The sequence below is a fragment of the Rousettus aegyptiacus genome, unplaced genomic scaffold (genome assembly GCF_014176215.1).
Source record: "Rousettus aegyptiacus isolate mRouAeg1 unplaced genomic scaffold, mRouAeg1.p scaffold_m13_p_5, whole genome shotgun sequence".
Taxonomy (NCBI): domain Eukaryota; kingdom Metazoa; phylum Chordata; class Mammalia; order Chiroptera; family Pteropodidae; genus Rousettus; species Rousettus aegyptiacus.
The window spans coordinates 13,505,263-13,737,433 of NW_023416308.1; the positions used below are offsets into that span (position 1 = coordinate 13,505,263).

Consider the following 232,171-nt stretch of genomic DNA (forward strand, 5'->3'; position numbering starts at 1 on the left):
ATCTTTCTTCCCTGTAGCTGACTTAGCTAGTCAGCTCACTTGAAAATTTTCCACCCTTAACATTCCCCTCTGGTTTTCAGGGGAATTCAAATCATTGAATCTTTAACCTGGAGGGTTTGGTAGTGAGCTCTGAGAACCATGAGTGTACTGCCTCTACCTGCTTTCTGACATAGGCAGTTTTCCAATTAATTATACAGGGTCCAAACAAAAGGCCCAGGAAGACTAGAATAAGAGGGCCTGTAATGGCTGTCAGGAGAGATGTCAACCAAGGGGTGTCATTAAAAAGTCCTTCATACCAAGATTCTCCACACCTAAGTCATTCTTCTCTGTCTTTAACTCTCTGTCTTATTAATGCTGGGCTGTCTCGTATAATTCCAGAATGGTTAGCATAAAAATAGCAAGTTTCACCTAGTCCTATGCAAAGACCTCCTTGTTTTAGGAACAGAAGGTCTAGTCCTCTTCTATTCTGCAGGACTACTTAAGCCAAGGAATTAAGAGAAGTCTCAAGGTGATTGACAGATTTTTCAAGAGTCAGTAAGTCTTCATTTGTTGGTTTAAGGCGTTATAGTTGGAATTTCCAGTAACAAAGGCTGCCGTTCCTACTGCAGTAGATCCTGCTACCCCTATTCCTACTAGAAGGGGAACTAAACTAGGAGCCCTTTTTACTCTGGCCCCTAGATATTGGAAGTGTTCTCGCCGCCCCTCACCAGAGTAAAAATAGACCTGAAGAATGACATGAACTAGGACACAAAATCCAGCATTTTTTCTCCAGTAATTAAGGTTGATGCAAGGGATTAATCCAGTATTACAAGCAAACCAAGTTCTCTAAGGAGCAGCTAAGTAGTTGTTAGATGTTGAATTCACCTGTATAGTCATATTACAGTTTTCTCTATAAGTAGACTTGTTAATATGATAAGAAGAGGTGTATATACAAGTTCCTTGTCCCTGGAGATCTCCCAGAGTCAGGTTTGGGTGGTTTCTCCAGGGACATACAGTATTATTAGGAGCAGACAGATTTCTTATAGTACTTTCATTATTTCCCAAAACAGCAACAGCTCCTAGTCCTACATAATATAGGGGTGCCAGATTAAGGCAAAATCAGCAATCATCTGTGATATTTGGATTACTAGTATTAACAAAAAGATTTCAAAGGTAAATATGACTATATAAAAACCTTAGCACTCTTAATGTTAAGGAGACTCAGTTTTGTTTTAAAAATAATCAGACATAACAAAGACTATAAAGCACAATAAATTATTGACTATATAAAACAAGATTTTCTCTTTCTCTTTTCTTTTACAACTTCGTATGTTCACTCATGTTCTTGTCCTTTATTTTCTTCTCAGGATTTCTCTTCACGAACCTTCTACTACTTTTCTCATTCCTTCAGTTTGCCTCTTCTCATTCACTCAGAAATAACCAACTTTAAGACAAACACCTTTCCTTCAATTCCCTTCAAAATAAATCTCCATACTTTATACCTTCTTTTGTGCCTCAAACGACCTTTAAATGACCTGAAACTATTTTAGGATAAAATTACTCTCCTTTTTCTTAAAAATCATATCCTTTATATCTCAAAACACATACTTCGCATACAAAATTTTTTCTTTTACTTGTATTATTCCTATTAATTCATTTACATATACTAGAATTCATAACTCTCAGTAGCCTTAATTTCTAGAGAAAACAATGAAATAGGCAATTGTAAACTGTGTTTTATATATCAGCATTCAATAGATTGGCAAATTTATGACTATACCAATTTTGTAATTTTTAAAGGCACATTTTTTTATAATAGAATTTATCAAAAATTGTAAAAATATGGTAAAACAATGTTTACTAACACATTCTGTGATAAGAGTCCAAAGTAGATAAATTTATGTTTTAGTATATTTTTCTTATTTGGAAATGCTCTAGAGAGTCAATGAATATCTATCATTAGACTTAACTAAGTATTTTGCCAAAAAGATTTTGGAAACTATTTTTAAACATCAAGACTCATTTATAAGCTTTTAGGTTGAATTTATAATTTTATAATTTTAAACAACTAGTAGAAATAGCATAAACTTATTTGACCAATAAACACAGGTAGAATAAAATCGTGTGTCTGACAACTCAAAGACACACCCATTCCCACCCAACCTACATCATTAAACTATCTTTATTACCAAAGATTATCTCAGATCATGTAGACTTGATAAAACAAAACATTTGGATTAGCTTCTTCTTTTCTGACAATTTTAGGAAGACTGAATTTATCTCGAAATGTTTATCTCTCTCTAAACCAACCAAAGCAGAGCTCTTCTGCAAATCCACCTTTCCATAAATATAAACTCCAACCCAAACCAAAGAACCAGTTAGAAAGGAGACTCTACACCCTGTGAACCTTCTAATCAAATTCACATTCAGTTATGTTGTGGTGCGTGTTCAGTTGCTCACGGGTGCCATTACGCCAGCGGGAAGGTGGCTCAATACCTAAGGTGGCCGACGGCTCAAGACTGGGGTTGCAGCAGAGACTTCCCAGGCGGCAAGATCAGCCAAACAGAGAAGTCCCCGCCCTGTGACCCCACCGACATCCTGGGCCAAAACCTTTAAAAACCGTGCCTATACCCCAGACATGTGCGACTTCTCTGGCCCCCTTTCCCCAGGATCAGAGAACCTCGCCCGCAGACCCTAATAAAGCCTGTTTTATACTTCACTTTGGCTCAATCTCACCCTCATTTTCGTCTCCTCCGGCCGATCAGTGTGATCAAATTTAAGACCCACTGAGCCAATTGAGATTAATTATGAGCCTTTATTAGCCGGCAGCGCAGTCGCCACTAGAGAATCAGCCCCGAGGCTCTAGAAATAGCTTGAAAAGCCCCAAAACCCCCTCTAGCAAGCAAGCAGGTTTACAGAAGCAGAGGCTGGCCATTAACACATCTTTACACAGGATAACTACACCCTTAACATTTGCATATCTTTGCACAGAATATCTCTTAGAACTACACCCTTTTTAACATTAAACAATGGAAGCAGAAGTTGGCCATTTGAAAATTTTCCACCCTTAACATTAACATTAGCATATCTCTGCACAGGATATCTCCTAGAACTATACCCTGGTTAAACATAAAACAAGCAAGCAAAAGTAAATTCTTAATGCTGGCTTACTGGAAAATTTTCTACCCTTAACAGTGGTAGCAGCTACAACATTTGTAAATGGAGTACTCAAACCAAATTTTGGATTGAGGTTCAAGGAAGTGACCAAAGCAGTCAGCTTTGATACCTTTTAAACGAAGAAACAAGCATTTGTGAAAAATTGACAAAAGGTTTCGGGCTCGGAGTAGCAAATTACTGAAGCGATAAAGTTTATTTATACACTTTCTCGGCCCTGATTTCCCTATCTCTGGCAATAACCGTGCTTCTTTCTTTGGTACCTTTCATGGGAAATTTATTTTCTGCTTGGGGGTAGAGGGCGAAGGAGGGCAAGAGTGTACTTTTAACAGATGATCTTAAGTAACTTTGTTACGGGAGAGAAGCATTGTCCAGGTTCTTGATGTCTCGAACAACAAATTGAGCAAGAAATACGGTAGAAAAGAAAAGCTTTATTAGAAGGGAAAGTACACTTCCAGATGTGGAAGAGGACCTGAGCAAGAGAAGCGTGGCTCAAAGGCCTGATGACACAGCCTTTGGGGTTTTTATCCCTATTTGCTGTGGGTGGTTACTTTTCTTGGAGGGGTGGGCTTCCTTGATTGACAACTAAGATCCATACGACTCAGTGATTCATCATTTGCTTTCTGCACATGTTCGTTTCCAGAATTTAGTTTGTTATAAAGATATTAATGAACTCCTGGGCATATGCATCATATTGTATAAATGAGGCTCAGGCGAGTTGAAGGTCATTAGGGTCTTCATTGCACAGGTGTGAGTGACTGGCTAAACTGGTACTTAATTCTCTGCTCACTTGTTTCTTTCCAAGAGTTACTTTTAGTCCGAAAATACCTTCTGGCTTGCTTAATTTGTGGGCATATTAGGGCGGACCCCCGTCTAGGATAGGATGACCTCAGTGTCTTTGGAGGCAGACCCGAAAACCCCTAACTAACTCTGCCTCATTTCTAAGAGCCATGAACCCCCTTATTATTAGTATGGATGTTGAGGGACGGGAGGTCTCTTCTTTCATTTCCGCTTCCTGCGGAGAAGGGCCATCGTCCCTGCCTATTGAGGTTTAATAGAGCTCTTTCCCTTTCTGCCTTAATCAGGATGGGGTCTTGGGTTTCCTGCTGAAGCGCCACCTCAGCAGGAAAAGAAGATACAAACTTGTTATTTAAATCATATATCCGTTCCTTTCTATTGATTTGCCTATTAAGCGAATAAAGGGAAACAGGCTTGGTTAAGATATTTCTTAAAGAGTAATAAAGACCTTTGGCCTAAAGTCCCCTCCCCTCTCAGATTCTAAGGGCCCTGTCTGTCTGGCCTAACACTATTTATGCGAACAATGAGCCAATGACCCTTATCAATAGCCAGAGGATCTGAGTCACCAGTTTCCAGAGAGAGGGCCTTTTTCCTAAAGAAAGCAGGGGCGAAAACTAGGTTTACTAAAAAGATTAAGAACTCTGCAAGAGATGTCCCATATCATTTCCTGCTAAAAGATTAAGAATTTTACAAGTGATGTCCCGTATAAACTTTAATTTAAAATAATATGCCAAAGTGACATATTTTGGGGAGGCCTGCCCTGAATCCCATCTTGCAAAATAAGCTAAATTAAGCCTTGTTTGTATGACTAAACTGGTTTGGTCTCTCCAGGGAATTTTCAAGGCTGGTCTTCCTTTGTTCTTGATTTTAACAATTCTCCCCTTTTGGTTGGTTATTCTCTCAGCAGAGTGTTATTCTCAGTACCAGTCAGGCCGAAGAATCACCTATTTGATGTTTGCACTAGTTGAGTTGTCAGGCCAGAGGGCCATGTAGTCATTATCTTCATCATTTATGTAGTTATTGTTGATTTCATCCAATTGTCTGGTCCTGATGGATATCATTTGGCATGTGAATGGTTGCCAATAGGCATTTAAAATCTTTAAGAGTATTTAACATACTAGAGAGGTTAACATGATGACTATAAAGGGAAAAATAACCAAGGGATTGAAAAATTTCCCAGAGCAGAGATTTTCAGAAGCCAATATTTAACTAAATAAGTCAAATGGGTTTCAATTTTGTTTAAGTTATTTACATAGGTACAGCATATTGCAATAGCAAATACATGTCCTCATAATTATTTAGGACACAGCATTAACATCAAGATATTTTATTTCAGGGGGTGTTGCAGGTGAGTTTCCCTAAATTAGGCCTATATGATGCGAACAATCAGATAATATAATGGGAGGCGTCTCTGTGGAAACAAAAGAAAAACAAAGTTTAATAGCTGGAACAAATTATAAATTCACTCTCTGAGTTCAGGGAGCAGGTATTTGAGAAGATTTCTAGATTTGAGTTTGAAACAGCTTCAGATCGAGCGAGGGCAAGCAGTGGCAATCTGATAGATTTTTCTGTTTTGCATTTTGAGTGTCTCTGGTGATCTTTCTGAGAGGCCACATAACGACAGGCATGAAGATTATCTACTCATGAACTGTGTGGCAGCGATTCCTCTGAAATTTATATCAAGTTTTCCAGCTGTACCTTGCATGGCTTTGGGAAAAGGGCAGATTTAGGTTTATAGTGATTCCAAGTCAAAAAGAGCGGGAGAAAATTGGAAATATTAGTTTGGAGAGTTGTAGCCGAATATTTGAGGAAACAAGAAGAATTTAGGATCTAATCTAGTTTACAGGTAGAAAACAAAGCCTCGAAGGCAATTAATGTTGTAGCCACCAGCCCCAAAAGACACATGAACCTCCACAAATCAGGGAGTTTTTAGAAACATACTCTTTATTCAGCCAGCTGGGTCTGCCAGGGGCACGCAGACCCCAAATTAAGCGGCGGCAAAATGTAGAGGTGCAGGGTTTTTAAATCCTAAATCCCATTCCTCATTCTGTCTTAACACAAATGTCCATTTTCTCATATTCATTACCTTTCAACCCACCCACCGGTCAGGTGTGCAAGCGGGGATACAGAAGCAGAAAGCCTGTTATTTTAGAATGTTATATTTCCATAATTAATAGCCTATGTTCTCATGGTGATAGCTAAACAGTAATTTCCAGCAAGTAATAAATTTTAAGCAGTAATCTTCCAGCCAACACATTAATAGCACTAGACTATGATATCCACAAACATGCATTCACGTTAAGTGCAGCAAGAATAGTGACTAACCATAAAGGCTTTTGAAAACCTTCTTTGCTGGAACTTTTCATAAGAAATCTCAGATTATATCTTAAAAGTCTCTTTAAGCTAAGAAGTCAAGCCAAGGACTTGTCCAGTTGTGTCCTGTTATAAGGAGAACAGATTCTTATGCAAAAACATGTATTATCATGAAAAAAAATAAGAACTTTTAATAAGAGTTTCAGGATTCTGGGAAGGATCGGGTATAGAGAGATTTAATTACCCAAAGGGGGCACAAGTGAACTTGCCTCCACCTTCTCCCCAGTCTTTTCCTCCTTGTGGGGAGGAGGAGCTTTCCAGTCGGACCATTCATTGGAAAAGATGCTATGTCCCTGCTCCCGCCAGGTATAATGTGACTGGAACAGATCAGTACATCTTAGACTGGTCTGGGGGAGAATGGGGAATTATAGGAGGACATGGAGCTCGTAACAGCTGGACAGTGGGACTATAGTGGACAAATACAGAATTTCCTCAAACTTATGTTTGAAAGTTGGGTGTAGCCGTGGGAGAACTACGCCCTGCGGGATGGATCCTTCGGATAGCAGACACAAACCTAACTGCATGTATAACCCCACCGCATGTATTAATGATGGGTGGAATTAATGTAACTATGAGAGGCAGAAATTTCTATGTCACATGTTATGATTGCATTTTAACTAACTGTATTTCTTTTGTTCCTAAAGTGACTATTGTAATGGTCTTTCATCAACCCTCTTTTGTAATGTTACCTGTTAATACATCGGGACCCTGGTATGCAAATTGAGGTTTACAGGTATTAGAAGAAATTGATAAGGCTTTAAGTAGACAGAAAAGAGTAATAGGATTGATTATTGCTGGAATTACCGCTCTTGTGTCGCTTATAGCTACTACTGCTACTGCTGCTGTCGCTTTATCTCAGACTGTTCAAACTGCTCATTATGTTAATAATTTGTCTAAAAATGTTACAATGGCTTTAGGGACCCAGGAAAATATTGATAACAAGTTCAAACAGAAGCTTGATGCATTATACAGTTTAGTTATGTATTTAGGAGATGAAATCCAAGGTCTAAAAGTGAGATTTCATTTAGAATGCCATGCAGCATATCAGTGGATTTGCGTTACTTCAAAAACTTTTAATGAGAGTCAACATGGATGGGATCGCGTGCGCTCTCATCTCCAAGGAGTCTGGCATGATGCTAACACATCCCTAGATTTAATACAGCTGCATAAAGAAATTCAGGGGCTGCAGGATGCCGGACCCCTTCAGTTTGATGCAGCTGAAGAGGCTTCAAAATTTTTACAACACCTGAAACGCTTTCTAACATCCTGGTCTCCTTTGGGTCATTTGCTTATCTCAGCTTTAGCCTTGGGCCTTTGCATAATTATGGGCCTATGTCTGCTTCCACCTTTGATGAAATACTTCTTCAATTCTCCGCTGAAGATTCCTGCAGAGATGCATGGTCTCAGGCTCCAGGCTCAGGTTTGAGCTGTAAAATAATTATGCATCTCCCATTTAGCAGAGGCTGGTAGCCAAAGATGGGTAAGAATCCTTCAGGGCTGGGACTAACCTAAGACAGGACATGATTGCAAGACTTTCACGTGCCAATGACGGGTAAGGCCCAGGCCTGTTAAGGGTCGGCTAAGACAGGCACAGTCTATCTGCGCCATAGCTGAGAAAGCTTTCACATTTTAAATAATAAAAAAGGGGGAGATGTCGGGAGCCATTTTGGGAGCCATTATGAGGCACTGAAGAAGTCGGTAGCTAAAAGCCATGGTATGGCTGATGAGTTTAAAACAATGGTCACCTTGATAAGCCTCATAAAGTCACCTTTTAAGGTAATGGAATGTTATACTACCACGGAAACAAGGTTATGTATGATCTTATGTAATTGACAAGCATTATTTTAGATAAGTATGGTGTGCTTTGCTATGGTAACGTGGTGATTGATTATGGTATTCAAAAATCACATAAAAAGGCTATGCTAAATAAACTTGGGGCTGCAGCTCTGACTGCATGCCCTCCCCAAGAGCTTTTCTGTCTTCTCTTTTTTCCTTAGGCTTCACCCCGCCCTCCTTCAGGTGCTGTTGGATCTCAGCCGGCTGGCTCCGGCACCACTGCTAATTTGTAATACTAAGCAAGCTTAAACAAACAAGTGCTTGCTTATACGAGAATTCTCAAAATATAACAGACTAACCCAAATGCTTTCAGAGTCACATGATCTGAAAACAATGTTTGATATTAAAGCTAGTTTTGCATTGGGATTAGTTAAATGGGCATATCTTTAGAATTATCAGCATTAAATAATACTTTTGTTCTACCTGGGTTTACTAGTCAAATAAATTTCATGTTATCTTTGTAATAAAATCTATCAGCAAGAAAAATAACCGTATTTTCATTAGTAATCTAAACTATTGTTAGGAACAAGTAAATTAAATAAATGTAAAAGGAAACTTGTTTCTTTTAAACTATCTATGACTTAATAATTTGGTAAATTATACCTTTGTACACAGAATTAGGACTTTTATTTTTATTTTTTCTTCCTACTGACCCCCAGAATCCAGAAACTTTTATTTTTTAATTTTTTCGAAAACTTTTCATGAGTATTTTTATTTTCATAGTAATGTATCATATGCATAAGTTCAGTAAGAATCTGTTCTTTCTTTGTTACAAGATGTGATTGGAAACTGGTTTTTATTACCAAGCCTTTGACTGGAATGTCAGGTTTGAGAGAGAGGCATAGACTGGGACTTGACCAGACAGCTTTAAGAAATTAAGACTGACTTATGGAAGCCAGTAAAAGCCCTTGGAAATATTGGCCTGATACCTTGCTTATATGTGGCCTTACCATGTGAGTAAAGAATGTCACTTTTTGGTAGGTGCAGGAACCTTAAGATATTTTGGGGACCTCAAGAAGAGAGGGACTCAGCTGAAGCCTGTAGGTATTGCAGGCATCCTCTGATGGCAAGTCCTTACATTGGCTTTTCTGGCCTTGTGAGGCCTTTTAAGTTCAATCTTAGTTCAGTCTAATTCCAGCAAAGCAGAATTGAAAGTATCTTATGGTTAATTAATATTCTTGCTAGAATTATGCAAATAAATAGGCCAAATTTATTAAAAGGATTTGTTTTGCAAATAAATTAGTCTTAATTTGGTCATCATTGGTAAAAATTGGGGTGATTAGAGAGAAAAAATAAAAATTATAATATATTTTTGTAGATGTTAGATTCTAATGTTATTCACTGTCTTTTGGATTTTGTTTTGTTTTCTACTTATGAAATGGACTAGATCTTGAATTCTAGTTAATATCTGCCTATGACTTTCGAAGAATGTTTTCAATTTTTCTCCCATCTCTAGGAATCATTGAAAACTTAAGGTATTTGTTTTTAAACCATGCAAGCTAAAGATGGGCAACTCAATATAAAATTCAGAAAATTGCAATAACAGCTCATGTTTAAACGATCTTAGTGGCTCATGCTGTGTAAGCCGCACAGAAAGCTTGCTTTACTTAGCACCTGGCAATACCATCGGGGACATATTAAACTACAAAAAATAAGGCTTTATCTAGAAACCTTGATTGATAGCCTTACAAACTCAGAAGCTGGTTTATAATTTACTCTGATTACTAACCTTTGTTTTTCTTTTATTTTCATAGACATCTCTTATTAAATACCTGACATCGTAGAATTTAACCTGTACAGTCAGCTGTTTTGGCCCATCCTATTGCTCAAGCTCTAACACCCCAATAGATCACCTTAGAGTCCTCAGCATATTAATTCTAGACAATAGAAAGCCTTTACTTGCTGCTAAAGCAAGGAGTTCATACAGTAGCTAACATAACATGCTATACTTGGGGAAGTTAAGACTCGGATAATATTTTTAATTGAATATAGGACAGTGTTATTCCTATAACCCTTGAACTCCGCTCGCTTTAGCAGAACGTAGTCAGAGATGTTGTCGCCCCTATTTCCTCAAGATTGAGGAATATCAAACAAAGAGAAGGATTTTTCAACTTTGACCTATCCTGACTCACCTCCTGTCTCCCCAGCTTCACTAGTTTGAGGGAATCATTTCTTATTTTTCTCCTGTTCATTATTATAGAAATTGTTTCTTGCTGTTGGGTTCAGTGTGTTCCCATGTGTAAATCCATTGCCAACTGGGTACCAAGGGCCCGGTGGTCTCCTAAGGCCCACGAATTCCTTCAGAACTTTGATCAATTCTATCTTAAACTGATTTCATAAATATGAACTTTACCTGTTTGACAGGGGGGAATTTAAGAAGAGCCCGGATGGGATGCTGGTAGTAGAAGCTTCACAGTGTCTCCGGCCTCACCTTTCCTTTTCCTATAGCTTAACAATAGATTGTCCCCAGTGGCTTGACCCAAAGTTTCGAATGTCCCCTGACATAGAAAGTTGCCCTGAAACTTAAGATTAATGCCCTTATGCTTACTGATCACAATTCTTCTGGTCTAGCATTCTTTCTAGACTACTGCCATCTTTGTCCCTGGTTGCTAATGACACCAGAGGACCACGTTATCAGAGGGTCGGCTACATGAACCATAACAGACCCCCCTGGAACTATCATGTAGCCCCTGGACTAATGCCCAGATTTTCCCTTAAATACCCTAAGCCGGCCTGAGAAAGTAAGGCAGTTTTGAAGGCTTTAATCTGCTGTCTTCTCAGCTCGGGGGTGCTCTGACAATAAACATTCCAAATATCCCAACTCCTGTATCAGTCTATTGGCTGGGCAGGGCAGGCAGCACAAGCCCCAGACTCAGTTGCCCTCCAGTTTCAGTAATACATTCAAAGGTAGAGAATATAATATATCTATAACATATAAACATAAACATAAACATAAATATAAACATATAAACAGACATAAACATATCTTACAGGGTTTTTGTTTGTTCATTTTTTATTTTTTTTTTTAAATTTTAGCCATGTCTTAGGTGTAAAGCTCAAAAGAATACCTGGATCCAAGTTGAGTTTCTGGCAGGTGGACTAAGGTTACTTGCTCAGATGGCTAACGATTTTTTACTTGTGCACTGTAATTTTTTATTTGTGCACTGTAAGGGCCCTTTTAGAGCTGTTTTGAAATCTCTTGCTTGTGGGTGAAGGGCAAAGGAGGGCAAGAGTGTACTTGCAACAGCTGATCTTAAGTAACTTTAATTCAAAGTAATCAGTATATCAAAGTGACATATTTTGGAGAAGCCTGCCCTGAATCCCATCATTAGTTTTGCAAAATAAGCTAAATTAAGCCTCAGTTTGCGTGACTAAATTGGTTTTGTCTGCTCAGGGAATTTTCAAGCTGGTCTTCCTTTATCCTTGATTTTAATACCTCTCTTTGTTCAATTTTTGCCATTTCTTTGGGTCTTTATTCCTTATGAAGCCTCCCATGTCACATAAAACTTATATTAAATATATTTGTATACTTTTATTCTGTTGATCTGTCTTATGTCAATTTAATTCTCAGACTCAGACCCAAAAACCCTACGGTGGTATAGCATAAATCCTGACAGTTGTTTTTTTATTTTTTTCCTTTTCGTAATGCCAAGTGCCTGGCAAAACTTTGATTGCTGTCTAAGGCCATGCTGTCCCAAACAAGCCTGATCCCGTCTGATCTCAGAAACTAAGTAGGGTCAGGCTTGGTTAGTACTTGGATAGGAGACCACCTAGGAAGACCAGGTGCTGTAGGCGTAAAAAAATAAAATAAAAAAATAAAGGATTGTAAGCCGACGAGGTCCTTGCAATCTGTGAGGTCAATCAAGTGTTGCCTCACCTAAAAATTAAATTAAAAAAAATAATAATAAAAGAAAAAAAAAAACCTTTGATTGTCAAGGTATCCACTTCAAAGATGATTACCTTAAATAAACACATTGCTAACCATATAACTAGATAAAGAGCCAGGCTTCCTCTCCACACTGAGGCTCCTTGGCTTTAGAGGTCTTGGTTGGTTTGATAACTAACCATTGGGCCACTTGTTTTTTTGTCTTTTCATGCTTTAAGTTCCTACTTGAATGTTTTAAATTCACCAATAAAGAGTGAGCCCCTGAAGCCCCAGCTTCCCCCGTCCGCCTAAAGGCCAAGAAAAGCAGAACCTCAGAGTTCAATGATCTCTCTCTCTCTCTCCACTCATAACCTTGCTATGGCCCAGGTGTTCTATGTAATTTCCAGGTCCTATAAGTAATAAGCCTTTATTTTTTTCAGTTCCCTTGGAAGGGCATCTTGCAATCATAATAAGAAACTGAAGGAGCTTCCGCAACACTGATTCTTGGTAGGCTGAGACCAGTACAAACCAGAGGGTAAAAGTAAAATTTTGCCTCCCCTACACAGTCTTTATAGCTAGCTTCACGGTTTGGGTTTCCTTCCAGCACTTTGCCCCACAGCTGTCTGAGATGCTCCCATGTGGATGTGTGAGCTGAATTCACTAATTTTCACTTGGCACCATGTTCCACTTTCTTCCTCGTGGGCATTTATAATGTTTCTAATTTTTTGCTATTACAAGATCGTAATAGCATATTAAACAGTGTATCGAACATATTTTAAACATACTAACATGATGGGTGTGAAATATTATTATCATTCATTATAACCTTAATTTTTATTTCTCTACTTTTATTAATAAATTTGAAAGTCTTTTGAGATTTTTTTTGGCTACTCAGTTTTCATGTTCCGTGAATTGCCTGTTCATATTTGCCCATTTTACCATTGCATTGAGCTTTTTTTCTTATTGATTGGTAGAAAATTCTATACCTCAATGAATACCAATATTTTGTCTGTTTGGTGCATTTGTTGCAAATATTTTCTCCTAGTCTATAGCTTGCTTCCTCCCCTACTCCCCTCCCCAGGTATCTTTAAAAGCACAAGGTTTGGATTGTAGTATAGGTGGCTGTCAATCTTTTCCTTTATAATTTAGGAATTATGTGTCTTGCTTAACATCTTAGCTCCTATCCCCTAGGTTATAAATGTATTCTTCTATATTTTCTATTCAGACTTTTTCACATATAGGTCTTTAAGCTACTTGGATTAACTTTTATGTGTGACGTGCGATAGTGATCCAGTTTTATCTGTAGTGCCTGTGGGTAGACTATTCCAGCATCAATTATTTAATAGTCCATTCTTTCCCCACTACTCATATGTCAAGTTTGAAATCTGCTGTTCTCTTGGTATATCTGTCTAGTGCTGAATCGATACCCCATAGTCTTCAGTGATGTAGCTTTATATAAAGTCTCGATACCTTTGTCAATGAGTCTCACCACCTTAATGGTTGTCTTCAGAAATGTCTTGGCTACTCAGGACCGTTCCATTCCATAAATTTTAGAATCAGCCGATAAGGTTCTATGAAAATCTCATTGGGATTTCATTTGATTTGGCACCTTAAAGCACTGACATTTTATCACAAACATAGCCTCTATCTCCACTTATTTAGGTCAATTTTAATGGCTTTCAAAAAGGTTTTATAACTTTCTTCATAAAGTTATCTCTTAGCTCAGCCTCATTTTTTAGTGTGTGTTTGTATATGATATTTATATATGTATATTTGTAATATATATAATTATAAATGATATCTGTTGTTTTATTATATTTTACATAGTAAAGACAGTACCTTATTCATAATGCTATAAACTCGAGTCAATGTTTTTGCCACTGCTCAAAATACATTTTAGAATCATTCTTAATCTAATTACCTTTGCACTGCGTGATGTGTTATTTTGAATATCCTCAGCTACAGGGAATCTTCACCCTTTAATTATGCACTTGAGTTTTGGGAAAAGCCACTGGAACTCAGACCTTGAGTCTAAAGTCACATTTCTCTGTACCTGAAGTATTATCCTTTAGGGGTTCTCCAGGCAGGGTCTGTGGGTAATAAGCTTAGTTGTTTCTTTGAAAATGCTGTCTTTATTTTGCCTTCATTCTTAGGAGATTTTTGCTAGGTCTACTATTCCAGATTGACAGTTTCTTTCTTGAAACATTTTAAATATAGTGTTTCACTGTCTTCTGGATTCCTGTGGTACTTTCAAGTTCATGGTTCAATCATTTTCCCTTTTCCTGATGTTTTTTTTTTTTTTTCCTCAAATCTTCGCTTTGTCCTTAGCATTCTGTGCTTTCACTATAATGTGTCTAGGAATGGATTTTTTCATTTTTATACTGCTTTAGATTTGTTGTGTGTTATGAGTTGAAATGTGTCCCCCAGAAGGATATGTTTAAGTCCTAACTCCCAATATCTCAGTATATGCCCTTATTGGAAAATAGAATTGTTGCATGTAATTAGTTAAGATGAGGTCATACTGAAATAGCCAAGGAATGCCAAGGATTGCCAACAACACTAGAACTTAGGAGAAATACGTGGAATGGATTCTCTCCCAGATCCCTTCAGAAAGAGTATGGCCCTGCTGACAACTTGATCTTGAACTTCTAGCCTCTAGAGTTATGAGAGAATAAATTTCTATCCTTTAATCCACACAGTCTGTTGTACTTTGTTACAGAAGCCTTAGGGATATAATACATTGAGTTTCCTGCATTTGAGGTCTCATGTATGTCAATTTTCAAAATTCTCAGCCTCCATATCTTCAATATCACTTCTCTATATTTGTTCTCTCTCCTTCTGGAACTTCAATTAGGCATATGTTAGACCTCATCAGTGCTCCTGTCACTCAAGTTTTCTTTCATAATTTTAATTTTTTTCTCTCTGAGTGCTATAATCTGGGTAACTTCTTCGGATCTATATTTTTGTTTATTAATTTTCCCTTCAGTTATTTTTATATTCTATTATTTGTTTTTTAATTTCTAGTCCTAGTTTGTTCTTTTTCAGGTCTTCTATTTCAAGTCATTTTGATAGTCTTTTATTCCTTGCTCATGTTTTGTTTTATTTATTTATTTATTTAGTATTTTTTCAAGGATTCTCATCACTGGGGTGGAGGTTGTAACAGGCTGCCAAGAAGCATCCTTGCTCATGTTTTAAACTCAATATTTTATTTTATCGAATATTTCAACATACTTACTATATATTCTATATTTTATAATTTCAATATGTGAAGTCATTGGGAGGTGTATTTCTGCCTTTTGTCTTACCATTGACTCTTATTTATGCTGGCTAGGTTCTCCTATGGTCCATGACTTGGTAATGAGATCTATAAGCTTCTGGATTTTATGGGCGAAAATACTGTAAGGCCTGGTTGGGAGAGGGCAGTCCCCTCTATAAAGGATCTAGGTTAGCTTCTGAAAATGCCTTGAAAGTGTGGTAAACTTGGGACCACAGAAAATTAACATGGGGTTTTCTGGATTGTTCAAGTAGTTATAACTAAAGCCAATCCCAAATGGTAGGCAGGCTTCTGTTACAAGTTCTCAGGAGTTATTTATTCCTACCAAAAGTCTAGGCCAGGACAAATAGCTTCCTTGTCATCTGCTTCTGCCATAGGGCAGGTTCCTGAATCCAGGGCTCTGTACGGGGTCTCAGGCTCACACCCCCACACAGTACAGACCCTAAGGTTCTAGGTCACAAAACAGGTCAGGTGCCCTTGAGGCAGTTATAGCTTTAGCCTTGCCCACTCCATTCAGACCACACTGATTTTCAAACCCCTCTTAATTTTCATCTCTCGAGATTTTGCTTATTTTTTATGAGCTCAGCTATACCTTTAAGAGAATATTTACTCTATTACATCAAGCATTTCTAAATAATTTACAGCAGTAGGACATTTCAGGCTTCCCACACCCCTCGGTACTACTGTGTATTTTAAAATTCTGTCTTGTGGGTTCATACTCAATTCTCTCCAATTTTCCTGACCAACTCTGAGATTCTTGGTCAAAATGACCTTCCAATGCCCCCACCCTCTAGGACTTTTCTCAGTCATCCCTCTGGGTTTCTTCTGACAGATCTCCACAGACTATCGGAGGATGGATACACCCTCCTGGGCAGAGATGAGAATTTTCAAAGAGGACCCTGGAAAGGGCAGTGCATAAATTACCAACCAGGCTAGTGAGCAGGGACTGCCTTCTTCATGGAAACTGACCCTAGCTCAGAGGACTGTGGAGCATCCAGGAAGATGTCACTAAATACTTGGGGAATTTAGGTCAGCCCTGTTATATACATTGCTTACATATTTACAAAGGAAAATTACTTGGCCATAAAAAAAGAATAAAATCTTGCAATTTGGGACAGCACAGATAGACCTAGAGGGTATTATGCTAAGTGAAATGAGTCAGAGAAAGAGAGATAGTATATGATTTCACTTATATATGGAACCTGAAAAAAGAAAAACAAAATAAATATACAAATGAAACAGAAATAAGCTTGTAGATACAGAAAACAAACTGGTAGTTCCCAGGAGGGAGAGGGGTTAAGGGGCTGGGTGAAAAAGTTGAGGAAATAAAGAAGTACAAATTGCCAGTTATAAAAATAGTCATGGGATATTCATTTTTGGGGTTCTGGTCTTTGCTCAGGTCTGGACTGAGCAAAGACTGAAAATGGACCAGGAAGCAGTATCATACTGGGCAAGGTGAACCCTGTCCCATGTGAAGCAATGACCATAGTTCCAGCCCAAGTCATGGGGAATCATGCCATTATTGTTGGAGGCAGCAATGGACATTTCGAGTTGAACATTTTCAAGCCAATGGTGATTAGAAATGTGTGGCACTCAGCCAGACTACTGGGGGATGCATCAGTTTCTTTCACAGAAAACTGTGTGATAGGACTCCAGGCCAACACAGAAAGGATCAACAAGAAAGGATGAACAAGTCTCCAACGTTGGCGACAGCTCTTAATCCTCGTATATGCGGTATGACAAGGCAGCAAAGATTGCTAAGACAGCACACAAAAATGGATCGACCTTAAAGGCAACTGCTGTTGAAGTCGGTTACCTCGCAGCAGAGCAGTCTGACGAATGGTTGAAGCTTAAGGACATGCTGAGTCCAAAGTGATTTGAATAAATTTATATTACAAATAATTATGCTGTGTAAAATTTTTTAAAAGGAAACAGACTCCTTATATTTCTTAAACACAATGGAGAAATGTGAAAGAGAACTGGTATTGAACTTGACTATTTGTAGCAGGGCAGTTTGGTCAGGGTATGAAACACCTCAGGACATGCTAGGTCCGAAGCGAATTTAAAAAGTGTAAAATAAAATAATCGTTTAAAAAAAAAGTTATGGGATTGTAAAGTACGACATAAGGAATGGAGTCAATAATGCCAGAATAACTGTATACGGTGTCACGGGTACTAGACTTGTCAAGGTGCTCATAAGTTATATAAATGTCTAATCATTACGTTGTATGCCCAAAACTAATATCATATTGTATGTCGATAGTAATCGAAGAATTAAAATTAAAAAGAGTGACCCATTCTGTGGAGAATTTTAGACACTTGCTGTCAGGCAAATTAGAGGGAAATGCAAGAGTCACCTACCCATGCACACGCTCTTACACGTTCAAGCACACACTGTCACATATACACGCAGATCGTCCCTTTATGCACACACATATCCACTCGTATATCTGTCCACACACATACACATGTTCACTCGCATATATATACAAATACGCATTCTCATACATTCACACATACACACACATATTGTTTTAAAACGTACCCTGGATTTGTTTTAATCAGGTGTGGTTAGACATACAGACACAGAAATGATTCTCATGAAAGAAGTTTTTGACTCACAGTCCCCTGGAAACAAGAGGCAAAGTGGGATTTGCAAGAACAATCTTGACTCCTTGAAATATGGTGAAAGCATCTGTCTGAGAACAGGAAGAATGAAGGGACAGGGGGTGGTACATGTTTGATGCCTGGGTGGCCATGGGGTTGTCCTTGGAGTGGAGCAGCCGCTGAGCTGCTGTCTGTTCTGAGAGGTCAGTGTTACCTGTGGAATTTGAAAACGACAGACCTAGCCCCAGGGGAGCGGGCTGGCTGGATCCTAGATGAAGGGAGAAACCCAGTATCACAAACCTAGATGAAACCTTCGCTTTTTGTTTTCTTCTTCTGGTGAGAGGGGAAAGGGCCCTCAAAATTCTCCAAGGTGAGCTTCATGGACTAAAAATGTTAAAGGCTTCCATTGCACACTCCTCCAAGTGAGAGGGGGAAAAGGTCATTAGTTCACAGGGCTGATGCATAATTTTAGATAAGCCAGAGGGGGGAAAAGGGAGAAAAAAATACTCCAGCCTTCTTAAGTCGAGCTGCAGTTCCCCTTGCTCCCTCAAATTCCAGCCTAGAGAAAAAACTCCAAACCCAGGAACCTGAGGAGGGAAGGAGTGTGTGGGGGAGGGGGTGTGTGTGCTGAGAGGATGGGAGAGGGGAGAGGGAAGAGGGAAAGAGGGCAAGGGCATTAATGATCATTGTTCCTGGAAGCTTGTTCAGACGCTGCCCACTCTTGCGAAGGGCATGAACTGGGTCACAGACAAGCAAGACGGTTGGGAGCTGACAGCCTCGGGCACGGCCTCTGAAACCAAGAGCTGAACCGAATCCTGTAGACAGGACGGAGAGCCCCAGTGGGAGGCTCCAGGGGGGGCTTGTCACCCAGCTGCCTGTGCTGCTTGGTGCTCCCTAACATTGTATTGTGTGTTTTTTGGGGACCACGTGTGCCCTGAATGTAATGACATGAACGCATTTAGATTAGCTTCAATTTACTGGCCAGAGCCTTGCTGTGCTTGAAGCGATGATGCCTCGGGCCAGATTTTAAAAGACTCCTAGAGAAACCGAAGGAGGAAACTACCTAGCTTTCTAAGATGGGATTTATGGCTAATGAATAGACTTTGGCTGGTTAAGTCCAATATAGGCTGAGGATTTCCAAAATCACCAAGTCGCGCTTCAAGTTCGTTTAACAGTTCTTCCTTCAATTTCAATCTCTCTCCTCACATATTTTACTATCAACAGGAAAAAGAAACCACGTCACACTTTCTACACTTTGCTTGGAAATCTCAACTGAATATTCGAGTTGGCATACAAACTCTGCCTTCCACACATCTGTCCAAGGCAATTTAGTTACGTTTCTATAACTATGTAACCGGATCCTCTGTAACCTCTTTGCTGTTTGACAGAGTTCTTTTCCTTGGAAGTGTCAGAAACTCAGGGTCAACGATTTTAACCCAGAGAGGGATTGGGGAAAAAAAAAACAACAACACAACAAAAAACCATCCAGATGTGTTGCTGACTCCCAGGAGAACTGAGATCAGAACCTGCTTCTCTCCTCAACTGTCCTCTTCTTTGAGTAAGCTTCTTTCTCTCAGGACAGCCTGCTTAGTGAACTCGAGAAACGTGACCAGTGGTGGCTCCAGTTCATGATGCCCACATTTACCTTCCCAAAATGACCCCCTGTCTCCTAGATTCTAATTTCAGAAATTCCCCTCCTCCCCCCCTGCTGGAGCCAGCCGGCTAAAGTCTAACAGCACCTGAGAGGGGGAGTGATGATTGAGAAAAAAATAGGGAGAAGAGACAGAGTCGGGAGGGCCCCCAGTCAATACCGAGTGGCCCCGAGTTTATTTAGCACAGCACATTTATACCCTACGGAGTGCATAAGAAGCAAAAACCTCTAAGTATACAAACAATCGCTGCCATTTACTCAGGAAACCCAAAGGACTTTCAGTTTCTCTCCCCCAAGCCGGGTGCGCCTCCCCCCACACGCCCCCCACCCCCAAGCCAACAGAATGCACAGTTTGCCAACTCTGCAAAACTCCCAGCTTTACTGGCAGTTTCATACTGCCTTGAAATGGCTCCCAACACCCCCCGAAAAAAAAAATCTAGTTTTCCAGCTTCAGTCACTGTGCTACTCTGAAAGATTCAGCTCTTGCGGGGCGCCCAGCCCTGCACCTTCATCACGGTGACTCCTGACAAAATGTTTAGGGCGGAGCGGGGAGAGTAAGAAGAGCAAAGAAGAAAGGAGGTTACAAAGCGGAAAACGACTCCCTGACCTTGATCTCTGCCTGTGCCCCCTACCCGCGGGGGTACACACGTTATGAGTTGAAAGGTGCCGGCTGGCAAGCAGCCAACCTCGACCTTCAGCATTCGCAGCTCGGTGGAACTTGGCTCTTGTATGTGACCCAGGATCCCGCCCGGGATAGAGGTCTGAGCAAAGCCTTTTTGCAAAAAAAAACTCTCCCGTACGACTTAATCAGACAGGGGTGGGGCACGGTGGGTGCAGGGGTGGGATGAATCTGGGCCAAAATCTGGGAGGCAAGCCCAGGCCACACATTGAGGCCCTAGAGGGGAGGGGCTCCAGCGCCTATATCAGAGGGCCCCCTGCCCCAGCCACTGCTGCAGTCCCCGAGAGCTGTCTACTCCTTTAGCACCATGGGCCTGGAGCTCTACCTGGACCTGCTGTCCCAGCCCTCCCAGCCCTCCTGCGCCGTCTACATCTTCGTCAAGAAGAACGACATCCCCTTGGAGCTGCGCACCGTGGAGCTGTTCAAAGGTGGGCCGGTCTGGCTCCCCGGGTGATCACGGGGCCCGTCCACCCTCGCCGGACAACTCCCTGGGTGTCCCCACAACGCCTGTGGCCTGTATACCTCCCTTATCGCTGGTATTGGCTCTCACTGGAGAATGCACTCAGCTATGTGGCCTTGGACAGGTCACAGGCCCTCTCTGAACCTTAGCTTTCCCCTCTGAAAAAAGATAATGTTACCTTCTACTCTGGGGTGGGGAGAAAAATGGATTTTCAGAGTTCCTGCCCTGAAAGCACTTCCTGAAGTTTAGGTAAGCCCTAAAGACCGTGGGGAGACCACCACACTGTTGTGAGAATTAAGGGGCAGGAAGAGCCAAGCCACCCCTCCCCTTGCCTCCCCTCCCTTTGCTCACTCCAGTCCTGGCTAAAATAACTTCTCTTCATCCATCTGCAGCAATTGGCTGCACCCCTCCCCCCTCAAAGCCGTGGGAGCTGGCAGGGCAGGGAGGCTAGCCCCTACTCTGTCAGGAGGCCCACACAGGGAGTGAGGCGAACCCAGGGCTTACCCCAGACCCTGCTGTTTCTCAGCCCAGCCTGACCAAGGGGCTCTGGTTGGGGGAGAGGCAGGAGGGCAGAATAGGTGTGGTCCTTGCCCTGAAGGCCTTTTCTGACCTCTCTCTCCTCAGGGCAGCACCTGAACAAGGAGTTCTTCCCAGCTAGCAAGCAACCTGCAGAGGGTGCCTCTCCTCAAGGATGGTGACTTCATCTTGAGCGAAAGGCATTCTTCCCTCCCACTTACTAAGACTCCAGCCCAAATGGCCCCGGCTCTCCCACTGTGGGCCCTCCTGTACCCCTTGGGCACTGAGGGCCAAGATGAAGGGGTGAGCCCAGAATGACCAGGGGCTGACACAGCACATCTCTGCACCTCTTGTCTTTGGACTCTGCTTCTGGACTCCAGGGCCACCCCACTCCCAGACATTAGAAGAAAGAACATGGGAACATTTGTCCAGCATTGGACAGGAAGGAGACTCAACAGTTAGAATCTGAAGGAGCACAGCTCATGGTAAGGGCAAGCACCAGGCAAGAGGAGGACATGAAGTCAGGAGCTCCAGGAGCGGTGGCTGGGGTACCTGTCAGAGGACACCCACGACATATTCGAGAACATACTTCCCCTCCTGGTCCCCGAGCCATGCGCTGTGTGCCAGTCCCAGGGAGGCTTTTCTAAGCTGTGTAGCCTTGGACAAGTCACTTCACTATCCTGAGCCTTAGTTTCCTCGTGTGCAAAAGGGATAATAAGAGTCTGTACCTCATAGGGCAGCTGCTGGGATATCAAAGAGATGAGGTCTTAAAGTGCAAAGCAAAGGTCTAGGCGAGATAGCGCCCAAGGCATGTTGTGGTGTTCAAATCTAAGACCCACGGGGCCAATTGAGATTAAATTGAGATTAATTACGAGCCTTTATTAGCCGGCCAGCGACTGACCCTCCCCACTAGAGAGTCAGCCCCGAGCCTCTGGAAGAGGCAGCTTATAAAGCCCAAAACTATGTCCTGGTGGACCTTGATCAAGCAAGCAAGCAGATTACAAAAGCCAAAGTTAGCCGTTAGCGTCTAGCACAAAGAAATATGGTTTCTGGTGGACAGTTATGTTATCTGTACTTCGGCGGCAATATTGTTTTATTTTTCTTCTCGGGAGCCTTGGAGCTATTTACTCCTAGGCAGCTAACACCTGGAGATATCACTCTCTGCCCTGTCCTTGGAGCTGACTCACTGAGGAATTGATCCCAATAACCATAACAACATATTTTCCAAAGTAGTAACAGCCGGAATAAAGAGGGGAGATGTGAACAAGGAAGATGTTATTGAAATCCATTTTTTACACTGTTACAGGCAGAGAAGAAAGGAGATCAAAGAGGGTATAGTCAGTGGAGAGAGAGGAGGCAGTGCCCATGGAGCTGAGCCATCAAATGCAGAGAAGCCCCAGAACCCTGCTGGAGGATAAGAGTAGCTGGGTATAAAAGCCATGATCCAGGTCCTCACAGCCACCGATCCTGCCTCTGTCCCTAGTGTGGCTATCCCGATTTACCTGAGCGCTAATTACCAGACGGCGGACCACCGGTACCCAGCTGACCTGCAGGCCCATGCACACATCCGTGAGTACCTGGGCTGGCATGCTGACTGCATCCGTGGTACCTTTAGTGTGCCTCTGTGGGTCCAGGTGAGGAGAGCCATCTGGGGAGTGATTGACTGTCAGGGACCTGGGAGGAGGTAGGGGCCACAGACTGAACCTATCCTTTTCCCCTGTCAGGTACTGGCACCTCTCATTGGGGTTCAGGTGCCCAAGGAGAAGGTGGAGTGCAATAGGACCACCATAGACAAGGAACTGCAGCTACTGGAAGACAAGTTCCTGAGGGACAAGCCCTTCCTCACCAGCCAGCAAGTGACACTGGCCGACCTCATGGCACCGGAGGAGCTGATGCAGGCGTGAGCTTGACCAGTGGAGCAGCGTTTGTTATTGCTGCTCTCATTAGGCAGACAGAAACACTGAGTTTGCCCAGTCTCACAGAGCGAGTTTCTAGCTGTGCTGATGCTGGAGCCCTGACCCGCTTCCCTCCTGGGTGGAGTGTCATTGCGGTGTTCTTGGGCCCTGAGGCTGGCCGCACTGCCCTGGGCCTCATATGGAGCTTGGGGAAGGGACTTGACACCTGTTGTCAGTGTTCCCAGCCCTGGGACTGCCGCATCAGCATAACTTTTTGATCTTTGTCCCTGCGGCTGTGGCCGTTGACCATGACCTGTTTGAGAGGCGGCCGTGACTGGCTGCATGGTGTGAGAAGGTGGAAGGTGGAAGCTTTCCTGCGTATTGATCTATGCCAGGAGGCCCATGGCCCGGTCTCGAACATCTCAGAACAGGCGGCCAACAAAACGCTCCCGTACCCTCCCCCAGAAATGCAACTGAGTATGCTCCGTCGTATTTCCAGGATCCCCCGAGGGGTCTGAGGTCAGGCCGATGATGGTCAGAAGATTTAGCAGTAAAGATTCATTGCGTTTCTTGTCCCTTTTCATATTTTCTATCCTGTTTCAATCTCTCGTCTCTGACTCCAGGTGGAGGTCTGCAGAGGCAGGACACCCAATGTCCTTGCCAGTCCTCCTCAGATGCTGCAGATGTAATCACTAGATGACTAAAACCCACTATATATAAAGAGCTCCTAAAATCCGATAACATGAAGAAAAATAAACCAATTAAAAATGAGCAAATGTCATTGGCCTTTTAAATATAATGAAGATTCTGGATGCTTTGATAGAGAATCAAGAATTATTGGTTTTATTATATTGCCGTATTATAGTGTTGAGTAAAAGTATGTCCCAGTAACCTTCATCTTTGTTAACCAAACTAACCTGTGTTGGCAGGGTCTATGGTATCAGTGGTTTGGTTTGTTCTTCCAGCCCTTCAGAAACATCCCTCCCCTTATCTTTTTATTTCACTAGCAGTGAAAAGAATTTTATTTCAGTTATCTTAAAAACCCCAAAGACACTGTATTCTTTACATGAAAACATTAGTACAGATACTTATTAAATTAGTGCTGTGCACCAATTCCAATGCGTGTATGTTGGAGGGAGGTAGGTTTTCCCTATGACGCCAAGCAATTGAACCCTGCTGGTACCTGAGACTTCAACTCAATTCTGACACTATCAACCCAGAGATTAGCATCAGGTTCCACAGTTTAAGGGTTCAGCCCTACAAGACTGTTTCTCTCCTTCAAACGCCAGTTGCAAGCCCAGGTTCTTACCTATACTTCTGACTGGCTATCGGTTGGAGGTTCCCATGACTTCCTCCCTGGGTTTGATTAATTTACTCAAGCAGCTCAGAATTCAGAGAAGCATTTTACTCACAAGTTCACTGGTTTTTTAAAAATGGATATATAACTAGTAACAGCCAGGGGAAAGAATGGAGTAGGGCAAGGTGTGTGGTATGGGTGCGGAGCTTCCGTGGTAAGCCACTACCCCCCTCCCCCCCATTCTTCATGTGTTTATTAACCCAGAAGCTCTTTGAGCTTGTCCTTTAGGGATTTCGGGGAGGCTTTGTTGCATGATGCATGATTGATTAAATCATTGGCCATTGGTGATCGATTCAACCTCTAGCCCCTTGCCCCTCCCTGAAGGTTGAGTGTGGGACTGAAAGTTCCAGCCCTTACCCACATGGTTGGCTCAGTTGGAAACCAGCCCCCTCGTCCTTAGGTGTGGTCTAAAAATCACTTCATTAACAACAAAAGACATCCATATTACTCACAACACTTAGGAAATTATAAGGTTTTTTTGGAGCTATGAGCCAGGAACTATGGACTACGTGAAATGTGTCTTTTGGTCATCTAAATGACCAAATATATATTTCTTGTACATCATAATATCACACCTATATTTTCTAGAAAATGACAATATGGACCCTCTCAAAGAAAAATGCACCCCATTATATGGTTTCAGGGAGGTTGCTTGGAAAATCATTTGGACCAATTCCTAAAACATCATCCTAATGTAGGGAAGAGGCATGAGAACTACATATTAAACCAACTTGTTTTCAGAGCCTGCCAGGTGCTGTTAGATATTGGAACCTGGCTGATCAGCATAAGGCCAGATCATGGAGACCTACGGGAAGATTCCTGCTGACATCACTAATGACTACTTCTCCATGCCTTTAAGGATGCATACCCATCCCATGAAAGGAACACAGATTTAAACTGAATTCCTTGAACTCTTGGTCTCGCTCTCTCATTCTCTGTCTTTGAGAGAAGACCACATCTCTGTCTACAGAGAGTTATTTCTTCTCTAATAAACTTTACTTTTGTTTCTAACTCTGGCATGCGCTTGACTTCTTTCCTGTGTGCAGTCAAGGTCTCTCTCTCTCTCCCCACCTCCTCTCTCTCTCTCTCTCTCTCTCTCTGCAGGACTTGAGTCCCTACTCAGACGGATTCACCCTGTCCTGCATCAATCCCACCACTCTGCATCTTTTGGTTCAAAGTATAGTTTATTGTCATCAGTACGTGTTCGTGCATTCTTGTGTATTTGATAATACACACATTGATTGGTATATCACTTCAAGTTCCATTGGTTCATCAGCCTTTTCTGCAGGTTCATCAGGTTTAGCAGGCTATGCCTTTCTCTATGCTTTCTCGAGAGCTTCCAGGAATGGAGACAGCATCATCTTCATATCAAAAATTCCAAGTCTTTACCAACAACTTCAGTGGAAATATTCTTTGTACTTAGTCTCTGTTTTGTAGGAAGTGTCTCTTGTAAGGCACACACACCATGCTTAGCCAGTTATTCAAACTGTACTCCACAAACTCAGACATATGTCTCTCCAAGTAAGTACAAGCTGATTGAGAACTGGCGCCAGTGGACATAGCTCTGCAGTCAAAACAGTTAGCAAATGGACAGGTGTCGTGAGCCATCACAAGGCACTGAAGGTGTCACCTAGCTTGGAGCCATAAAGCAGTTGCTGAGACTGTGTAAACAATGGTTCTAGGGAGCAAAATGTTGAGTTAAACTTTACTGACCCTGGTTTTACTGACCCTGGTGGATCAGTAAATGGGATGTTTTGTAATCCAGATAACAAGGATGTGTTAAGATCTTGTGTAAGTGTCAGCATTTTGACTGATATACATTGTGCTTTGTTATTGTATCCAAAAACTTATATAAAGGCTGTGCTAAATAAACTCGAGGCTGTAGCAGTGACTGTATGCCCTCCTGAAAGTTCTTTCCTGTCTTCTTCTTTTTTCTTAGGCTTCACCCCCCTCTTTCAGGTACTGATCGACTTTAGCCGGCTGGCTCCAGCAGACAGGTTTAGAAAATGTGAGGGCCCATATCATCACGACCCTCAATCAGCAGCCCAACGACCTATGCCTCCAGCTACATGGTTGCATGCGGGTCTAGGTCCTGCCTCGAATTAGAGATATAAGATGAGACACAGGGAGAAGTCCGTCAAATACCAATCTGAAATCTACGTGGGTGCGTAAAATCACACAACGGTCTAGTATCAATGTAAGTGCCGCAACTGAGATATCAATATGGTTGTCCATATGGAGAGTGTTTTTCTGGCTCAGCTCTTTTCAATGCGACCAACACTACACGGGTTTTTGATTTCGGACTAACTGTGACTGAACCTTGTTTGATAACTTCTATTACATATTCAATTTGATGAATTCTGTCCCGAGGGCTCCACACAGTAAGGTTATTGTCATACTGAGTTCTAGTCTGGGTTCCCAGGCCTGGCAGCAACTTCCTGCAAAACTATGTATCACAGAATCGTTCTCATTATCTTGTGAAATCCTGTATCTTTTGAAAGATTCGCAAATGGATTTGAATTAGAAAATAGAAATGAAATATTAATCTGTCATGATGTTGTCATGATGGGTGGGTGACACCAGTGTCAGGGAGACACTAGTTTTGGGGAAGTATTTTGATACGTGGCCATTCATTAGCGAACATTTTGTTTTAAAGAAACGGGAGAAGCCAAGCCATGTGGACAAAAAAGAGGCCACATACTAAACCTGACAAGCTCGGAAAAGGCTGTCATGGCAGGTCTTGTGAACTCAGAGACTGAAAGTAACCACGTAGTGATGCAAAACAGCAAAGTTCCCCAACTGTGGAATGGGGGGTGGGGAGAGGGGAGGAGATCAAGTCCTACCCTGGGAGAAGAGGGTTCTTTGGCAAAGAGTGTAGGAGGAATTCAACACACGCCAAAGTTAGGTCAAAAGGCAAGTTTTTTAGAAAAGAGGTAACATTCCACAGACAGAGCACGGTCTCCTCTCAGAAGCAGAGAGTAAGAGAGCTTCAGAAAGATTCAGAGGGACAGAGGACAATGAGAGAGACAGAGTAAAACCATTGAGAGTAAAGGCAGTGAGAGGGACTCCTGAGTGTTTGGGGGATTTAGTTTATATATCATTCTTTAGTTCCTGTGAGTTATAGTTTAAAGACTTTGTTTACCCATTTCCTTTGGTGTGGACGTAGAGTGGGGAAGGGGAAGAGTATATAGAGTGAAAGGCCTGCTGGCAGTTCCCAGCTTTTCATCCATAGGTTCCCCACGGTGTTAGCCATAGGGAATGAATGATTTTATTTGGGTGGGGCAGCCACTTAGAAACCGTTTTTCCTTTATAGGTGTGGGAAATGGGCTGTTAGCAGAAATCTACCTTTGTTCTGCAAGTGTCCTCCTGGCCCCGCTGCAGAGCTGATCAGCATATTTGCAGTCTCTGAATGTAGCTTAATTTAACACTTTAGTTCTCTTGCCTCCTCCCTACATTAATAGAATGTTCTGAACATAAAAATTCATCAGGAAAAGCAGGTTATGGCGGGCAGTCACATTCTAGGCCTGTAGCTTCCTTGATAGAGGTCAATCTTCAACTAAAGTGAGACTTTGTATTGTATTTTGCACCTAAGGTAAAGTACCTTTGAAATGTCAGAGTAATTTCCTTTTTCAGACCCCTCAGGGAACCAGAGTAGAAGACCAAGAACCCTTCTTTGTTATCTTGTCCCAGAATACCATCTCTTTGTGCTAAATGTTAATTATTAATTACCCTGCATCTCTCTGCTTTACTTTTTATCCAATCCCAGAGATTGGATTAGGGTCCACTTTAATATCCTCATTTTAACTTAACCATCTCTTTAGTCTTACTTCCAAATCAGCCACATTCTGAGGTGCCCGGGTTTAGGACCGCAACATACGAACTGGGGGACAGACACACTTCAGCCCATAATAGCACCCCTCCAACAGTGTCGTTCCATACAATATGCTAAGAAGCTTGACCGTGGCAAGTTGATGAGGGCTGAGCAGAATCTCAGGCAATTTTCACTGGGGAGTTACATTTTTAGGCACATGCCTAAATACAACACATTTAGGAAATTTCATGTAAGTACCAGAAACAGCACAGATCGAAGTACACAGCACTTCAAGTTTCTCACAGTTCTACTTACAGACATTTCTATTTTCAATCGAGTGAATTAATTGTTTTCTTATGGGAGGGTTAGAGGCCCCAGGAGACCACATGGCTGATATGATCATAGATGACACCACCGACCAATGAATGGGGTCCTTAAGGGCAAGCTCTGAGCCCACCTCTTCTGGGGCCTTGGTGCCCACCATCCTGTACTATTATAGGCCTGGAGCACCTGAGGGGCTCCCATGCTGTGGCTGTCATGCCCCAAGGGCACCTGGCAGATGTCTTTTCTTCCCTCTTAGGTCCCACTCTGGCAGGCCCTGTTTCAGAGATTCTTTATACTTACTTGCTTTCCTGGGCCTTTTCCATCATCCCCAGGGGGTGGGGATGGGCAGTGGCAGCCTGTGCCTTTGGCCTGTGGCTGCTTTTTTTGCTGTTCTTAATTGGGAGGTTTTGCTTTCAGTGGACATCTAATGAAGTAGAAGAGTTAAATGGTGAGTGTGAATGCAGTGTAGGGGACAGCTGAGTCCTGGAGGGTGGCTGCAGCTGAACTAGCCTTCCTGCACATCAATACGAGAGCGGGCAGCGGGATCCCCCAGGTCACCTGGCAGGAGCAGAAAGGACTCCATGGAAGTGACCTTGAATCTCCAGCTAGCGCTCTTGGCAGATGGAAGGACCCGAGCTGATGGCAGAAGGATGAAGATCCAGTGTGTGCGGGACTCTCCCGTAGACAGGCGTGGCGAAGGGGATGCTGGGAGGTGAAGGCGGAGGTGACACTGGGGAGGCGATTGCGGCAAGATGAGCATGTGCTTTTGAGCCATGCTGAGGGCTGGGCGTTAGTTCCCAGACACAGGGGATGGAAGACAGGATGCGGCGGGGGGGACAGGAGGGCGTGTGTGTGTGTGTGTGTGTGTGTGTGTGTGTGTGTGTAGATCTATGAATGGTAGAGACCTTTTCTGCCAGAGGCCTGCAGGCTTCTGAGAGATGAAGGGATGAAGGAGTGGCTGGGTATCAGGATGCTCAAGGCCACTGGCCTCGCCTTGCCCACCCTGAGCAACGAACATCCACAGGTGCCGTCCATCCTGCAGGTCCACGCTTGTGTGAACGAGTGCCTGACCTGGCTTGACAACTGCGTCCAGGGCAACGTGGGCATGCCCGTGTGGACCCAGGTGAGAAGGGCGAGGGTGAGGCGGGGAGAAGGCAGGAAGGGGTGTGGGCAGCACTAAAGCACCAGGGAGTGGTACGGGCTGAGCCCCACCCTCTGCTGCCCAAGAGCTACTGGTCTACTCATTGTTATGAAGGTGCCCAGGGAGAAGCTAGGCGGGAAGAGGGACAGACAAGTTACTGGGGGCAGGACTTTCCAACCCCCAGGTGACACTGGATGACCTCATGGTGCTGAAGGAGCCGATGCTCAGGCAGGTGTGGGCTCAGAACAGCCGGGCAGCTTCTTTTAGCAGACCCTGCCTGGGAGTGCTGGGGGTGCCAATTCTATAGAAGAGAAACCTGGGGCAGGAAGTGAGGATGTGGGCAGATGGGGACACCCCCTGCCTCTTACCTGCCCCTAGAAGGGGCAGTGGGATCTCTCTCTGGTTTCCCTCAGGTCCTGTGGCTGTCGCCCTGGCGGGAGGCTGAGAGGCAAATGAATGGGGTAGGGTAGTACGGCCACACTGGGTGAGGAGGCACGCAGCCATGGGAGGCTGTTGCACAGGGAGCATGGGCTCAGGTTTGAACTTTAGAAATCGCCTCTGTGCTGTGTGGCCCATGACCGAAGGCCCAGGGTGGAGGCAGGGCAGCTGGTCTGGAAGCTGAGGTCCTTCATGCCAACCAAAAGCCTGGCGGGGGCATAAAAGATGCAGGAGGTAGAGCAGCAGCATGACAGCACTCGGCAACGGAAGGATGGGGTCAGGATGAGGAAGAAGAAAGCCTGCAAGGGATCTGGCCTGAGGCGGGGCGCTCTGAAGGAGGGCAGTTGAGAGAGAGTTGACTTCAAGCTGTCTGGATGTTTCCTGGCATGGAGATAGGGGAGACCTAGGCGGCGGGTGGATGGGCACGTGCACGTGCGAACGTGTGCGAGTGTGATTCTGTGTGTATGTGTGTCTCGCAGGCGTAGCGGGAGAAAACACACAGGCTTTAAAGGCCTGAAATGTGTGCCTGCTAGCTGGTCTCTCAGCCCCTCTTGCCCATGTCACCTCAACTCGAAGGATTGCGAAAGCCACCCTGGCTTCCTCAAGCAGATATCTGGGTCTGCCCTGGAGGGAGTGATCCGGTCGCAGCCAAAGGTAGGGAGTGAGAGGTGGGAATGTCCACAAGCTTGCAACACCTGTGAAGGAGGAAGAGGGCCGGGCTGGGGAACCTGCTTTTGGAAAACCTACAACCAAAACTCAAATGTGACACGGCCCACCCTGATGCCACTCCCTAGAGTCCAGGTTCGGTGGCGGCTTGGCAGGGCTCCAACCAGTGGTAGAAGAAGTAGGCTCTAGGGAGGGGCACAGACCTCAGGCCCTATTTTGAGGGGCAGAACAAGCCCTGGAGGCAGGCCTGAGGGGGAGGACAGGTGAGACCAGACTGAGGTAAAGCAACGGCACTTGAGCTTTTTCTGGACCTGTACTCGATCCCACGCTATTCCATCTACATTTTTGCTAAGAAGAATGGGATTGTGGTATTCCGTTTCAACTGAGGCCCATGGAGCTGGCACGGGGTGAGCCCGGAAGCTACGAGGGCCCCAAGGAAGGGGTGCTTGGGGCCAGACCCTATGCTAAGCCTCCCCTCCTCTCTGCCTCCCAAGGAAGCACCTGAAACCAGAATTCCTGAAGGCGAATCCCCGGGGAAGGTGCCTGCCCTCAGGGATGGGAACTTCCTGCTGGCAGAGAGGTAATGGTGACGTGGGGACAGTCTAGGCTTAGAGCAGGCTCTGCCTGGGTCTGGAGCTCAGGGTTACAAGGAAGCAGAAAGCTGATAACCTCTGGCTCACAGATCTTTCCAAAACGCTTCAGCCCCTTCTTCCTTTCAGTGGGCTCAGCTCAGAGGGGAGCGAGCTGGACCAGGGCGGGATTGCTTTGGGGCTAAAGCTGGAAGCTTCAGAGTCAGGAAAAGGCATAGGTCACTTAGCAAGGAGCCCCTGCCCGGATGACCTGAATCTGTCCTTTCAGAGTCACAGAGCCAGGCAGCTGCAGGATGACACTGAGCTATGCATCCCGACTCCCCACATCCTCCCTCACTTCCTGCCCCAGGTTTCTCTTCTATAAAATGGGGCTTGCCTGAGGGTAGAAACTGGGCTCCCAGTGCCAGGAACCTGAGGGGACTCAAGACAGAGGGACCTTCTAAGCCCCTTCCCCAGACTCTGAGCTTGAGGGAGAAGTAGCAGGAAAGGAACTTGGAGACCCTTTGGGGTGGGTGTTCTTGTCAGGTCTGCCTTCCTCCCTCTGAGGCGGGACCCTAATGCCAGTACCTGGGCCTGGAGGCAGAGGGCCGGTCGGAGTAGTAGCCGAGGGGGAGGTTGAAACAGGGCCCGGGGCGGAGCAGAGTTTGGAAATGGGGGAATGGAACAGTTTTCTGTGGGGAAAGATGCCACCTGGAGGGGCGTGTAGGAGCCGGAGGTCTTCCCCTGGAGGTGGAGTTGGAGACAAACAGCGTCAAATCACTCTGCTTGTGAGAAATAGAGCCCCCAGTCCTGGCAGGATGGGGAGATCTCTGAGATCCCCGCTCGCAGCGTGGCCATCCTTTTATACCTGAGCCACAAGTACCAGACAGACGCACGCTGGTACCCACCTCAGCTGCAAGCCTGTGCCTACGTCAGTGAGTACCTGGTGTGGCAGCACGTTGCCATCCAGCTGCCTTCCACCAATGTTTACCTGTGTAAGGTGAAACTATCTACCCGATTGTGCAGGACTGGACAAGAGCCAGGCCCCCCAGAGCTGGAAGGAACCAGTTTACCCATATACCTCCTCCCAGCCCCAGAGAGACATCGCTAATCTATCACAGTGCTTTCCCCCTTGAGCCTGAATGAAACCTCAGAACCCTTCGGAACACAGAACCCCAAAGGGCATCACTAATGGCTAGTGGCTGGAAAGATGGAGAGAGAAGGCTGAGGAGCTTGGAGGAGACCAAGATAAGCTGTCTCCTTTCTTCCCTGCCCAGTCTTTCCTGCCCCACTTCTTGGGGCAGCCTGTGGATGCCACACAGCTGGTACAGCTGTTGGGGAGGCTGATGCCTGCTCTGCAACACCTGGATCCGGAGGCCCTGGTGGCCAAGCCCTTCCTGGTGACTGAGCAGGTCTCCCTGGCGGGACCGATGGTGCTCACGGAGCTGATGCAGGTGAATTTCTCCTGCTTGCTCACCCTCTGAGGGGTACTCTGGGCTGGGTTGAATCCCCAGCTGCAGCTGCCCTGTCTTCCCAGCCCACTGCTGTCAGCTGACCTCTTCTGAGACCGGCCCCGGCTGGCAGTGTGACAGGTCCTCACGGAGGCTGTTCTGGGCCCTGAGCTTGTCTAGGAGGCCCACAGGCTTGCACTCCAAATTTGGGACCCCCAAGAGGCCCAGCAGGACCCCCAGCTGGCCCCGGAGCTGGTGCCGCGGCTGCGGGAGCGGCTCTGCTGAGAGGGTGCTGCCCGCTCTCCTGCACCCTGCTATCTGCAATAAACATGCCGTGTGTCCTCCGCTTGTCTCCAGCCTTTCTCTGCCCCAGAAAGTGGGGTCCCTCACTTCTGAGTGGACAGGGACTCTCTCAAGATCATACAGCAGGGAGTGAGCCACACTCAGGCCTTGCCACGGTGTCTAAATTCCTCAGTGCTGAGTTCCAGGTTCATGGTTAGGCCACTGCCAGTCCCAACCCAGACTAGAAGCTTCTGGGCTCCTGTGCATAGCACAGCCTGGCCAGCCACCCCTTGACTTCTCTGTGGCATTGTTCCCAATGCTCTGACAGCTCCCCAGGCCCCTGTTTTTCTTTTTTCCAATCTTTTTCTAGTCACAGTTCAAGCTGGATTGAGCAGTGAGTATTCCTAATCATTGCTTTGGAATCCTCTGGGGCTGGTTTTCACAGCCCATCCTCCTTCTGGTCCCTGCAAAGCCCCTTTGGTCACGTTCCACAATGAAGGCCTGGCCCTGGGAATTTGTCGGGAGCCATTACAAGGCACTAAAGGTGTCACGCAGCTTGGAGACATAAAGCAGTTGCTAACGCTGCTTGGAGCCATATAGCAGCTGCTGAGACAGCTTAAATAATGATTCAGGGAAGCAGGACGTTAAGTTAAACATTGCTGACCCCGGTGAGGAGATTCACCACATTAGGAAACTTTTTTAAGTTAATGGAATGTTTTTACAACTCTGAAAGCAGGGATGTTTGTACCCTGAGAGCTGGATGTTTTATGATCTTGTGTAGATGTCAGCATTCGACTGATATATGTTATGCTTTGTTATTGTATCCAAAAACCTAATAAAGGCTGTGCTAAATAAACTCGGGGCTGTGGCAGTGACTGTATGCCCTCCCGAAGCGCTTTCCTATCTTCTTCTTTTTTCTTAGGCTTCACCCCCCTCTTTCAGGTACTGATCGACTTTAGCTGGCTGGCTCCGGCAAGTGGCGCCCGAACAGGGACCAGAATTTGGGACAGAATGTTGAAGAGAACGTTGAGGTGAAGACCGCCACCGCAGGAGAAAGGGGTCCCCCGATAATAAAGCCCAGTAAACGGCAGAGAGAGGTGAGTGCGGTGGAACAGTCCGGGAGTAAGAAAGACTCGCGTGAAGTGTGCGCTCAGAATAGTAAAGGGTTGCGGTGTTTGTAAATACATAGAAAGAGAGGAAAGTCGACTTAATAAGAGAAAAATGGGAAATGGCAACGGCCACATGCTTTTTGTACATATGCTTAAGAATATGCTCTGAGCTAGAGGAGCTAAGGTAGGGCATCAACAATTCTATAATTTTTAAGAGTTTATAGAGAAAGTTTGTCCTTGGTTCCCTGAGGAGGGAACGGTGAATTTAGAAACATGGAAAAAGGTAGGAGAAAAACTACAAGATTATTGTGATGTGCACGGACCTGGCAAGGTACCTGCAGATACTTTTAGCTTGTGGACTTTAATTAGAGATAGCTTAGATCCCAGGCATGAGAGGAATAGGCTGGGGAAAGTCAGAAAGGGGAAGAAAAACAGGACAATATAGGAGATGACCCGCCACTTGATGAGATTAGGATTAGACCTACTGCCCCGACCGAGGAAGCAAGCTGTGGGAAACCTTTTGATCTAATGCTAACTAAAGACAGAGAGGCCTTTAAGCCCTGGAGATGCAAAACAGTTGGAGGAAGAAGCCACATGGTTCCATAACTATGGAGGCTATTTCCCATTTGTCGAGGCTGCTAGCTCTGATCATATATCTAAGGAATTAGAGAAAGTTGTTCAGGGTTTGCAAACTGCTGTGCAACAATTAACCTTACAGCTGGGAGGCCGGGAGGAAAACCTTAAAGTGCCCAGCAAAGATCCGTGTCCCCCGCCTCCGTTCGGAGAACCACAGCCTGTCATTACAGTTGTTAAGCAACCTCGAGAGCCTAAACCTCTTTCGCCTTTGCAAGCTACGTTACATCAGGCAATAGAAAGAGGTGAGGATACACAGGGATTTCATTTATTGTACCCTGTCATAGAACAGGAGGCTCAAGGTGAGGAGGGTCAGCCAGTTCGTCTGAAACGGCATAACCCCATCCTTTTTAAATCTATTAAGGAATTGAAATTGGCTTGCGCACAATATGGCCCCATTGCTCCTCACACTCAGGCTATGTTAGAAATATTATCTTTAGAAGCTTTAACTCCAGCCGATTGGAAGAATTTGGCTCGAGCTTGTCTCACTCCTGGGGATTTTTTGCTATGGAAATCAGAATATTGTGATCTATGTGAAAAAACAGCATTAAATAGAAATCAGAATCCCCCAATGTTAACCACATAAGAGATGTTGGCAGGAGAAGGCTGATATTGTGCGCATGATCAGCAATTAGGGTATGAAGGAGGAACTTATGCACAAATAAGTGCTGCTGCGAAAAGGGCTTGGTATAAATTACCCGCTAATGGAAGGCAAACTGAAGATTTATCTAAGATAAGGCAAGGGCCAGATGAGCCTTTTCAGGTTTTTGTGGCCAGGCTCATGGAGACGGCTAAAAGACTAACAGGAGAATCAGATGCAGAACTAACTTAGTAAAGCGACTGGCTTATGAGAATGCTAATTCTACATGTCAGCCACTCTTAGACCCCATAGGAAGAAAGGAAATCTTGCAGACTATATCTGGTTATGTTCTGATATTGGACCAGCATATACGCAGGGTTTAGCCATGGCCGCAGCATTACAAGGGAAAACAGTACAAGAAATGCTATTTCAGCAAACTAGAAATAATCAAGGCGAATCTCTCTGCAGCCCCGGCCGTTGTTTTGAATGTCAGCAACCTGGACTTTCTAACTTAGCCTTAATTCCCTGAAACTGGTTTTTAAAGATTATAGATTTATAAGACTGTTTTTATACTATTCCTTTACAGCCTCAGGATAGAGAAAAATTTGCATTTTCAATTCCTACTCTAAACAATGCTCAGCCTACTTAGCAATATCTATGGAAAATATTAGCTCAAGGCATGCTTAATAGTCCTACCATGTGCCTCGCATTTGTGAACATGCCTTTGGAAGAAGTAAAGGAAATGTTCCCTCAAGGACTTGCGTATCACTACATGGATGATATTCTTTTTAGGCTTGAAAAAGAAGAAATATTAGAAAATATTTTTTCATTTGGAAAAACTGCTCAGGAAAAGTATAGGCTCGAGATAGCTCCTGAGAAAATACAAGATTCTGTTCCTTATCAATATTTAGGATATAAAATTTTGCAACAGAAAATTACTCCTCAGAAAATAGGGATTAGACGGGATGCTCTCAATACTTTTATGATTTTCAAAATTTAGTAGGCAATATTAATTGACTCTGTCCTTCCCTTGGTATCCTCACATGTGCTTTAACTAACTTGTTCTCTATTCTAGAAGGGCCCGCTGCATCAGATAGTGCTTGGGAGCTGACACTGTTGGCAGAAAAGGAATTTTAAATACTGTATTATTGAGAGACGCTCGTGTAGTCACACACTTGCATTGCCCAGGTTTCATTATTGTGCGGTAAAGGGTCTTTCTCTAACTTGAAATTTAAAAACTATTCATGTTTTCCTTTTTCTTTTATTGGATAATTAGTCTAATATTAAGACATTTTAGCATGGAGTCGACAGTGAAGATAACATGGTTTTGTATTAGAGATAAGAAAAGTAATGACTAAACTACTAATTTCAGTGCTTTTAAGGTACCTTTCTGTTTCTGTTTTTGTTGACCGGTCACCGGGGGTCCGTGGAGAGACTGGGCGCAGTCATATCTCCTGGACGATGGCCAGGCTGTGGGACGCCGCCTCCTGTGCCCTGTTGTCAAAGTCTGTTTATTGTCTTTAGTCTTGTCTAAGTGGTGGGTGGCAAACTTCTCTGGGCCCACCTACACCCCAGTAATTGTCCTTGTCTGAGTGTCTGTTTTGTGTTCTCTGCGCAAGCGATGGGGGGAAACCGGAGTTCACAGAAGACACCTTTCGGGTGTCTTCTGCAACATTTCAAAGAAGGATAAGCTTATAAAACAAAAAGGGGGGATATGGTATACCCCGAGACAAAAGCTTAATAGAGCTTTATATACTTTAAATTTTTTAAATCAAGATGAACAAGGTGGCACAGTGGCTCATTGACATTGGGTGAAACAGGCCAGTGAGCCTTTGCAGCAGCCAGTATACTACAAGGATCTAACAGGGAGAGTGATTAAGAGCTATATGGTGGGAACGGAAGGCATGCCAATTTGCAAGGGAGCTGGAGAGCACTGTTTACAGCTAGGTGCTCAAGCACGGTTGACAATTTTGCAGACTTCTGAACAGAATGCTGGGGTAGGTCACTTGTTTTTGTTAAGTATGGAAGGATTTAAAACTGTTACTCACTTTGCTCAAGCCTGTATTTGGCTCCCCTATATCATTATGAAGGGCAAAGTGGGGTGGAATGAAACTTTAGGTTGTTTTATGTAAATATTATTCTTTTTACACTCGTATTAACTCTTTTATTCCTTTTAACAAGTCATATGAAAGCTTATATATCCTTAGAGCTAGAACTGGAGTATGGATGATGGTTAGATTGTCTCGACCCTGGCAGGATTCTCCTGCCACTATGATATTGCAGCAGCTGATGGACCCTGTTAAAAGAAGAGATAAAAGATTCCTTGGCATGCTGACTTCTGCTGTTGTGGGTATCATTGCTGTTACTACTGCTGCTGCCGTGGCTGGAGTGGCTCTGCATCAATCTGTACAGACTGTTGATCATGTTAGAACCTGGCATCGGGATACTGAACAGTTATGGACTTCTCAAAGACAAATTAACTCTGTATTGCAAAGTCAAGTAGCAGATTTACAGCAAGCAGTTATATTGTCAAGAGATCAAATTGTTAGTTTGCAGATACGTGTGCAACTTAAATGTAATTGGAAAACTACTTCTTTTTGTATAACTCCTGTATTGTATAATGAAAGTATGTTTGAATGGGATGAAGTAAGCTGGGGTATGGTAATCCTTCAGGTTTAATTGCATATTTGCAAACATGTATTGCTGAAACTTTTCAAAAACAGCTTCCTGAATTACAGGGTCTGAGAGAGGCTGGACCCCTTCAGTTTGATGCAGCTGAAGAGGCTTCAAAATTTTTTACAGCATCTAAAAAACCTTCTACCATCCCGGTCTCCTTTGGGTCATTTGCTTGTTTCGTTTTTAGCTTTGGGCCTTTGCATAACTATAGGCCTATGTCTGCTTCCACCTTTGATGAAATATTTCTTTGATTCCCTGCTAATGATTCGGGCAGAGATGCATGGTCTCAGGCTCCAGGCTCAGGCTTGAGCCAGTTATATGTCGCATCTCCCATTTGCAGAGGCTGGTGGTCAAAGACGGGTAAGAATCCATCAGGGCTGGGACCAACCTAAGACAGGGCATGATTGCAGGACTTTCATGTGCCAATGACGGGTAAGGCCCAGACCTGTGGAGTGTCACCTAAGACAGGCACAGTCTATCTGCGCCATAGCTGGGAAAGCTTTGGCGTTTTAAAAAATAAAAAAGGGGGAGATGTCGGGAGCCATTACAAGGCACTAAAGGTGTCAGGTAGCTTGGAGACATAAAGCAGTTGCTAACACTGCTCGGAGCCATATAGCAGCTGCTAAGACAGCTTAAATAATGATTCAGGGAAGCAGGACGTCAAGTTAAACATTACTGACCCTGGTGAGGAGATTCACCCCATTAGGAAACTTTTTTAAGGTAATGGAATGTTTTTACAACTCTGAAAGCAGGGATGTTTGTACCCTGAGAGCTGGATGTTTTATGATCTTGTGTAGATGTCAGCATTCGACTAATATACATTATGCTTTGTTATTGTATCCAAAAACCTATACAAAGGCTGTGCTAAATAAACTCAGGGCTGCAGCAGTGACTGTATGCCCTCCCAAAAGTTCTTTCCTCTCTTTTTCTTTTTTCTTAGGCTTCACCCCCCTCTTTCAGGTGCTGTTCGACTTTAGCCGGCTGGCTCCGGCAGGAATTCCCATGTGTAAGCCTTTCTCAGAAAGCCACGGGCAAACACATGCGCCCAAGGGAGGAGAAAAGCAGAGTCACAGTCACTTCTCTCTCCCCTGCAGCCCCAGCCCTCAGTTCTGAGCCAGGGGTCTTTCCTCGTCTACTCCCAGGAGAGACTAGGCAGGGAAGAAAGAGGCAGCTTATCTTGGGCTCCTCCAAGCTCTTCAGCCTTCTCTCCCCTCCTTCCCAGCCACCAGCCATTAGTGATGCCCTTTGGGGCTCTGTGTTCAGAAGGATTCTGAGGTTTCATTCAGACTAGGGGAAAGAGTGCTGTGATAGATTAGCAATGTCTGCCTGGGGCTGGGAGGAGGTATATGGGTAAACTGGTTCCTTCCAGCTCTGGGGGTCCTGGCTCTTGTCCAGTCCTGCACAATAGGGTAGGTAGTTTCACCTTGCATAGGTAAACGTTGGTGGCAGGTAGCTGGATGGCAGAATCCTGCTGCTATGAGAATTCCAGGCTTCATGGCCTCATGACAATACCAAGTGAAACATAAAGTTCCAGAATGCGGGGTCCTGGGCCTGGGTTGGAGAGGGCTGGCTGACACAGGACCAAGGGCTCAGGCTCAAGTTCAGAGCCTGCTGGCCACAGCTGAAGAGGGCCCAACACATGTTTCAGCATGGGCCTGGAGCTCTACCTGGACCTGCTGTCAGCATCCTGCCGTGCCGTCTACATCTTCGCCAGAAAGAACAGCATCCCCTTCGACTTTCAGTTTGTGGATCTGCTGCAAGGTTGGCACCCAGTGCTGTCTGGGCAGGTCTAGTCTTAGGAGCAGGCAGTATACAAGTTCAGGGTGTTTCTGAAAAGTGGAGACTGAGACTGGAGAGACTGCTCTCCCCAAAGTGCACAGGGGAAGAAAAGGTTCCTAAGGAATTGTAGGCTGTGCCGCTGGCCAGCCTACCTTCACCAGTCCCTACTAATTCTGCCCCACTGTGATAAACAGGCTTTTCAGAGGGCAAAGTGGGAGAAAGAACTGTGGAGGGGCCCCTGGGCTTCCACCCAGTACCTCGCCTTCTCCTTGTGAGAGTCTAGAATCTTGCTAGCTGTAGCACTTGTCCACAAGGTTGGCAAAGGGTGCAGAGGCGTCTCTGGTCATCTAGCATCTAAGAGTCCAGATACTGCTTTGGGCCACACGCATCCTCTCCCAATGTTCAAACCTGCTGAGGGTGACACAGACACTGGCGAGGCTCAGGGCACCAGTCTCCAACACTCCCAAGCACAGAGGGCACTCTAAAAGCTCAACTTGCAGAGGCAGAAGCCTCTAGAACATAGAGGAGGATACCCAGGAACTCCAGAAATGAACGAGTTATGAGTAGAGCCCCAGAAATGTTTCCAATAAAGACAGCTTAAAGCTTCTCCCCACTACATTTCTCCCCACTGAATTGGATTGATTGCTTGTGAAAGGCTCCCTTTTGGATTCCAGCTGTGTGCTGGGGCTGGCTGGGGCTTCCAGATGCAGGCAGTGGCTTCAGGCCCCGAGTTAGGGGTGGGAGAGGCAGCCTCCAGCTTCAGTGAGCCAAAGGGTTTTCCTGGTCACAGAGCCTGGGATGGGAGTAGGAGTCCTGCTCCTGATCCCTGTTCTGACACTGCTTTGCCTTCTGACCTGGGTTGAGCCAAGATGTCCTCTGGGCCTCAGTATCTCCTTTTTAAGTAAATGGAGAGAAAGACATTTCTGCCTCTGGTAGGCCTGCTGGAAGCCTCAGACCCTCCCTGCCCTTCTCAGGTCACCATCACAGCACGGAATATATTGAGATCAACCCCCTGAGGAAGCTGCCCAGCCTCAGAGATGGAAAATTTGTCTTAACTGAAAGGTAACAGTTTTGCTGGGGCCCTTCCTCCATCTGTCTCTGCTCCTCCTGGGAGATTAACCTGGAGCCAACCTGCCAGCACTTACTTACTTCTTTTACTACGGAAAATTTTACACATACACTAAAGTAGAATGAATACTAACTAATGAGGACTGTATCAACCACCACGTATCCATCACCCAGCTCCAACGCTCATTTGCTCAGAGGCCCATTTTGCATCATTTGTACCCTAATCTATTTCCCTGCCTCCTGGCCACTCCATCATTTTACCCATAAATGTTTAGGAATGTACTCCTAAAAGATTAGGGCTTCTAAAAACAAAAACAAACAAACAAAACCTGACCACCACAACACCATGATGACATCTAATATAATTAACAATAATTCCTGGATTTCATCAGATATCTAGTTCATGTTCAAAAGTCTCTGATTACCTCATAAATATTTCCTTTGCAGTTCATGTGTTTGAATCGAGGTCCAGATAAGCTGCAAGTATTGCAAATTGATTGATCTGTCTCTTAAATCTCTTTTAATCTCCAGCTCCTTCAAGCCCCAACTTTTACCTTTGCATCTTTGTTGTGGCCAAAGAAACCAGGTCCTTTGTCCTGTGGAGTTTCCATAGTATGAATTTTGCTGACTTCATTTCCTGTAAATTGATAGTTGGATCTAAAGGTTTGGTAAGATTCAGAGTTGATTGGTTTTCAGATTACTTCACAGGTGGTCTCATAATTTTGAAGTATACCTCCCAAGTGGACAACAGACAAGGGCCTAGTATTTTCCTGCTATAACAAAGTACCACTGACCGAGCGGCTTAGAACAACAGAAATGTATTGTCTCACAGTTCTGGGGGCTACAAGTCTGAAACCAAGGTTTCGATAGAGTCATGCTTCCTCTGAAGGGGCTGGGAAGTGTCTGCTCCAGGCCTCTCTTCTAGATTCTGGTAGCCTCAAGGATTCCTCGGCTGGTAGGTGGCCATCTTCCTCCTGCGTCATTCCATACTGCCTTCCTTCTGCATATGTCTCTGTGTCCAAATTTCTTTGTTTTATAAGGACACCAGTCATATTCGATTAGAATCCATGGTAATGACCTTACTTTAACTTGATTACCTCTATAAAGACCCTATTTCCAAATACAGTCACATTCTGAGGTTTACTGAGCATTGGAACGTCAACATAACATTCTGGAGGGACGCGATTCAACCTGTAACAGTCTGCTCTCTGCCACACCCCTACCCACCCACCCCCATTTCATGTAGTTCTCATATGCAAAATGTGTTCACTTCATCTCAATATCTCCAAAAATCTTAATCATCCCAGCATCAACTCAAGTCCAAAATGTCATCATCTAAATCCAAAGCAGGTAGGGGTGAGTCAGGGTATGATTCATTCAGGGCCAAAAATCTCCTCCATCTGTGAACTGTGATAGGTCATCCTATTTCCAAAATCCCATGGGGGGACAGGCATGGGATATATATTCCCATTCCAAAACAGGAAGAGGAAGAGGGAGGAAAAGAGGGTTTAGGTATTTCAAACAAGCCTAAAACCTAGCAGAGCAAGTTGCCTTAGATTTTAAGGGTTGAGAATCATCTTCTTTGGCCGTATGCTCTGTTCTATGGGTGGCAGCCTCATCCTCTCGAGCCAAGGAGACTAAGGCCCGGCTCCCACCTCACTATCCCGCCTCGGGCCTGTGGCAGCAGGACAGCCCTATTGGCCTCTGAACCTCCCTCTGGGCCATTCTTCCCTTTTCTTGAAGGCTAACACACACTGCAGTTGAATAGCTCCATCAGCCCATTTCTCAGAAGTCCAACAGCCTTCCTTCATTTTACCCCAACTCGGTCCCCTTTACTCCAGGCTGGTGCATTTCTGCTGAAATGGTTGATTGGACCCACAAGTCATGCACCTAATCTCTTTAATAATCAGTTGTCCAGCCACACCCTTGGCATTCTTTCCTGAGCAGGGCCTCAACCTCAGCATGCCAAGAATCCTTCTCTCTGCCCTTGGCCTTATTAAGCCACATTCTCATCCTGGTGGTCCCTTCCTCCCCAGCTCCCACTCTGCTCTTCTTGACTGGTGAATCCACTCCCATCCCCCTATCCCCTCCAGCCTCCCAGGTGTGTCTCTTAGAGAACATAGTGAGGAGCTAAAGATACTGGCTGCAAATGGCAGAGACCCTACTGAACTAGTTTGAGTTTACTGGAAGATGTGACAAGCCAGGGGAATCTGGGCCTGGCTACTGTGGCGCTGATGCTCTTTCTACCCATGTCACCTATGGGGCTTCTCTGAGGGCATGTCAGCCTCCTCCCAGAATTTCTGTACACTCACAGCTAATAGCAGCTTCGTAGCCATATCTTTGGAGTACCTGGTTCCCCGGAAAGGAGAAACTCCTCCTTCTCAGGAGATCCGAGTTCCCAGGAAAGGATAAGAATAGGCCCAGTCCTTCCTCTCACTGACTGGGGCACTGAGACCCATGACTGCCAGGTGTCCCCACCAGAATCATTTGATTGGAGATGGTGGAGCTGGTTCCTGTGGGAAAAGTAAGAAAAAGAATGCTGGGCAGACAGAAGGCCAGGTGCCCGCTCAAGGGTCATCTCAGGGGCTGAGGCCAGCAGGGGTGCCTATCCTCACCCCTGATGGGGCTCCTCTAGTCACAGCGAGCCCTGGTCCTCTCTGGGAGTCAGGAAGGGTTTGAGAACATGCTGGCGTGTGTGGGTCCCCTTTGGCCCTGGCGCTCCCAGAGTGGGAGCTGGGAGGGCTAACGTCAGGGAATAGCATTGAAGGCCCAAATTTCAAGGTTTAGGACAAAGAAACACAGAGAGTGTGGTGGTGCGAGCGATGGGCTCAAGCAGGGAGTGCAGGCCTCAGACAAGCTGGAAGGAACTGGTGAGATCTGGGAGCCACTGGCAGGTCTGCTCAGAGCAGTCATGACCTAGGACTGGCCACCAAGAGTCGCAGAATGGGCAGGGGTGTTAGGTCAGTGAGGAGAGACTCTGCCTGCCTCTCAAGCCTCCTGCAGTGGCTGAAGACCAAATGGTCTTGCTGCCAATGTACTCACCATTGTCCACTTCCCTCAGCTCCTCCCTTCCCCCATCCCAACTGACCGAGGTCACCAGCTATGCCAGGTAGTCAAGAACGATGGCATGGCTCATGCTTGAGGCTGGGCTGCTGGGGTCAAACCAATTCTGCCACTCATGGGATATGTGTCTTTGGCAAGTTAATTGTATCTCTGAACCCCAGTTTCCTCAAATGTGGGTAGAGAACACAACGGTTTCCGCTTTGTGGGGTTAATGTGAGATCAGCTGAGATGATTCAGGATTTAGGATCGCCCTCTTTCTCCAGGACCTCCCTCCTCCTCCTTCCCCCCCAGGCTGTTCCTTCTTCTCTTCTTCTCCCTCCCTCCATCTCTGCTTCCTTCTACCTTCTGACTCTGCCCAGGGGACCCTACCTGCTTCATCCACCACCAGCAGGAGCTTTCTAAAAGTCAAGGTGGATCTTCTCATCCCACTGCTTTTATAATCCGTAACCTTGATGGTTAAGTCCATGTCCTCCATGCATCTCTGAGGGCCTCCCTGTCTCTAGCTGTCTCTAATCACTCCTTACCCGCTCCCTTCTTTCAGTTATATTCTGACTCCTTTCTCCAAATTTACCACGCTCCTTTTTACCCCTATGTTTCCACTCACGCTGTTCTTTGTCTGGACTGTTTCTCCTGACACCATCCACTAACTCTCGCTCACCCTGCAAGGTTTCCCTTTCTGTCCTTGCTGACTAGCAGACAGACCTGACAGACTTTCCTGGGGCCTTTGGGCCCACCCTTCCCCTGGAAGAATGTCAATGCCTAGAGTGCGCATGTGGCTGGAACACCTACATCGGGCCCGGGCCATGCTGGGGTGGTGTATCAGAGTTTGGGAAGGCAAGAAAAGTGCTCTGACCTACCCTTTCTTCAGCGAGGCCATCCTCTTGTACTTGAGCCGCAAGTACAGCACTCCCTCGCACTGGTACCCACCAGACCTGCACATGCGTGCCCGTGTGGATGAGTTCATGTCCTGGCAGCACACGGCCATTCAAATGCCCATGAACAAGATACTTTGGATCAAGGTAAGTGGGTCACGGCTGGGGCTGACCGCTGATGAGCTCGAGTTAGTGTCCCTCCTTGAGCCTCATTTCCTCAGTTCCCTCTACCACCTGCCTAACAGAGATGTCGAGAGTATGGAGTGAACCACTGGGTATAAAAGAGCTTTGTCAAGGCAAGGGGAGGGGCACCCAGGGGGGGCTGATCTCACTCAAACCAGGATAGAATTCAAGAAATTTCATTCTGAACTAGAAAGTATCAGAGTTGAAGGGCCCATAGAGACCACCAAATATAGTGTGTTGCTTAACAATAGGGATATATTCTGAAAAATGTGTTATTAGGCAATTCTGTCATTATGCAAACATTATAGATTGCACTTAGACAAACCTAGATGATATCGTCTACTACACACCTAGGCTACATAGTAGAGCCTATTGCTTCACGGCTATAAACAGCGTATTACTGTACAAAACAACACAAAATTAAATCAAGCACAAGAGAAAAAGATGCAATCGAGAGATGGGATAAATACGGGGTGTATGAAGCTATTGCCAGTGTAATATAGCATATTGTTTTATAGCCAAATTTTTTTTATAGTAGGAAGAATACACTCTAAATTAATGATCAAAAGTATAATAGGGCAAGGTCGTGAACTAGAAACAGCCTTTTATTATCATTATCAAGTATTATGTACTGTATATAATTGTATGTGCTATACTTTTATATGACTGGTAGTGAAGTAGGTTTGTTTACACCAGCATCACCACAAACACACGAGTAATGCATTGCATTATGATATTATGATGGCCACATTACTAGGTGATAGGAATTTTTTGGCTTCATTATAATCTTATGGGACCACCATCATATATGTGGTCTATCACAGTATGTGTGCTCCTATGTCTTATCCTATGCCTGTGACAGACATCACTAATCAATCACATGATTCCCTCCTGCTGGGTTCTCAAAATGCTTCTGAACAATGGCCCCAGGTCACTTATACCAACCAGAGCTGCTAAAAGAGGTGAAACCACTTTATCTCCTTGGTTCTGTCCAATACCTCTCTAGCATACAAGGGTCAGAGGTGACTGGAGTACAGCCCTCTCCTCCCTCCTCTCCCCACCCTGGCTAGCTGCTGATCCCGATGATCACAGGTGAGCAGGTTCCAGCTGAGAAGACAGAGGAGATGATAGCAGAGGCAAAGAAAAACCTGCAGCTCTTCGAGGAGAAGTTTCTGCAGGACAGAATGTTTATCACCGGGGACCACATCTCACTGGCTGACTTGGTGGCCCTGGTGCAGATGATGCAGGTGTGGAGTGCAGTGGTGGGGAGACAGAATCCAAGACAGAGGTGGGACTCCCCTGTGACCACTCGGGCATGACTTGAGGATAGGCGAGTGAAGGCAGAATACATGGGGGCTGTGGGAGCCAAGTCTGGGTGGCTGGAGCCACGGGAAACAGAACGTTTTGAACCAGGGAGGGTCATAATCATCCATACTTCACAAAGATTCCTTAGTGGGGAGGAGCTAGAGGATAAGCCTGGGATATGGAGAAGAACACAGCGTTTCTCATTTAGTCAGCCAGGAGCCTGGATGCCTCCTCTCCAGGAAGTGTCCAGAGGTTTCCAAAGTGTCCGTCTAGCTGAGCTCCATACAGCTGTACAGAGCAGTTCCCTTGGCTCTGGGTTTGAGGGGCATGCATTCAGGTGCATACGTGGGTATGGGGCATTCATGCAGGGGAGGTGGCCAGTTGAGCTAGTTGGTGTGCAGGCTGGCCAGTTTAGATCCTGGCCAGTGTCTTATGAGGCCAGCATAACCTCTGGCCAGTTGCAAAGCGGTTACTTTGGTTGGTGTGCAGCGCAGGCCAGCACCAGGAAAAACCATTCCAGTTTTTCTGTTCCAAGTGGTACAGTCCCTACATTTCATCCTCCACCCTTTGCATTTTGCCCACTGCACTCCCTTTTGAGCTTCTCTAACATCTTGGGTGCACATTTCTTAGGCTGTCTGCTGGGTCTCCCATTCCAGTCCTTGTGCTTGACCACAGAGGGAGGCTCAATGTGGGGAAGAACTGATTCCACCCGCCCTCCTCTGTGGACAAAGGGTTTCCCTGTAACAAGACAGGACTTATGAGAGTTTTCACACTGGAGAAGCGGGAACCACCTGGGCCAGGGCTTACCTCAGAGAAGGATTTAGGATCCTTGAGGCAAGACCAGTGACTAAGAACCTCGGGGAATTCTGGGTCTTCTACCCCCCATCCCACACCTATTACAGAGCCTGTGACCCCTGGCATGGGCTTCAGAGGTTGGCAGACTGAGGCTGTAGGAGGGGACCCAGGTGAGGCTGGTCCCCAGACCAACCACACATCCTCTTTGTCTATACGCAGCCCATAGGGAGCAACCACGATGTCTTCCTCAACAGCTCCAAGCTGGCAGAGTGGCGCATGAGGGTGGAGCTGGCCATTGGCTCTGGCCTCTTCTGGGAGGCCCACGACCGGCTGGTGAAGTTGGCAGAGTGGGACTGTTCAACATTGGATCCATCGGTCAAGGAGAGGATCTGTGACTTGCTACAGAAGTTCAAGTAGAAGTAGCCCATCCTGCAGAGTCTGGCTGGCTCGGCTCTCTGAGCCTCCTTCCTTGGCAGAGATGCCGAAAATGGCCCGGTTTCTTTGCCTAATAAAGAACTGGAACAACCACCATGGCTGCCGAGCCTGCGACGATTGGTGTGAGCAAAAGGTCTAACGTGGGTGGGAGTGGGTGGGAGTGGGTGGGAGTGGGTCCTCCCAGCTTCCAAAGAGAATTTAAAAATTCTTTAATTTTTAAATTCTTTAATTTTAAAAATTATTTAAATATGATTAAACTGCCAATAATAATAGTTGACTTCAATACTCCACTATCGTTAATGGATAGAATGACACAGAAGATCATCAGGGAAATAGAGGACTTGAACAACACTATAAACCAGTTGGATCTACTAGATATATACGCAGAAAAACTTCACTCAGAATAAACATTCTTCTGTGCACATGGCATAGTCTTCTCAAGTTTAAACATGGAAACCACACAATGTATGTTCTCTGAACACAATGGAATGTACCAGAAAGTCTGGCTCCAGTATCCACGCTCTTAGCCTCTCGCTCCAGAAATCCTGGTTCTGTCAAAGTGTCGGGGCTTCTGGTCAGCGTTTCGTGTTTACTCACTTCACTCCGATTCCATGGCCCAGAATTTGACAGCCTTGGTCTCTCTGCTCCTGCCGGCACAGTGCCTCACATCCCCTGGGTTTGTGCCTTTCCTTCTCTGGGCCTCTGTTTCTCCGTCTTTAAAATGATGAGGAGCGATCCAGCGATCCCACTTCTGGGTACACACCTAAAGGAAACGAAAACAGGATATGGAAAACTTTCTTGATCTGTAAATCACATCTGTGAAATGGCGATGCTAGGAAATTCTGATACTTGCTATACGATACGGGAGAACCTTGAAGACATTATACTAAGTGAAAGGAGCCAGTCACAAAGGACTAGGACAGGGGGTCCTCAGCGCCACCCTCCGAGGGGCGATATTCCTTGTTGCCATCCCTCTTACTAGCCTCAGAGCCCCTGGCTACAGCCCTTCAGGCAGCCCAGGTCGCCAGCGTTTGGACCAAAGTCTGGTTCCTGGAGCCGCCCAAAGAGGAACCGGCCTCCAGGGGGCGTGGTTGCCTCTTTGTAAAATCCACGACAGCGCTGGGGTTTACTGCGTTCCTTGGTCCCCGGAACCATCCAATGGGCGGGGAGGGCGTGACTGAGTCCTGCCCGCGCTGCTCCCGTCTGTAGGCTCGGAGAGCCCGGCAGTTCCTGCCCGCTGTTCTTGTTCCCGGTCTTGTCCCTCAGGTCTACTCCCTGGGTCTACCTGCCGCCCCTGCCATGGGCCTGGAGCTCTACCTGGACCTGCTGTCCCAGCCCTGCCGCGCCGTCTACATATTCGCCAAGAAGAACGGCATCCCCTTCGAGCTCCGCACCGTGGATCTGCTCAAAGGTGGGCCCAGCGGCGGAGTTTGGGGAACCGAGAGGTCGGGGAGCAATGGGAAGGCCACACCTTGCTTAGGAGCACCCCTCCGTGCGCCGCCCACTTCTTAGGACAATCACTGAAAAAGGTGGGTCGCAAGGCAGATCCGAGAGATTCCAGTAATCCCCAAAAGTCTGATGCCGTGGACAACACGGCAGGGCTCAGCTGAGGCCGAATAAAGGTTGGAGCAGGGGAGGGAGGGAGGGGAGGAAGAGGATGAAGAAAGAAAGAGATCTGGCGAAGAAAGGGGAGCATCTGGGCATAGGGACAGGCGACCTCCGGAAGAGAGATGGGGCAGGAGGAGAGAGGTTAAGGGGCCCTAGTGTAGAGACTAGGACAGAGGCTAGTCCCTCCTTCGTGGCCTTCAAGTGATGAAATTTTGCAACAGCAGGCACTGCCCCAGGGCCCTAACTTTCCCGGCAGTACTCTCTGCACTGGAGTCCCCCTCTGTCCCTTCCTTCTCCTATTTCTCCTGCTTTGCCTTCACTCGCCTTTCCTTCTGTTTCTCTTATTCCTGACGGAGAGAGGGCACCCCGCGGGGTATGCTGGAAGCAGGAGTGGGGCTGCAGGGGCTGGTGAGCCCTGCGCCCTGAGCGGGAGGATTTGTTTCTCTGGCAAGTCCCCAGTGACACAGCTGGCATGCCGGTGCCTGGTATTTGATGGGGAAGGGGGAAGCAGAATACTCGTATTGCTGGTGGTGGGGAGGGGCGGGAGCCAATAGGGCAGCTCTACTTGACCAAGCCTTGGTCAATGTGCAGCACAAAGCAGTGCCAAGAAAAACCATTCCAGTTTTTCTGTTCCAGTGCTTTCTACCCAGTGCTTCCCCATCATACCTTTGTGATTTTGCACTGGCCTGTCTTTCTGCCTGAATCATCATCTCTTCCCAGCCTCCTTTGTGGACCACTACGTGTCCTGCCCAGAGGTTACCTCTGCAGAGCGTAGGGCAGAGGGGGAGGGCATGAAGACAAAGGGATGTCCCAGCCAGGCTGTCAAATAAAAGAATATAGAGGAAGATGTGTTTCACCAGAAGAGGAAGGAATAGTTTGAAGGGAGAGAAAAGGGAGGCTCCAGGTGTGGCTGAGGCTAGAGGGTTAAGGCAATAATGAATGGCTCTGAGAAGTTTTCCCTTGATCCTGGGGTAATAGGGAGCTACTGAAGGCTATTGAGCAGGGCAGTGATGATACTTAAGTACCCTTGAGATGCTTCTCTCAGGGTGCACCTGCTGCTGGAGCAGAAACCTCTCGGATAAACTCAAGCAGAAGCTGGGGGGCAGGAGGGAGGGAAGGATACTAGGCTGTAACTCTCGGGGACTGGAGATAGGACCTGAGTGCTGCTGTTCGGACTCCTATAGAGCCTAAAGGCAGGGCCAGCTCTGTGTCCTCAGTGCCTAGGGCTGGATGAGCAAGAGGACAGAGAGGGCCAGGTAGAAATTGGTTATAATTAAATAGATACCAGGAAAAGGCCACTTCTCTGTGTTTGGTGGCTCTACTTAGTGCACTGTAAGATGTTAGAGCTCCTTTCAGGTGACTAGCTACTCTGCCCTTGCAGCTTGGGACACCCAAAATGTGAGCTCATGAAGCTGGTGATGATGCAAAGGCGGTAGGTGGGGCGCATGCGAAGGCTTGGCTGGAGCACCTTGCCCTGCAACATGAGCTCTGTTGCAGAGGGGCGGGCTGTAGGGGGAAGGTTATGCCCCCACCCTGGGCCTTGGCCAGGTTGTCCAGGTCTATTTTGCACCACTTGGCAGAGCAGACTCCTGCACCTCCCACAGCAGCCCCTACCAGCCCTTTACCATGCAGGAGAGCAGCCAGGGGCTGGGAAAGGGCTGTGAAATTGGGGCCTGGGCATTGCAGGGAATGGAAACAGGCCATCCAGGGCACATTTTCCTCCCACTACCCATAATGATGTGCTTTCTGCAGGCCAGCATCTCAGCGATGCCTTTGCCCAGGTGAACCCCTTGAAGAAAGTGCCTGCCTTGAAGGATGGGGACTTCATCTTGACTGAGAGGTAACTATAGCCCCAGGCTGCTACTAGACCTGGAACAATCTTGTCCTAACCCTCTACTTTATAGACAAAAAAAAACTAAAGTCCTGAGAGGTGAAGGGCCTTTTGCCCTACATCCCATAGAGAGTCAGGCCTGGAACCCAGGCCCCTGCCTGTTCACTGGTCTAGACACGGGGATGGTTGGAAAGCAAGCATGTATTTTACTTTTATAACAATCCTGTGATTGTTGGTGAGCGTGGCCCAAGGCAGAGGTTCAGGGAATGGCAGCTTCAGCCCCCATAGAGGCCTCCACTGGCCAAACTTGCTTCAAGATGGCCCAGGAGCGTCTAGGCTATCCAGTGACTCCATCTCCCAGCTACGACTTCCCTGGGTGGGCCTTGTCCTTGGGAGGACCTCCAGGCATGTGGACATTTTACATCACCACAGGTCCGAAGAAGTGGAAATCTCTTCCGGAAAGGCCAAACATTTTTCTGGTTCTGCCCCTTTCGTCACATAAGTCATCCCTCCCACAAGAAAGAGAAGCTGGAGCTTTAGAACTTATCTCTGAAATCTTAAGATGATACACCCCCAAAGAATTTCTCAGACATTCTGCCAGCACCATTTTTCCTTCCTGCGACCCCTACCGTCTTGAGCCCTACTGCCGCGGGTGTTGAACACCCATGAGAACCTGTCAGGCGCAGCATGCAATATCTGCATTTGTCTGTCTCTTTTCTCTCCCTTGGGGTGTCTGGGGCTCCCAGGGACCTGCTGCCTTTCTCAGAGTTGACTTGAATGATTAACTGGGAGTGGGAGAAGCTCAAATATCTTGTACAGACGAGTGAATTGTTAAGCTAGGCTTTGGGGGTGAGATTCCTAATGGGAACATAGGCCAGTAGCGGATATAGATATTTTCTGCTTTTTTGGCTGGAGTTCCAAGCCCTTAGGGTATCCCAAGTTCCTGAAAGTCTTCATGTGGGCCCAAATTTACACCCCCTCAGTGCCCTTTCCAGTCCACTGCTGCCCCAACGCCATGACAGCCCTCATAACCCAGGGCCGAAGGAAGGCTCCAGGGGCTTTGTCTGTTCTGCTGTTCTACCATCCTGAAGCAGCCCCAGTGTTTCCAATAGGGGAGAACAAAGGGATGGCAAAGAACAAGAGGATGACAGGAAAGCGAATTTGAGCAGTCAGGTCATCTGAGGCTAGTCCGAATGCCAGGTGATGAGAATGGTTGCAGACTGGACAGAATCGAGCTTCTTTAAAGCTCAGCTTTGATGCCATCTCCTCCAGGAAGCTCTGGCCCTCCCATCAAGAACTGTCTCTGAGCACATGGCAGGACACTCTGCTGTGGGATATTGCTTGGTGGTAGGATGAGTTTGGGTGTTAGCCTCAGAAAGACTCTTAGCAATGCCACCAAAGGCCATGTCCCTGGCCAAGTCCCTTCACTATTCTAAGCCTGGCTTCCTTGTCTGTAAAATGAAGCAAATACCTTGGCTCATTATCAGGAAGATTAAAAAAGCCCCTAGCTCAGTGCTTTTCCCACAGCCATCACGTCCTCCCCACCCTTGCAGTGTGGCCATATTGCTCTACCTTACTCGCAAGTATAAGGTCCCTGACCACTGGTACCCTCAGGACCTGCAGGCTCGTGCCCGTGTGGATGAGTACCTGGCATGGCAGCACACAACCCTGCGGAGAAACTGCCTCCGGGCTCTGTGGCATAAGGTGAGGCCCCTGGGGGGGGGAGGGTAGGGAGGACAGCAAGGGCATCGCCCCCAAAGGAGCTCAAGCACTATTACATTCTTCTTTTTAGTTTGGATAGTTTCTGATGACCTGACTTTGACCTCACTAGTTTTCTCTTCTGTTGTGCCCCAGATTGCTGTTAAGCCCATCTAATCCATTCTTTATTTGAGATATCTATTTTTTCAGTTTAGAATTTTTTTTTTTTTTTTTTTTTTTTAGAGTTTCCATTGCTTTGCTGAAATCCCCCATCTGCTTACCAGTTTGGTCCATCTTCTAAATTCTTTAACACATTTATAATAGTTACTTAAAAGTCTCTGTCTTAATTTCAACACCTGAGTTCTGCGTGGATCTGTTTCTATTGGTTGTTTTTCATCTTCTTGATTGGCTGTCATATTTTCTGCTTTCTTTGCATGTCTCAATTTTTTATTGTATGCCGGACATTATATATAAGAGTAGAGATCGAAGTACATAATACGTACCCCTTTAAAGGCTTGCACTTTTCTTCTGTCAGTGGTAGGTTAGTTTCTTTCAGCTAATCTGGAGGTGGGATAGGTTGTGGCTTTAGTTTCAGTTCATCTCTGGTTGGTTTCAGGTGTCCTGAAGGTGGGATCAGGTTGCTTGCTTCCTCCAGCAGGGATTTGGAACTTAAGTACCAACTACATGTCCAAAGAGTCCCATGACAATGGCAAGCTTGTACCTTGCCTTCTTGGACCCCAGGAGTGAAAGAGGCTAACCTAGGAAAAGCTCATGTCCTCTAAAATTTGGTTAATTTACTCCGGTGCTGAACAATGGAAGTATAAAGTGAGCCGTATATGTCCTTTAAAATTTCCTAGAAGTCACATTTAAAAAGTAAAAAGAAACAGGTGAAATAAATATATTTTACTTAACCCAATATATTCAGAATATTATCATTTTGGCCAATAAATACATGAAAAGATGCTCAGTATTACTAGTCATTAGGGAAATGCAAATTAAAACTATAATGAGATACCACTTCACACCCATTAGGATGGCGCTCGCTCTCTCTCTCTCTCTCTCTCTCTCTCTCTCTCTCTCTATATATATATATATATATATATAATGTGTGTGTGTATATATATAAATATATATGTAAATGAAAATAACAAGTGTTGGTGAGGATGTGAGGAAATCGGATCTCTTGTGAACTGTTGGTGGGAATGTAAGTTGGTGCAACTGTGGAAAACAATGCAGCAAATCATCACAAAAATTAAAAATAGAATTGCCAAATGGTCCAGCAATTTCATTCTGGATATATTGCTAAAATAATTGCAAGCAGGGTCTCAAATAGATATTTCTACACTTACGTTCATAATAGTATTATTCACAATAACTAGTAGTGGAAACAACCCTTGTGTTTATTGATGGATGAATGGAAAAACAAAATGCGTACATTCATACAATAGAATATTATTCGGCCTTAAGAAAGAAAGGAGTTTTGACACATGCTACAACATGGATGAATCTTGAAAACATTTGCTAAGTGAAATAAGCCAGACGCAAAACTACAAATATTGTATAATTCCACTTACATGAGTCACCTAGAGCAGTTAAATTTGTAGAGACAGAAAGGAGAATGGTAGTTGGCAGGGGCTCGGAGGAGGGACAGATGAGGAGTAGTTTATTGGGAACAGAGTTCCAGTTTTGCAGGCAGTTCTGGACCCCTAGTGGTGATGATTACACAGCAATGTGAATGTACTTAATGCGACTGAACTGAACACTTAACAGTGGTTAAAATGGTATATTTTATATGTTTTTATACCAGAATTAAAATATTTTTTAAAATATCACTGCATAATCAACAGAAAAATTATTAATGTAATATTTTTCTTTTTTTTTCTAAGTCCTCAGAATCTGGTATATGTTTCACAGGTACAGCATATCTCAGCTAGAACCGGCCACATTTCAAAAGCTCAGTAGCCACTTGAGGCTGGTGGCTATCATATTGGACAGTATGGGTTTAGGCTTTTTTTCCTTTTCTCTTTTCCTGTTTTAAAAGTTCTATAACTCTTTGATGGCTTTACAAAAAAATAAGGTTATTTTCTTTATAGGGTCATTAGGGTGGGAGCAATGGTATTTTTGCAACCTTTGATATCCTAATCACCAGTGGGACTCTCCTTTTTAAAAAAGGTATGGCTAATTCTGGATCATAAATTTTATTGTCCTTTCTCATATCATTTTTAATGTAAGAAAGATATATTAGAGAACAAAGGTCAAAAGTCCTCTTTGTTGAGCTCGCTCCTTCCTGAGAAAACACCCCACTCTGGGATCTGGGACAAGTCTTTCCAGTTCACGATTTTATACATTGCTACATTTATGTATAGCCATAAGCAAAATAAAGTTTTGCTTTGGGTGCTTACCTTTTTAAATGAATGCTCTCATACCATTCTGCAACTTGCATTTTAACTTGTTGCTATGGATAGATGTAATTTATCCATTTTCACTACTTTGTAATATTTCATTATGTGAATAAATCTTAATTTACTTATTATCAATTATGGTCTTTTATATTTAAAGAGGAACAAAAACACATTTTTAAAACCCTAAAAAATTTGGAATCACCCAGTTGGAACAGAAGGGAAACGTAGACCTTCTCTTGCAAGGGGGAGGCAGGTAATAAATGAAGGAGGTGGGCTAGGAGAGGTCTGGTCCACTGAGAGCCCATGTGCCCTTCTGTCTTTGGGTATCAGCCTTAGATGCCAGGCAGGGGTACCAGTAGCAATGCTCCCTTTATGTTAAAAAGAAACTGGAAATCTAGAATTTTGTATGAAATGTCTCCATTTTTAAATGTCAATAGCTGATCTCTATATTTTAAAACTCTGGAGCCAAAGAAATGTCATTAGCCCAGCACTGGCCTGTGATTGCTAATCCCACCTTGTCGTGTGGGGCTGGGGACTGAAGCCATGAGCCAGGAGTTTGAGTACAGCCCTAGTCCTGTTTATCTTTCCTGAATCCCAGCCCAGCCCCTGCCTCAAGCAACTTTACCATACTGAGCACGAAGCCCCACCGCCCACCTGTGCTCCTCATCTATTCTGTCTCCCTGCCTACTGCCAAGCCTGAGGCTGTTGATGGCTTTGCCCTAAAAATGCCCTCCTCCTCAAATCCTGGACACCTCTCTCCTGGCTCTCCTCTTTAGTCCCTGGTAGCTCCAAGGTCAGAAGATATTGGTTCTATGCTTGGCTGAGTCTTTTCCTGGCTGTGCCATCTCTGGAAATTGACTGTCCCTCTTTTGACCTCACTTTTTTATTTGCAAGATTAGTCATGTACTGTTATTCAAGGAAATCGAAGCTAAGAGGGTTTGTGTGTTTTGCCCTAGGTCACATAATTAATAAGTGACCTTAAAAGCCTGTCCTCATAATTACGTGTACTGTAAGAGGAACTGATTTTATATTCAGGAGAAAAGAGATTATAAATTAGATAGTTCTTAAGCCATCTAGCCCTCTCCTCTCCACCAAAGTAGGAAACTCGTGGTTCAGGTCCCCTATGACTCATTCCCAAAAAGGTTTGAGTCCTTCAGAAGCCTCTGAACCTCAGCCAGTCAGAGCTCATGGGAGCAGGAATAATTCAGGGAAAGGGTTTTTTTTTTTTTTTTTTTTTTTTAAATTTTCCTGCAGGCCTACCCAGGATGCAGAAGAAAGGTGCATAGAACCAGGAGGGGGGAGACTTGCTTCCTTCCCCCAAAGCTAGACTGGTCCCTAATCCCTCACTTTGCCTACCCACTCACTAGGCGATGTTCCCTGTTTTCCTGGGTGAGCCAGTATCTCCTGAAATGCTGGCAGCCACACTAGCAGAGTTGGATATGACCTTGAAGATACTTGAGGACAAGTTCCTGCAGAAGAAGGCTTTTCTGTCTGGGCCCCACATTTCCCTGGCTGACCTGGTAGCCATCACGGAGCTGATGCATGTGAGTACTGTGGGCAGGGTGGGCCCACTTGGCAGGATGGGTTGCTGAAGTCCTGCTCATGCCACCCCCACCTGGCTGTGGGACTGTGCTTGTTTGCGGTAACCTCTTCTGGAACTGTGTGGTCCCCAAACCAGGAAAGTGCTACTATCCTCGACCTCACCCTCGACCTCACCCATCAACTCCTATTCTGTCCCCTTTTTCCCTACAGCCTGTGGGTGCTGGCTGCCAAGTCTTCGAAGGCCGACCCAATCTGGCTGCTTGGCGCCAACGTGTGGAAGCAGCAGTGGGAAAGATCCTCTTCCAGGAGGCCCATGAGGTCATCCTGAAGGTCAAGGACACTCCACCTGCAGACCCCATCATAAAGCAGAAGCTGATGCCTGGGGTGCTGGCCATGATCCAATGAGCCGGTGAGCTGGGAAGCCTTGACTCTGTTCTGCCCTTGGCAGTTCATGAAGCACCTTCGTTTCCCATGAATGCATGGGAGGCAGGCTCAGAGATCAAGAGTGACTTGCCCATGTCCCACTGTACTGTGGCTCTCTAGCCCCAGGTCCCCACTCTTACCCTGTCTTTCATAGCTGCCTGAAAACCAGGATGAGAATGGCACACACAGACCTGTCTCCTTTAATCACTACATTTAATTTTCAGTTTGGTAAATAAACCTGGGCTTAGCCTGAGCCTCTGCTTCTAACTCTGATGTGTGATGTATTTGACATTCTTGCCCTGGCCCTGTCTATCCAAAACTCCCCTTTCCTAGACCCTAAGGGTCAGCTTTGCCCTGATGGCTGCCAAGAATGAAATGAATAATAACTGGCCCCTAGCCTTCTAATTCTTGGAAAAAACGATTTCCCAGACAGCGTGAAGATTAGCAGGCATTCCACATGTGTTCTTTGTAGGCATGGTGGTAGATCAGTTGGCTGGGCCAGCCTCCCAGGATGTTGCCATTTGGTCCCAAGTCATGAGTCATCAATCTGCCCCTAAGAATTGTTGTGGAATCACCTCCAGAAAGTCAGGTTCATGTACCCGATGTGCTAGTAAGCCAAACATTGAGACACCAGAGCTTAGGTATAAAGGTTTATTTGACTTGGCCAAAGTAAGACGGTAGGAGAGCAAGATCTTTCAAAGCCATCTCTCTCAAAAAGCAAAAGGAGTTTTTATGTAGCTAAGGAGTAAGGGATGAGGAGTTCCAGGGAACTGAGAGAGAAGTCTATGTCTTCTTAGTCATAGATGATGCTTTTTCTTATTAGGCTCCTGGGTGCCAGCACCCAGTCGCAGCTACCTTGTGTACCACCTTTCCCTTCTGCAAAACAAACATATATTCTTCTTATGGCCCTGGAGTTACCTCTTGCTTAACAAAGAAACAGTACATCAGCAACAGAAAATTATATTGTGAGAGCAATGAGTGCTGGGTCGAATAACCAAGATTCTGCAAAATATCCCACAATTGTGTCACTGAAGAAGTGTCAGTGACATTAAATTTAAAGCAAAAAAGAAACTAGACATCTTGTGACAATCAACATTGTTTAAACTATCATTGTTTTGTGCTTAACTAGCTACATTTTTCTATTACTTCAAGCAAAATGTACTTTTAAATATTTCTCTTGGAACTTGCTTTACAGGTAGTCCCTCAGAACATGACCAACATACATTCTTAATCTTTGACTACAAGTTAGTTATGTGACAACCAAAGCACCTGAAACATTTAGTTAAAGCCTATACCTATTTCCTTGTTAAGAATTAAAGTACTTAATTCTATCTGCCAGAAATACTAGGGGAATTAAAGTCGCAATAGGCTCGGCTGTAGAATTGGTAGGAGGAGAAAATCCACACAGCAGCTCTCCCACTGAGGGCTCAGGTATACAGGGCTTTAAATGCCATGGAGGAGAATGCTGTGCTCAGACTGTGTTTTAGAATAATATTCTGGCTGCTAATAGGGGTTGGACTAGCGGGTGGCCAGGGAGGAAGAAGGAAGATGGATATTGTATTAACTCAGCCAAAGGTGACTTGTGGAAGAGGGCAGACCAGTGAAGGAGGTGGAGGACATGCCCTTGCCAGGATGTAGGGCTGCTGCACCAGGCTAGGAAAGCACCCTCCTGGAGGGACAGGTCTTCCTTAATTGGGAAGCATGGGGGACCAGGGAGGCCAATCTCTTCTCAAGTTTTCTAGTAACGGATCCTCTTGCTAAGTGGCTTTCTCTGACTCTTGGGTTCCAGAGAAGAGCCTTCTTAACCCAGGAGGCTCTCTTAGAGAATGGGGCATCATAATCACTGATCCGAGAAACTCCAGGGTCATAGCTGGAGGGACCTGACCCTGCTGAAGAAGTGAGGAAGCGCTAGCCGCCCCCCCTCTCCCCACAAACCCATAAACGATCCTCACAGGGCTCCTCCTTCCAGCCAGAGGAATTAGTTGTAGTGTAATGAATATGACTTCAGGGATTGGGGAGGGATGGCTAATTTCCTGGAATGTGGTTTAGCCTCTGCAGAGAGCAGGTCTAGATACCCTTCTCAACTTCCACCCTGGCACCAGGCATAGGGGAGGCTGCCGCACCTTTTTCCTTCTCCCTTTGTGTTCTCAGGGACTCGGAGTTCCCTCCTCTCGCAGCCTCTCCCCTGGGTGGAAGCGCCCTTGGCATCCCGATTCCTATTACCATCCCCCCTGCCACATTTGACAAAGGTAGACCTTGAGGGCCAGAGAAGGGGGTGTGACTTGACCGCAAGACCTTGGCTCAGAGCCTGGGTCTTCGTGTGCCTAGCCACTAAGAGAGGGCTTAGCAACACAGAACCAGAACCATGGAGAGGGAAGGAGGGAGAGCGAGGACGCTGCTGATTGGCCCAAAGTTCCCCGGATCTATCCATTGAGCGGGGAGGGCGTGACTGAGTCCTGCCCGCGCTGCTCTCGTCTGTAGGCTCGGGGAGCCTGGCAGTTCCTGCCCGCTGTTCTTGTTCCCGGTCTTGTCCCTCAGGTCTACTCCCTGGGTCTACCTGCCGCCCCTGCCATGGGCCTGGAGCTCTACCTGGACCTGCTGTCCCAGCCCTGCCGCGCCGTCTACATATTCGCCAAGAAGAACGGCATCCCCTTCGAGCTCCGCACCGTGGATCTGCTCAAAGGTGAAGCCCGGCAGGCAGGCCTGGGGTCTGGGCCGACTATGCGCTGACCGTGTGCTACACTGGGCCTTAGAGAAAACTCCTCATTTCCTAGTAGGGGTGCTCTTCATCTCCAAGTTTCGGGATCTGCTGGCAGGAAAAGGTTGTTCCACGGGGATCTGATCTACCCTTGTTTAGGTCTCCTCTGCATTTATAGAATCCGATGGAGGGGACAGGGCTGTGACTGAGCAGTAGGGCAAGCTACGGATTTAGAGCCTCTTGGGCAGGCCAGGAGGGATGACCCTGCTTGTCTGTACCTGCGCACCGTCTGTCTTTGATTCCCCCAGCCTGGGCCACCAACTGCTACACTGCCACGTTGCTCTGCCTTTTCAGCTCTTCTTGAGACAGGGGCTGGGCACAGAGGCAGTTTCTGGAGGGAGACTGGGTAGTGGTGATTCTGTCCACTGAGTAGAAGGGCAAAGGGGGCCACAAAAGGAGTCTATGACCAGGCTAGAACTTGGTTCCATTGAGGCCCTCCGACTTTATGCACATTGACTGATATACCCTCCAACACTGGCCGGGGAGGCATGTACAGGTGAGTCAGACCTGGGAATCCACATCAGAGAGGGAGCCTTGAGGGCTTGGCACAGGAAAGAAAGAAGAGCTGAGCTGCTGGAGGCTGGGTGGCTGGTGAGAGCAAGGATGGACTGAGGGCTGGGAGCATGTGTGGCTGGAGCTGGGTTTGGCTGCGTGTGGATAGGGCATTCAGCTGGCATAGGAAGATGGATTGCAGGAGGCAAGCTTAGAGCCCAGGATGGAGGCTGTAGTGTCTGACATGATGGAATTGCCTGAGTCTGTGTGTGTACATGTGTGCGTGCGTGCATGCATGCGTGCGTGCGTGCGTGTGTATTACAGCTCCATGGAACCACCTCCTTCCCTAGGCCCAAGTCAAGATGCTTCCTGGCCCAGGTTCCAAGGGAGTGAACACAAGAATGGTGGCCCTTTGGTGGTGTCCAGTGACCAGTGGAGTGGCCTCCTCTTCCCTAACGTCACGCAAGAATAGGGTAGGGATGGGCAGAGACCTTGGAGGGCTCAGGGTTCTCCCCACTACTTCACTGGTCTCTCCCACAGGCCAGCACCACAGCGATGCCTTTGCCCAGGTGAACCCCCTGAAGAAGGTGCCAGCCTTGAAGGATGGGGACTTTACCTTGGCTGAGAGGTAATGGGTTCCTGGACTCCTGCAGGACCTTGTGGGGCCAGGCAGCCATCTGTGTGTTTATCGTTGATGGCTTGGATTGTGGCTTGTGTGCCCTGAGCACCTGTGCCAGCCCCAGAATGGAGAGTGGCTTGAAGTGGGCAGAGGTACCCAGGGATGGGAAGAGCACCTGGCCTTCCTCCTTGTTTGTTCAAGCTTTGGATATGTTGAAGAGCGGTACTGGACTTGCTCTTGTCCTTCAGGACCCATGCTGGGTGCCCCATTTTATGGAAGCTTTCTCTGAGCACACTACCCCCCACTTTCTGAAGTCCCATTACATTTTGTTTTTTCACTTGGTGTCCTTAGTTTAGATGGTAGGATGGCCCAATGTAGAGCTGTGTGACCCTGGGCAGTCACCTAACCTCTCTGAGCCTCACATTCTTAATCCATGTCATGGAGATACTGAAATACTGTACCCACAGGAGTTGGGGAAAGACATGCCAGAAGCAGGGGCCTGCCCCACCCAGGGCCTGGCCCCTGTGGAGTAGCTGAAAAGTGACTTGGACTTCTCTCTCACTTCTGCTGTGCCTCCCAGTGTGGCCATCTTGCTGTATCTGAGCCGCAAGTACAAGGCCCCTGACCACTGGTACCCCCAGGACCTGCAGGCCTGCGCCCGTGTGGACGAGTACTTGGCATGGCAGCACACGGCCCTGCGAAATAGCTGCTCCCGAGCCATGTGGCAGAAGGTGAGTCCCAGGGCCAGGGACTCCTTCCGGGATGCTCAGGGGGCAGTGCTTTCTGTTTAAAACATTTTGTTCAGACCTGAGACCTTAGAACACCAAATTTTAGAATGCTAGAGACTCCAACCAACTTGTTTCTCAGAAGGAAAACCAAGATAGAGCCAGGGAGTGGCTATTCAGCATTCCTTGATTCCTGAGCCCCTTTGCATACTCAAGGCTGCTTGGGAATATTGCCTTTGGGAGGAGGAAAAAAAGAAAAAGAAATCCTCAGTTTGCTACATACATACTTTCCAGATGGAGAGGTGTTAAGTGAAGAAAGTTAAACAAAGGAAAAATGAGGAGACATTTCAATAAATGTTGATCTGGTTTCTAGGTATGCAAGAAATTCTAAGCCTAAGAGCCATAGAAGAAAAGCATAAACGAATGACTTTACACATACAATGAAATTTTATGGAAGGACAGAAAGGATTAAATTTAAAATAAGCAAAAAAGGAGAAAGATCTTAGTAAAGATATGTTAGAAAGAAGTAACATTCTTAATACTTAAGATGCTCTTAAACCCATCAAAGACACAGGAGGAAAACAGGCAAAGGAAATCAGCAGGGATTTAATGGAAAAATAGAGAGAAATAATTAATAAATGGATTAAAACACATTTAACCTCAGTAAAATGCAAATAAATGTGCACTCCATTTTTATTTATCAAATGTGCAGGTGTTTTGAAATGTGTACTCTGAGTACACATTATTTGGAGAGTGCTGGTGCTCCGTGGGTGCCCTGTGTGTGAGGTAACGTGAGAATAGCAGGCTCACGCTCTCCTGTGGGTTGAGAGTACCATTGTTGTGAGTGGCCATTTGGCAAAAAGTAGGTTTCGATGGTTTTAAAAGTGTCTTCCTTGAGTTTCTAGGGACTGGGAGAGAAGTCCTCTCAAGCTGGTGGGAATGGGAGCTTATTGCATTTGAGGGCAGAATGATAGGAAGTTGAGTGGAGGAAGTAGAAACCTTTGCTCTTCAAAGTGTGGCCTGTGGACCAGGAGCGTCAGCATAGCTAGGAACTCATTGGAAATGTAGAGTCTTAGGCTCCACCCAAGTGCACTGATTAGGAATGCGCACTTGAACCACATTCCCCCAATTTGAGAAGTCTTGGTGGGATAGGAGGTGAGGGGGTTGGGGGGTAATGGGAAGATAATGACAGTTGCACTGGTGAGGACCTGGTGGCGAAGCCTTTGTGGTGAGGGCAGTGGGAGACATGGAAGGCTTTATGCAGGGAGAGAATATGGGTAGATTGAGATTGCAGAAGGCCCAGGGAGAGGTGGAGGCTGTCCCTGTTTGAGTAGGAGCAGGTGGTGGCTATGGGTGGAAAGGGGTGGGCAGCAGTGAGGAGAAATCCAAAGGACTGGTGACAGATTAGTTGAGAGCAGAACCAGGCTAGGCTTGGGGCCAAACCTCAGCCCTTTCCCTTCCTGTCCTCCCACCAGATGCTGTTCCCTGTGTTCCTGGGTGAACAGGTGCCCCCCGAGATATTGGCATCTACTCTGGCTGATCTGGACAGCTGTCTGCAGCTGCTTGAGGACAAGTTCCTGAAGGACCAGGACTTCCTTACTGGGTCTCATATCTCAGTGGCTGACTTGATGGCCATCACAGAGCTGATGCATGTGAGTACTGTGGGGTGGAGTGGCCTGCTGGGGAGTGGGGTGTCCTGGGAGAAAGCTAATGTACCAGCTCATGTTGCCCTTTCTGGCTGTGGGACACTGGGTGGATCACTTCCCCTCTGAGCCTCAGTGTTCTCATCTATAAAATGGGATTTTAAAACCCTACCTTGAAGGTATATTGAGGAGTATCTCAGTGTTTCCTGGGAGAGGCTCCCCAGCTTATCATATGTGGGCAGAGGAAAGAAAATCCACCTAATGGGTCCCTAAACCAGGTCATGCTACCTTGTGTTTGACCATGACCAGCCCTTCCACTTGGCTTCCTCTTCCCACAGCCTGTCAGTGCTGGCTGCCAAGTCTTCAAAAGCCGACCGAAGCTAGCTGCCTGGCGTAAGCGTGTGGAGGCTGCAGTGGGGGAGGACCTCTTCCAGGAGGCCCATGCTGTTGTCATGAAGGCCAAGGACATGCCTCCAGCAGACTCTGCCACGAAAAAAAGGCTGAAGCCCTTGGTGCAGATTTTATTGCGCTGATTAGGGGCAGGGCCTTCAGAGCCACCAATGATGGAAACTGTGTTGTCAGAATAAAGAGATAGAGCTGCCTCTCTCCTTGGCTATGAGCAAGACACCCTACACAATCTCTGGTCCTCAGTCCCTCCATGCATCAAGCCTGCATTCCTTCTTCTGTCTGTCTCCTCACTCCACTCCTGCCCCTTCCACTTCAACTTTCATGTGACCTCAGGAAAGAGCTTTAGTAAATACATATTTACCCTGTCCTTCCTCTGTTTAAAACTTTTTTTGTGGTCTCATTGCCCTGAAACTGCAGTACAGGTCATCAAACTTTGTATCCAGGCTTTGCCACTACCCCTTTAGGCTGCCCCCTTCTGGTTCACCAGCCACTTTCCAGCCTTCTCCCAGCTCCCACCTCAGCCTCCTGGCCTTGACTCATGCCGATTCCTCTACTTACCTGGCCCTTCTTCACCTTTGCCTGGTACCATTACCCATCCTCCTGTCTTTTGGCACTTGTCACCATGTCACATTTTCAGAGAGACTTCCTTGACCTCCCTAGCCCCACGTTTGGTCAGGTAACCCCTCTGGGCTCCTCAGCCCTAGTATTTCCCTCCCTCTGTTCTGGCCAAAAGCTGGTTCCATGCTCCTCTGTCTGAGCAGGTATCACAGATGGAGGTTGACCCCGTGAAGAGATGTCTGAGTCAGGAATGGCTCCCATCTTCTGGATCTCTGGAGTGATGCTCTCTCCCACAGTGGGGTGCATGCCGGTGCATGAACCTCCTTGCGGGGAGGGAAGTTCCAGGTTATTTCCTGGCCCTCCAGGTGCTTCCGCGAGGCCTTGCGCTCCCAGGCCTACTTGTAACCCCGACCAACGTCTTCTCCATGCCCCATTCTGGGATCCAGGCTTTCTACCTGTTTTTGCCCTTTCCCCTCACAACGGACACAATTTACCTGTTTTGTGTCCCACACTCTCTGATATGAGTCACCCAATAAACTGCTAATGGGACAGGGTCATGAACAGACAGAGCCTCTCAGCTCACCTGTCTTCCTATGGAGGCTCCTTTAATACGCACACATATAGAATTTTAGATGTGTAATTGGAATTGTTCATGTATACCCACGCAGCTTCAATTATATTTTTATTTACAATTCAAACAACTTCAGAACACTGATGAGGGTACCATGGTTAGCCACACCAACTTATTTCCACGTTTTAAATTAACACCTTTTGTTTTGCCTATGGAAACATAGGGTGCCATAAATATTGCTGGTAATTCGACTGGGAACTGCTTCGCGCCCCTGCCCCCCCTCCCACTTGACCCCAGTTCCTCACTCTGAGGCAAGGTTGCTACAGGCACAAGGACATGAAGGCAGAGATGCAGTGAACCCGAGAACCTCTGCCGAGCCCCACAAGTCGTGCATAACGTGCCACCAGGTCACGTGGTCAAGAGAAGTGCAGGTTCTTATATTGAACATGAAGTTGACTAACTTTTTAAGACTTGTTTTTAGTTCTCTGAGACAATGTAATGTTATTAGGGTAGATTCCGGGGAAGGTCCCTAAAAAGCATGTGTGTGGTGTGTGTGTGTGTGGTGTGTATGGTGTGTGTGTGTGTGGTGTGTGCATGGGGTGTGTGGTGTGTGTGTGTGTGTGTGGTGTATATGTGTGTGGTGTGTATGGTGGTGTGTGTGTGTGGTGTGTGTGTGGTGTGTGTGTGGTGTATGTGTGTGGTGTGTGTGTGTGTGTGGTGTGTGAGTGGTGTGTGAGTGGTGTGTGGTGTGTGTGGTGTGTGTGTGTGGCGTATATGTGTGTGGTGTGTATGGTGGTGTGTGTGTGTGTGAGTGTGTATGTGGTGTGTGTGTGGGATGTGTGTGTGGGGTGTGAGTGTGTGTGTGTGTGTGTGGTGTGTGTGGGGGGGTGATGTGTGTGTGTGTGTGTGTGTGTGGTGTGTGTGTGCACACGTGCGTGCAGACCTCAGACAGCAACTCTGAAACGCCGCAGGAGTCAGAAAATCGCGGCCAGTGAGGCTAGAGCAGGCGCTGGGCCGAAGTGCAGTGGGCGGGGCTCTGGCTCAGCCTATGCTTCGTTGTGGGTGGGGTTACACGGGGCGGAGCGGGCAATAGGACTTCCGGAAATCTGTGTCGGAGCACCCCAAGGTTGTCAGAGGAGGCGGGGACAGCCTAGACAACCAACCTGGAGGCGCCGTGAGCTTGACTAGCTAATGAGGAGCTCGGTTTCCGTGGCGCCCCGCCCCTGCTTCCTAATCAAGGGTCTTGCCAACACCGGCCGAGACGGAGCAGGTTCTTTCTCAGCTGCCACAGCTCGCAAAGCTTTCCCGACCGACATGCCGTTCGTCGAGCTGGACACGAACTTGCCCGCCAGCCGCGTGCCCGCGGGGCTGGAGAAGCGGCTTTGTGCAGCCACCGCCGCTATTCTGGGCAAACCCGAGGACGTGAGCGTGGCCCGGGGAGGATGGGGCTGGGGGAGGTTGGTGGACCAAAGGTCAGAATCTGTCCACGCTCGGGTTTCCCCACCATGACCTCGATTCTTCTTCCCAGGGACCCCCGCCCATCACCCGCCAATCTCTGACCTCCTGCTCTCCAAGACCTCGCGGTCCCACCCCCATGTCTGCTCCATATAGCCTTCCCCAGCCATGACTCCAACGGACCTCCAAGAACCCCAGCTCTTAGCCCTTCCTAGCCCTGACCCCGCGGGGTCCGCGCGTCTCCGATCCCACGCTGCCCGGTGCTCTCCGAGCCTAGACTGCACCGGCTTCAGGTGAAACTTTCATGTCCCTTGCAGCGCGTGAACGTGACAGTGCGTCCGGGCCTGGCTATGGCGGTGAGCGGCTCGAACGAGCCCTGTGCACAGCTGCTTGTCTCCTCTATCGGTGTAGTGGGCACTGCCGAGGATAACCGCGGCCACAGCGCACGCCTCTTTGAGTTCCTCACCAAAGAGCTGGGACTAGGCCAGGACCGGTGCGTAGGGGCAGAGAGAAGACACTCTCGGGACCGTTGCGCGACGGACCTGGTGTAGTGATCCTGTCACAGGGCCTTTCCTAAGGTTGGGGCAAAAAGTAAATTCCTCACCTTGCTCCAGAAAGGTCTAGTGCCCTGGAGGTCCCTTGACCACCCCCCCCCCCCACTTCAGACTCCCTAATGGCGGGTTCACATTCATACTGTTAGCAGAACTGAATGAAGTCCTGACTGTGTTGAGTGTTGTCTTGAGTAGGCCACGTTGATGTACAGCCACTGACATGCCCACTGCCCTGTTGGGAGTTCTGGAGAGAACATTAATGGGGTGCAGCAGGCTTGCAATATTCCCAATGGGCTAAGGCATGCTGACCTGGGAGCCTATGGTGGGAGTGCCTAGCTACGGGGTCTTGGAATAGGAAGCATTAGACAAGCAGCTGATGACATCTTTTTCTCTGTCTCTTGAAGGATAATTATCCGCTTTTTCCCCCTGGAGCCCTGGCAGATTGGCAAGAATGGGACAGTCATGACTTTTTTATGATTGGCACGGAAGACATCCATGGTATCTGTGAGCTGGCCACCTCTCCTGGCATAGTGAAGTCCTGGTGGATCCCAGCTTCTGGCATCCCCACATGCAGATATGTCTGTGACTTCACAGTCCTCTTCATCTCCATCCTTATACCAAATAAATGAAGAGAACTTTGTCTTTCAAACATTACTTCTTTACTTCCCTTTACTCCTCCAAGACATTCTGGGCCACTCTGGACAGGAGGGTTGATTTATGAGGTAGGGACATTAGGGAACCTGAGAGGTGGGATGTTTCTTATCTTCAGAGCTGCTGTTTTCATGTTTTATATTTATGCTACTCAGATTGGAGGGTGGAGGGCTCATCCTGGACACCCTGCTCTCCACGGCAATGTGCAAGCTACTGGGGAGGAGCTGACTGCCCAGGTATTCATTCAGACTCTGCTGACCAGATGTTCCTGTCCTGAGCCTGGGCTGGCCTGGGCAGTTCCTGCCCACAGACTGCTGTGCCTGGCATGGGAGCCAGGGAGGCTGAGCTTCAGAGACCCAAACTTTATCTTCTCCCATAAGTCTTGCTGTGAATTCTCTCGCTGTGCACCTTGTAAAATCCATGTAGCAGAATGGCAAACCTGGAACTAGTGTCTGCCACTAGAAACTGAATGCATGGGAATCCCCACCCCTCCTCTAGATACCAAATCATGCTTTACATATCAGAGGATAAACACCGAGTGGACACTTTCCCCCAAACAGTTAAAAGTTTGGTCACCCCTGTCCTTAGTGCACCAAATTGAGATTTTTTCAGTTTCACTTGAGTTAGTTTCCAATGGAATGTGCCTCTAATTGCTGTGTTTGGATCAGACCACTGCTGAGGACTCTCATTAAAAGCTAGAGATTGAAGTTCCTTCCCTTGGCGACCAGTCTCAATTGTTTCTGCACTCATTCCTTCTGGCAGCTTGGGTGTCCTGTTTCCCAGAGGGGCTCAGGGAATGTGAGTTGAATGTGAATAAATGGCTGAAGTGCCTAAGGAGGGATTCAGGCCTAACCTTTGCCATGAACGTAAGGTAACAGCTTCTGGTCTCTTCACCTTAAATCTCTTAACACCCTTCTAATAAGAGCGATGTCATCTGCTGGCTGTGAGGACTGGCCCCTCACCCCTCTCCAGCATTATCTCCTCCACTAGGACCCTGAGCTTTGTCCCTGGGCTGCCTGAGGCTCCTGCATAGCCTGTACTGTTTCTCACCTCCAAACCCTGCGCACAAAGCTCCCTGCTGCTTGGATAGCCCTTTCCAGCTTTCGATCCAGAGCGTTTTTTTTTTTTTTTCAGAGTATAATTTAGGGGTGGGACCTGCATCCAAGCCTGCATGCTATCTATGAAACTTTGAAACCATCTGTTTATGCTTTTACTCACTGCCCCTCCCCTTAAGGCTATACTCTCAAAATCTGAAGTGGGTGTAACTTCTGGCATATAAATAAAACGTTATTGTACTGATCTGACTACATGAGTGCTACACCATGTTATTGTCTTTAAGTTCAAAGATAAAGCCATAACATTTATTGCTCTTTAAGTTGTTCTTGCTGGACTCATAGCCATGCATTTTAACCACAGTGTGAAGCCCTTCCCTAAAACCTTAACTCCCGAGAGAGTAACCTCTCTCAGCCGAGGCCTTGTCAGAAACCCTTCACTGCTGGATCCTCTTTTGACCTCTGGGATTCTGTCACTCCTTTCCGGCCCGTTCATTTACCGGGTCTTGGTGTCTTTACCTCTTTTTTTTTTTTTTTTTTTCAATAGTTGATTGTAGGTAGCTGTGCATTTTAAATTTCAAATCCTTTTCAGAAAGAAGTGAGGCAGGGGTAATATGAAGGGGGATGCCGTTCCGCCCCTGTTTCCCTCTAAGTGTTCCCCAGGTTTCCGTTGCCTTCAGAGCACTGCCTCAGGTTTAACAATGATATGGCCTGTCATTTAGCGACCACTTGGGCCCACACATCAAGCTCGGCGCTTCCCAAGTATTACAAGTGGTGGAGCCGGGAGTCTGACCGCAAGCTGGCGCTCCAAGCCACAACGGCTCGAGGACCGAAGCCCGGGCTCAGGAACTGTCACAACCGTGTGCCAGGCCTCTCCGAACCACATCGGACACCGCCAGCAGGATTCTAGGTAGCCGGCTGGCGGGCGAGCGGCGCGTGCGCCCTCGCTTATTGGCTGGCGGAGCCGGCACCGGAGCCAATGGGAGTGCGCCTTGTTGTTAGGCGCGTAGCCGGCCGGTGCGGGGGTCGGGGCGGACAGGCCGTTGCCGTGGAGACGCCTGGTGAATTCCTGGGCCGCTGGTTTGGGGACGCCCCCCGGGGTTGGGGGCGCGGCTATACCGAGCCAGGGGCGTAACTGCGGCGCGGGCCTAAGGGGCGGTGGGCGCGGGGCCGAGGCCCGTGCAGACGCAAGAGGCTCCTGGACAGCCCCAGTGCCACCGTCGGGGAAACCGAGGCTGGAGAGCGGGAGCAACGAGGCCGGCCTCCGGGCTGCTCCTCAGGCCTATTCACGGCTCTTGGCGCCGCTCTGGGGTGCTTAGGACGGGCTTGGGCCTCCGGAGTGGTTTACAGTGACAACAGCAGGAGCCACCATTGACTTAGTGTCGGCCGAGTGCAAAGTCCAGCGCTAACCTTTGACTCACGTCCTTTCACTTCGCCTTCACTGCAGCCTTGCGAGGTGAGTGCTGTTATTAGCGCCATTTACGGGGGTGGAAACTGAGGCCGAGAGACAGTGAAATGACTTGTCCATCCCACCCCACCCCCAAGCTAACCAGTGGGCCAGTCCGACTCCACACTGAAAATCTTAACAGCACTGCTTCCCTGAGGAGGCTTATGGGCCTAGATGGAGTGAGTTTACTGACACTCGCTGGTGTCTGCACAATGGCTTTGGGAGCCACTTAATTCTTTGGGGCCTGAGTTACTACAGCACGTGACTGTAGGAGAGTCGGAGCCTGTGCGGCCGAGGATCCTTCTGTGTGATTCATAGCTGGTTAGAACTAAGATATCCTTAGAATGGTCTTGTTTGAGGTCGGCAAACTTTTGCAGTACATATAAAAATATTTATAATAAATGTCTATATAGATTTGCCAATTCTGGATATTTCATATAAATGGGATCATGTGTACTATGTGACTGGTTTCTTAGCGTAATGTTTTTCATGGTTTATTACTTTTTATGCCTGAATAATATTTCATTGTATGGATATACACATTTACCCATTTATTAGTTAACGGACATTTGGTTCGTTTCTCCTTTACGGATTTGTGAATAATGCTGCGTGAGCATGCCCTCATTAATTTTTACAGTAGCATATTACTTCATTGTGTCCAGGTACCATAGTTTATTCATCCATTCTACCATCTAGGGCCAGTTTTCTTGCTTTCGATATCTTGCAGTTACAAACAACCCTGCAGTGAATACCCTGTGCATGTGTATTTTGGTATCGTTGGAGGTGAATCTTCAGGGGTAGATTCCTAGAAGTGGAACTGCTGGGATGAAAAGCAACTGCATCTGTAATTTTACCTATTGTCAAATTCCCCTCCAGAAGGGGCTGGACCAAGTTGCATTCCCCCCAACAGTGTATGAGAATAGTGCCTGTTTCCCCACAACCTCACCAACAGAGTGTGCTGTTGTACTTTAATTTTTGCCAGTGATGTGTGAGAAATGGTGTCTCAGTGCTGTTTAATTTTCATTTCTCTAATTATGAGTGAGTTTGAGCATGTTTTCATATGTTTGAGAGCCAGTTGTATGTCTTTTATTAGTAAGTTGTTTATATATTTCCCCTGTTTTTCTGTCAGGTTTTTGTTTTTCTGCCCTCAGGGCTTTTTTTTTTTTTTTTTTTTTTTGTGGTAGCGTATACTTTACATGAAATGTACCATTTTAATTATTATAAAGTTAACGTACAGTTTTGTGGCACTAAGTACATCCACATGTTGTACAACCATCACCACCATTTATCTCCAGAACTTTTTTCATCTTCCCAAACTAAAACTGTGACCATTAAACAATAACTCCCTATTCATCCCTCTCCCCACCCTCGGCAACCACAATTCTACTTTCTATCTCTATGAATTTGCTTTTTCTAGGTACCTCATATAAATGGAATCATATAGTCTTTGTCCTTTTGTTGCTAGAGCCGACCGATGCCAGGTTCTTGGGTCCCAATGTCATAAAAATGAGCACTGTACCTGATAAGAAGTTCAGCAAGCAAAACTTTATTGAGAGATAGCTAGTGCACCAGGGAACCAGCAAGAAGGAAGGAGCTGGCTGATTCCTGGATGGGATTGTATGCAGGTTTTTTTTGTGGGCTATGCAGGGAGAGAGAGAGGGCTAGGGAGGGGAAGCTGGTGGACTGTCTCACTGTCATTACTGTCTGTGGTCAGCAAACAATGTCTCCCTCTCATAGGTCAGCAGATATCTGCTCAATTTTGTCTTAGGACAAGATTTCAGGTTCTGTAAAAACAATTGCTTGCTTTTCTTACAAAAAATGAAAAACTTAATGAGAATGGGACATGTTTGTTATTTTTACAAGGTATGCTCATTGCATTGTGTTCTCTTGCCTTTTTAGTTATCTATATTTAGGATGTGGGCAGCAGATAGTCAATCAGTATCTCGGGCTTTTCCCCTTTGCTTTCTTGACCTCATAGACAAGATGGAGTCTGTTTTTAAAATGATATCCCCTTTGTTATTCCTATGCTAGCTCACTTTTGTGACTGACTTTTTTCACTCAGCATAATGTCTTCAAGATTCATTCATGTTGTAGCATGGGTCAGAATGTCTTTCCTTTTTAAGGCTGAAGAAATATCCTGTTGTATATATATACACTATGCTTTGTTTATCCACTCATCTGTCAATAGACCCTTGGGTTGCTTCCACCTTTTGACTGTTGTGAATAATGCTGTGTCTCTCAGTTTTTAAGAGCTTTTTATATATTAGGAATATTACTTCTTTGTCTATTGTATATGTTTCAAATATTTTCTCCCAATTTATTAGTTGTCTTTTGACTTCTTTCCAATTTAAAAAAAATTAAAAATTTTTCCCAGTTTTATTGATATATAATTGATATATAGCACTGTGTAAGCTTAAGGTGTACAGCATAATGAGTTTGGCTTATATTGTGAAATGGTTATCACAGTAAGCTTAGTAAACATGAATCATCTTCTATAGATGCAAAAAAAAAATTGTTTTCCTTGTGATGAGAATGCTTAGGATCTACTCTCTTAACAGCTTTCAGGTGTACCAGGCAACAGTGTTAACTGCAGTCTTCATGTTGTACATCACATCCCTAGTACTTATTTATCTTATAACTGGAAGTGTGTGCCTTTTGACTACCTTCCTCCAGTTTCCCCTCTTCCATCAGCCACAAATCTGATCTCTTTTTTAGGAGTTTTTGTTTATTTGTTTGTTTATATTTCACATGTGAGATCATCCAGTATTTGTCTTTCTCTGACTGACTTATTTCACTTAGGATAATGCCCTCAAGATCCATCCATGTTGTCTCAAATTCTAGGATTTCTTTCTTTTCCTTTTTTTCCTGTGGCTGAATAATATTACATCGTATATCTATACCACAACTTCTTCATCTATTCATCTGTCGATAGACACTTCCATTGTTTCCCTGTCTTAGTTATTGTAGGTAATGCTGTAATGAGCATGTGGGTGCAGGTATCTGTTTGATACAATGTTTTTGTTTCCTTAGGATATATTCCAAGAAATAGAATTGCTGGCTCTTATGGTAGTTCATTTTTAATTTTTTGATGGAACCTCCATACTGTGTTCCACAGTGGCTGTATCAACAGTGTACAAGCATTCTCTTTTCTCCACATTCTTGTCAACACTTGTTATCTCTTTTCTTTTTGTTACTAGCTATTCTAATAGGCATGAGGCGATATCACATTGTGGTTTTGATTTGCATTTCTCTAATGGTTAGTGATGTTGAGCACCTTTGGTCATTCATGTATTTTCTTTGGTAAAATGTCTATTCAGGTCCTTTGCACATTTTTAATTGGATTATGAATTTTTTTTATTTTTATTTTTTGAGGTGTGCAACTTGTTTATTTATTTTGGACCTTAGTGCTTTATCAGTATATGGTTTGCAGATTTTTTCCCCCTATTCTATAGGTTGTCTTTTCATTTTGTTTATCAGTTCTTTTGCTGTGCAGAAGCTTTTTAGTTTGATGTAGTTCCACTTGTTTATTTTTGTTTTTGTGTGTGATTTTTTTGTCACACAAAATTTAAAACACTTTTATGTAGTTAAATTTATTAATATTTTCTTTTACGGTCTCTGGATTTTAAATCATAGTGAGATAGCCTTTCCCTATATAGGGTTAAAGAGGAATTCAGCCACATTTTCTGCTAGTACTTGTAGGATATTTTTTTTTCATGTCGATCCTTACTCCATTTGGAGTTTATATATGTCTGTGGTGTGACGTATGAATCTTTCCAAATGGCTACCAATTTGTCCCAGCAACATTTGTTACAAAGTTCATCTTGACCCCAGTGATTTGAGATGCCACCTTTGCCATATTTTGAATTTTCATATTTGCTTGAGTCTAATTTTGGACCTGGTCTCTCAATCTATGTATGTGCCAAGTACCACTATTTTAATTATTAAGGCTTTACATAGTATGTCTTAATGTCTGTTAAGACTCATCTTCTTTTTCTTTTTCTTTTCCACTGTTTTTCTAGCTATTGCATTTTTGTTTTTCTGTATAAACTTTAGTGTCAACTTGTCTGGTATCTTGTTGGTATTTTTATTGGGATTGCATTGAATTTATAAACCAACTTAGGGAGAACTAACATCTTTATAATGTTGAGTTCTGTCCAAGAACAAAGCGTATCTTTCCATTTGTTCAAATTTACTTTAGTGTCTTTAGGTAATGTTTTAAAATTTTCCTTGCATAGGTTGTACATTTTTGTTAACTTTATTAACTTTATTGCTAAGTACTTAATCATCTTGTCGCTATTGGAAGTGGGATTTTTTTCCTACATATTTTGTTTCTTGTTTGTGTATGTGAAGGCAATTGATTTTGTGTATTTTATATCATGCTATTTCACTGAGTTTTTTTGTTATTAAGTTTTATCATTGATTTGGGGGTTTTTCTAGGCATTATATCATATTATCTGCAATTAATAATAGTTTTACTTCTTCTTTACTCATTCTTATACCTCTAATTGTTTTCCCTTTTCTAATTGCATTGCGAATACTCACAGTGGTGTTTAGTATCAGACATAATGGATATCCTTGCTTTGTTCCTGATGTTAATGGAAGTGCCTCTAGTGTTTCTCCATTAAATAAAATTCTGATTTTAGAACTAAAGTGTATTTATATATATATAATCATGTTAAGAAAGTATTCCTATGAGTGTTCCCATAAGTATAGAAAGTATTTCTATATCTTGAGTGTTTTTATCATGAATGGGTGTTGAATTTTGTCAAAGACTTTCTCTTATATGGAGATAATCATGATCTACCCCCATTAGATTATTTCATTGTATTTTCACATGTGTAATATGTTTGGTTTCATTGTTAGTATTTCTTTAAATTTCTCCAATTTTAGTTGCATTTCCTTTCACCCAGAGGTTGTTTAATAGGAATTTCTTCAATTTCGGATAGAAGGACCTTTCTTCTTTTGTTGTTGGTGATGGTGGTGTTAGTAAATTCTAGTTTTAATGTATTGTGATCATAGAGTGTTGTTTTGAATATTTTTACTTTACAGAAGTGTTTTCTTTGTGACCTAATATGTGATCAGTTTTTTCCTTCTTCGTGTGTGTGCGTATGTATGTATGTGTGTTTGAATGTACTATGAGTACTGGAATAGAATATGTAGTCTCTATTATCAGGATGTAGAGTTTGACAAACATCTGTAAGATCTCTGTTCACTTTGTTATTTAGATCTTCTGTCTCCTTATTTTTTTCTCCACTTGATCTGTCTTGTACTGAGAGTGGTGAATGGCAGTCTCTTATTATTAATGTGTTTCTGCCTATGTGTCCTTGCATCTCCTGTGGTTTTTTCTTTTTGAAGTTGGTTGCTGTGTTATTCGGTGTGTATTTTTAAGTGTTATAATATCAATGTGAATTGTGCCTTTTGTCACATTTAATATATGTGGACTCGAATTGCACTTTGATATCTGGATTGTTCTCCTGCACTCTTAAAAATTGTATTTATTTTTATTAAAATACTTTTGTATTTATTAAATTTAATTCAGTAAGTTGAATGACTTGACCTCTTTTGGAAGTGTACAGTTTTCTGACTTTTAACATGTTAGATTTGTATAACCTTCACCACATGAGGATATAGAACAGTTCCATAACTCCCCAGATGCTACCCCTTACCCTTACCATTGGCCTCACCACTGACATGATGTCCATCACTATAGTTTTGTCTTTTCAAGAATGTCCTGTAAATGGAATCACACAGTATGCAACCTTTCAATACTGTCTTCTTTTACTCAGCATAATGCTTTTGAGATTCATCCAAGTTGGTACATGTATCAATTGCTTGTTTCTTTTAATTGGTAGTAGTATTCTATTGGATAAATAGTATTCTTACTGAGCAGTATTCCATTGTATGATATAGCGCAACAATTTATCCATTCACATGTTAAAGGATAGTTGGGTTGTGTCCAGTTTTTGGTGATTTGAATGGAGCTTCCAGAAATATTTATGTACAGATCTTGTGTGAATATTTATCTAGGGTAAATAACTAGGAATGAGATTGCTGTGTAGTATGGTAAGTGTATATTTAACTTTATAAGAAATTGTTTTCCAGCATGGTGGTACCATTTTCCATTTCTGTTAGCAGCGTATGAGAGTTTCAGTTACTCTGTATCCTCAGGGGGACTTGGCATTATCAGGTTTTTAAAAAACTTGGGAATTCTAATAGGTGTGTGGTAGTATCTCATTATGGTTTTAACTCACATTTTTTCTCATGACTAATGATGTCGAACATCTTTTAATATACTTATTTGCAATCTGTATCATCTTCGGTGATGTATCTTTTCAAGTCTTTTGCTTATTCTTTAATCGGTAATTTTTTAAATTATGTCACAGTATCTGTAACAAAATTTACCATTTCAACCATTGAAAATGTATGATTCAGTGGCATTAAATAGATTTGGAATGTTCGGTAACCATCACCACTATTTCCAGAAATTGTCATTATCTCAAACAGGAACTGTAGCCATTAGGCAATAACTTCCAATTCCCATCTTCTCCTGGCCCCTGGCAACCACCATTCTACTTTTCATCTTTGAATTTGTCTATTATAGGTACCTAATATAAATGAAATCATACAGTATTCGTCCTTTTGTGAGTGGCTTATTTCACTTAGCATATTATTCTGAAGGTTCTTTCATGTCGTAGCATGTGTTAGAATGTACTTCCTTTTTAAGGCTGAATAAGATTCCACTATATGAATATACCACATTTTATTTATCCACTTATCCATCTCTGGACATTTGGGCTGCTTCCTCCTTTTACTATTGTGAACAATACTGCTATGAGCAAAGCTGTACAAATATCTTTTTAAGTCCTTGTTTTCAGTTTTTCCAGGTATATACCTAGGAATGGAATTGCTGGATCATACGGCGATTCTATTTTAACTTTTTAAGGAACTACCAAACTGTTTTCCACAGTGGCTGTACCATTTTACATTCCCACCAGCAGTGCACAAGGACTCCAGTTTCTCTACTTCCTTGCTACCTTCTGACTTCTCTCCTGTACTTTCTACTCCTTCGTGAAAGAACTGCCTGCCTCTTTAGGGTAACAGGAGGTAGAATTGGGGTGACTGAAGCTTGTCAAGAACCTCCCGAGTACCTGCACTCGTGGGCTTGCCAAGGGGTGCCCTGGTGCGTCAGCTGCTCTCTGGCCAGAGGTACTCCCAGTCTAGTGAGTGTCGACCCCATTTTAGACATACAAGAAAACCGAGGCTGGTAAAGGGTCAGGACTCAGACATCATGAGGCAGAGGTTGGGCATACTCTGAAATCTTCCCATTCCGAATCCAGTGCCCTTTTCATTTTTGCTTCTTACAACCCCAGATATAGAGAGGACAGCAAATTTTTAGAGTAAGAATGGTGAAAAAAATCAACCAGAATGTATTTATTGAATGCTTGCTCTGGAAGTGAAGGTGGAAATTTGTGGAGCTATGTGATGCTCTATGGGATTGGAGGTCCTCTGGGATTCAGTGGGCTGAGCCCAGGGGGTGAGTTGAGACAGTGGCTGTGAAGTGGTGACTTGAGAAGCTCTCCCACTTCTTGTAACCTCTGATGGCCTTCATGGTGTTTTCATGGCCCCTGGGGCTGAGGGCTCTGCTCAGAGTCACTAGGAAGTGGCTCTGTCTGCACCATGGGCCATTGGCCTTCTGGAGGGTGGTCAGAGTCTAGAAGAGACTTCACTGGGAGTAGCGTTTGGTACCTTGAAAACACATTTATCTTTAATCCTTATTGAAAACTCTTTAAGTTTATGGATTTTTTAGATGCAGGTTTTTAACATAGTGGTAAAAAATACATAACATAAAATTTACCATTTTAACTATTAAGTGTGAAGTTCAGTGGCATTAAGTATGTTCACATTGTTGGGCACCCATCACCACCATGTATCTCTAGAACTCTTTTCATCTTGCAAAAATGAAACTCTGTCCCCATTAAGCAATAGCTCCCTATTCCCCTTACATTTAGCCCCTGGCAACCACCATTCCACTTTCTGTCTATGAATTTGCCTATTCTAGGTACCGCATATAAGTGGAATCATACAATATTTGTCCTTTTGTGACTGGCTTATTTCACTTAGCATAATATCCTGAAGGTTCGTCGATGTAGTAGCATATGTCAGAATATCCTTCCTTTTTAAGGCTGAATAATATTTCATTGTATGGCTATGCCACAATTTGTTAACCATTCATCCATCCATGGCACTTGGGTTGCTTCCACCTGTTGACTGCTGTGAAAAATACTGCCAAGAGCATAGGTATGCAAATATTGTCTTCGAGATCCTGCTTTCAGTTCTTTGGGGGTATATACACAAAAGCGGAATTGCTGGGTCATATGGTAACTTTGTTTAATTTTTTTGAGGACCATCATATTTTCCACAGCAGCTGCACCATTTTCTATTCCCATCAGTAGTGGATGTGGTTCTGATTTCTCTACACCCTTACTAATCCTGTCATTTTTTATAGCCTTCAAACTGGTCTGCCTACCTCTAGTTGTGTGTGTGTGTGTGTGTTTCCCCCTTTATGTTTCTAAAATTTTATTCTCCCAAAAACTCACAGTGGCTCCCTCGTTGGCTACAGAATGAACTTCCAGCTCCCTGGCACATCACCCTCCCGAGGTGCCCATCCCTGCTCTCAGGCCCCGTGCTGGCTGTCGCTCATCTCCCACCTCGCTCCCGCTGCCCCTGCTTCACTGCCCACCGTGGTAGTGCTGTCCCTGTCTTGAGGCTAATGAAAAGGCTTACTCTACTCCCCCAGCTTCCTTGATCCCTTTGAAAAAATTTTCTTCTCCACCTTTAGATGTTGCCTTGTTTCTCTTTATTTCATTCAACTTCTTAAAAAAATAATTGTTTATAGATCCATTGCCTCTGCTGAGCAGTGAGCCCTGGAGGCAGGAGCTGGTCTCACTCTTCCATGTCCCGGTACCTGGTGCCTTGCCTGGCAAGGGCCCATGCTCAAGCTGAGAGACTGAGGGGCTCTGTGTAGCAGACCACACAGGTGTCTGAGGCAGTCATTCACCAGGTTGTGTGCCTAGTGTTGGGGAGGCCCATGGCTTTGGGAACTGGTTCTTGGTGGGCCCCTGGCATTGTGATTTTCTTGGCTCTTCATGGGTCTTTCCTGTGTCCTCTCCAGGGGACTTGTGGACTAGCGCAGTCTCCGCCAGTGATGGGAAGTGGTGCTAAGCAGCAGTACTGAAGCTCTCTGAGTATGGTAAGGACTGATGATTGCCTGATTTGTTTTTCTGTTACTTCACTCCTGGCAGTGAGGGGTATTTTCCTGGGTGGACCCCAAAGGCTCTCACTATGAGGCAGCCTTCCTTCTGGGAGAACCTTCAATACATTCAGGGGTATGGAAGCTTGACCTTCTGTTGAAGCAGCTTGCAGGGCTTCATCACGGTTGCTAGAAAGGCACAAAGTTAACTCACTTTGTTAGAATCTGTTATTGCAATGCCTGGATCTTCCTCTCTGCTGGGTCATTGCTGGGTACCTCCAGGCTCTGTTCCATTTGCAGTGAGTAGTACCCAGGACATGCTCCCTGATCAGATTGGTATGGTCCCCCCAGACATGTTCGTCCTTTTTTTTTTTTTTTCTAGTTGATCATTTGTTGTTCATTATTCACATTCTGAGAAGGCCATAGCTGTTTGAGGCAGAATAGATAATGGAGCAGAGTTGTAATTATTGTGGGTTGTTGAAGAGACAAGTGACATCTCATTTAAAAACAACTCCTCTCTTCCCTCAAACCTCTGTTTCTAGATTCGAATTGCAGCCTTAAATGCCAGCTCCACAGTTGAGGATGATCATGAAGGAAGTTTTAAAAGTCATAAAACCCAGACAAAAGAGGCCCAGGTATGTAATCCATGGTCTTCCTCTGCAGGTAGACCTTGCTTCTCATTTCTCTAGGTGGCATCTCATTTTAAATGCATTCACATGTCTTCTTAGTGGGATTTTAGGGGTGAGATCCTGGAAGGTTGGAGTGTTAGGATTGTTTCCACTGCAGAGGGTATAGCTGACAGTTAACATGGCCTTGACTGTTTGGCTTAAAAAAGATGAACCTTTGTACTATGTGAAAACTTTTTCTGTGTTTTTTTTCTCAGGAAGCAGAGGCTTTTGCCTTATATCACAAGGCTCTCGATCTGCAAAAACACGACCGATTTGAGGAGTCTGCCAAGGCCTACCATGAGCTGCTGGAGGCACGCCTGCTGCGAGAGGTGAGGCACCAGCAGGCCAGCAGGGAGGCCCTGCAGCCAGCCGGCCTGGGTCTGACCTCTGCCCTCCCACTTCTTGGCTTGATAACCTTGAGTATGTTATTTCCCCTCTCTGCCCCTTAGCTTCCCCACCTATAGATGTTACCTGGATGGGTAACATGGGGATGAGCCTCAATCTGAAATTGATTTAGGAAGATGATGTGTATTTCATAAGGAAGAAAGGTTTTTGTTTTCAAGTACTCAGACATCAAGCACAGAGGTGATGTGCAGTAAGGAAGCAGACAGACTCCATCCACAGGCATTTTCAGTATCACGTAGTTTCCTAGTTGAGCAGAATCTCTTATAACCCTAGAAGGCAGACACTTGTGTCTCAAGCCCCTCCTTTGTATGGTTTTCCCCACTGTTGAGGTAGATGCTAAGTGAGTTCTAATTGTCTGCAGAAAGCATTTATCCCTTCCCTCCCTCAAGGTATCTCTTCATATCCTAATTCTCTAGCTTGTCAAGATTCTTTGGGGGCCAGTTTAGTGTCTGGAAATTAGAGCTGTGGGAATCGTGACCTGCCTTCCCCTACTGGTAGGAAATGAGTGAGAGCCCAGAGAGGGAAAATGACTTTATGCCACTTTTGCTGGATGCCATCTAGGGGCAAGGTGCTCTCCCTCAGGCCACAGTGGAGCAGGCCTTGGAGACATGAGCCGGTAAGCTTAGCACTGAGCTGGCAGTCTAAGAACAGAGCTGATTCCAGGTGGGCTCAGCACCTCACGGGCCAGGCATATGCTCTTTGACCAAAGGACACTGGCCATATGTCAGCCTTGTAGTTACAGGTGTGTCCACTGTGTCCATCTCACTCTATATCACTTTTAGCCTTAAAAGACTGTTTTAGCACCCTCCCCCTTTCTTATAAAAGTGAAACATGTTCATTGTAAATGAAAAGTACAGAAAAGTTTCTTTTGACACTCATCTGGCATTAGTATACTTCATAATAAACTAAACTATATAATTATTGTCTTACAACCACTTGTCATAAACGGGTCTGGAATACAGCTGACTCTGAGGAAGTGCAGTCTTAGCTGGTGGACAGGCTGGAGGGGGCTTATTGGGGTGATCCTTTCACCTCTCCTGGGCATCACTGTGTCTCTCATAGAGGATGGAGAATGGTGCTGACTCCATCTGGTCCGTAGGTGGAGGTTAGTTATGAGAGCTTCTGCTGTTATTTGTGGATATATGACTACTTATTCTCTGAAGTAGGCTGACATCCTCTATAACTGCGTTCACACCTCTTTTTTGAACAGTTCTGTGCCTGGGGCCCAGCCCTGGTCAGTTCAGTCTTTGGGATCTTTCTTCAGTATAAGCCAGACAACAGTAGAAAATAGTGAATGGGGCTTGATTTGAGTTCTTCATTTTTTTTTTTTTTTTTTTTTTGGATGGGATTCATTTAGAGCTCTAGGGTAGATTTCTTGGATTAGTAAAGGGATACTTCCTGAAGATTCCATGGGTCTTGCCTGTTCCAAATGTTAAGAATGATGTGTGAACGTGACCTGCCCCTGGAAACTGCTTCTTTGTGTCAGCCAGCTTCTCTGTTAGAAAATGTTTTACTCTTTGTCCTGTGGTTGGAGCAAGTTTTTCTAATCAGTGGTTAGAAGTTATAAGGTTTTTAAGAGTTGTCATAAAAACTGTAGTGAAATAACTTTTTACATAAACAGGTTTATAATCTTTATGGTCATTAGCTCTTTCACTTTTGATATTTAAAGTAGGAATTATTCTCGATGTTATAGAGCTCCTTGGGACACTAACTTTTTAGTTAAAGTAACTTGTCCCCAGTCATGTGATAAGTTAGAGTTGGGAACTGAGCCTCCTAACTCCTACTCCAGGGCTCTTTCTGCTGCAGGGCATGTTGGGCTGTGTAAGTGGCTGCCTAGGCATCCTCCTCACACTCTGTTTCTCATCTTCAAACTTGCTGAGGGGGCCCACTAGGCTGGCTTACCGATGCCAGAAAAGTCACCATCCAGGCTTGAACCCTCATGCATGGCGGTAGTGGTAGAAAGGGTTTTCCCTGTATTTTTTGATGCCCAGACTACCAGCAAACTACCTTATGGTGATCTGGCCTTTCTTCTCTGCCTGCCGGAAGCTGGAGGGGTCCTCTGAGAGCATCTGGCACAGCGCTTTCATTTTTCAATGGAGGGAGGCACCTGACTGGCCCAAAGGCCTATGGTAGAGGCCAATCTGGAAGTCAGGTGTCTTACTGAGTTCTTACTGAGGCTTTCTGGCCTACTGTTACTTCTGTTCCTGTTTGTTTTGTTCACAGGCAGTTTCATCTGGTGATGAGAAAGAAGGGTTGAAACACCCTGGGCTGATGCTGAAATATTCCACGTATAAGAACCTGGCCCAGCTAGCAGCCCAGCGAGAGGACCTGGAGACAGCCATGGAGTTCTATTTGGAGGTGCGGTTTTGGCAGTGCTCACCTCCCTTGGTGTTTTTGACAGTTCTTGGTGAAGGGGATGAGGTTGTGGTCTTATTGGCTGAGAAGAAAATTTTGTAGTGGTGTGTCACCAAGCTGTAGTCCCCAAGGCCCTAGTCAGTGGGTGATAACAAGTTCAGAGCAGCCTGGAGAGCAGGGGCCAGCATGTGCATTCTTCCCCCGACACTTAGGGCACATGTGACTAGGTGAGTAGCTAATCTCTCTGGGCCTTCAGGTCTATACCAATATAATAGGAGTAATAAAAAAGAGGATGGATATGAAAATTAAATGAATTGGTACATATACAAGTGCTAAGAACAGAGCCTGACACCTGGCACCCTGTTCCCATTCATAATAGTATTGCCATTATTTTTACATTACTGTCACCATCTCTGTAGGCCGCTCCAAAGTGCCAGACACTGTGCTAAATGCTTTCCATTCATGCGCTCATCTTTACAGCATTGTGCAAGGAAGGTGTCTTTATCCTTATTTTAGTGATGGGGATGCTGAGGCTCAGGATCATGCCACTAGTCCATGCAGGAGCAGAGGTGTGAATGAAGGTCTGTCTCCAGTGCCCGTAATCTTTCTAGAAACCCAGAGGGCTCTTGCATTTTCTTTTAATTCTCCTTCTTTTACCTGTCAAATGTGTAAGAAATACTGATGTTCAGGTGACAAAATATATCAAGAAAACATTCCTAATTAGGTAAATTGGTCCATATAACTTCTATTTGCAATTTTCCTGGGTAGTTTGAGTGGCCGGGCTGGTACTGTGCCCCTCCTGTCGCCACAGGTGCCCGCTCGGCAAGAGAGCTGACTGCGTGTGCGTTCTCTTCTTGTGCTGCTTCCAGGCGGTCATGCTGGACTCCACGGATGTCAATCTCTGGTATAAAATTGGACATGTGGCCCTGAGGCTTATCCGAGTCCCCCTGGCTCGCCATGCTTTTGAGGAAGGGCTGCGGTGCAATCCTGACCACTGGCCCTGCTTGGACAACCTCATCACTGTCCTGTATACCCTCAGCGATTACACAAGTGAGTTAGACTTTGTTGCATTCTCCCGTGTGCTTGTGTTTTTGGGATGGGGGAGGGTGGCTTGGGTAAGCTGGAAGTCAAAGTTAACACTGAAGGTCCTTTCACCCAACTGTCAAGGAGAATGGAGATGTTTTTGCATTCCTGCTTTATTCTGTTTGCCTTTCTTAATTGAGATCTAATATGAGCTTTGTAGACATAAGTAGTATACTCTTTGAGTTTCCCTTTGGTTATCTCATTTCATCCCCATGTGATCTCATCCTATGTCAGAAGCCATTTCTGTAACTTGCTGACAGATGGCTTAGCAGCTGCAGCTTGGCTCTTTCTGGTGCCAGGAAGCTCACTACCTCTTGAGGCAGCCTGTTCCTTTGCAGAACAGCAGGGCTGCTGGAAAGATCTCTGCTGGACAGAGCCCCAGTCTGCTTTCTAGTTGCTTCAGCTTCCTGTTCGCAGCCTTGCCCTCTGCCCTGCAGAGAACACATCCACCCCTTACATGGCTGGTCCTGAGGCGGGCACTGATTAGGCGTTCTGGCCTTGGGGGTTCTGGGCCTCCAATGGAGGTCAGCCTCCTTTTTGTGCCCTCTGAGGCCACAGCGGTGGGTGGCTTTCGAGGAGCACTCTGAGCAGGGCTAGGCATGCTGCAGGCAGGTCCCATTAAAACCCAGTCATGCTGACAGGTACTTGATAGCACTTGCAAGGTTTGTGCTGGGAGGCTGACTTGCAGAGGCTTTTCCTTCCCTTCATATGGACAGGTAGCCTAGATGGAGTGCGGCGAGAAGCACTGGGCCCTGATCACCCTTCGCTGCCACCAGTTTTTGTTCTCCACAACCATTTTTTAATTGAGGTAAAACATACACATAGTAAAGCGCACATCTGAGGTCCATCAGTTTGTATGTCGAGGTGCAAAACATTTGCAGAGCCCCAGCAGGCAGGCTGCTTTGGGTTTCTTCTCAGTCATGACTACCCACTGAGGTGATTTCGATTTCTCCCTTTTGTCATGGGATGAATGCAGCCTATTGACAAAACCCCCTCTAGGTGGCGCCAGATGGCAGAGGGTACTCTTCTCAGCCTGGCTGGCTCCCTGGGCTGTCTGTGAGTGCACCTTTGTAGGGCGTGGCGTTCCCTAGGCCTTTATTATTGCTGCGTGGTCTTTTATGTTCATACACAATTTGACCATTCCGTGCCTGGACATTGGGGTTATTTCCAGATTTCGGCTCTTGCCTAGAGCGGCCGTGCACGTTCCCAGGTGTTCCCTTTGGTAGACACTGGCACTCGTTCTGTCGGTTGTCCCAGTTTCCACTCCCACCAGCAGAATACGGTGGTTCCAGTGGGGCACCGTCTTGAGTAGCGTCTTCTTCCAGAAGCTTTTAGTCTCTTCTTAAATGCTTTTCCTGTAGCTTGGGTGCTACCGTGAGGTAGACAGTTGTCATGTTCAGCCTTCTGTCCCTGTCCACCTGGTTTAATTCCTTGTACCCCCTACTGTGGTAGAAGTTGTGCTTGGTAAACTTAGGTCCTGTGGGAAAAGTAGGCTTGGAGCACTAACCTGATGCATACATCCGCGAGAGCCTTGGTAGATTTGACACTCATTTAAACCCGAAAGGAAAAGCAGCATGTTAAGTTGATTCCAGGTGACGTTTAGACATTTGGGATGAGCAGACAGGGGTCCTTGTGCTTAATACCTACTGACCACCTCCTGTTCCCTTGAGAATTCTCAGGCCTTCCCTCTAGCTAGAGTGGTTAGTTTTACTGCAACTAAAATGATTGCCATCAACCAGCATTATCCAGATGCTCAGTGCCTCCCTGATTTTCTCTCTCGAAGTCACTGATAGCCACCTTCTAGTTACACTGTGGTTCCTAAGAAATTAAATCTTTGTGTACAAATGGATCTGTACTGTAACTGGTCTCCTGCTTCTTCCCCAACCGTGCAGTGGCTGCTTGGCAACCCAGTGTGTGGATCAGGGAAATTTTGCTGTTTTGCAATGAGCCAACAACAGATAATCACTGTGCGCCCTGTAGGTCCTTTCCTTTTCCTTTTCCTTTTCCTTTTCCTTTTCCTTTTCCTTTTCCTTTTCCTTTCCTTTCCTTTCCTTTCCTTTCCTTTCCTTTCCCTTTCCTTTTCTCTTTCCTCTTTCCTCTTTCCTCTTTCTTTTTTTATTTCTTTCTTTCTGGTTTTTTTAGGTGAGGCAACTCTTGGTTGACCTCACAGATTGCAAGGACCTTGTCAGATTATAATTATTTATTTATTTATTTATTTATTTATTTATTTATTTATTTATTTTTGTGCCTACGGCACCTGGTGTTCCTAGGTGGTCTCTCATTCAAGTACTAACCAGGCCTGACTCTGCTTAGCTTCCTGTAGGTTTTTTACAGCAATTCCTAGAAGTGGGATTGCTGGGTCCATTCCTAGAAGTGGGAATGCATGTGGTTCTCCAGAAAGGTTGTACAGTCTGCCTTCCCTGGCAGCAGTTGGCTTGCCCCTTCTACTGTGGGTAGTGTATTCACAAATCTTTCCCGATTGAGCCAGTTAAAGTGGAATCCCGTTGTCGTTTACTGGTCATTTCTTTGATTCTATAGCACAGACATTTTCCCGGTGTCTCTTGGCAAGTCTAGAGCTTCAGAATGCACACTCAGAAGTCATAACTGTTTCTTTCCCTGCCAGCATGTCTGTACTTCATCTGTAAAGCTTTGGAGAAGGATTGCCGGTACAGCAAAGGGCTGGTTCTCAAGGAGAAGATCTTCGAGGAGCAGCCTTGTCTCCGGAAAGACTCCCTCCGCATGTTCCTGAAGTGGTAGGTTCTGCCTCTTCCCTTGCCAGGTCTGCACTCCCTTTTCCCCTCCCCGAGTAGCTGGTGAATATCAGGAGGCATGTGCACCTTCTTTTCTCAGGTTCTGACCTCTGGGTGGATGAGCTCCTGAACTTTCTCCCCTTTATCATCATCTGGTGAACTGGCTTTGATCTTCCTTGTGTATTACTCAGCCATGTGCCTGATTTCAGTGTTGTCTCCTTGGCTCTTTGCTGCTTGACTTCTTCACTGTCCTGCTGGCTCTTGGCAGTCGCTAGCTTTCCTCAGGATGCTTGCGGCAGCCTGCTGTGCACCTTGCCTCCTTGCCTCTTGCCTTTCCCCTTTCCAGGATTTTTCTTCCAGTGCTGCCTGAGTTCATTGTCCCAAACACATCTTTGATCCTATACCACCCCTACCTTGCCTCCAAGACAAAACCCATGCTCAGAAGCATTGCCCAGGAGTGCCTTTACAGTCTCACCTATACATACAGGTTCTTCTGCTTCACCCTCCTCCAGGAGAAAAACTGTGTCAGGTCCTTGGAAATTTTAGTCATGGCCCCATTGTGCTCTGTCGTGTCCCTGTACTCTGGCTCCCACTGTGCCCTCACCTGGAATCCCATCTTCCTACCTTTCCATGTGTTGTGCCATTGTACCTTCTTCATGTTCCAGCTCTCAGGCCACCTCTCAGCAGCTTTCCAAGCTCTAGCTTCCTCCATCCCTGAGCCGTCCGGCTGAACCAACTCCTCTACCTTCTGGTGTTTCTTTGGTCCCCAGAGCTCAGTTGGCATGTGTGTGCATGCAGGAGGTTAATGGTTATTTATCTTGGTCTATCCTGTAAGACTGTACCTCATGTTCACATTTGTCCCAAGGAGATAGGTCTTTGGATAGATAGATAAAACAGATAAGACCATAAGAGCCTGGCTTTGTGGTGGATCCCTGCTGGGAGGCATCAGGACTGTCCCTGCAGAAGGGCAGGTACTGCTGGGCCACCTCAGGCAGAGGTGTGTAGAGGTGTGTCTGTGGGAGGGCATCTGAAGCCTCAAAGCCTTGCTCTTTCTGTAATTCAGAGACAGCATAGACTTTGGTGAGCTTCACTGGTCTGATGACTTTTTGTTGGTATGGGCGGGATGGTCTAGTTAAATTCTTTAAAAGTTTTCTGTAAAGAAGAGCAAGATTTTATTTTACTGTGGCTTTTCTGACACTATCTGATACTGTTAATACATATGAATTGCTCCATTTTGAATTGCAGAAGGAACAAAGGGAATTTGTCATTTCTAGTATATGTAGGTATTAAGAATGCTAATTACTGCCTTTCCAAGGCCAAACTCAAGTGGTTATTTTATTTATAGGAAGAATTAATATAGATTAAAGGGTGTTAATTTAATGGCATCCCCGGCTGTAAAACTACAGCTTTGGCTCCAGTTTTGTAACATTGTAATTTCTCCCTGTCTTACATGCTATTAGTGACATGTCGATCCATGATGTGTCAGTGAGCGCGGCTGAGACACAGGCCATCATAGACGAGGCCCTGGGACTGCGGAAGAAGAGGCAAGCGCTGACCGTGCGAGAGAAGGAGCCAGACCTGAAGCTGGTGCAGCCCATCCCCTTCTTCACGTAGGTCGTCTGGGTCTCTGGAGATGCTGGGTTGTCTGGTGGACGGGAGCTGAGTGCATGTTGACAGATGGCTGGAGGCGTGCGCCTACTTGTTGACTACTGAGAAGCAGCTGGGCTTCTCCCAAGTAGGCCCGGTCTAAGTCTGTTTTTGCTGTTGCCGTTCTTGCCCCAGCCACCTGCCACATTCCTTTAAGCCCCCTCTCAGTCTGCCCTACCCAGATGGGAAGGGGAAACTAACATTTGTCAGGTACTCGACAGGAGGAAACCAGGATCAGGGCAGTTAAATGGTAAATGGGGAGCCTGGAGTTGATCCTAGATCTAGATTTCCCAACTCTTGAGTCCATGCTCTTCCTCCAAGGCCCTTGTGTGCCCTGTGGCATGGAACCCCACCCCTACCTCCACCAAGGACTTACTGGTAGCCCCCCTGGAGATGGGATAATTTAGCTCCTTAGCGAGATCTGGCATGCAGTTTCTATTGTTAAAGTTCTGACATCGAATCTTGAATCTTTGAATTTAGCATAATTTGGCAGCAGCATTTCTTCCCCCCATCTTATACTCAGCAGCATTGTCACATAGTGGTCTACAGCTCCTGTCCTGCATCTGACAGACCTGAGTTCAGTCTTGGTGCCCCTAGCCATGTGACTCTAGGAATATTACATGCCACTCCCTGAAAATAGGGTGAGCAACATCCCTCTTACTGGGCCCTCGTGATAATTAAATAGAACACCTGGTGGCTAGCACAGAGCCAGCATTTATTTTAGCACACGCTCAGGAAGAGTGGCTCTGATCCACGTTATTACTACTGCTTGTCTGTTCCCACGTATTGAGTTTCCCAGGAATATCTTCTCAAACAGGCACTGAGAGGGTCAGGGAGGTGGGGCTGCCCTCAGACTCTTGTCAGGTGCTCATCCCCTCGTTTAGTCAGCTGGATCAGGAACCCCATTCCATCTGAGTGTGTGCTCCCCAACCAAGAGCACTGGGGTTTGGGAAAGGCCTTGGATGCCTCCCCATTACAGCGAAGGAGCAGAAGGCCTAAGGGAATGACACTTGAAGGGATTGTGGTGATGTGACTAGAGAAGAGAAGCTGTGAGCTGGTGTCAAGGCTGCCCTCATTGTGCAGGGCGAAGGCCACATGGAAGTGTGAAGGGCATATAGGCTTGACTAGAGCTGTTGCTTGGTAGTTAAGTATGGGATTGGGTTATTAAAGGAAGAGTGTAAAGGTCCCTCTCTGGGAGCAAAGGACATGGGGCTTTTAAAATAACCACCATCTATTCCAGGACTTGACACACTTTTCTTGTAAACAACCAGGTGGTAAATGCTTTGTGCTTTGTGTACCAGGTACTGTTTCTGTTGTGTTTTCGCGTGTCTGTGTGTGTGTTCACGTGTGTATGTGTGTTTTAACAACGCTTTAAAAATGTGAAAAACGTTTTTAGTTTGTGGGCTGTGTAAAAGGGGCTGTGGGCCATAGTTTGCCACCCCAGGGCTATTCAGTGCCTGCTAGGCATGAGCAAAGCACAAGTAAGTGAAATTATGTCTTTAAGGCATGCACTACAACAGAGCTGGTGAGCAAATTTTTCCCTCTCTGAATGTAATCCTGACTAAAGGCAGGAAGAGAATAGTCCTAGGAGAAATCCCTTGTAGTCCTAGGAGCCTCCATTTGGTTAGATTACGGAATTTGAAGCATCATCCTTTTCATTACTTTGCAACATATACTAGATGCTAGCTTCATGCCAGCACCGTGCTCTGTGCTGGGGGCTCGATGTGGTAGGGCCTGGTCCCTTGCTGGGGCAATCCCAGGGATAGTCAGTCACCCAGAAGGAGCACATGCCTCAAACTGATGTGCACCCTGAGGAAAGAAGCTCCCAGGGGAGCTCATAATGGGATCCACATTGCTTTAGGGGTCAGGAGGGCTTAGGTGCCAGAGCAGGGGTCTGACAGAAGAGTGGGCACTGACAGCAGAGGGGCTGAGGTGTGGGTGGGCAGAGGGAAGCCTGCGTGAAGGCTCTGTTGTATGCAAGAGTGTGATTTTGTCTGCAGAAATGAAAGAAAGCTGGCATGATGGGAGTATAGGATGGTGCAAGGTGAGGCCTGGACAGTTGGCCAGGCCAGGCTGGGCAGCAACATGGGCCCAGACTCTGGATTTTGGATTTACCCTTAGAGCATGGGAGGCCATTCAGGGATGGATGGATGGATAAGAGGATACATCATGCTACACCACATCATATCATCGTACAACATAATCGTAATACACAACACAATGCACAACAGAAAACACAAAACAGGCACACAACATAACACACCAGACCATAACACAACGTAACACATACAACATAATGCATACCATACCACAACATAACACACAGTAAAACACATAACCGTCTTGGTTTGCCACCCAGCAGCCCTGGCCCACATGGGGACTCACTGAGATACTGTTCCCAAGAGGCTCTGTGCAAGGGCCTATTCAGCACCTTTAGACCACATCCCTATGAGCAGCCCTCCCCTTTCACCTCAGAGTGGTGGCAGAGAAATGCCACATATTTTAAAGATTAGACCTGCAGCGAAGGGGCTTTTAAAGTGAGCCAGTGGTTTTCATGCCAGCCTGGTTCCGTCCAAAGGTGCCTGGGGCTGACATGCTCTAGGACTTCTGATAGGATGAGGGAAGGAGGCCTCTGAGCCTCTGCCTCCGCTCCAGTGGCTCCACCTCAGCTCTGTTAGACTCAGGATTTGTCAGTAATGACAATAACAAAGCCGTCACCATTCCCCCGCTCTCGTGGAGATGGCAGCCCCTGGGCCAGCTCTCCTGCCTCTCTCCAGGCCAGCTGGCCCTGTGTTCAGAGCACCCTATGCTGGGGTGCTGACCAAGTGTGGCGATTGTCTCCTTGTAGCTGGAAGTGTCTTGGAGAGAGTTTGCTGGCCACGTATAACCACCTCACCACCTGCGAGCCCCCGCGGCCCAGCCTTGGCAAGAGGATTGACCTGTCTGACCACCAGGACCCCAGCCAGCCTCTCGTGTCCTCTGTGGTTGTGGCGCCTGTCAGCGTGATCCAGTCAAGTCCCGTCAGTGCCAACCCGGCTGTGACCATGACAGAGCCTGTGCTTTCCTACTCCCCTGTGGCTACAGCCAGCTTCTCACTACACAGTTCCAGCCTGCTAGAGACAGGTATTCCCCATGGGTGAGCGGGCCTCCTTGGGCTGACTTCTGGGGAGATCCAGTTTGCTGACCAGGAATGAGTCTTCTTTGGCTTCCCTGGTCTCCCCAAAGAGATGGGTCCTGCGATTTCCTCGTGGTCTGAGGTTTAAGCAAGAGCCCTGGCCCCACAGGGGAGCCTCTTGGCCTGCTTCTGGGGCTGCCACTCCTTAGGATCCACTTCCGTAAAGAAGCCCCCACAAGGAAGGGGTAGATGCTCAGGGATGCAGCTTCTTGAAACCACTCAGCACCTGGCTGATAAGTCCTAGTGTAAAGGTGGCTCTTTCCGCTTGTGATGTGTGAGCTGGCAGGTCCTTCTGCTGGTTCTCAGTTGCTGGCCACATGGCACAGCACCCAGCGCTGCTACGCACTATCAGTCTTTGTTCTTTGGCCTTAAAAAACAGTCAGCAAGGTTACCACCATATGTAGTAGTATATTTTTGAGTGGTTTTATTGATTTTTATTATTATTGGAGTTGTACAAAATTTTAGGCAAAAGTTCTCAAGACTTTTCTTGATTTTCTGTCACTGAAGAATATCTGGAAGTTAAAAGGTTTCTGAGCAAATGTGCATACAGTTGTCGCTAACTTTTTAAATTAATCATACATGGCACTCCCGCTTTCTGTATAATTCACATGATTCCCTTGTCCATATCATGTCACTGGGCGCTTACAGGGTTCTGGGTGATGGGTAGAGTCAGTGTTGCTGCTACTTGCTCTGTCCCATCCCAGGTTCATCCACAAGGCCCCAGAAGCTGTTGCAGCCAGCCAGCATGAGGGGTGGGGGATCGGGGGAACATTCAACTGAGGTCTTAGTGTTCTGTAGCCATGGAAAATAGTCTGGCTTGTGGGCTCTGTGAATTCAAGAAAGGTATGAGTATTAAACACTTGAAATTACCTTTACTCAGGACTCTGTTGTTAAAGAAGAGATGGGAGATTTAAATGTCAAAGAAGATAAAGATTAAACATGCTCACAGTTGTGAAAGAGAGACTGATGTGCTTTGTGCTGCATTTTCATGCCCCTACCCCTGCATGATTTCAATCTGTACTCTGTGAAGGCGATGTTGCTGGGGGAGATAAATCCAAGAAGGGAGTAAAGCGGAAGAAGATTTCGGAAGAGAGCGGGGAGACAGCGAAGCGGCGGTCTGCCCGTGTCCGAAACACCAAGTGCAAAAAGGAAGAGAAAGTAGACTTCCAGGAGCTTCTGATTAAGTTCTTGCCATCCAGGTACAGCGCACACTTTTTCTGATGTGCACACACACACACCTCCAGCGTACACTACCAGTAATGTTTCTCATTCTGTTGCTGCCCTCTCCTTTGGCCACCTCCTTTGTTTGCACATCTGTGCAAATAGCTGAGGCAGAGATCTCACTGAATTGGGATCTTGGCTTTTTTCTTGTCTTTCCTACCTCTGAACTTTCCGAGGGCAGGACTCATGACTTGTGCATCTTTTGGAGGACCAGGCACCTCCTGGGCCCTCAGGAGAGGAATAGGTCCTGAAGCTGGAAGTGACATGCTCATATCCTTGTGCACTCACAGACAACTGCTTTGGGGAGACCTGAGGCTGCTGTTCCTTGGATGCAGACAGTAGGAAACCCCACGGAAGGGGCACCCCTTCTGCTCTTAGGGAGAGTGCCTGTCTGGTTTCTCCAGGCTCAGCAGGGTTCCCTCACACTATGAGAAGGTGAGGGCAGGCTGTTAAATCCTCCCTTCTTAGTGTTCCTCTAAGAAGCCTTGCAGGAGGAGAAGGGCCAGGTTGCCTGGATCTGGGGGTTCTAGACTGCACTGCTCCTTTCGTAGATTTTCATCAGCACGTCTGCTTTTTGTCCTTGCCTTCTTACCTCCTCCTCCCCTTAGCTGAGTAGAGAGAGCAGTTCAGTTTCTGCTGGTCTGTCATCTTTCTGCCTTCTGGCACAGTTTGTTTCTGCTGTGGCTTCCTCCCCCAACCCCTGTGTCTTTGTGAGTTTATGCCTTTTTATTCCTTCATGGTCACTGGAGTGGAGTTTGGGAGGTAACCCTGTGTGTTCAATGCGTGTCTTTACCCAGGAGTCCTCAGCTGGGGTTTTGGCCCCTGATAGTTTAGTTCAGTGGTGGCAACATCCATATGGAGGAAGAGGAAGCAGAGGCTTTAGGTTGATTGTAAATCCATCTTACAGCAAAATTCCAAATTTTCCTAATTTTCTCTTTCTGTGGTGAAAGTGAAATGCTTAGAAATTGAGCTTCTCAGGAAGCAGAGAATGCAGTATTTGCTGATCAGTTACTCTAAAGGCTCAGTACTGGGGACAGGTTTCCCTTTGGGAAAGCCATAGGATGGTACAGTGGTGGATGACACGAGTTCCGTGTGACCCATTTCTCCATTGCCCCTCAGCCCTGCTGTCTTACCCCAGGTCTCGTTCCCAGCCCCCTTTATCTGGAATGGGTTCTACCTTTTTATTTATTTATTTATTTTTCTAATCTTTAAGTTTTGGTTCCTGTGTAGTTTTCATATCTGCTTCTTCGAATGGTCAGGCAAGAGCAATGTGACCATTTGCCTGCAGTGGTTCCCCTGGGGGTCTGTGCAATAAATAAGTGAAGACATTGGAAAGTGCCCTGAGTGTTTGTGCTGCAGGGCTTGGTTGAGGAAAGCTACGAGCACTCTAGTGGTCCTTGGGAGGAGTTGGAAAGAATGGCGCCTGCTGGGAGAGGCCTCCTCAGTCCCAAAGCTCTATGAAGAGCCACGGGGAGACCAAGCTCAGAAGGGCCTCCTGTGCCCCCTCTTACTTCACACACCCACCCACTTTCTCCTTGCTCACTGGGCACCCTTCAGGTCTTAGAACATACCTGGTGCTCTTCTGGCCTGTACCTCTGTACCTGTCCTTGTCCTGCATCTTTGCATGGCCAGCTTTTTACCAGTGTCAGTGTGAATGTCACCCTCTCTGAGAGACGTTCCTGACTCTGCTCTATAAAGGGGGCTCCTTGTGGTTGGTCCTTATTTGGGTTCTTTGTTTTTGTGTATCTACTTATTGCTTGTACCTCCCATCAGGAGGTAAGCCTACTATGGGCAGGGTCTGCCACACTCATGGCTGAATTTGGATGCCTCGCACAGTGTCTGGCACATGCCAGTGTTCAGTATTCTTCTGTTGATGGAACCAATAAAAGCGAGGGCACAGGCCAGACGCCAGCTCACAAAAGTCTGGAGAGAAGCAGAGCTTCTCAGAGGCCTGGCTTCTGGACCTTGCTGCACGCTTATTCTAGTTTTTTTTTCTTCCTGGCTCGGATTTTGTTTTTCCAGTAGGAAGAATTCAGGTGTGTGCGTCAGTTAGAATGTGTGGTGTGGCTTTTGTGATTTTGGTGTGTTCCACACAGGCTAAGAAAGCTGGACCCCGAGGAGGAAGATGACTCCTTTAATAACTATGAAGTCCAGTCAGAAACCAAACTGGAAAGCTTCCCAAACATTGGGCCTCATAGACTGTCATTCGACTCAGCCACGTTCATGGAATCTGGTAGGAATTGAGCAATGTGATCATTTAATGTGGGGAATTGTTCCTCTTGTTATCCTATAACCAGAATAGGTTTATTCCGGGAGAGCGGTTCTGGGTGTTTAGGTTTATTCTGGGAGAAACAGTTCTGGGCTGCAAGGATTTGTCTTGGACCTGAACTTCATGGTCAGCTGAGAGGTCTGTGGAAACATCCAGGCTCATCCGTGGCTGTGCTCCCTGAGGGGTGTGGCTTCACAGGTCAAGGGTATCTGACATAAATGTTGAGTATATGTTATGTGCTAGTCAACGTGCTTTGTATTTTTTTTGTGCATGACCTCACCCGATGCACAGGGCAGCACTTGGAGATCAGCCCTTTCATATGCACCTTAGACTCAGAGCTTTGGAGAGGCTTGCTCACGATGGTGAGGGCTGGAACCCTGCAGCCTGACCTCAGCACCACCATGTGGTGGGAGGATGGGAAGGCACAGGCTTTCTTCTGCCCCTACCCTGCCCCTGCTGTCGCTCTCCTCTCTCCTTTTCCAAAGAAAATGGGAGACCCTGGCACAGAAGGTCCTTCATTCAAGTCAGGTTCTTTCTCCCTGCCCGGGCAGAGAAGCAGGATGTGCATGCGTTCTTGCTGGAGAACTTGACCAATGGAGGCATCCTGGAGCTGATGATGCGCTACCTGAAGGCCATGGGCCATAAGTTCCTGCTGAAGTGGCCACCAGGCCTGGCGGAGGTTGTGCTCAGCATCTACCACAGCTGGAGGAGGCACAGCACCAGCCTGCCCAACCCGCTGCTGAGGGACTGCAGCAACAGGCACATCAAGGTCAGGCGGGTGGAAGGCCTCGAGGGCCAGCGTCAGACAGGGACCGGGGAATGGGCACAGGGACCTTCTGTGGGTGTGGGGCTGCTGCTGCTGCTGGGCCCCTGGGGGGTTTGAAGCAGGAAATCGTGGGACCTGGTTTTATGCCTAGAGATATCCCTGGTGGCTGAGTGGAGGATTTTGGGGGTGAGAGTGGGTACAGGGTCATCTGGAGACTGTTGCCCAGTAAACAGTGGTGTGAGGGTTCTGGAGGCAGAGCTGACAGGATGAACTGCACGCGGAGATGAGGGGGCGAGATGGGGAGGACTTCCAGGGTTGGCTCAAGCCTGGGTCTGTCTGGTGACGGGGTGGTTTACTGACGTGGAGGAGAGCTGCAGACAGATTGGTGAAAGTGAAGTTTTGGCTATGTTTAAGCTTCCAGGGACTGTTACTGATTCTTAAACGGGTGAGAAAACAGAAGCGCAGAGGCTAATAAGGTTGCTTAGGGGTTGTGGTGGGTGCCTCCAGCAGTGTGGGGTTGAGCACATGCCCACAGCACTCTGCACCCCAGGCTCCTCCACTCAGTGCCTCCCAGAGGTCAAGGGTTCCCAGGGTGCTCTGGCCCCCTTCTCCCAGTAGAGGAGGAGGGTCTGAATGCTGAGGAGGAACCACGAGGAGCTTTCAGGGCCCACCTGGGTGGTACTTCTGGCTGGGGGCACAGAAGGTGAAAGAGCAGGTGCTTAGGGCTATGTAGCTCAGTGTTCCCTGGCTGTGCAGCCTCTGCTGGGACACCTCAGGGACTGCCTCCTGGCAGCTTCTGCCTACTGAGCCTGCTCCTCTGGGGGCAGTGTGGAGTAGCAGGAGGAGTGGAGGCTTCGGTTCCCAGACAAACCCTGGTCATTTCTCAGCTCTGCCTGCACTTGGCTGGTGCCTCCTTATCGCTGAGCCTTAGCTTCCTCGTGTGCCCGGGGCGTAATGCGCCACTCCCAGGTGTTTTTAAGGATTGAGCATTGTAGTGTAAATGTGGTGTTTTGCCTGGTGCTCAACAGGTGACAGGGCTGCCTCTGCCCTGGGGGGCAGTCCGTTAGGACTGAAGATGGGTCATCGGGCTCCTCCCAAGTGTTATTCCGGTGTACATACACATGCTTCTTTATGTTTTGACGAGTAGACACTGATTGTCATTTATGGAATGGAAAGTAGGTAAAAGAATGATATTTGTATCAAAGTAAATTTTAGATTAGTTTTGTTTCACCCTGCATTCTTTGACGACTCTTTGTGACCCTGTCCTGACCTTCTGCTGCTGTCTCGTAGGACATGATGCTGATGTCTCTCTCTTGCATGGAGCTCCAGCTGGACCAGTGGCTGCTGACCAAGGGCAGAAGCTCTGCAGGTAGGAGGCATGCTGTGTCCCATGGCAGAGGTAACTTTCTGAACCCTCAGCAGGCAGGAGGAAGGGGGCATGGGGAGGCTGAGTTGTGCAGTTCAGACTTGAATCTGCAGTGGGCATGTTGCCTGGGTTGGCTTGTCAGGCCAGGAAAAATCCAGGGTCTCACAGAAGTCCCTTGGCCACTCAAGTAGTTAGTAGCAGCTGAGCCCCAGAAAGAGTTACTTACCTGCTTTTCTGTTACTCAGATTGAAGGAAGTGGGATCTTGGTTTCCCAAGTTATCAAATCTATACTTTATGTGTCCCAGTAATTTTCCCAGACAATGTGAATCATTCTGACTTTTAAATTAACAACCAGTGAATAACAATTATATTCAAAGTTAAGTATATAAAGTAAGGGTCCTCCAGCTCTTAGGGTCTCTATATCCATCTGACTTGCCTGACTTCTCTGACACCTGCCACTTGGGGGGCTATAAGGCTTCGGGGGGCTCAGGGCATTCATGGACACTGAGACAGGTGTGGCGAGGGCTGAAGGTGACCTCTGGGGAGCACAAGGGCGTCTGGACCCTGAAAAACAAAGTTGACTCATTTTGGCCTGACTGGTTTTCAGTGTCTCCTCGGAACTGCCCTGCTGGTGTGGTAAACAGCAGGTTTGGGCCTGATTTCCCAGGAACTCACTTCCTGGGTGACCTCCTGCAGCTGTCATTTGCCTCGTCTCAGCGGGACCTGTTTGAGGATGGCTGGCTGGAGTTTGTGGTCCGCGTGTATTGGTTGAAGGCTCGGTTCCTGGCACTGCAGGTTGGTTCTGTGGTCGGCTGCTTGGGGAGCATGCCCAGGCACCCAACAAGGAGGGAAGAGAGCTGGATGCATTGTTGGGGATGTGCACGTGCATCATTGAGGATATGCACATGCATGGGTGGCACCTGCCGAGGCATTGGGCTTAGCTTCAGGAAGCGGTGAGGAATTTTTAGCATCTCAGAAATCCCAGCGTAGTCACCAGTCTGTAAAGTGCAACAAGCATAACAGAGCTCTGGAAGGGGTTTCCTGTGGATCTGGGCACCCCCACTTAAGACTGCCGTGGGGTCTTGACCTTTTGCATATGTTTTTTTTGAGAGAGCCTGAATTAGTGCATGAATAGATGCAGAGCTTTCTAGAAGGGAGTTAACCACCCAAGCTTTCTCGTGTGAATTCTCAGCTTCCCTTCGGATCCTGGTCTGGAAGGCCAGGGAGAATTGGATTGGTTGTTACGCAGTACGTTGTAGATGGTGGTACCCACTGCACTGTGGCAGAATGAGTTGGAGCACCACAGTCAGTTCTGGAATTAGGATAGGCTTAGGTTCTAATTCTGGCTCTGTCATTTATTAGCTCGTGATTTTTGAACAAGGTATTTGGGCTTGCTCGAGTGTCCTCACTTTTCTCACCTATAACATGAGGCTAATGATACCTCTCCTTAGAGTTGTGTGAATTCATTCATTCATTCATCCATCCATCTGTCCGTCCATCCATCCATGCAACTCTTCAACAAATACTTATTAAGCCCCCACTGTGCTAGGCCCCTTTTTAGGGGATAAAACCACCTTCATGGTGCCTGCAGTCTAATGGGATTGGGAAGGTAAGGCACCTGGCATGACAGAATGAGTTCCCTTCCCTTCTGCCCCTGTCCCTTGACTGCTTTTCCTCTCTGACCAGGGAGACATGGAGCAAGCCCTGGAGAACTATGACATCTGCACAGAAATGCTCCAGAGCTCCACTGCCATCCAGGCAGAGGCAGGGGCTGAGCAAAGAGACATTGTCATCCGGCTGCCCAACCTCCACAATGACTCGGTTGTTTCCCTGGAGGAGGTGAGTAGGAGTTTTCTTAGTGGTGTTTCCTTGGTCAAAGATTTATTCTGGGTTGGCACAGTTAAACCAGGCCCCACCTGTCCCCAAGGACCCGGAGAGTGGCCCACATGCGAAGTAGAGCTCACATGGTACCCTTGATGATTAGCTCCTCCAGGTGGCGGGCGGTAAGGGGCAGGGGTGGAGGCATTTGCTGGCATGTTTTAGAGTGATTATTGCTCAGCTGTCTGGCTGCGGGTGGCAGCAATCCCAGTGGAATTAGAGGCTGACCAGTGCTGGGTTGGAAGTGCATGGTGCCTATGCCAGGTTCTGTTGGTTATAATCCTGTTCTCACCATGCAGCCTCAGACCCCATGCAGTTCCACATCTGTGACATGTCTACATTAGCTGAAATAGGCCTTCAGACTCTTGCAGAGTTGTTTCAGGGCAAGGCCAAGTGCAGTGTCCCTGATGCCTACATCCTGAGGGCCATGGCAGGCCTCCTGTGAGGTGAGGGTTCCTGGGTCAATGGCATGTGCCATACTCTGGCCCAGGGCTTGCCAAGTCTCTTCAGTCTGATGCTTCATGGTTCCATGAGTCTGGTTTGCTGAACTGTGAACACGAGGCTGTCCTATTTTGGCTGACATTTTTCTGGAACCTCTCCCTTTCTGGGTAGTTTCTGGTCTTGGGGATGTTTGTTTTTTAAAGAATTGAATATCTTGACCTTAGTAGAAATACTCTTTTGTAAAATACTCACTTAATGTTAATGCTGATAATATTAGAAGGAGTCTAATTTTGGTTCTGATAAATGCAAACCCTGGCCAGCTTTGGGGAGCGTGGGAGGGGTTCATCATTAGACAGTGATTCGGGTTTCTTCCAGATCGATAAGAACCTGAAGTCGCTGGAGCGGTGCCAATCCCTGGAGGAGATTCAGAGGTTGTACGAGGCTGGCGACTATGAGTCCGTTGTGCATCTGCTCCGCCCCACCTTGTGCACCAGTGGGTTCGACCGGGCCAAACACCTGGAGTTTATGACATCCATTCCTGAGAGGCCAGCCCAGCTGCTGCTGCTGCAGGTGTGTGCCGTGTATCCCCTTTGCCTTCTTGTACCTTCTCTGCTTGGTGTGGGTTTATTCCCTGGAGTCCGAGGTGGCCCTTGAGAACCTAGAAGAGAAAAGTGGGTGTGAAAGCTGCTAACTTGGTTCCAGGGAATATGCGAGTCAGAAGATACGGGAGAAAGCTGGAACTCAGAAGTGCAGGTTCTAGGGTTGTACATGACTCAAGGTGAGCCCACTCTTGGCTCTGAACTTCTGCTTGGCAGAGGAGGAGGAGGAGGAATGGTCAGGAGGTTAACCATCCATCCACCTGTTTGTTCCTCTGTCTGTTTTTTTAAATTACTTTTGAAATTAACTATTGAGTAGAATAAAAATGGATAAAATATCTGTAAAGTATGAAGAATCAAGATAAAATAAATACCCATATACCATCACGTGGTTGAAGGAAAAGGACACCAGTGTGGTGTTTGAGGGCCGTGCGCCCTCTCGGCTCCCTCTGTGCCTCTGTTTTCAGTAAACCCTTACTGAGCACTCGCCAGGCATCGGGATCTGCTGGGCACTGGGCATCTACTCAGTCTCTGTGCCTCAGTTCTTCAACTCTAGGATGGGGATGATTATTATCCTTACCTCAGGGACCTGTTGTGGGGATTATACGCATTAGCGTGTATTGGCACCATGCCTGGCTTATAGCAAATGCCATGTGGGTGCTGGCTGTCATTGCTGCCATCCTCAGGAACTGTGGAGTCGGACTCAGAGCCAGACATGGAAGATGATAAATATGATGTGCTTAATGATGTTGGGTGGTCTAGTGTCCCATCCTTATGGTTCACCTACTAATCACATTATATTTATTATCTAATTGAGTCCTTCCTCTTCAATTTGGAGTAAGAGCCCAGTTTTCTCCCAATTTATTTTGCTCAGATTACATGAAACATTGTCGTTATTTACTTTCTTGAACTGGGAAATAGTTAAGAGGTACAACTGTGGGAACAAATAGTGGTATCTCTGCCTTGGTGAAAGGGGAAGAAAGAGTTGTTTCTGGGAAGGAAAGGAGGAAGGCAGAGAGGAAAAAGGGAAGTAGAGCCCAGCTCCTGGCAGAGTAAATCAGGCAGCCCAAGCTGAGATCAAGGGATGAAATGTGTTGGACCTCAGTTACCATGGTGGTAGAGAAAGGGGTCCAACATGGCTGTGTGTGGGAAGACAGCTGCTAGGTGTACCCAGGGTGGCCATTAGGTGGGGAGGGGGAGAGAGGCCAGCCCTCTCTGCCTCTGTAAGATAGCCCTGATGGCTCAAATGTTGTCTTGCTCCTGTCTTCTAGAACTCATGTGTAGCAGTTGTTCTGTTGATGGGGGAACTGCTGTTTGGACAGGCACTGAGCAGCACTATCAGCTGAGGCGAGGCCTGGGCCAAATGCCATGGAAGCACCTGCTTTTTGTAAATAAGTGATTCCTGGTTTTTGTTCAATTTCCTATAAGATGGGGTGTTTTCTTATTTATTTGGAGTTCTTTTTACATATTAAAGATAGTGATTTTTTTCTCATTAAATGTTGCAAATATTTTTCTCAGTTTGTTTTTTGGTTTTAAATTGAAACTTGTATAATTTTTGACATACAGACGTTTTTAATTTTTGTGTTGTCAAATCTTTTGATGTTTTCAAACATTTGCAATTTTGTTTATTATGCTTGGACAGCCTTTCCAAAAATATTCACCCAGTTATTCCACACACATGAATTGAGTTCTTACTTCCTGCACTGGACCAGAGAGAGCACCCTTCAGGCATAACCTGTGTTCTAGAAGGGAGGCAGACAAGAAACATGGCAACAAATAAACAAAAATCCCATTTACCTTTGTTTTCTTCTAGTGGTATGAATGTTCTGTGTTTTGCATAGTGGTATCTGTCTCTCCCTATTTAGGCAAGCCTCCTTTTATGTTCTTCAAAATAATTGTATAGTTTTCTTATGGTTGAGCTGATTCTTAGCCCTTAACATTTTGGGTTGCTGTTTTGAGCAGGTTTTTTCTATTGGGACCCTATTGATTTTTGCATGTTTATTTTGAATCTAGCCACTTCACTGAATTCCCATTATTTCTGATAGTTTCTGTTTGGTTTGGTTTGTTTGGGTAGATGATCATGTTGCTCACGGTCAATAGTAATTTGGTTTCCTCATTTGTTGACAGTTATACTGCTTTTTAGATCTTTCTGGCCTTGAGCATTGGCAGTTACGTCATGGTAGAGTGCTGCTGGCAGGTCCTTGTCTCTGACTTTCATGGCAACTCTGGCTGCAATTTAAGGCCATTAGTCGTCATCATCGTCGTCTTCGTCTTCTCCTCCTCCTCCTCCTCCTGCTCCTTCTCCTCATTTTAAGTATACAGTACCTTATACCTGTCAGAATGGCTATCATCAATAAATCAAAAAACAACAAGTGTTGGCAAGGATGAGAGAAAAGGGAACCCTCACGCACTGTTGGTGGGATTGCAAATTGGTCCAGCCACTATGGAAAACAGTCTGGATGTTCCTCAGAAAATTAAAAATGGAACTACCTTTTGACCCAGCAAAGGCCATTAGTCTGTATCTAGTTAGAAAATAGTCCCCTGCCCTTTGCATGTTTGGCATTTGATCAGAAGAGGTCAGCTTGGGCCTTGGGGGCTCCATGTCTGCACCCTGTAGGCTCCTTTGTGCCTCAGTGGCCTCCTGCTAGACTGCTGGTTTTCTCTAAAGAAATAGACCATGTGTTCCTGGTAATCAGGGCTTTTAAACTGGTTGTGGCTTTGATCTGTGTTCAGGCATTGCAGCACATTCCAAAGGCAGTTTTGGACATTTCTGTCCCCACACCTGTCTGTGTCACCTTAGAGTGTGACAGCTGCATATATTAAGGCAGGCAGGACTCACTGCCGGGCCTCAGCTGTGTTGAGGTCAGAGCCTGACAGGGTGCCAGGCAGCAGGTGCTTCCTGTGGGTCTAACAGGCCATCTGCCAGATCTGTGAATTCACAGCCAGGCTGAATCTCCCCACACACCAGCACAGTGATAAAAGAGACTGAGACCCAAGGGGTTAAATGGGTTTGTTCTAGAGCAAGAGGAAAGAGAGCTTGACAAAAAGCGATGGCTCCAAAGAGGAGTTTTTAAAATAGCAGTCAGAGCACAGTGTGGTGTACTGAGAGCTCCTCCATGGGCCAGAACACTGCACTATGGATATCAGCTCATTTAATGTTCATGGCACCTCCAAGGGGTGATGAGGCGGCTGGCACCTAGGGAAGAGGGGGACTCATAGAATGATGGCTTCAGTCCTGCATGGCCAGTGCCCCTGCCCCAGCCTTGGCCTAGGCCTTCCTTTGCAAAGACAGTCCCTCCCTGGCAGCTGCCCTCTCCTGCTGAGACCCTCCAGAGCTGTGGCACCGGATGAGTGCATGACTGGGTGGCTTCGGGCGCGGTGAGAACTGACAGAGGTGGTGGAGTCTCTCCGCCTCATCTTGGCTGCTTGCTGGCTCTGTGGCCTCATCCAATGTCCCTGCTTTAGAAATGAGGAAACTCAGGCACAGAGGTTAAGCACCTTTCCAAAAGTTTTCTGGCTGGTGGCCTGCCATATGTGATTGCACACAGGTGACTGCGTGCCCTTGTAGATGCCTCAAGACTGTGGGGGCCCGTGTTTCCTTTTTCCTTTGGGCTGCCTCTCATGTCTTCCTCCCCGGCTACCTGCCCCTCAGTCCCGAGGACGAGGTATGGTAAATGTTGTCACAATCTTCTCACAGTGCTCCTCCCTGTGCTCAGGACTCCTTACTCCGCCTGAAGGACCACCAGCAGTGTTTTGAGTGCTCCGACGTGGCTCTAAACGAGGCAGTCCAGCAGATGGGAAATGTGAGTGAAGCTGCAGCCAAGGAGGAGTGGGTAGCCACAGTGACCCAGCTGCTGCTGGGCATCGAGCAGGCACTCTCGGCAGACAGCAGTGGTAGCATCCTGAAGGAATCATCCTCTGCCACTGGCCTCATCCGGCTCACCAACAACCTTATCCAGGTAACCCCTGGCTTGATCCTGTCCTGCCCCGCCTCAGCAGGGATGGCCATCTGATGTCCCCCTTTTTCATAGTTTATTGGCTTTTATTGCAAGTCACATACTCCAAGGGGATGCGTTGGCTTCTCTGGCTGGAGGAGGCAGGTGTCTCAGGTGGCGAGTGGCTGTGCACTGGCTGCAAACCTTCCCAGGGCTGGTCGGGCCTCGGGGTTCAAGACAGTGTAGTACTTGGCACAGAATTCTTCCAGACCACCTGTCCGGAGGGGAGGAGGCAGGCTCAGAGCAGGAGACCCTGGCCTGTGTACAGCGAGCTGAGAGCAGAACTGGGGCTGGAACCCAGGTCTCCCGTCTCCCACTGGGCTCTCTACCATCCGCATTGCCCTGGCACCTGTAGCTGCAGGATGTCGATAGCACCCTGTGTCAGCCAGGCAGGCTTTGTGCCAGGGAACCTTCCTCTGAGCCACCCTTGCTGTCTTCTGACAGCTCCCACTCAGGCTGTCAGCACGTCCTGCCACATCCTCGTCCTTAACATCCCCATCTTCTGCTTCCCCTTCCATCTTCACAGCCCTGCCTTAGCCTAGGCCGCCGCCATATCTTGCTCGAACCGTGGCAGCATGCTACTCGTAGTCCTCCCTGCCCCCTCTGCCCCGCCAGTCCAGCCCCCACCCTACCATGGAGGCACTTTTCCAAAACGGGAATATGAGTATGCTCCTTCCTTGCTCCACCCTTCCTGTTCCCTTCAGGGTGCCTGTCACCCATGGCATACTGATCCACCGGCCTCTCTCTTCACCCTCATCTTTTACTTCCTGGACAGCCTCTGGGGCCTTTGCCAGCATGCCTGTCCTCTGCGCCCACTCCCAGCCCCCTCTTGGGATCAGTAATACCACAGCTACTCCCATGGAAACCTTTCAAAGGTTCTCTTCTGTCTGTCTCCACCCCTCCTCTGCGACCCTACTCTAACCTCAGTTGCTTTCATCACAGCAGCCACTGATCTGTGGCTCTTGTGTGGCTTCTCTTTGGCTCTCTTCCCCCTGGGCTATCAACTCCGCCATGACCCATTCAGCTCTCCCCCTCGTGTCTGGCACAGGGCCTAGTACACAGTAGGAACTGCATGTGGCATGAGGGAGGTGGTCAGAGCTGGCTTCTCTGAAGTCTGGGTATAATTCTGTTGTTGGGCTCTGTGTTCTTCTGTTCGATGACCTGATGGGATGCTGCTGGGCCAGTTTTCCCACATCAAAGCAGTGGAGATGGACAGGCAGCATACTCCCCTGCCCCCAACCGTGCTCTGCCCTGAGGACTCATCCTGGGTTGAGGGAGAGAGCTGGCCCTCTCTCCTATCCCACCCAGGAGTGCTGTGACACTCCTGTCCCACCCAGATCATCGACTGCAGCATGGCCGTGCAGGAAGAGCCCAAGGAGCCCCACGTCTCCTCAGTGCTGCCCTGGATCATCCTACATCGGATCATCTGGCAGGAAGAAGACACCTTCCACTCCCTGTGCCACCAGCAGCAGCTCCAAAACCCAGAGGATGAAGGTGGTGGGAAGTGGGTCTGGGTGGGGGTGGACCTTGACCTGTGTCCTTGCCTCCTGCCCCTGCCCCAGGGCCCGGCAGCTCTATCCAAGTCCTGTGAGTGGGCTTGGCATTTAGTTGACAGACGTTTTTGTGATACTTGGACAGAGGCAGAGGCTCCCTTAGGGAGCTCACTGTGCAGGGGGGTCCGGAGTCAGTGGGTGTGAGAAGTATTTCACATCTGGTGCAGGTGGCAGCACAGAGGAAATGACAGTGTGGTGAGTGCTTATGAAGGGCGCCGTCACTGCTCTAAGAGGCCTCATACCTGCTAATTCCTTTGAACCCCACTACAGTCCCAAGAGATGGGCAGCCCTGTGCAAGCCATCGCACTTATCCGTTGCCCCCCAGCCCCTCCTGGGTGTGGGCCAGTGAGGCTGGAGGGCAGGGCAGAGCAAGCCAGCACAGGTTCCAAATCCCAGCTGTCACTTCTTGGCTGTAACCTCAGGCAAGTCATGTAACCTATCAGCCTATATTCCCTATATCCACACTGGGAACAATGGTACCTGTCCCAGAGGGTTGTTCCAAGGACAAAATGGAAAAATAGAGCCATCACTTGCTGTGGCAAATCAGTGCCGGCACTTGGAGGTGCCGGGTGCAGAGTTGTCATTACGAAGAGTCCAGAGAGGGTGAGCCTGGGGTCCTTTATAGACATGACACATGAGCCAGGTCAGTGCAGTGGTAGAAAATGTGGTTGATTGAATAAATTATATAAGAAGAACAGCTAAGTGACATCTAAGCAACGATGGCCTGTAATTCTACCAAATAGATTTTTTTTCTCTGGTTTTCTTGCGTTTTCTGTCTAAACTTGGCCATCTACGTGTACTTTTTACATAGCCATGATTGTAATAACACATTTTTCTATATATAATCAACTAACTTAAAATTAAACTTATTGGGGATTTTCCCTTAGTAATTTGAAAAATCAAAAAAAAAAAAAAATGTGGAAAGGAAAGAAAGCCAGCCCTGTTCCAGTGAGCGCGGAGGTGACGCATGGCACGTCTCCCCCCATTCCCTCTGTCTGTTTGCTCCCCAGTTATTTATCAGCCGCTCTCTGCACGTCAGGCCTCTGTGAATAAGATAACTCAGGCCTTGACAGCTTCATGGTGGCAGGAGACAGACAGGAACACCAACACGCGCAGAGTCAGCGCGGCCGCCGCCGGGGCGGGGCGGGGCGGGGCTTGGGCTGAGGCCTGGTGGGAGAGCAGGGGCAGAGGAGGACACCGAAGAGGTGCAGCCGCATAGACAGGGACGCAAGAAGGCCGGGCCACGTGGGGCGGGCATGGGAAGGGACCACATTGCCAAAGGCTCTCAGGCCCTATTTTATAAAGCTCCATAGTCTCAATGCCGATGAGAAGCGCCTTGCTTCCTGAGCTGTCCCCGCTGCTGAGGCCTCAGGATGACCGCAGGTTTTCTCGTTCACAGGCCACACGTTAGCAAACCCTTCACATATACCTTTTTGCTTCTGCTAAATTGTTTTTTTGTGGATCAATTTCTAGGATGAATACCTTTAGAACTCTTGACAAATAGTACCTCTATGTTTCCCAAAAGGGTTTTAAGGGTGAAGATTAAGGTTTACAACCATAAATGTTTATTATTTTTCTGGATTAAGTCTCCTTTCCCCAAAAATTAATTACGCAAATGAAGTAGTTTTTTATAAAAACTACCACTGAGCAAACTGGAAAAGGAGATCAATCAAATACCATAAACTTTGAAAGTATTAGCCAAGGAAAGAAATCAAAGATTCTGGTGGACTGGCAGCAAACAGGTGTGGTTCCTGTCCCCTCCTCTGCCCCCACTGGAAAACTGAGGTAAGATGGCAAGTTGACAGAATTCTGGGAAATGCTATTAATATCGCATTTATAGAGAATGCACTGGTGAGGAAGGCCCTCCATATCTCCTGGAGCCTGGCAGAGTCAGGAAGGGCTGCAGGGTCCTACAATTTTCTAGTGACTAGGCTGTGTCGAGGGAAGGGGCCCAGGGATAAACACACTTCGGGCCGGTGATAAGGGGCCTGACATTGAACACTGTTACATATCGAGTTCTCTGGAAGCAGACACTGAGATGGTTTATTAGGGATCACTACTTGTCAAAGGAAGGGGATGGGGGAAGCAGAATGGGGCAGAGAGAGAATGCTAGCTGCGATGCAGGCCTGCAAAGCCTCAGCCCAGAACGAGGAGCTCTAGAGTAGAGGTGCCCATCCAAGTTGTACCAGGTTGGGTGGAAGTAGCCAGACCTTTATACTCCTGTCTCACTCAGCCACTGGATGTGGACTTCTGCAGGAAGTACATGACCTTGGGTGAAAGGAGTCTGCAGTTGCAGTAGACCCTGAAGGAACTGACAGCTAAAGGCTGTCTGCTGACTGCACTCCTCTTACTAAACAGGAAATCCTTATAGGGGATCTCAGAGGAGAAAACAAAACTTAGGTCTCCCAACAATGACTGCGCACAGCCCTAGCCAGGTGATCTCCCTTCTACGTCTGCAGACACAGGCTACGGAAAAGTGGATTGAGAGCAACATCTGCTTTACAATTAATTATAGCTTTAAGGAAAGGTCTTACATTGTGTGAGAGAGTGCCCCAGAAAATTTATTCATGATATATTAGAGCACTTACATGGTCTGAAGGAGCTGCCTTAGCCGACCATGAGCAGGATAGAAAGAAATGAGGTGGCAAGTATTCTAACATATAGTCCACACCCTTCCTCATGTGAGGGGCAAGAAGGAAAGAAGAACATACCATGCAAAAACCAGATGTACTCTGTTTGGAAGGAAAATTACACCAGGGAGTAGAGGCAAAGGCCCTGTAAATGAGTTGCACAAGAAAATGAGTTATGTAAAAATTAGAGCTGATAAAATTCAAAAACAAACAAACAAAAAACAATTACAGAACTAAGGGAAAACGCTGTAAACCAAATCTCACCATTGTAAACTAATAAACCAAAAACAGCAAGGAGCAGAATAAATACAGCTGAAACTGAAACGAGTGGATGCAGTTAGTAGCCAAGAGTATTAGGGAGAAGATATGATAGATACAAAAAACAAAGATGGTTCAGTGTGAGGGTAAATGGTGCCCTTGATGGAAAGACTCCAACAATGAAACAGGAGAAGCAACGAACTCAATTTCAATACAGGCAAATTTTTCTCTGAATTGTAATAAAACCAAAATCTTCAGATCCAAGGTATACAGTATATATCAAGAAAATTGATATACAACAATCTATATCAAGATAAATCCTGGTTAAGGATCTACTTTAAGAATAAAGATTTTTAGATTTCTAAACAGAAAAAGCAGTTTATCTTTATGGGATAAATGAATGAGACTCATTTCAGATTTCTCCAAAACAGCATTCAGTGCAGTTTGGGTGATGTCTATATGTCTGCACAGTTTGCAGGAAAAGAAAGTGTGACCTAAGACATCTAGCCAAGTCGTTTGTAATTGTAGCGGTAACAGACATTTATAAACAGGGATTCCAGCTCCTACGAGTGCTTCTTAAAAACACTTGGAGGATGAAGTCAGTAAATCAACATGAGTCAGAATGAAATTCCTCAGGAATGAAAAAGCCATGGGAAAGAACTTTCAATGAACACCAAATCTGTTTAAATTTGGAATTGAGAGAAAGCAACTGGGCTAATTATGGTTGTAGAACAGAATGTAAATGTTATAAACCTTGAGGCACTTCAAATAATATGCACAACAAAATCGAGAGATGGGGAAAAGAAGGAAGTGTTATAAATTGTCACTCATCTTGTTTTATAGTCAATTTGATGCTGTTGGATTGGAAGTGAAAAGACTCATAAAAAACTGAATGGCTTGAACTTCTTAATGATTTTTGACTTTAACCAATGCTTTTCATAACTTTTTGACTTTTACTGTTGGATTGGCCAACAGTAAAAAGAATGAAACAAATTTCATGAAATAATCCTTATATTACTGGGTGTAATCCCTCTAGTATTTTCTATTCTAATGTATTCTATCTTAAAACTTTAAAAAAATGTTAGTTACAGGCCCAATAATGGGTTATTGCCCAGATTTCAAAAACAGCAAAGGCTCTTTAAAGAAACTAGTAATAGTTCCAGTGGTGGACATTTAACTGAAACTTAGTGTAGTTCTTTTTACTTCTGTAATATTCAAATAAACTTAAATATAAGAATTTTTGTTTTTGTAGATGGTGTATGTAATATGGGTTCCATTGTTATAAATTATCTCTTTCAGAACATCTCATATGTGGACAGGAAAATGCTTTCAATGGTGTGTACAGAATTTCAGTATTGGTGGATGGAATATTCCTTCTTTATTCTTTCCTGCGTGACTTGAATTGCTTAGTAAAGCTAGTCAAGTCATTACTTATTTTAAAAAGACAAAAAGGAAAGGAAGGAAAATCTGTGGCTCTCTTGGAAAAGACAGCAAAACCCACGAAGGAGAGACTGAGCCCTGCAGCTCCCTCAAATGTCCCTGCGCTGACTGTCGGTCTGCTCTTTCCCTAGTGATGTCCGAGACGCCCATGCTCCCATCCTCCCTCATGCTGCTCAATACAGCCCACGAGTACTTGGGCAGGAGGTCCTGGTGCTGCAATTCAGATGGGGCTCTGCTGCGATTCTACGTAAGTGCTGCTGGGGCTTGTTCGGCCTTCCCCTGCAGTGGGGCCTGCTATACTTCTTTGCCTTACTGCACAGATACAACTGCTCAGAGTTGCCAGAGCCAAAGTCTGAACTTGGTGTGCTGTGCACCTGAGGCTCAGGGGGCTCTGGATCTGGCCTTGAACTGCAGGTGGTTTTAAATCCACTAGTTGTTACTAAGTCTGTTGTGTCGGGCTTAGGGCCAGGCCTTTAATAGTAATTTTAGAAGTAAATACTGCAATCACCACCCTCTATTGAGTCCTGTTTGTCAAGCACCACTCATCATGCCAGGTAATATTTGCTCAGTCAATAGCTATTGCATTCATTCACTCAGTAAATATTTAGTGAGCACAAATAGACTTCCTGTCACCTGCCAGCTGTGATTGACCAGGCTTACTAGGGATAAGAGCCCCACCTCAGAACCTCACTGTTGAGTGCAAGGCCAAGCAGCACTCAGACAAGTTACGGAGCACAGGAGGGGCTCCCAAACCAGCCGGTAATGTCTGTTAATAAATGTTTTAGTGGAACATAGTCACACCCTTCAATTACATATTAATGTTAACTATGGCTGCTTTTGCAATAAATATAGTGGCAGGGTTGGGTAGCTCTGATAGAGTCCATGTGGCCCTTGAAGCCTAAAATATTTACTATCTGGCCCTTTAAGAAAAGGTTTGCCAACCTCTGCTGTTCGCCCTTTAGTGAGCATGCCCTCTCCACACCTGCAGCCTTCTTCCAGTCTTCCTGATCCTCCTCTGTCCTGTGCTTTCCCCATGGCTCTCATCACCTTCTAGCAGGCACTGATTTATTATGTCTATTGTTTGTAAACGTAATATTGAAATATAACTTCTCTATTAAATGTAACATCCACGAAGGTAGAATTTTTGTTAGTTTTATTCAGTGCTGGATCTAAGTCCCTTGAGCAGCATCTAGCCCATAGTAGGTGCTTAATAAATATGGGTTGACTAAATGAGACTAAGAATATGTATAGCAGTTATGTATGAATAGGGCTTGACAGTTTGCAAAGCATTTGTGTTGTGGACTTGGAGACTTGGCCAGGAGACCCGTCTTGCTGGCTCTGGGCACTAGAGCTTGTTGGTGTCTGAGGCGGGATCCAGCTGCAGCTGTAGATGCCTGAGTGTCTGCCCCACCCTGGGAGCTCTGAGAGCCTCTGGGGTGCTCACCCTGGGTCAGCTCCATGCTCCAGGACCATTTTTGGAAGAATCATGCCAGACTGAAACTATAATCCTGCCCAGGAACCACTGACTTCCTTCTGCCTTTTCTCTCCCAATTAGAGAGCATGGAGACACTGATTACTTCCACAGAGTCGACAAGGCAGTCACCCTATGTTGATAGGGGCAAGTTGAGAATGAGTTAGCACCTTTGCAAGCTGGCATCCAGAGATGGTGGCGCTGAGAGGGAAAGGAAGGTTGAAGGCGTGATGATGGGATGGTCCTCCTCCCGGTTTTTCTTAGTCTGTATCTTTTTTCGTGGAACATGAGTTCTAGTTGCTGGGATCTGCCAACTGAATTTGGGAGAGTAGAAGTGATATGAATGATGCTGTGTTTCATTTTATAGCTCCTAATTTTCCTGCCCAAGGTCCAGCCTTTAGATTCCTCTGACTCCTGCAGCAACTTCACCTTTGTGGACACGACCCCTGCTTGTTAACTGTGCCCTTTCTCTGCTTAACACCTGACCACCCCGTGCCTTCTGCCTGTCACACTCTCCCCCAGGGCCTGCAAGGCTGGCTTGTTGTTTCTTTCCTGCCCTGCAGGTGTCAGGTCAGCCTTCTCAAAGAGGTCTTCCCCGGTCTCAGCACTTTCTGTCCCATTGACCGCTGGGCAGCCCTGCTCTTTGTCTCTATGTCACGTGCCCCTCTTCCAGCAAATGGCATCCCGGAGACCAGGGACCTTTTCTGTCTTGCTGTCGGTGGCATCCCTAGGGCCCTGAGTAGTGCTGGCACAGATTACTGCCCAGTTGATGTTTCCTGAGTGAATGAACAAAGACATACATTCACTGATGCAGAAAGGCTTGCTGAGCACCCATCATTCTGGGTACTGTGGGGCTTGGGGAGGTAGTACTTTATTGCCGCCTCCTCTTGTGGCCCGGAGACCTTCTGTGTAGATTGCTTTCTTGGATAGAGAAGAAATGTTCTCAGAGGGAGAAATCTTCTGGATCTCTTCTTAAGTTAGTATTTCTTTTTATGTTTCATTTGGGTTAATGAGTGCTCATCTACACACTGCTCAAATGGCCCTCTCCCATGGGGCCTTTAATGACTTCTGGGCAGTCCCTCCTACACTGTGTCCTGTGTACCACCACACAGATTGTGTACACATTAACCATCTGCTGTATTTGCTGTAAACTTGTCTTCTAATAGAAATAAAGTCACAAAAAGGTTAACATGATCTTTATTACCTTCTCCCCCTCTCTTGAAATTGGCATGTATATTGTTGGCCATGTTTTTTTTTTTTTTATCTAACTTGCATACTGTGTTTCAGTAAGCAATTTATAGTTGCACGGGTTTTTAAATTTTGCATACAAAATATCGTAGTATGTAACTTTTTGCAACTTGATTTTATTCATTTCAGTTTCAATGAGATATATTCACATTGATACAAGAAATTCTGGTTCATTCATTTTAATTTCTTTATAGGATCCTAGTGTGTAAGTATACCAAAATTTAAAATTTTCTATTATGGAAAATTCCAAACATGTATTGAGGTAGAAATAATAATATAGTGAGCCCATACACTGATCAATAATTATTAACTCATAACGCATAGCCGGTCCTTCATCTAACCCTTCCCCAACCCATCCCACAATATTTTGAAGCAAATCTTAGCCATTATATCACTATGTTAGTTACCATAATTTTTTAAATCTATTCTTCTAATGATAGCGTTACGGTTTATTCATTTGTGTGTGTGTGTTATAAGCAATATTGCGGTTAATATCCACCAACAAATTATTTTATGTGTACATGTGAGAGTTCCTCTAGTGTGGATTCCAGTAAAAGGAATTACCAGGTCACAGGTTTGCATATGTTCATCTTTAAATTCTATAATTTTCAAATTGTTCTCTAAAATAGTTGAACTAAGTTTGTGCTTTTGATGGCAGTATGGGAATTCCCACACATCCCTGGCAGACCAATTTAAAGACTTAAATGTCGATGCCTATCTGAGAGGATGAAATGGCATTTCATTATTCTTAAGTATTCTTTTTAATAATTTGTAATTATTACTGAGGTTGAGAATCTTTGTATGTTTATGAGTCCCCTAGATTTCCTTGTTGGTAATTTGCCTATCTTTATAATTCATCCATTTTTGTATTGAGTTGTTTTTCTTTTTTCCTATTGATTTGTAGAGTTCTTTATGTACTCTGAATTCCAGTCTTTTGTCTGAAATGTTTCACCAGTTTTCTATGCACATTGTGTGTGTGTGTGTGTGTGTGTGTGTGTGTGTGTGTTCTATTTCTATGCAGTTTTATGTGTCTTGTCTTTTAACTCTGTGTATGGCATTTGTTTTAGAGAATTAAAAAATTTTAATGTCAAACATATCAATCCTTTCCTTGTGATTTTGTTGTAGTTTGTTTAAAAAGCTCTTTCCTCCTGTGAGATTATAAAGATATTCTCTGTTAATCTAAAAGTTCACTCTCATGTTTCACAACTGGTCTTTATTCCATCTGGATTTCATTTCTGTTAATGAGCTAAGGTAGAAACTCCTTTTACAGTTTATATGGATGGCTAGTTTGTATTATTTATCGAAGAGTCTGTTCTCTCTGCACCAACTCGTAAGGTCCCCTCTGTCTTCTGTCCATACATGGGCTCAGTTCTCGCGATTGGTTTAGGTGCGAGTACCATGTTGTCTTTGGGAGATCTTGATACCCATGAGGATTAATCTTTATGTTCCAATCAATCACATTCCTTGGCTATTCTTGGCCCTTTCCTCTTCCTAAACACTGTAAGATGGGTCAGGAAGGTTTTGTGAATCACCCCCTCCCCACTGGAATTTGATTGGAGTGGCATTGACCTCAGATTAAATTGGGGGAATGTTGTCATTTTTTACATGATTGAGTCTTTCCAGTTATGAACATAGTATATCTCTCCATTTATTTAGGTCTTATATTTTTATGTTCCTTAATACAGTTTTATGATTTTCTCCTTAAAACTCTTAATTTTGTTAGATTTATACCTAGGGTATTACCTTTTTAAAAAATAAGTGTTGTAAGGAAATATTGAATCAAATTTTCCACTTTGTTTTTACAGGCACCTAGGAACAGTATTTTTTTTTATTTTTATTTTTTAACAATAAGTGTCTCTGCATAGCTTCTTTGGTTATTGCTTTTATTCATTCTAGTGGGTTGTAGATTTCTTGAATTTTTTATGTAGACAGTCATATTGTCCGTAAATAACTACTTTTTCTTTCCTTTTCGATCTTTATAGTTCCTTTTTTGTGTGTGTCACTCTCTTGGTGAGGGGTTGGCAAAACTTTTGCTGTAAAAGGATAGATGGCGAGTCTCGTAGGCTTTGCAGGCCGCAGGGTCCCTGTCACAACTACTCAGCCCTCCTGCTGTGGCACAAGAGCAGCCACGGACAGTGTGTAAAGACAACACGTGAAAACTTGTGGGTGTTGAAATTTGAATTTCACATTTCAGGTGTTACAAAATATTCTTCTTTTGATTTTTTTCCCCCAGTCATTTAAAAATGTAAATGCTGTTCTTGGCTCCCGGGCAAGAAACAGGCAATGGTAGGATTTGTCCATTGACTAGTTTGTCACTCCGTATCTAAAGTGCTCACACTTGTACGCTCCCTCATTTTAGACTATTGTCTCTGTTTCTTTAGTGATTATAGACCCACTATATTTTCTCTTCTTAAGTCAATTATATTTTTGGAATGGTGTCCATATAAGCATAAAGTTGTTTATGGTGTTTGCTTATGATTTAAAATGTCTTTGTGGTATGTCTAGTTATGTCCCCTTTTTCATTGCTAAAATCACGTATTTGTGTTTTTTCCCTCCTTTTTAAAACAATAATTTTTTCTAAGGTTTATCAAAATTAGTTTTTCAAACTACCAGTTACCGGTTTATTGATCTATTTTTTCTTTGCTTTCTAGTTCATTAATTGCCACTTTAATATTTATTATTTCTTTTTATATCTTTTTGGATTTACTTTGTGTTTTTTGAATTAACTTATTGAAGTGAATGCTTATTTTTTCCAATGTTTGCATCGAAGATTATAATCTCCCCCCAAAGTACATTTTTAGCTATATGCCATCATTTTGACATTGGATATTTGCTACATTTATGTAATTGACTTCCGATTTTATTGAATTACATTCAGAGGATGTGATCTGTATTATAGCTTGTCTTTAGTATTTGTTGAGACTTGCCTTTTGACTAGTTTTGAGAAGAACATGCATTTGTTAATAGTTGGGCATGACAATAGCCACTAGGTCTGTTATCTGTAGATATCACTTGTTCACTGTGTCTCTGCTGTTCATGTCCTCTGTACTCCTCACTGGTGTATTGTCTGAGAGATTCCCTTAGCCCTAATGGGATTTATCATTTTACATTATAACTATTTGTTTAATTAACTGCCCCACCATTGGAATCTGAGGGACTGTGTTACGCTGTGCCTAGCATAGGAAGGTGCTCAGTAAAAATTTCGGGAACAAAGTTCTAAATACATGAGTAAGAAGTTCCTAGAAGACATATAATATGTCCTTCTAGCAGCTGGTGGAAGCCAACTTGGTGTGCTGGAAGGAAGGCAGCTTAGGAACCCCCTCCGTAGCCATTGCAAAGCTGGGCCCAGAATGGCTTCCATGAGGGTGACAGGCCCTTTCCAGAAAATAGGCCCAACAGACACGGTCTCCTCAGGTTAACGGAGCTGATAGAATAGTGGTCTCCCTAAGGCCTTGCCATGCCAGGAGGCTGCAGCCCTCTCCTCAGGCCTCTCTTCCCGCCCACCTACGGTAGGTACGAGTTCTCCAGAAGGAGCTTACTGCGTCCACCTCTGAAGACACACACCCCTATAAGGAGGAGCTGGAGACGGCCTTGGAACAGTGCTTCTACTGCCTGTACAGCTTCCCCAGCAAGAAGAGCAAGGCCAGGTACCTGGAGGAGCACTCGGCCCAGCAGGTGAGGCACTGCACCAGGCCCACTGCACCTACCCCTGCTGGGAAGAGTGGGGCTTGGGGAGGCAGGAGCTCTGAGCCCTCCCGAAGGACGTCATTTGCCGACACGCAGCTCTGCCATGACAGCACTGTGACCTGCCTTCTGTCTTTTTTCAAGGTGGACCTTATATGGGAAGATGCCCTGTTTATGTTTGAGTATTTTAAGCCCAAGACCCTTCCTGAATTCGACAGCTACAAAACCAGCACTGTTTCTGCTGACTTGGCCAACCTCCTGAAGAGAATTGCCACCATCGTGCCCCGAACAGAGAGGCCAGCCCTGAGCCTGGACAAAGTCTCCGCCTATATTGAGGGGACCTCAGCTGAGGTAGGGGCTGTGTCCTATCACCTTGTCCTATAGCACTGCTGCACATGTGTCTTGGCTCTGCACCAAAAGTCAGGACCATGAGAAGTGATGTAAATGGTCATAGGTTTGCAGCATTACTGGTCACATCTGAGTCCCTGGCTCTGCCTTCTTTTATCTTTGCTTTCTTACCTGCCAGGTGCCCTGCCTCCCTGAAGGGGCTGACCCCTCCCCTCCTGTGGTAAATGAACTCTACTACCTGCTGGCTGATTACCATTTCAAAAACAAGGAGCAGTCCAAGGCCATCAAGTTCTATATGCATGACATCTGCATCTGCCCGGACAGGTGAGTGACTGGCTGACTGGCGGCTGAGGCCAGTGACCTTGACATGGGGCCAAGTTGGCAGGGGAGCTGGGTGACTGCAGCTCAGCAAGCTCTTACCTTCTCATAGCAAGGAGGCCAGGGAAGAGAATGACAAAGTGGCTTAGACCACAGTTATTAGGGAAGGCAAGTTTTCCTCAAAAAGAAGAACAGTGGAGAAGGCCTCTCTTTGGAAGACCCCTGGGCTGGGCACTGGGATCAAAGAAGGTGCAAGGTATCCATCCAGGGCCCGATGTGCAGCCTGGCTCTGTCCCGCGGGCTACATGCTGCCCCTTTCCCGGCTCCTTCCTGGAGAAGTCGGCTGATGTGTCCTCCTGCTTCTTCCAGGGCAGTATCTATAATTACAGTTGTTTTCTCATTTTGGAGGTGGGGTGGGAGTAATAGAAACACTCAAGCAGGAGTTCTTTTTCCTCGCTTTGACGCAGGAATTGTCACAACAGTAAATGTAGGAGAGCTCGTTGAGCACTGATGGCTTTTTCTTAAAATGTAGTGGTTGGCCTGCTCATTCTGAGGGCCCTGCTGAGCTCACAGAGTCTGAGTCGTTTGATTGAGCAGGAATATTTTCTCATGGCTGCCACATCTAGAAGGTAAACCTTGGGTCAAGATCAAAACAAGGCCACCCTCTTTGGCCCACCTGAGTCCAAAGGGTCCAGAGTTGCATCTGTAGGCACCTTTCCTGGAAGTCGTTAGGTGCCAGCCATAGTGACTGTTCTCAAACTGTGGGAAGCCACCTCTCTTGGGGGAACTGGAGAGTTCCACCTTCTTAGGATCTACCTGGCCATGGAGGTGGAACGTGGAGGTGGATCTACCTGGCCAACTTGCACGACTTGCATAGCTTGTGGGAAAGGTTCTCCCAGATCCCCTTTTGCTCAGCCTGTGGTTTCCTCCAGGCAGCGAGCCGCGAGTTGGTGGCCCTGGCTGGCCTCGCCAGGGTTGCTATGCCCCAGCGTGGTGGAACAGAGCGATGCTTAGGCTGGCTAAGTGCTTGCTGTGGGAGACGGATAGGAGTCCCCTCTTCTGCACTGCCACCTCCACGCCAAAAAGTGAGGGCAGTCACATCCACCTGTCTGTGGGGAGTGTCTTTTGTCTGACAGCCACTCAGTCAATGTTAAGAAGGTTACACAGCTCAACTGGGCCTTCCTTCAACCTGCACACCCAGCTGTTCAGAGGGTGTCTATCAGCCAGTCAGGCCCAGCCCGCCGAGAGCCCTACAGGAGAGGCAGGAGCTTCTGTGAGGACCCGCCCCAGGGCCAGGAGGGACTTAGTGGCCCAGTCCTGGGCCTCCTTCATTCTAGCCCTAATAGGCAAACTCCAGGGGAGATGGGCTCAGTCTCATCTTCTGTGCTAGCCAAAGCGGAAGTTTGAATACTGTTTTATTCTGTAAATCATCTGAGCCCACTTGGGTACAAGTGAAGCCCACAGTGGATGGCTGGGTGGATAATGGAGTGTTCTGGCCTCAGTGTTTGTTGGTGGTTCCTGTGGGATCAGAGTCTGTGAGGATGCTAATGACGGTTTTCTTCTCTACCCATGTTCACCGTTCCTTGCTCTTGCTGAGCTGGAAGTGGCCCAACTTAGCCAGGCGTTTTGCAGAGTGACATTTGGGGAGGGGTAGGCTAGGAGTAGGCTCCAGGAAGCTCATCCCCACTGCCAAAGAAACCACTGTGAGCCCAGTGCCAGGACCAGGCCTGTCTTGCACGAGTAAGAGCCCAGCACACAATTCTGGACACTCCCTTCTTTTGAGTTCACAGTGTCACTGGCTCCCAGTGTCCGTGTAGGTCATCAATACTTTCCAACTGTGAGTTGTGCACTCTTCTGCTAGAATCAGAAAAAAAAGGCTCTTGGTAGCACACAGAGGAGCATTTGAAGTTTTTGTGGTGTGCCCGTGTGCTTGGTTACTTGTGTTTGTGACCGAAAGCGGCAGTTTCCATTGTGGTGCTCCTGCAGACACAGAAGTGTGCACCCTGATGTCGTCTCTTCCCTTAAGGCGAGAGCAAAGGGGGTTGCTGAAGGTGCTCTGAGAATTAAGAGTGGAAACCCCCAGGGAGACAGGAGCTAGCCCTGGTAGAGTGTTCCTAACGCAGTTCCCACCATCCAAAGGGGAATTTGACACACATACACACACACCCCTGCTCTGTGCCTGTTCCCTGCCCCAGGGTGACCTGAGCAGAACTAGGGAGACTGGTGGGGAGACTTAGTGGCTTGGGATCCCGGGCCTGAGGAGGAAAGCGTACACTCAGAACCCCTCAACACGAGGCACGAGGCCTTCATTTTCACTGTCCTGACACCATTAAGCCTCCTTTGTTTGCACTTTCTCATCTTTCAGTGCCTGAGGTGCAGCAAAAATACATGTGAGCTTCACAAGTTTCCTCTGTCCTTACCTCATCATGGGAACTGTCAAATTGTTCTGAAAGTCAGTTTAAAAGTTAGTGTATCAGTGAGTTAAGAATTGTCAGCAATGTGGAGGGTAGCATCTGTCATGTGATGGCTGCCTTTTCTGTTCTCTGTACTAGCACTCAGCAAATTCCAGACTCTCTCAAGTGCCCAGAAATCATCTTGGTCTTGGTGTCTCTGTGACCTCTCAGAGAGGCTTCTACATTCTTACCATTGGTTTCTTTCAGGTGATCTCAGAATGGTAGGGTCAGCTATCACATGGTACCCTCACTCTCCATCTTGCTGCTAGTTACTGGAGAGAGCCCGGAGAGAGAACAGAGTAGGATCTGGGTGGCAGTGGTCTGAGGGGTCTCAGCTGCCCCATGCGTTTGGTCAGTGCATGGGTTGATGGCAGCCTCTGCCAGTGCAAGGTTAGGTAAAGTTAACAGCTGCATGGGAGCTTCCCTGTCATCTTGGCTGGGCCATGGCTGTGACTCCTGGTAGAACTTCCTTTTTTCTTTCTATCAGAGACATTCTGCGGGTAACCCGTCAAAGCAGGGAGATGGGAGCAGAGTCCAAGAGCCCATCCGTGCTGGTGGGCACAATTTGGGCTCAAGTTGGTGGTGATTCTCTTAGAGCAATTATTGAGTGCCTGTGAGGTGCTAGATGACATAAAATACATGTCTTGTAGTGCACCAGAAGCTTTTCTCTTAAGGTGGGACTTTTAAATCATATTTCGCAGGTCAAGAACGGAGACTCAGAGACGTGATTGTTTAGGTCACAGTCAAGGAGTTAATGAGCAGCAGAGCTAGGCTCTGGACCCTGGTCTGGGATCTGGGCTGCCATGGTGCTTATCCGCCTTACCCTCTAGGCTGTCATGTCTGCGGTGCTGCAAGGGCAGCAGTGTGTTTACCGGTGCTTTGGTTATGATCACAGATTCGATTCCTGGGCAGGCATGGCCCTGGCCCGCGCCAGTCGCATTCAGGACAAGTTGAACTCCAATGAGCTAAAGAGTGATGGGCCCATCTGGAAGCATGCCACGCCTGTCCTGAACTGCTTCCGGCGGGCCCTGGAGATTGACAGCTCCAACCTGTCCCTGTGGATTGAGTATGGCACCATGTCTTATGCCTTGCATTCCTTTGCCTCTCGCCAGCTGAAACAGTGGAAAGGCGAGCTGCCCTCCGAACTCGTGCAGCAGGTAAGGTGGGGCACCTTGGAGGGGCTGCCATCCAGCTGTCTGACTGGAGCACCCTTGGGTTGGCAAAGTTCTGTCCTTTCTGTTCTTTGCTCTTGTCCTTACAACCATGCTGGGAGTTTACGGATGATTTTCCCCATGAGGCTCAAGCCATACTGAGGGCAGTGACAGCTTGGTCCCTGGTCTTTAGACACCCAGTCCAGTGTGGGTGAATTCAGGGCCAGCAGTGTGGCCCGAGGGAGGAAGCTGACATCCTCGCTGTGGTTTTGGCTGTAAACAGGGCGACCATTCCTTCTCCATGGAAGTATTGTCAGAGATGACATCTCCTGAGCCCCTCTCATGGGCCAGCCCTGGGCCACCCACCCCAGCAGAGTGCACATCTAGCAGAGCTTCTGAAACGGGGCAGACCCTCCGCGTCTGTCCCTCCTGTTCCCATGTGAGGTGTTTCGGCTACTGCACACACCAAGAACACTGACTTTATGTGGAGTGGGGAGGGGACTTGTCCTCTTGGTGGAGGTCTGCATGGTGCCAGGTGACAGGTCAGATGGCGGGCTTTTCATGGTTACCCCTCCTTTCTCAGTAGGTAGCCATATGAGCCTCAGTGGCAGAGCTGGTTGGGCAGAGCGCTAGTGACTTGATCTAATCACAGGGCTACAGAACAGTCAGAATAGGACTCTGTACAAATGCTTGCCTTTTACTTACACAGATTTGCCTCAGAATCCCACCTGGGAAGGGATACAGTGGAGTCACTTGGTCTATGCCATGTTTTGGCCACGTATTATGATTCTTTCTACCATATTTCACCCAGTGATGGTTTCTTGATTCTTAGGTGGTAATTTTCTTTTCTTAGAAGTGTTGGCAGAGCACCGGGGTAGCACTAGGCTCCTTTGTGTCAGCCCCAAGGCCATTGTTACAGGAGAGTCACAGAAATAAGTATCCCCTGGACGCACAATGGAGCATAGGTACTGCTCTCCCAGGCTTTGAGCAGCGCCCTTGCTATAGCCTCGTGCCCTCAGCCTCTCCCCTCTTCTAGTTCCTGAGATGAGGTGAGAAGAGGCCGCATCCTCCATCCCACTGGGCCATGGCCATGGCAAGAAGGGCCAGAGACCTGGGGTGCTTCGAATAGCTGCCTCTGTGCCCTACACAGGCAGTCTTCACTCCAGCTCTGGGATGGAGGGACACAGGTGTACCTGAGAGCTGACTTTTACTTTACCTGATAGCACCCAGGATGCTAGCCTGGAGCCCATTATACAGGGACTGAAAAAGTGGTTCTCCATGTTGGAAAGCCTTTTAGAAACAGACTCTCGGTCCCAGCTATTTCCACTTATAGTAAGAGGGTGGCTGGAGATTCTGCTGGAGATGCTACTACAGAAGCACAGGCTCCGAGTCAGTGGGGTTTGGTTGGTGCTCAGGAACATGCCCTTTTATAAGCACCCTCGGTCCCTCTGGAAGAATGTGGAGAGAGGGTGGGAAATCCTGTTGTACCTGTGGGGTGTACATCCTCTCCATTGCTGTGGAGATGAGTGCACATCCTAACCAGGGCTGTGGAGCGGAGTGTGGGGTGAAAGTCCTCTTGTGGGGACAGTGTTGTGGGGCTGGGTCCCCTTCCTCTCTAGCACCATGCGGCTGGGTGCTGGGTTCTAGTCCTCTCTAGAGCCATGGAGCTGGGTGCTGGGTGCCTGTCCTCTCCAGCTCTGCTTGCCCACACTTGTGAGAGAGCGAGAGAACAAGGTGCTTGCTGCCTGCAATGGTGGGTTTTTTTTGTTTTTTTTTTTTTTTGCCAATAGTATTTTTAAATTTTTTTCAACTATTGTTGACTTACAGTATTATATTAGTTTCAGGTGTACAGCACAGTGATTAGACATTTATATAACTTAGTGATCACCTTGATAAATCCGTTACCCTTCTGACACCATACATAGTTACAATACTATTGACTATATTTCCCATGCTATACTCTACATCCCGTGACTAATTCGTAACTACTATCTGTACCTCTTACTCTCCTCCCCTTTTCACCCAACTCCCCATTTCCCCCAATCTGTCAACTATCAAAATGCTCTCTGTATCTATGAGCTTGTTTCTGTTTTGTTTGTTCGTTTATCTCGTTCTCTAGATTCCATGTATAAGTGAAATCATATGTCATTTGTCTTTCTCTGACTACGCTCAACACAATACCCTCTAGGTCCATCTATGTTGTTGCAATGGCAGGATTTCATTCTTTTTAATGGCTTAGTAATACTCCACTGTGTGAATGTACCACCTCTTCTTTATCCATTTATCCACCGATAGACACCCAGGTCGCCTCCATATGTCGGCTATTGTAAACAACGGTTGTAATGAATATATAGATGCACATCTCCCTTAAAGCAGTGTTTTGAGTTTCTTCAAATAAATACCCAGAAGTAGGATTACTGGGTCCTTCTTTATCTCTTGTTATCACCTTTATTTTAAAGTTTATTTTGTCTAGTATAAGTATTGCTACACCAGCTTTGTTCGTTTGTTTCCATTTTCATGAAATATCTTTTTTCATCCCATTACTTTAGTCTGTGTGTGTGTCTCAGTCAGAAGTGAGTCTCTTGTAGGCAATGTATGTAAAGGTTTTGTTTCTTGTCCACCCAGCCACCTATGTCTTTTGATTGGCGCATTTAATCCATTTACAGTTAAATTATTGATAGATATGTAATTATTGCCATTCTCCATTTCTGACTGGTTCTTCTTTATTTTTTTTATCTCTACTTTTATGTTTCCTATCTCTTTGTTGAAGGTCTTACTAACATCATTGAGCATCCTTATAGCCAGTGTTTTATTATTCATATATATATATATATTTTTTTGTCTTCTTAAAAGAAGTCCCTCTTACATTTCTTATAATACTGGTTTGGTGGGAAAGATCTCCTTTAGCATTTTCTTGTCTGGGAAGCTCTTTATCTGTCCTTCGATTCTAAGTGGTAGCTTTGCTGGGTAGGGTAATCTCGGTTATAGGTCCTTGCTTTTCATCACTTTGACTATTTCATGCCAATCATTCTGGCTTGCAAAGTTTCTTTGACAAGTCAGCTGACATCTTATGGAGCTCTCTTATAGGTAATGAACTGCTTTTTTCTTGTTGCTTTTAAGGTTCTCTCTTTGTTTTTAACCTTTGGCATTTTAATTATGATGTGCCATGGTATGAGCCTCTTTGGGTTCATCTTGTTTGAGACTCTGTTCTTCCTGGGCTCATATGTTTATTTCCTTCACCAGGTTAGGGAAGTTTTCCATCATTATTTCTTCATATAGGTTTTCAATTTCTTACTCTCTCTTCTTCTGGTACTCCTGTGATGCAAATGTTGGTGAACTTGATGTTATTCCAGAGACATCTTAAACTATCCTCATTTGGGGGGAATTTTTTTCATTTTGCCCTTCTGATTGGGTGTTTTCTGCCACCTTATCTTCCAAATTGCTGATTCAGTTCTCTGCTTCGTCTTAGGTATTGTTGATTCCCTCTAATGTGATCTTCATTTCAGTTGTTACATTCTTCATTTCTGACTGGTTCTTTTTTATGAGGTTTTTTTTTTTTTATCTCTATTTTTATGTTTTCTGTCTCTTTGTTGAAGTTCTCACTAGGATCATTGAACATCCTTTTAGCCAGTGTTTTGAACTCTGCATCTGGTAGATTGCTTGTCTCCATTTTGCTTAGTTCTTCTTTCGGAGCTTTGTTTTGTTCTTATAGTGAGACATGTTTCTTTGTCTCCCCGTTTTGGCTGTCACCCTGTGTTTGTTTCTATGTACTAGGTAGAGCTGCTGTTTCTCTTGGTCTTAGTCGAGTGTCCTGTGGGCCCCAGTGGTATGGTCTCCATGGCCACCTGAGCTGGGTGCTCCAGGTGAGTCTCTTCTGTGGGTTGTGCGTGCCCTCCTGTTGTAATCAAGCCTGTTTACATGTCAGTGGGAGAGATCGATCCTCAGGCTGGTTGTTTGTGAGGACTGGCTGTCATTACAATGAAGGAGCTATTGTACAGGGGCTGACCCTATGGAGCAGGATTTGTTTTAGCAGGGCTCTGGTGCCTGCCAAGTCTGCCCTTTGAGTGTGTCTTTTGTGGTTGCGTAGTGCTCTGGTGTGGTCTGAAGCTGACCACTAGATGTGTTGGTTCTGGCACCTCTTGGGAGGGACTCTATATTACAGTCCAAGGTCAGCCGCTTCCTGTGCTCTGCCTGGGGGACACTTGGTATAAGCTACAAAGTGATCTAAAGATGGTTGTCACTTGTGCTAGGCTTGAAGGTACCTGGGAGAAACTAAGCATAAATCAAAGTGGGCTGCCTAACAAGAGATACGGGGCATGCCAAGGCCAGATGCTGCCTGTCTGAAGTTTGTGAACCTTTGAAAGATTTTAGGAAAGTCTGCAGCATGAGCCAAGATAGGTTGCTTGTATGGAAATGCCACTGGAAATGGCTTGGGTGGGCCCGCAAGTCAGGTGGGGTGGAGTCTCAGGGAATCACTCGGACAGGGCGAGTTTGTTCTCTAGGTTGATGTAGACTCAGGTATAGTGACTGCCTACATCTGCACTCTGGGTCAGGGGAGGGCTCAACAAAGGAATAGTGCTTCTACTAGCACTTCTGTCTGGGAGAGAGCTGCCTCTCCAACCCTCACCATGAAGCCAGACAATCCAGTTCCTCCCTCTATGTCCCTGGCACCTTTCAAGCTGTTGCCCAAGCACTGGAGCTCAGAGCAAGTGAGTCCATGGTGAGTAAGTCCATGTGCAGGCCCTTTAAGAGGAATAACTGGTATTCCAGCAGGCCTCTGTCTCCGCTGGTTTTCAGAGCCAAAAGTTGTGGGAACTTTTCTTCCTGGCACGGGTGCTCAGGGCTGGGGAGCTCGATGCGGGACTGGGACCACTCACTCTTCATGGGGGACCTCCACAGCCGAGATAGCTCCCGATTCTCAACTGCCACGTGTGGGTGTGGGACCAGTCCATTCCGTGTTCCCACTTCTCTTGCCTATCTTAAGGTGGCCTCTACTCTAGCTATAGGACTTCCGTTCAGCTACACTTCGGGCAATTCTCTCTGATGGTTGTTCTGTAGGTTAGTTGTAATTTCAACACGGTCATGAGAGGAGGCCAGTACAGCTTTACCTGTTCTCCCATCTTGACTGGAATTCCCAGAGGCTCATGTCGGAACATCACCTCTGGCCACCTGGCCTTCTCAATTTGATATGGCAGAGCCGTTGGCTTGGTCCTCCTGGCAGTGATGACTTGCAGTCCACGCTGCCTTAGCCCCATGCTGCCTTCCCCTCCTAGGCGCAAGGCTTCACTGCAGCCACTAAGGTCGTAGTCGAGACCTTTAGAAAGGTGTCAGTAGGCACTTCATAAACTTGTTAACTGAGTTAGACACCGCAGGGGAAAGTAGAAGAAAGAACATGGAGTTGACATGAGGAGACCTGGGTTTCAGCCTAGCTGTGTGCCTTACTTGATCTGGGCTTCTGAGGAGTCCCCAGGCCTCTCCATACTCAGTGTCCCCAGCTGTGAAATGGTGACAGCGCTTCTGTGACTCAGGGTTGTTGAGAGGATTATCAGTTTGCAAACAAAGCAGCAGGGCTTCCTACAGGACAAGGCACTATCCTGTCAGGTTCAGGCCGTGCGCCTAAGGCCAGCCTGGTCTCGTTGCAGATGGAGAGCCGGCGTGACAGCATGCTGGAGACAGCCAGGCACTGTTTCACGTCCGCGGCGCGCTGCGAGGGCGACGGTGATGAGGAGGAGTGGCTCATCCACTACATGCTGGGCAAAGTGGCTGAGAAGCAGCAACAGCCGCCGGCCATTTACCTGCTGCACTACAGGCAGGCTGGTCACTACCTGCACGAAGAGGCCGCCCGCTACCCCAAGAAGATCCACTACCACAATCCACCTGAGCTGGCCATGGAGGCCCTGGAGGTGACACCGTGCCGGCCTGGGACGGGGAAGCAGAGCAGGGGTGGGCCAGTTCCTCTGTCTCCCTTGGAGATGGGGCATGTGGTCCCAGTGACTGCAGACTCTGTGTTCAGCAGCTTTGAGCGCAATTAAATTAAAGCAGCCTTTCCTCTGTATTTCTAAGGGGTGCTTACCATCCTTTCTGGGAGAGTGAGCGTTTTATTCTTATCTCCCAGAAGAAAATCGTCTTTCCTCATTAGTGCACACAGGTTCCACAGGTTACATCAGTCAGTGCAGCGTTCACACCTGCAGCCTGGCAGGAGTGCGTGTGCCCTTGTCCCTGGAGTGCACTGAGACTTCTGAGATTTAGCAAGGCCACAGGATGTGCCCAGAGTACCTGGCTTGGCAGGACTGAGCCAGGGGAGCAGCCTGTTCTCTTGAGCCCAGATTTGGGGTCTTCCCCTGCTCCTCAAGAACAGAGCACTTGTTCACTGCTTAGATTTGCTTTATGAGTTCTGGAGCACCAGTGCTCTCACTGATGCTACACAGCAGTCCTGTGAGATGCCTAGGCGGCCATGACCAGCACATTCTTTGGGGAGGAAACTGAGGAGAGGGGTGCGGATCCAGATATACTTCACCTTTCTGAACCCAGCAATGCCCCACCCCCCAAGTCCCGTGTGCCCATCTTTATGGAGTTTGGGACAGAATCTGCTTGCTTATGCCTTTTCAGCCTTTATGTGCCCCCCCCCCCCGATTATAAAATTAACACGTATTCATGGTTAAAATACATATATACAAGAATCAAACAATTTAGAAGTGTTTAAAATGAAAAGTTAAAGCCCCCAGTGATCCAAGTCTCCTCACCCCGATCATACTTATGAACAGTTTGGACATGTCCTTATCTTTCTAGAATTTTTCCCTATTAACATAGATACACAGTACCATTTTCTTACCATTTTGCAGCTTGCCTTTTTCACTGGACAAGATACAGTGGAAGTTGTGAGCTTCCTTCCTCAGCCTTGTGCCCTCTAATCTGTCTGGGCATCCACATATTTGCCCAACCCCTTCTTCACGAGTTTGGCCTCTTTCACTTCCTCCATGGCACAGTGCAGGCAGGTCATGGCCTTGCACACGTATCAGGGAACACTTAACTGAGTGCGGTTGACTCTTGAACAATGAAGGATTTGGGGTGCCGACTGCCTGTGCAATTGAAAATTCACGTATACCTACAGTCGGCCTTTCAAATACTCAGATTCCTAGTTGCCAGTTGACTATTGAACAGCGTGAGTTTAAACTGCACAGATCAATTGAACTCTGGGGTCAGTTAAACAAAATCTACATATAAGTGAACCTACCCAATTCAAATCTGCATCGTTCAAGGGTCAGCTGTATTTCCAAGGGTTATTTAACAGTGGATCAACAATGTCCTGTTGCCCTAAAAGGTTGTACTGATCTATGAGATTATCTGTTTTTTCTCAACCTAGCTAGAGCCTCTTTTTAATATTTGATAATCTTGTAAGCAAGCAAAGAAGAAGTCTCATTTAAAAAAAAATGATTCATGCTGAGTGGTTTATAGCAGCTTTTTTAGGGCCACATTCATGTGCGTGGGGTCATTTTAAAGTGCGGAAGCAAAGCTTCCTATCAACGCGTGTCTTCAGCAGTTTCCTGGTTGCTGTCATTCACAGCCCCAGGTGCACATCCTTCCTCATCACAGTTCTTTCGTGCTTTCCACTCGGGCTTCACGTGCCTGTCCTTGAAGGCACTTCCACTTTGGAGATGAGAAGCCTGTGGCCCACAAGACTGGCACGGCTTGCCCTAAGTCAGCAGCAGGAGAGGAGGGAAGCTGGGGCCAGGTCCCACTGAGCCTAAGGTTCTCACAAGGTGCCTCTGGAAGGTGACCCAGCACTCAGGAAAATGACAACTCTGTTTTTCCTCCATTTTTTTTTTTTTTTGACCTTTGGCATCTGCTGCTACCTGATAGAACCAATGAGCAGGAGGATGGTGGCCCCGTGGGACCCAGGGACTTCCAGATGAGGAACTGAAACCTCAGCTGTGTAGACTGCCCTCCCCCAGCACAGCACATTGGCTCTCAGGAGAGCGGGCATTCATCTGGAACATGTGTACATCTTGCCTTTAAAATGACATTTCTCTTTAGAATATAACCTTGCCCTTGTGAAAATTCTCCTCTGCTCTTGATCCCTCATTCAAAATACTTTACCTGCCACTAGGGTAAACTTTGCATGTTGGACCCTTTCACCTCCCCCAATTGTGCCCTCCTGGGCATGTGTGGATGCCTTGGAGGTTTCCTCCATCTGAAAATGGCATTGCTGGGCTAATTCCTCTGTGGTTCAGCGGAATTGGATAGGCTAGAGGGAGGGGAGATGTGGGAGCCCCTCTGTCTGGGATGCCCCCTAAGCTAAGAGTACTGCCCAGGCCAGACCTCCAGGCATCTCACCTGGGTGGGTCCTTGGAGACATCTTTTGAGAACTACCTCTGGATAAGGGGAGGCTGGTTAATCAGGGCCTGTAGCCACAGTGGTTATCAGGCCCTCGTGGCACCCATTGTGCCATGCGAGGGAGCGTGTGCCACAGGTGGGAGCCCACATTGCACTTGTACCTGAGTGGGAAGCCCAGGCCAAGTCGTCTGTGGAGGTGCTTGTGTGTGGTGTGGCATTTGCTTGGGGGCACTAAAGGACAGGAGACAAGACCTGGGTTTAACCTGGCCCTGGACTTTCCTGCTGTAAGGCCTTGAGCAACTCATTTCACACATTTGCAAATGGATTCAAGGAAGTGAAGGAAAGAACAGGCCCTGACTGATTCAGCAAGCCTCCTGCCCACCCTGCACCCACTAGAGGGAGCTTCTTGAGGCCTGTGGTACCTGGCTTGCCCAGGTGTTGGGATACAAACAGAAATCCAGCATACTCCTCACCTCAGGGAGTCCACAGTCCAGTGAGGAGACAGGTGTGGAGGCCCCCTCTCTATGGGTGCCAAAGAGGGCAATGTGTGTCATGGTGGGAGGAGAGGCCCAGTGAGCAGAGCTGAGGGGTTGTTACTCTCCTTATCTTATCACCATGTGCCCGGGTTCCTAGGCAAATGCTTAGGCTAGAATGCTGATAGTTCGTGTCCATTTCAATGGTCAGAGCTTGTTCTGACTGAGTGATATGTTGGCTGGTTTTAAAGCTCGTGAGAAAAGGCCATGTGTGGCGGCACATCTCCCCAGTAAGGGCCTGTTCCCTGTGTGGCTGACTGGCCTGTGGAACGAACCTGAGCAACTGGGAGGGCTGCTCACACCCAAGTATCATCCTTCTAGGTGTACTTCCGGCTCCACGCTTCCATCCTGAAGCTCCTGGGGAAGCCCGATTCCGGGGTCGGTGCGGAGGTCCTGGTCAACTTCATGAAGGAGGCTGCAGAAGGACCCTTTGCAAGGGGCGAGGAGAAGAATACACCCAAAGCTTCAGAAAAGTGAGTACCACACTCTCACCCAGCAGTTACCCGCTGCGTGCCCGATGGTTCATTTATGGCAAGGTGACGTTCAGGGGGTGCTACTGAGTAAACTGGAGCTCACGGGATCTCTGGATCTCATCTGGAGACTCCCGAGGGCTAGACCCAGGAATTTCTGTTGAACTTGTGAAAGAGAGGCTGAATGTGTCCCTGGTCACCCCACCCTGTGGCCATTCCTGCTCTGCCCCATCCGACTCCTTCCCCTCCCCACTGGAGCGCAGCTCTGCCCTATGCAGAACACTGTAGGAGAGCGGTTTTCATGTTGCTGACTCTAGCTCCTGGGTCCTCTCCCAGGACTTCTCCCAAGGTCAGGGGCCCTTGGAGGGCCTGGTCTGCTGCCTGTTCTGAGAAGCATGGAGGCAAGTGGGAGACATGGGCTCTTTTGCAGCACCAGAGAGCTTGAGGGCATTGGGCCCCTGGTTCCGTCCCCTCATTGAGCCAGCCTTGACTGCGAGTTGTCTTGGTAGCCCAGACTTCTTTTGCCCCAGAGTCAGTATCTTGGAGCTTCAGCTCAGCTCACACATCTCTGAGTTCCTGCCTGGCCAGGCACTGAGTGCCAGAGAGACCAGCACCCAGGCCCTGTCCTGAGGACAGGCTTATGGAGGAAATGGACATACATGTGGCAGGCCACACAGGTGGACACAGTATGCCCAGAAGTTACAGATATGTGTTTTTCAGTCACAAAGAGCCCCCACTTAGTAATATGGTCTTTTATCGATCATAATTCAAAAAATTTAAAAGTTTTACAAATAATACAGGAATATATTCTAGTTATAGAAAATTCTGGCAGTTTATGAACATATGTGACAAAACCCTTCTCCTCCCCAGAGTGAGCCACTATTCACAGTTTAATTTCTCAAATCATTTTTTGTGTATTTACACATACATGTACACATACAATTATAGGGTTTCTTTTATTTTATAAAAATGAACTACTGAAGGTTTTGTTTCAGACTTTTCTTTTTCCCTGACAAAGGGCCTTTCACAGAAACTGTATCCCACTCACCCCATGTTTCTAGTGTCTGCCAGTGGTCTGTGGCTCTGTCTTATTTCGCAGCATGGATGCACTTGTCTCTGTAACCATTTTGACAGACATTTCAGGCGTTTCTAATTTTTGCTTAACAGTGTTGCAGCAGGTAGCCTCATGCACTTGTGAGCATGCAGTAAATCCAGATGTTTTCTCTGTTAGCCTTGGGCACCTCACAGAAGGGTACTGGACTGGCACTTCAGAGACAGAACTTCTCAGCTCCCCTGCAGTCTCTGGGGCCTCAGACCTGAGATGCCTGTTGAGCCCATGCTCTGTGGTTCAGGGCTGAGCCCAAGTGGGTGCTCTGGGAGTGGCTCGTTGAGTGCCCCAGAACACCAGCCAGAGGGTTGGGAGAGAGTATGTGGGAGCAGTGGGCCCTGAAAAAGGTGGAGGAGTCCCTTGAAGGTGGCATGAGGATTTGGCACTGTCTCAGACCGGCACATGTCTTATTTCAGTGTGATGCAGAGATTCTGACCTGCACCCCAACCCTCTGCCCCACAGGGAGAAGGCCTGCCTGGTGGACGAGGACTCCCACTCTTCAGCTGGGACACTGCCGGGCCCCGGAGCCTCCCTTCCCTCGTCCTCTGGCCCAGGTCTGACATCCCCACCTTACACAGCCACTCCGATTGACCACGATTACGTCAAATGTAAAAAACCCCACCAGCAGGCAACGCCGGACGGTACAGTCCCTGTTCTCCCTACTGCCAGCCTAGGGCGGCACGCCAATCAGGGGGCGGGAGCTTCGGGCAATGAGTCGCTTTGTTTTGGTGAGGGGGGGTGCTGGGTCTGAGGTGACACGGGCAATGTTGCGGCTGTTCATTAACCTCATGGACTCACGGTGATTCTGTGCTTCCAAGACATGCTCAGGGTCGCCACCTGCCAGCTCGCCCACCTGGGAACCGGGCTAGGGTGGGGCAGGCTAAGGTACCTCGCCTCTCTGAGCCTGCATTTTCCCACCCGCAAGTCGGAAGACTCTGTGGACCAGCCATCAGTGTCTGCAGGCTGCCTAGAGTGGCTCCTATGTAGCTGCATTATTACGGCATGACCTGATGGTTGTGGGAAGGCTGAGTGACTAGTGCTGAGTCTGTCACCCCTGGGAATCCAGACACAGTCTGCTGGGACTGTGCATAAGTCCATCCCATGTGGCATGGGGCAGGTGGCGACTGTTCAACCACATCCCTTACTAACATTAGGAGGCTCGCATGCTGACCTCATAGCTTGACTTCTTCATGCTCTCCTCACATTTACAGTGATAAGCTGGTGACAGAGTATTTGCTGGAATGAGCCAAATTGGTGGACTTAGAGGACTGTTAACGTGGAGCCCTGGGGAGGTAGTGACAATGCTGAAAAACACCCGGGTTCTCATTCATATGTTGCTCATCTCATCGGGGCTGTGAGGAGGTGGGCCTCGCCCTGCCTTCCCCAGGGACGGGACACCCCTAGCTGCCCAGTGCATGGGTTCCTGGAAAGCACAGGCTTAAGGAAGTGGGGCTGAGAAGAGGTTTAGAAAAGAACTGGCAAAGGGCAACAAGGCCACAGTGCTTGATTTCTCTGGGGCTGGGGGGAATTTGGTGATCTGAGAGGCAAGGAGACTTGCAAGTACCCGAACAGTGTGTGTGTTGAGAGAGGCTGCAGATCCAAGTGCGTGCTGTGTGGCTCCATCACCTCCCTCCGCTCTGGCTGTCGGACCCTCCGTGCTCGCCCCAGAGGTTTGAGCAGAGATGAGAGTAACTGGCCTTTCTGCCCCTCCACACTTTAGTCCTGCAGACATCCCCGAAGTAAGGCCCTTTCCCTTTCTTATTTAACTCCAATTAAACAAGAAAACCACCCCGTTCCCAACCTTCTACTAATGAAAGTATTAAGAAAACACATTGGAAACAAATCCCTGCTCTGAGAATTAGTTGCTGCCAGGTACTTTCTGTGAGGCTTGAGCATCGTGCCGGTTTTCAGAAGAGAGAACTGCTTCTTGCAGCCGTCCACAGGCCTAGGGCTGGCACCCTCATCAGCCCTGCAGGCTCGAGCTGAGCTCTCTCAGCAGGAACCCGCAGAGCTGGGTACACCTCCCCTGGCATGGGCGCCCCCGGGGGCAGAGAAGGAGGGAGGCAGGACTGTCTCAGAAAGGGGCCGTGACGCCCGTGGTACCGCTGCCCGGCCCTCCCGTGTTGGTGCGCACTTGCGCATGGGTCTGTGAGGGACCAAGAGTGCCGGGGCCCAGTGCCGTGTGACATGTCCTGCGTGCCAACATAATGTTATAGAAGTTTGTAGAGGGAGCCATACAAATGGGCCTAAATATAATTTCAATGATTGTACATTTTCAAATGGTTGTAAAAAATTTTTTTTCAAAGCCATTCCTATCAATGATATCTTTGCCCAGTCCCAGCCTAGTGTGCCGGGAGGCCCCGCACTGGCCATGCTGTGCTGTGCCCAGGCCTGGCTGCATGGTGCTCTCAGAGCGATCACCCTCCTCACCTCAGAGGGAAAGCCGTGTCTGCAACATGAAAATGGTTTGGGCCCTGAAACAGCCATGATCTTGTTAAAGTGATAGCTCCTAGGGAAATAGCAGATTGCTGGTGTCAGGGGATGTGCCGGCAGCCTCAAGAGTCCACGCTTCGCACCTCTACGCCTGCCTCTGGTGACCCAGCCTGGGAGGGCATGCGACCTAAGGCTAGCCTCGTGGCTCCAGTCGTGGGAGGGTGGGGCATTAGAGCGGAGCAGCCCTGGTTCTATGAAGAGGAGCAGTTCAGGGACCCGCTCAGTGTCAGGCAGGAAGGCCAGAGCAGCGCAGGCCTTGGTGTCGGGGGATCTGTGCTCCATTCCCAGCTCCTCTCCTTACTTGCTCAGCAACTTTGGGCAAGGGACTTCACTTCTTTGAGCCTCAGTTTCCTTACCCCTCTGGGGGTAATGTTTACTTGGGGGTATTAAACAAAGCTGACTGTACATCATAGTCACCTCTTTAGAGGCAGTCATCCCCAGGGCATCAGAGCTGGCATGAGATCAGACGCACCGATGAAACCTTTCACAAGCTAATTTGCCACCAACTAGACAGGGAACCAAGCATTAGGACTTCCCTTGGGCATGGTTAGGATACCCTGCCTTAGCGCTTCCTCTCCACTTTCATAAGCCTTTGCTTCAGTGGTCCCCAACCTTTTTGGCACCAGGGACCAGTGATCCCCATGAGAATCTAATGCCTGGTGATCTGAGGTGGAGCTGAGGCGGTGATGCTAGTGCTGGGGAGCGGCTGCAAATACAGATGAAGCTTCCCTCATGCTGCTCATCTCCTGCTGTGTGGCCAGGTCCCTAACAGGCCACGGACTGGTGCTGGTCTGTGGCCCAGGGGTCAAGGATCCCTACTGTAAGATTCAGAAGAGATTTAGAAAAATGGCTCCAGGTGTATGTAGGCAGCCTGACATTTGACAATGGCTTCTCAGTAGGACTCAGATTTGCTCCCTGGCTCCACCTCCACCCTTGTGTCACCCATATTAACGCTGGAGGCTTCCTGCAGCCCATCCACAACTCTGATTAAGACTGCTTGGAGCTGGCCCTCAGGTGCCTCTGAGACCGCACCACAGCAAGGCACCCACAGCTGACCTGAGGAGGGCCTTCTGGCCAAGCTGAGAGAGACAGAGACAAAGCACAAACTCAGTCATGGGCTGCTGCCACTCCTGGCGGCCCTGCCTGACTGACTGCTCCTCCCTGCCTGAGTAACTTCTTCCTTTCCTCCACCTTGGAATTTGCCCACAGTGCTGAAATCCTTAGCATCGAAGCTTCCTGACCAGGAAAAGAAAGTCATGTAGGGGGTACGCTTTCACCTTCGCAGGGCTCCCAATGATTGCTGTTTACACATGTTCCAACGCAGCATGATGGGATTTCCGAACAAAATCTGTACTCTTCCCCCACATGCGTGTGTCTGTGTATGTGTGTGTGCTCATGTGTGTGCATGTGTGAGTTATTAGACCCCACCACACAGCAGGGCGTGCTCGTTTTGTGCTGGGCTCCGGGCCGGGTGCCTGCAGTTCGATAGCACGTTCCCGTCCTCACAGTCACCCTGCAGGCTCGGCCATGTGTCCTGTTTTCCACAAAAAAGCCCGGCCGAGGGCAGGTGAGTGCTCATCCAGGGCCGTGTGGCTAGTTGGGGCAGAGCCAAAGGAAAGCTGGGGTCTCAGTCTCCTTCCACCCCAGGCCAGGGGTGGGTCACCGGGCCCGCTGACCTGACAGACTGGGTCCTCCCATGTTGGAGGTTCCTGGTGGCGGGGCAATTACAGAACACCTTGGTCCATTACTTAACCTGGCTCATCCTTTGGGGTGTGTCCACGGTGTTTCTGTTGGACTGGCCAAGACCTTTGCTGTCTGCCTGATCGGCTTTATGTCACTTCGGAATGCCAGATCCAGAAAGGGCCTCGCAGGTCTGAGGCTGAGCTTTCTTTGGGATTCTCTGGCCCTCCCGTGGCCATGCTTATTCGGGTGTTCCATCAGTACTGTGCCACGTGCACAGGACAAACCTGGTCCCTGCAGGAGGAGTCTAGGATGGGAGGCAGGTATGAATCAGTGAATTACATAGCTGAAGGTTGGGTTGCAGAGAAACCTGGCCTTTTGGCGGGGCAGGAGGCCTTTCTGAGGAGGCAGAGCTTAGCCAGGATCTGAGGATATGCCAGTGTTTCCCATGGGGGTGGGTAAGAGGGACCAAGACAGGGTCAGAAGAGTGGAGGCCTCAGGGACTGGTATCCATGGTTGGCTGCCCATCTGGCCATGTTTATAGCATGAACAGAGGCTGCCCCAAGCCCCAGATTGTAGGGCATAGGCTGGACGGACCTTCTGGGGGAGCTCTAGGGTGCCTTGTGCCAAGTCTCCCATGTGGTATCCATCCTCACCTGCCACGTTGTCACCGTCTGTGTCGCGTCATGTCTGTGCTCATCCTCACCTGCTCACCCACACTGCCTCCATCAATATTGCCCGTGCTGCCCCTCACCCTGAGCACACTCTGTCCCCAGGCTTTGTCTTTCTGCTTGCACTGTCACGGCTCGCTTCAGGGGACAGCGCAAACCGCATGCTTCTCCCTCAGTCCGGCTCCCTGCTCCTCCTGTGACCAGGAGCGCCTCCACACCTGGTCCTGTGATTTGGAGAGTGTGTGTTTGATGTGCTTGGCTTCTGCCCACAGCCCACGGCCAGATGCAAATGCAGCAGTGGCCTCCTCTGCCCGCCTGCCGGCCTGGCGGGTGTCTCAGTCCTGTACTCCCATTGCTTTGCTCTTTCTTGCTTTAAGAAAAATAACAAAGGCAACAGACTCTAAAATACTAAGTTATCTTTACAAGGACAGCTGTGTAAAAATGCAAGTTGTGCACAAGGGAGGGGCTGCAGATGGCAGTCAGTGCTGGAGGCAGGCCTGGCCTCTGCTCACTGGCCCCCCTTCCCAAGGAAGTCACCTTACGGTGGACACGCCGTGTTCCTGTGACTAGATCTCCTCAAAGTGGGAGAGACTCCCAGTGTAGCCCAGCTTGTCCTGCATGTCCCCCATGGGTTGGGGACTGGTTTGAGGGCATGGAGAGAGGCTGTCAGAGGGCAGAGCCAGTCACCTCCTCTGTTCCCCTCTCCTTCATTCTTGCCTTTATAAAACCTCTTCGGGCCATAGCTGGTCATGGCATTTTTTTGAATGCCTGCTATATGGTAGGCCTGGAAGAGGGCCCCATGGGAAAAGCCAGGATGAGGGCAGCCTGATCCCTGCTGCCTGGTTATATCTGTCGGTCCATAGATAGTATCATGGGACGGTGCCAAGAGTGCTCTGAGCTGGCTCTGGGGTTTGGTGGATTGGGAGGGCTTCCTGAAGGAGGCGGGCCTCCAGAGAGGCCTGTGAACCATTTTTGTGAGGGACAATGGGAACAAAGACATAAAGATCGGATAGTCCTAACCCCAAGGTGACTGGAGTGGGCGGAGGGGCTTTTTTTCTGTAGGAAGTAGGGAGAGTGACGTGATCACAGTGTGATCACAACGTACCTCCTCTCCCTCTCTCTCCCTCTCTCTTCCTCCTCGCCTCTCTCTCTCTCTCTCTCTCTCTCTCTCTCTCTCTCTCTCTCTCTGCTGTAAGTACAACAGATTCTCCCTTCATCCTTTGTTTGAAGAGTTTTCCTGGGAACCTCACCAGATAGCTGGGGAGCAGGAGGCTGGAGGGGATCTCAGGCCCTCACCTGACAGCTGCTCCTTGTCCCCTGGTGTTTGTGTTATGAAGGGGTTGCCCACTTGCCTTTGGATAGGAAAATGCTTAAAGCTGCCCCAAGGCCTCCCTGGGCAGCGTCTTGCCCAGCTTGGGGAACAGAGTGCTGCATGGTGAGGGGCACAGGGCGAGAGGCACACGGCAAGAGATGCCCAGTGAGGCCAAGTGTTCTCCCCCGTCTGAGCGTCAGGATCCCAGCGGAGCAGCACCACCGTCTGAGTGCGTTGTGGCCGCGAGGTGCCAGCTGCCGCTTGGTTAGCCCTTGCTAGTGGGTGCTGGCAGAGAAAGGGCCACGGGCCCAGCCCCTGCATCGATGCCCTGGTGCTCGCCCATTGCCGCGCGTGTGTCTGCCTCTTTTGGGGGGGCCCGGGTGTCTGGTGTCTCTCTTTTTTGGGCAACTGTCCAGTCTCTTCAGCCTGCAGGAGGGTCCCCCATCCCACGCAGACAGCCCTGCTCCCAGTGGACATGTCCTTTCCCAGTGGTCATCAAGGATCAATTGGGACAGTTTTTGTCCAGTTGAAAGATTTGTTAAAATATTAATTCCACCCAAGTTTACTTTTCTTAGAAACCATGGTTTTCTAGTTGGCAAAACACTTGTGATCTAGTCAGAGCTGCTGTGGTTTTGGATGACGTAATCATGTCTTTCCCCTCAAACTCACTGAATTGAACTGAACTGATGGAATAAATGGCTATGAACTGTTTCTAGTCTTACTACTGGGGCAGCTGGAGAACACACATCAGGAAACTTGCGTCTTGTGACTAAAGAGCTCTTCTGGCTGGCCTGGAAGTCCTGACAGCGAACAAGGGACTTGAACTGAGTCAAACCTGAACAAATTCCTTGCAATACTGTCGCTCTCACACCAAGTGGGGTGGACAGCCTGTTTGTCACCAAGCCAGATTCCTTTCCCTCTGCGTCCCCTGCTCTCGTTGCCTTGCAGTTGGCCCTGCGGGTCCCACCCTGGAAGTGGAAGGTGCCAGGGCTTAGAAGCAGGCGTTGTCATCAGCAGTTGGTTGGCAGATGCACATTCCTCTAAGGATTCAACAGAGGGGCTGTCCTGGCCCAGAGGCACAGAAGTAAAATGTTCCAGTGATTAACAGTAAGAGAATGAAATATTTATAAACTTGCCACAAATATTAATTAGTGTGAGCAAGCTTTGTGTGGGCAGACTTTTAAAAGAGCATTCTTAAAGAAGAGCAGCGCAGCCTCTGTAGCCAGTCTTCTTCCTTGTTGGCCTCTTGGCAGCTCTTGGAGAAAATCAGGAGCCTGGGCTGTGGGCAGTCCCCAGGGTCCCATTCAGAGTTCATGTTTCCCCACCCAGCCTTGTGGGAAGTCTGGCTCTCCTACACAGAAGATGTGTCCATCTATCTCCTGCTCTGTGTCTAGACTAGGTGGCCAGGAACAGCCCCAGCCTAGGTCCCTCTGCAGAACCTCCAGGTGGTGGCTGAGGCAGGACAGCATCCAGTTCTGTTGGTCTTTGCCTTCCCCCTCTGGCCCTCCTCCACCAGGCAGGCAGGAGAAGAGAGGGTACTGCCACCAGGCTTGGTAGTCTTTGCCTGCAGGGCATCAGCAGACTCACCTGGTTCTTCTCAGAGCATAAGCACAGGCCAGCACCCTGGGGATGTCCCACTGTGCCCGGCCTACACCTGGGCCTCTGGGATATGGAGGAAGCCCCCTAGGCCATTAGCGCACAGTTACACAAGGCCATGTTAGCCCATCCGGACCCTCAGCCCATAGGGTCTCAGATAAACACTGTGACACCCAGGGACAGCTTTGTGGAGGAGGTGGGACTAGAGCCGGACCTGGAAGCTCAGCTCATGGCCAGCCAGTGGAAGCCAGGTATTCCCCAGCCCAGAACCCCCAACCCCAACCCAATACACATACTAGCTCCCCACGTGCCTTTATCAGGGCACACTGGGAGCATGAGGGCTGTGCACAGTGTGAACCCAGTTGTCCTGGAGGCAGACGGAGTATGTCTCAGAGAGAGTTAGTCCTTGCCCAGAGGCACGTGGCTGGTGGATGTTTGCTTACCCACCCCAGAGGAGCCTTTACTTTTGTTCTTCTAGAGGTTTCCCCATTCACGGCCTTCCCTGGGTACACTGGCCTTCCCTTAGCAGTGGGCCTGGCGACCCGAGGGTTGACATACTGCCAAGGAACCTTCTGGGAGTGGGGAGAGGAAAGGAGTCAATGGCATTCTTTCCTCCTGCCTCTCTGCAGAAGCCTCCAGGGCAAGGGCCTCCTGTCTCAGGGGCTGCTCTGGGTTGCACATCCCAGTCCAAATAGCTCTTTGATCTCTGTACCACTCCCTGCTCCCCTGCTGCCACCTGCCCAGCCAGCTCAGCTCATCTAGCTCCAGGGCTCTAAGGCCAGCCCTGTGTTCCCTGAGAGATGCTTCCCAGCATTGTGAGCCTGGCACCTCCCTGAGCTGTCCCATCTACAGTGGCCTGGCTGGTGACAGGAAGACAGTCCTCATGGCAAACCTCACCACCATCTATCTATCTGTCTGTGATCTCACTGAGGTCCTTAGTTAGCTGCACCAGTGAAGTCTGATTTCCCAAGAGAGGAGGTAAAGGATGAGGTGCCATCTGCCCAGGTCAGTGGAGTCATTCTTTAAGAGCTTTTTCTTTCCCCTCTTTCATGCTTTTGATAGAAAAGAAATCAAACTCAGTTTCATTTTGATCTGACTTGCATCTTGGTGTGAAATCTTGGGTCGTGTCTTAGTATTTAAAATCAGGATCATTTCGAATAGCCTTGCGTCAATGCGCTCAGACACAAAATCCGAAAGGCTTAGAGAGAATCTTGTCTCCGGACCTTCTGAGTCCCCATCGGTGACTTGTTTGCAGCAACTCACTCATCCTCTGCTTCCCAGGCCCGAATACCCGTCAGGTGGGCAGGAACCTTGACAAGCACCCCTGCCCCCTTGCTCACAGGCCTGGGGAGAAGAGGGTGGCAGCCCCAGCCAGGGCGCTTTGAGTGCATCGCCTTGTGTCGTCAGCTCTGGCCAGCGGCCCACTCGTGGAGAGCCACCACATGCAGGTGGCTCTTGAGGGCTTCCAGACCCTTTTCCCTTCCCTTCCGAGCATCATTCTTCCTCAGGGCTCCTTAGGTGCCTGTGATCACACCTGGAACAAAACTTGTCCAGATTTACCTCAGTGGCACCCAGGGCCAATGCAGGCCTCTGCTCTCTGCCCTTTCAGAGGGTCGGCTGTGCCGGGTTCTCAGTGTGTCCAAGAGGCTTGAAGGAAGTGTGGTCATTGCCCCCGTCCCGGACAGGTCCCTTGGTTTACACATGTCCTGCCCCTTTGCTGTGCCGATTCCTGCTCCCAGGGGAGCAGGCACCCAGAAGCGCAGTGCCGCCCTTTCTGGCCCACATCTTTCTCCGTACGGTCTGCTTCCTCTGCTGCACACCGTGGTGCATGAGAGATGCCCTCGCTCGGCAGCACTGAGAAGCTATTAGTACATTGGGGTTAAGTATCCGTTTGCTTAAGCCAGTCCCTGGTTATCATTATGATCACACTGGATTCCACCAAATTAGCGATTCTTTCGGGCCCAAAGCCCAACAGCTTGTGAGCACATGAGCTCATCTGGCAGCATGCCAGTTCTCATGGGAGCCTCCCCGCTGGGCCTGCTTCCTGGACACTCCCTGCGTCGTGTCTTGCTCACCCGTGCAGTGACTTAACTGATAGGATGCTGGCTAAGGAGTGCCTGTCCAGGCCTGACTCTCAGAAGGACTTCTTAAACTCGAGTGGCTGTCACTCCCATGTGTTAGGCACTAGGCCCCAGTGGGGATCCCATATGTGTTTCAGAAACAGAGTCAGGATACAGTGACAAACCTGTTTTAAAAATGTAAAGTGGAGGCCTGGAGCAGCCTGAGTGTCAGATCTGGGATTGGAATGTAGGTCAGGGACTGCTGAGTCCTGAAGTCCTGCAATGACCCTGTGAGGCCTCTGGAGCCAAGGGTATCTGTTTCCAGCCCTTCTTTCCACACAAAGAATGGATGGCACCTGCCATTTCTCTAGGAGAAGTGAGCCCCTCACATGGGAGACCTGAATTTGAGACTTCTTTTGAGGGCTGCAGGCCTGCTTATAATCCCCATTCAATGCTTAAGGAGCCCTGGGGGTCTAGCCTTGAGAGTCAGGGAAGATCCCTTCGCCGAGTGTGAGACAGAGGGGTTCACCCAGGTCCCTACTTTGCCATTAGTGAGACGCAGAGCTTCTGTGTTGGTCACTCAAGGGTTTCTCAAGCGCCTCACATCTCAGTTTCTTATGCTCCTTCAGCTCATCTGACACTGATGACCCACAGTTACCGGGCAGTGGACGTTGCAAAGGCAGCTGTGGAGGAAGGGCTACAGCAGGCTATATGGGGCTGCCTGAGAGGTCACTGTCCCTAAACCCTGGCCTGTGCCCAGAGATGGATGAAGAGGCCGGAGCAGTGCACTGCCTTTGGAGGCACAGGCCTAATCCTCAGTGTTCCTCTGCGCAGGCAGGCCTGCTTTGGACGGTCTTATCATGTCAGTGTGTGAGAAGCGGTCACCTCCTCATCAACTTAGTACTGCTCAGGCTTTGTCTCCAGCATAGCATAAGCAAAGCCCCCTGTCTATTCAGAACTAAATCCCTGTAATGTCAAGTTTGAGACATTAGAGGTAAAATGGGTTCAGGTTCTTTGAAGTAAGAATAGTGATAATTGAGCTGACATTTAATGAACAGTTACTGTATCAGGCCCCATTTCAAGCACTTTACATGTATTAACCTATTAAATCCTCATAACAATTCTATGAAGTGGGCACTTGTATTATCACAGTTTTATATGTGAGGAAAATGAAATGTAAAGAAAGTATCCAATTGCATAGGGTCTCCAACCTAGTCAGCTGACAGAGCAGCCTGAAACAACTTTACACTTTGTTGAAAGTTTGTTTGCCCACTTAGCAACTCCCGTCTGGCCCTAGGTAATTGCCTGCTAGGTACTAATGCTCTCTCCAATACAGTGTTTTCAAAGTAGCAGAGCAAAGGGTTGGAAGGTCCTGTGTCTGACTTTCTCCTAAAAGCCAATGTGGCATGGACCTTTCTGAGATGATATGTGGTTGTAATTTATAGGTTGGGAAGGGATTTACCTGTTCAAAGTCATACAACTAGTGAGTGGCACAGGAGGAACTTGAATTTAGCCTTCCTGATGCCAATCTCATTGAGTTTCACCTTCAGATACACAGAGTTCGAGACAACAAGGTTTTATTTTTTACTAGTTGCATTTTATCTCTACTATTGGTTTATTATTTATACATCTTTTTAAAAATGTGACTGCTTTAGAGTTAACAAAAATACATCTTTGTAGTTGTGATCATAGTTTGCCTTCAAATGATATTATTACACTATTTCATGTACAGTGTGAGAACCTCCCATCTCCATATTCTTGTTCTCATTCATTTCACGTTTCTGTATGCTGTAAATCCACAATATGTTGCTACTATTTTTGCTTTAGACAGTAGTTAATATTTTAGAGAAATTAAAAATTTGAAAAAGAATATCTTTTTTATTTATTATTACTTAATTTCCATGGAACTTCATTTCTTTGTGTAGATCCACATTTCTGTCTGGTTTCAATTCTTTCTGCCTGAAGAACTAACAATTCTCATAACTCAGGTCCGATAGTAAGGAATTCTCTGTTTTTGTTTATCTAAAAAGATCTTTATTTTTCCTTTATTTTGAGAGAGATTTTTCGCTGGATACAGAATTCTGGGTTGCCTTTTTCCCCCCCCCCCCAGCACTTTAAAGATGTCTGACTTGCATTGTTTCTGATGAGACGTATTCTGCCATTTTTTACTTTATTCCTCTATATGTGCTGTGTCTTTCTCTGCCTTCAAGGTTTTTTCTGTATCTTTGGTTTTCAGCAGTTCGAATATGATGCAAAGGTGTGATTTAAAAAAAAAAAAAGTGCGTGGAGAAGTCTTTGACCTGCTTAGTGGCCCCTGAGATTCTCAGTGATCTGGTATCTTTCATTTTTTTGGAAAATTCTCAATCATTATCTCAAATATTTCTTCTGTCTTATTTCTGTCTCATCTTCTGGGATCCCAGTTAGTATGTTAGATCATTTCGATCCTCTTGGATGAGCTGTTCTGATTCCCCTACACTTTTTTTTTTTCTCAGTTTGAATTATTTCTACTGACCTATCTTCAAGTTTTTTACTTTTTTTTTTTCAGCTATGTCAAGTCTGCTGAGAACCCCAAAAAGGCAGTCTTCATCTCTTTTACTGTGTGTGTGTTTTGCTTAGCATCTCTATTTGCTTATAGTTTTCATTTCACACCCGAAATTCCCCCATTTGTTCATGTATGTGCCCACCTTTTCCACTAGAGCCTTTTAACAGATTCACCTTAGTTATTTTAAATTCCCCATCAGTTAGTTCTAACATCTGGGTCATCTCTGAGTCTGGTTCTGTTGATTATTTTCTCTCTTGACAATGCTCTTCTTTATTTCTCTCTCTCTCGCTCTCTCTCGCTCTCTCTCTCTCTCTCTCTGTGTGTTATATATATGTCTCATAATTTTTATATTGAATACTAGATACTGTATGTTAGACAGAGAGACTGAAATAATAATATTTTCGCCCAAAATGGGCTTTCCTCTTCTGTTTCTAGGCCATTGCATGGATGGGGGGAGTTGAATTAGGCTAGTTGGAAGTTGAGCTGGGGTTGGGTTTTATTGTTGCTGCGGTGACCTTCAGTGCGCCACCAGCTTGAAATTCCTCTAATGCTACCTTATTCTTAGAGTAGGGGCTGGTTTGCTAGAAGATTTTTCTCAGTGTCCCGTTTCCACCTTCTTCTCTCCATGTTCTTGCCCCTCTTCCTACAGTAGACTGCTTTATACGTTACTCACGCTTGGTAGCCTGGAGTAGGGGGCAGCATTGGTTCTTGGTGGTCTTGGTCCAGGCTCAGACTTAGGCAGTCTGTGTTCCTGGTCTGGGAGGTAGGTCTCTCTCAGTGATTTGGTTCTCCCCACAGTGGTGGGAGACCTGAATGTTTGGGCTCTAGATGAGTCTTTTGCCCCTCCCTCAGGGTAAGTTTTTCTTTTTCCTCCCCTAGTTGCAGTGGGTCTTCACCTGTATCCTGGAGGCAACAAGGTTTGCATCCTCTCCCCAATGGCTTAAGGCTTTGTTCCTTAAGGGAGAAAAGTCCAGCCAGGGCTTCATGCCTTTCTTATGGCAGTGGCCACTCCTCCAGGCCTGCACCCCAGGAATGTTTCCTCCAATCTCCTTCCCTGCCCTGACCCTGCTCTTTCTTATGAGCACTTGTGGAGGTCCAAGTAGAGAAGTCAATGAGTAGGTACCAACCTTCCTTGTGTCTGCGACTCCCAGGGATCTGTACTCTTGTGCTAGACCATACTGGCCTTTAGCAATTGGTTAAAAGTTTTTGCTGACTTCTTACTCACTTCTGTTATTTATGCCTATTGTATTTATATGTATAAATACTATATAATGATGTACTACTTGCATCTTTTCCCAACTTCACGTTCAGTAACATCACGTTGGTAGCCATGGTGGGAGTATTTACATCACAGAAATCAGTAAATGCCACAAATGAGAGCTCTTTTTCCTGAGAGCTAATTGTTAAACATTTAGCAGAACATCATTGTTGGGGGAAACTCCCAGAAGGTTGACCGTGGAGATTGGTGCCTTTGGTGAGTGTCCCAGCAGCCTCTAGGACAGATTGGGTTTGGCAGTGTCCAAGTGGCTGTGTTAAGCCCATCTCTTCTGCAGGGCAGTCACTAAGCCTCCGGCAGGAAAACTCACCGTGGGGAGGCCCCTCCACGTTGGAGGTGGTGGGTTCATGCTCCTGCCCTCTCTCCCGCTTTCTCCCCTCAGAGCGCAGCCAGGACAGCACAGCCGTGGCACTCTCGGACTCCAGCTCGACTCAGGACTTCTTTAACGAGCCCCCCAGCTCACTGGAGGGCTCCCGGAAGCCCTATGCTGAGAAGAGGCTGCCCATGCCCAGTTCACAACCAGGACCGAGCGGTAAAGACCTTCCAGGGGCCACAGAGGAAAGAGGTATGAAGACCTAACTCAGTGAATTAGAACTGCTTTGATGTCTTGTGGCAGTCCGGGCAGTGCTGAAGAACGTGGGCTCTGGAGTGGCCCAGGCCTGGCCTCTGTCCTCACGCCTCCACCTGCTGCCCCGGGATCTCACTTGGGCAAGTTACTCGCCTCTCTGGGCCTTCGTTGTTCTCCCTGTAGATGAGAGGAATCCCAAGGCCGCTCCCAAGGTTGTGAGGATTAAATGAGGAGGCTCAGGAAGGGGCTCGCACGGTGCCTGGTACGTAGTGTGCACTCAGTGACACTTGTCGTTGTTGTTATGACCCCACCATGGCCCAGTGTGGGAAAGCCATGCCCATGATACGAGTGCCCTATATTTTTTCTTGATAAACGGTTATTAAAAAAAGTCTTTGAATCCTAAATGTCACCAATGTGTTTTCTTTTTAGTCTGGATCATATCAGGCCTTTAGGAAAAAAATCCCCCCTTTTATTGGAGGTGTGGGTGCTGCTCTTACCCTATGGGTATGGCTAGCTCTTGTTGGGTTCCCAAGACCCCTTCGTAGAAATCAGTGGGCAGAACCCACGCCCGGCTTGCTGGGAGATCGCAGGTCGGCTGGACATCGCTGGTACTGCTCTGAGGCTGCGGCTGGTTGGCCAGCTGTGGAATCTGAAAGCTTTCCCACTCTGGCCATGGCCAGGGCACGCAGGTGCTTCCCAAACAATAACAACAACAACAACAACCCAGACCCATGCTCCGGAGTCTCATGCCAGGCACTGTTTTCACTCATAACCACCGTTGGAAAAAACAACAACTACTCCGATGATTCTCATTTTACAGGTGAGGAACCTGAGACTCAGAGCAGGGCAGGAATTTGCCCATGGTCAGTCTGCACCCCATGCTGCCTCTCCAGGTGGGCTATGTGGGGCAGGTCCGGTTGGTGATAACCTACCCACCCTGGAGTCCTGAGCTTAGCCCCAAGAAGTTGTTGCACAGGCCCTGGACGGGAAAGTCGGGCTTCAGAAGCTCGCATGTAGGTGTGGTAGCGGGCCAGAGCCGTCTGCACTAGGGAAGGCCTCTCCCAGCTCTCTGCTCCTTGCCATCCTTCCCCAGCTGGGCTTAGAAGGCGATGAGGCCATATGCCCTGTAGCTTAGAAAAAGTGTCCCCATTAAGATCAAGGGGACACAGAACAGGGGCCGTGGATTTACCTGCTCTGGGTCCCCATCAAGAGATGAGCACAGTGCCCCGCTTTCTCACTAGGTAGTCATTAGTTATCCCAAACCAGTGTTGACATTGTACAGCTGACAGAAACTCACTATAGGGAGTTTGGCAGGGGAAGGAAGAAGTAACCTATACTCTCACTACTCTAATACAGCGACTGTTCACATCTCATCTTAAAAATAAAATTTTTAGTATTGGACAGGAGAGGCCTTCCATCTGTGCTCCATGACCCATCAAGCCAGCGACTACTGTGGGTGCTGTTGCACCATCAAGGGCCATTCTCCACCATGCTTGGGAAAATTGTAGGGGAGGCCTTGGGGGGTTTCTGAGCTCAAAGGAGGTCAGCTTTGGTTGAGCCCAGCTTGTGCAGGCCTTTCGAGACACCCAAGGAACATGTTGCCTCTTCCCTCCTCCCATTCAGAGCCGGTGGGTTAAGCAGACAGAGTGTGGGGCCAGCCATTTGAAAACAAAGTGTAGAACCAGAGTCACTATAGTAGCTGGTGGGCTTGAAAGGAAGCATCCTGCTTCCATGAGCACTTTCTTCCCCTCCTGGGTGCTGAAGTTGATAACCTTCCTATCAAGAGAGTAGGTACAGCAGGGATGCATTCTGAGCCACACCTGGCAAGGGAGCACAATGAGCCGAGTGCCCTCCAGACCTGGCCCTCATCATTGGTGGTTCCTGGGCTCCCAGTGGGCAGCAGCCAGAGCCCCAGGGCTTTAGCAGCTTTTGGCCTCCTGCCGAAAGCCAGGATGTGGTGCCAGGCCAGTGCTGGATGTGAGCCAGCGTGTGCTCCACATCCCTAGCGCTCCAGGTACACCATCATAGGCCCGCCCCAGCCCGCTGCTGCTTTCACAGTCAGTGTCATAGGGCGCAGGCCCTCACACATTTCATGGCCACTGTTGAGCAGCAGTGTGTAGCGGAGCCCAGGTCTGCACCAGGCGATGGGTCAGGCAGCTGTGCCCTGCTTGGCACCAAGGTGCACCCCATTCCATGCTGTCCAGCAGGCGCAAGCTGTCTACTTCTCAAGTACTCACCTCCCTTATTTAACTCTCCATTCTGGTCTGTGCCCAGGTCCCTCAAAGAAAGAGGCTTCCCTGTAGGTATCTGTTGCAGCCAGCTAAACCTCATCTTTTCAGAGGTCAGCTTTAAAAAAAATGTTAAAAATGTGAATGTAGCAACAGTAAAGATTTATTTTTTTTAATAGAAAAAAAAAAAACAAACCATCCACAGTTTCACCACCTAAACACAAGCCTGCTCTGTCATACTGCTCTGAGGGCAGCGCTGTTGTCAACAACCTGTGTGGTCCAGACAGTGGACACTGGGGCCTGGCCTAGGCTGAGGATGCTGGTATAGCCCCAGGCACATCATCCAGGGGCCATTATCCTGCGGCCACAGCTGCTCCTTCTGGTCAAGTAGAGGCCTGGTGACTGTGCCTAAGTGCCTGGTGCAGGGCAGGGTGGGTTGGTGGATCGGATGGCTCCTGTGCTCCGCTTGCCTGACACGTGTACCATGGGTGTTCCAAGGCAGTCCCCACTGCCAGCAGCAGGCACTGGCCTAGGCCAGAGTGGCCCTAGAATGTGCTTGCTTTCCCGTCAGTAGGAGGAAGTCCCTATCTTCATGCTGCCAGGGCTAGAATTGGACATCCTGGCGGGGAAGTGTTGTGTGGGCTTGTCGACATTTCTGACCCTCTTCCTTCCACAAAGGTGACCTGTGAGGCCCATTTAGCAGTGGGAGTGGATGCTGCGGGTGAGACAAGTCACCCATCTTTTCTGGGCCTCCTCAGGCCACCTAGAACCTGGAGCAACTGGGTTTTTAACACACTCTGCTATTTTGTTGTCGTTTATGTGTATTTAGACATGCGTTCTGAGCTCTCTTTGGATTAATTCCTGACCTGCTTTTCATAAGAAGCGTGTTCCTGGGTTTCTTTGTGACTGAGCACTTAGAGGCTTATATGAACCCGTGAGAAGCCTGCATCTTCATCCAATTTCCCTGGCTCCTGTGTGCCTAGCACAGGGCCAGGCCCAGTCATTGCTTAGACTTTGTTGGTTGAGCCCCATTTGAATTATGTTTATTGAATTGAACACACTAGAAACCGGCACATTTTTGAGAGGGGCAGTGGTGCCAGCCGTTAAGCAGACTTGTGGTTGCTGTCGTCGAGATGTGAGTAGATGCGTTTGGGACCTAAGTGGTTTCCTGAGCTCCCACGAGAGGAGAGCATAGTGCTGAGATCAGATAGGACCTGTTCCTCATTCAATTAGCTTCGAATGGCCCCCAGGCCCTGTGCTAGGCTCTGGGTGACAGGGAAGGGGGAGACACTAATATGCATAAAGGTAGTGGGATCAGTGACTTCAGACAGGTGGGCACAGGAAGTGCTCTGCACACACCACCCCGGGGGTAAGGAGGCCTGAAAGAGAAGCGCCACTGAGCAGAGTCCTGAGGGATGAGAGCATATGGGTGGAGGCAGGCGAGGGAGGAGTGCAGGAAGTGGTCTAGGAGAAGGGAAGACAGCAGGGAGGTAGCAACAGGGAGTGAGATGTTCTCGGTGGCTGGTCACAGGGTGCGAGGCCAGGAGGGGAGTTGGGAGGGGTGGCAGGACTGATGGCAGGTGGCCTCCAGTGCCTTAGGAGAAGCTTGGCTTTGTCTTGGCAGCCAAGGGCTGAGGAAGGGGGGACATAGAGAGTGACTACTTAGATTCTTTCCTTAGCAAGAAGAGCAGTGGTGGGCAAGCTGGTGTGCACCTAATATCTGCACAGTTATGCTTTGACTTAGCCTGAAAGGAACTTGGGGCCTTAGTCCTTGCCCATTCTGCCCTGTCCCAGCCTCCTCCTGGCTGCTGCTGTAGTAGGGAAAGGGCCATCAGGCAGAGGGCGGTCAGGGGCTCAGCAGACAGGCTTCAGAGTTGGTGCCTGGCTGTTTCTCTGGCCTCTTGCACGCAGGCTGCCAAACTCCCGAGTTCCCAGGGGGCTACCTCACTCTTGACACTTGCCCACACCCCCTTCCTTCCATTCCTTTCTCCCAGGCCAGACAGTTTCCTCCTTCTGTGGCCCCAGTCGCCCAGTCCAGGCTCTCCCGTGCCACCCGCCCTGCTGTCCTCGTGGAGCAACCCTGGCTGTCCAGGTGCTGAGCTCACGGTTCACACACAGCAGCAGCCACCACCCTGAAGAGGGATGTCTGGCAGGCTGTGGGCTAAGGCGCTGAGTGGTGGAGCACGTGCAGCCTTGCGGGTGCCTTTCCCACTATTCTATTTTATGGTGGTGGTAGCCACACCTGCCCTTTGTGGGCTGCTTCCCCGTGCACCTGCACAGGCCCCAGAGGTGGGACGACCCAGAGCCCAGCTCTAACTCCTGCTCTCTGCAGCCTTGGGGCCCCTCTGCTACATGCCAGCTGAGACATCCTGTTTCACAGGGGAGGAGACTGGGAGCTGTGCCTGTCATCTCACTGAGGTGCCTCCATTGCTGGTGGTGGACTGCTGCAAGGCAGGGCCTAAAACCCAGGTAACTTTCTTGTCCTTCTTCTCAACTACAGGAAAAACCGAGGAGTCCTTGGAGAGCACAGAAGGCTTCCGAGCCACAGAGCAAGGCAGCCAGAAGCCTGCTGCAGACTCCCTAGCCTCTGCCTGCATCCCTGTCAAGCCGCCGGCGTCTGCACCTGCCCTGTGGGACGGGAGGAAGAGAGGGGACCCCCCAGGGGAGTCAGCAGCCTTCCCGCAGGGGCTCCCAGCCGGTGCGGAGGAGCAGCGCCAGTTCCTCACAGAGCAGTGCATCGCCTCGTTCCGCCTGTGCCTCAGCCGCTTCCCCCAGCACTACAAGAGCCTCTACCGGCTGGCCTTCCTCTACACCTACAGCAAGACCCACCGCGTGAGTGGTCGCCGAGCTGCGCGGGTCTGGAGAGGGGTTGTGTCTTCGCAGGGTCTGCAGACGTCTTTGAGGGTTGGTGGGCCAAATGAAGACAGATTGGCGCCGCTAAAGGTCTTGGGCGGGAGTCCCGGGAGGGATGGGAGAGGCAGATGCAGGAGGCGGGATCAGTCCAAGAGTGATCCAGCTTTCCAGGTGAGAGGTACAGCGGGACTGAGGGAGGAATAGGCATGGGGGCTGCTCCCACAGTGGGACCACGAGCGTGGGCACCGGCTGTGGGTAAAGGACAAGGGCCAGCAGGCTCTTCACCTCTGACCTGCGAGGGCCAGTGCGGCGACTCTCACTCCACTGTTGGGTTCCCTCGCCCCTGCCATTGTCCTGTCATCCTCAGCATGGCCCACCATGCACAGCTGCTTGATGCCCGAGAGGCCTCCTCCCTCTCTGTCCCAGGGCCTGGCTTTCTCCGGGCCCTGTCCCCTCTGGCTGCATCTTGCAGAGGCCTCCTCACCACCTCCCTGCCCCTGGGCTCGCCTCTCTGGCGCAGCTGCCAGGACCATCTTCACAGCCTCTGCTGCATGAGGGTTGGGTGCTGACAGATTCCTCCAGCTCCTTTTGGAAAGCAGATGATCTAGCAATTTTTAACAGCTGCGCCCCAGGCGTACGTGCTCCTAGGGCTTCCCAGCCAGACCTCTTCTGCTGGCATTTAGCATTTGTGGAGGAAGCGTGACATGTTGTGTGTCCTTTCTCTCTCTCCTCACTTACCCAGGAGGCACCAGGAAGATGTGCCCCTGGCTGTGGTGCCTTCCTGTGGAGCCACATTCAAAGGGGCAGGCAGATTAAGAACATGCAACTGAGCAAGTCAAGTCCATTGTGACAAATACTACGTAGACGATAAATGGGGAGACACACGGGAGTGGGGGTGCCGCTATGGCTCCTTGAAAATACCCGTTATGCTGAGACCTTTAGGGTGGCCATGGGCAAAGTGGGGGGCAGTGCTGGGCTGCAGGTGGGCCTGGGTGAGCAACCAGGTGTGGGTGAGAGCCATTGCAGGTCAGGGCGGCAGAAGCAAGTAGGAGCGGCTGTGGTATTCGCTTTGTCTGGCTGCCTCCTCAGTAAGGTCCAGGCTCAAAGCCGCCTCCTCTCAGAGGCCCCTGCCAGCCCCCATTACCAGCTTCTTTGTGGGATGTTTGAAGAACCAGGAAGGGCAGCTGGCCAGAGAGACGGACCCTGGCTTGGCAGTGGTTATGTGACAGGAAGTTGTTACTTGGTAGAATCCTGGTCGGGGACTAGGCATAGGTAAGTGCCCTGTTGCAGTTGTGACTTCCCAGCATGCTCACAGGGCCCAGATGATTTTCTCAGAGCAGGACAGGTGGAGCTGGTGTCCTCTGGCCTGGGGCTGGGAGAACCTCCTCGGGGGCTCCGTCTCTACTGCAGGGCGTCTGCCTTTCCCCGCTGCAGCTGTCCACCACTGCTGCTGGTGCCGCACTTCAGCCTGGCCTGCTCACTGCCCATCCTGCACTTCACAGTGGACCTTACCCCTGGTGCCCCGGGCCTTCTGGACCCAGACAGACCTGGGTGTTAATAAAACCCCCTCTGTAGCAGTCTGTGGGTTTCTGATGGCCGATCTTCCCCCTTGTCCCCAACACGCTTCAGCGCTGCTTTGGGATCTTTCTCCCTTTCCTCTCTCAGGAGCAGCGGAGCCCAGTGCAGGAGCTCTCACGAATCTTGGGTAGAAGGGATACCTGCAGCCATCATCTGGGCTGTGGGTGTCCCCCTCTTTAGCTGTTCCCTCAAGCAGCTGTGCAGCCCCTGCCAGCTGTGGTCACTCTGAGCAAGACACGGAGCTTCCTGTGCTGAGCCCAAGCCTGCCCCGACTGTGGCAGGTTGCCTTCTCCAGAAGCAGATGCTGAGATAGAATTTGGGGTGCAAGATGCCTATCAGCGATCAGCCCTGTGTAAGGGAGGGGAAAATGCAGGGTTGGGTGGAGAGAGAGTTAAACTGTGATGCAGACCCCACAGTCCCCAACACCCAGCCCCCACCTCCCCATTAAATAGTTTTCACCTGAGTGGGAAGGAGCCATGCAGACAAATGGCTCCTCCCCACAGTGCCAGGCACAGGCTGCTATTACCGCAACCTGTCCCCTTGCTGAGTGAGTTTTTTTTTTTTAAATGGAAAACAGTATTTATGTCAAAGGTAAAGAAAAATTGGAGAGGGGACATCCACAGTTCTGCCACCCTAAAACAAAAGCTGTTTTGCGTGTATGTTTCCTCCCAGCTCTTGTGTACACGTTGACTGTTACTTCTGAGGCTCCAGGTGCTTCAGGGCCAGGAGGTGGGGATCCTGTCCTCTCCACCTTACTTCTGGCTCAGGGTCACACAGGGGCGAGTGACAGCCTGGCATCGGCCTGGCAGCCTTACCTAGGCCCAGCCACTTCATTGCCTCCTGCACACTGTTAGAGCGTCCATGCCCACAGTTTGTCATTTTGCTCTTTCTGTGAATGTCCCCCAGGTCATTTTGGTCACCCTGTGATGGACCATGTAGTGAATGGACCCTGGCTGATCCAGCCATCCCCAGTAATGTCTGCCCAGTGGACATCAGTGTTCCTGGACACCGCCCGCCCTCCCCTCCCCGCCCCCACACACACAGCTGTCACAATCTGTTTCTATGGCTCTTCTGTTAGCTGCATTCCCAGGTTGAAGTCCTTGGTTTTCTGAAATGGAATGCTGGTCTTTCTTCTGAGGAGTATCCTCTTTCTCATGCAGCAGCTCTCCATGGGGGCCAGATATGCTCCAGGCCACCACACACCGGTAGGTCCTGACTTGGTTTGCTTCATTCAGACCTTTGCTGAGTAGCAGTTGACACTCCAACTCGAAGGGCAGGTTGTTAACACCTGGCTCCACTGCAAGCCTGAGTTAAAGCTCACCCTGCCTGGGGCATGCCGCCATCGTGCCCAGGCCCTAGGTGTCAGCTTAACCACAGGTCTGGGGACCCACCTAGTGCTCTGGACGACTACTGTAGAACCATTAACTGACCAGCAGCCTCAGCTTTCCCAACACAGCTGTCTGGTAATAAATACCTCCCATGGCGTGTGTTTAACAGCAGCTCATTGCTTCTTAAAGTCCTGCCTGTGGGCCTGGCAGGTACTTCCCTGTTGCCTTCTCATGGCCCAGTTGCCACAGGAGCATTCATCTCATCTTCACAGAGACCCCAGGGGCTATACAAGGTCATTCACAAGTGCCCCCAGGTGAGGTTCTGCTCATTTCAGAGCCTTCTAGCCCAGGCCTCTGCAAAGAAACTGCCTTTGGGGCGTAGGGCATTACTTGCTTACCTACTGACAGCAGTATTTTGGGGAGAGGGGAGGGATTGTAGGCTCTGAAGCCCGCCTCACCTGGTTTCAGATCCAGGCTCTGCATGGAAACTCTCAGAGCTCAGGGCTTTTGTGTCATGATGCTCCCACAGAATTATTGTGACACTGAGGTGAGGAGTAAGCGTGCTAGACAGTGCACCAGCCCCTAGCCTGCAGTCCTTCTGTCCCCTGTCGCCTCCAATCAGGCCTCTCACCTGGATGCCAGGGCCCAGTTCCTCAGTGTCAGCTTCTCCCATGACTCCTAGCCCCTCCATCAGGCCTTCTGAGGGCTGGGTCTGCCCCTGATGGATTCTTGATACCTGCCTAAGCCCACCTTCCTGCCCAAGGTTGCTTTGCTGGCCCTCAGGCACCCCAAGGCAGGGTGCCTGCTGGCCTCCACCGATGGCCGATGGCCGGGACACCTGCAGAGCACTCTTCACACCTTAGACAGGGAGGATCACTTATGCTGATGGCCACAGGGCCCTAAAGCCAACTTTTGCATCACTTACAATCATGGTCTTCCCCAGGATTTTGAGCCCCGGATTGTCAGTCTGTGTTCATAAAAACGTGACTCTTTGAGCCCACGTGCGCAGCCCAGGAGAGAGACCACATGGTGTTGGGATGCTTTTCATCATGAGAATTCTGCCCTTCACTGATAGGCTTCATGCACATCCCTGCCCTGACTCCCCTACCCACTGCCTGTGGCTCATTTGGGGAACTGAGCTCTCTACCTCCGGCTTTGAGTGGGCCAGAACAGAGTGAGTGATAAGATGATCCCTGGAGCCAGTCTTGAAAAAGAATAACCTTGGAGGATTCACACTTCTCAATTTCAAAACTTACTATAGATTTACAGTAATCAAAACAGTGTAGCATATCATGCAGCCTTAAAAAGGAAGGAAATTCTGACATGCTACAGCATGTATGAACCTTGAGGATATTGCGCTAAGTGAAACAAGCGAGTTGCCAAAAAACAAACACTATACGATTCTATTTATATGAGGTATCTAAAGTAGTCAGAACCATAGAGACAGAAAGTAGAATGGTGGTTGCTAGGGCTATGGGGATGGGGGAAATAAGGAGTTATTTAATGGGTGTAGAGTCAGTTTTGCAAGATGAAAACGTTCTGGAGATCTATTGCACAGCGATGTGAGTATACTTAACACTACTGAATTATACACTTAAAAATGGTTAAGATGGCAAATTTATATTATGTGTTTTGTACCACAATCAAAAATAAAAAACCAGTGTGGTACTAGATATATAAATCAATGGAATAGAATCGGGATTCTAGAAATAAATACATACATGTACGATCAATTGATTTTTCCACAAGAGTGCCAAGACACTTCAATGGGGGAAAGGACAGTCTTTTCAACAAATGGCACTGGGCTAACTAGATAGCCATGTGCAAAAGAAAGAAGTCAGACCCCTGCTTCATACCATGTACAAAAATTACCTCAAAATGGATCAAATGCCTCAATTTCAGAGCTAAAACTAAACTGTAAGACTCTTGGAAGAAAACATAGTTATAAATCTTCATGACCTTTGATTAGGCCGTGGTTTCTTAGAAATGACATCAAAAGCACAAATGACCAAAAGAAGTGAACTGGGCATCATCAAAATTTTAAACTTTTTTTCTTCAAAGGACACAATCAAAGTCAATAGACAATCCACAGAATGGGAGAAATGTTTACAAATCATAAGGACTTGTACCTAGAATATATAAAGAACTCTTACAACTCAATAATTAAAAGACAACCCAATTTAAAAATGGGCAAAGAGTCTGAATAAACATTTCTCCAAAGAATATATACAAATGGCCAATAAGCACAGGAAAAGATGCTCGATGCCATTAGCCATCACAGAAATGTAAATCCAGACCACACTGAGACGCTACTTCATACCCGCTAGGACAGCTAGAATCAAAAAGACTTCAGCCTCTGCTCCTGGTTGCCTAGAGGTGCATGAGAAGCTGCTGCCTTGGTGGCAGTCCTGGGGGTGGGGTGGGGTGGTGAGAGCATGGCCCCACCAGGGCTGTGCCCTTCCTGCTCGGAGGATAGGGTTTGGGACACCGGTGGTTCCCTGTAGAAGGCCCTTCTTGATTGAGTCACTGCTGCTCCTCAAACCTGCTTCGTTTATGGTGGTGGTTCGGCCTCAACTTGGGGTTGGAGGGTTATTCTTCCCATTCTTTGCTCCCTCTGGTCTTCCCAGGTCACTTGATGTCGTAAGACAAAGAGGACAAGAAGCTGACTCCAGTAGGGCTTCAGGACAGCCTGGCCTGAGCCAGCACCTTGGTGTTGCCTGGAGATGTGTTTCTCATAGCACCCTGCCTGGCAGGCAGCAGGGAACCAAGGCTCAGAGGAGACAGCAGTTTGTCTTGTATCCTCTGGTGAGGATGTGGTGGGGCCTGGACTCCGCTTCCAGGGGTGGCCAGGCTGGTCAGGGCCCCTAAGGCTCAGATCTTTACTCTGCCTTTGCCTTGCAGTTGGAGGAGACAAGTCTTCTGACCCAGATTCTTTACCCAGTCAGGTGGGTTAGATGCCCAGCTTCTCACTAAAGCCACATAGAAGCTGATGGCTGCATTAGGGCTGACCCAGGAAATGTTCACTGAAAGGCCACTGTGTGCTAGGCCTGGTGGCAGAGGCTGGGGGGTGGCAGAGGCAGAAATAAGATGACACACCAGCCCCACCCTCGAGGAGGTCATGTCCAAGCACCACAACCAGGTAGTGATAGGACCGCTGCTGGTCAGTGTGGCAGGAGCAGGGCAGGGAGCCAGGGGTGGTCAGCACCCCCAAAGGAGGAGAGAAGGAAGAGGAGAAGGGCCTGCCTGGGGCTCAGCGCACAGCCCACTTCTGGGACCTGGGCTGGGACTCTCTGCCTCTGTCACCTGGCCCTGCCCACATCAAGGCTTGGCCTTCAGTCAACTTGTGCTCAGCAAAGGGCTTTCTTTCCACTTGAGGGCAGGCCTGAGCCTCAGTGGCTGTGCTGTGGGATGAAGCCCACCTTTTCCTGTGTAGCTTTCCCCCGCTGGGCTGGAACAGCTCTCTGACACAGCCAGCTGGCCCCCAAGTGGTCACGAGGAGGTGATGCCCAGGTCGTTCAGGAGACCGGAGGGTGTGAGATGGGGAAGGGGTTAGTCAGCCCACCCTGATCGCAGCCCTGATCCTTCCCCAGACTGTTTTTAGGATGTATGCTCCTCCCACCGCTTGTCCCCCTTGCTGGAGTACATGCTAGAACCTAAGCCTCCCCTCCCAAGGACCAGCTTCCTGAACCTCACTCAGGCTCAGCCAGACAGACAGCCAGCTGTCAGTTTCAGTCCTGTGGACGGAGCTCTTAAGTCATAAAGTGGGGATAATGGCTTCAGGTTCAAGTGAGTTAATGCTGCCTCTCCAGGCAAAAAACATGCATTCTAATGACAAGAGCAGCCTGCTTTGCAAGCCCCATGTGCTTGTGACTCTCATGGGAGCAGAAGCCACGCACTCTGAGCAATGCTGTAGGCCTACCGCAGGCCTCCTTTCCCCCTCCCAGTGTGCTCCTGGCAGCCCCCGCGCAGCGTCGTGACCTACCCCCAGTGGTAGATGGCAAGGGCCCATCCATATTTGGCATGTGTCAGCATAGTGGCTTGGCTGGTCCAGCCATCAGACCCACTGCTTTGGCCTAGAACCTGTGTGGGATGAACCCAGGCCTCGAGTCTGCTGAGGACTTGTTGGTTAGAGGCTGCTTGTTGCCGGAAGGGCCTGTTGTGTCCTGCTATAGTCCAAAGGAAACTACTGGCCTTTGCCTTAAGAGGCAGCTTGTACACTGCTGTGAGCCTGGGTGAGGGACCACTAGCTGAGCTGTAAACCACTGCCCCCATCCTTCTGTTGCAGGTACAGTCCCCCACGTCCTTATGCCCCCGGGGGAACCTGGAGAGCCAGGTTAACTGAAAGGGCCTCTGCAGAGAGCCCCGCGCCGTCTGACTGGGTGGATGTGAAGGGGTTGATCTTCCAGGCCATGGCATGGTCATCCCCTTCTAGCACAGGCTGGGAGACCCTGCTGCATTCGTGCAAGTGAGTGTTGCCGAGGCAGGTGGTGAGCTTCGAGTTCCATACCAGACAGTGGCACCAGGCATCACGAGGGCATTCCAGCCACAGAGCAGGGCATTGCCACGTTCCCTCAGGCCCTGCTCCCTTTCTGTACACAGAGAAGTGGCCCCACTGCAAAAGGATGCCATGCCCCAGCCTCCCACAAGGAAGCCCTGGGCCACTGCACGTCCCAGCCAGCCAGGTATCACCAGGCTTTACTTATGTGGTTGGCAAAATGAAAACTCAGTATTTTTTTCAGCTTGGGAATCTTGACTATGCATTGCAAAGTCTGTTTGCCACATGGTTTGAAGGTTCTGTTGTGCCTTTGGGGTCCAGAAGAGGTGGGGCAGATGGTTCTCATGAAGGCTGGCTGCTTTCTTGGTCCTTTCTCCACAGAGCAGGGTGGACTCCAACAGTTTGAATGGGTTGAGCACTCTCCCAGCAGCGTCCATTACAAATATTACTGTTTAAAGGTCAGAAAGAAAAGTGAAATTATCACTACCTCATTCTCCCACAACCCATGACATGGCAGAAACTGCCTGCGTTTTAGTGTGTTTCTTCCAGCATGGTCCCTGTGCATTTCTGCAGGTTTATTCGGCAGCTGGCTAGAGAGCGCTTGTTGTATGTGAGGCTGTTTGAGGTGCTGGGGATACAGTCGTGTGCATAGCAAAGTCCCTGCCCTCAAGTGCACACAGTGGGCATGAGAGTGAAAACACACCTGATGGCAGTGTGTACACTCTGCCCCCATGGAGAACTGCACAGTAAACCTAGAGCTTCTAAGTTACAGTTCTGGAGAGTAGTAAGGGATGTTTTAAAAGGACAGACCCTATCCCCCAGTGTCCCCTAGCACGTGAGCTCTCAAGCACTCTCTTCTCCGTACATCCCCCTTGACTAAAGGAGCCCCAGGGCAGCAGCTCTGCTCCTGGGTCCCCCTGTACCCCCATATCCTGTGGCACCTTTCTGCCTCCGGGCCTCAGATTGTCCTCTCGGTGTGTTGGGCTGGCAGTTTTCTATGAGTTATCTGTATTCCTTTCATTCTTTCCCCAAATATTTGTCTCATCCTTCTGTGGACCTCGTACTGGTCTCTACCCTCATGGGACTGACAGACAAGTAGGGACAGACTACAAAGCTGTCAGCGAGGCTGTTTAAGATGGCCATGGGGCTGTGGGGGTGGGGCAGGATGGTGTCAGGCCAAGAGACCTACAAGGACCAAGGTAGAGGCAGAGGCAAGTGTGGCTAGAGGGCTGAACACAGGGGAGAAGGGAGGTGACGAGCTGGCTTGTGGGCGGGTAGGCTGAAGTGCAGAGCTGGCCCTTGCTTTGAAGAAGGTGAGGTCTTCAAGCAGAGGAATGCCTCTCATCAGGACCACCCTGCCCTGCCCCGCTCCTCTGTAGAGCATTTAGTGCATTCTGCCCTCTGGCAGAATAGGGTCTGCGTACAAGCCTCAGGGGACCCATGAATCCCAGGATGATGGTGCTGCTCTCTGGCATGTGGCTCCCTGGGTGTCTGAGAGGTGTCAGTGAGCCAGAGGCTCTGGGCCAGTGGTATCAGCAACAGGGCCTGAGCGGGAACTGCCGTGGGAGTTGTCCCTGGTAGCAAATTTGTAAGGTGACTCGCTCGCCCTGCAGGGGACAAGGGAAGAGCCCAGGCCTTTGAGTTCCTCTGGCCTGGACTGGAAGGCAAGCCCAGCTGTGCTACTTCCTGGCTCTGGGGCCTTGGCTCTGCTCTTGAACCTGTCTGAGCCTCAGTTTCGTCATCACTAAAAGGGTGATTACATGGGATGAGGAATTATGATGCTGTGCTCAGCCCAGGCGGCATCAAGTCTTGCCTCGCCACACAGCGGTGCAGCATGGGCGTCAGCCCCCATCTGGGGCCTCAGACGTGAAGGTGCATTTAGACATTTTGTGCCTTAGCTATTGACTGGCTCTTTCTCTGGCAGGCCTGGGAGACAGCTGGGAGCCATGCTCCCTGCTGATGCGCAGCAGCTGAGTCTGCAGGAGGCTAATTGGTGATCCCGGTTAAGTTGGGAAGGCCAGCACTTTCTGAACTCTCCTCAGGTGCCCGGCTTTCGGGTCTCTGAGAGCCCTGGGACCTCTTCCGCTGCCTCCGCCCACCCTGGTCCTCCATGCTCTGCCTGACTATCCGGCAGAAGGGCAGTCTTAGTGCTGACGTCATTGGAAAAGCTGCAGAGTGCTGGCAGAGACAGAAGCCACAGAAGGATGTGCCTTCCTGTCCACGGCCTTGGGTCCTGGACTAAGGTCCCCTCCTACCCCCCACCCCCACTTCCCCCAGCATCAGTGCTATGCTCTCACCTGTCCCAAGCCAGAAGGAAGTCTGTTGGGTTTTATTTTCTTGGTATTCTTAAGAAAATGATGGCCACTCTAGAGATGCTTCTTCAAGCCTTGTTCCCCCATCCCCCGCCAAACGCTACTACTTAAAGGGATCACCTGAATACTTCCTACAAGTGCCCAAGGACCCCCAGAAGAGGCTCTGGGATCATAGCTCTGAGGTAACTTCTTTCAGGCCTTCTGTGCAGTGCTGGCCAGGACTGTGCCCTGGGTCTCCTGGGGGCGCTCAGCTGGAGGAGAGGTTGGTCTGGGGCCTGGGAGGAGGGGGAGAGCATGCACAGGCTCTGGTCCCTAGGCAGTCTTGTGGCCCATATCCTCCCCCACCTCTTAGTCTCCTGACTCCCCACTGTCCTTATAGTCGGCCACATCTGGTCACTGTCCTCAGCTGGGCCCTGGCCTCCCTGCCTATCTGGACTCTTGCCTCAGTAAGCCCTTCAGCCTCGTGACAGCCTTGTGCAATCCATAGTTCAGGTATCACCTCCTCTGGAAGCCTCCCTGACCTACTCAGGCTAGACCTGATGTGGCTCTCTCCTTTGCACTCACCTGTTGTATTCAAAGTGCAGGTGATGGTCGCCTGTCCCATGCCCCCTTCTGTGAGGATCCATCTGTGTCTGATGAGACTGGCAGTGGACGCTTGCCTAGGCTGAGCCTCTCAGCTCTCCCTTAGTAGAGACTTTGAACCAAGTGGGACTGAGCCTGAGGGGTCATGGCTGAGCACTGATGCAGGTGATGAGCCTCTTTCCTGTCCTCCCTGAGCTACCCGGGGCCCTAAGGAGCCAGTCTGAGCTAATATGAGTTGTAATTTAATCCTTGTGATAAAGCACTCCCGACCCACCATTTCCCCACTCTGCACTGTTTCTCCAAGGCCGACCCTCCCTCCCCAGGCCTGCTGTGGGGCAGGGGTACAGGTGGGGGCCAGAAAGCATTGGGCCAGGACTTGTCACTGGTCTCAGGAGGCTTCTTAATGGACTGATCTGGGAGGTGGGTTCTATGAGCCAGATGACTGGGCACTACTGGGGACGTCTGAATGTGAACTGCAAGTCGATTCTCCTGGCACATTGGAGTTCAGAAGTTGAAGGCTGGGACCGGGTAGTTCACTCTTATTCTGAGTGTTGATCAGTGTGGCCGCATTCTAATGATCAGGTCAAAGATCGAGGACTCTTGCCCAGGTAACCCATCTCCTCTGCCCACTCTGTCTCCCCCGTATGGGAGCAGAAAAAGGGTACCTCAGTGGATAGGCTTACCCTGCGAGGGTTTGGCATGGATCCCTGAGGCCCGGTCCCAGCAAACTGTAGCTGCAGCTGCCGCTTCTGGACAGCCGCTGAGCCTCAGCGAGAGGGGCCCACACATAGCCCTTGGTGTGACTCCTGCTCAGGGACTTCCTTCCAGGGGCAGCCTCTGAGCAAGAAAGCAAGCCACCTGAGTGTGGGGCCAGAGGGGTCAGCTGTGCAGAGGGCCGTGGACAGCACATGCCCTCTTGCCCACTTGGGGCTGTCCCTGCTTTCTGGTGCACTGGCCTGTCCTTGTCCCTCTGGTCCTGGCCCCATATTGCCCCTTGCTTAGTTAACCCATGATGGGCTGCGGCCCTGTTGGGCAAGGGAAGCCTCACCTTTTTGGCGCTCAGTCTTTGGCCACTCAGAGCCAGGCCATGTCCCTGTAGGAATCAGCCTTGGAGTCGATGCCAGTCTTAATCATCCAGGCTTCCCCCAGGAGATGACGCTCTCCCTCGGGCTTCCCAGGGAAGAGCCAGCTTTGTCTTCTATGTGTCATCCAGGAGATGCTGGGTGTGGGGCAGCCCTCAGCCCCACAGCAGCCTCTGGGGCATGACTGTGCAGACATGGGCACAAAGGCTCAGAGGCAGACAAGTAGGGGCCCCCAGCCAGCAATCCAGGGAGCTGGGGTTTGCACTTTTGCCTGAAGTTGTGTCAAAGGGAACTGTTTTATAAGTTTAGCCTGACCAGTAGTGAACAGAACGGGAGCAGGTGGGACAGGCTCACAGGCTGAGAAGTAAGAGGATGTTACAGCAGCTGAGATGTGAAGCGATGAAGGCCTGGCTCCAGGGCCGCGAAGGCAAGAAAGGGACCTGGGCAGTGGGCGGGAGGGCGGGGGGAGGACTGGTTGGCTGAGTGGGTGGGAGCTGTGGAAAAAAACAAGGATCTGGCATTGTGCAGTCTTGGGTTCCAGTCTCAGCTTTGTCCCCTCAGGCTTTTCTCCTGCAGGACACCATTGTCCCAAAGTGGGGTGAGATGGTACATGCAGGGCACTTAGTACTGGTCCCGGCCATGGGAGCCACCACGGTAAAGACCTTAGAGGGGAAGGCGGCCGACCAGGCAGCTGGTGGAGAAAGGCCGCTCTCTGGGTCAGTGAGAAAGCCTCAAGAAGGCCAAGGCAGCCAGGCCCATGACCCGCTGCACACTGCCCCCTAGTCCCACCCGGGCCAGCAGGCTCTTGTTCCCACCCTGCCAGGTTCCACCAAGAGGCACCATTGCCTAGAGAGTACTGGCTAAGCACTTGGACAGAACCCCCTCCCCCGCAAGCGTGCAGGGCCCTGGCTTCCTGCAGAGCCCCGTGGAGCCTAAGGCCTGAGCCTGCGATGGCTGTGTTGCTGCCTGTGGTAAGGAGCACTGCTGACATCCTGACAAGTCAGAGCTGACCATTTGGGCTAGTGGGGGTCCCCTGACAGAAGGCGGGGCTGGGCCCATGCAGCCGCTTTGCAAGGTTGGTCAGGGTACAGGGTCTCTGGCTATGCCCTCCTCAGGCAGTCTGAGGTCACGCTTTCCTGAGTCAGCTGTGCTAGGCAAGAAATCAGTTCCAGAAACGCACCCCACAGCCAGATGATCAAAGCCAGCAGCCGGAGCTGCGGATCGATGTCGGCAGGAGCTGCTGCTCATTGCCGCTTTGCCAGTGCAGCCAGGAAGGAGAGGACTGCCTCCCTTCCCCGTGGGCGCCGTGAGCTGCCCACACACTCACTTCCAACCTACTTCTTGTTTCCCCAGAACCTCCAGTGGGCCCGCGACGTGTTGCTAGGCAGCAGTATCCCGTGGCAACAGCTGCAGCACATGCCGGCACAGGGGCTCTTCTGCGAGAGGAACAAGACCAATTTCTTCAACGTGAGTACTTTGCCTTGTTGATTTCCGAGGCTGCTTGCTGCCACTGCTTTTCACTGAAAGCGTGCGAGTGGACCCTTAGGTGGGCGTTCCCAGGACCGCGGGTTTGCAGCATCCTAAGAGGGCAGGCAGGGTGGCGCAGTCGAGAGTGCGCCAGACTCGGGAGTGGGGCTGTGCTTGCTGAGTGACTTCTTGCATGTTGCTGCCCCCTCCGGGCACCAGTTTGTCCATCTTTGGGGAGAGGCATGGACAAGCTTGGTGCATTTTCTGGAGCCCCAGGTATTCTGGGAGCGTGGCAGGCAATGGTGAGAGGGGCTCCCTGCCTAAGGCCCTGCTTCCCCTACAGCAGCTCCATGTGCCCCCGTGTGGTCTGGGGCACCTGGAGATTCTGACTGAAGCTGGGTCTACTGCATAAAAACAAGTTCGGCCAGCACTGGGCTTTCAGTGCCCTTCTGGTCCTCACATTCATGCAGGGCGGAGGCCCACCCCTTGAACAAGACATGGCCGAGAACCAAGGGCTGTCTACCCCCACCCCACGCCCCGTCCTTGAGGCCCCCTAGGGCCTGCATCTGCCCCTCCTGGCCGCCTCACTTGGGCCCAGGCCTCCCTCATTCACTCTGCCCTGCACAGAGACAGGTGGCCCCTCATTCTGCTCCACCTCCGAGTTGTCACCTGTGTCCCACCATCTCAGCACAGCCAGCTCCCAGCAGGCTGGCTTTGGCAACTCGCACGGACCCTCTGAGCTTTGGTGTCTTCTGTACTTTTCCTGATTCCGTGTTACATGTAGGGAAACAGAAGGGCAGGGTTGACCTGAACGGAAGCTGAGGAGGGAAGGTCTCAGGTCTGCAGAAGTGGGACAGAGGCTGGTTAGAGAGGCACATGGGCAGGGGCAGGTTCCCACCAAGAGCTGGCCAGGTGGTGGGGTGTCTGGGTCTATGGCTCTTCTCCTCTCCCAGGCTGTGAGCTTCTGGGGTCTGGCACTGTGTCTGCCAGCCCTCTCTCTCTGGGTATTTTATGGACAAGTAGTCAGTGTAATCTCTAATCAATCCGCACAATACCACGGAATACCAAGGGGTTCGCAGTGAGAGAGAAGCTCCCTCCCACCCCGATGCCCCAGCTACAGATACTGCCCCATAGTAGCTGCTGCTCCTCGTGCTGTATGTGTCCTTCCATGGGGTATCTGCCCATTCATAAGTCAGTGCACAGATATGTACACGAAAGACAAAGTATACAGGCTTCTGCCCCTCTCAGTTTTTTTTTTTCTTTCACTTAAGAGTGTATCTTGGAAAGTGTTTGAGAACTTGCTTGTTCTTTTTAATAGCTGCATAGTACTCCCAACCTATGGATGTCCCACAATTTACCTACCCATCCCCTATTGATTGTTTCCAGTCTTTCGTTATTACAAGCAATGCTTCGTATAAATGCTTCACACAAATATACATATTTGCACATATTTGAGTATACATTTATAGGATAAGTTCCTGGAAACAATCTTGGCTCAAAGGGTTTGTGGTGTGCCTTTAAAGTTTTAGTAGATACTACCCTTCGAAGATCCAGCCCACACTCCCAAACTTAGGCTCATTTTTTCAGACCTTATCAACACTCTGTGTTATTGAAGGGTCTCATATTTGCTCTTCAGTTAGGTGAAAAATGCTGTGTTTCATTCATTCTGAGTGGCATCGACTGTGATATGTTAGCAGTTTTTGTTTTTTCTTCTGTGTAATTTCTACTCTTGTTCATTTTCCCATTGGACTGTTGGTCCTTTTCTTATTGATTTATAAGAACTCTTTACATACTAATGAAATGGGCCCTTTGTCAGTGTTTTGTGGACTATTTTTCTGCAGTTGCTAAACCAAAGTTAGAGCCAGGCAAGTGGCTTACCCCTCTTATAAAAGGGGCTCCTATTACCTTCTCCGAAGACTAACTGTTGGGATCAAGTTAGATAATGGAGTAATATCCCTAACTCAGCACATGGTAGATACTCAAGAAAACAGTTTCCCTTCCTCTACCCTCCTCCATGGCTGGTGCTTTGCCCTTAAAGACTGAGCAGTGCTATTGGAAGGAAAGAGCCAACATCCCTTTCTTCCTCACCAGTGAAGCACTTGGCCTTCCTAATGGTGGAGTAGGAGGCCAACACCTCAGGCATCTGCTCCCTTGGAGCACGCCTGAGTGGCAGCCTGGTGTCCTAGGTCCCTTTCCCATTGAGCTCACTCCCTGCAGCGCCCCCCTGTGGTTTCCAGGCCCTTCCAGAAAGTGAGTCCTGTAGGAGGGTAGTCGCCTGTGCCTATAGGAGGGAGGCCAGCAGAGCCCCGGGTGGGCCCAGCACGTGGGCAACATCTCCCCGACAGTCGGAAGTCCCTGCAGATGCAGACCACCAAGCAACAAGGTTTTGGGGGCTTTGCCTCCTCCGGGTCCCTGCTTCCCAGTGACCTGCTGCTGTTACCACCCTCGGGCCCTCTCCCAGCCTGAGTCCTGGCCACTCTGATTTCTCAGCTCTTTGGAGGTGGGTTTGGGCTCCTTGTGCTCCTTGACCCTAAAAGGTTAACCTCTGAGCAGAGACCAGACAGACACTTGCACTCCCATTTATGAAGTGCCCGAGGGACAGGCACTCCTGGCCAGTTTGGTGACAGGATGTCCCTTGCCGAGCCCACCTCACCTTGTCCTTGCCACTGCTGTAGGTGGACTTCCAGAGTGGATAGCTCCTCTAGCCAGGCCTCATACTTAGCGCATCAGAAAATGTGACCCTGCGTGCTCTTAGCACCAGAGTTGGTCCAGCAGATCTTACCAAGTGTGAGGAAACTGTTTGCTACCATGTCTGTGGAGGAGCAGACAGCTGACTGCCGTGAGGGGCCGTGTCTCTGACAGCCGAGGCTGTAGGGCAGGGTGAGCAGGCTGGTTCTTCTGTCTCTTGAGGGGCACTGGGGTTTACCATCTGCGGGCGGGGGGCAGAGGGGCAAAGGCATGGGGCAGGGGCAGCCCTTGTGAGGAGGTGCAGGGCGGGTGAGGACAGGCTCATCCGGCACCCTGACCTGCCATCTCTCCAAGCCCCACTGTCCTGGGCCACCCAGGCTGTCCCGCCTTGGTGTCACTCACCCAGGGGGCTGTCTGGGTGCCCCCTCCCTCCATCCTAGGGGACCCTCCTGTTATTTTTCAATAACAATTTCTGAAAATTGTGTGAGTCACATAGGACCACACTGTCACTGCAAGCAGTTCAGACACACAGAGCCCAGACCCCCTGGTCTTCCCACGCCGGGCGCCGGGCGTTTCTCTGAGGGACCTCTATGAGTGGCCAGGCTTTTCTTTCTTCCAAGTGTATATGTTACGTATGAAATCAGACAAATTTGTCAAGCAGCTTAAAAAAAAATGTCTGTGTGTTGGGGGGGGGGGGATACTTTTCAGCAACTTGCTTTTTTTCGCTGATACTAGGCCTGGGAGGGTTTCGCTGCGAGCGGTGTAGGCCACCTCGCTCTTTGTTGCTTCCTCTCTCCGGGTTTCGTGTCATGCGCGGGGCACAGTCTCCTCGGGTGGAAATGTGCGTGGGGCCGGTCCTCGGCTCTCGGTCAGGCCGCCGCGGGCCTCTCCGTGCGAGCGCCTTTGTGCTGTCGCCGCATTTCTCTTTGAGTTTCTGGCCCGTCCCATCCCAGCCCAGAGGACGAGCTCACTGAGCATTTGTGGATTGTTTCTAGTCATGTCTTCTCCCTTAACAGATGGTCTCCAAGCACATTCTCCTGGTCCAGCCGTTGCTGGCCACCGTGGGGCCTCTGCCATGGACACTCAAAGGCTTGCATGCGTGTCCGTTCATGCTGGGCCTGTGTAGGATGCTGTGGGCGCCTGGGAGAGATGGCGGAGCCCTTAGGGAGCCTGGGTGGGCTGGAGTCAGGGCTCCTACTGGTAGGGTGAGTGCTGCTCAGCCAGGAAGGGGAAAGAGAAGGAGGCCAGGGTTAGAGGCACCCTCAGGGGAGCTTCTCAAGGCCGGACCACACCTGAGGCGGTACTGGCAGAGCCTTCATGGGCAGGGTGGGGGATGGGCGCTGAAGGGCAGGGGAGTGTGACCTGGGCTCCGTCCAGCTTTCTTGACTGGAGCTCCTTGCACACAGGGCCTGTCCCACAGTCGGCTGCGGCCCCACCGCAGCAGAGACACGGTGTGTAGCAGGGCTCGGCATTGCGGTTGGACAAGCATTTGAGAGGGACAGAGAGAGAGAGAGGAATGAACTTGGTCTGTCTCTAGTTCCACTCTTCCTAACTTGACTGAGAGGAAACAGCTCCCAGCCACCCCTTTCCTCTGGCATGGAAAATCCCTGCCTGTGGGCTGTCTGCCGAGCAGGTTGGAACTCTGGGTTGGGGCTCATGCTCCAGGGCAGGCGAGAGCCTCGGCTGAAGGCCCCATTACCCCAGCCCTCTCCCATCAGGCAGAATAGTCTGGTCTTTGCCAGAGTTGTTGGGATGCTGTTGTTTGAGGTCTTGGGGTCTTCCCTGCCGGAGAAGGCTCTGGTACCTGTCCTTCCACAGTTAACAACATTGGTGGGGTAGGGGGAGGGCAAGGAGGACATAGAGGCCTGGAACAGGAGGCAGTGACATTGGGGTTGAGCCAGTGCCGCACCTGAGGGGGGGCCAGGGGGCTGTCCCTCTCTGGGCAGAGCGGGCCAGGAAAGCAAGCACCAAGCATACCATGGAGATGGAGGGCTCATCTTATGGCTTCCTGTGCAGGTAGGCACACCCCTGGGCAGGCGGGCCCTTGGAGCTGGGCTGCTCTGGCCAGGGTGAACTTTTCTCCCTCTTGTAGTCGATGAAGAAATGTTCCCATAGTAACCAAGCTAGAGATGGCTCTCTTTCCTTCCCCAAAATGTTTGCTTATTTTAGCAAGCAGGATTTTTTCTTACTTCAACCCAGTTTCCAGCCGCTGTGAAAGAAGCAAAGGGAGCTGAGGGCCTACCTGCTTTCTGACCGAGTGTGAGGGCATGGAGGGGAGCTGCCGGCCTGCCGCGGCTTGGCCGCCCTGCCTCAGTGCCGCCTCCACATCCACTCCCACCCACGTGGGCATCTGCCTGTGGCACAGGCAGGCAGTCCTTGGCCAGTGGCACCTGGGGGCAGGTCCCAAGAAGAGCACAGACTTTGGGCTCAGGCAGGCTCACTTCTTGGCCACTCTCCCTCTTATTTAGCCCCACGCAGGGCACAGGGCTGGCCATAGGCAGGATGGTCATGACAGGTGAACATGAGCTCTCAGCACATGCTTCGCACGTCACACAGCTCATCCTCAGGACCAGAAATCAGCCTGCACAGGGGCTTGGGGCTAATTTGTGGATCACAGTGGTATTCCAGGACAGTTCACAGGGGTATTCCAAGACAGTGCTGGGACCAGAATGGATGTAGCTAGAGTGGGGGTGGTGGAAGCCCCAACTCTTGCCTGGTCCCTTCAGAGGCTCCAGGGCTGCCCTGGCTCAAGTGCGCCACCTGTGATGCAAACGTGGCCTTCCCTGCTTACCACATGGGCCCCTTTCTGTGTGGCCTGGCTCTGCTGTTGGTGACAATGGATGTGCTCACTCCTTCTTGGTCACAGCTGTGTAGCACTCCATTTGTCCCACTGCTTACCTACCTGCCCTCTTCTCATTGGATACAGATGGCTTCTAGTTCTCCACCAGTGCAAAAACGCTGCCTTTGCCAGTCTCCTTTACCTGTGCAAGTTTCCAGGCTGAGTGACTGGAATTGGTCACAGGCCCTCTGTACCCAGTACCTCCACATATTGCCAGATGGTTCTGCAGAGCCAGGCCAAGTTCCTTCCCACTAGCCATTGCTCTGCCCCGTCCTGGCACTCAGAACCACAGACAACTTTCATTCTGGCCCCACTATGGGATGACTGGGGTTGGAGGGAGAGCCCTTCCCCATGCCCATGGACTGTCCCTCACACCAGAGCTCCTACCTGGCAGTTACCACGCACAGGCCAAGTGGTTCTGTTTGTCCTGACTCTATGTTACTTAAACTGATGGGAGATACAGTTGTCACAAGTCATCTTTGTTCCTTTAAGTATTTGTGCTATACAACTCCCAGCCCTGGAGCCTGAGTGCCCATGAGGACCCTGATGTGAGAAAAAGGGCCCCTACTGGTAGGGTGGCCATGTTGGGGGAAGGACAGAAGCTCTCTGAAGCCCCTGGCTCCCCGTCCTGTTTGCTAAGAATCAGTCATACTCATTCTACTCTGACTTGCTCCAAGTTGGCAGTGGGAGCCAATGAGCAGATGCCAGGTGTTAGGGAAGTACAGGCACAGAGGGCCCCCCCTTCTAGGCCTTTGCAGAGACCAACAGGCAGCTCTCAGCCTCTGAGCCTACCACATGGCCCAGCCTGAGATGGTGCCCATTACACAGGCCAGGCCTCAGCCAGTGCCTCTCTGCCTTGGGAGATACAGAGCCATTGGTCCAGATGGAGCCCGGTGCACCCAGGCACCCAGGCAAGGAGCTCATCTAGAACAGCATTGCCGTCACCCTCCCAGTGCATCTCTGGCACAGTGCCCAGCAGGCAGGCCGTGCCCAATGACCGTGAGTTCCTCTTACCCTTGAGAGTTCCCTGGGACAAAATGAACTAGGAAGCAGCGGCCCCAGAGTGAAAACAGACACCATCCTGTCTTGAGTGCCCAGGAATCCAGTCCTGGCCAGGCTCTGGGGTCTGTACCCAAGAGAGCTGCCTCCTGCTGCGAGGCCAGACTTGGTCCCTCCCTGCCACCTCCTCCCAGTCCCAACGAGAGGTGTGCTGTGCTGGTTGGCCCTTGGGAGCCTCTGCCTTGCTCACATCAACCCCACAGCTGAATCACTGACACCCGCCCCCGGACACCAGCCACAAGTTCAGGGCCTTTGCAGGCAGACTTCAAAAAAGACCCAGCCAAGACCCAGGGATGAGGTGTTGGACTCCACCCAGTTAATTACACCCCACGGGGCCCCAGGCAGCAGCAGATCTGTGCTGCCTCCCAGCAGTAAACAAGCCCAGGAGCATCAGAGACAGTTCTCAGCTCAGCCCAGCGCAGAGTCCCGCCTTCCTCTCTGGTCAGGGCTGGGGAAGTCAGGATAGGAAGTGCCCAGTGGGCAGCACACTCACATTTTTTGTGGAATTGGTCCTATCCACATCACCGTCTCTCCACTCAAGACTGGTTGTGACCAGTTCACGGTCCACCTCTGCCTGTCCCTCTGCCCACACCAATGCACTAGAAGTGCATTGTCCCACTGTTAAACCCACTGTGCGCCAGGCTTTGAGCCTGCTGTGCTGTCAACAGGTCCAGGGTACACAGGCTGATCCACAAGGCTGGATTATTAGTCCCGTGTCATGAAGGTGCCAGGAGGTAAAGTGCCTCGGCCAAGGTCTAACAACCAGGTTTTGCTAGAGGAGGGATGAGAACCTCACTCTCGTCTAGCGCTGAAACCCATGGATGGTGGCCAGCAGCTGCAGGTGAAGGAGGAAGGGTGGAAAGCCAGGGAGGGACCCGCTGGTTTCTACACTGGGATTGACCCGTTGCTCCCAAGTAGGAGCGTTGTGTGAACGGACCATTGGCAAGATGGGGAGGATGGGGTGACAGTGATCAGGTGGACACGGGAATGTAGCCCTGACCCAGGAGGTGAGGCCGAGATTCCAGGTTGATGAAGGGATAGGGTCAGTAGCTGGGCCAGGTATAGACCAGGGCCACCCATGGTGGCTGCACTGCATATCAACTGGCTTGGGTACCAGGCCTGTGCAGTCAAGTGCCTGTCTGGCTGGGTTGGGCCACCTCTCTCTGGTAGAACCCCCTGGCCCACCCAGGTACTGAGGCTCCTGAAGCCGACCGAGCACAGCAACTCCGGAGGCTGCCACCCTGGCTAAAGTGCCAAACCATCTGTGCCTGGCGCAGATCAGCCTCAGGAGGTGAAGGCAGCTCGTAGCAGCAGCAGCAGGACTTGAGGGCTTTACTTGGAGTGCCTCCTCTGGTCCTCCACAGCATGTCTGTGAGGCTCACGTACTATATTAGCCCCATGTGCAGATGAGGAAGTTGACACAGACAGGTGCTGAAAGCTTTGACAATGAAAAGCTCTTTTCTACCCTTTACCCACCCGGCTGACCAGAGGCCAGGCCCCTCCCCTTGGACAGAGCTTTTGGCCCTGTTTTCAGACCCTGCTCATAGGCCACTTCCTGGCTGACCTGTGTGCTCTGGGTGTGGGCAGAGGAGTGGAAGGGGTGCTTGTTGAGTGTGCTTCTGTAGCAGCAGTTGCCAGCAGTTGTGACATGGCCACCAGAGCCCTGTGGGATGCTGGTTCTGTCAGACACCCTTGAACAAGGTGCAGAAGCCGAGGGAGTGGCCGTGGCCCAAGATCACACAGCTAGCATGTAGCCAGTCTGGGATTCAAATCTACCTCTCCTCCAAGGCCTGTGCCCTTAGCTGCTGTGTCATTGGGAATTCAGGGGCCATATCCAGACTCTCTGCTCTATTAGTGATGTCTGCCGCGGGCACATGGGGAAGGATGGTAAGGGCAACAGATGGTGTCCTCACCTCTCTGCTCCCTCCTTCAGGGGGTGGAGTCCCTGATCCCTCCCTGGGACCTCTTAGTGATGAAGCACTCTCCGCATTGCTCTTGGCCACCTTTAGCCTATTTCATCCTCCATCAAGCCACGAGAGAAGCCCACTCTTGAGGGGCACCCAGGTCCCTGGGGGAGGGGATTAGGTGAACAGCGGCTGTGGGAGCCTCAGGTTGTGCATAGGGCTGGGTGGATGGGGGTGGATCATGGGGACGTGGGGACAGGGTTGGGTTTGCTGGAGCCACAGGTAGGCTCCTCCACACTTGGGTCTCCCTTTTGGAGCCTCGCCTGGCTGTCATTGGCCATCCTGCCCACAGGCCTTTGGCCTCCCTCAGTGCCTTCCTTGGTCCTTTAAAGCATGCAGGTCAAGGGCCATTTTTGGTAGTAAGGGCTTCCCTCTGTGGCCCCTATGCAGGCTTTTCCGTACACAGTATCACTGTACAGCCCAGTTTGTCTCGCTTCCTTTTGACCCTTCCAGGCTTGCCCATGGCTGGCCTCCTCCAGCAAGTGTCGGGCCCTGCTGAGTCCCACCATTGCCGACACTTTTGCACATGTGCTCTTTGAGACCCCCAGGCCTGAATAGGCCCCCTTACATCCTAGAGCTCAGACCCCATAACCTGAGGGGAGCAGAGAGAGTGAGGAAGGCAGAGGAGATGATGTTGGATGAGGTGCCTGAACAACAGAGCAGGGATGGGCTTCTGAGCAGAGTGGGAGCCAGCTTGCGGGTACAGACGGGTGCTGTGTGCACGCAGGGGCAGCTGGCTGACACCACTGGGCCCTGCCTGCCCTGGCCAAGTGCAGAGTGTGGACTTCCTCATAGGCCAGAGGAGATGGGGTAGAGGAGACCTTCCAAGTGTCATGCCACACACAGATGTGCTGGAGGGGCCAGGCTGGGGCAGGGGACAGGCTGCTGACCTGCCACTCCTCAGGGCTGCACCACACATAACAGCTCATTAAATTCTCATGACACATGAGGTATAGGTACTGCCATTAGCCCTGCCTTACGGATGAGGAAACTGGGGCTTGGCCACACTGAGCTGGGATCCAGGCTCGGTGGCAGTGTTAGCTTCTAAGGTGGGAATCAGCCTTAGAACCAAGTCTGGGGCAATGGGAATGGCAGCCGGTGGATGGACCTCAAAGACAGGCAGAGGAAGGACCAGGGCACCTGTTGGATGATGGGCTGTAAGGATGGGGGGGGAGGGGGGTATAGGGTGGGGGTAGGAGCGGGCCCAAGGAACCTGGTCTGGGGCTCAGCTGTGCTCTTTTCTCCGTGCCTGGCGTGTGGGCCCTGGGTCTGTGTGTGTGCCTGTGGGACACTGAAAGGCCACTACTCATTGTCACAATGTTTCCCCCTCTGTGGCCTCAGCTCCTATGCACCAAAGTCTTCTGATTCTCAGAAGAAATTGTCTGGGATCTGTTGAGGCTTTTCTTCTCTCCCCGTGGTACCTGGTCACTGATGGCCACGGACGTCCTGCCCCTGGCCGGTTAGGAAAGGGGCTCAGCCTTTGCTCCTGGCCCCGCCCTCCATGGCAGTGACCGTGGCAAGTCAACTGGCCGCCTCCTTCTCTTCCTCAGTAAGATCACCGGAGTCTTGCGGCAGTGAGGTTAAAGGAAACCAAAATACATCACAGTGGGAATTAGAGGACAGAAAAAGGGAAAAGTTTAAATTGAAGAAATATGAGCTCCTTGGCTGTAGTAGGAATTGCTGCACTAGAGCTATTTATAGCCTTGTTGAGATGATCTATGGGCCAGTTGCAAAAGCAGAGTAAACAAAAGAATCATTTCAAGTTCTCTAGGGAAAAAAGGTCTAGTTTTTATGTCTTAAAAAGGTTAGCAAACTTGTGTAGCTTCTTAGCTTATCCCCGGGTTCTCCTTCCTTTCCCTGTCCTGGGCTCTGCAAGCTTCGCTAAACTTCACAGCTTCCTATTTGCTGAGCCCAGGTTCAGCTGGGACAGGTGCCCAAGGCCTTCCCTTCTGCGTCCCCACCTCCCTGTCTGTCGGGGACGGTGTGAGCCCAAGAGGCAGCAGGTGGAGCAGGCTGATTCCCGCCTTAGAAGCTGCAGTGTGTCTTCACCCAAAAGGCTGGAAGGAAGCATGCAGTGGGGATAAGGTGAGGCGAGGCCACAGGATGCCCAGATGGGACCCAGCACTGTCAGAAATCTCAGCCCACACCAAGCCACCCTTATTCAGAGCTAGAATTAAAAGAACAACAATCAAATGTCAGCAGCCTTTAGATGGTCGTGGGATGTGCATTCTTTTCCTGCCAGAGGAGATAGTTTCCATCTTCAGGTGCGGATTCACAATTGTGGCAGTGCCCGGATGCTTGGGCAGAAGGAGAGGTGTACTTAAGCCCTTAGCATTCATGACCCAACCACGACACAGTCCTGCAAGGGGTTCAGAAACCCCTACTTAGGCTGCGCGAAGCCTGTAAGCAGCAGAGCCCAGCCGGGAGCCCCCGTCTGGAACGCACATCCTGCGGGTGGCTTCCACGCCAGAGTTTCCGGCCAGCCCAGGGGGCCAGCAGTGTTTGTGTACACTGGGATGCTCAGTCAAGGGCTCAGCTGTTTAACATTCCTGAAGAGAAGAACATTTTTCAGTGCGACTTCTTTTCCCACTGCAAGTTATTTTTCAGAGGTTTGCTTTGGAATTAGTGTCCCTACTATGTCTAACTGTCTCTGCTTAGACAGAACACTCTGAGCTTTGTCCTCCTGAGACACTGCCACAGGCCCAGGTATGCCATCTGGAGGGGCAGCACCCAGATCCTGAGGGCACAGGGGGAGGAGCACTTCCGGGAGGAGGGAGGAGTCATGAGGCCTTCAGTGAGGCTTTGGACTGTAGAGCAGGACAGGCAGCCCACTAAGACCAAGGACCTGAGGACAGCTGGGAGCAAGGGGGAGAGGCTGAGGGAGGCCTGTGGCTGCCGAAGCATCAGGACGGTGGGGGCAGGGGCTGCAGGCCCCCTATCTCAGGACTAGTAGGAAGAGGGGCTCCCTGGCAGACCCTCTCTGTGGCAGTCACTGGAGAACATGCCCTTTCGGAAAGGAGGAGGCTTGGCAATGCCAGCTTTTGCTCTGTTTGCTCAGCCCAGTGTGGGTGCTCACTCCAGATACAGGCCCTCCCTGTCCTCTCCGCCCTCGGTCTGCAGGAGGTGGTGGGTACAGCCCGGCTCCTAAGCAGAGGTGGGAAAGAATGTCAGCGAATGGGCCTCTGCCAAGGGAAGGGAGGCCACAGGGCTTGCTTCCATGGGCTGCAGAGGATCTCGGGTAGCAGGCACCTCCCAGACGCTCCCTCATTTACTCCTCCCTACGCTCACGAGGAGCAAGCTGAGGTTGACGGTGTTGACAGCACAGGCCCACGGTCACTCAGCCTGTGAAGAGCCAAGCTAGGACTCCCACCCCACAGAGCCAGCCCACCCCCACCCCCCACCCCCAGCACGCAGGACTTGAGGTTAGAGCCCAAGCAGAGCCCACGTCACATGGCCATGGTGCCCAGGGCAGAGAGAAGGGAGCGCACAGACGTTGCTGTGACTGCTGACCTCTGCCCTAGGCCATGTCCTGCTCACCTGGCCCCAACCAGCTGGCCTCATCCAAACCCAGCAGGGTGGACATCAGGTTACCCTGTCTGCAGATGAAGAAACTGAGGTGTCGAGCACTGGGCCACAGAGCCAGGGTGCAGAAGCGCCGTGTCCTCTGCAGGGTGCCCCGTGACTGCTCAGACACAGTCTCCTTCTCTGTGAGGTGAGAGATGTGAATGTCTGGCACTTGACACTCAAGAGCCCTGTGGTGCCCTGTGCTGAGGTGGCCATAAGCTGCACATCTGGAACAGCCTGGTGCAATGCGGACATGGCTCATTCTGGGCTCGTGCCCACCAGATTGTGTGACCGCCCTGTCCGCCAGGCAGCGGCACCGGGCGTACCCACCCTGCCCCACCTGGCCTTCACCACAGCACTAGTGACTTGTGGGCTGTTGTCCCCATTTAACATTTCCATTTTGCCCCCCACCCCAAGAACCCACCTGGGCAATCAAAGTGGTGATCTGTAGCATCCCCCTCCAGGGAGGATTCCAGGTGTGGGTGAAGAGCAGCTGAGGGTCCCAAAGGGGCCTGGCAACAGGGGCAGCAGAGAGGGGAGAGGAGGGTATGTTGGGTCACTTTTGTCACCCATCCCCTCCCAGGGCTGCTGCCTTTTGGTGACTACCTCCTGTCCATTCACCTCCCCTTTCTTGCCAAGACTTCCTGGATGTCCCTCTAGGAAAGTCATTGGTGCCCTCAGGAGAACTCAGAGAGGTGGCCCTCAGCCACCCTGAGGCACCCTAAGCTAGGGTGAAAGTCCCCAAGGGAGGATGCGTTTCCTGAGGCAATGGGTATTTCCTGAGCCCAAGCTAGGGGCCCAGGCAGTACCTCCCATGGCAATTGTTCCAAAGTTGAAGGACCAGCAGGTTTCTTTGTGTTGCATTCCGGTGAGCCCAGCGCTGCCTAAAGCTCTCCTGGGGGCCTGGCTGCCCTTGAACCCCAGGGTTGAAGGTTATGCTCTGGTCTGAGGACACTCATCCTTTGCTGTACATGGTGCAGGGGTTGCCCTTTGTGGGGACCTTGAGCCAGGAGCCTCTGTAGCTATGGCTGGGGCTGTAAGCAGCAGGCAGCGACTCCGGCTACTGCAGCGCCTAGTCCACATTGGGCACCGATCCGCAGATCCTCCCTTTGCGCCTGCTCCAGGCCAGGCGGATGCTGCCCTGCCCTCAGAGTTTCGCCCTGCTGTTGGCTTCCTGGTACCAGGCCCATCTGACCTCAGTTTTCCCATTCCCCAAAGGTAGGCCAGTGGTTTTCCAGCCCTTTTTCCAAAAGAACCCTCTCACCACCCACTGGGAAACATGAAAGGACAACCATTCCAACAGAGACAGGAAAGGCTGGGCCCCACCTGCTCCAGCTGCGCCCCCACCCAGGCTCCCTGGAAAGAGGGGCATGACCCCCAGAGAGGCTTCAGGGTCTCTGCCCAGCCCCCACTCTGTACAAGACTTCCCAAGCTCAGCAGCCAGGCCTTTCTGGGGTGGCTTCAGTCTGGGAATTTGTCTCCCTTCCTCTCTCTCTCTCTTTCTCTCTTTTTTTTTTTATTTGCCACTTTTCCTATTTGGAAAGTTTGACCAAGTTGCTTCTGAGAGAGCGGCATTGGATTTGAAATCCAAACCAGAGCTCCAGGCTCCAGGAGCCCCTGCCTGGTTTCCATGGTGATGGGCTGTGGCCTCTCAGCGCCCCAGCTGAGTGGAGATGTGAGTGTCTAGCACTTGACACTCAAGCGGAGCGTGGACTCCCTCACACACGTGAGTCTCCCATGCTCTGCTGGTGCGTTCTGTCCCCACACTCACCCCCCACCAGCCTGCGAGCCTCAGGAGGCCCCTGGCCAGCCCCAGGCCCCCCTGCTCTATGCCTTGCTCCACCCGTACAGCTGGATGACTTGGGCAAACCTGTCATTATTTGTAAGGCTCAGGTTCTTCATCTATAAGGTGGGGCGGATCAGATGTACATCGTGGGGTTTATCAAGGACCACAGGCAACGTTACTGCCATGTGTTCTGGGGCCATTGTGTCCAGGAGTGGGTAGGAGGGAGTGAGGGCTAGCTCTGGGCTGCAAGGGAAGGGACCTTGTAGATAAGGGCTCATGGGGGGCAGGGCTTACAGAGATCAGTGGAGGAGGAGGTGAGCTAGATCAGGGTCACTAGAGAAGGCCCTTTGAAGGAAGTACAGAAATTTGGTTGATTAAAAACACAGATTTTGAAATGCTAACCTCTAAATACGTATAAGAATTCTAAAGTGAGTGTGTGTCAGAGCAGGTGGAACTCTCCCATGAGCCCCAGTCCATCACTGGTGGTGGCACAGACTCACAAACTGCATCCAACCACACAGGTACACACACACACACACACACACATCCTGCACACCACACCACCTCACCCCCGCTCCCCACATAGGGATGTTGGAAAATTTACTCAACAATCACAGGCGAAGGCCAGCTCTGGGCTTTAGGGGAGGCTGACCCAGCAGTGGCCATGGCTATCCTACCAGTAGCAGAAGTATTTGGTAGGAACTGGCTGCCCCAGGCCCATCAGCTCAGCACTGGGCTTTGTTTCCAGAGAGGGAACCACCCGGCCCTCCTCAGAGATGCGGTGGGGAGACTGTGCCTGAGGTGTCGTAGGAGATGCTAGGGGAAGGTATGTTCTGGCCACAGAATAGTCAGACACATGTCACTGTGGCTCAGTATGGATCGGCTAGAGGAAGAGTACTGCATGTGGAGTTGGACCTGCGCTGAGTTCTGCCATAGTCCAGCAGGAGCATCTTGTGGGTATGGAAGCTGGTCTGAACAGGTCACCCCACTCCTAGGGGATGGAGACTTGTCCCTCCCTCACGGCATGGGTGGGAGGCCCTAGTGCTGTAAGGAAGGCTGCACATGGCTCTAGAGAGGCGAGGCGTACTGTGATGGGGTTGTGTCTTCTGGTTACATCTCAAATTTGTTCCTCTGGTTTAGGGGTACCTCTGCAGGTTGGGGACTGAGCCCTGCTCTTCCAAGCAAGACTGGACCAGTTTGTTCCCCTTCCGATGCTCTGCACCAGATTTGAAATTTCTCTTAGAAGAGTGGCTGTCGTGGGGCAGGAGGAAGTGGTGGGCGTTGGCCTGCTTGGGAATCTGACACCCTGCTCGCTTATCCTGCACAAGCCATTCAGGGCCATGGGCACTGGTGGCCTGAACCCTGGTCTGGTCCCATCACACCCCCTGCTACTTAGCAGCCCAGCCAAAAAAGCCAGAGCCCCACCCCAAGTTCCCCAAGGCCATTCATTAGGGACCAGAGGTCAGGAAGCCATTCCACTGTCCTAGTTTTCTCAATGTGCCTGTCAGACCTGGCTTTTCTTAGATGCGAGCTCCCCTCCTGAGATGAAATGGAAGCAGCTCAGCTGTCCTGCAGAGTGGGCTATTCTAGAAGCCTGGACGGCAGCTCTCATTTCTAACCCTGACATAGGGGTGGACTCAGAGGAGTCCAGTGTCAGCGTCCTCTTGTTCTGAAGAGGCCTTCGTGGGCCCATCTGATCACACCTCAAGTCTCAAGTCAGCCTAAGAGGCCTTGCGGCCTGCCAGCCTCCCTTCTCTGCCCTGCCCGTTCCCTGGGTTCCCTGCGACCCCCTCTCCAGAGAGACCACATGCAGCCCCACTATACACACTAAGCACCCATCTCCCATGCTCCACATCTTGTTGGCTGTCCCTGATTGTCCCAGGCCCCCCACCTGTCTCACTTTCTCCACTGTCTCTGTGTGGGGAAATCTCAGTCCATCAGCGCCCAGCTCTGACACCTGCCGCTTTTCCCCCAGCAAGCTGCCCTGTCCCCTGCCCCCATCCTTGTTTCTCTCCCTCTGTGGCTGGCTCTGCACCTGAACTCCAAGCTGGGCTGAAAATGCCAGGTAAGCTGAGCTGACATGGACTGTGGCTGCATTGATGCCTGCCCATGAGAGCTCTGGCATCTGTGACCCAGACCTCTACTCTGCCTCATGGTGACGTGGGGATGTGGGCACGACGCTCTCAGGTCATCCCTTTCCCACTCAGCGAGGCCCTGGTGATGAAAGTATGCACACCAGGAGCTCTTACGCTGGTTCCTGTGGAGCTGAGCAGGGTGTGGGCACAGCTGTCTGCTGAGGCAGACGATGCCCTAGACCAAGGGACAGCGATCCTTATGTCCAGCCTTGCTTGGTTTCCCTGGGCAGGTCATTTCCCTGTTCCACCTAGATCCTCACTCATGGGTCAGACAGGCAAAAACAGCTGGAATCAATGACTACAAAATCCCAGTGCAGCTATGGAGCACAGTTTGAACAATTTCTGAGGACCAGAAGCTCTGGCATGTGAGGATGCAATGGGGTTATAGCTAGGGGTCTGTGTGTGTTGGGGCAAGAGGCACATCTCACTATCGTGGCCATTGGGGAAGAAGAGGAAGCTGGCTGGTGTGAGACTTAAGGTCTAGCTGTCTCTGGCTGGCACACACAGCCAGTATCCCGCAGCAGAGAGATAAGTGGGCAGTGATAAGGCCTATGCTTCCAAGGCTGAGGATTCAGACTATTAACTCCAAAGCATTCTTGCCATTTAAAAGGCAGCATTTGGCCCAACCCAGGGCAAGACTGGGGTTAGGACAAGTGGGGACTGAGGTAATGGCCAGAAGAAAGGAACCAGGAGCTATCTGCCGGTCTGTGCTGGCTCACGTCTTGAGAAGGTATGGCTACAGGGAGCCATTGGAACCATGTGGTTCTCTGGGCGGCTCAGCCAGCAGCACCACGGGCAGCAGCTCAGCTCTGGGTTCTGGGCCTTGGCTTCACACGGCCAAGTGCTCACCTCTGCTGGGGGTGGGGGCCTGTGGGGTGCTTACCCACTGGCCATGTGAGCCAAAGGCCAAGTGCATATTTCCAAGAAGGGCTGTGGCTACCCAAGAGGGCTGTGCTGTCAGGGTGACCAGAAGGTGGCCAGGAGAGGTGTGAGCCGGGCCCCGTCTGCCCTCTCTGCCGGCCCACCCCAGGGCAAGGATGTGCCGCCCCCAGGCAGAGGTGTGGGGACATACACACATTCACCCATTAATGTGGGTTTCATGCCAGACCCAAGGCATGCCTCTTGACCTTGGAGTCTTCCTTTCCACTCTGTAGGTAGCACCGGATGACAGTTTCTGCCCCCAAAAAACCATGTTCATCCTTCTCTGCTGCTCTTCACTTTACACCAACACCTTGAGACGGTTTGGACTTTGCCCTCTGACCCCACTCACCCTCCTTGCCCCATCTGCCCATCCCTGGGCTCCCAGGTCGTCATCTCACGTCTCCCTCTCTGCATCCACCCATGGGAACACACATGCATCAGGGAGACCAGGACTTTATCCTTAGAGCAGCAGGCAGTTTGCATTTTAGAAATTACGATGGTGTGGAGAATGAGTCGGGGCAGCCAGGTGGGGGCTGTAGGAGGAATACTGGCCAGCCAGCTTTCCAACGTGGAGATGGGCGAAGCCCTGATCTGCTTGCCTCCCCATCAGCTGCCAGGGAATGCTGGGTGGACAACAGCTGGGACATCAAGGACTAGCCCTCTCCCTTGGAGCTGAGGAGGAGGGTGAAAAGGACAGCACAGTGCAGTGTGAGGTTCATCCTGCCCAAGGGTAAGGGGCTTCTCAGAGACCCAGGGCTGTCTAAGCCCTGGACCGTGTCCCCACCTCTAACATCAGCCCTCTTCCCAGGGCCATGTCCAGGCTCAGGGAGACCCCAGGCACTTGTTGTGAGTAAGCCAGTGAGCAAGAGTGACACTCCAGGGACAGGCTGGAACAGGTGACCAGGGAAACCCCCAACCCCAGGATTGACCCAGAGTAGCCAGCTCACAGGTTAGACCAGCCCCTGCCTGCTCACTGGGACTCCTGCTGGACCATGCGTGAGCATGGTCAGGGCGGCCTGGCCTTCTCAGAGCACTACAGGAGCCCCCAACCTCTTAGGCCTTCAGGGGTGGCCCTGAGAGGAGTAAGTGGCTGTCTCTGCTGGGCAGCATCAGAGGTCTGCATGTCCAGGTGCTCTGTGGGTGATTAGGACCCACAGGGCTCTCCCACGTAGAGCACTAACAAGTCCCAGAAGAGGCACAAGGATCTTTGAGGCCCAAAGAATTTTTGAGGATCTGGTGCAGGCAGGCCCACCAGATTTCACTTTCAGGGAGGGCACTCTCACATGGTCCCCTAGAGGCTCCCAGTGTGTGTAGGAGTGCTGGGGTCGGTGACCCTCATTTCCCTGTCCTGGGCCTTTCAGCTAGAGCAGGCAATGCCTATATCTCATGTGGCTCTGGAGGGGGCCAACACAAACAGGGCCTGGGGTTCAGGGCATCCTGTGGTGCCAGCAGCAGAGCCAAGGACGCTGGAGACTGGAGGAGCAGACTTTCTCCCAGGGAAGTCCCCCCAGAGGCTTGGCTCAGCAGGGTCCTGGCAAAGAACCCCTCACCTACCATGGACCTCTCTCCTTCTATGATAGGGAAGACCTAGGACCCTGGGCTGCCCCAGCCCACACTGGGCCCCAGTGTGCTCATGAGACACCGCTCCACCTGAGCTCTGTGTGGGAGGGCTTGTGTACTAGGAGCTGCCAAGGATCAGACCTCGAGGCCTCCTGGATGTAGGGCACTGGTTTCTGGAACCACACACTCAACACAGACCATTTCTTCCTGGCCTAGATGTGATGAGCACATGTTCTCAGCCTCCTTTGGTCTGATCTGATCTTACAGGAAGTGGATAAGGTATGAAGTGTTGTGAACTGTGCACAGTCTGCTCCAGCCCCAGGGACAGCCAGGAGGAGTGGTCCAACCAGCTTTGGAGCTATCCAGGCCTGGGAGTGGGTCCCAGCCATACTGGACTTACTGCTATGTGACTGAACCAGTGCCCAACACTAAACCTGTGGGTGTCATAACAGTACGAATGTAGATGGTGAGGGTATGTCGTGACTGAGCAATATGCTGCTTTAGAACTCCTTGTCTGAGACTCAACCCGTGGTAAGCACTCAGTTGGGAGCCCTTTGCCTTGGAGTGGCTTGTGCTCATGCTTGTCTCCTGCAAGTGAGTGACCTCTCAGAGCCCAAGCCTGGTTCTTCTGGTGCCTGGCAGAGGGGAGTAATCCTCCAGGAGGTGCTGAAACACTGCTGCTGTGCCCCAAGAAGGAGGAAGGTCAAAGGGCAGAGTTCCACATCATGACCTGGCTGAAGGTTAGACTGGGGGCACCTGGCAGGGGCATGTGGCAAAAATGATAGTGGGCAAGAGACAGCCTGGGTGTAGGACAGCTAGAAACTAGCCATCTCAGATGTCACTAGAACAAGTGTCGCCAGGATAGGGACCAGGATCTGAGGTCTCTGGGTATGTGTAGAGGGAGGAGGGAGTGAGGAGCCTATGGTGCTGAAGTGGTGAGAAAGAAACTTATGTGGGGGCTTGGTGCCAGGCCAAGGCTTGAGGCAGCATCGCTCCATCTGGCCTTTGCTTGACCTTTCCTGAGCTGGGATGGGAGGAGCAACCAGGAGTTGGTGTGTAGTCCACGGGCAGACTGAACCAGAGGAAATGTGGGATAAAGGTGCTGTGTACACACTGGAACTGTAGGTGTTGGGGGAAGATGGTATGCTCATGCGTGAGGTTCATCCCTTCTCGGCTCATTCCTTATCTGTGGCCTGGGTCCAGTACCTGCTTCCAGGCATCAGCGGAGCTAATGTGCAGGATAGCAGCCCTCCCAGCTCTCTGCAAAGCCGCCCTGGAAGAGAGTGGGGAGCTGCTGCTGTTCTTGGAATGCAGAGGCTGAGGGGGGAATCCTGAGTCTACCTGGCTTCTGCCCAGCCCCTCCACACCCACCCCTTGGCCCAGTGCCTTCTCCTTGCAGGGCCTCACAGCCCAGCTGGAAAATGAGGCCCTTCCAGCTGTAAAGCCCACTTCACACTGGGGGACTGTCCTGGCATTTCTGTCCCACTAAGGATGTTTCTAGAAAAGGCTTCACTCCAGTTCTCACTGTCCCAGTGGATCACCTGCCTGCCCGCCACAGGGCCCTCACGGCACAACTCCAGGGGGCGCCGTTCACAAAGCTAGCCTCTTGCAGGGTGAGGACATCCCTGGCCAGTGGGTGGTTGGCCGCTGCCAGCCAGGCTTTCTGCACTTCTGGCCTCCCCGACACCGCTTTGTCCGGGCCCCTGCGGGTCAGCAGCCCACCACCACCACCACCACCGCCGCCGCGCGGGCGGCCGGGCCACGGAGCCCGCTAGGATTGGCCGGCAAAAGTCAGTTGTGCTGTTGGGCCCGCTTCCAGGCCGAGCGAGCGAGCGAGCGAGCGAGCGAGCGAGCGAGCGCCCGCGCCCCGTCCGGCTCTGCCCGCCCCGCCCTGGCCCACGGCGAGCGAGCCTCCGCGGCCATGGCCCGGCGCCCGCGTTAGCTTCGCTGCACAGATGCCACGGCGGAGCCAGCGGGTAGGAACTTGCCCGGGGCTAGGGGCGGGGGGGGGGGGGGCTGGGCCGTGACCGCCTCTCGCTTTCCGGAGTTTTTGCTCAGTCCTTCCCGGGTCGGCCCCCGGGCGGCCGCCCCCCGCCCCGGCCCCGGCCCGCCGGCACAGCAGGAAGCCCGCGGGCCGTGGTTTCCCGGGCGCCGCTGCGGAGGAAGTCAGCCAGCGGCGGGGCGCGGCGCCCGGTGCCCCGGGCCGGCGCCGTGCACAGCGTCAGGTGGGCGGCCGGGCAGTGGCACGAGAGGGCGGGCGGCGGGCACCGGCGGAGCCGCACACGCCCGTGCCGCGGCGGGAGAAGCCGCGCAGCGTGCCCCGCGCAAACCCATCCGGACCCAGCCCGCGGCGCGAGGCGGCGCGCGGGGGTGTGCGCCGCGCCGCGCGAAAGCGAAAGCTGCTCGCGGGGCCTTTGGCCAGAGCAACTTCGCGGCGGGCGGCGCGACGAGGAGCTGCGCGGGGCGCTCCCGGGGATGGTGAGCGGACCCGCTGGGTGGGCAGCTGCGCCCCGTGCGGTGCTTCCCCAGCTATAAATAGCTCTGTGCGGGGGCGGGAAGATGGTGCCAGCGCTTTGCGGGCACCCGGCCTGCTCTGAGCTGGGCCAGGACCTTTCCCTGCGCCAGAGTGGGAGGGAGGGAGTAGAGGGACGCGGGGCCGGGCGCAGGGCGGTGGGGTGTGCCACGTGCAGGTGGGGCCGCAGAGTAGTTGCCAGCAGACAGACCCTCCGCCCCTCACTCACACGCACTTAGACGTTTGTCGTTTCGGCTTTTCCCCAGGAGGGGGAGGGGAGGAACAGCCTGGCAATTCTAGGGACCCAGTGTGCGACGACTCATTTAGCAGAAGAGGCTGGAAAAGGCGCCGCCACTGCTGGCAAATTGCAGGCTTCCCCAGCCCCTTCCTACGCTGGGGACTCGTTACCTGTGGATGGAGCGGGAATCCCTTGTCCTCGGCAGCCCAGCGAGGACCGCTTGTTGGGGGCAGATGGCGCCCCTGGCGGCCTCTGTACAACTCTGCGGCCACAAAGGCTAGCTCTGAGGGATTTGTGGTGGAAGCTGCAGGACTTCCTGCCCCCAGGTGTTTTCGACCTAGCCTGCCCCTGGTGGCACCCCCAACCTTAGGCCTGGAGCAGGTCGGTGGCCTCAGTACTTTGGGAGAGGCAGGCCCCTTAGCTTCTCAGGGTATCAGGAAGAGGGGGAGCTGATGACCTGGAAACTGAGTCCTGGCCCAAGAGGCCTCAGGACTCCTGAGCAGGATGGCTCCTGAAGAAGATGGAGCCATCTGGGCCAGCAGTGGGAGAGGGGCTGCCCTGCCTTCCGGCTCTGTCGCCTTACTTGGGGGTAAGCCGGGTGGAGTGGGAAGAGCCGGGTAGGCCGAGTTCTGCTGTAGGCTCAGCTCCCTGCTGGCTGTATGCCCTGGAACAAGTCTCTCCCAGCGAGGTGTAAGTGAAATCATGTGTTGGAGAAACTGAGCAGGCACCCTGTGAATATCATTGGCCCCAGGGACTCACCAGCACCAAGAACAGCTTTTACACACCCCTCTCCAAGTGGTCTTGCTGTTTGGGAGGTTCATGTGGGTTTGAGGTGACAAGTTTCTTCTCTCCAAGACTATGGAGGATGTTCCTATTCTCCCCAAGGCTGCTCCTGACCTCAGGGCCTACAGCCCAGATTCAGTTCAATTCTTGGCTGTCTTGGAAACAGCAAAAAGTTCTGCCTCTCTGGGAGAGGGAGGCCCCTAATCTGCTACCCTAGCACCCCTCCTTGCTAATGGGCTCCCTTGCCCTTCTCCAGCTCCAGCAGTCCACATGACAGCTGGGCAGCTGGTCCTCAACTCGAAGCAGCCTGATTCTATAGCTCCATGCCTGCTGCTCCTGGGAATGGGATGCCAGCAGGCTCCTGCCCTCACCTGTTTGGAGATGAGTCACCACTGCAGCCATGAAGGGGTTGGGGGGGGGGGGCGCTGCTGAGGGGAGAATGGGCTCTCCCTTGGGTGCTCGAAGCACTTTGTTCTCTGTGAACAGAGATGTTGGAGCTGAGTAGCCCCAGGAAGCCTCGTTCACCTGTCTCACCGTGGCACATGGGGCTGGGAGGGCCCAGGAAGATGGAGGGCCCAGGCCCATCCTCCAGCAGGCTACTGCTGCTGGCCCACCCTCTTGGTCCTCTCTGGGATCCTTCCTGAGGAGAAGGGGAAAAGCTGTTCAGCCAGCATTCTTCATAACAAACCTGAAAACTCAGACCTAGATGCCCCCAGGAAGCACAGGGAGGAGATTGGATGAGATAGGGCAGCGGTTCCCAACCTTTTTGGCACCAGGGACCAGTGATCCCCATGAGAATCTAATGCCTGATGATCTGAGGTGGAGCTGAGCCGGTGATGCTGGTGCTGGGGAGCGGCTGCAAATACAGATGAGGCTTCAGTCACTCACCCCCCACCTACCTCCTGCTGTGTGGCCTGGGGGTTGGGAACCCCTGAGTTAGAGGACACCTGTGGGGTGATGAGCTGTGGTCATTTTAAATTATGGGGAGTTCTTGGTGATGCAGGAAAATACATGTACCGTGTTTACTGAGTTAAAAACTAAGATAAAAATTACATGCTCCTTCATTCATTCTGCTTAGGACACTAGGGTGAAGAGGACACCAGCCCCCTAGGGGGCTGTCCAAGTCCTCCCCTCTTGGCAGAGGTTCCCTCCTCCTCTCCCAGCTCATGCTCCTGCCTGGCTTCTCTCTGGCTCTGCCTTAATTACCCCTTCCCAAACTCCTTGCTCTCTTGGCCCATTACCTGTCTCTTCTGTCCCCTCGCCCTGGATGGCAATCACATGAGTTTCTGTCTTACTAGTAGGGATTCCTGTTGCGAGGGGCGGGGGGTACCTGACCCATCCACATGACCCCTGGTCCCTGGGGTGTGCTTAGCTTTCTGCAAATTTGCCAGGCTGACCTGCCCTGGAGGACCCAGGGGCCACTCCAGAGCACTCCTGAGTCAGACCTCCCTGGCACTCCAAGGGGACTCATCTGGGCGTAAACTCCACAGAGCCTGCCCAGACCTCAGCCCAGATGCCACGCTGGAGACTCACTCAGAGCTCCCTAGAGTTGCACTGAGGTTGAGCAGACTTGGAGGCCAGGGTTTGTGGCTTTGACCTGGAACATTCCTTTTCTGGAGGGTTCACAGGCTGGCCAGTAAACCTGCCTCCCTCTCTGCCTGGCCTGATTCTCATGTGGGCAGGTTTCTCTCTCACCACCCCTTGCTGTGGGTGCTGCAGGAGCACCCTAAGACTTCATCTCATCTCACAGGTCGTGAACCCAGCAGGAGGTCAGGCTTAGTTCAGGGGTCCCAAGGTGAGGTGAGCAGGAAAGATGCAGCCTCTCCTGCCCACCACCCATCCCTGGTCAGCTTAGAGTCCAGGCAGGCCAGGATTCAGGCCCCTGAGACTGGCTGCTGACCTTAAGAGCTAGGTCAGCCATGGAACCAGCCCGCAGGTCGGAGTCCATAAGCAGGCACAGGCCCCTCTGGATGGGTCAGCCTGGGATGAGCTAGAGGGGAGAGGGTCCACTATGTGTGGCAGACCACCACCTGCCAGCTGCCCTCCTGATGCCTGGTCAAGCAGAGTACCCTGGGTCTCAGCACTGTTGGCGCCTCATTGCCTTATCCCCCAGTTCCTCCATGAGGCAGCCAGACCTGGCTCCTTCGAGGCCTGGCTGTCTGCTCCCAGGTGTGGTCGCTCCCTCCTCTTCCCTCCTGCCTTAGCTTCACCGAGTGCCCCAGCTGGACATGGTCCCCAGCACAACAGCATGGGGAAGGGGCTGCATCCGAGTCCATGGGTGTGACAGCAGGGGACAGCAGCAGGAGCCCAGTGGAGTCCCAGAAGACCAGGGCTGGAGAGCATTCCCACAACAAGGGCCCAAGGGACTTGATTCTGAAGCCTCCGAGGCACTCAGGTGCTGGCAGGGGTCGCCAGCTCCCCATCGCTCTGCGGGCCCGTGTTCCGGTCCCAGCCTGCTCCTGCGAGGCGGGGTCCTCAGGTCTTCAAATGCCCTGGCTCAAAACCAAAGTGATTCGGTGTCACGGTCCAGTTCTCTGTGCTTCTCTTTCTACATCTGTAAATCACAGGTCACACCGCCGACTCCCCATTCCATTGTAAGTGTTCAGAGAGGAGGGAGTCTGGCCCCTCTTTCCTGGCCCCACCCCAGGGCCACTGGGCAGCCTTGGGCAGGTTGTCTGAACTCAGTTTCCCCCTCTGGCAAATGAGGAGTGGGTTGGTGACACACTACAACTGTCTCTGCCAGGTGGACATGAGATGAGTCTGAGTCTCCACCCAGCCCCGAGGGCCTGAGCCTCATCCACCTTGGTACAAGTCCATGCCCTGGGTCTGACACACCTTCTTACACACCTTCTTTCCTGCTCTGGCATTTCCAGGCCACTTGTTTTCCCCAGGGGGGGGCCTGTGCCTGTACCCTTGGAGTTGAGGAGAAGGAGGAGCTGTGACTAAAAGGTGGGGTCCACGAAGGTGATTGGTGAGGCTGGGGACAGTGGAACAAACATGGTGGACAATGGCCTGAGTAGTGGCCCAGCAGAGGGCAGTAGGCTTACTGTGATAACCAGAACTGTGTCTGGATCTGTGGCCTCAGGATGCCAAGCTCCGAGTTGGCCCTGGGCATGGCGAAGAGTGTAGCCATAGCCCCATTGGCGAGCAGGGGCCCAGGGTCCAGGAGTATGGGTGGGTGGGGCCTCTAGCCCACACTGGTAGTCAGAGAAGTGTGGACTGACTGGTGGATCAGGAATCTGGGGAGAGGGGAGACCCTGCCCCTCCAGGAAGAAACGCCGCCCCCTGCCCCCAACTCGTGGAACACAGTGTTCTGGAGACAGCATGATCTGTGGGCCTGAGTATGGCCTTGGCCCAGCCACCAGGAATAGTGCTCCATGCCAGGGGGCATCTGCTGTCCATCACCTCCCTGGGGTGCTACCTGCCAGATTGTGGTGACCGGAGGCCAAGCGTCATGGCCCTCCCGCCCAGGCACTGGCCCTGCCCTGCTTGCCATTCCCCCTTGTAAGTAGGCAGTGCGTTTGTGGGCAGCAGCACAGGCTGACCCAGCAGCACCCACGCCTTCCACTGACCCAGCTCCCCAACCGTGGCAGCTGGGCCCACTTTAGGGCTCAGTTTCTAAAGCTCCGTTTCTTCAAGCGCAGCAGGAGGGTGCTGGAGATTCAAGGCTGCAGGGAGGGTTTAGCAACTTGCATCAGAGTCTGGGGCTCCATGAATTATTCAGGTGGTTATAGTCTGTCTCTGTGACCTCATCTGCCAGCCAGAAGCTTGGAACCACTGATGGGTTGGGGGGTCGGCTGAGATGCTCCGGATGAGATGCTTGGTACACAGGCAGAGCTTTGGGCATAGTCCCAGTGCTTCTAAGTGCCCCAAGGCTGCCGCTGTGTGCCACCAACTGCCTGAAGCTCTCCAAGCAGGCATCTTCTGAGCAGGGAATTGAATATATGCCTGTGGAACTGGGTGAGGGGTCTTGGGGGAGGAGGGAGCCAGGTGGGGGTGCAAGACGTAGAGCTGCAGGGCCTGAATCATAGACCCTCAGGCCCTGCTTGGCATCAGTGCTGCCTTCCCTTTAGGGGGAGCCCCATCCCAGACCCTCCTCATGGGGTCACTGCAGCCCCTTGCTCCCATGTGTGGCCATCCCCTACCTGCAGGTGCCTATCCCCTCCCTGGGGTCCCCTTGGTTTGCTCGGGGGCTTCCTTGCCCTCCACGGGCACTGTGTGGAGGTCCGTCTTTTCCTGAGGGGCAGTATGGGAGCGCTGGGGAGTGGGACATGTCCTGGCCATCTTGGGGCTGCTGGTATCCGGGCTGTGGCTGCAGACAGATGCCCAGCACTGCTTACTTAAGCAGAAGAAAGACTTGTTGGCTAGCTTGCTACCCTGCCAGCTTGTGACTCTTCCTGGTGACTCCATGCCCTCAGGCCAGCTGTCCCTGGAGTCCAGCCTCATGGTTGCAGAAACCTCCCCAGGGCATATGTTGTCTGTGGTTCCCTTCTGATTTTCTCTGTACTTATAGCCTGATTCGTTTGGTCTCCATCTTTCCTGAGATAGATGGTATTAGGTTACCCCTGCGTGCACATATCTGGAAAGGAAATGGATTGCTAGGGAGTCGTCCTGTGAAGAAATACAAACCGTGCCCTGGGACGTGTGCTGCAAACTAGACCTACCCTCACAGGGTGTGTCTTAGCTCTATTTGGGGATTGGCCAAAAGCCCCTTAGGAGTCTGGTTCCTGGGCACAGGGACCCTGTACCTGCCCCCGGAGTGATGACCGCAGATGTGCATGGCCCATGGAGAGGCTGCTCAGCCAGGCACTTTAGTGGCTGTGGTATAAGGTGGCCCCCGGGCCCCAGATGTGAGGAGGGAATCCACCTGCAGGCCGGGCTCAGCGGCACTCCGGCAGCGTGGCAGGGGGCAGGCGGCCGCTCACTGGGCCTCGGGTTCCCACCTACAAAATGAGCCAGTTCAACCAGCTAAGTGTGCTTGAAAATGTGCACGATTGTGGAACTCTGATGCCAGCGGATTCCTCAGTGGGTAGCATCCTGGGAATTGGGGCGGGGGTGCAGGAAGGAGGGTGGGGGCGGGAGGGCAATCCCAGAGGGTGAGATATGCAGGCGAGTGGTGACAAGGAGCGTGGCAGGCAGATCCGCCTCAGTGTGCATCCAGAAAGCGTCTTCACTGAGGCATTGCCTCGCTTCAAGGAACAGATGGTGGCCCCCGCCTCCATCCTGTTCCTGGTGGGGCTGGCAGTGTCAGGCTGCCCCTCACAGCCCCAGGTTAGCCCACTTCAGGGGGCAGCCTGATGGGCCATCCAGGGGGATTTTTTTCGGCATGTTCCTTGACTCCTTTTGGCACATACTCCCCCAAAGGGAAACACAAAACAACACAAAGAACAGGTAATTGACCTGTGTCTTTGATTCCAGAACTTGGGAGCAAGAGCAGGTGTTTGGGATCCCTCTCTGCAGAGGCCTTACCCATGCCTCCCACCGTCTGCTGAGGTCGCTGCGCCACCTGGCCTGCCCTGCAGAGAGCCAAATGCGTGTTCCCTCTGGCAGTGCCTCCTTGGCCTCCTTTTTCAGTGGAGAGAGGAGAGCTGGCCCTTGCCTGACCAGACGCCCGGCCCCATGCACCCCTGCGCAGCCGAGGTCCTGCCAACCCCGGTGAGCCTGCCGCTCACTGCCGTGGTGTTGGTGACTGGCCATCATTGCCTTTTCGGTAAGGAGGCACAGCACCACCTGCCCCCTGCACCCCAGTGTAGGGCTTGCGTGCACACCGGAGCTCTGAAGAACATTTGTTTTGCTGACCAGAATTGTCAGAATTGTCTCTCACTTACCTTGGCCTCGAGTAGTCCTAGCAGAGACTCAGGAGGCTAGCTAGCAAGCCAGGAGGACTTCAGAGAAGAGAGAGCGTCACAGCCGCACAAGGGGGCAGTGAGTCCCAAGCTGAGGCAGGAGATGTGTGAGGGCCAGCGTGGCTCAGGCTTCAGCTGAGATAGGTAAAGGGGGCCATTGGTTGAGGCGGTAAACAGGAGGGATGCAGCCACATTATCTTTTTCCAAGCTTGCCCTGGCCACAAGGATGGATTGGGGGCGGGGGGCAAGAGTGGGAGGAAGAGTCAGGATAAGGCCTAGGCTGGGGCAGGGATGTTAGGGGCTTGAGGTGCAGGCTAGGGTGCCATGGAGGGGCAGGGGATGGGGGCAACCCTTGGGTTCCAGCACAGCATGAGGAAGAGGATTTACTAATTAACCAAAGGTGAAACAGGTCACCTTCAGAATTGATGAGCTCCCCAGATGTGTGGACCGAGGTGGGTACCCACCTTGCAGGTGTAGAGAGCAAGCATTAGGCTGAGATCCCCCAAGTGCCTGGAGCCTCCCAAGGTGTTGGCACTATATCTGAGACCCCCGTGGCCCCTACCTGTGCCCACCCCTCAGCAAGGCTGACCTCAGTCCCTGGCAGGCCTGTCTTCAGGCCCCTCCCCTCCTCCAGCCTGTGCCCTGGCTCCACTGGCCTGGATGGCAGGGGTGACATGGGAGAAATAGGGCCACTTCCCAGAGGAATACCCAGAAAAGTCAGCACCCCTCTTCTCATACATCTACCCCCAAACACGATTTGTAGGGACAAATGTAATCCTTTGTTCATCCTCCCTGATAGCTCTCTTATGCGCAGCTGGGAGAGACCTCTGACCCCAGATCACAGGTCAGAAAGTGACCTCCACATGTACTTTGAGTCTCCAGAGGCTCTGAAGGGAAGGGCGGGGGGATTCCCTGAATTCCAGGGTCATCTGGACCCTGCGGTCATCTGTCTGGCGTGGAGCAGAGTGCACTTTTCTATGCCTGTAGAGGAGCGAGATCCAAGAGTGGTTGAGTCACACCCAGATCCCCACTGGGCTGTGGCCCTGGGCCAGCCTCAGAACACACCTTGCCTGCACCTTGGCGTCTCGGCAGGTGTCTGGGCCGTGCCTCCAGCCTCTCCCCGCCTCCTGTGAGGTGCGGAAAGGAACCAGTGGCCAGGGGTGAAGGCTTTCCTCTGGGCTCATTCTGCCTATCGGGGATGGTGAGGGGCCGCCCTGCGGCTGCCTCTAGTGCTGTGTGACCCTGAGGACCTTTCTCTGAGCTCTGCCCTCCCTGGCGTCACTGTGCGAGGCTGCGCTGGCGACCAGTGATGTCTGTAGTACTTCAGAAGGACTGGGCCCTTACTGCTGGGCCTGAGGGGTGACGGAGATGGCACCTTCCTGGCCCGTGCCATCGCACCCGAAGGTGGGGTACCAGGGCTGCACTGGTAGGGACAACTGCTTGAAGCCATCTTGTCCTGAGCAGCTATAGAAGCCACGTCTGCCGAGTAGGAAAATGCAGTGTGAGTGTCAGTGTGCTGGGCAAGGGTAGCCTCAGGCCCCCCGTTTTGTCCGAATGGGGGTGGGGGGCAGTTACTGCCTTGTCTGGCACTGCTGGAGATGGAGGGTGGCTGCCAGCTCCACACAGCCCCCCAGCCTGCCCAGGTGGGCCTTCCATGTCCAGTGTGAGCTGGTGACCCAGCGTGGAGGCTACAGGAACTCAGAACCGAGGGTTTAAGATCCTCTCTTGCCTGAATGGCTCAGGTTGGGAGGTTCCCTGGCTTCTCTCCTGGGACTTCTGGAGAGGGAGGTGCTGTGAACAGTCATCGAGCATCCAGGGAGCGGGGCCCTGGGAGGAGCACAGCCCGGACAGCTTGCCGTGGGCCCCCTGCGAAGAGGAGGCCCAGGCTCTAGTCCTGGTCCGTTCTGGGCAGGAATTTCTCTAGGCCGTTGGCTGCAGGGACCTATCTGGGATCCTGACAGCTCCTTTGAGGCCCTGAGGTCCTGCCCCAGGCTTCTGGCACCATAGTCTTAGGCCTGCTCAGAAGGTGTGAGCTCCTGTTCACTTGTCATTCAGTCCCTGGGTCATCCTTTCCTTCATCACATCTCGACTATATCCAAATGAGTGTCAAATGCCATGCTGGGTGTAAGGTCACCACCAGGAACCAGACCTTAGGGCTGGCAATGGGCACGGTGCCCAGTGCAGCAGCAGGTTAAGCTCAGCAGAGGCAGGGGGCAGGGGGCAGGGGCTCTGAACTTCAGGCAAAGGCAGGCAGGTGGGAATTGGGCATCCTAGGAGCTGCGAGGTTTTTGGTCCCAACCTCGATTCTTTGGACACTGCTGGGTGGGATGCACATTGGGGACGGGGGGCGGTGGGGGAGGGTCCCACACCTGATCCTATCTGGAAGGCAACAGCTACCAGAAGTTCACAGCAACCATTTTGTGACCCTCAGTTCACCTCCAGGAATTAGTCCCATCGCTGAATTCATAACTGCGCAGACATGTAGGCACTGGGCTTCCCCCAGTTGTTGCATCTGGTCAGGCACGACCTGCGTGCTTCCCACAGCGGACAGATCAAGTAAACATGTGCCATGCAGAACAGTCATTCAGAAGAGAAGGGCTCACAGCAGTACATTTATCCTTTTCTGCCATTGATGGGGGGAAGCAAGCGGAGGCGGCTTTACTCCCATCCCCCTAGAGACAAGAGGGGTCGAGGAGCCCTTGATGGGGCAGAGTCCCTCTGGCATCGTGGCAGTCTGGTTGCAGCAGCCGCCTTTATACGCCCACCCATCTATCCCACAGGGCATCTGGCGGATCCCCGTGGACGAGATCGACCGGCCAGGCAGCTTCGCCTGGCACATGAACCGCTCCATCGTGCTGCTGCTGAAGGTGCTGGCCCAGCTCCGGGACCACAGCACCCTGCTGAAGGTGTCCTCCATGCTACAGCGGACCCCGGACCAGGGCAAGTGAGTGCAGCATACCTTGCCGCGTCCACCCAAGGAGGGCATCTCTACGCTCGTGGGGGAACCTAGACTAGCCTGTCTCCTCAGGGGCCTCTCAGTTCCAGAGCTGAGAACCTAAATAGCATTGCCCCGTCCTGGGCATCTGGGGCGAACATCGCTGTAGGTGAAAACCAGCAATAACAGGCCAGCCATCAGGAGGGCCTGGGCCTCAGAGGTAACCAAGGATCCTTCTGCCAGAAAGGATAGGGCAGAGAAGACCGAGGGGCATCTGCTACAGCCGCCACTTGCAGGAGGTGTGGGAGATCCCAGGAGAGCCACAGCTCAGATGTGGCCTGGCCTGAGCCTTCACGCTGCCAGCTGAGCCAGCAGCTGCCCTCCATGCCTGCACTACCTTGCCTCCCAGTGTCTCATTCACCTGCCCTGTGCCAGGACCTGGGGAGGGGCCTCCAGCTGGGACCAGGAGAGCACTGGGATGGGCTCATGGGAGAAAAGCCAGAGGTCCTCAGCGCTCACTGAAGGCAAGCTTCTGGGGAGCAGACCCCAGGCAGATGGGCAGCAGTCTCGGGGCAGGGAGGGCTCAGGCATCCAGCTGAGCTGCGTGGCTCTGACGCTCCGCCACCCTCTCCGGCCACCCCCGTGTGCCTGCAGGAAGTATCTGCGAGATGCTGACCGCCAGGTCCTGGCGCAGCGGGCCTTCATCCTCACTGTGAAGGTGCTGGAGGACACACTGAGCGAGCTCGCAGAGGTATGCCGCCCGCAGCCCCTCTCCTTTCCCAGGTGGCGGCCCAGTTCCTGTCACTCACACACCGGTGCCCTAGGCAGGTCCCCGTGTCTCCACCTGTGGAGCAACAACCCCCCTGCCTCCCCGATGGGACAGATGCACTGGCGCTTAGTGAGGTCCTGTCTCGCTAGGCAGACACGGACTTGTGGTCAGTGAGGGTGGCAGTGACATTCCCCAGGTTGCTCCCGCCCAGGGCTCCCTGTCCCAGCCGGGTGAGCTCAGGTAACAGCAGCTGTAATGACAAAGCAGATGGCAAAGCTGGCTGTTCCCTCACCCAGCTGGCTTCCCACATGCTGAACAAGGCCTCTGAAAGCACCCTGTCACACAGTCCCTTCTCACCCTCTGAGGCAGGTGCAGTCCTGGTCTCATTTCACAGCTGAGCGCCCTGAGGCCCAGGAGGTTAGGTCTCCAGCTTAGCAGGTGGCCCTGTTGGGACCTGTGCCAGGGCAGTCTGCCAGCAGTGCCACCTGAGACCCTTGCCTTGGCCTTTGTGCACCAGGGTCAGATGAGAGCCCATGACAGGGGGACTCGGCCCTGTGCCCGTCGCGGCCAGGCCTGTTCTTCCACAGCAGTGCCACCACCAGAGCCCTGCTGGCTCCTCTCAAGGCTGGAGGTCCAGAGCAGGGAGGACCGTCCTCAGGCGGGTCTCCGGGCGCAGCCCTGGCCCGCACGCAGATGGGCAGAGCCAGAGTGGCCTGGATAGCAGAGGCCCAGGAGGGGCACACCTGGTGCCCAGGGGTGCTCTGTTGTGGGGACGCCAAAGACATGGGGTCTTTGACCTTCCGTTTTCTCACAGGGGTCAGAACACCCAGGGCCCAAGGCCTGTGGCCTCCCCGGAGCCAGAATGACCACTGACGTCTCCCACAAGGCCAGTCCCGAGGATGGCCAAGAGAGCCTCCCACACCCCAAGAAGCCCCCTCTGGCTGACGGTTCGGAGCCAGGGGCCGAGCCAGGGGGCAAAGCGTGTTGCCTCAACCACCGGCCTATGGATGCAGGAGACAGCGCGGACCAGGGCGAGGAGCAGAAGGACAAGGAGAGCCCCCGGGCAGGGCCCACTGAACCCATGGACACGGGCGAGGCTGCTGCTCGCCGCTTGGACCCAGAGCGGGCACTGCCCCTGCCACCAGGCCGCTCTCCTCGCGACCGGGCGCCTGAGAGCCGGCCGGCCGAGCTGTCCCTGGAGGAGCTAAGCATCAGCGCCCGGCAGCAGCCCAGCCTGCTCGCGCTGGCCCAGCCAGCCCCCACCACCTCAGCCCCCACCACCACCACGGCCAGGGTAGGCAGCCACCCCGAGGAGCCACCCCCACGGCCCAGCCGCAAAAGGAAGCTCCTGGAGGACACGGAGTCCGGCAAGACCCTCCTGCTGGACGCCTACCGCGTGTGGCAGCAGGGCCAGAAGGGCATGGCCTATGACCTGGGCCGCATCGAGAGGATCATGTCTGAGACCTACATGCTCATCAAGCAGGTTGGTGGCTGTGGAGTGGGTCCGGGGTTCTCGCTCGGAGGGCCACGCCCAGTCTGCCCGGATGTGCCAGGGCCCGCCCTTGGGCGCGGGTGTTAGATGTCATTCCTGCCCCACCTCTGGTGTCCACTGTCCTGCATCTGAGCTTTCTTAAGATGTGCATGCCACTGATTCAGTGTCAGAAAAACAAGCGCGTCAAGCCATCAGTTTTGTTACAATTTTGTCACTGTACCTCACTAAAACTGAGTGAAATGTGACACCCAAAAAAGAGCTTTCAAAAGTCTATATTCAACCTCAAAGAAAATGAAACCACTTTGCAGACATCTTATCAAATGCAGCACAGGAAGATGGGACCCCTGAACCCCCCGACAGTGACAGGGCTCTGGGGTACTTCTTCAGAGACCTTCGTGGCTGTCAGCCAAAGGTGGCTGCAGCGCCCTCTGTGTGTGAGGAGGCTCTGCTGCCCTTCTGATTTCGCCTTCCTCTTTTTTTTTTAATGCATCAGGCACATAACTTTTTCTCTATTTAAAATGGTTTCCACAAAGTCTATGGCCATGCCACCTCGAATGTGTCCGATCCCGTCTGATCTCAGAAGCTAAGCAGGGTGGATGGGAGACCACCTAGGAAGACCAGGTGCTGTAGGTGTTAAAAAATAAAATAAAGAAAATAAAATGGTTTCCACGGGAAGAACCCCAGAACTACAATGACTGGCGCAAACAGGGTGACCATCATGATATGCAATTTCTTCCCAAACTGTGTCAATTTTCAGTGCCACTTTTGAGAGTGCCTGTTTTATCAACGCCTCACCAGCTTCCAGTGTTAACTTTTGTTTATTTTTGTTGTTGATTAATTAGGATAAAAACAGCCTTACATCCCCTGCCATGGGTGGGCCCTTGCCCCGCATTACCCACCTCAGCATGGCTGCTCCTGACTCTCTAGGCCGTCTCCTTCACCCTGCCCACCGCCCATCCAAGGTGGCCCCCACACCTCCCTGGCCTTGTTCCCACCTCCCTGTGCCTTGGCTCTCAGTCTCTGAGTCAGATCAGACCTGCCCACCACCCAGACCTCAGATTCAAAAGGCCCTGCATCCTGCCAGCCTCAGCTCCAGAGGATGTAATAACACTGCCACAGAAATGATCTTGGCATGGACAGGTGGACCAGAGCTGTGGCCCTAGGGGGGCGGACCCGGGAGATGGATGGACACCTGCCCAGGCTTCCCAGGTCTTCATAGGAGCTAGTCTGCAAGTTCCAAGCGACAGGCCCTCTGACCTCAGGCATTTCCTTGCTCAGGTGGATGAGGAGGCTGCGCTGGAACAGGCCGTGAAGTTCTGTCAGGTGCACCTTGGGGCCGCTGCTCAGAGACAGGTAAGCCTGACCCAGCGGGCCCCATGCCGGGGCCCCCGGGCTGTAGGCAAAAGAGTGGGTATACCCCAGATAGGGACTGTTCCTGTGGTCAGCGGGGCTGAGGAGAGATGGGGGGGGAGGCAACTGAGCCTCACGTCCACAAAGAGCCCCTGACCACCAGCTTGGGTGGGGCACCATCATATGGTGGGTGGAGCCTCGGCAGGCCCAGACCCCAGTTCTGTGTGTGTGACTGGAGGGGTCCCCTCACCTCAGCTACCTTTTCTGTAAACGGGAGGTTGACCTCAACAGGAAAGGTTACTCTGTTTGGGACAGAGAAGGAGGAAGTGATGTTGCAGCCAGATTAAGAGCCAAGCGGGTGGGGGTAGTTAGTGTTTATTCGCAGGGGAGGGAGCAGGATGGTGATGTGACCTCACTGTGTTTTAGAAAGACCCCTGGCCGTTGGGTGGGGAGAGTGGGCTCAGGCAGGGGCCAGGTGAGTGACAGGTGGGGCCACGAGACCTGAGAAGGTAGGCTGCAAGACTTGGTGACAGGAAGGAGGGATGAACCTCCCAGATCTCCCAGATCTTTGCCCGGGAGGGCCCCAGCCAAGGCTGAGACTCTCTCAAGGCAGAGGCTGAGTAGCCAGAAAGGTCGGGGGCCCACGTCCAGAGGCATAGCCCAGGCTGGAGCCCTGAGTGTAGGTGTCCCCAAAGCCCCTGATGTGGAGCTGGCAGAGGCCACAGGCGGGGCTAAGTTCTGAGACCAGTCTGCCAGCACAGGGAGAGTCCTGGCAGGACTGACTGGTGTCCGGGAAGGAGAGCGCACCCATGGGCTGGCCGGCCAGCCCGCATCCCGGGGCAGCAAGGATGGGACCAACTGGATTTGAGGCTCAGAGACCAGGGCTGGGTTGTTCTTTTTATTTATTTATTTTTAATTAAAAATTATTGGGATAATGTCGATTGATAAAATCAAATAAGTTTCAAGCGTGCAGTTCAACAGTATGCCATATATATTGCATTGTGTGTTCATCCCCCGGAGTTAGATTTCTTTCCATCACCAAATATTTGACCCCTATTACCTCTGTCTACCTCCCTCCTTCCTCCACCCACTTCCTCTAGTAACCATTAATCCACTATCTAAGACCAGGGCTATTTTTGAGTAGTTAAGCTGGGGAGGGGCTGCGGCTGAAGGAGCGGGATCTCCCCAGGAGAGGCCCAGCTCAAGGGACGGCCCTTTGGGCAGGGTCTAGCTGGAAGAGGAAGGGAGCAACCTGTCTGAGGCAGGGTGGGAGGCACCACAGTACCCTCGTTCAATATTGCTGAGCAGGCATCTTTCTGCACCACGCATAGCTGTTTCTGCAGGAGTTACCCCTGAGTCAGGGTCACTGGGGCAAATGGCAGGTACTTGCCATTTGAATAGGTGCAGTCTCTTGTCCCCAGGGGGTGGCCGACTGCCCTAGGCCCATCCAGTAGCATGAGCTAGCAGGCCTTGCCCTGCAGCCCTGGGGCTTCCGCTCAGTGGATGGGCCATCAGGCCGCCACTTCTGCCTGGGCTCTGGGTCTGAGGAAGCCTAGGGGTTCAGCCTTGACCAAGCAGGCTATGGACTGCACAGGTGGTCCGATCCCCCAGCCCAGAGCCAGACTCCCTGGAGAGACATGCCCTGCCAGCCAGCAGTCCCCACCACTCTGTTATTGCCAGAGTAACAAAGGGGCTCCCACGTCTTAGACGAGGAGATTGATACCCAAAGAGGACCAGCAGCCTAATATAATATTGTATACAACTGTAATTGAAAAACTAAAAAATTATTTAAAAAAAAAAAAAAAAAAACAGAGGACCAGCACCTAGCTGCAACCTGGCCTGTTAGAGGAGCCCAGGAAATGTATGTAGGGACAGTCAGTCACAGCGGTCCTGGACCCACCTCTGACCTGTGCTAGAGAGAGGTGGCCGTGGCCTTCAGAGCCCGCTGCTCCAGCTCCTCAGGGAGTGTCCATTCTGCTGAGTTGTCATGGCAGCCCGGAAGGAGCTCTGGACATCATTGGAGGCTCAGTGCCATCACCTGCAGCTGAGGCCTAGGAGGACAGGGACGCAGCGCTTAACTTCCCTCTGGAATGTCCGCTCACGAGAGACAGGACTGTCCTGCCCACCCTCCCACGGGAGGCCTGGACTCATCCCAGACTCCCCGCCACCCCGTGGCAGTCTCAGGGTGACCGCGCCACATGCAGCTGGGAATGGCATGTCTCAAGCAGGACAAATGTCAGAAGAGGCAGAGTCCTCGGGGGAGCCTGCTGTCCTGACGACCGAGGTGCCCCCAGCAGGCACGAGAGTCCCATACTGGGGTCCGAGGGCTGGGGATCCACTTACATGCTGTCACATAGCCCCTCGGCTCTGCTCTGTGCTTTACCAGTACCCTGTCCCACCTTGCAGCGTGTCGCTGCGGGAGCTGTGCTGTCACACCTGTCGGGGGAGAGTGGGCTGTCAGTGCAGAGTAGAAGGGGCCCGGTGGCAGAGGGGACTATGTAGACCAACACCAGGAGGCCCCACGGGGGTAGAAAACTGAAGGCCTGTGGTGCAGGTAGCTGCTGGGGCCTCTGAGGCCGGGCTGCAGGCAGAGGGCCAGGTGGGGGACAGCATCGGACACCACACCTTCAGGGCTGCAGTCTTGATCCCAGGGAGCTGACACTTGTGGTGGCACCCCAGCTCCCTCAACCAGTGGCCCTCGGGAATTTGCCCCCGAGGACTGACCTTTGCTACTTCAGTCCCCACATCAGGCACTATGACTTCATGCCCTGAGTCATGGCCGACATACTCCTCCCGAGTTGGCACCCAGGAGTGAAAGGGTGAAGCTGGCTGGAGGTTGTGGCCAGCCTGAGGTCCCTTCGCCAAGTCCCCAGTAGCACAGCCTGGACATCCTCCCAGGGAGGGGTCTGGGTGCCTGGCAGTGTCCCAGGCATCAGCGGTGTCCCGAAAGGTCGCCCGTGTCCCTCATTGGCAGCACGGGGGGCCCAGAGCGTGGTGCTGTGAGTGAGGGCTGCGCTGGTGCTCCTGGGCCCAGACAGGTATCCTGTGGGGCCGTACGGGCTCAGGGCTGCCAAGCTGCCCTTCCTCACCTCCCCTTTGTCCTCACAGGCTGCAGGGGACACACCCACCACCCCAAAGCACCCCAAGGACAGCCGAGAGAACTTCTTCCCTGCGGCCGTGGCCCCTACACCTCCTGATTCTGTGCCAGCAGACGCTCTCCAGCGGCCCAGTGACACCCACACCAAGCCTCGCCCTGCACCAGCTGCCACCACAGCTGGCATCACCTGCCCTTCCTCAGCATCAGCCTCCACCCCAGACCCATCCAAGGACCCCGAGTCCCCCCGGCCACATGGGCCTGAGGCCACCCCCAGCATGGCCTCTCTGGGCCCAGGTGAGTCCTATCCTGTCCATCTGGGATGTGAGGCCTGGCTGAGCCAAAGCTGGGCCCAGGTCCCTGCCGTCAGCTGATACCAAGTTCTGCTCCTTGCCTGGAGAATGTGGGCGAGGGGTGGCGGGAGGGGTGGGCAGCGCAGCCCCCCGCCTGGAGATCCTGAGGAGCACTTTACAGAGGTGGGGGCGGGGGTGGGGGTGGTCTACTCATCAGCCACTAGCCCTGGTGGGCACATCCTGCACCCACCACTGTCTTAAACCAACTTTCTGGTGCCTCAGTCTCCCCATCAGTAAAACGGGGATGATGAAGCCACCCTCATCGCACAGGTGTGGCCAGAAGGGAGAGAGGGAGAGAGGGAGCATGGACATCCATGGGTGTACCCAGGCCTTTGATTTCTCCTCCCACAGAGCCTTAAGATAAATAGATAAAGAGATAAAATAGAAGAAGATTCTGGAGGGGAGAGGAGGTCCTGACCTTGAGCACACAGGTGAGCTCAGGCCTGTGAGCAGGCCCTGAGCCCCTGCTGAGTGGGGTCAGACCTGCTCAGGCCCCCATGCCCCGGCGGGCAAGACTGACCCCAGCCACGATGGTGGCAGAGACGACGGTTGGTAGGCTCGTGAAGGAAAAGGGACAGGGCGAGGCGTCTCCATTAGTGGGAGGGAGGGTGCCCTTGTTTCTTCTAAACCCAGGATGCCACTGGGAATGGCAGCCTTGGGCAGGGGCAGAGGTGGACCAGGGAGGGGCAGATAAGCCTGAGACCTTCCCAGGAGGAGGCCCAGAGGTGGAACCTCAAAGGCCACTGGGCAGGAGCACAGAGAGCAAGGCCTGACGGCCTGGCGGCCTGGCGGCAGGGTGGCTCCCCATGGGCGGGGCGCTCCGCCCCCGCCCCACCAGCCCTCCCTGCTCATCCACACCTGTCTCGTGGAGTGACCTGCCTGTCTTTCAGGGCTGCCACAGGTGGCTGGTGTTTGGCTGGGCTGCCCAAGTTGGGGTGGGTGTCCCCAGTGATTCTCAGAGCTTTCCGGGCTGGTGTCAGGGCCAGGCTAGGACAGGCACATCCCCCCAGAACCTCCTTTCACAGCCTCTAGAATAGTCATAGCACTAGGAAGGAGCAACCCAGCAGGGGCCTGGTTCCCCACATGTGACAGGGTGGCCTGGCAGTGTGGCTGCATCTGCCACTGCTGGTGACCAGCGGGCAGCCCGGAATCGGGGGTAGGTTTGGGCGGACAGGGGGTGGAACCTGCCCTGCAAAGGTGCCCAGAAGACTAGAGGGTGGGGCGTGCAGGCCTGGAGCTGAAGCTGGGGAAGAGGACACACGAGGTCATGAGCCACCTGGGAGAGCAGGCATTGTCCCCAAGGTGTTAGAGAGAAGGGCAGCCTTGGAGGAGACCTTGATGGGTGCTGCGCTCGAGTCCTGCCCCTCGAGTCCTGCCCCAGTGACACAGGATTCCGGCTGCCCTCTGCTCCCTGGGTCCAGGGGAACAGCAGGAGGAGCCTTCTGGGGTGGCTCATCCCTGCCTACCATCGTGTACGGGGCTGGACCCATTGTGTATGGGGACAGAGAGTCTGTGACTGTGATTGCCAGGCAGCGAGACCCAAGGAAGGGAAGGAGTGGCTCATGGCCCAGGCAGCTGGGTAAGGCTCTGTCCTCCAGGACCTGGAAACCAACAGGCAGGAAGCCCTGACTTCTCCACGGCTGCGTTTGTCCCAGTCCCAGGAGCTGTCATTCCTTCCTGGCTAAGGAACGGGGGCCGCTTTACCTGCTGGAGAAGTGAGGCGTGCCCCTGCTAGAAGGGACTTGGCAGGCAAAGTCGGGGAGTGGAAGGGTGGTGGGGCGGGGGGCCGTGGCCAGCATGGCGGAGGACCCAGGCCTGAACAGGAGAGCAGAGCAGAGCCGCAGACGCCTGGATGCTGCTGGGAGCTGAGGGGAGGGTGGAGGCAGGGCCTAGGGGACCTGGGAGCAGGCGACTGCTGCTGACTAATGGCCCAGTTGGTGCAGTCTTTGTCCCTAGGGCCCACCCTAGCCTTGGCAGGACTGAGGCCAATTCCCGGCCCCCTGCCTTGTGCCAGGGAGGGTGTGGCCTGATGGGAGGGCACGGTGCCAGCATACCACTCCATCCACTTTGATCTGAGCTCACTCGTTTGGTTTTGGGTCTCGACCGTGTTTCTGAATGCCGCTCCTGTAAGCTGGCGGCGGTCTTGGCGTTGGCCCCCACTGTGTCAGGTACACGCGGTCCAGGTAGGGGGCTGACCCCGCCAGCGTCCACCTGGGCTGGGTGTGAGTGGTTTCCTGCCAGTGCCGGTCTGGCCCCTGCTGGTCCCTGGGCCACTTGGTGGGGGTAGACAGCTGCCTCAGCCCAGGTCCCCTGCTGGGCATCCCAGTACGTGGAAGAGAGAGCCCTTGTTCCTTCTGCTGGGTGCGGATGTAACCTATAGCTACCTTGTGTCCCCACAGAGAGAGAAGAGCTGGCAGGAGGGGCAGAGGGTGCTGGCTACCCACCCGAGGAGCCTCCATGCAGTGAGCCAGTGAAGACAGCCCCCGAGGACCCGCAGGCAGAGCTGCACCGTTGGCCAGCAGAGGGCGCCCCCCACATAGGCACGGAGCCCACCTGCAGCCAGGGTAAGGGAGGCGGGAGCAGCCCAGCCCCAGCCCCATTGGCCAGCGGCCAGGGTGGGCTTTCCAGCAGATGCGCCTCCCTCACCTGGAACGATGGTAGGGGCTGGCAAGTTGGGGCCTGGGGAGGGCCCAGTGGAGAGATACAGGGAGGCGAAGCCCCAGCTGAAGAGCCTGATTGGGATGCGGTGTCGAGAGAGATGGGAGAGCCCCTCCTTCCATCCTCAGCTCCACTGAGGGGAAGAGCGAGGGCAGGCAGAGCCCAGGCCGCCTATCAAACAAGCATAAGCAGGAGGGGTGCTCATGCCCAGACGGGGCCAGCGGAGGGACAGACACTTGGGGGGAGGAGTCAAGGGTAGGCTGAGGGGTGACCAGTCTGCCTGGCCCAGACTGGCCTTCATGTCTCAGTCAGAGCCCATTCCCACCAGCCACCCACCCAGCCAGGGCCCTCGGGGACTCCCCGGGGCTGGAGCCTGCCCGAGGGGCCAGGCCTGGGCTCTGAGTCAGCCCCACTCCTTTTAAAGCCATGAGGCCATGGAGGAATGTGGAGACTGGCCAGGCTCATGCAGCTCCCCGGAAGCTGCCAGCCTGGAACCGCTACCTCAGGCTCCAGGCACACGAAGCCCCATGCCTGCCCAGGAGCATGAGGAAGACAGTGGACACCTGGGGCCTCAGTGTCCTCCCTGTGGTGTGGACAGTTAGTAAGAAGTTCTTCCTAGGGTAGTCACAGGGGTGTGAGAGTTCATGCATACACAGTGCCCGGAGGGCCTTCAAACTCCCTGGGAAGGCTCAGGGGATCTTGCCTCCTCCCAGGCCCTGGGCTCCCAGAGCACACCATACTGCTGGCAGGGGTGGGGTGTGGGGATGGCCCAGCCCCTGCACCCCCCAGCCTAGAGCCAGAGCCCAGTAGTCGGGTTGGTAGAGAGAGACAGGAGGCTTGAATCCTGCTGGTCCGCACAGGCAGAAAAGCCGAGCAAACGCACCCACAGTTTGATGTAGACGAGGAGCTGTTCTTGGTGCCTGTCCTCCAGAGGGGAAACTGAGGCCCGAGTTGGGGAGGGGAGGGGAGGCCCAGGAGGCGGCGAGTGAGGCTCAGAGCCAGTGGTCCACCCCACAGTTGCCAGCTCCAAGGTGTCCAGCAGTGGGAGTGCCCAGCCACCTGAGTGTCACCTGGGCAAGGCGGAGCCCAGCCGGGCCAAGTCTCGCCTCCTGCCCAACATGCCAAAGTTGGTCATCCCCTCCGCTGCCACCAAGTTCCCCCCTGAGATCACCGTCACGCCGCCCACCCCGACCCTGCTCTCACCCAAAGGCAGCATCTCGGAGGAGACTAAGCAGAAGCTGAAGGTGACCAAGGGTGCTGCGTGGGGGGCACGGGTGGGGGTGAGGGCTGCAGGGGGCCTGGGGCCGAGCCAGGCCACCCTAACCAGTGCCCTGCCTGGTTTGCACAGTCGGCCATCCTTTCCGCCCAGTCGGCAGCCAACGTGAGGAAGGAGAGCCTTTGCCAGCCGGCTCTGGAAGTTCTGGAGACGTCAAGCCAGGAGTCCTCTTTGGAGAGTGACACGGACGAGGATGATGACTACATGGACATCTGAGGGGCCAGAGCCCCCGGCGACACCCTGGGGCCCATGAAGCCCCCCAGCTGCCCAGTCTCCCTCCCGTGTGGTATCCGAGCCGGGTCTGTCCCCACCACGTGGGGCCCAGAGGAGGCTGAGCTTAGCCACATGAAGAAGGACGGATGGGTCGCGCGCGGTTCGCACAGGCCGGCATCCTTTTCTATGAAATTGTGGACTTTGTAAATATGCCCGAGCCCAGCCCAGGGGGCCGTGTCCACACCTCAGCGCCTGGACACGCCAGGCTCTCTGTGTCACAGTAGAAGCGTCATTTAGGGCCGGGCTCACCCCCCTCCCTTTTTTGGTTTCTTTTCTAATAAAGATGGGACAGTTCACTTTGCCTCTTTGTTCACTCCTCGGGCCTCCCTCAGCTGATCGCGGTCCAGAGTTTCTGGGACCCTCCTGCCATAGGTCAGGGTCTGGCCCTGGGGTACCCCAGGGAGTAGGTGAGGGCATTCAGTCAGGAACAGGTAAGCACAGGCTGAGGAGCCGAGCAGAGCGAATCCCTCTGGGTGGCACCGGAGCTGGACCCGGGAGGGGTGTCAGACACATACCTCTGTGTCTGAAGGACACAGAGGTATGAGGGCGAGTCCCTCTAGAGTGAGGACAGGGGGGCTGCGGGGGCAGGCAGGGGCCAGGCCAAGCTCAGGAGCTGGCTGGTACCCCAATGCGATGGCCCTAGAGGCGTTCTGAGGGAAAAGGTCTGCATCAGGAAGGGTGAGCCGGGGGGAGAGCGTTTACCTCCTCCCACGCCTGCCCTCTGATAGGACCAACCACACAAGTTACATAAGTTATGAGGTTCAGTGCAAGATACAAAGATGGGGCCCCTTGTTCAAAAATTGTTAAGAATTTTTTAAAGGTGGCAGCGGAGTGTTAAACCAGCCTGCGATGCTGGCCCTGCTCTCCCGAGCTCCAAGCCCATGTGTTTTGAGGAGGCACAAGTTTAAGGGGACCCGACCTGCCATTCTCTTCACTGTCAACCCCTACTGGGGGCCTAGTCACCACCCTACAGCTCTAGGCTGGCTCTGCCCCCCGGGACTCCCTTCAAAGGCTCTCTGTCCAGGATGGGGATGGGGACCCACCTTGATGCTCTGTGCCCCTCATGGGCTGGACACCTTGTACCCCTGCCCAAGCAGAAAGGCCCAAGGGATGGCACTGCCAGGGTCCCCAGCCCAGGCCTGGCAGAGCCACAGCAGGGACCCGGAGGCGCAGCAGCCTCGGATGGGTCCTCCCTGAGCCTGCCATGATTTAGGCCCTTTGAAAGGCCGCCTGAGGCTGAGGGGCCTGGCAGTCATTCAGGGGACCACTTGCAGGGACCAGGGTGTGGAGGCCCCTACACAGCACTCCCAACTTCTCGGATGCCTTCATCTTTCTTTCTGAAAACGTGCGGCCAGAGTGCTCAGACTAGAAAGAGGAAGCGGCAACCTTCCTTCCTCCAGATCCACAGACCACCACTTCCTGGGAACAACGGAGCCATCTCCCAAGGCCCTTTCTGGCTGCAGGACACCTCAGCCCACCCAGGGAGCGTTTCTACCATCTTCCTTTTCTAACCTGTGCCTGAGGACACACCCTCATCTCTGGGTCGGGGGGTGAGTCCCAGCACCAGTCCCTAAGCTGGGGGTCCAGCTCAGAGTCCCGAATGCCCATTCCCGTTGCCCACAGAGGTTCCCTGAGTACCTAGCAACCAAGTTGAATGTGTTTCCAGCTCCCGCAGCCGGCTTCCCTTATGCCCGTAGATGCCACCTCTCTGGAGCAACTGCAGGCCCAGCCACCTTGAGAGGGGAAGTGGCCAGGGAACAAGCTGGCTAGACCCCAGGAGTTGAGGCAGGTCACAGCTGGATGGCCTAAGCTGATGTCCCTACCAGCTTCAGCTCCCTGAGAGGTGGGGCGATGTGTGCCCTTCGGACATATTAAGAAGCTGCCACTGGGGAGAGGACCATCTGCCTGTCAGGACACCTAGCCCAGCTGGCAGGGCCCAAATGAGTCCCAGGCCTGGACCCTCCCTATCCACCCTGGCTTCAGGGGCTCCCAGAAGCCGCCAGGGGCCTAGCATTGCATCTCCCAGTGACCATGGCCACGCCCATCTTGTCTGGGCCTCAGTTTCCTCATCTACACAATGAGATGGGAGGGGAACAAAGAAGAGATTATGTAAACCACCTGGGTGATGCAGCTGGGTATCTTCAGAACTCTGGATTCTGTTCTCAGCTCCCCACCCTGGACCCTTCCCTCACCATTCACCACCTCCCTCCAAAGGAGATCCCAGAGGTGCTGTATCTGACTTGACTGCTCCCACCTACCCCCACCCACACCCCAGGGGGCCTTCCTTAGTGACAGCCCTCCTCCCTACAAGGAAACTGAAGGCAAGAAGAGGTCACATCTTTAGCAGGAAATCCCAAAGGCCGGAATCCTGGGATTGCAAGTACAATGCCCCCTTCCCCGCCCTGAAGCTCATCCCTTTCCAGAGACCAGCCCTGGCTCCCCTAGGGCTGGGGATCCAGCAATCCTAGCTGAAGCTCCTCTGGACATCGGCCTCCTCCAGTGCCAGAGGTCCAGCAGCCGGAGGCTTTGGCCCCCTCCCCTGTGTCCCAGGCCAGGTGGCCAGGAATGTGCTAACGGGGCAAGTTAGGTCCTGCGGGCCCACACAGGCACCTGTGGACTTTGAGAGGGGACCCGGCAGGGCGGGGTGGGGCGGGGCGGGATGGGGCGGGGCGTTGGTGCGGATCGCGGGAAGGGCGGGGCCGGCTCAGGGAGTAAACCAGCAGCTGCCTCCCAGCCACTGCTGCACCGCCAGCGGCAGATACAGGCCACGACATGAAGCTTCCCCTCCTGCCCTGCGCGCTGCTGCTGCTGCTGGCGACAGCCCCCGGCCCGGGCCCATGGCCTGCAGCAGGTATGCTTCCTTCTGTCCCCTGTCTGTCCGTCTGTCTGTTGCAGTCAGGCCCCCAGCAGATGCTCCTCCGGGCTGGGCCTCTGACTATCTATCTGTCGGGCCATCTGTGCCTGTACTGGGGGCAGTGGGAAGAAATTGGAGGTACAGGGGCCACCGAGTGGGGATGGGGATCTGGGCGGTGCCCACCATAAATCAGCCGGGAGCCGGCAGCTGTCTGGGAGGGAGGTGATCAGGCAGTTGGTGGGCTCAGAAGAGCTCTTGGCCTGCGCCCCGAGCCCCAGTGCAGGGTGTGCTTCCCATGAAGGAGCCCCCTAGTCCCACTGGCCAGAGGCAGGATGTGAGTCCTTGTCAGGGTGGAGCCGAACCCCAGAAAGGCTAGTGGGAGAACCACTTGGCTTCAGAGCCAAGACCACGGCCCCTCCGCGGAGCTGGGCCAGAATTCACAGGCCTCCCAGCCCCCAGCCTGGCCCCTCTCCCCCATTGCAGGGAAATGCTCTCCATCCTCCTGCCACTTAACTGGCTTACTGGCATCCCTCAGCCCCCTCCCCCACCTCCTTGAGCCATCACATCCTCGGTCAATAAACATTGACACTCTTGAGTGCTGGCCCTGCAGCTGGGTGAAGCGGGGTCACCAGTGTGGCTCAGGCCCAGCCCTGGCCCTTGACTGGCCCCCTTTGGAGGGTGGCAGGGAAGGGCCGGGTGGGACATGTGAGCCCAGCCTCAGTGCCTACATCCCACCCCAGTCCCCACCCTCCAACCCACGTGGCCATGCCAGCCTGAGGCACCAATCCCTTGAAAATGCTTCTGCTATAGGGCCCCATAGCTGGAGGAAAAGGCTGGGGGCTCTTTCCACAGCTCCCCCCATTCCAGACTACTTTCCCATTCTGGCCCTGCTGGGTCTTCTGCTGGGAATGTTCTTCCCTAAAAGGAGGGGCATACCCCTCACCTTCTCCGCAAAGGGCGGGGCTCCTTTGGGGGCTGCAATAAGTAAATCAGCTCTGCTCTGCAGAGTGAGATGCAGAGCTCAGCCCAAGCACCTGCCCCTCCCCGGCCTCCAATGAGATTCATAGTAGCTGAGTCCCCAGACCTTGCATCAGCAAACGGGGTGGGGCAGGGGGGAGGGTTTCTTTTCCAGGCTACTAGTCCACAGACCCTTCAGGGAGTGGAGACAGGTCCCTGGCCCGTGTCCCGGGCTCAGACATCTGAGGCCATCTGAGAATGCCATTACCTACAGAACTTGGTGGCTGAGGGTCAGTCATGCCCTGGGGGCTCATCCTGACCCTGCAAAGTTGTGTCTGGAGGCATTCCGCCTTATCTCCCCTCCTTATCTAGCCAGTCCTTCAGGTGAACTGTCATATGATCTGTACTAAGCATTACCCCACCCTACAAGCCCTGTGGACTGCCACTGTGTCCACATGGTGGTCAGTGCAATCCCTGCTGCATTCTCCTGGGTATGCTTCTCTCTAGTGGGCTCCGGGAAAACAGACGTGGGCCCTGCGCATGGGGGTGCTGGCCCAGCACCCACCAGGGCTGCGCACTCAGAGCCCTCTCCTCTAGGTGCCCAGGAGAGCTGCTCCCAACGCTGTGGGGACCCAGGCGGGCAATGCTCCTGCCACCCAACCTGCGTCGGCCTGGGCACCTGCTGCTCGGACTTGCGGGACTTCTGCCTGGAGATCGTACCCTACTCGGGCTCCATGATGGGTGGCAAGGACTTCGTGGTGCAGCACCTCAAGTGGTCCAGCCCCACCACCAGCGTGATCTGCAGGTGGGAAGCCAAGGGGCCGTGCATACTGGAGGCCCAGACTACTTGGCTGGCTGGGCGGAGCCCCGAGGACCAAGGACAGGGACAGCTGGTTGGATGGGTTCCCCAGGGAGGTGAGGGGCCCAGGCCTTCCCTGGCCCAGCCTCTCCTGCCACCTCTGCTCCCCACAGGTTTAAGGAGAGCGTCCAGACCCTCGGCCACGTGGACTCCTTCGGACGTGTGCACTGTGTGTCGCCTCTGCTTTACGAGACTGGCCGCATCCCCTTCACACTCTCCATGGACAATGGCCGTTCCTTCCCACGCTCAGGCACCTGGCTGGCTGGTGAGCCCCACCTTGCTGATCCAGGCTTTGGGCACCAGGCCCCACACTCTGCAGGCCCTGTCCCCCGCATTTCCCCTGCCACGGGGAATTTCCCCAGTACTAATCTATGCACACTTGGCCCACCCACCGGGGCCTGACACTCTGGCTGAACCAGTCCCTTGAGAGGCCTGCCCAACCACAGGGGCGAGGACTTCCACCCTGGCATCCAGACAGGAGTCTCAGCCCAGAGGGAATGGGGGCTACAGAGGTCACCCAGCAGGGTGGGCCAGGCTAGGGAAGGGGAGGAGGCAGGTGGAGGCCAGAGACCTGAGCAGTGGTGGGCAGGGCCCTGCCTCTTATGTCCTTTCCCCACCGTGAGGGTCTGGGGGACACCGTGGTGCCAGTGAGACTGCCATGCTTTGTCCTTGAGAGGCCCCCACAGCTCTTAGAGCCCCAGGGCCTCCTCCACTGGAGCCCCTGGGCCCCAGGCCTTTTCTCACCTACCTCCCCCTCCCAGTGCATCCCAGCAAAGTGTCTGAGACAGAGAAGAGCCAGCTGGTGAACGAGACCCACTGGCAATATTATGGCACCACTGGCATCGGAGGTAACCTCTCGCTGACCTGGAACGTCTCAGCTCTTCCCACAGACTCCGTCACCATCGAGCTGTGGGGCTATGAGGAGACAGGTGAGGCACTCTGCGGGCTGCTTCTGGGTCAGAAGCTTTGGGCTTGCAGAGGTGCAAGGGAATTCCAGGCAGGGGAAATGCTATGGATGGGGCGGGGGTCCCAGGTAGGGATTGGAATGAGGAAAGTGCAGAAAAGAAAGAGGACGTGGAAGGGGTGGGGTCATGAAGGGCCCAGCGGAACAGGGCAAGGAGGCCGGGGCCCCCCTCAGGGAGGAGGTGCGATGGATGCTTGGTCCCTGGATGTAAGGCTTGTCCTGGAAACAGAAAAGACTTGCTCTGCCCCCTACTCTCTGGGTCTCTGGATGGCTGATGTAGCCCTGGGCCTGTCCTAGAACAGGGACAGTGACCCTGGAGCGTGGGGGAAGGAGGTCATGATCACTTGAGCCAGGGTCCCTGTGGGGACAGCAGGGAAGCCCTCCTATGGGGATCCTCTGTCTGTCCATCTGTTCATCTACCAGGCTGCTCTGAGCACCAAAGACTGGCGCCCGCCCCTTCTCTGCCCCAGGGGTCCTCAGACAGGCCCCGGGGCTGACTGGGACCTTCTCTCCCTCAGGGAAGCCATACTCAGAGGAATGGACGGCAAAGTGGTCATACCTGTACTCCCTGGCCACGAACGTCCCCAACTCCGGCTCTTTCACCTTCGTCCCACAACCCGCGCCTCAGCACTACCAGAGATGGGAAGTGGGTGCCCTTCGGATCGTCAGCAGCAAACACTACGACGGGGAGAGGTGAGGGCCGTGCAGAGGATGGGTGGAGGGCTGGCTGGCTGCCCGACGGGGAGGCCGGGGCCAGGGGCAGAGAGGGAGGCCCTTAGTGTGCGTGTGTTGCCGCAGGGACGTGCAGGCGCTCTGGAGCAATGAGCACGCTCTGGCCTGGCACCTGGGCAATGACTTCCGGGCAGACCCCGTGGCCTGGGCCCGAACTCAGTGCCTAAACTGGGAGGAGCTAGAGGACCAGCTGCCCACGTTCCTGGAGGAACTGCCTGACTGCCCCTGTACCCTGGCCCAGGCCCAGGCTGACTCTGGCCGCTTCCATGTGAGTCTCCACCCAGGAGGGCCCAGGAACTAACTGGCAAGGGGGCAAGAGAAGCCAGCTGCCCCCCACCATGGACATGGCTACGCCCGCCCAGAACAACAGCAGGGAAGGCAGATAGAGTCCCCTGGGAGGCGGGGGTGGGTTGGGGATGGCAGAGCCGGATGCTGGGGCGGGTGACGACCACCTGCTGCTCTACAGACTGACTACGGCTGTGACATCGAGCATGGCAGCGTGTGCACCTACCACCCAGGGGCTGTGCACTGCGTGCGCTCTGTGCAAGCCAGGTGAGCCCCCGGATGGCGGTCGGGGCACCAGGCAGAGCCTGGGGGCGGGATCGCCCGTGGCGGGCCTGACCTGTCCGCGTCCCCAGCCCCCAGTACGCCTCGGGCCAGCAGTGCTGCTACACCAAGGAGGGCACGCAGCTCCTGACAGCTGACTCGACGAGCGGCAGCACCCCGGACCGCGGCCACGACTGGGGCGCGCCCCCGTTCCGAGCGCCGCCCCGCGTGCCCGGCCTCTCCCACTGGCTCTACGATGTCATCAGCTTCTACCACTGCTGCCTCTGGGCACCCGAGTGCTCCCGCTACATGGCCCGGCGGCCCTCCAGCGACTGCCTCCGCTACCAGCCCCCGCGCCTGGGTGAGTGCCAGCCAGGGTGGGGCCCAGGGCAGGACCAGACCGGGGCAGCCTGCCTGACGCTCCGCTCTCCCCAGCCTCTGCTTTCGGGGACCCGCACTTTGTCACTTTCGATGGCGCCAATTTCACATTCAATGGGCGTGGCGAGTACGTGCTGCTGGAGGCCGCGCTGACTAACCTGAGGGTGCAGGTGCGGGCCCAGCCCAGGACGACACTCGAGGGTGAGGAGTGAGGCCGGGGCCCGGGGGACTCAGGGTGGCTCTGAGTCATCCTAGGTGGGAGCCTGGAGCCAAGTGGACCCTGTTCTGCACCCGCCACCCCCAGGCGCACAAGACCGAGGCACGGGGCTGACGGCTGTAGCCGTCCAGGAGGGCAACTCAGATGTGGTGGAGGTCCGGCTGGCAGGCGCGACAGTGGTCCTGCAGGTGCTGCTGAACCAGGAGGTGCTCAGCTTCGCCGAGCAGAAATGGTTGGACCTGAAGGGTGAGTAGCACGGTCGGGCAGGGTCGCCGGGCTGCCCTCGCTCCCTTTCCCTTCCGCCCGGGCTTCTGCACCTCTCACAGGCCCTGGCCGGAGGCAGGGATGGTGTCCAGAGCACAGATGCGGAGGCGAAGGCCTCGCGGAGCTTGCCGCAGGGCGACAGTCAGCCCCTCTCCCCCGCAGCTCGCTGCAGAGGGACCTGGCACAATGGACACGTGCCTCCGGCCCACAGCTCTCTGTGCACAGACATGGTTCCAGGCCCCAGGTAGCAAAGTCCGGTAGGGGGGACCTGGTCTGATCTTGAGCCTTTATATCTGTGGAGCCCTAAGACACACCCCGGTCAGAGCCCCGACATGCCAGGATGGTGGGATGAGTCCCCGCCGACATGAGCTGGGAGGTGCAGTGCTCTCAGGAGGCTGACCTGAGCGTTAAGGAGTGGTGGCTCTCTGCCTCTCTTCTCTCAGTAGTGCTGCTGCAGGGAATGAAATGACTCCCCGTTGGGATGGGTGGGGACCCGGGGTGGGCTTGTTGGTGCTGAGGATGCAGGGACCCCCAGGGAGAGCAGAGGCAAGCATGGCTGCTGCCTCCCAGTCAGAAAGCAAGGGCCAACCAGCAACCCCCATGTGTGGCCTGGGCGTGGGGGTCTGTTCGGGGCCTGGGCACCTCACATCAGCACGGGGGCCCCGGCCCCAGATTGCTGGAGTGTCACAGTCAGTAGGGTTGATCCTGGGGACACTCTTCCCTTTCCCTGAAGCCCAGGGGCAGCAGCCCATGGGAGACGACCTTGACCTCAACTCCCCCCTGCGCAGGCATGTTCCTGTCGGTGGCTTCTGAGGACAGCGTATCTATCATGCTGTCATCGGGGGCAGGCCTGGAAGTCAGCGTCCAGGATCCCTTCCTGAGTGTGGCCATCCTGCTGCCCGAGAAGTTCCTCAACCACACTCAAGGTCTCCTTGGAACACTCAACGACAACCCCGCGGACGACTTCACTCTGCGCAATGGGCAGGTCCTGCCCCCCACTGCCAAATCCCGAGAACTGTTCCGGTTTGGGGCTGACTGTGAGTGATCGTGAGGCCCGTGCTGGAAGAAGGGACAGGATGGGACAAGGGGCGGGGGGCGGCGGAGGTCAGAGGGAGACCGCATACCATGGGCCACCAGCCAGGCCAGCTCCATGTCTCTGCAGGGGCCGTGGAGAACGCCTCCTCCCTATTCACCTATGACTCCCGGCTTCTGGTCAACAACTTCCTGTACCGGCCCAAGCATGACCCTACCTTCCAGCCCCTCTTCCCTGAGGAGATCACCCCCAGCCCCAGCCAGGTGATTGAGGCAGCCGAATTGTGTGGGGACAACCATTTCTGCAGCTTTGACGTGGCAGCTACTGGGAGCCTGAGTGTGGGCAATGCCACACGGTTGGCCTACCAGCTGCACCAGCATCGTGTGCAGAGTCTGCAGCCAGGTAAGGGCTGCAGGCGGGTCCCCCTGCAAGGGGGCAGGCACTTCACACTGGGACATGGCCTCCCAGGCCGGCGGCTGAGGCGGCCAGTTGCTCAGGGTTGTCAACTGTGTTCCATTTTACCCCAGTGGTGTCTTGCGGCTGGCTGGCCCCGCCCGACAATGGGGTCAAGGAGGGCATCAGGTACCTGAAGGACTCCAAGGTTTACTTCCACTGCAACAACGGCCACAGCCTGGTCGGGACAGAGATCAGCACCTGCCTGGCCAGTGGCAAGTGGTCCAGTCCCACCCCGACATGCCAGCCAGGTGAGGATGCCCAGTCCACCAGTCCATCTGCTGCCCAGCCTGGTCTGGCCCCGCCCACATGCTTGCCCCTCCCACACCCCCCTCCCAGCGCACGCCAGGCCAGCCTGCTCAAGCTCACCTGCCCGCCATCTGGCCCTGGGCTGCGCTCACCTCTCTCACCCACTCTCCAGGGCGAAGCCACACCGTGCTGCTGAGCATTGTCTTTGGAGTCCTGGCGGTGGTGGCTGTGGTCGCGCTCATCTATGTGCTACTGCACCGCAGGAAGGGCAACATGTGAGACCCCCCACCCACCCGAGCCCAGGGTCCTGCCCGCGGGACCAGGGTCTGGGCCCCTGGGGCACCCGTGGGACCGCCATGCCTGCTCACACACCTGCTCTCCTGCAGGGCCATGTGGACTTCGCAGCCCTGAAGAGAGTGCTCCTGGCCAGCGACGTGAGTGCACCAGGCCACCGTCAGACCAAAGACCAGCCTCCCAGGAGAGCGCTCCAAACTCCCGAGACTGAGCACCCCAACACTCCAGTCCCCTAATCCGTAGCACCTGGGACCTGGACACCTGATACCTGAGCCTTTAACGCCTGTGGACCCGAGGCCCTGCTCTATCACCTCAGACCCGGACCCTGAGCTCTAACTGTGTAGTTCCTGAAGCCATTACCCAAATACTTGCAGCTCTAATTCTCCAGACTTGAGACTCCACACCCTCAACGCTAATGCCTGTCTGCTGAGTCCTAGTATTCCTGCCCCTGACACTCAGGCGGCAGTACCTCAGCTCCCGCGCCCAATGCCCGTGCCTCTGACCCCTGAAATACTGATACCTGGTGCCGCCAAATCACAGCCCCGGCACCCAGCTGCCTTGATTCCTGGACACTGGGCCCAGCTAAGACTGCAGGTGGGCCCAGCTCAACGCGCGGAGAGACCCCAGTACTCCAAAGTGGAGAGTTATTCTCTGAGCGCCAGGCTTGTGATTCTGACTTTTGGAATGACACTTGAAACACCCCTCTCTGCCTGAACAAGGAGAAAATAAGCCTGTTGCTCCCTCTCCCTGGTGTCCTGGTACTCATGTTGTCCCTTGGTTCTAGGATTCTACAGTAGCCCTTTGGGGTCCAGAGCGACTTGGGTCTCAGTCTTTCATCTGCCAGGTCACCTGAGACAGGTCCCTGCCCAGCCTCTCTCCATCTGAAAATGGGTTCAAGAACAGTGATGGTTTCGTGGGGTGGGGAGGACAGATATGGTATTTGGGGAAGGTGGACCATGGGGTGCCGCCCTGGGTGCCCAGGACATAGGGCAGAGCCAGCCCGCCCCTTCACCCTGCAGCAAGCTGGCCCAGCCTGGGCCTGGGCCCCTACCCTGCCCAGCACCCCCCACCCCCAAAGCCAGTCACTAGTAGTGGCAGGCCCAAGTCGTCTGCCCCAAGTCCGTTTTCAGGGTCCCTAGGCCTTCCACACAGGAGTATCCAACAGCTAGGTACGGAGCACAGGCCTCACACTGCCTCTGCCCACCTGCACCAGGGCCAGACAGCTCGTGCAGAAACACAAGCTAGGAGCTGGCTTGAGGACAAGTGAGACCCAAAGTGTTTTGTGGTGAGGGAACTGAATAGGGGCCTTGGGAGGGTCTAGACAGGGTAAGATGGGGTCACATTTGCATTGTAGGTATCAGACAGAAAGCACCAGGGAGGGTGGGGTTGGAGGTTGGTGCCCCCTGGACCAGGCAGCAGATCAGCCGGAGAGGAGCCTGGGCAGGAGGATGAAGAATCCTCAGTGGGAGGTGATGAGTGGAGGCCTTCTTCGCTATGGCTTGCAGCACCAAGAGTGACCACATGGGGGCAGCAGAGGGTAAGAACTGTAAGCAAAGGCGGACACCGCGCCAGGACCCAGACTACAGGAAAATGCAGTCAGCCCCAGCCCTGCAGCTGGACCAGCAAGCTTATCATAACCTCAGCCAAGGTTCATACGGGCCCACCTCTGCATCTCTTCTCAGTTTGGAGGCCTTCAAGTCATTCTCCCAGTCTCAGGAGCTCAAGTCTCAGAGAGCTTGCACAGGTCACTCCCAGATTGTCCAAGATGACACTGACCACCAGGTTGGTGCTCAGGCCTCCCTACTCACTCAGCCTCACTTTGGATAGAGGGTCCCAGACAGGGGTGGGAAGCTGTGGCAGGGGCAATTCCTGCCCAGGGTTTCCAAAAGTGAGTGCACCATTGGCACATTTGAAGGAATAGAGCTAAGGCTGAAGGATTGGGGGACTCCCAGGGATGGTGCCCAGAAGACTAAAGAGGGGGAGAGGTTGGTGCTTCCTGCCCTTCCGAACCCCAGAACCCCAATTCCCCACCTCTCTGGGCCTCCAGCCCAGGTCAGTGTCGGGCTGAGGACCAGCCCCTTGGCTGCTAGGTGGGTACTTTCTCCTCTTGAGATGAGGTAAGGGAGGACTGGCCTCCCACTAACCTGAATCCCCAGTGCATCCCTGTGCTGAGCCAAGCCCAGCTGGGCACTTGCCAGCCTGGATATGTGGGCTCAGACACAAACGCCCAGGCGGACAGGGGCTTTTCATAGCTCCTATACCAGGCCTCAAAGGAGAGTGGAATTCTCAGACTTGATTGGTCAGAGAGGGCATTCTGGGAAGAGGAACAGCCTGAGCAAAGGCTCAGAGGAAGAGAAGTGCAGTTGGGTCTGAGGCAAAGTGGTAAGGGGGTGGCAACCGAGACTCCTCCTCTATCGGGCCATGGCATTTAGGCTTTGTTCTGAGAGTAAAGCGTGGCCTCCCCTACCCTCACCCCATCCCTCTTGGACAGGCCGTAGAGCTGCCCTTGCCCTCCCCAGCAGGAGAAGGGGTGCACAGTCTGTGCCCTGGCCCCAGACAGACATCAGACATTCCCAGTGCCAGGGGCAGGCCAAGCTGGGAAGCCCCAACACCTGACAGGGATTTTCCAGGGGCCCCTAAGGAGTCAGGGGTTCTAGTCAGCCTGTGTGAGTGTGGAAGGTCCCAGCACAAACTTCCTAGAGACATCAAAGCCAGGGACCCCCACCTCAGAGAGGTGGTCTTCCCAGGGCAGCCGCAGGGAATCATGGTACAAAACCCAGTGACCAGTCCTCTGCCCCTTGTACCAGTCCAGGTGTCAGCGATGGTGATCCAGAGACTTGGAAACGCAGACGATAAGAGAGCTGGGAAGTCAAATGGGACATGGCGAGGCAGCCACAGGATTTCAGTGGCATCTCTGGGCTGAGGGACAAAGGAGGGGACTGTTACTGAACCAGGTCCAAGTCCTACACAGCAGGAACCATGCAATCCCATGGGGCCTTGGTGGGAACCACAAAGAAAACTGGGCTACCACAGACTCCTCCGCAGTCTTGAGGTGAGGGAAGAAACTCATCTGTCTCTAGCCTCCCACCAGGGCCTCCCATTGGCCGAACGCAGTGGGGAGCGCTGACGGGGATGAAGAACCAATAATGTGCAAGGGGAACAGGACTCCTCCTCGGCCAAGCCGGTTCTTTCTGCCAGTCCCAGCACAGCCGAGTGCCTACCCTAGGCCACCCTTGTCTTCAAGGTCTCATGGCCTGATGTTTCTCCGAGGTGGAGGGGGTGGTCTGTGCTGTGTGTTGTGGGTGTGGGAGGTCAGGGGGTGCTTCCTGGAGGAGCCTAGCTCCAGCTGAACTTAAAAGGATAAAAATCATTAGGGAACCATTTAAGTAGGTGCCTACAGCTGTTAAGCAGTCTACACTGCTCAGATGCTTCTTATAGGTAGACTACACTGGACTACATTTCCCAGCCTCCCTTGCAGTTGCGGTAGTCATGTGACTGAGTTCTAACCAGTGCAATGTAAACGAAAAGGAGCAGGGTACTTCCAGGCCTGGCTCATCATTGCTCCCTCAGTCACCCATCCAAATTTTTTCCCCTGCTTGGGTTGATATAAGGATGATTTTGGAAGCTGCACCAACCTGGGTCCCCAGCATGTGGGAGGAACCCCTGCACACACCCTGACCTGTTTACCCATCCAGTACTGCTACAGGAACAAGAAATAAACTTCTCCCGTAATTAAGCCATTGTACATTTGGGGTCTATTTGTTGCAGGAGTTGGTCCCTCTAATTATACACCAGAGGCAAAGAAGCCAAAAGATGGCCTTATATTTTTTATTAGTGTTGAAAATAAATACTCTGTGCACGGGTTTTAAAGAGTTCAAACAGATACACCAATATTCACAGCAGCATTATTTACAATAGCCAAAAGGTGGAAGCCACCCAAGTGTCCAATAAAGGATGAACGGATGTACAAATGCGGTATACACACACACACACACACACACACACACACACACACACACACATATATATATACACGATGAAATATTAGCCTTATAAAGAAAGGAAATTCTGACACACACTATCACGTGGGTAAACCTTAAGGACATTATGCTAAGTGAAGTGAGCCAGTCACAAAAGGACAAATCTTGTATGATTCCACTTATATGAGAAAGCTAGAGTAGTCAAATTCCCAGAGACAGAAAGGAGAACGGTGGTTGCCAACAGCTGGGAGAGGGGGAATGGGGAGTAACTGTTTAATGGAGACAGAGTTCAGTTTTGCAAGACGAAATTGTTCTGGAGATGGATGGTGGTGGTGGTTGCTCAACCTTGCGAATGTTCTTAATGCCACTGAATTGTATGCTTAACTACGGTTAAGATGGTAAATGTTATGTATTTTTTTTTACAATTAAAATAAAAAATTTAAACAAAACAACTTATTTAATTAGTGCCCAGTTGGTAGACATTAAACCGTGCTCAGTTTTTTGTTTCAAACACTCTTGTGCTTTGTAAAAGCATTCAAGTTTACCTTTAGGAGAAATCCGCACAAAAGGGATTCGCTGGTTAAACAGCATGTGTGCTGTTTAGCTAAGGGGAGCCTTATGGGAAGGGGAGGGGCAGCCCAAGGCCACCTATCTTGTCTTTCTGGCCTTGACACCACCAACCTATGAGCGGGTCCCTCCCCTACACTCTTGTCAGCGCAGGGAGCCTTCGGATATTTTGCTCTTTGCCATTTAGAGGTTACGGATCCTACATCAACTCGGCTAGGCTGAATGACATTCCCAGAATTCCCTCCCCTGTACGTTTTGGGCATGCATGGTCCACAAGAGAGCCTCCTGCGCAACACTGGGAGGGCAGAAGTGAATTGGCAGTCTTTTTTGTAGCTCACACTCTAGCGGCCTGCTTGCTGATTCAGCTCCTCTGCGGGGGCAGAGGTCAAGCCTGCAAATGCTCCACCTGCCCCTAAGGCAGGGTAGTTAACCTACCAGGTTACAGCTCTGGAATTTTTCCTAAGTCGCTTATTCAGCCCTCTCGCTCTTTTGATTCCAAGGGTGAGAAACAGGCCAAGGCCAGGAAGACACAGATGACTTCGGGCTGCCCCACCCCTCCCCTATTAGGCTCTCCTTGGCTAATCATAATATGACTATCGTAGTTATCAATTCCACTTGCCACTGCCAAGAGGACAAAAGTCTGTAATTCAGACAACTCTGGGCAGATTCTCTCTGAGCTGCCCACACTTTGCTCTTGAGTATATACTTTCGCTTTAATAAAACTCGCTCTTTCCTGCTTGCTGTTAGTCATGCCCTTGAATTCTTTCTCACGACGTAGGACAAGAATCTGGTCCCCAGAGCTCTGGGTCCCTCTTTGGACTCCTGGCCCATTGAGCTCTCTAGCATCACCCTCACCCCTAAAGGTCATGAGCCTTCGGCTTTCCCAACTCCTGGGTCAAGTGTATGATAAAGCGTTCCAGCTTCTACAAGAAATATTGCTGCACTCGGTGAAAATAAAAGATATGGGTTCCAGCCCAGCCTTGTGGTCTCCAACCCTCACTTGGGGCTCTAGCCAGCTCTGAATCCTTCCCGCCATCTTACAACCATCTTCTCTCCCAACTCTCTGCCACATAGACCTCAATCTCCAACATCAGATCAAAGACAATGTGGTAGCCGCCAGCCCCCGAAAGACAACGGACCACCAAAACTCCATGAGTTATAGGAAACACACTCTTTATTCAGCCAGCTGGGTCTGCCAGGGGTACACAGACCCCAAATTAAGCAGCCCCGAAATGTAGAGGTACAGGGTTTTTAAGCCCCAAATCCCATTCTTCATTCTGTCTAAACACAAAGGGCTATCTTTCTTCTATTCATTACTTGTCAACTTACAGGTCAGGTGCATAAGCGGGGTTACAGAAGCAGAAAGCTTGTTTAGAATGTTATGTTCCTATGGGTAACAGCCTATGTTTCTATGAACATAGCCATGTTCTCATGGACATAGCCAAGCAGTAATTTTCCTGCAAGTAATAAATTTCTAGCAGTCGTTTTTCAGCCATTACATTCCCCACTGGTCTTAGCGACAATCAAATCTTTGATTCTTTATGCAGAATTTGCTCAAAGCCTCTATTCTGTAATACTAAAAGTCTAATAGAATTAACTCTTTTCCTTATATATGCACACAAGAAATTAAGGAAACATGGGCCGAAAGTTAAGAGAAGGAGGAGGATTAAAGGTCCAGCTACAGCAGATAACTTGAAGTTCTAGCCTGCTGAGCTCAGTTAAATTTAGAGGAGTTCCTACACCAACATAGTAAAGGGGTTTGGGGTTTAGGCACAACCAGCAATCTTGTCCTATGTCTGGGGTGGTCTTATTTAAGACCTTGTGTATTATCGTTAGCAGTTATTAATGCTCCTTGTAGTTCTGGTTATGGCTGGTCAAATACCTGGGCTAAAGAGGAAAAAAGGAAGAATGTACGCTTGAGTCTTAGTCTTAAGGGCCCGTCTTCCTGAGCTGTCCACGCTGGTGCTGCCTTCACGTGGGAGTGATGAATCCATGATGGGATGCCGTCTACTTTAACTGCAGTGGGTGTTGTCAGGTAGACAGTGAAGGGTCCTTTCCATTTGGGTTCTAGTCCTTTGGAAGTGAACTTACAGATCCACACAGAGTCCCCAGGCTGAAACTGATGGGGAAGTCCATCCCTTGGAGCTGAGTGGACAGCACGAACCGGGGACCAAATCTCCTTCCGCACACTTTGAAAGGCCTGTAAAGACTCAAGTAAGACAAGGTTACGCAGTTCTGCCTTTTTTTTTTTTCTATCTTTTATTCTAAATATTAAAGGTGGGGTTTTCCAAAGAAAATTTCAAATGGGGTGAATCCATTAATATATGGAGTACACTTGGCTCAGAAAAGAGCAAAGTGGGGAAGTTCTCCCCAGGTCCCATCAGTTTCTAATCCTAATTTGATTAATGTCTCCTTTAGGGTCTGATTTATTCGCTTTACTTGGCCCAAACTTTGGGGCCGGTAGGCACAGTGGAGTTTCCATCGCAAATTTAGGTAGATAGCCAATTGCTATGATAGCTTTGTGACGAAGGCTGGCCCGTCATCTGACCCTAAAGTTCTGGGGAGACCAAATCAAGGGAGGATTTCTTGTAGTAGTTTCTTAGTAACTACTAAGGCAGTCTCTTTCCTGGTGGGGAAGGCCTCTACCCATCCTGAAAAGGTGTCTGTAAAAACAAGTAAATATTTGTAGCCCCCCAAAGTTGGAGTTACCTCAGTGAAATCAACTTCCCAGTGGTCTCCCGGATAAGTTCCTCTTTCCATATGCCTAGGTTCCTCTATCTCCCCCTTCTTTGGATTAACTCGGGCACAAGCCGAGCATCGTGAGGCAATCTCCTCTGCGGTTCTTCTTTCTTCTGGAGCATCTTAGTCTGTCCTAGGTGTGCGGTCTGGTGTAGCTGGTGGAGGAGAGTCCTTCCAAGGGCCCGTGATAGCCCAATTTTTTCATCTGGGGTTGTCCACCAACCCTGTTGGTTCCTAGTAGCTCCCTTATCTTGAAAATATATGTCCTCTTTCGCCGTATAGGTCAGAGACAGAGGCAGTTCTGGGTAAGGGACAACAGTCAGTAGATGTGGTGGGGGCCCCGCTGGCCTTGTGGCCGCTGCTCCTGCCTCTGCATTGGCTCTTTGGTTTCCCTCAGCCTCAGGACTATTCCCTTTTTGATGCCCTTTACAAATAACAATAGCCAGAGCCTTAGGCATCCATATGGCTTCAAGTAAGGCCAAGATCTCCTCCTTGTTCTTGATGTCCTTCCCAGCTGAAGTCAGAAGCCCTCTTTCCTTGTAGATGGCTCCGAGTACATGTGCAGTGGCAAAGGCGTATCGGCCGTCAGTGTATATCGTGACCGCCTTATCCTTTCCCCGTCTTAGTGCCTCACTGAAGGCCATGCGTTCTCCCTTTTGAGCAGAAGACCAATGGGGAAGAGCTTGTGACTAGATGGTGCCAGTTAGAGTTACGACCGCTACCCCAGCATACCTCCTTCCTTCCTGCATGAAGTTGGCTCCTGTCCGTGAACAGAACTTCATCAGCCTCAGCCAGAGGGGAGTCTTTGAGGTCTGGACGCGAGGAACACACAGCATCTGTGAAACCTGTGCAGTCATGAACGGGGGTCTCAGGGTCTGAGTCTGGCAACAGATTGGCTGGGGCGATGACAGTAGCTTTGGATTTTAGCCATACGTTTGGGGTTGTCTGGTGCCTCCCTGTTGTTGAACACATTCTGGGCTATCTCAATAAATTGGGACAGGTTCATCTTTGCAAAACCTTTTAATTTTTCGGATATTAGGGGTTGCCTGAGTAGCAAAGGCTATATTAATTGCCTGCTGGTTTTCAGGGGCCTCAGGATCAATGGGGGTGTGTATACCCAGTACGACTAGTTCAAGAGACGCTCCAGGGGATCCCTGAGGTCTCTCCCTGTATAACTTTAGTTACCTTAGAAATGTTAGTTGGCTAGCAAGCAGCCATCCTAATTCCCCCAATTAGAATCTGGTGGTACCGATCTAAAGCCACTCTCCCTGCCTGAGAATTGTGTCCCCAGTCTGGGCGGGTGGAGGGAAATTCCTCCTCAATCTGTTTCCCTGCGTCCTTAACTCTCCTCCCTCCCACAGGTATCTTTTGTGTTTCAGTCCAAATGCATCCACGTTCTTCTGAGGAGTCAAGGCGGCAATTAAAAGCTATTGGCAATTGTCCCAGGTGGGGCAGTGAGTCTGAAAGACACTTTAAGAGTCCCATTAATGCCTGGGGTTTCTCAGAGAAAGGTGGATTCTGTGCCTTCCAGTTGTACAGGTCACTAGTCGAGAAAGGCACGTAAACTATAAAGGACCTGTCAGCGTGCTGCCCCTGGGGTGGTGCTTCTCCCAAGGGGAGGATGACTGGAGCGGTGATACAGGCTGGTGCCCTGCCCAGAGCAGGAGCAGAAGGCCCGTAGGGGTTTCCTGCTCGAGTCCTAGGAGGTGAGGTGGTGCTATTTGGCCTCTGTTGTCCTGGATTATAGGGTGGGGAAGGTCACTGTCCTCTGGTGGAGATTGGAGGACTGAGGGACTGGGCTGTCTTGGAGATTCAGGCGCTGCATGTTTCGGGGTGCCCACAACTAAAACTTGTGCCTCCAGAGACAGGGCACACCGGCATAGCCAAGGAGGGGGATTCTGAACAAAGTTTAACCTTTGATCAATGTAGGGAAACTGATCAGGATGTCCCGGGTCTCCCGTGACAACCTTCCAAACATTCCTCACCAAACCCTTGTCAAAAGAGCCCTCCGGAGGCCAGTTTATACCAAAAGACAGCCACTCGACTTCACACAATGTCCTTAGTCTACCTGGAGAAAACTTTATGCCATAGTCAGCTCCCTCAACAAACCTTTCTTTGAAATGTCGCAGGAGACACCCCAAGGGTGTCTTCTGTGAACTCAGGCTTCCCTCCCATCGCTTGCGCAGAAAACACAAACAGAAAACACAAAACAGACACTCAGACGAGAACAATTACTGAGGTGTGGGTGGACCCAGAGAAGTCCGCCACCCACAACCTAGACAGGACCAGAAACAATAAACAGAACCTGACAACATGGCACAGGAGGCGGCGTCCCGCGGCCTGGCCATGGTCCGGGAGATATGACTGCGTACAGTCTCTCCACGGACCCCCAATGACCGGTCGACAGAACCTGTAAGATACCTTTTATTCAGACACAAAGGCCTCGGAGATTCCAGGTTCCCGTCGGGATCAGGAACAAAGAGTGTGTCCTGAAAGTTGCGTCCTTGATGATTGCATTAACCCCGTCACGGCATTCAAGGACCCTGGAACATCTCAGGTTGGCCACCCCTTTGAATCTGTAACAGGGTCAGCAACCGCTTCAGAAGCGGGTCCGGTCTTAGATCTCAGGGCCACTCCCTGAGATCTTGCTGGGGCCTCCAAATGTTGTAGCCGCCAGTCCCCGAAAGACACACGGACCACCGGAACTCAGTGAGTGAGTTTTAGGAAATACTCTTTATTCAGACAGCTGGGTCTGCCAGGGGCATGCAGACCCCGAATTAAGCAGCCCCAAAACGTAGAGGTACAGAGTTTTTAAGCCCCAAATCTCATGTTTCATTCTGTCTAAACACAAGGGTCTATTTTTCTTCTATTCACTACCTGTCCACTCACAAGTCAGGTGTGCAAGCGGGGTACAGAAGCAGAAGGCTTATTGTTAGAATGTTATGTTCCTATGGGTGACAGCCTATGTTCCCATGGACATAGCCAAGTGGTAATTTTCCAGCCAGCGCAATAATAGCTTCTACCAACTCCCACATTTGAGGGTTCTGACTTTTGGATTGAACCCAGACTGGTATAAATGTGATATTTTAAACTTTTCTTTAGTATAAGTTAGGTGTGACAAAGTAAATTGGTACAGCCACTATAGAACACGGTATGGAGGTTTCTCATAAACTTAAAAGTAGAATTACCATATAATCCAGCAATTCACTTCCAGGTATATATTCAAAAGAAACAAAAATAAGATATTGAAAAGATATCTGCATTCCCATGTTGATTGTAACATTATTCACAATAGTTAAAATATGAGAGAAAAAAAAAAGATACGGAAATAATCTAAATGTCCATCAACAGAGGAGCGGTTAGAGAAGATGTGGTTTATATACACTATAGAATATTATTCATCCGTGAGCAAAAATCCTGCCACCTGCAACAACATAGATGGACCTAGAGGGCATTGTGCTCTGTGAGATGAGTCAGACAGTGAAAGAAAATACTGTACGATCTTGTTTATATGTGGGATCTAAAAAAGCCAAACTCATAAAAACAGAGAGTAGAATAGTGGCTGGGGGTAGAAGGAAAGGGGAGATGGTTATCAGAGTACGGACTTCCAGCCATAAAAAATATTAAAAATAAATATAAATATAGCCTAAGTTGTATGCAAGGAAGTACACTCCTCAGAGTATAGCTCCATGAATAAATCTAAAGCAAATATACCCGGTTGACCACCATGCAGGTCTAGAAATTGAATAACACCAATCCCACCTTACCCGCTAGTATTTTCCCAATCAGTCACTACCCTCTGCCTTTTCCCATGTTAACCACTAATTTTTCGCACCAAAGATGGACTTGTACAGTCGGTGCTCTTTTGTGTTGGTTTCTTGGCATTTCCATATGAATTTTAGAATCAGTTTGCCAATTTCCACCAAAAAAAAAAAAAAAGAAAAAAAAAGAAAGAAACTTGCACTGAGTCTATAGATGAAAATGGGGAGAACTGGCATCATCACAATATTATTCCTTCTAGTGTGCTGGCTGGGAAAATTGCTGTTTGACTATTGCCATGGGAACATAGGCTATTACTTATGGGAACATAAAATTCTAACAATAAGCTTTCTGCTTCTGTACCCCTGCTTGCACACCTGACCTGTGGGTCGACAGGTAATGAATAGAAGAAGGACAGACCTTTGTGTTTAGACAGAATGAAGAATGGGATTTTGAGCTTAAAAACCCTGTACCTCTACATTTCAAGGCTGCTTAATTTGGGGTCTGCGTACCCCTGGCAGACCCAGCTGGCTGAATAAAGAGTGTGTTTCCTATAACTCACTGAGTTCTGGTGGTCCATGTGTCTTTCGGGGGCTGGCGGCTGCAACACTAGTCCATGAACATAGTATAACCCTCCATTTATTTAGGCATTCTTTAAATTCTCTCAATTCTATTTTGTAATGTTCAGTATAAAGGTCTTACATATCTTCGTTAGTTTAACTTCTAGGCTTTGATCTTATTTTATGCTATTGTATTGTAAACGATTTCAATTCAAAAACGTGTTTTCTATTTGTGGCTGGTATATAGAAATATCATTGATTTTTGTATATTTTTCTTGACTACAGTGATCTTGTTAGATTTGCCTGTTTCTAATAGTTTATCTGTAGAGTATCTATAAATAATGACACATAATGTTTTATTTGTTTGCTTTTATTTGTTTTCTTACTGCACTGGCAAGGACTTCCCTTATATTATTGCAAAGAAATGATAAAAGCTAACGATGCGATGCTTATCTTTATCCCAAAAGAAACTGGTCTCCATCTCAGAAAGGAAGTTTTTTTTTTTATTTTTTACCATGAAGTACGACATTTACTGTAAAGTTTTGTAATCACAACTTATCAGACTAAGAAAGTTTCTTTCCATTTCTAGTTGCTGAGGGTTTTTATTGTGAGATAAAGTTGAGAAATTTTATCAAATGCTTTTCTGTATTTGTTGAGATGATTAACGATTTTTCTTCTGTATTCTTGTAGTGTGTCAATATGGTGAATTGCATTGCTTGATTTTGATTTTCTAATGTTCAATGGATCTTGCATTCGCAGAGAAAACCCAGACTTGTGGTGAAAATTTTTCTTTGTTAATCTAATTTTGTTTGCCTCTATTTTGTTTAAGAGTTTCGCATTTTGTTGCATAAATAAAAGCATCATCTACTGTTGTTTTGTGAAATTTTTTTTTGTCATATTTTGTTCTCAAAATTATCCTGTACTCATTAAAAGAGTTGGGCAATGTTTTCTCTTTTCTGTTCTCCAGCAGAGTTTGTGTAAGACTGGTGTGTTTTCTTCCATAATTGTTTGGAAGAACTCACTGAGGTTGCCTTTTCAGGCTGGAGCTATTTTCTTTGTCCCTGTGAGATCTCTTTATTGTTTTAATTGGCAAGGCTTACTTACAAGTGAGGTTGAGCAACATTTTTATATGTTGAAACAGCCATTTGTAGCTCTCTTTTTGTGGTCAAATGAGTCATAGCTCTGTGCATTTTTCTAATGTATACTTGGTCTTTTTTTTATTGCTTGACATTAAATATTTAAGTATATAAATAAAGGAGCCAGGCCCATATCATATTATGTATTGAAACTATTTTTCCCTTAGTTTTCTTTGATTTTAAAATATTTTACATGTCAAAATTTTTAATTTTTATGTTTCCAAATTTATCTTTTTTTCCCCCTTTTATGGCTTCTTGATTTTACGTCATGCCTAAATGGCCACTCTAAGAATATAAATAAAACATTCTTGTGTTTTCTTACAATATTTATATGATTTTTTTCTAACTCTTATGTCTCTGACCCAACTGGAATTTATTTTGGTGTAAATATAAAGGTAGTGATATGGGACATCACTTATAAAATTCTTAATCTTTTAGCAGGAAATGACACAGGAAATCTCTTGCAAGAGTTCTTAATCTTTTTAGTAAACCTAGTTAAGTTTTCTTCCCTCCTTTCTTTGAGAAAGAGGGCCTCTCCCTCAAGTCTCAATAATTGCCCAGAAACTGGTAACTTGATCCTCTGGCTATTGACAAGGGTCATTGTTAGCAGACAGGGTCCTTAGAGTCTGAGAGGGAGAAGACTTTAGGCCAAAAGTCTTTTTTACTCTTCAAGAAATATGTTAATGGAATATTAATCAGCCATTAAAAAAAAAATGAAATCCTACCATTTGCAACAACATGGGTGGACCTAGAGGTTCTCATGCTGAGTAAAATAAGTCAGACAGGGAATACCAGATGATTTCATTTATATGCGGTATCTAAGGAACAAAAAGAACAAACTAATCAAAAACAGACTCACAAATTTGGTGATGGGCAGAGGGGAGGAGGATTGAGAGGCTGGGAGAATGGGGTGAAGGGTTAAAGAAGTACAAGTTAGTAGTCGATAACTGGGCACAGGAAGCATGGCAGAGGGAATGCATTTAGCATTAATATGATGGCTAAGTGGAGGGCCAGGGGAGCAATTGGGGGGATCGTTTTATGAACATTATAGATGTCCAACCCATGTACTATATACTTGAAACTAATTTAAATGAATAAATTTATTTAAAAGAAAAATATGTTAACCAAACCTGTTTCCCTCTACTCACTTAATAGGCAAATCGATAATAAAAATTAATAGATATGTGATTTAAATGACAACTTTGTATCTTCTTTTCCTTGTCTAGTGACTGAGGTGGCACTTCAGCAAGAAAGCCAAGACACTGCCCTAAGACAGAAAGGGAAAGAGCTCCATGAAACCCCAATAGGCAAGGACTACTGTTGTAGCCGCCAGCCCCCAATAGACACACGGACCACCAGAAATCAGTGAGTTATAGGAAACACACTCTATTCAGCCAGCTGGGTCTGCCAGGGCCACGTAGACCCCAAATTAAGCACCCCAAAACGTAGAGGTACAGGGTTTTTAAGCCCTAAACCCCTATTCTTCATCCTGTTTGAACACACAAGTCTATTTTTCTTCTTTTTACTAACTGTCAACCCACAGGTCAGGTGTGCAAGCAGGGGTACAGAAGAAGAAAGCTTATTGTTAGAACATTATGTTCCCATGGGCGATAGCCAAACAGTAATTTTCCAGCCAGCACACTATGACTCTTCTCAGCGGGAAGCAGATACAGAAGAAGAGACCTCCCATTTCTCAACATCCATGCTGCTAATAAGGGAATTTGTGGCTCTTAGAAAAGAGTTAGGCAGGAAAGTTAGTTAGGGGGTTTTGGGTCTGCCTGCAAAGACACTGATGTCATCCTAGCCTAGAAGGGATCCGCCCTAATCTTCCCGTAATTAAGAAAGCAAGAAGGTATTTTTAGGCTAAAAGTAACTCCTAGAAAGAAACAAGTGAGCAGAGAATGAGGTACCAATTTAAGCCAGTCACTTGCACCTGTACAACGAAGACTCCCCAATGATCTTCAATTCACCTGAGCCTCATTATATCATCATTGTAATATGATGCGTATGCCCAGAAGTTCATTAATATCATAACAGACTGAATTTTGGGAACGAACATGCACAGAAAGCGACTGATGAATCACTGAGTCCTGTCAATCTTCATTGTCGAGCAAGGAAGCCCGCCCCTTTAAGAAAAGTAACCACCCACAGCAAATAGGGATAAAAATCCCAAAGGCTTTGTTACCAGGCTTTTTGAGCCACGCTTCTCTTGCTCAGGCCCACTTCTATGTCTGGAAGCATATAATAAAGCTTTTCTTTTTTGTTGTATTTTGGTGTCTTGCTCAATTCTTTGTTCGAAACATCAAGAACCTGGATAACGCGCCGGAAGAGAACCCCACTCTCCAGTAACAGTAGGAATACTAGTTTATTATTTCCTCAGATGGCTACCCACTCGTTCCAATACCAATCGGTAATTCACCTTTTTTCCTACTGATTTGTCTTTTTTTTTTTTTCACTTTTTTTTTCCCTCTACTGATTTAATATACTCCTTTAGCAGAGACAGAATTCCTATATTTATTTACATCTCTTTGTGGACTTTGTGTTGTGGTTGGTTGATTGACTTCTTAGGTATATTCATATGCTCTTTTGTTTTGTTTTTTGAAATTTATTTAAGCTAGTTTCAAGTATACGGTACATCGGTTAGACATCTATATAGTTCATAAAACAATCCCCCCAATTGCTCCCTCCCTCCCCTGGCCCTCCACTTTGCCAACATATTAATGCTCACTGCATTCCCTATGCCATGCTCCTCATCCCTGTGACCATCCCTCAGCTACTAATTCATACTTTAACCCTCACCCCATACTCCCAGCCCCCTAATCCCCCTCCCCTCTGTTTATCACCAAATTGTCCACTATATTTGTGAGTCTATTTTTGATTAGTTCTTTTTGTTGCTTAGATTTCACATATAGTTGAAATCATATGGTATTTCTTTCTCTGACTTACTTCACTCAGTATAATAACCTCTGGGTCCATCCATGTCATTGCAAATGGTAAGATTTCATTTTTTTAATGGCTGAGTAATATTGCATTGTATATATGAACCATAATTTCTTCAGCCAATCGTCTGTTGATGGGTATTGCTTCCATATCTTGGCTATTGTAAATTGTGTTGCTATGAATATTGGAGTGCACAGATCTTTACAAATTATTGTTTTGATTTTCTTTGGATAAATACCCAGAAGTGCAATTGCTGGGTCCATATGCTATTTTAACTACTGTATATAATTTGTTTTAATCTGATGGATCTGCTTACTTGATTTTTTTTTTTACAAAGGTATCAATGTAACTCATTGAGGAAAATGAAGATCTTTATAATAAATGATGCTGGAGCAATTGCACAGGCAATTGTTTTATCTTTTCCATTTAGGCCTAAGATTCATCTTGAATTAATTTTTACATATAGTGTGAAATAGGGGTTAAGATTCATTTTCTCCATCTGTCCAGCATTCACCTCTGGCACTTACTCTGCATGACCCTTGGAGCGTTATCACCTCAGTATTGTCATCTGTAAAACTAGCATAAAAGTAGCTCCTCTTCTTTAGGGAGAATTGTATAAATTGAGTTAGTCATGTAGAACAATAGAATAGCATCCAGCTCATGGTCAACACCCAACGAATGTTATTATCTTGAGATATATTTCATATGTAAAATATAATATAAATGGTACCACTTTAAATATAGAGTCCGAGCTGCCACCCCAATGAGACTGCCTTGCATGTCTTACTCCTCAAAACTTTAGAATGTTAAAACTGCACAAAATAACCTTTGGACTAGACCCGTAGCATCCCCCTTCCTTTTCTCATAAATATCCACTTGTCTCCACTTCCTAATTGGAACATTATTTGTGTTTCTGCCTGAATCAGTACTTCCCAGAATTGCAGTTCCTTTTGCATCTCAAATAAATGCTTGTTGCCTCTCATCTTGACTTATTTATTTTTAGTTTAACACAATTAAGGGAGTAGCCAGTCATTTCTATTTTATTTATTCAGTGGTTTGTTTTTCATTTGTTATTAAGAACGGGCGTTGAATTTTGTCAAATGCCTCTTCAGTCTCTATGGAGATGACCCTGTGACTCTCCTCTAGTGAAAGATAAGTAAGAATCACTCATGGACACACTAAGAGACAATTCTTGCAGTACTGGTGTCCTCTCTACTGGGGTAGGCGGGACATGGGGTTTGCTTTACCAGGCTTGGGGTCAGTGCGACACTGGTTTCATAAAGTGAATGTGGACATTTTCTATGTTCTCTAAACTGTGGGAGTTTAACTGGCAGGAGAGGCCTCTGGTCCTAATGGCAGAACATACTTTACTTGTGTAACTTTCTAGAGGGGCATTCGAGGTAGGCTAGTGTTCTCACAACGTTCTCATTTTGTGTGTGTGTGTGATCATTAATGGGTCTAGATCTTTGCCCCTTCTTAAATTCACTTGTCATTTTTTAAGGCTTCAGGTTTACAGTGCAATTAGACATT

At 50.2% G+C, this 232,171-nt stretch overlaps 7 protein-coding genes and 2 pseudogenes across 12 annotated transcripts; 8 read left to right on the plus strand and 1 right to left on the minus strand.

The window, feature by feature from the left end:
- The first annotated feature begins 11,836 nt into the window (after positions 1 to 11,836).
- On the plus strand, positions 11,837 to 11,955 carry LOC118603525 (annotated as a pseudogene).
- Positions 11,956 to 20,185: 8,230 nt separating this feature from the next.
- LOC107500672 (glutathione S-transferase theta-2-like) lies at positions 20,186 to 24,146 on the plus strand. Its single transcript, XM_036221278.1, is given in 6 exon segments — positions 20,186 to 20,316; positions 20,540 to 20,664; positions 21,321 to 21,358; positions 21,360 to 21,412; positions 22,696 to 22,846; positions 22,937 to 24,146. Coding segments are annotated over 5 exon segments (543 nt in total). The 5' UTR covers positions 20,186 to 20,316; positions 20,540 to 20,543; the 3' UTR covers positions 23,117 to 24,146.
- On the minus strand, positions 23,340 to 28,759 carry LOC107500671 (annotated as a pseudogene).
- A 10,955-nt stretch (positions 28,760 to 39,714) lies between these two features.
- LOC107500673 (glutathione S-transferase theta-4) lies at positions 39,715 to 47,626 on the plus strand. The gene is made up of 5 exons (XM_016126123.2): positions 39,715 to 39,905; positions 40,898 to 40,985; positions 44,923 to 45,073; positions 46,180 to 46,356; positions 47,429 to 47,626. Exons 1-5 carry the CDS (start codon positions 39,794 to 39,796, stop codon positions 47,624 to 47,626), a joined length of 726 nt encoding a protein of 241 aa, XP_015981609.1. The 5' UTR covers positions 39,715 to 39,793.
- A 1,197-nt stretch (positions 47,627 to 48,823) lies between these two features.
- Positions 48,824 to 57,418, plus strand: LOC107500691 (glutathione S-transferase theta-1). 2 transcript variants are annotated; one of them, XM_016126152.2, is made up of 5 exons: positions 48,824 to 49,055; positions 51,005 to 51,092; positions 52,637 to 52,787; positions 56,551 to 56,727; positions 56,936 to 57,418. In XM_016126152.2, the coding sequence occupies exons 1-5, from the start codon at positions 48,944 to 48,946 to the stop codon at positions 57,128 to 57,130; spliced, it is 723 nt and encodes a 240-aa protein (XP_015981638.1). In that variant the 5' UTR covers positions 48,824 to 48,943; the 3' UTR covers positions 57,131 to 57,418. The 2 variants fall into 2 exon arrangements, with proteins under 2 accessions (XP_015981638.1, XP_015981640.1); XM_016126154.2 differs by lacking the exons at positions 48,824 to 49,055; positions 52,637 to 52,787.
- Positions 57,419 to 59,562: 2,144 nt separating this feature from the next.
- Positions 59,563 to 64,160, plus strand: LOC107500690 (glutathione S-transferase theta-3). Its single transcript, XM_016126151.2, has 5 exons — positions 59,563 to 59,831; positions 60,939 to 61,026; positions 61,598 to 61,748; positions 63,218 to 63,394; positions 63,724 to 64,160. The coding sequence occupies exons 1-5, from the start codon at positions 59,720 to 59,722 to the stop codon at positions 63,916 to 63,918; spliced, it is 723 nt and encodes a 240-aa protein (XP_015981637.1). The 5' UTR covers positions 59,563 to 59,719; the 3' UTR covers positions 63,919 to 64,160.
- Positions 64,161 to 66,093: 1,933 nt separating this feature from the next.
- LOC107500677 (D-dopachrome decarboxylase) lies at positions 66,094 to 67,582 on the plus strand. Of its 3 annotated transcripts, none has more exons than XM_016126132.2 (3): positions 66,122 to 66,344; positions 66,695 to 66,955; positions 67,333 to 67,446. In XM_016126132.2, exons 1-2 carry the CDS (start codon positions 66,237 to 66,239, stop codon positions 66,926 to 66,928), a joined length of 342 nt encoding a protein of 113 aa, XP_015981618.1. In that variant the 5' UTR covers positions 66,122 to 66,236; the 3' UTR covers positions 66,929 to 66,955; positions 67,333 to 67,446. The 3 variants fall into 3 exon arrangements, with proteins under 3 accessions (XP_036076247.1, XP_015981618.1, XP_015981617.1); XM_016126131.2 differs by having other exon boundaries at positions 66,138 to 66,344; positions 66,695 to 66,870; positions 67,333 to 67,549; XM_036220354.1 differs by lacking the exon at positions 66,695 to 66,955 and having other exon boundaries at positions 66,094 to 66,344; positions 67,333 to 67,582.
- Positions 67,583 to 69,631: 2,049 nt separating this feature from the next.
- On the plus strand, positions 69,632 to 205,456 carry CABIN1 (calcineurin binding protein 1). 3 transcript variants are annotated; one of them, XM_016126130.2, is made up of 37 exons: positions 69,632 to 70,087; positions 79,251 to 79,328; positions 79,871 to 79,963; positions 80,212 to 80,325; positions 82,625 to 82,759; positions 83,626 to 83,806; positions 86,463 to 86,592; positions 88,050 to 88,199; positions 91,085 to 91,359; positions 92,442 to 92,610; positions 94,729 to 94,865; positions 95,453 to 95,670; positions 96,958 to 97,036; positions 97,641 to 97,828; positions 98,720 to 98,872; positions 99,728 to 99,922; positions 103,665 to 103,907; positions 105,281 to 105,437; positions 109,956 to 110,071; positions 116,057 to 116,218; positions 116,372 to 116,578; positions 116,754 to 116,899; positions 120,242 to 120,503; positions 126,140 to 126,400; positions 129,686 to 129,837; positions 131,405 to 131,583; positions 144,955 to 145,137; positions 149,869 to 150,200; positions 162,952 to 163,065; positions 193,741 to 193,904; positions 194,550 to 194,646; positions 195,479 to 196,147; positions 197,435 to 197,509; positions 200,615 to 200,897; positions 203,353 to 203,517; positions 204,629 to 204,855; positions 204,960 to 205,456. In XM_016126130.2, the coding sequence occupies exons 2-37, from the start codon at positions 79,326 to 79,328 to the stop codon at positions 205,101 to 205,103; spliced, it is 6,558 nt and encodes a 2,185-aa protein (XP_015981616.2). In that variant the 5' UTR covers positions 69,632 to 70,087; positions 79,251 to 79,325; the 3' UTR covers positions 205,104 to 205,456. The 3 variants fall into 3 exon arrangements, with proteins under 3 accessions (XP_015981616.2, XP_036076245.1, XP_036076246.1); XM_036220352.1 differs by having other exon boundaries at positions 204,981 to 205,456; XM_036220353.1 differs by having other exon boundaries at positions 131,405 to 131,496.
- A 2,431-nt stretch (positions 205,457 to 207,887) lies between these two features.
- On the plus strand, positions 207,888 to 215,791 carry SUSD2 (sushi domain containing 2). Its single transcript, XM_016126167.2, has 15 exons — positions 207,888 to 208,011; positions 209,569 to 209,776; positions 209,944 to 210,095; positions 210,592 to 210,759; positions 211,313 to 211,487; positions 211,593 to 211,794; positions 211,993 to 212,078; positions 212,165 to 212,433; positions 212,508 to 212,651; positions 212,755 to 212,913; positions 213,720 to 213,968; positions 214,094 to 214,366; positions 214,492 to 214,668; positions 214,839 to 214,941; positions 215,053 to 215,791. The coding sequence occupies exons 1-15, from the start codon at positions 207,933 to 207,935 to the stop codon at positions 215,075 to 215,077; spliced, it is 2,469 nt and encodes an 822-aa protein (XP_015981653.1). The 5' UTR covers positions 207,888 to 207,932; the 3' UTR covers positions 215,078 to 215,791.
- The last annotated feature ends 16,380 nt before the right edge of the window (positions 215,792 to 232,171 follow it).

Coding starts and splice junctions, on each gene's coding strand:
- LOC107500690 (XM_016126151.2), top strand. CDS start 59,720: ATGGGCCTGGAGCTCTACCTGGACCTGCTGTCCCAGCCCTGCCGCGCC. Junction 61,749..63,217: donor CCCGAGCCATGTGGCAGAAG/GTGAGTCCCAGG, acceptor TCCTCCCACCAG/ATGCTGTTCCCTGTGTTCCT. Junction 63,395..63,723: donor CCATCACAGAGCTGATGCAT/GTGAGTACTGTG, acceptor CTCTTCCCACAG/CCTGTCAGTGCTGGCTGCCA.
- LOC107500691 (XM_016126152.2), top strand. CDS start 48,944: ATGGGCCTGGAGCTCTACCTGGACCTGCTGTCCCAGCCCTGCCGCGCC. Junction 49,056..51,004: donor CACCGTGGATCTGCTCAAAG/GTGGGCCCAGCG, acceptor TGCTTTCTGCAG/GCCAGCATCTCAGCGATGCC. Junction 51,093..52,636: donor GACTTCATCTTGACTGAGAG/GTAACTATAGCC, acceptor CCACCCTTGCAG/TGTGGCCATATTGCTCTACC.
- SUSD2 (XM_016126167.2), top strand. CDS start 207,933: ATGAAGCTTCCCCTCCTGCCCTGCGCGCTGCTGCTGCTGCTGGCGACA. Junction 211,488..211,592: donor AAACACTACGACGGGGAGAG/GTGAGGGCCGTG, acceptor GTGTTGCCGCAG/GGACGTGCAGGCGCTCTGGA. Junction 214,367..214,491: donor TGTGCAGAGTCTGCAGCCAG/GTAAGGGCTGCA, acceptor ATTTTACCCCAG/TGGTGTCTTGCGGCTGGCTG.
- LOC107500673 (XM_016126123.2), top strand. CDS start 39,794: ATGGGCCTGGAGCTCTACCTGGACCTGCTGTCAGCATCCTGCCGTGCC. Junction 40,986..44,922: donor AAATTTGTCTTAACTGAAAG/GTAACAGTTTTG, acceptor CCCTTTCTTCAG/CGAGGCCATCCTCTTGTACT. Junction 45,074..46,179: donor ACAAGATACTTTGGATCAAG/GTAAGTGGGTCA, acceptor CACCCTGGCTAG/CTGCTGATCCCGATGATCAC.
- CABIN1 (XM_016126130.2), top strand. Junction 94,866..95,452: donor AGCCACGTTCATGGAATCTG/GTAGGAATTGAG, acceptor CTGCCCGGGCAG/AGAAGCAGGATGTGCATGCG. Junction 163,066..193,740: donor ACAAGACCAATTTCTTCAAC/GTGAGTACTTTG, acceptor TCTATCCCACAG/GGCATCTGGCGGATCCCCGT.
- LOC107500677 (XM_036220354.1), top strand. CDS start 66,114: ATGAGGAGCTCGGTTTCCGTGGCGCCCCGCCCCTGCTTCCTAATCAAG. Junction 66,345..67,332: donor TTCTGGGCAAACCCGAGGAC/GTGAGCGTGGCC, acceptor TGTCTCTTGAAG/GATAATTATCCGCTTTTTCC.